The sequence below is a fragment of the Rhinolophus sinicus genome, chromosome X (assembly GCF_036562045.2).
Source record: "Rhinolophus sinicus isolate RSC01 chromosome X, ASM3656204v1, whole genome shotgun sequence".
Lineage (NCBI taxonomy): Eukaryota > Metazoa > Chordata > Mammalia > Chiroptera > Rhinolophidae > Rhinolophus > Rhinolophus sinicus.
In genome coordinates, this window is record NC_133768.1 from 12,481,647 (window position 1) to 12,691,776 (window position 210,130).

General features: G+C 41.0%; 4 protein-coding genes and 1 pseudogene across 9 annotated transcripts; 4 read left to right on the plus strand and 1 right to left on the minus strand.

The window, feature by feature from the left end:
- The first annotated feature begins 61,398 nt into the window (after positions 1–61,398).
- LOC109455000 (large ribosomal subunit protein eL36) lies at positions 61,399–62,002 on the plus strand (annotated as a pseudogene).
- A 2,660-nt stretch (positions 62,003–64,662) lies between these two features.
- CTPS2 (CTP synthase 2) lies at positions 64,663–166,168 on the minus strand. Of its 6 annotated transcripts, none has more exons than XM_074324097.1 (21): positions 166,103–166,168; positions 164,990–165,043; positions 154,639–154,843; positions 150,294–150,464; positions 148,365–148,465; positions 140,905–141,021; positions 140,675–140,758; positions 139,716–139,796; positions 134,913–135,064; positions 130,634–130,766; positions 128,109–128,197; positions 127,090–127,184; positions 124,888–124,950; positions 124,738–124,781; positions 98,727–98,823; positions 87,873–87,928; positions 85,698–85,794; positions 79,835–79,979; positions 70,056–70,073; positions 65,864–65,974; positions 64,663–64,889 (listed from the first exon to the last, which is right to left on the minus strand). In XM_074324097.1, exons 3-20 carry the CDS (start codon positions 154,802–154,804, stop codon positions 65,905–65,907), a joined length of 1,779 nt encoding a protein of 592 aa, XP_074180198.1. In that variant the 5' UTR covers positions 154,805–154,843; positions 164,990–165,043; positions 166,103–166,168; the 3' UTR covers positions 64,663–64,889; positions 65,864–65,904. The 6 variants fall into 6 exon arrangements, with proteins under 6 accessions (XP_074180198.1, XP_019601884.1, XP_074180199.1 ...); XM_019746325.2 differs by lacking the exon at positions 166,103–166,168 and adding an exon at positions 165,942–166,029; XM_074324098.1 differs by lacking the exons at positions 70,056–70,073; positions 166,103–166,168 and adding an exon at positions 165,942–166,026.
- Positions 111,065–114,992, plus strand: S100G (S100 calcium binding protein G). The gene is made up of 3 exons (XM_019746330.2): positions 111,065–111,220; positions 111,729–111,872; positions 114,729–114,992. Exons 1-3 carry the CDS (start codon positions 111,155–111,157, stop codon positions 114,831–114,833), a joined length of 315 nt encoding a protein of 104 aa, XP_019601889.1. The 5' UTR covers positions 111,065–111,154; the 3' UTR covers positions 114,834–114,992.
- LOC141569733 (large ribosomal subunit protein uL11-like) lies at positions 165,063–165,827 on the plus strand. The gene has a single exon (XM_074324099.1). It carries the CDS (start codon positions 165,189–165,191, stop codon positions 165,795–165,797), a length of 609 nt encoding a protein of 202 aa, XP_074180200.1. The 5' UTR covers positions 165,063–165,188; the 3' UTR covers positions 165,798–165,827.
- A 326-nt stretch (positions 166,169–166,494) lies between the features above and the next one.
- Positions 166,495–193,019, plus strand: SYAP1 (synapse associated protein 1). Its single transcript, XM_019746297.2, is given in 10 exon segments — positions 166,495–166,847; positions 173,411–173,529; positions 174,344–174,410; positions 177,722–177,795; positions 182,361–182,500; positions 187,072–187,193; positions 187,196–187,219; positions 188,491–188,549; positions 188,999–189,140; positions 190,972–193,019. Coding segments are annotated over 10 exon segments (1,086 nt in total). The 5' UTR covers positions 166,495–166,636; the 3' UTR covers positions 191,100–193,019.
- The last annotated feature ends 17,111 nt before the right edge of the window (positions 193,020–210,130 follow it).

A 210,130-nucleotide genomic window follows, 5' to 3' on the forward strand; every position in this document is an offset into this window, starting at 1 on the left:
TTAAGAAACTTCAAAAGTTGTCATGGGAAGACAGAGGGGATTTCAGAAGCCATGTTAGGGGGAAAATTGTTCATTCCACTGGGAGGGAATTTGTGCCCAAAGCATGGATATTATTAGATTAACTCAACTATAGAAAGCTACTAGCAATTTTGCATACAAATAATCTATTTATTTCTATGCATACATGGCCTCCTTTTCTTACTGCTGGCTCCACCTAACTTTCATTCAGAAAAAAGGTCCAATCAGTGTGGCTGGCGCATTTATGGAAGGCTCCATGAAATAAGAATGGCCTGACTGGGGTCTTGAAGAATGGGGAACACTTTGGTAGGCAGGTATAGAGTACAAAGGAGAAGGTGAAAGCACATCCGTGCTAAGCAGTGGGGCTGAGAAAAAGTGTGAGGTGCCTGGAGGGCTAGGAGCCTGATCTGGTCACAGCAATGGGTTCAGCTAGGAGGCATGGTCTGGGGAGCCACATTAAAAGGTTCTTGAATGTTTGATGCAGGAGTTGCAATGTTATCCTGTAGTTGGTAGAAATTTGAGGTGCAATCCTCCTTACTTGGGTGTGAAGGGAGCGGCAGGAGAGCAGAATATCAGCTTCACACAGGGAACTCTTCCAAACTACACATGATCTCTCCCCTGCTGCAGTTGAGAACCACTGTTAAATGGAAACAGAACTCAGATAAAACCCTCAAAGGCAGAGAAAAGCTCTTGACTGGGATTTAACAGCAGCAAAGTGATAACTGCGATAAGAAACCAACCCTGTCACCCCTGAGCTTTGTATTCACCTTGCTGTTCTCTCACTTTGATGGTCCCTGTACTTTCCCCCAGGGAATCCTTCTCCCTCAGACTCTTTAGCTGAACAACAACTCAGAGAAAATCTTTTTCTTTGTGTTTCTGTGGCAGAGTGGACACAGACTAACATTTTCCAAAGTTACATTACAAACCATTAAGAGATATAAAACAAGACAGAATAGCACAAAAGAGTCAATTTTCCCAAGTAGAGATCTGAGATCCGTGTTCCCTAAGATAATATCACTGAAGCAGTGCACCTGAGTGGTGCTGCTGAAGAAGCCCATCCCAAACAGCAGCTCCAGCCCTACGTCAGGGGTTACAGCTACACAGAGCACACAGCTCTTACTAAAGCCCTCTTTCCTCTCCAATTGTCAAACATCACACATTCCCAGGAGCTTTTCCCTATGCTCCTGAGAAGTTACCCTCTCATCCATGCATTTATCCCACCATACTGCTCCCTTTACTATTCTCTTTTCTACAGTCATCCCATGTGTCACCTCCCCAAACAGCACAAAGTCTGTGTTACAAATCTCTCTCTCGCTCTCTCTCTCTCCCTCCCTCCCTCCTTCCTCAACCTGGGCCTTTTCTGAAAGTTCTGTTGTAGGCAGGAGAATGCCACAGTCTCTATGAATGTCTAAATGTCATCATTTCATCTGGGAGCCATTCCTCCCAGTGCCTCATCTTGATGTAGGTGATGTTGGATCTGCCAGCAGTTTCTGAGTGCGGGCCGGGATTGTGTCTCGTGAAGCCAAAGAATGGAAATACAGACCAGGGAGAGGCAAACAGTTTTAAAAACAGGATAGTTTATTAGAGGCAGGAGAAGAGGTTGCAGCTCCTGAGCGGGAGGGGGTCCCCAATGGGGGGTGCCTGTGACTGAGGCAAAAGTTCTTACTTTTATACCTTCCCTTGCCTGCTTAGGGAAGGGGAGCTATTTGAAGAAGGGAACTTGTTTGAAGAAGGGAACTGGCACCTTCTAATTAAATTTGTCTACCAGGTTTGTTCTGCTTGCCCATCCTAAAAGAATTAGCAAAGTAACCCACTCTTATCTATTAGATCAGCTCCGTTTGTCAGGCTAAAATGAATTTTATGATTTACCTGAAGGCCTTGTTACATTATGTCCTGGAGCAAAGGAGTGATTTCAAAACCTGAAGTTTTAGGATTTGACTGTCTTTGTTTATTCCAACAGGGACCTCCCTGTCTGCCTAGGGACATGCCAACTCTCCTGTATCAATCTGACCCTAAGCTATGTGACCACCAAGCTCTGCCTGTTCTTCAGGACCCAAGAAAAATGCCAACGTTCACAAATCCGACCTTACTCTTTTTTAAATTTCCCTTTTCTGCTTGAGGCCTGTTGCTAAGCCTCAGATTCCTAATGGAAGGACTCACCTACTTCCCATCCAAAAAAGCGCAGTGGTGACCAGCACCCTGGAACACTCAGTGAATGATATAGATCACATCCCCCAAATCTCCTCTGCCTCCCTTGAAATAACTCTCTCAACAGACTTCTTCTCTACTCCTAAGCCCCACGACACTCTTAGACGTGTAACCGCAAAAGATAGCCTCATAAATTTCACAATATAATAATTTCTTTTTCTGTTTGTTTAATTTTTAAAAACTGGACTTTAATTTTTAGAACAATTTTAGGCTCACAGCAAAATTGAGTGGAGAGTACAGAGATTTCCCATATACCCCTGCCCCACACATACACAGCCTCCCCCAGTATCAACATTTGGCACCAAAGTGGTACATTTGTTTCAATTGATGAACCTACATGGACAAATCATAACCACCCAAAGTCTATAGGGTACATTAGGAGTCACTCTTGGTGTTGCACATTCTATGGATTTTCACAAATGTATAATGACATGTATCCTCCATTACAGTATCATACAGAATAGTTTCACTGCCCTAAAAATTCTCTGTGCTCCATCTATTCATCCCTCCCTAACCCCAGGCAACCACCGATCTTTCTACTGTTTCCATAGTTTTGCCTTTTCCAGAATGCTGTAAGATTGGAATAACAATATAATAATCTCTTTATTAGAAGAGTAAGATAGATTCTGAGAGACAGCTGGCAGACACTAAGAGGAAGGAAAAGGAGACAGAAACTGAGGTAACAACTAGTGACAAAGGACTAAAAGTGTTTTTGAACCTCCTATTCAGTAGACTTTTTCAGTAAAATATCTTAGAAAGTTACAGGACCTACGATGCCATCAGGACTTCTTAGTATTCACCTGGAAGTGAGGACCAAGCATAGCACCCTACTCAGAGTATCCTGCAAAAGACTGTAGCACTTGCAGCCAAGTTGAAAAGGGATATCAAGTCTTGTGGTAGATCATTTCCAAAGGTGAGGCCACCAACAATTCCCTCCATCCCTGTACAAACATGCCACTCCTCCCATCAAGAGGTGGAACCTATTTTCCCCTAGACTGGTCTTGTCACTTGCTTTGGCCAATAGACTGAGACAGAACTGACATTCTAGTACTCTTAAGAACTACAGTTTCATGTCTTATTAGGAAGACCACTTCATGGACGGTGCCTGACCACTGCGCTGTACACCTGAAGCTGAAGCTGAGTAATAATGAATGTCAACTGTAATTTAATATACATATATATAGTCACAGGATGTGGAGTACAGTATAAGGAATAGTCAGTGGAACTGTAACAGCTATCTACGATGTCAGAGGGGCAGTAGATTGGGGAGGGAGGGTTATCACTTTGGGAGGGGTGTAAATGTCTAACTATTACATTGTTTTGTATATCTGAAACTAATTTAAAAAAAAGAACTACAGTTTCTGCCTTTGTGTTTTTGAAAATCAGCTGACAGGTTACAAAGCTAGGCCACTAAATGAGAAGAGAGAGGCCCAGCCAGCCCCCAGTCATTGCAGCTGAGACCGGATATGTATGTGATACTACCTTGTACATTCCAACGCCACCCCAGTGGAACCCCCCGGCTGAATGCAGTCAACACCACCTCTAGCACAACTACCCAGGGGAGCCCAGCCAACTCACAGAATCCATGAGAAATAATACGTTGTTATTGTTCTAAGCCACTAAATTTTGAGGGAGTTTGTTATACTGAAATAGATACCTAATATACTGTTTATCAATTCAACCCATCTCAATCAAGGATATTAACAAATCTGGGTCTCAGATTTGTTTTTAATTTTCCTAGTTTTTATGTTTGAACTGTCCTTTCGTCACTTGAGTGTTCTGTATTGATCTCAGCCATGCATCCCAGACAGTTCTGATATCAAATATTACACCCCATCATTCCCACAAGAATAGTGAAAGTTAGTAGAGCTTACTTGGAGTTCAGAAACTGACCACTTTATCCATATTACTCCCTTAATATAGTTAATGCTTCAACTTCCTCTTTGATTCTGAAGATGCTTTGGATGTCATTATTACCCTGAATTTAAAATTTTACTTTCAAAATGTCCTGTGTCTGTATTTGCTGTGATAATTTCCTTTGAATGTTTTTTGCAAGTTTATTCATGCTTTTCAAATGTAAATTAAATGATGAGAGCAATGCTTATTCAGACAATAGCATTCATCGCATGCCACTGCTGAAATGGAAGGATTCTCCAGGGATTCAGCTTCTCTCTTCTTAACTCTGTAGAATCTCTGTGTGACTTTGTCAATGTCAATAACTTCAATTAGCATCTACAAAATGATGGCTCACAAATCTAGATTTCCCACTTGGACTTCTCTCCTAATATTCAGATAGAGTTCCAACTGCCCACCAGGTATCTCTAGCTGGATTCTCTACAAGCTTCACAAACTCAACATCTCCAAAATGGAGTTCATTGTCCCCCAGAACTTATTTTTCTTCCCTTAATCCTTTACTCAATGAATTATAGCAGCATTCTTCCAAAAATCTGGCGTGTGCGCCTCCCCACCAGACCAGGAGCCTTAGGTCCCATTCATCTCCAAATCTTCCAATCCCAGCATAGGGCCTAGTACCTTCTAGTGCTTACTAAGTGTTTTTTTAATTAATAATTGAATAAAAATGTTTATTCTGGTTCTGGTTACTGCAGGCAGAAATATCAGCCCGTCAAACCCAGCTAAATGTGCCAATACTTTCAGTACCATCTAGTCATGTCCAAGGCAAGGCTTTGTGAAGAACCTTGTCACCACCACCAGCAGGAGGAGGAGGAACCAAGTGAGCAACCACAGGCCACACAGGCTTGGGAAAATCATATCCTTGATATGCCCGTGATGTACAGCCTTTCGTAGCAGGACTGACAGAGTTCATTTGAACAGGTTGTATGATAGACCCACTGCCTCAGTTCCCGAGCCCCTGCTGCACCTGAGCTCTGTTCTGAGCAAAGCACATCACCTTCCAGATTTCAGGAATGAGACACCTTCCCAGTCATTCATGCTGCCATGCCCCCAAAGTATTCTTGTACTTGACAGCTGCACAATAACAAATGGCTCTACCTTTTGGAAAACAAGCTTTTAATATTTTTTTTCCTGGCTAGAAAATTCCAGCCAGCTCCAAGTAGTTCAATGTCAACTCAGTTCAAATCTATGGTTCCTTCAAAGCACTGTGTTGCAGATATTAATCCCTCTTAATTGTTGGGTCATGTATACAAACCCAAATCCACCTTGGGTCAGTGTGGCCCACTTCCTCTCTTCGTAACATTGGAGGTACAACCTGCTTTAAAGACAAACCAGTTTGAGTCATAGGCATTTTGAGTTTGTCTTGGTAGCCTAAATATCTTTCATTCTCTTGGCAGGATCATGCCTGACAGCTTTGTGAACAATATTTTTAAGATTTATGTCTGTAATAACTGCTTTTATATTCCAGATTAATTTATAGCATCTGAAATAATAAATTATTTGATCTGGCACTTTCTTTATGAATCAAGCGCAATCTCAGATATCCTCTGGGTTTATAATTCTAGACTCTCAAAGTAACACTGCTTTTTTTCATTCAAATACATTTCCTTTTCTGGAGTTTGGGGTGACTATAATGGGTTCATTCAAAATATTCTTTATTAGGTGGCTGGATGGCTCAGTTGGTTAGACCGTGAGCTCTCAACAACAAGGTTGCCGGTTCAATTCCCGCATGGGATGGTGGTCTGCGCCCCCTGCAACTAAAGATTGAAAACAGTGACTGGACTTGGAGTTGAGCTGCGCCCTCCACAACTAGATTGAAGGACAACTACTTGGAGCTGATGGGCCCTGGAGAAACACACTGTCCCCCAATATTTCCCAATAAAATTTATTTAAAAAACCCAAAAAACACAAAATACTCTTTATTAAAACAGCACCTCGCATTTTTATAACATCTGAATAAGAAAAGCAATATAATCTCCCTGAAAACAATTTTTGGCATTAAAATATATCCATTTACATAATTATGGGGAAAGCTCAAAAAAAACACTATCAATCTATTTAACCTCTTGAATTTGATGAAGCACATTAGAACATGAACATACAGTCAAAAGACAAGTTCTTTCATTACCAGAATCTGTTATACTATTTCTATAACAAACCTTATCACCCTCTCCCTATCCTCTTTTGTACATAGTCTATAAAACTATACTATTATAAATTGAATAACTAGGAAGGGGAAATTTAACATATTTGTGAAATGTGGGTTATAAATAAATCAATGCCAATGTGCTATCAGCGAAGGTCTTAACAGATCTACTTAATAAACATACTAACAGTTTACTTGAGAATGAATAAAGCTCAGGTATCAGAATATAATAACTCAGTTTAGCAAATCTTTTCATTAAAGTCTAAAAGTAATCTTTGGATCTATAAATTCAATGCGAACCCTATCAAAATCCCAGCTACTTTTTTTTTTTGTTTGCAGAAATTAACAAACTGATTCTAAAATTCATATGGAAATTCAAGGGACCCATAATAGTCAAACCAACTGGAAAAAGGAAAAGAAAGTTGGAGAACTCATACTTCCTGATTTCAAAACTTACTGCAAAGTTACAGTAATCAAAACAGTATGGTACTGGCATGAGGATCAATGGAATCGAATCAAGAGTCCATTAATAAGCCCTTACATTTACGGTTAATTGATTTTTGACAAGGGTGCCCAGACAATTCAATGGAGAAAAGATAGACTTTTCAACAAATGGTGCTGAGACAACATGCAAAAGAATGAAGCTGGACTCCTATCTCACACTATGTGGAAAAATTACCTTAAAATGGATCATAGACCTAAATGTAAAAGTTGAAACTATAAAACACTTAAAAAAAAATCATAGAAGTACATCTTCATGACCTTGGATTAGGAATGATTTCTCAGACATGACACCAAAGCACAAGTGACAAAAGAAAACATAAATAGATTGGACATTATCAAGATTAAAAATTTTGTGCTTCAAAAGACACCATCAAGAAAGTGAAAAGACAACCTACAAAATAGGAGAAAGCATTTGCAAATCATATCTGACTAGTATCCAGAATATGTAAAGAACACTTACTACTCAATAGTAAAAAGACTAATAACTCAACTGAAAAATGGGCAAAGGATCTGAATAAACATTTCTCCAAAGACCTACAAATGACCAAGAAGTACATGATAAGGTGCTCAATGTCATTAGTCATCAGGGAAATACACAAGTAAATCAAAACCACAATGAAATATCAATTCTTACCCACTAGGATGGCTATAATAAAAAAGATAGACAGTAACAAGTATTGTTGAGAATGTGGAAAAATTGGGACCCTTATACACTGCTGGTGGGAACATAAACTAGTACAACTGCTTTGGAAAACAATTTGGCAATTCTTCAAAAAGTTAAACATTGTGTTACCATATGACCCAGCAATTCCACTCCTAGGTATATATATACCCAAGAGAAGTGAAAACAGATGTCCACATAAGAACTTGTACACAAATGTTCATAGCAGCACTATACCAAAATAACCAAAAAGTGGAAACAACCTAAATGTCCATCAACTGATGAATGGTTAAAAATTTGGTACATCCCCTCTTTTAGTGTTCTTGGACCCAATCCAACATGTGTATTGTGGGGGACTTCCCATACAACGCCAAGCAATTCTTGGACACCAGCAGGACGTTTGAGAGTATGACTCAATTCTGACACTGTCTTCCCAGAGATAGCACCAGATTCCACAGGTTGAAGACTCCGTCCTACAAGACTGCCCCCCTCCAACTTCACACACCACTTGTAACTTCAGGTGGTTACTTGTGCTTCTGACCAACTGGCTATAAATCAGAGGTTCCCACAACCTCCTTCTCGGGTTTGATTAATTTGCTAGAAGAACTCAGAGAAACATTTTGCTTACTAGATGATTGGGTTATTATAAAAGGATGTAACTGAGGAACATCCAGACAGAGGAGATGCACCGGGTCGAGGTCTGGGGAAAGGTCTGGGGAAAGGGGGAGGAGCTTCTATGCCCCTGCACCACTCCCCCCGCACCTCCACTGTGTTCAAAGACTGGGAAGCTCTGCAAACCCCGTCCTTTTGGTCTTTGCTGGAGACTTCATTACACAGGTACGACTGATTAATTCATTAACCATTGGTGATTGAACTCAATCTCTAGGCCCTCTTCAATCTCCTGAAGTCAGTGAATGGGACTGAAATTTCTAACCTTCTAATCACCGGGTTGGCTCTGCTGGCAACCAGCCCCCATCCTTAGGTGCTTTTCAAAAGTTACCTCATTAACAAAAAAGACACTTTATCTCTCTCACCACTAGGAAATTCTAAGGGTTTTAGGAGCGCTGTGCCAGAAACAGGATGAAGACTAAGTACATATTTATTATAAATCACAATATCGGGGGTGGGGGGTGGGAGATGAGGGTAAGGGGGATCAAATATATGGTGATGGAAGGAGAACTGACTCTGGGTGGTGAACACACATGGGATTTATAGATGATGTAATACAGAATTGTACACCTGAAATCTATGTAATTTTACTAACAGTTGTCACCCCAATAATTTTTTAAAAAAATCACAATATCATGTCAGTGCAGTGGAATATTATTCAGCAAGGAAAAGAATGAAGTACTGATGGTGAACCTTGAAAACATTATGTCAAGTGCTATGTGAAAGAATCCAGACATAAAATACAACTATGCAGTTCCATTTTTACTGAATGTCCAGAATAGGCAAATCTATAGAAACAGGAAGTAGCTTAGTGATTTCTTAGGGCTGGGCAAGATGGAGTGGAGTGGGAATGGGAAGGAACTATTAATAGGTCCCAGGTTTCTTTTACGGGTGTTAAAGAGAAAACCACATGCCCTAAATGGTATTACTTGTGCTAAAGTCCATGATACCTAGACTTAATACCCAACCTAATTGCAGTTTTGACCTTCGCCAGAAATGTAATCTTAATAAACTATTCTGGAATTTTCTGGTCCAACACCAGTAAGGTAATCTGTCGTGTAAGACCTCTCCATCCCCCAAAGGAAGAAGAGGCAATCTCCATGATAAAACCCTTGCTGTTCCCCTGTGTCCCACCCCCCCCCCCCCCACCCTGCCAAAAAAAAAAAAAAATTTCCTGGCCTAAAACTAATCCTTCCTTTCCCTTTGCTAATAGCCCCCATGCCCCACTCTTCTTCCTATAAAACCTTCCATTTTCTACAATCCCTCAGAGCGCCCGTCTAGTTGCTACATGGGATGCTGCCACATTCATGAATCGCTTAATAAAGTCAATTAGATCTTCACATTTACCTAGTTGAATTTTGTTTTTTAACAGGGTGAATGAACGTAAGATTGTGATTATGGCTGCACATCCTGTGGATGGGACCCAAAATAATTAATTACACACTTTAAATAGGTGAATTGTGTAGTATGTAAATTATATCTCAATACAGTTGTTAAAATATAAAAAATAAAAGTAACTTTCATCCCACCTCATGTCAAAATTAATTATGAAATCTGAATTAGGGAGTCTTATGAAATTTCATTTTTTTCTCTCAATAGTTTTGATCTCTAGCTGAATATTTTGTACATGAAGTGACTGTTAAATTGATCCTATTCCTCTTCCAAGGGCAAATTTCATCAAATTTCCCTTTGATTGTTCTTCCCCTGTAGAGATCAGTATTCTTGTACTTAAAAGATGCAATCCCAAATGACTCTTCACTTATCTCCTAGGCAGCAAGCTGTGTTGCCACAAGAAATCATTTTCCCTTTGGTTCAAAAGACTTGTCCAGGCTGCAATCTACGTTCTGCTTCCTAATAGACTGCTCAGAGAATATTTCTTTACATCTGTCAGAAAAACTTGTGAAAGATTTTGAAATGGAACCCCCAAAAGTTATGTTCTGTATGTCCTGTCTCATGCACGCTTCCAGATTATCTGATTCTATAGGGGTTTGTGCCTTTCAATGTCTTTGAGCTATTTTACAGCTCTGTAAATTGTAGAAAAATGATAATGATGTCAATGATTCGCATCCATTGAAATGCAAACCAATTCTGTCTGTGGAATGAAACGGATTGTTGCCTATGGTTAATGACCAGTTTTGCAACTATTTCTATTGTGTGAATGAAAAAGGAAACTACATACTGTGTTTCCCTGAAAATAAGACCTGGCTGGACCATCAGCTCTAATGCGTCTTTTGGAGCAAAAATTAATATAAGACCTAGTATTATATTATATTATATTATATTATATTATATTATATTATATTATAGTAAAATAAGACTGGGTCTTATATTAATTTTTGCTCCAAAAGATGCATTAGAGCTGATGGTCCAGCCAGGTCTTATTTTCGGGGAAACATGGTAGTAGACCAGACAAGCTCAAGGGGCCACATAGCAGGCTTGACAAGCTCAGCGACCAAAAGTAATCACATAGAATGGTCTGATCATAAATTCCTAACTGGGTAGGTCATGACAGGTAGTCACATTCCAGGCCTACAGCTTCCTTAGCAAAGGTCAGTCTTTACCTTCAATGAGCCCTGTCCATTGTTCTTATGCACCTACGACAACATACCTTTGAAATGTCAGAGTAATTTTCTTTTCCAGATTCCTCAAAGCACAACCGCAGGCACCAGAGCACAGACCACCAGAGCACAAGACCACAGGACCCCTCATTGCTGTCTTGTTGCCCACATACCATCTCTATTTGCTGTAAATGTTAAATGTTAACTATCCTGTACCCACCAATGTAAAAGGAGTGTGTGTTTCTCCATTTTGCTTTTTATCCAATCTTAGAGCTTTTCCCACTTTGCTTTCTCCCACCTCCTTAATCTACCAACAATGGATTTCATGTAACCTTCCTTACATTTTCTCCTTTGATTCTAAATGTACAAAATGAGCAGCAAAACTGCCATTCTCTGGAGAATTTTCTCAATCCATTGAGATCTTGCTTCCAGGCACATACTCACAAATTTGGCTCAAATAAATTCTTATAAAATTTTTCTATAGGTTTAGACATTCTTACATCAACACTTGGAAGCATTCCGATTGCCTTTATATGTGCATTCTTTGAATTGTGAATTCTTTTGAACTGGTTGTAACATCTTACTGGTTCCCTCAGTAATTAATGAGATAAAGGAAATATTTCATATGTGTTCATTTTGTATTTGTTATAAGAGTCCTGATTTTAACATTTTTAAAGAAAAGTATTCTTGGCCTTTGGCCCCTTGAGCCTTTGAGCAATAGCCCGCTCCTAACCCTTTGGAGTGTACGTTCTCTTCTAATATTGGCCCTTGAGCCACTGCCTCCTGCTCGGGCCCACTCCTACCTCTTTGAAGTACACTTTTTCTTCTAATAAACTGCTCTTTCACTACTTTAAAAAAAAAAAAAAGAAAGAAAAAGAAAAGTATCCTTTAACATTTCTACTTTATACACAGTATAGTGCGATTTGGTTTCTCCCAAATTAGTCCCTAAGAAAGTGACAGGCAATAAATAAATAAATAAATAAATAAATAAATAAATAAACAAACAAACAAACAAACTACCTAACTAATAATCCATAGTTCAGTACTAATGCAGTTTTATTGTGTCATAGCTGGGCATATGAGCATAATGTCGAATATATGGTTGATGCTTAATAAATTCTTGTTAAATAATCCTTTTTCTCTTTTGCTCCATATCTGAAAGTCTTATCTGTTGTCCGAGGAGTCCCATCACATACAGTCATTTCATGTCTTCCCAAATTGGTTCTCTCTGTGACTTTGCAGTGCCTTTCACCAAGGCCTTCACACACAGCAGATCTGGCCTCTATTTGTGTGATTTGAGGATTACTGCCTACTCCACTAACCCCACTGTTTTCAGAGAGTCAATAAATGCACCAAAACCAGAGAGAAAAGATGTCAAAGCAAACAACTCTGGTAATTGAAAAACACACCTGTCAGCCTATCCCCCAGTTCCCCAACACCCACTAGCAGGGATGGGAGGGAGGGTAGTATTTCCCATCTAAGAACTTTGTACCTTTGTAAGTTAATTTCCAGTCTAGGTGAAGGTCAAGTAGTTTTAATTAAGAGGACCAGTGATTCACTCTTTTCTCATTCTTGGCAGGTCTAAGGGGGAGAAAAGAGGGCAGAGGAGGTGAATGCATCATAATGTCAGATGCTAACTCTATCATGAGCGAAGCAGTCTTACAATTATGGAGTAGTTAAGGAAAAGTCTATCTTCCTCATCATCAAGTTTTGACTGTCATCTGAGCACTAAGGCTTGTCCATAAATGATTTGTGTTTATTCATTCATTCAACAAACATTTATTAAGCATTTGCTATAGGTTTGGCAGCTTGTTGGGCGATGTAACAGGTGCTGAAATTGCCTGCTATAGGTTTGGCAGCTTGTTGGGCGATGTAACAGGTGCTGAAATTGCCCTGCCCTTGGAACCTCTGGGAAGTTCCAATGGACTGCCTGAGGGTGCTCGATGGCCACTAAAGAAATGTGCTCACCTGCACATTCTGGAAGTACCAGGATGAGAGTAAGTCAATAAAGACCCCGACTTTCTACTTCCACAGTCTTTCAGAAGGTCCTCAGAGGGTTTGAGCCTCTGGTGCCCACAGTGGTATCCCACTCATTCATGCACCTCTTAACTGACTTTCCACCTTCCCTGTCTCTTCCTGGAATCACCTCCCAAATAGGTGACGCGCTCCCATATCCTTGCCTTGGGGCAAACCCAAACTAAGACAGGCAATGTCCGTGTGTGTGTGATCAGCCAATGTGTACCCTACTTCTCTGTGCTATAGATATAGAGTGCAAGACCTCCTTTCTGGAGCCATGCAGACTGAATAACTCAGACTGGGGGCCTGTCCTGGTGGGGGTGGAGATCCACACCCTCTGTCCCCATACAGCCTACTGTTTATATTGGCATGGCTTTCCCATTCAGCCAGCTTCACTAACATCACTTTACTATTCCACTGTCTTCATCAGCATGACTTTACTCTCCCAAAAAGTCCTTGCCTAAGAGAATAAAAGTCACAAATTACTTTATTATTTGCTCCAGAAACCTTCCCCAAGAAAATTATTTAAATGAACATCAAACTGTTGGGCTCTTCAACAGATGGCATCAACAACTTTATTCCCCAAGCCTCTTTAATAAAACATTCACTTCAAAATCTACCCCCTTGCTTTGCCCACCAATCCTAAACTATTATATCATGACCCTTACTCAATTCTAATCAGACCTCTGCATGAAAGGCTCATTTTTAATCGGCCTCTAAAACCTCAGAAATGTCCCAACTTAGCCTTTCCTCATAAGGAAGCTACTAAGATCCGTCAAGGTGTGCTTCCCCTCAACTGCAGGAAGAATAAACTCAGATTTGTCTTATTGACAGAACATTTTGGTGAGATCTTCAGAGTCAGCATTCAAAGGGAATGGAGACCAGGGTTGGAGGGGATATCCTTAGACGAGACCATCCCCTGAGTAGATGATAGTTTCATTAAAGTGGAGCCTTAGATTGTCATGAGAGCTATTAGAAGGAGGTGGTCTCCCTGATGAGTAAAGACTCAGGTCAGGAGAGCAAGCTTAAGAACTATGGACTGTGCTGCATCTCAAAGGGGGGCTTAATCCCTGAGTACATTTTCCATAGACCGTGTGAAATAAGGCATAATCAATACATAGTTTTAAAGTCCTTCCTTCATAGGTTGTAATTCCCTTTAGTATTCTTTGACCCTGAAGGAAAGCCTGATTCACCTAACAAACCTTTGTGAGGAGGTCCTGTGGAAGGAAGTGAGGAACAGGGTCGTGAGGGGAGATGAGTCCTGACCATATCCCCCCTCCTGCTCTCTGAGGACACTCTGGTTAGTGGCAGCAGTGGAGGCACATCAAGGAGAATTGCAGTTTAATGCAGATCAGTAGTCCAGGCCATGCGCAGCTGCGGCCCATGACGGCACAGGAAGTCACACAGCCCTTAGAGGATAACAAGATGGGACCAAGGGAGCCTCCCCTCTATCTCAAATGTACCTGAGCAGCACCATCCAAGAGAAATATAACGTGTGCCACAATGCAAATCACATGTCATTTTAATTTTCTTGTAGCCACATATTTTATAGGTAAAAAGAAACTAGTGAAATTAATTATAGTAATGTATTTTATTTAAATAATATATCCAAAATAAAATTTCAACATATAATCAATATAAAAATCATTAGAGATATTTTCCTTTCTTTTTTTTAACTAAGTCTTTGAAATCCATTGTGTATTTTGCACTCACAGCACATCTCAATCCAGAGTAACCACAGTTCAAGTGCTCAATAGCCCCGTGCAGCTCATAGCTACAGTATTGGATGATGCAGGCTTGGGCAAAGGTGACCCTGAAAGAAAACAAACCCTTGGATAATAACCCCTCATTCACTCTGTTTCGTTTTGCAGCTGAACTAGGGCTGTCTATAAAAATCAGAGACCAAGGCCAACAGAAATGAGCCATGGACGAGGCACAAGGAATGAGCAACAAGGAATGAGCTGGTAGACAGCTCTCCTCTTAGAGATAATTGTGTGTGTAGCCAGCCCTACCAACTGGGCTATATCTGTTGTCTCAAAACCCAATTTGGATTCTTATTTTTCTACTGTGTCAGGAACAAGATGTACTTTCTGATCTCTTTTTTCTCTATTATTCCTTCTATAAATTTCTCTTTTAAAATAAGACAAAAAATTCTGGCTCATTCTGTTGCTGTGCTGTGTGTAATAAAGTCCTTTGTCTGATCCAGGGGTCTTATGTCTTCTGCCAGCGTCCATGAAACGGTGGCAGGCGAACTTGTTAGCTTGCAAGACGGGTAAAATACCAGGCTCTTCACAGCTCTTGACTTTATCATCCCACCCTTCAATGTCTAACCAAGGTCTAACTCCTCCAAGGTGACTTTACTAACCTCTCAGAGCTCTTAACACTTATTGTTTCCACTCAGCCTTCAGCATTTACCATATAGAATATTTTGTTATAATTTTGCATCTTTTTTTTTTTTTGCACAATTTTGAACATCTCCAATTCCCCCCCACACACACGTTGCTCTATGCACAACATTCATTAAAATGTTTTCTGATTGACTCATTGATTTTTGTCCCATAAATGTGAAACATTAGAGAACCTTTGCGCCGTGCAAAGATGGAGTCCTACCTTCCCCCTTCCCACCTTCAGCTGTGATGAGGGCTTATGTCTGGCTCTCCTCCATTGCCACTATTCTCTTTCCTCCTCTCTCCCCACTCTCTTTTAGTTTCCCTTTCTTCTGTTGTCATTTACTTCACTTTCATTTATGCAACACTAAAACAGATCAACTCAGTAAAATCAAGCCCACTGAATCTGGAGTTCTGGGATGTAGAAGCTAAAGATCACTTTTTAATGGAATCAGTGAATGCGCACAACACATCAGTCTTCAGAGTACCTCAGAAAAAAAATCATTTCCTTTACCAATGCAAATCCCTTTGGAAGGAGATTGCACTAACATGACTCCAGTTGTTTTCCTCAGAACAAAAATGAATAATTATCACATAAGTCCATTAACAGATGCTGGATATTAACCATTCTGTTGCAAGTAATTACTATACACAAGAAAATTCCAATTAGTTTAAACTACCCACCATATAACATTTGAAAAGATACAGAAATAATCTTTTGCTCTCTAGATTTGAGTTATTTTTTCTGTTCTTTCTTTCCTTCCCTACCTTCTTTTTCTTTGTTTCGTTTTCCCTCCCTTCCTTCCTTTTTTATTTTGTGCTTTCAAGCCCATAGCATTAAACATGTATTTTCCATTGCTTTTCTCATTAAACGTGCCAAATGTATAATCCTTACTACCTAGGTGGGGGTAGACAGTAAGCAGTTCAGATTAATCTATAACATTAAAACATTAAAGATTACCTCAGTTGCACAGAATTGGTCTCAGACCACAAAATGTCTATAACCTGACTAAAGGTTAATCTATCTATGCAAAATGGAGTTTTGTCAGCTGAAGAGGGAGTGGGAGGAGAAGGTTGAGTGAACTAAAACTTCTCCCCCACACTCCCTTTCTCCATCAACAGAGTTAAGGAAGAACACTGAACTTGATAGAACAACTACTGCAGTGCCATTCATCATCCATTATCATGGAGAAGTTGCAGACTGAATCTCAAGATGTATAAGCAATGACTATAGCATTACATATTAGGGAATAGCTCCAAAGCCATGTTGATACTACTATGCAATTTTCAAGTAGTCTAAGTAGTCTTTGGAAGGCAATTAATGCCCTAGGTGGAGAGTAGCATTTTTTAGGAACTTAAGAAGGAAATAATCTGCAGTTTGCCATCTTTTCCCCACCCCATTCACAGGCCCAGAGATAGTATCAGTTAAAGTGGAGGAAAAAACTCTTCACATCCAGTAGACTACTTGGAAATCTGAATTCAAGTCTCAAGAAGATATAGGGACTTCATTATCTACAGAGAGGGTTAGCAAGCCCTGGGGAGGTGCTAGAAAGAAACTCTTAAAGACAGAGGACTTAAGGAGAGGTGAGAGAGTTCAAGAACAATGGGACGTCTGCATGAGACATGCTCCGATGGCTTCAACAGTGAGGATTTTGCCTCTATGAATAATACAAAGGACCAAGGGAGCCAAACCAGAGTCAAGTACTTGACCTCAATCCCTCCCCTTCTTACTCCATTCCCCAACTCTATACACTGGGATCATTTCCTGAACCACTGAATAAAGAACTGCTCACATGGTCATGAAGGTGCTGTGAGTATTTGGCTTGGGAAAGATAGAAAGGACAGGACTCAGAATGGACAGATGCTGACCCCATTCCATAGTCATCTAAGGCCACTGGCCCACCATTACGCTGAGGACTCTCAACCAGCCAACTGAGATGGACATTATAAGACTGTCTCCCCCATTTTTCCCTTCCCAGCAGGGTGGCCAGATACACACCCTATGGGAAAGAAAGTAGCAACAGGGTCAATATCATGCCCAATGAAGCACCAATCAGATCTACATAAGTCTCACATTCCTGATGGCAGGCGTCTCTGTGGGGGAGTAGTATGCATCAAGCTTACTCAGGCTGATCTCATTTGTTTTTTGACTACACAACTTCCAAATACCCTTCCTTTTGTGGGGAGCCCTCTGATGACAGGTCTGAACCTCCCACCACAAAGTCTAGAGAAGTGCTGCTCTGTTTAGTAGCTCACCATTGAATTAAGCTAACACTTTTTCCACAGCAAAGTTTTCTCAATAGAGAAAGCACTAAATTGATATACATTGTAGCACAAGTTCTTTTACTAATCACAAAATAAAAGCAATTAGTCCATAATCTGGCACCAATCTGCAGACTATACTTTGAGAAGCACTGCCTCACCTAGCATTCTGCTATCTGTGTATATGCACATGACCCAAGTCCAGCAACCAGATGCTCCTACGTGAGTCTTTAGATTTTGAAGAAGAGAAATAAAGATGCAAGGACAATTGAGAAGCTATACATGCTGGTGTGAACATTTTCAAAAGACCAGCAGTAGTATCAGCATTGGGAGTCCGCAGGTAGCAGCAGCACCAACTGCTCAGAGTTGAAGCAGTACTGGTACACTAAGCACTACCCTCGGACCCCTGAGATTCAGTTAGCCCTATGGCTATCTTATAGAGTTACTGGAGACTGAATCAGACTTATTTATAGTCTTCTCAGTCTGAAATAGGCATTGACTGAACAGGTTCAAATGAAGCTCTTAGAAGTTTGTAGCTGGGGTGGGCGGTTAGCTCAGTTGGTTAGAGCGTGGTGCTGATAACACCAAGGTTGCGGGTTCGATCCCCACATGGGCCACTATGAGCTGCGCCCTCCTTGAAGAGAGAGAGAGAGAAAGAGACAGAGAGAGAGAGAAGTTTGTAGCTTGCCAGCAAGGCAAATTATAATTCTTGAAATAAACTTGTACACATGTATCATATTTGCATAGTTCTTCATTTATCACCTGCAAACATCCCATACCAAATCCATATGGAAAGAAATCATTATCAAAAAGCAATCTGTGTCTCCATATTGACTATACCTCATTAATTTCTAGCTTGATTCTAACTTGTATCATTAAATACTAGACTTATGGGGTGATCACTTCAGAAGTTATATAAATATCTAATGACTATGTTGTACACCTGAAATTAATATAACATCGTATGTCAACTGTGACAAATTTTTTTAATTATTTAAAAAATGTATTTGCTTGTTGGTTTCATTTCTTTAAACGTAAGTAATGATAGTAATTATGTCACCTTATATTCATAGTTTGTCTTACCCATTGATTCATTCAAGCTTCACGATGATCCCTAGGAGAACTTTCAGCCTTTCTTTACAAACGAAAAACCAGAAGAGCTAGTCCTAGGTCGCACAGCTACTACGTAGCTGAATGTGGACTTGAACCTGGACCTTTCAAAACCCAACACAGTGGAGGTTCCTGCCATTATCTGGGAAATTCCATATTGCATAGCATTACTTTACCCAAAATATCTGGATAAAGGTGCCTCCAAAATATTCTGATATGACACCTCCACTGCCAAAACAGGTACTGGACAAACAGTAAGTATCGTCATCTTACTTTAAAAAAACAACAACAAATAATTAAACAATCTTCTAGCAGACAAATCTTAAAGCTCCAAATAAGTAAACTCTGGATCCCAATAATACTATTAAGAAGTCAACTCTTAGTTTGACGTTGGGGACTCTCCTAATTCTACAGGATCATCTCTTCATTATCAGGGGAGTATCAGTGTGTAGTAAGTACAGTGCTTTACAGCTTGCACAGTGCTTTTACATGCATTTTGTTAAAGTCTTACAAACACCCATGTGGTGGTATATCAGGCAAGTATTTTTATCTCCATTTTGCAGATGAGGAAACCAGGGCTCCCGGTGATCAGAGGACTTCCTCAAAATGATTCATCTCAGAACTGCCAGGACCAAGACCGGTTCAAATCTCAGTACTGCCACCCTTCACTACACCAACACTTAAAGCAATGAAGACCTTCACATAAACCCCATTGGACACAGTCTTTCTTCTCTAAACAAAACGTGTGATTTTATTGCCTTGATACAAGCATCCTATTTTTCGGAGTTTCTTTTTCTTCACAGTTGCCTCCTCCAAAAGATTAGTACAAACCTGTTCTTGAAAGATCCTTTTCTTACTTCTCATTTTATGGGATAGTTATGAGGATTTAAATTTTAAAATGCATGTAAAAGGGCTTTGTAATCATGTACAGCACAAGCACGGGATAGGAAACTGTCATTATAATAATTACCAGTTACTCAGAAGCCAGCAATAGTAGCTCTCTTTCCTCCTCCCTTTTCCTCTTCTTCCTCCCTTTTCCCTTTCTCTCCTTCCATCTTAAATAATTCAGAGCAAAAAGCAGTAATCCATCGAATCAACAGCCAACATAGACACCACAAGACACAAAATACTAGGAATATAAAAGACCACAGTCTCCTGAGGCAATAAATGGCTGAGATTGGCCTAAATTCAGGGCAGAACCGTGACTGTGACTTGGTAAAGCTGAGTCCCCATTTCTTGCCACATTTCTGTTTGTGGGATAGGTTAAGTGATGAAAGACATCAAAATGGTACGATGTCAAAGGGGTAGTAGATGGGGGTAAGGGGGTTATCACTGTATGAGGGATATAAATGATAAATGTCTAACTATTACATTGCTTTGTGCACCTGAAACTACTAATAAAAAAAAAGACATCAAAATGAATGTAACATGCTTAGTTATCAATGAAGTGTGTTTTGCATTTTTCCACTAAATATCAAAATTTTAAATGTAATCAAATTAACTCAGATAAAATATTACAAAAATAATAAAATGCGTAATTTTCTTTTAGAGAACAAACCCAGCCTTTACCTACACATCTCAGCTTTTGGGAGTTTCAGAAAGTAAGTCTTCAAGTTTTGGCTTTGCCAAGGGAAAAACAAGTATGGCCATAGAAAGAACTAGCCTTTCTCAAGCACAGATTATGATATACTTCTTTGTATGTTGACTCATCCCTCAATACACACAATAGTCCTAAAAAGATATCATCATCATCATCATCATCATCACTATCATCATCACATTAGATACAGCAAAAGTGAAGCTCAGAAAAGGAAGTACCTTTCCACAGGTCTCTGATGCCAAAGCCAAGGCCAATTAGTGATGAACAGAGTGAAATGGAGAGACAATTGGAGGAGTCATACAGAACAGGAAATGGGAGCAGAGGAGGCAGTAAAGTTTTTGTATGTGGGTCAGGAGGGAAATCCATTACATGATAGAAACACCTCAAACAGTAGAACTAACAAGCTAGAAGACCTCCCATGCCATAATAATAGCAGATGCTATCTGCACCCCACCCATATCCCCCACACTTACCATTTCCATGCGCAGCAATCTGGCTTCCAGCTGCCAGCTCCTGCCATTCTTTAGCTGCCAGAGCAGCTCTCTCTGCTGGAAGTGCCCCCAAAGAATAATCCTCCACCATGACGGACAAGAGTGGGTGAATGAACACCCCAGCTCCCTTACCTCTCAGGAGAGCTGACTCTGAGGTGTGTGTTCTATGGTGTTTCCCAGGGTTTCCCCAGTGAGGCTGCGCCCCAGTTGCCCACAGTAGTAACTGGCTTAATAACACACAATTTATTGGCTGCCTTCTTGTCCCCATCTCACTTCCCCATTCCCTACCAGCGTTTCTTAGGACTAACTCCCCAATGAACTATTTGCATAGAATGTTTATCTCAAGGTCTTCTTCTTGAGGAGACCCACATTAAGAAAACAACCTATCCTATGAATTTAGAACAGTAGCAAACAGTTCCTCACCCACTTCCTGGGCTGTGCTAGCTAGTAGGTACGCTCAGCATGTGAGTCACACTTCACTCTCTCCTATCCCTATGTTCCAGGCCCCTCTAAGTTATTTTCAGGAATCCCGGAACATGTCTCCTGTATGCTGCAAACAAGTCAGTCAGGTCCCTGCCACTTGAGCTGGTTCTGCCCCCTGCCTACTGCCCCCAGTGAAGGTCACCATCTCTTCCCTGGGGATCTCACCACACTGAGGTCAGACTGAGCTCCACGTGAAAGGGGAAGACTGTCCTCCTCCCCACCTTAGTCACACTTTGTCACATGGGTACTCACACGATATTGTTGGTGCTCCAGAGTCACATCAACCCTCTGGAAAATCCCCTCTGGGACCTGCTGCCTAAAGCCCCTCCAACCACAGATGTCAACCATGAGTCCATGGGGTCATTTTGGAGAACATCTCCAAGACAGGACCATGCTGCCCTCCCCAAAGTCTTTTCCCATAATCCCTGGGCTCCCTTGTTCTTATTCCTCCTGAAAGCTTCCTGCCCACAGACCCTTGATGCCCCATTATTTCCTCTTCCCAGGTATATGTGAATTGCAGGACTAGTCAGTCACAACTTAGCCCCCAGCAAGGACTCTCACTTCACTTATTATCACACACAGACACATCCACATTATCCACATTCTTTATCCTTACTCAGTAGACCTCAAAAATCAGAGCTAAAGTCATTTTGGACACTGGAATCAATTGGATACAATAATGAATCCATCCGATAATTTCCATCATAAAACCAACTCAGTGACTTTCATTCTGTTCTGTCTGAAACACTATATAACTTTTTCTAAAGAACACAATGTACCAATACCTTGCCCTGCAAATTTTGCAAAGGCTTTTGGTCCAAAGTCATAAACTGCTGGCCTGATTAGACTTGGCTAGCTAATGGGAGAAATCAGAGGACCAGGGGTTTTGAAGTATTTCAAGCTGAGTACAACTGGAGTGTTAACAAAAGATCAAGATGTAACAAATTGAACATAGAAGTACATGAAACCAAAAAGATATAGATCAAAATGCCGTACCCTCTTCTATTCCACTGTTTTGTGCACGTGCATGTGCGCATGTGCAAACACACATGCATAGTCACGCATGTGCACTGGGATCACCCACTCATTTGAATAGACACCTCGCACTTGGCTTAACACAGGCAGGGTAGCATGCTGATTCTGGAACTGGACTCTGGGATCAAATCCCACATCTACTACTTACTACTTTTGTAACTTGGACAAATTACTTAATCTGTGTGTGCCTCAGTTTCTGCATATGAAAATGAAGATAATAATAATTGTTTAAAGTTCTAATGAATTAACTAGTTTTAAAGTGCTTAAAAGAGTGACTCACAAAGCAAGCACTTTATATAATGGTATGTATTTTGCTATCTTCTGCCTTATTTTAGTCACCCGTGTATTTTGTTTTTATCTTTCTATTACATTTTAGATACCAGAGGAGAGGGATCACATCCGCATATTGATATTTCTCCTGGAAGGCCTTGCATTTGCAAGATGCTTAACAATAAATGCCTACAGATTTTGATATGATTTGATGTCAACCCAAACTGAAGCTTGGAGGACTATTTTTATCATGGCATGAAGCCACAATGATGAGATTAATTCAGGAAAACAAAAGTAGATAGAAAACAAATTTGAAATAATATGCGAACGTACAAAGAAGATGAGAGATCTCCAGAGACTAATGGCAGGAATCAGGTCTGATGCCACAAAGACCGCTCCCAATAATCTTAACAGTGTTTGAGGAGATCCTTGTATTTCTCACAAGACCAATTCAAACTGAATGCTCATAGAACTGAGAGGAAACAAAGAACTCAAAAATTCATCAACGCATAGGAAATGTGCATTTTGCATGTACCAGGTAGAATGAGCTCATCCAAATTTATCAAAAGTCCAATCTTGTACACAGGAATGAATGAAATAATTTATTGATTTCTAGTGCTCCACCACCACCACCCCCCATAATGATGACAGCTACCATTTATTGTGTTTCTATTCTGGGCCAGACACTTTAAATATATAATGGTACGTTCCAGGTTAAAATGATCCATTAAAAACACATCTAATTTTGTTCCTTCCCCAAACTACACTAAAACTATCAAGAAGGGATTTTTTTTTTTCTTTAAGTGGAGGAAAAGGAGAAGAGAAAACAACATAAAAATTTTGGAAGTTGGGGAAAATACCAAGCAAGGTACTGAAACTGGGCCTGGTTGGCACCCCCATAGGGGAGGCCTCTCCGGTCCCTGGCCTCACCTTTCCTCGACCTACCTACAGCTTAACAATAGATCACCCCCTGTGGCTTGAGCTCTGAATGTCCCCTGTTTCACCCAGTTCCCTGTTTTAGAAAACTTATGATTAATACCCGTAGGCTTATTGATCACAATCTCAACGGTCTAGCATTCTTTCTAGGCTTCTCCCATCATTGTTCCTGGGTTGCTGACTCCAGTTGCTGGTGCCACCATAGAATCACGTGGACACAGGGAAGGCTCCATGCAGACCCCCGGAACCATCTGACCTCTGGAAAAATGCCCAGATTTTCCCTTAAACATCCCAGGCTGGTCTGAGAATGTTAAAGCAGTTTTTGGAGGTGTTAACCCGCTGCCTTCTCAGACCACTGCTGCTCTGATAATAAACACTTATTCTACGACCCAACTCCTGTGTCATCTATTGGCTGAGCGCAAGCAGCACGAGCGCCCCCACCCCCACTCCTTTGGCCTCTGGTTTCAGTACTAGAGATTTCAGTACTTTGAAAATTAATGGTGAATTTTAGTGAATAAGCTAGGAAACCTAATCTTTTCCATTTCAGATTTCACTTGCAATGAAATGATCTATTGTGTGGAAAATCTTTAATGCCTGAACAGAGAAGTAATATTTACGTCTTATTAGAAATGTTAACTTAATTACGAGTGAAAATAATTATCTTTCTATAATCATTAATACATTATTCAAATGTCTTCAGACATCTGTGAATTGCATAAGCAAGGTTCACAGCTTAAGGAACTATTTGTAAAATTTCCTTGGCCAAGGATCTAACCTATTATGTCCAGCAAGTTTAAATGATCATCAAGATTAGACTGTAACCCCCAAATGTATTTACCAATGAAATATAATTTTAAAAACAGCATTAACAAATTACCTGATCCTGTTATGTTTAAAATTCACATATGGCCATGACCATTAATTAAAATCTGAGAAATACATTATCCATGAATTAACTCAATAAGATGCTTGGATGCAAACATGGTGAGGAATATTCCCTTTCTTCAAAGAATAATTTGCAAGAAGTATTTATATTTCAGGAAATGAGTTGATCTACTTATAAATATATGTCTACTTTCTTAGTTGCATTTTCCCTTATAAATTGCGGACATGTTAAAACTTTGAGATTGAAGGGGAGCAGAATTTGCCACCCCAAAATATGCCTTTTGGCATAAAGATTATTTGGAACTGATTATTTTTAAAAAACAACAGACACAGGAAAAGTTCTGAAAACTGAGAAGTTACCCTTTTGTAAGAGACATTTACATTTATAAGGGAACTCTTCATTTGTAGGTGCTTATCAGGAAGATGACGCTAATCTCTAGAAACTCTCATCAATGGAGAAGGAAAGGACTGAAATCTGCATAACAGCCTGACCTTCATTTTACTGTGCTTTGCCTGATAACCTCCCAGAACTGGTTCCCCAACCCAACATCTTTTGTCTGTAGATGGATACAATATTGAAGGTGGTGGCTTGGGCCATCCCAGGGAATTACTCAGTTTCCCTGGGACTCTCTCACGTATACAGGAGGGATGTATGTTACTAAGCTTTTTCTGTTTGTTTTTCTCCCATTTAATCTCTTTTATTACAGGGGGGTTTCAGCCAAGAACATAGAAGGGTATGTTACCGTGCTAAACGTCTGGCTGCTTGCCGCATGAAAGCCAAAACTCGAGAGGAGAGGTTGGTGGGAAGAAAAGCAGGTTCGTTCAAAATGCTGCCATTCTGGGAGGATGGTAGACTGCGGTCCAAAGTCCACCCTGCCCCCTTCTCGCCCCCCAGCAGGGCCAAAAGGTTTTATAGGCACCTAAGAAGAGGCAGAACAAAGGAAAGGGGGTGGGGGGGAGGTGGTCTTGGCCTGGAGTAAACAAAGTAATTGAAAAGGCACTTCACACTCTGGGTGATGAACACACAATGGGATTTATAGATGATGTAATACAGAATTGTACACCTGAAATCTATGTAATTTTACTAACAATTGTCACCCCAATAAATTTAATAAAAAAAAAGAAAAAAAGAAAAGGCACTTCACAGAGATATGCAGATATAAAAACTTCTTTCAAGCCAGTGTCCTGGAGTTTTCCTTGAGGAAATAGGGTCATTGACCCTGGTCTGGAGTAAACAGAACCATTGAAACTAGTATGCGTAGTAAATGTATAGTAATTAGAATTATTAAGGTTTGGTGAGAGAAAAGAAAAGAAAAACTTTCAAAAAGTCCCACGCTAAACTGTATTGCTAAATTGAATTACACTAGAGGTTTAAATCTCAAAATAGAAGATACAGTGTCACCCTTACAGGTAGAGGAAAAATTATTCGTACTCTCCTGCAAGAGAATATTTATTCAATATACCGGGGGTGCCAAAAGAATCTATACAAGTGGACACTTTGGTCAGCGTTGCTCAAGCAGTAGTTCACCATCATCAGGAGTGTCTGGACGCTGATGGCAACCACTTTGAGCACCTCTTGTAATTGCAGAAGTCAAACGTGACTTGTATTCATCTTTTGTTATGGGTATATATTGAGTATTACAATTTTAATAGTTTTTTCCTTTCTTAAAATGTGTATATATATATTTTTTGGCACCCTCTGTATATGTGTTTTATCAGTCAGGACATTTCTGGTTGCAAGTGATAATAAAACCAACTCAAACTCATTTATATTAAGAAAGTAAATTATAGTCCTTTTTTTTCCAGTGAGCAAGAAATATAACTTAGTGTATTTTTTTTTAACTTTTTGTTTTGTTTTAGTTTCAGGTGTACAAAACAATGCAATAGTTAGACATTTATCATTTACATCCCTCACACAGTGATAACCCCCCATCCCACATCTACTACCCCTCTGCCATCACGCACAGCCATTACAATTCCACTGCCTCTATTCCTAATGCTGTACTCTACTTCTTGTAAATATATATGTATAGACATATATATATATATATATATATATATGTATATATATACATATATATATAAAAAATTGTAGTTGACATTCATTATTGTTCAGCTGAAGCTGAACAGTGAAGCTTCAGGTGTACAGTGCAGTAAATTATAGTCTTGTTCAAAAAAAAAAATTATAGTCTTGATTAATTGAAAAGAAGAGGGAAGAAATTCTAGATTCAGTCACAGTTGTATCAAACAATAGCATCAGGATTCAATATAGTCTACACCCTGAATGCTTAACATCTATACACCTATCTTTTCATACATAGTTTTAAATATGTATCCTCCCAACATTACTCAATTATTCAATGTACCATCAAAATTGCATTCTCCCCCTTCACAAAAAAGTATACCCCAATGACAAGTCTCATTAAGTTATACTGAACATACCTGGGTGATCTCCCTTGTCACCTGGGTGACAAGTCTACATGGAGCATCTTGTTGTCTGGAAGTCTATAGATAGATATTTAACCACCTTCAACAGACCCAGTATACAAAGGCTAGGGGGAGAGGAGAGTGGAAAACAGGACCACTGTTAGAAAAATAACTTCCATTTGAAAAAAAAAAAAAAGGAAAGAAGAAAAAAAAAAAATGATGAGCAAGGTATCCTACTTGAGAGGAATATCAATAACTTCCTGGTTTTACTCTGGGTGTTTTTGTTTTGTATTGTTCTGGTTTTTTGCCTCTGGTTTTACTCTCTGGGAGAAGCCCCCTTACTCACTGTCCTCCATATCTGTATCTGAGATGGGCATTGGTGGGAGTCTCCTCTCAGGGGGCAGCACCTTTTAGAAGCTTGAGCCCCATTGTCGCAAGTTTGGGAGCCTGAAAATAACCTTTTAAGTTAAACAGCAGATCATGGACCTTGGCTCACTGGATTTCTCCTGCAATACAACCTTCTTAAAAGCTTGATAAGTTTTTGCTTATATTCATTCAGTCAATTCTCTGAGCTAAGAACAGATGTTGGAGATATTGACAAGTCATAGCCCATGAATTTAGACCCTAACCTAAGAAATATTATCATTTAGTAATAAATCTCAGAGTTCTGCCTAGCCTCCAGCCTTCAGTTTAATGGCCTCCATCTTGACATCTGATTCAGAGAAATGCAAAACATTAGCAGGATTAGGGAGGCACAGCTACTCGGTTTCCTCAGGCTGCATGTTCTAAACTGTGATCAGGCAGGAGACATATCGCAGAAGACCCCAGTAGGCGCAAGGATATGGAGAGTTTCCCAGGCCCCAATTTCATTACCTACTTTGTTTCCTGACTCTCTCTTTTCACTTTAACCTCTAATAGACAATTTACCTTTCCCAATCCTGCATGGGTTGTGATGGTCTGACTCAGACAACTTCGATGCTGGCTGCAGGCAGAAAGATCTCTAATAGTAAATAGCCTCAAGTTGAGATGCTTATATCTTTCTTGTAAGAACTATTGGAAACCACAGAAAATCACCAGTGTATTCCAACACTATGACTTATTTTACCAATTCTTCCAAAGCTTCAGCCTTGGTTGTATATAGCATTAATTATGAACACAAAACGGATTCTAATAATACTGATAGCAGTGTCAGTCACAAAAAGACAGCCATGCTAGAGCATCCCATGAAAGGCGTACCCCGTGAGCGCCCTAACCAGGTAACTCCAGACGCAGGGTGGAGTGTGACCATCTGGACGGCTTTATAGGACTGCAGACGGGTGCACCGCACCCAGTCTTGAGCATAAAATCAGAGCTCTCTGACGGCTCATCGCTCAGGCCACAACTGACGAGCTGACAGCCGCACCTGCACAAAGTCCCAGACGGAGCCCTTGAAGCCTCGCCTCCTGACCGTCTCACCAGCCCAGCCTGACACTCAAAGCTATGTACAGCAGTACCAAAGGGACTCTTGCTGGACACCGGACTCTCTCATCCTTTTTTCCTAGACTCTGTTTGCCTTGCTCAACCCTATTGCTTGCAAATCCGTGTGACCCTCTTCTGTGAAACCGCTCTCCCTCGACTGTTGGAGGCTGTCTTCTGGCCAGAGCCTTGGTTAATGCACATGGGAAACTGAGTCAGTAGGACTAGATCCATGGCTTTATTTTAATAAAGTCTGACACTGTGGAAAGACACAAACGTGTGACTGCTACTTTCATAGCCACATTTCGCTCACAACACTTGGTACATATGAGGTCTGAGTCCCAAGATGTCATGGGTGACAATTTAACCAACTTATTTGCTAACACAAAACAGAAACTGCCAATTTTCCAGCCAGGGTTAGAGAATCCCCGTACCTCTGCGTCCATCTTGATCATCCATCTTGATTCCACCTCTTAGCTCTGTTATTCATACCTGCTAGAAAGCAACAACAGGCCCAAAATGGAGTCACTTGTGCTAAGAAGCAAACCAAGACTTAATTGCAGTTTCAGCCTCTCCCAGGAATAAGACCTTTAACCAGTCAGTCAATCTGGAATTTCCTGATCAGCATTATGAAGTAATCTGCATGATAGACACACCCCACCCTGATGCTTTTGTAAAAAGAGAAAAAAGGTACAAAAATTTCCTAAATATTCAGGTAGCACAGGAGACCTCTTGGGGTCATGGAAATGTTCTAAAACTGGATTGTGGTGATGATTGTATTCATATAGCAACCTCACAGAGTTTGGGGAGAAAACAGCAAGGAGAGGTCAGATGAGAAAGTGATGTAGACCACGAGAAGAAGAAAGAAAGGCAGGAAGAGAGAAAGAGAGAAAGGAGGGAGAGAAGGGGAAAAGGAAGGAAGGAGGGAAGGGAGGGAAGGAGGAAGGAAAGGAGGTGGGAGGGAGAAAAGAGCTCGGAAATTAAACGGGAATGTCCCACTATAACATAGCTAAAGACAGCCCAGCTGTACAACTGCGTCATTTTCGCTTTGTGAAATATATGTGGTCCATCTACAAGTTGGTAAATGAACCTTTCTTGGCCCTCCAACACAGCAGCAGAAGGCTGGTACTTCGAAGATGTTGATATAATTGGGAAATCTACCACCAATTCTGTCAGGGTGTCCCACACATAACAATTTTGGACTTGTGTCTTTAAAAAAGTGTATGCAACGAATAAAATGCTATATCATGGTGTTGGTATACCACATGGACAAAAACAACTCAAAGTATTTGTTTTACCAAATGGAGAAGTGTTATCTTCATATAATTTAACTTGACATTTGTTGACCATCTCTTATATATAATGAAATCTGCTTCCTATTTTGAGGGATGTAGAGATGAACAAGGTATGGTTTCTGTCCTCTAGGAATTTACCATCAAATAGGGTAGATACATTCTATTACCACACTTTATGAAGGAGGTAAGGCTGGAGTTTTGCAGAGAATTTGCAAAGAAAGAAATAAGGGGGGGCCAGCCCGGTGGCTCAGGCAGTTAGAGCTCCATGCTCCTAACTCCGAAGGCTGTCGGTTCGATTCCCACATAGGCCAGTGGGCTCTCAACCACAAGGTTGCCGGTTCAACTCCTCAAGTCCTGCAAGGGATGATGGGCTCCGCCCCCTGTAACTAAGATTGAACACGGCACCTTGAGCTGAGCAGCCGCTGAGCTCCCGGATGGTTCAGTTGGTTGGAGCGCATCCTCTCAACCACAAGGTTGCCAGTTCGACTCCCGCAAGGGATGGTGGGCTGTGCCCCCTAGAGCTAGAAAACGGCAACTGGACCTGGAGCTGAGCTGCGCCCTCCACAACTACGATTGAAAGGACAACAACTTGACTTGGAAAAAAAAAAAGTCCTGGAAGTACACACTGTTCCCCAATAAAGTCCTGTTCCCCTTCCCCAATAAAATATTTTTTTTAAAAAAAAGAAAAGAAAAGAAATAAGGGAACACCTTCCAGCCTGGGAAACAGCATCCACGAAGGTACAAAAGAGGGTAGATTTAGGATGTGATTAGAAAATGGTGAATCATTTGGTGTGACTGCATGCAAGCTTCATAAGCAAGTAGTGGAAAATATGTAATGGGGAGTTTGAGCCCCTTGTATATTGTAAAGTGGAGTCAGTGAAAATATTCAGAACAAAGATATGTCTCAAGTTCCTCGTTTCTGGGAAGTGTGAGATGATATGGTAGTCTTAAAGATATGTCCACAAATTCTTTGATATGGATTTTGCATGTGGGAGGAAGATCAATAATTTCTGGTCAGGGGACAAAGTGTGGTGGCTATGAAGACACACCCACAAATTCTTTGATACTCCTCTCCTCAGAGATGGAAATTAATTTCACTTCCCTTGACTGTAGGCTGGACTTCATGTCTCTTTCCTAACAAATGAAATATGGCAGAAGTGATAAATGTTATTTTCAAGGTTAGGCTGCAAAAAGACTACAACTTTTATCTGTGGGAAAAGCCAGCTTCCATGTGCTAAGGCAGCTTGGTGGAGAGCCCATGTGGTAAGAAACTGAGGTCTCCTATGAGTGAGATTGGAAGTAGGTATTTCCCCACCAAGCCTCAGAACACCGCAGCTCTGGATAATACCTTGATTGCAGCCTGGAGAGAGCTCCTGATCCAAAGCCACCCAACTAAGCTGCTTCCGGGCTTCTTACCTATGGAAACTGGGAGTTTGTCATTTTTAGTGGTTAAGTTTTGGGGTAATTTGTTTTGCAGCACTAGATAATACAAACGGCTTAGAGAGAAAAGAGACTGGAGAAGGCAAAGACATAAGTTAGGAGAGTTGGTATTAGGTAAAGCGAGAGACAATGAAAATGTAAATCAGAACAGTGATGGAGAGAACAGAAGAAGAGATCTATGCCCAGGGCCTGATGGAAATTTAACTGACAGGATTTATGGGCTGATTATTTTGGGGGAGGCAAGTGGGTAGTGCTGAGAGAGAGTGATGCCCAGTTGGGAGATGGTAATATTACTAGTGGAAAGTGGAATATTGAAAAAGAAGCACATGAAGGGGGTCATGGTGAGTTGATTGCATGCTGCCATGTCTCTGTGTGTTTGGGTTTTAAGCATGTTGATTCTCATATCCCAGCTGGCATCCGGACCAAGATATCCACAAAGCTATTGTAAAATCATACCTGGCACACCAGGGCACAGTCAATTCAGACTAGAGATGGAGATTCAAAGCTATTAACAGAAATGGGGCAAAATGATCCACACACAGGATCAAGGCTCTAAAGCACCTTCCAGACTTTCAATTCTGTCATTGCCTGAAAATAAGGGAAGGTTGTTCACAATATAATAAAGGTTCAAGGGTGTCCAGTGGAACGGCATTTGGAAGGCAAAAAACTGAGATGGGTAGAAGGAAAGTATAGAAGATCCTTTCTCACTGGGATAATTAGGGCTAGAAAAATCCTTCCTATATATACATCAGCAGGGTTTTCATTTTTAAATTTGTTTATATGTGATACAGGGAATGAGGAAAATAAGAAAAGGAATGTTTCAGGACATCTAGTCCCACTGCTAACAAGATAATGGTATAAATAAATGATTTAACAATAACCTAATCAAGAAGCCAGAACTTAGAAAGTAAATAAATATGCAAGAGTTTCCTATGACACCTGATATCATAAACAGCTTCCTGTGGAAGTTTGTTTCACTTGCGTGAAAATATGCATTTGTATCTTAAATAGGCTACACGTAGACAACCAATTAATTTACTTAAATAAAATAATAATCTGTGATGCTTTAAGCCAATATTTGAAAACACACAAAAGATTCAAAGTTAATATAGAGGACTCCAAGGAAAGAATTTACAGCCTCAAGGAAAATCATGCTGGCAGAACTGGAATGATAATGAGCTGAAATTTCAATTTTTGTTCTTGCATTAGTTAATGCATTTGGGCAGAAATGTTGCTTAGAATACATTTATTTCAGTGCTAATAGCCAAATGTCTTTCTTCCTCAGCCTCTGCCCAAAGCAAAATCACAAGTCCCTCAAGTGCCCTTCGATACGTCAAATAATCCTACAAGTTCGCCTTCTTGGCACAAAGATTTTTATTTCTCTGCTCACTTTGCAGTCAGAAGTGGTCACATCCATCCTGGAAACCTGGTGCATCAGACCATTTCTGCTTGACAGCCGAGAGTCCCTCAGCACACTGTGCCAGATTTAGGGAGCTAGATGGTTATGGATATTCCCCATATTAAAACCTACCATTTATTGGACACTTTTAACAGGAAACAGGTGTGGATCTCAGCTAGTTAACTTAACTGCAAGAAAGGCCACATTTCTTTATTGTCTTTAAGTCAACCTAAATTGGACTGAGCCCTCATTCTTCCTGGCTGGCAGGAAATCCAGTTTTAATCATTTCTTCCCACCTCCCCTCCCTTCCCCCAGGCTGTAAAATGTCCCAACGCCCAATCAGTCATCAATCATTAGTCTGCAGTGGTCACAGCTGAAAAGTCCAGTGACCTATGAATTACAATTACTTCCTGCCTCCTAGATGCATACATTTATCAGCGAGTAATAAGGACCAGAGAAAACTCCCTTGGCCCTAGAAGCTGACTCAATGACAGTGCCATAGTCTTTTTCTAACTCACACGTTACATCTCAGACTTTTGCCTGCCCTGACGCCACACTTTCACCTAGACAAATATCCAGATTCTTAAGCCCTTGTGGCCATGATGAGGAACGTAGACAACCATAGGCTAGGACCATGGGAGCTGAGGCAAGACTGAGTGAGTATAAAGGACAGAGTCAGGAACCAGCCAGACCTACACAAGGGCCCCAAAGTTCATAGTCAAGGTATAGGTACGGATGGGTCTTGAGACAAATGAGCAATCCAGGGGTGGCTGCCAGAGATCTGGAAAGCGTCCATTGGATTGAACAGTTAAGAAGATCATTTGGTCATTTTAATAATTTCAGAGCAATAAAAGAAGTAATTTCAGAGCACTAATAGGAAGGCAACTCTGATTGAAATAGGCTTAGGAGTTGGAATGCAGGGACTCAGCTCCCGCTCCCTGCACAAGAACACAGGATATGGTGAGGCCAAAAACGAAAAACAACAGAGCCATAGATAGGGGAGTCATACCACTATAGTCTCGCTGGCGGCTGGGTTGAAGATACAGGAAGCAGGAGCCACACGACCCTCAATCTGCCGTCAGCTTCTCTGCCAACGAACCAACCCAACTCCCTAGCGTAGCCACGGCAGTTATATTAGTGGCTAATGGCTAACCGGTAACAGCTGATGTCCACCCAGCCACAGCGGATGGCCATCTGATTACAGCTGATGGCCACCTAATAACTGAGCCAGCACCTTTCCATGTGAAGCCGAGAGCCTGGAAACTGCTCTCTGGGACTCTGTCCCCACAGAGTCTTTAAAAAGTGGGAAGTGGATACAGCAAGTTTACTCTGTTCTTGTGAAAATGTGATAGCTGGAGGTGATTTGGGGGGGTCTGCCAAGGCTTGTTATAGTTTTAAGATAACAGCATCTTGAGTATCTTTAAAGGCTATAGTGAAGGATCCAGGCTGACCATATAAGACAAAGAAATATCAGAGGAATCCATATCTTTATTCTACCGGAGATGGGAGGAAGGGACTCCACAGAGACAAGGGACTGTAGAGAAAAGGGTTTGTTTGTACAAGGAAAATGGAAAGGGGTGCCCCCTATGAATACAGGAAATGAGCCAAGGGTCGGGACTGCCTTAGTTTGTAATCATGAGGTAGGAAGTTGTGGAAGCTCAAAGCACAGAGCCTCATTTCCCTCTGTGTAGTCTGGGCAAGACAAGATCATCTGCCGACTGATGGAGTGGATGGTGGGTTTAAAGATGAGGCAAAGATTTTTGTTTTGTTTACTTTCTTATTTTTGCAAATACATATACAGTGATCTCACTAAATCGACTTACTAATTCTAATAGTTTGAGGATTCTTTTGGATTTTCTAGATACACAATCATGGAACCTACAAGTGATAGATTTATGTTTTCCTTCATAAAAGGTGTGCTTCTTCTTTCTTTCCCTTGCCTGATGGCATTGGTTATAGCTGGACTTATATTAATTCTTTGGCCAGGGATTCCCACACCATGTGAAGACTATAAATTTGGGCTCCATGCCTTTATGATACGCGTTTAGGGTTGTAGTTTCTCCAGGAGACTTCCTTTTTCTCACCCTAAACCACATCTGGGACAAGACTGCTTCTTTCCTAGGCCCATGGGCAGAGGATTCTAGTTACCCTTACACACAGGAGCAGCCTTTCCTGGGGGGCAGTGTTAGTCTGGGATTCCAATCCCAGCTCCCCATGTCACACAAACCCAAGGACACCTCTCTTGGGTTGATAGTCCTAGCGTCCCATGGTCCTCCTGTGGTCCTAGCCTAGAATTGTCTACATTCTTTGTCATGAAAACAAGGGCTTAGGAACCTGGATATTTTTCTAGGCTGTGGATATTCAACTTGAGCCCCTATGGCTGCGGTTTACATCCAATCCTTTGGGCCACCAGAACATCAGCTTGGATGCTATGAGTTCCCTCTTGCTTTCTTTTTACCACCTGGTGACTTCCCTTTCTAATTTCCAGTTCAGCTCTGCAATTACACCTTTTTAAGTACACTGTAGTGAGGCAGGATGGGTGTTGGGGCCTTGCTACTGGTACTCTAGTGGTCCCTTCATGGTGCAAATTACAAAATTAAATGGTTTTCTTCAGGAGCCCTCAACAATCCAGGTGGAAAGATGGAAGAGCAAGGGTTGCATTTATCCTAGTCTGGGCTTTGTAGGGCAGGCAAGACAGAAAGACAAGGGAAAAAAAGTACTGAGGATACTGGCAGGAGAATGCTGAAATGATGGACTGTAAAGTGTACACCAGAGAGGGAAGGAAGTGAGTTTAGGAAGGGGAAGGGGAAAGGGAACGGCTCAATGAGGTAGTCGAACAGACATTCTAGGAATAAAGGAGATTGTGCTCAGAGGAGGGGTAACGGAGCTTAAGCATTAAGAAGAATGTTGTTTCCAGAGGAGCTCAAGACCATGGGAACAGCTTACTAAAGTGGAAGGTGGGTAAAGGCTGCTGGAATTTGGTACTGGCCGGTGACGCTTCAGCTTTTCCCACCTACCATCCTGTCTTCCAGACTCAGGTAAACCATTTCCAACCCTCACAGTCATGCCTGCAAACTGTATTTAAGCCAGTGGCTACCAAAGTGTAGTCCAGGAGCCTCTGAAGGCAATGTTGCCTAGAAGTTGCAGACTGCCTGAGATTGCATCCTTCCCTGATAGGTTTACCTGGGACAACATCCTCCTCACTTTCCTCATTTCTAAAACGGGGATATTAGTGATACCTACCTCACAGGGTGGCTGAGGAGTAAATGAAGCAATACATGTAAAATGGTTGTTGCTGGGCCTGGCACATAAGAAATGCTCAGAAAAGGTCAACTGCCACTCTTAGAGATGAGGAAAGCATGCTGCAGAAATGCAATCATTTCTTCAGTTCTTAAAGAAGACAGACTGGCTCCAAAATTTCATTCTTTCATTTAAATAAAAAGCTATTTGTTTACTGGTGTCTTCAATAAAGTTACTAAAATCTGGTGCTTGTACTCTAAAATTCACCCTTTACCTGAGTTTCATGGGGACTTGAAATCTCTCCTGGCCAGGCGTTGTCCCCACCTCCAGGAACATAGCAAATCCCTCTGCACATTTGCACATGCTGATGACATTCCCCCAGGTTTGAGGAAGGATACTTTGTTTAGGTGCATTATCAGTGTGTCTCAAGGTTGCTCTTGTTCTTGCTGTTGAGGTATTAATGATGATTTAGATTCACCAACATCAATTTAATTTGGGAAGATTTGTTAGGCTAACTGCAGTGGGTGGTGAAACATTTTACAGCCACAGTATTTGGGGCCCATAATGTTGCAATCAATGGACATTAAAATGCATACACATTGAATTTTATCATTTCCTACTACCACCGTCCTAGTATCTCTGCAGATACTGAGAGGAAATTATAATTTGACAAGGCTGGCGTGTTTGAAACATGTTAACCTCCCCACCAATACAAAAGAGCATGTATGTGGTGATTTCCTACATCAAATATTTTATAGACATTTAAACTTGGAAATCCCATGCTATATAAATCAGAAAGGCCTAGGCAGGTTCAGAGAGAAAGTGTACTAGGTGTACAAGATCACTTTGATTCTTACTGAAACACAAAGGCCAGACACCCAGTTACCTGGTGGCTGTGCTGGGCCTAGAAGTCAACAGTTGTGGTTGTCAGTCTGGGAATCATTTGTGCATCCCACAGTGTGGCTTGAATCTTGGAGCTGAATTGAACTGTGATGTCTTGTCAACATAAATAATCCCTCAGCTGGTAGAAACCTCAGGGGGCAGGCAATTCTATGTGAGAAAAAAAGACTTGGAAAGCTCAAATCCAAATCCATTCTACCATATAAATTAACTGATTTCATAGCGTATGTTTTTGGCGCAAAATATCTTTTACTGAGCACTCACGGAATGATAATCTCATTTTCCAAAGGGTTATCTCTGAAAACATAATCAGCTGAAGGAAATTTATCTCTTCACATAAATTAATTTTGCAGACAATTTTTCATGAACACCTCCACTGAAGGCTAATACTAAATGAGATACACTTATGCTCACAACCATAATTTATCTTGGTTAGTAGGCATTTTTGCTCTCTGGAGGGAATTTTAATTTTCTGTGGGAGCAAAGCCACTTGGGAATGAGGAAATATGTCAAAATTTCAACAAAGAAAATAAAAAGAACCAAAGAAACCACTTTAAACTAATTTGAAGACAGAGGAACTATGAGAAGCACTGGGGTAAATTGCCATTTGCAGGAAATGTGGGGGTGGGGCTCTACCTCTGTGATTAACTCTATGTATTACCCCCTGACCTATGATCCCCTTGCCCTCCTATTTATCAATTTCTTTGCTCCTTGTTTTAATTGATATCTCCTTACAGAAATCGGGAATCCCACCAAACCACCAATTTTACTAGGAAGACCTAGAAACCAGGTCGTTAAATTCAGAAATACTCCCATGCCAATTGATAAATAGCTGCTGCCCGATGCCCCCAAGTCCTCCCTACCACACTGATCTAACCATCCCACGTCTGGAGAGCCCCAAGGGTGCTGCCTGGGCACTTGGTGCCCACTGGCCTTCCAGTTAGCTCACCACAACTTCAATGCACCAGCGTCCACCTTTATGTGTCCTCCCAGCCAGAGAAGATGTCACTTCTTCAGCTGAGACGATGTCACTTCAGTCAACAACAGTGTTGGGACCCAGCGGACAAATGCCCAGTGCCCATCTGATCCTCAAGGCCGTGGCCCATCATTGCAGACTCGTACTCCCTTGGAGTTGCCCTTGAGTGGCCACCTGTGGGAACTATGTCTTCCACAAGGTACCAAAAGGTTATTAGATATTTTGAATACCACCTCTGATTGAAACCATCTTACTATTTTATTTGCTCCAAAATGTTGCCTTTCCTTGACTACAATACCATTCTGTCTGTTTTCCTCAAGCAAACATGCGTCCTCATTCCCTTGTCCCAACATGAAAAGTCCATATGAACTTTCTGCAATGGCTGATTTCACAGAAGAATCTGAAATTGCTTCCAACTTCCCTGAAGTTCTTTGCTATGTTTGCATTTCCAATAAGATGAACTTGGGCATGTGCCTGCATCAGAAGAAGGAGAACGAGGAGGAGGAGGAGGAAAATAAGATGCATATTACAATTTTAGTTGTCAGTGGTGCCACAATAAAGCTGAAATATATATATACATACACACACATTTACAATGAGGGGAGAAGAAGGTGCATGAGCAATTTGGTTCTCTGAGTTCTCTTATTTTTCTCCCCTACCCCCACCCCCATCCATTCACAACTGGCTGAAATGCTGTGAAGAAAAATTCCATTTCATTAAATATATTAATAGAGGAAAGTGGAATGCCATAAACAATAAGCCATCAGGTATTTGGTTAAAACCAAGCTATTTTTATTAAAGATAGTGTGCCACACAGATTTAAGCAATTATATGTTTATGAAATCCTTTTGTCTCGCTCCATAATTCTCCCTCTGGTTGGGTATTATTGGCTGTTGTAGATTATGGCTAACTAATATCCCCTTAATCTATCTTTTTTTTTTTTTTTAAAGATTTTATTGAGGAAGGGGAACAGGACTTTATTGGGGAACAGTGTGTACTTCCAGGACTTTTTTCCAAGTCAAGTTGTTGTCCTTTCAATCTTAGTTGTGGAGGGTGCTGTTCGGCTTCAAGTTGTTGTCCTTTCAGTCTTAGTTGTGGAAGGTACAGCTCAGCTCCAGGTCCAGTTGCCGTTGCTAGTTGCAGGGGGCGCAGCCCACCATCCCTTGCGGGACTCGAGGAATTGAACTGGCAACCTTGTGGTTAAGAGCCCATTGGCCCATGTGGGAATCGAACCGGCAGCCTTCGGAGTTAGGAGCATGGAGCTCTAACCGCCTGAGCCACCAGGCCGGCCCACCTATCTCATTTTTAATGTCTGGTTTCCTAGACTACAAGGTGTTTCAAGAACAGACTGGTTGGGAAGTTACAGAGTAATCTTTTTAGGGATTTTTCCTTAAAATGTTAACATTAATATCTTGCTTAACAAAATCAAAATAAAATTAAATATCTATTCTAGAGCAATACAGGGATCATAGATGGATTCTTTTGTGATCATCTGCACTCTTCCCTTACATTGCTTTGGATCAACATTTTAGTTTTGCCTTGTTTCTATGTCCATGATATTAATATTTTTATAGTTAGTTCACAATATCAATATTTTAGATTAGCCCATATGTTCATAAAAATTTTAATTATCACTCCTTTTTGCATCTTATTCCTTTGTAAATTCAATTACTTCTTAGTGAATTACATACTTAATAGCTGTTGGAGTGAGAGTGTATGAATAGTAGATTTAATTTTTGTTTCTCTGAAAAACATCTTTCTTTGACTCTCATTCTTCAATGATAGCTTATTTGAGTAAAACACTCTGAATTAATCACAGATTTATACCAGCATGACAAAGATTCCGTTGTATTCTGGCTTCTTTTGCTGCAGTTGAGACATCTGCTATCAGTCTGTCTTTCTTTCATAGGTAATCTGTTTTTTTTTTTTTTCCTTTCTGGTTCCTTTTAAGCTTTTATTTGATTTGCCATTTGGTCACTATGTGTTCCTGTGTGGATTTACTTTGTTAGTTATTTTTACCGAGATTCAATTCTGGAAAATTTTTGGCCATTATCTCTTTGAATACTCATCTTCTACATTCTCTCTCTCTTATTCATATCTACTTCTGGAACTTCTCCTAGGTATATATTTGGAAGTTCTCATTTACTTTTCCATCCCTTTTAACCTTTCTTTCATGTTTTCCATCTCTAATTCTCTGTGCTACTTTCTGGGGAATTTATTCAGATCTATATTCTAGTTTACTGTTTCTCTCTTGAGCAGTGTCTAATAGGCTGTTAAAGTTGTCCATTAAGACTTTAATGTCAACAAATACATATTTCAATTCTAGAAGTTCTATATAATTTTTAAAAGTCTGCCTAGTTGTCATATGAAGGTACTTATTCATTTCTTGTGTTTTCAATGATTTCTTTATGTCTTAGATCATTTTAAAGACACTTATTTCATAATGTTTAATAATTCTGGGGTTCTAGTTTTGCTATTTGTTGTATCTGCTAAATTTTGCTCTTAATGGATTTCCACTTAAAAAAAAATTGTGAATTCACATTCAGTGGAATTTTATCTGTGAGAATTACATGTTGCTTGAGTTGAAGGTATGGTGCTCTGGAGAATTTTTGTCAGGAACCTCAAGACATTATCAGCCTGGACCACATTTTTTGTCTATTTCTTGAGTTGGGGATTCTCTTTTTATATAAGTAATGTAAAAATTCAAGATCCAAATTACAAGGAGGTATGCCCATAGTTACAAGTTTTCAAAAGAATTTCTTTCCCCACAAGAGATTAAAACAAGATAGACAAATATTCTTATTGTCTCCCTGTGACAGTTGATAATGACAGATTCTTTTCCAGTAAAACTTTCATTGAGCTTATCTAGAGTTCCAGGTTTATGACGGTCTCAGTTCCGTCTCTCTACTTTGAATAGACCCAAGTCCTCCTTTCCTGTTTCTACATGGCCTTCAAAACCCAATTTCCATCGCTACTGGGACTGGCGAGCCCCCACCCCCAGCCTTTCACCTTCCAGAGACTGTCCGAACTTCAATTTCTGTTTGCTGGTCTTGGGTTGAGGGATGGGTTGGTTTCTCTGTAGTTTTGTCCTCCACAAGGATTTCCTTTACTTTATTGTGAACTCAGCTATATATTTAAAATGAAGTTAGTTATATATTATCCAGTATTTCCCTTTGTTTTGAACTGGGAGTGTTGTCTGATCATCTAGTTTGCCATAGTGTCATAAGTAGCTTTTTATGCCCATAAGTCATAACTGGGTTTCAATTATAATATTTGTCTGAAGAATAAAACAAAATTTACTCACATTGGGTTTGGTCCAAACAATATTTCTCTACCTTCAAAAGAGCTTTGCATCTAAGGGAACATCAAGAGTAGGTACTAGGTTGTACATATAGTTAATTATATGAGAGACTAGCATTCTGAAAAATTTATTGAACCATCACATTAATCTGATATAACTATAACCTCAGTTATTCACGTTATTTTAACTCAATATATAATATGCTTTAAAAATATAGGGCTTTGACACTCAAATATTACCATAGCTATCTATAAAAATAACACAAACTTTATTGCTGAGCAGTTTTTATATAGTACAACTCCCAAACTATTGTTTCTCCTAGACAATAATTTAGCAGTGACTTCTATTTGTTCTTCATTTACAATTAATAGGCAAAACAGTATTTCAGAAATGGAGTTCCTTGTTGCAATCACTGCCCAGAAATGTATTAAGTTTCTGACAGTGTATTCATACACAGGGTATAGGGATCAAGAATGCCAAATAGCTTCTGCCCCCAGGAACAAAAGCAGAAATGACCCAAAATAAAACCTTCTTAAGCATTGAGCTCCAAACTAATTTGCTGCAATATTATTCCTATCCATATATATGTAGAAATGTTTCCCAAATTCTGCATGCCTTATATAAATATTTGACTTATATTTACTATATAATTAATATTTAATATATAAATATTATATACATATCATATATATAAGCATGCAGAATTTGGGGAACATTTTTATAGCCTTTGCATGAGATTTGAAGTTTCATGGTTTTCAAGCCCTGTGCTCAGAGATAATAGTGACAAAGTCAAATAATGTTCAAACACTTGAGATTCTTTTTCTTTCTCTAAAAATATCGATAGTATTTTTTAACAGCTACCATCTGTTGTGCAAATATTGTGTGATAGGTATAATGTTAAAGACTTGTTGCCTCATTTAATCCTCATGCAATCGTAGACTTAGACGTTATTCCCTTTACGCAGTGAGGAAAGAGGATCAGAAAGATTAACTAACTTGTCCAATCACTATGCTGCTTCATGTTTCTCTGACTCTTAACTATTCTACCATGTTGGCTTGTGCCCTGCCACTATTCATATATCTGACACAAATGCCAAAAAGAACAAAGATTGAAATTTGACTTTGATGTGGGTACCAGAAAAGAAGATTCTGTCTCATTCTCAAAATGATTTTTTTTTTTTGCAAACAAATGCTCTCATTCACTCAACAAATATTCATTGGATACCTATTGCGTGCCTGACTTTCTTCTGGGAGCTGATTACTAAATTAACAGGATTAAACAGGTTCACAGCAAGGAAGTGGTTGGTCTGAAGTCAGGTAACTAGGGAAGGGGTTAAGCCATGCTTCGTGGCTTCCAAGTTCCGTCTTCTTCCTCTTGTGTAATAAAGGTCTTTGTGGTAGATGGTGTGTATGAAACCGTGAAATCTGAATAGCAGAGAACAACAAACTGTAAATTCATGAATAATGGTTCTGATTATATGTCCATTATCAAGTCCAATTGTTAAAGAGATTTTGCCTTAATTATAGCAATAATAAACAAATACTTTGTTTCCATAAAAAGAAAGAAAGAAATGGATACTACTCACTGGGTAACTTACCACTCTACTAAGGAGGATGAAAAAGAGGAAAAAATATAATTTAGAATATTCTCCTTAGGTATAGCAGGGAACTCAGCTTGAGTCTAAATTTTGTTTATCACGGAAGTCAGGTATATTTAGGGGTTTGAAAGGTAGAACAGGGGATCCTTGAACATTTATGAAAATGTGCCTTTTATTGTCTCATTAGGGAGACCACCTCAGGGATGATATAGATGCCTGATCACTGCACTGTACACCTGAAGCTGAAGCTGAACAATAATGAATATCAACTACAATTTTGTATATATATAGTTACAAGAAGCGGAGTACAGCATTAGGAAAAGAGGCAGTGGAAGTGTAATGGTTCTGTGCGATGTCAGAGGAGTGGTAGATGGGTGGAGGGGGGTTGTCACTGTGTGAGGGATATAAATGACAAATGTGTATTACATTGTTTTGTGCACCTGAAACTAATTTTTTATAAAATGTGCCTTTTAAAGAAATTCATGCTAAGGGAACAGAATCATAAAGAACAATTTGGGCACTAGGAAAGTGGGCAAGGTCAAAGGAAAAGGTATGTCAGACTGTCTGAGTTGATGATACAGTCCCAGAACAAGGGATTGGAAGCAAAGCACAAAGTAAAACCCATAAGAGCTGAACAACCAGGTGTCCGCTGCGGCAGTTCCATTCTTGGGCAACAGGACCCATTGTCCATGTCTTTTGCAGCAAAGAGAGACTGTGCCTTCCAGGCAGACATCAGTGCCCTCAACGTGGGACTTGTGCAGCTTCAAGACAAACCTCACCTGTGGTCTCATCTCAGGAAACCGCCAACAGTGAGCCAGCTGCCATCTTAAGCATTAGAAGTGTGGAGAGACTTTCCCATAAAGATCTGGAGTAGGAGAGGAGATAAATGTGGGTGTCACAGAGCAGCCAAGGGAGCTCGTTCCTGGAGCCTTCATGAGACACCTCCTTGAGTCTCTGAAGATCATCGGAAGGAATTAGAGACACCAGAGTTCCAACAGAGTGATGAAGGTGGGGGCTGAGCCTGATAATTTAAGAATGTTCATTTTCTGCCAATTTGTGTTAAGCAGATTTGTAATGTTGCAGTGTGAGAAGATCTCATTTTATGTGTGAAATGTAAAATAATTCATCCATAATTTTTTTTAAATTCAAGAATCTCATAATTCCAAAGTTGCACGACCAAGTGAATGTCATATTGAGTTTATCCTATTGTCACATGGCACAGCCACGTTAGCTATTAAACAGAAATAATGTTCCTATTAAAATATTTACCTGAATGACGTGGGTTTTGAATTATGTAAGGTGTATGAGCTTTGTCACTGTTGCTTTGACCTATTCAAACTCCAGGTTGGTATGGCAGGGTTGCTTGGGTCATATAAACAGCAGAGACAAAAAGGTTAATGAGTCAGATATAGCCATTCTAATCAATGAAAAAAGTGCCTTTTCCTTTCATTTTAATAAGTTAATACCTCCTTTCTTACATCATTGCACTTTCGCAGAAGACTCCTGAAAATGAATTAAGTAGAAATTGCATTTTTAAACTAGCTCCTGCAGAGATTTATCACCTAAGTAACCATTAAACAGATGCAGCTGTAATATTTTTATTTTTCAATTCATCAGTGATTACATCAATCTATTTTTCATCTCTCTATGGGTTTAATTTTGTCCGCCCACTCAGAAGTCACCCATGGCAGTAAGTAGCGCATGCGTCTTTTGTAAAGACTATCTTCTGAAATAAAGAGACCATGTATGCTATTATGGATTTTCATTTTTGTTTTTCATGGCAAAGGGAAATGTAGTCCTTGAGATAAGCAAGGCCTTACAGCAAGTTCTGTTTATTTTTTTAAACAGGCTTTGGAATTAATTTAGTAATCACAGAGTATAAGCAGTTAGACCTGCACTGTCCACTATGGCAGCTATTAACCATATTGGCTATTGAGCACTTTAAATGGGGCCTAATTTGGGTCGAGCTGTGCTTTTAATGTGAAACATACACTGGATTTCAAAGGTTTAATATAAAAAATGTAAAAGGTCTGATTAATATTTTATGTTCATTAAACAGTGAAATAATAATAGTTTGGATATATTGGGTTAAGTAAAATAGGGTACTAAAATTGATTTCATCTGTTTTTTTTTTTTTACCTTTTTAATGAGACTAATAGAAAATTTAAAACAATGTATGTAGCTTACATTATATTTCTCCTCAACAGCTCTGAGTTAGATGCTGCCATTACTCCCCCATCATCATTTTCTTTTTCCACCTTTATATAAAAGGTATGCTGGGGCTGGAGAATTTATCACTTTTCCATTGGTGGAGGTCCAGATCTCTCCAGAATATTTCAGAATATCTATAGGGAAAGTGTATATGTTCTGCTTGTCATTCTGAATTGCTTTCATACTTCTGCCCCCTCAGAGCACAGTATCTTTTCCCATCTCCCCACATGTCTAGTTTCAGCCCCCTATGAAATTATGTTCCTAGGCTCACAAAAAATTCTTACCAAAATAAATAAATAAATACTGTTTTTCATGGACACACACCTTTTCTTAATGAGACAGAGCTCTAAGAAGTAATTTAGTTCCCCACGTTCTCCACCTCTGTCATCAGACTCAACTCTGGGTTATTTATTTACATAACCAAAAAGCCCCTCAAAATGTCATTCCAAATGAAAGTAGTTGTCATGCGGGGTCTCTGGTCCTACTCCCCACATAAGAACACAGGATATGGTGAGGCCAAAAAGGAACAACAACAGAGCCATAGACAGAGGAGTCATACCACTATATTCTCGCTGGTGGCTGAGTTAGAGACAAAGAAAGCAAGAGCAACACGATCCACAACCTGCCATCTACTTCTCTCTACCAACCAACCTCACTAGCTGGCTGCAATCAACCATGCTAACTGCAATCCGCTCTTGCTAGCTCAGCCACCATCTTTTTGCTAGCCCCCAATTGTTGCTAGCGTAGCCACAGCAGTTATATTAGTGGCCAATGGCTCACTGGTTACAGCTTACGGCCAACTAGCCACAGCTGATGGCCATCCGATCACAGTTGATGGCCATTTACTACCCGAGCCAGCACCTTTCCACGTGAGGGCGATAGCCTGGAAACTGCACTCCTGGCTCTGTCCCCACAGTATCCTCATCTGGGAAATGGGAGATAATAGTACTTATGTCCTAATGCTGCTGTGGGCCTTGGGTGAGCTCCTGTGTATCAAGCACTTACCACACAGCTGGCTCAAAGTGAGGGCGCATCAATGTGGCTTTAAAAATATTATAATCCTGAAACGATCCAAGATGAAGGAGCAGGTACACGCTGTGCTTGCCTCATCCAATGAACACATCAAAATTACAACTAAATTATAGAACAAACAACCTGGAGAACCATCTAAAGAAGAGAAGTTTTATAACTAAGGATATAAAGAAGAAGCCACGTCAAGACTGGTAGGAGGGGCAGAGACATGAAACAGGCTGGTTCCAAACCTCCAGGCGGCAGATGAAAATTGGGAGGGATATCTCAGCCACAGAGATTCCCTACAGAGGAGCAATGAAGCCTCACATCAGGTTCCCTAGCCTGGAGTACTGGTGTCAAGAAAGGAGCCCCCACAACATGTGGCTGTTAAAATCAGTGGGGATTCCAACCATCTGGGTGGGACAGAAGGAGGTGGGAAACCCAGACATCCTCTTAAAAGGCCTGCAGACAGACTCGCTTGCTCACAGGCACTTACCCTGGGCTCCAGCAGAGGGACAGTGACTTGGGGGGCATCGGAGGCGTATGTGGGGCAGACTGAGATGTGTGGCTTCAGGGGGCAGCCTGGAGGACAGCTGGCAATTTCCCTGTGTGGGGTTTTTCTCCCAAGCAGCCGGCAGGAAGGTGCCATCTTTCCTGTGTTGAGCCCACCCCCTCTAGCCAAATCTGAATCTGATTGGCTTGGTGAGCTCCACAGCTCTGCCCTGCTGACTCACTGGGACCCAGCCACACGCAGCTCCATACTGCAAGAGGCTTTATTGGTGGCTGAACCTTACCAGAGCCGGCAACCGGCAGCAGGTGGCAGCAGGTGTCGGTGTGTTGTGGCTTTTTGCAGAGCTACCCCAGGCCCATTACTGGTGGCAGCCATCCTCAGTTTGCAGCGTGGCCTCTCCCATATACCTCCAGGTCCAGCACAGGCAGTGACCAACCATGGATTGCTTTGTAGCTCTTACCAGGTAGTGCGAACCGATCACAGGCAGTGGCTGACCTGGGCTTGCACCAGAGCCCCTCCCAAGAGGCCCCAGAACCAACATACTTGGAGGTTGGCTTCAGACCACAGCAGAGCACTGCCCAGTTAGCCCCACAAGTGGCACACACAAAGGGTAGTCTCAACAGGCAGCAGAGCGCACTGGGGTGAATGCCATTTGGTGGGGTAAGCCCCCAGCACAGCACCCCTAAGCTGTAGACGTGGCCAAACACCACAGTAAGTCAGCCTGAGGATCCATCCCTCCTACTCATGTGCCAACAGCAATCACAGCTCAATATAACAGGAGGGCACACAAAACCCACACAAGGGACACTCGTGGGACACCCAGCTCAGGTGACCAGGGAAACTGTGCCAGGGGCCCCTGGGGCATCTACTACATAAGGCCATCTGGCAAGAAATGTAGCAGATCTACCTAATACATAAAATCAAACAGAGAGGCAGCCAAAATGAGGAAACAAAGAAATACGTCCCAAATGAAAGAATAGGAGAAAACGCCATAAAAAACGAAATGAAATGGAGGCAAGCAACCTACCATAGACAGAATTCAAAACAATGGTTATAAGAATGCTCAAGGAACTTAATGAGAACTTCAACAAAGAGATAGCAAGCATAAAAAAAATAGGTTCAAATCTGTACAGTAAGAGGAACTTTTTCTGTCAAATAAAAATGAGAAATGTAGGGGAAAAAAAGACATAAAAACCATAAAAAAGAACCAGTCAGAAGTGAAAAATACAATAACTGAAATGAAGAATGCAGTAGAAGAAATCACCAGCAGATTAGATGAAGCAGAGGACCGCATCAGCAATTTGGAAGACAAGGTAGCAGAAAACACCCAATCAGAACAGCAAAAGGAAAAAAGAAAAAAAAAATGAGGATAGTTTAAGAGACCTTTGGGACAGCATCAAACATAACAACATTCACAGCATAGGGGTACCAGAATGAGAAGATAGAAGGCAAGAGATTTAGAACCTATTTGAAGAAATAATGACTAAAAACTTTTCTAACCTGGCAAAGGAAATAGACATACAAGCCCAGGAAGTGCAGAGAGTCCCAAATTAGATGAACCCAAGCAGAGCCACACCAAGACACATTATAATTAAAATGGCAAAGGTTGAAGACAAAGAAAGAATCCTAAAAGCAGCAAGAAAAAAAGCTGTTAGTTACCTACAAGGGAGCCCCCATGTCAACTGATTTATCAACAGAAACATTTCAGGCCAGAAGGGATTGGCACAAAATATTCAACATGATGAAAAGCAAGGACCTACAACCAAGATTACTCTACCCAGAGAAGCTATCATTTAGAATTGAAGGACAGAAAAATACCTTCCCAGAAAAGAAAAAAGTAAAGGAGTTTATCAATACCAAACCAATATTGCAAGCAATGTTAGAGGGACTTCTTTAAGAAGAAAAAACATGATATAAAATATGAATAATAAAATGGCAATATTTACATATATCTATCAACAATCACTTTCAATGTAAATGGGTTAAATGGTCTGATCAAACACAGAGGGTGGCTGAATGAATAAGAAAATAAAACCCTTACATATGCTACCTACAAAAGACTCACTTCAGATTGAAAGGCACACACAGACTGAAGGTAAAGGGATGGAAAAAGTTATTTCATGAAAATGGAAATGGAAAAAAAACAAAAAAGCTGGAGTAGCCATACTTATACCGGACAAAATAGACTTTAAAACAAAGGCTATAACAAGAGACGAAGAAGGACCCAGTAATCCCACTTCTGGGTATTTATCTGAAGAAACCCAAATGCTACTTCGAGGGGACGTGTGCATCCATATGTTCATTGCAGCACTGTTTACAATAGCCAAGATGTGGAGGAAGCTTGGGTGTCCATCAATGGATGAATGGATGAAGAGGATGTGATACATATATACAATGGAATATTGCTTGGCTGTGGAAAGGAATAGGTTCTTGCCATCTGTGGCAGCATGGATGGACCTGGAGAGTATTGTGCTGAGTGGAGTATGTCAGACAGAGACAGATGCAATGTGATTTTGCTTATATGTGGAATCTAAAGAACAAAAGAAACAAACAAAACAAAAGTATAATAATCCTTTCAAAGGACAGTTGGACGATATGTATCTAAAGTCATTGAAATGTCATATATTTTTACCCAGTTATTTCACTCCTGAGAATGTATCTCAAGGAATTAGTACAAGGGGAAAAAAAAGATTATGGACCAAGATTTTGTAACCATTTTATTTATAAAGCAAATAATAAGAAATATTCTAAAAGACCACCAAAATTGTAATGGTTATATATACGCCATCTCAACATGACAGAATATTCTGCTATGGTTAAGATGACCAACATTAACTCTAAATACAGGGTGAAGTGTTTACAAAGTCATAGTCGATGAAAAAAGTGATTGCGCAATTAATTGCATGAGTGTTTTGATAACTTTACAATCAGCACATGTTACCTGGCCTTCTGAGTTTGGGAATTAGAAATGACTTCTTAAGGTTTACTTGTAGGCGTTTTATAGTAGGTTGATTAACTATGAAAACTAAACAAAATTTATGTTTAAATTAGGTGCTGAACACTTATGAAGAAAACTTTCCTCTCAAGCACTCTGTGCTCGGTTCCGACTGAATGCCAAGTCCCCACCTCGCCTACAGCTCCCCTACTTCCTATACAATACAGTGAAGTCTGCCCACTGCCTGTGACACTTCCCACATGCAAGCGTCTTAAGGGCAAATACCTGAGGCCTCACTACCTGGCAAAGCACAGTGTTTGACACATTGTAGGCATTTAAGAAATGTTTGTTGAATGTGTGTGTGTGTGTGTGTGTGTGTGTGTGTGTGTGTGTGTGTAAAAACAAAAAACAAAAAAAACTAATAGCGACCAATAGAGAAGACCACGGAATCCTATAGCAATGGTCATAGAGGACCAACATAAATTTGGTATATAAAAATTGAGGGTATATAAAAACTAAGTTCTAAGAAGCCTTTTGGGAAATTAAAAATAAGAAAGAAAAGACTCTTCTGGCTGGAAACAAGGATCGATCATGGAAAATGCAGAGGAAAGACTATGACTCATGAATTTCAGATATAGACAGAAAATGAATATTTAACAATTATACCAAGATAAAATAGAATTAGGCAGTTGCTGGATGTGATGCTGAAAGCAGAACCGTAAGTCAGGTAAAGCCTTCTGCCTATTTCCTTTGAATTTTTCAAGAAAAATTTCCAACTAACCCACAACTGCACAATTTCGGGTCCCTTTCACAGAGTCATAAATCAAACCAGAGGAAATTCCAAAATCCATTTAAACCAATTATCTGTTCCAGAAAGTAGGAACACTTAACTGATTCAAAAGAAAAAATTTTGAAGACATTTTGGAAAAACTCCTACCATCTCCTCAGTTCCCCTTTTTGGTACTCAACCCATCTCAGAGATGCCAGCTGTGGCCCCTGGGCACCTAGGAGGCCAGAAATAAAGGGGCACAGACCCAAGCCAATGTCATGACCTGGGCAGTCCTAAAATTTTCCTCCTGATTTCTGCTTATTCCCAGAGTTGTGGGAGTGCCAGAGTTCAACAGTACCATCTCTGATGCGTCCCAAGTCCCCCCAGATGCAAAGAGTAGTTCCTTCACCACTTCACCTACAAGGAACCTATTCACGCCAAGTGTTTCACGAGTTTTAGTATAACATTCTCAAGGTTGAAGAGTGCCACGCCCGCGCAGCCAGAAGGGCTTGGCCTGAGGGGGAAGGGCGAGGAGATTGAGAAAAGACACGGAGACAGGAAAGCTGGGATCAGGAGGTCCACCATCCACGGATGGTGGAGCAGTGGCTCAGTCTTTATTTCACACACGGTTTATATACAGTGTTAGAACAATTGTCTATACAACGAAATATTAGCAGAACAAGCAGGTATCAGTAGAACATTCTGTTTTGTGTACTGGTAAGTGTATGTCTGTGGCTGTATTAGTGTTATCTTGTTCTTCCTGGGAAGATGCTGAGGCGAGGCTTCCCATGGGAATGACCTTTCAGGCTGCAAGGCCCTAGTCAGCGTACAGCCCACTCCCTACAGAAGAGCTTGCAAAACGTGGTCATATGTGAGAGTGCAAGAGCCTCTACCATTCCCCCAGTCTCTTCCTGTTTCTCCTCTGCACCTGTGTGATCGTCTCTTCTCTTCATCTCAAATGGATGATCCCCGCACTCTACAGCTCCAAATTTTAATTTATTCATGAAGATTAGCCTCTCTCTCTCAGTACCAAGATGTCTCAATGACTACCACAAACAGGCAAGACTTCCAAACATCTATAGTGCTCTGTGAAGAGGACCTTTGATGTCTAAATTTATCTCTATCTCAGTCCATCTCTCTAAGCAGGATCATTTCTGAACTGAAAGCAAATTTCCCCTGCTACTTGGTCTCACAATCGTTCGTTAAAGTTCTTGAGAGGGAATAACCACCTGGTTTCTGCATACTGAAGTCCAATTTCTCGCACTGATAGGCTGTATGTCTTCTTCCATTTCCTATTTCTTTTCTTTTTAAATTTTTATTGGGGAATATTGGGGAACAGTGTGTTTTTCCAGGACCCATCAGCTCCAAGTCAAGTCGTTGTTTTCAATCTGGGAGGCACAGCTCACTGGCCCATGTGGGAATCAAACCGATGACCTGGGTGTTATGAGCACTGTGCTCTAACCACTGAGCCAACTGGCTGCGCCTCCTATTACTTTTCTTGCCTGAACCTCAGGTGGGGTTCCTCCAAAAGCAGGCACTGAGACAGGGATTTGAATGAAAGTGGGTAATTTAGGAGGTGATCTGAGGAAGCTCAGGTAGGGGAGTGAAAACATGAAACAGAAAAGGGGAGGAAGCCAAAATAGAATGCACTCAGGAGCATCTTATCACTCTGAGCAAAAGGGACTTCATCCTGCTGAGGCTCTCGGGACACCGTGTTGAACAGGCTTTTCAAGAGACAGGGAAACTGAGGGATTTAGCCCCCAACCCCATCCCTCACTGGTTGAGGGTAGCTCCCAGAGGCCTTCAGGCCCTGCCACCTCTGTCTTGTCTTGCACAGGACTGAAGCACAAGCCTGCTCCACTGCAGTGTACACCTGAAACTGAAAGCTGAAGCTGAATAATACTGAATGTCAACTATAGTTTAATATATATATAGCCACAGAATGTGGAGTACAGCATAGGGAATGGAGTCAATGGAACTGTAACAGCTATATATGATGGCAGAGGGGTAGTAGATTGGGGGAGGGGGTTATCACTTTGTGAAGGGTATAAATGTCTAACTATTACATTGTTTTATACACCTAAAACTAAAAAAAAAAAAAAAGCTGCTCCTGCAGCCAGAGAAACCCATCAGACAGAGTTGCAAGTGCATTTGGTAAGAAGCCATGGCCCAGGTAGGTACAGGAATGACGAGTGTCTCGGGGGTGTGATGGGTGCACTAACTTCATCTGCTGTGATGAAGAACCTAGACCCCTTCAGCCTACACGGTTCCGCACCAGCCCTGCCTGGTGCCACTATTCCCATATAGTATCCAACAGGCACAAGACAACTAGCTTGCACTCCAATCACCCAGCATGATTGACCTGGCTCTTCTGTTCTCTGGGAACTGTTTCAGAGGAATTCTTACATCCTAGTCAACTCAGTAGAGAATAACAAACACGTCAGTGAAATGTAAGTGATATGTATCATTACTTGCAGACACGGTAGATGACATTTAATCCCAATGCTTCTTCCCACCATTTTGACAACTTACTTATCCCAATGAACTTTCTCACTTTCAATCTTGGCTTACAAATTCCCATTGATCAGCAGAAGAAGTAAAGGAAAAAATCCATTACCAGGAAAGGAGACGCCTGTAAAAGTGATATTGGATTCAGATACCTTGTCTTCGGGCAGAGTGAGAGTTTCCAGTAATGCAGTACGATTTATTTCTTTTTGTCATAAAGTCTTGGCCTCAAAACATGATTTAATCTTATTGGATTACGTATAAATATGAGATAGTGAAATTATTATTTCCTCCAAGTAAATTAACTAAGTGTGCAAATATCTTTTTCAACTGGAGTCTGAAGTGATATTTGTCTTTTTTGCTCTGCCTTTCTTTCAGCAACCCCTTTAACATTCCCAACCAGTGTCTTTATATTTCAGTAGGAAGCAGTGGTATATACTGGAATGAGAGATGCCTAGGAGACAGGTGGGGCACCTCTGTGGCCCCACCCAGGTCCTTCCATCATGTTCCTAATTTATATTTTCCTTTTGTTGCACATCTCAAAATTCCTATTACAGCTAGATCTCATGTATATAATGAACTAATTTATTTTAAGGTATAAATAGCTTAAAAAGAATGTAATGCTTTACAGTTTCCCCAAGGTACTTTGTATTTTAAAAAGCTGTGTGCTATTAATGGTGGAATCTTTGGTGATGTGTTGGTAAGGGTGCAGAAATATTTTTTGGCAAGAATGCCTTCAGCAGCATTGCTCAAATCTTTCTCTTTGGGTGACCACCTTTTCCATATTGTGATGTCAATCGTAGAGGGGTTCCAATAAAAATATCATGAGACCAACTGAATGAATTGTCTGTGTGAATAAGGGATGGGTTAGAATGTAAATACACTTCTTTGCAGGATGATCTCTTTTAAGTTTGATTTCTGTGGAGTTCTATTTGTTTATCCCATTGTGGTTCCACAGAAAAAGAGAAGAAATCCTGAAAAATAATTGAATAGTAATTGTGTGTGCAGAGGAGTCTCCAATAGAAAATAAGAGTTTATGGAGCAGAATTCAACCTCAGAAAAGCAATTCCCCAGAGACTATCCAGTCCATTATATGCCATCTAAGGCATAGACTATTGGTTGTCCCCTAATATCCATTCTCTCTTAACTCCTGATTTTCAGATGGGCATATGGTCACCAGATAAAGACTACATTTCCCAGCCTCCTGTTCAGCTAGGCTGGCCATGAGACCTAGTTCTAGCCAATGAGCTGTAAATGTGATCTTATCATGTGATCTTACCTCAGGACCTTACTTAAAAGTAAGAGCTCACCTTTTCTCTTCCCGCTGCCCTTGACCCCCATCAACCCTTCCTTCATCCTGCTGTTTCATATGTTGATGTGATGGCTCTAGTTCCTTTTTAGACCATTAGGCTGGGGGCCATACCCCAGGGATGGCAGAGGGAAGAGCTGGAAGTAGCCTGGGGCTCTGAAGACTTTGTGGAGCAGAATCACCACATGAACCATGGAAGATTTACCTCCACACTTCAAACTTCTATTGGGCATTTATGTTACAATTAAACTAGTCACAATTGATACATCCCCCCCCCCTTTTTTAATCTGAAAATTTGACTCGACTTCTCATAGGAAAGAAGGACCTATGCGTCATGCAGGCACATTCGCAAGTTAGAGAGCTAATTTTATCGCATGTGTACCGTGGTGTTATCAAGGTGGTTTTTTAAAAAATATTCTTCTCTCTTGTTATTTCATTATAATCTTTGATGCCTGAATAATTGGAGCATCAGAGGAAAGTGTCAAGAATACAGTGATGTAATAACTTTTTAATTAAAAAACCATAATAAAGAGTAATCAGAAACACAGATTCAATCCTGGCTTTAGCTGCACATTATTAGGCAGAACTCTTTTGGAAGCTGGGGAAAATGAGAGGCGTGTGAGGTACTAGAAATATCTATAATCCCTATACTTCATGAACGAATCCCAAAAGGTTCAATGACCTTTGTATTCCAATATAAATTATAAATTTAAAGCTGAAATAAAACCCAAAGATTTTTTCATGAAGCAACTGACATGGTTATGTATGTTTTAGGAAGGAAAGAAGACCCAAAAATGATTTTTTGAGATTGCTTTTTGTGGAAATCATCTTAACAATGGCAGGCATGTATAGCTCTACAATCTGAAGGCTGATCATACTATGTCAGATCTTTCTAGATAGTTATATTTTGGAAGGTCAAGATATGACTTTGATTAATGACAAATGTGAGGGAATGACACTAATCTTCATTTGACAGAAATATTGCTTCAGCATGAAAGGGCCAATTTAGAAAAGAATAACCCCACAAACTTAACTTGCAGGACATTGGTTGTTCCCTAACAAGATGAGCTAAAATAGGTGTCTGCTACTTTCTGTTGACACATCATTTTGTAATCCCCTGCCAAACATTGCTGTGATTTTGTTTTACACATTATTTTAAAACCTGATCCTCCCAGACCCTTGGTAATTTCCCCAAAACAGTTCTCAATGTTGGCTGCACATTCGAATAACTAGGGAGCTTTAAAAAAGACCCAGGCCCAGGCCCAAACCCAGGCAGGCAACCTGAGTAAGAACTTGTGGATTGGGCTGAGGCACTAGCATTTTCCATATCATCCCAGGTGATTCAAATATGCAGTGTGGGTTGACACCCAATGCCACAAAGGAGCCCCACTTCACCTGTGTGACTCTAGCAGACTCACATCTTGCTTGAATTAAAATATACTGAAAAATAACCCTGTCATCCCTTCTCTCAAACATACCACATTTAAATTTCCCCCTCACATTCTCATGCCTGCTTCATTTTAGTTAAAGGTATCAAGAAAAACAATTTCCCAAAATAATTCCCTTTTACAGTTTTCCATTTTCTGGTTTGGCTACAGTCTCTTCTAAATAAAGCAGGATTTGTCCTTGGCAAGAGAGAGGAGAGGTTAAGACAAAGTAAAGAAGCAACTGACTCTGGACCCAGACGGGAAACAGAGAACAAATCAACACTCTCCTTCCCTTTCACCCCAATGTCCACCTGCAAACACCCTCTGCCTCAGGTAACAGTACAAGTCTGTTGGTGTTTCCAGAACCTTTTCTGTAAGGAAACTCAAATAACAAATAGGGGCTACATCTGTCATCTTATTCTGCTAGGCCAAAATATCACTAAAACATGAAAGAAAAATAATGGCTAATGTTGATAACATCTTTTGATCGTTCCCACTCATTGGGAGTCTTGCTATTTGAAAGTACCCTCTTTTGGGCAGCCGGTTGGCTCAGTGGTTAGAGCGCAGTGCTCAATAACACCAAGGTCGCCGGTTCAATTCCCACATGGGCCAGTGAGCTGCGCCCTCCATAAACTAGATTGAAAACAATGACTTGACCTGGAGCTGAGCTGTGCCCTCCACAACTAAACTGAAAAAAAAAAAGAAGAAAGAAAGTAGTCTCTCTTTCCTCTCTAAGTATCAGGGTAGTGGTTGTGGGGGGCAGTGGAGGATGTTAGATGTCCAAGCAGATTCATTACTGATCAGTAATTCTGGATGAACTTCAAATCCTTATTCACCCAGAAATTATGAAGATAATTTGATTCACATCCTAAACCTGCTCCCCCGTATCCTTGCCTCATGATAAAATCAAAAGCTGGGAAAGGGAACCCGTAAAATAGATAATGGTACGGAACAAATTCAAAAGTTACATATGAGAGTCTGTTAAGTTAAATAAAATTGAATAATTTAATTTTAATACCTTTCCTTCTCTCCAACCTAATCATGAATCAGAGGTTTTCAGTCGTTCTCAGAGCAAGAAGAATTTCTATATTCAAAATGACATACTTGAAATGTTGGAAATGTTTAGACTATTAAGCGATTAACCAAGTGAGCACTATTAGCTGGTTAAGTTGCATAATGCAAAATGAATATTACTTTCAGATATTCAAATAAAAGACATAAAGCACTGAACATAATTGTAGTCAACTTTTGATTATCTATACTCATGGAAAAGAAAAGGTGACTGAATAAATGGAAAGTTAAAACATTTCTGGAAGGGAAGACAGGTTTCAATTCTAAAAGTAATGTATAAATGCCATCCCAGTCATCATAGAATGGGAATTTTTTAATGAGTGAAGTGACTTAAAAGTTTATCTGGAAGAATAAATGTAAGAAAATAAAACTAAGGAAAATGTAAAGAAAATAATAAAGGGAGTAATTTATCTTTCCAGTTATTAAAACTTACTGTGAAACCTATTGTATAGTATCGTCCTCTCCTATAGCTATAGCTGCTTTCTCTGGGTTCTCCCTCCTCCTGTCCATTCAAGTCTAGAATGTTACTACACTGTACTTTGTTTTCCTGAAGCCATACTATTGTAAATAGTCGCTTAAGTAACCTGTTTGAGTTAATTTTGCTGTTTGAGTATACAATCTTGCTGGGCTCCTGACTGATACTCTCATTTTTAAATATGAGTAGCTATAGTTAAAATTCCTAACATATAATAAATTACGTGAAAGGCTTATTGGTAAAAAGCCTTTTCGAACACAGTGCCATCATAGGCCTGCTAAGTGATTCAGAAGTCCTTTGATGCACAGTCTCTCTCCCTGGCCTTCCAGTCTAAACTCGCAGGTGAAATTAAGGGCAAAGGGGCCAGAGGAAACATCACATGCTCACACCTCACCAGCACTTACTGTCCATGGTATCTGGCCGGGGATCTGTGAAATGCGGTCTGGTTTCCCCATCTCCTCCGGGACACAGCTGGCCACTGGCAGGCAGTCCAACACAACATTTAAAATTCAAAATGTGAAATGCAGAATAATGAAGCCATCTGGTCCATATTATGTTGTCCAACAATTATAAGTAATGTGAGCTATAAATACAACAAGCAAAAGGAAGCAAACAAGAGACCATTAATCAATACAGACAATTTGCACGAGATATGATGACTCAAGTGTATTTACACAAACACAGAAAATTCTTTTTGAGGAGAATCTTTACAAGTGGTGGACTGAAGCAGATCTAGATGGAAAAATACCACCTGCCAATGCCTTTCAGTCACATAACTTCTCGGAAGTAATAAAAATCCGCATGAGGATTTCACACCGAGAGACTAGATGTTGACATTTAATAACTAGAGGGTTATATATGAAAGGAAACAGAGCCAATCTTGGTTCAGAATCCATTGGAACTTCATGAGGGTTATCATCAGGACACCTTAGTGGAGCGGACTCTAAGAAACTAGTAATACTCGTCCTCAGCCCCACTCACAAAACCCGTAGGAGCTTGAGGGGAAAATAAACAACCAAAACCAGTATCCTCATCTCGCTGACTACCCCATAGTCATCTCAAACTCAATATATCTAAAATTGAACAAATGTTCCTCCCTTCCCAATCCGGACCTTCTCATATATCCTAGGCTTCTAACATGAGCAACTGAATGGATAATGATGTAATCTGTTAAGAGAGGAAACACATTTAAACCACATAGTTGATTTCTCAGAAGAAGGAGTGTGGTAGAATGGATTGTTCTCAGTTCTTCCTTCCGTCCCCTCCTTGACTGTGGGCAGAGAATAAATCCCAACCCTCACCGCTTCGGTCTGGCTGGGCCTCTTTAGCACTTCCACCACTGGCCATGAGAAGAACAGGGCCTGAGTAGCCACTGGAGATAAATGAGCAGACAAGAAACCTACCTGCAGCCAGAAGCCACGTGCTACAGATCCACAACCACTTGCAGACCCACGAGTAAGGAATAAATGCTTGCTTTTGTAAGCCACTGGGATTTGGGGGGGGTTAGTTGTTGTGTAGCATTATCACAGCACTCCCACATGTCACTATTGAGCACTGGAAATGTGCCCGGTCTGAACTGAGATGTGCTGTAAGTGTAAAATCCACACTAAATTTCAAAGATGTAATACGAGAAAAAAAGTATACAATATCTCATTAATAATTTTTATAATGATTACCAGTTAAAATTATATTTTAGATATATTGTGTTAAAATATATTACTGAAATTAATTTCACCTGTTTCTTTTTACTTTTTAATATGGCTACCAGAAAATTTCAAATAATGCACGTGGCTCACATTTCATGGTTTGGACAGTGCTGGTCTAGACAGCAGCTGGACTAGAGAAGGGAAGAGAAAGGGGATCTTGGAGCTCTTCTAAAACCTGGCATGGGAACCTGGGGTTCTCACCACCAGTATCTCTGACTGTTAATGAGAATACTGACAGCCCTCACAACTCACAATTTTCAGGATGTTCCAAATTTGAGGAGGCGGGCTCACTATGTCTCAGGAGCACCCTTGTGGAATGTTTGGGTTAGCCAATGATTGGTCTTGCCAGTGTTTATAATACACAGACACATCTACTGATCGCCTAGCCATCCATCAGGATTCGGTTCAAGCACTGTATTAGGTCCTCCCCCAGCTAGACCACACCCTACAGGTCTTCCATATTCTCTGCTGCATCATCTCAGGGTTGGGTCCACAGCATGTGTGCAGTATCTGTGAGACGCCGAACTAACTATGGACTTTTCCCCTGTACACGTTTCCTCAGTATCTCATAATTATTCTTTTTCACTAACTAGAGAAATATAATCTCATGTGAAATAAAAATGCTGCTTAAATATTAGGATAAACCAATCATCTTTGCATGCTATGTCTCTGGAAGAACGCAGAACATTTGCTAGTATGACCTCCAGGGAAGGGAGCAAGGTGGCTGAGGACAAAGGATGAAAGTAATCTTTCAATGTGGAACCTCATGTCATGAATTCCCTTTTAAAGAGAATAGCTTCATGATATAGAAAAAAAGATTTTTTTTTAAGAACTATGTTTTGTTTGCTTGTTTGTTTTTTAAAGATTTTATTGGGGAAGGGGAACAGGACTTTATTGGGGAACAGTGTGTACTTCCAGGACTTTTTTTCCAAGTCAAGTTGTTGTCCTTTCAATCTTAGCTGTGGAGGGTGCTGTTCAGCTTCAAGTTGTTGTCCTTTCAGTCTTAATTGTGGAGGGTGCAGCTCAGCTCCAGGTCCAGTTGCCGTTGCTAGTTGCAGGGGGCGCAGCCCACCATCCCTTGCGGGAGTTGAACCGGCAACCTTGTGGTTGAGAGGATGCGCTCTCAACCAACTGAGCCATCCTGGAGGCAGCTCAGCTCAAGGTGCCATGTTCAATCTTAGTTGCAGGGGGCGCCGCCCACCATCCCTTGCGGGACTCGAGGAATCGAACTGACAACCTAGTGGCTGAGAGCCCACCGGCCCATATGGGAATCGAACTGGCAGCCTTCGGAGTTAGGAGCACGGAGCTCCAACTGCCTCAGCCACCGGGCTGGCCCAGAAAAAAAGATTTTTAAAACTTAGATTCCACTGAAGACTTGTAAAGAATTTTTCTTGCATTGTATCTTTTAGATCAGCAGTCAACAAATTTTTTCTGTAAAGTGCCAGATAGTAAATGTTTTAGGCTTTGTGGGTCTCCCTGGCAACTACTCAACTCTGCTGTTGTAGCAGGAAAGCAGCCATAGATGATATGTAAAGGAATGTGTGCCAGCAAAACTTTTTAACAAAAACAGATAGGATTCAGCCTGTGGCCATAGTTTGCCACCCCTCGGCTTTAGATAGTGCCTCCTTTGAACACTAAAGAATGTGTAACCATGTGCTTTACTTTTTTATTCTTAAACAGGTTCAAATGGATCTCCCTTCCACCCAAGTTAAGAGTTGTGCTTAGGAAGATTGGAATACAGAAAGGACAGTGGAGAACAGAAGAAAAACATCTGGCTATGGTATAAAACCATAGACTCGTGATATTCACTCAGGAAAGCAAAGGTGTTTCAAAAACCATGAAACCCATTCATCCTATTAGAAATCTTCCTGGTATAAATCAATGGTGGCAACAAAGAAATCATAGTCTGGGTTGAAAATTACTTCTGAATCTTCATACTTCTCAAGTTTGACCTTAAAACAATATATATTTGTGCAAATAAATTCAGAAATTGCTACCCCAGAAATATAGATAATCTAAATTAATTAAATATTGCTCTCTTGCCATTCAATTCTCTATAGAAGTGTTCATTATAACAAGTACTGTCATTGTCCTGGTTTGTGACATGTGATGAGGTTTCTCTCATTCAGAGACTCCCCTAGAGAGGGTGATTCAGTGTAGAAAAATTTAGTTTTCTGAAAGGCTGTCCTCAACTCCCAGGTTCTAGGCTTTTATCTTACTCTACCAAATACTCCCAGCATATTAACTGAAAGCATAGTCTCTCCCTTGAGAAAACAAATCAAAGCCATGTATTTTCAAAACAATTTCCTGTTCAAGAAAAAGATGGGAAGTTTAAAACTTAACATTAAGGCTTAAAAATCAACTACATAACAGTGCCTACCGGGATTCCCCCAGATCATCACTGGTATTCTCAGAGGAAAGAAGCTACAAGGATGGAAAGTGTTCCCTGTTCAGATTAAACACCAAAAGCCACATGACAAATAGCCACTCAACAAGTTCAATTTGCATTCCCGTCAGAGCCTAGATGCCCCAAATGACAAGCCTACATTGTAATAGGGTAGGATGCCCAGCAGACCAGTGAAAAATCTTGATGTTTAGCAAACCCAAAGAAAAATGGAAATCCAATTACTTTGTTCAAGGTCAGTGTGAGTCACAATAGAATGATCTGATTTTCAAAATGGTTCACCTATGATTTCTGTTAATAGTAGAAGTAGTTGTGCGGGCAGAATGGCAGGTCATCATTACACTTGGCTTATTAATAAACCCATATTCAAATGTAACTACAACTCAAATAGTGCCACTCAGATTAATGAGTATATAGCCTAGTTCCTTACCACTGACCCAGAGAATACGAGTATGATTCCATCTTACAGACTGCAAGAATCCCACATCTCATTCATAAATAAAACAGATGTGTGAGAAGGGAGGCCCTGGGAGGGGTTTGGCAGCTTAGGGAGAGAGTGGTTTAGACATGTTGCTGTTACATGATCTTCAATTCTTCCTTGCTCCATTCAAGAAATCCAATCAAACTCCAAAGACACCAGCACAGAAAGGATCTCCCCATAGGCAGCATCTTACCGACTCTGGATTTCTGGTGACGTTTCTGTGTATCTCACCTCATCTTGTACAGCATCTTCGGATTGCAGAACCTCAGCTCCAGAGGCAATGGTGGTGAGTGCCAATGTCTGGCACTGACCTTAACGGAGCATAGATGTGCATATAACTAGTACTTTTTATTTCAACAAAGTAGAAGGTACAAGTAAGAAATAACAGCAACCAAAGTGACAATTAGGAATGGAACTAGATGGTTTATGGAGAAAACAGAAAGAATGAGTCCTTTCAGCTTTAGCCCAATCCAGATTTCAATCAAGTAAAAGTGTAGAGGTTAGTGGGACCCCATGCGGGTAGCACCTGCCTCCATCCTGACCCTCGGGGTACCAGTGCGGCTTGGGGGATGGCTGGCCATGGCTCTGTGCTACCCTACGGCCGTGGCCTCAACAAGGGCCACAAGGTGACCAAGAACGTCAGTAAGCCGAGGCGCAGTCACCACCGCGGGCGCCTCACCAAATACACTAAGTTTGTGCAGAACATGATCCGGGAGGAGGCTCATGCCCCCTCTGAGCGGCATGCCATGGGGCTGCTCAAGGTCTCTAAGGACAAGCGGGCACCGAAGTTCATCAAGAAAAGGGTGGGGACACATATCCGAGCCAAGAGGAAGAGGGAGGAGCTGAGCAATGTCCTTGCAGCCACCAGGAAGTTAAGAAGGACCAAATCCTGTCCCCTCTGTGTGTAATGAAAGCTTTTCAGGGGGTGGCGGGGAGTGTAAACTGATACCAAGCAGGTGATGACATCATTGAAACAGTGCCCCACTCAGCCAACTGCCCTGCCCATCTGGGAAACCACACGCCCACTGAGTTTCTCCTAGTTCTTGGCCTATCGTCTTTGTACTGTGTGATCACAGGTACAAATTTGGGTAAAAGATTTGCCAGATTTGCTCAGTAGGCCTTCCCTAGCTGCCCAGTTTGTCATTGGACTCCATTTTATACTCTCACAAGTCTCTCTGTCCTTATTCTTTGATACTCCCATAGCCCCCTGAATATATCACAATTATAATTAAATACTTATTTTCCTATATATCTGTTTAAAGCCTGCCTTCCCTCAAGAGACAGTCAGGTGAAGGAGGGTAGGTTGTTCCCGTAGAGAAGGAAAAATAATTTTCCCTCTACTCGTCTAGGCTCTTGGCTGAGACCTTCCTATAATAAAAATACACATTAACAGGAGAAAAACAAACAGAAGTTTAATATGTTTCCATCCTGTCTCCATGGGAGAGACCCAGGAAAACCGAGTAACTCCCCAAATGGCCCAAGCCACCACCTTCAATACCATCTCCAGCTAAAGACAAAGAAGACGGTGTGGCGAACCAGTTCTGGCAGGTGACTAGGAAAAGCACAGTAAACAAGGGAGAGGTGGTTATATAGATTTAAGTCCTAGCCTCCTCCATTGATAAAGAGTCTCTAGAGATTTATTCATCCTCCTCTTCCGGTACAGAGGGAGACATCTTACAAATGGAGAGTTCCCTTATAAATGTAACTTTCTTACAAAAGGGTAACTTCTACTTGGTTTTCAAATCTTTTCTAAGTCTTCTGCTTCTTAAAAATAATCAGCCTAAAATAATCCTTATATGAAAGAGACATATTTAGGGGACAAATTCTGCTCCCCTACACTTTCCCCAGCACCTGACACCATGCTTGACGCATGCAGGGGGCTCAAGATACATTTGTTGAATCGATGACTTATCATAACTTTCAATGTGTTCATGTCCCACAGCTGCTCCACTATCCAAAGCAGTCATACTACTACCATTCTGTGGCTTCACTGGAGTCCAAGTTCAAGGGTATCCCAAAGAGAAAATCTTATGGAGCAACAAGGAGGCTGGTTTATTGTTTTTAAGTGCCCTTCCTTCCTGTGCTATTTACATGCATCATTAGCTCAGCAGGGAAAGCACTCTGTTGTAAGAGACTTTAGAAATTGTAATCGTTACAATTAAAAACTTCCATTTCAGCCAGACTTCCCCTTTGTTCTATTAACTATGCCCTCTGTGCTTACAGCCCTCTCTCTTTGAGGCCTATTTCAGGTTTTACCCTACCTGTGGGCTTTTTATTTGGAACCTCTTGTGATCTCCAACTTGTAATTTTCACAAATGGAGTCCTGCAGCTCCTTAATATTTTTGTTTACTAGAATTACTCATTTCATTTCTGCATGTGTTTGGTAGGTGAATTGTCTGCAGCATCTTACAAAAGAATGCTGTAACACCTTAGAGCATTAAGAGAAAAAAAGTTAAAAGGCCAAAAACAACCACGAAAAATTAACCAAGCACTTAAAATATCTGAATTAGCACCAGGAAGCACAAATGTAAGTAACAACTAAGTTAACTGAAGCACATTCAACAGGGAAAATCAGGAAGCATAGTGGTTGAAAATGTATAACAGGGCCAGGGCTGGAGGAGGTGAGGGAGGTGCAGGGCTGGATCCTGTCTTTATTTTAAAATTTGATACTTTGTTCATGGTGAAAATTTTAAATTCATTTTGATTAAAAAAAATACTGCATTAAAATATTACTGATGCTTCCTCAAAAAGTTGAACAGAATTACTGTAAACCCCGGAAATTCCAATCCTAGGTATGAACCCAAAAGAATTAAAAACAGGTATCAAACAAATATTTGCCCGTGAACGTTCGTAACAGCGGAAAGGTGGAAACAACCCAAATGTCCATCAACAGATGAATAGATAAACAAATTGTGGTAGATACATACAATGGGATTTTATTTAGCCATAAAAAGGAATGAAGTACTGACATATGCTACAATAAGGATGACCCTGGAAACCATGACGTTAAATGAAGGAAGCCAGACACATAAAGCCACATATTGTATGATTCCACTTACATGAAATATCCAGAATAGGCAAATCATAGAAACAGAAAGGAAATTAGCAGTTGCCAGGCGCTGGGAGGTAGGAATGGGGAGTGACCGATAATGGGTATGGGGATTTATTTTGGAATCTCGGAGATGTTTCAAAAATAGACAAAGGTGGGGTTGCACAACATTGTGAATGTACCAAATGCCACTGGATTGTTCACTTTAAAATGGTTAATTCTGTTATGTGAATTTCACCTCAATTAAAAAATATATATATTACTGATCTTGATTCCTGAGGTTTTCAGTTGTTGGTTTTTTTTTTTTTTTTATGTCCCTTTCAATTCTATGCCTGAGCGAGAGCCTTACTTGCCACCCCTAGTCTTGGACCTGTTTAAATTTCCTTTTAACTAGAAATAAAGAAGGTGAGAAATTCAAATACGCTTGGGCCACACCCAAATCTGTGGTTAAGTTCCAGATAACAGAATGACTCATTTTTGACTCAAAATTAGTTATCGCATGTGCCCTGCCACCCTCCCCATACAGCACGATGCAGGCTCAGTTACCAGGATCCTTGCTCACCACCTAGACATCACGCTATACCACACAAAACATGAACGAACACACTTTCTCCCCAGTGAGGTTGTTGGCAAAGGTTTAATCAGCTACAGAAATTTGTGAGAACCAAAGGCTGCCTCTGGAGGGAAACGGAAAATACCCCTTTGGTTCTGCTTCTTGAAAGTACATATCATTACTTCTCTTTGTGGCTTTACATCCCATGTTTGGTGGAGAACAGAGTGATTCTTTATGAACGTGGTGCTTTCTTCAGATAGTTCCTTCGTCTTGGCTTCAATTACTTCAGAGCCTTAAAAACAAAACAAACAAAAAAACCCAGAATATAAGTATTAGCAACATCAGAACCTGAATAAGTCTTTAAAATCCCTCCAGCTAATCTTTGCATCATTTTTGTTTGCTTCTAAAGACCTCCATGTTTGAGACAAACCTAAATAAGCATGGACACATTTTCCCTGGTGAATATGAATATTAGGCTCGTAAGTGAAATATGAACAGAGCTCACAGTGGAGCAATGTGCTCTTTACAAATTTTCCCAAAGCTGCTGTGCCCACTAAAAAGAGCAGCTCATCCACTCCAAGGCCTGTCACAACCCTAGGGCAATCCCAGGCACTAGCAACCTCTGAGCTGGAATGTGATAAAGCTAGCCAGGCTGCTAGCCTCTCTAATAAAGCCTAAGAGAGCCGCGGGGAAAATAAGCTGCCCTCAGAAGCCAAGCCAGGCTCTGGCATCTCCCTACAAAGAAATCAAATACTATTTTATTTTATACAAATCCAAAGAAATCTGCTTCTCCATGAACGACTTAGACCAGGGGCCAGCAAACTATTATTATAAAGAGAGTTTTACTGGGACACTGCCATGCCCATTCAGTTCTGTATTGTCTGCAGTTGCTTTTCCTCTAAAATGGCCGAGGGGAGTATCTGTGACCGAGACTGCACAGCCTAACATATTTGTCCTTTACTGAGAAAGTTTGCTGATCCCTGACCTAAACTATTAGAACTCGAATCACTTCGGCCTCCAGGTATACTTTTATAGGTGCGCTTATATATTTATTTCTGGGCTCAAGTGCATTCCATTCTCTCCATGGTAACTGCTAGCTTCCTCAGGTGCATTCCAGCTTTCCAAAGGCATAGTCGGCTGTCAGTCTGTCTGGCTACATCTGCCAGTCAAGTAAGCAGGATCCTATAGAAAAGTGTAGTGCTCCCCTCTACATCAAGATGACAGCTTGTCTGTAAAACAAACAAGAACTTAAAGAGTCCTTCTTACCATCTCAGGCAGTCCCTTTCACTCCAAGTCATGGATTAGTTTCAGCTTATTTCCAACTCAGCTATCCTCGGATCTGAAAAGCTGTCATCACTGGCATCACTGTATCTATCACTAGATCAAAAGAGGAACTAACTTAGTAAGGTGTTAAAAAAAAAACAGGCAATTATTCTACTTACAATCCCAAGCACTTTCCATAATTAATTCCCACTCAGAGATAATACTAAGGAATGTTCTATTATTATTTTCTACTCACTACAGGAAGAGGTTAGTCCAACCACACACAATGGTCTCCTTTTGTCAAAGGAAGTAATCACTTGCTTTTGTCTTAAATTGGAAGTAACTTATTCAGAACATTTATAAAAGCATTTCAATTTAGATTAAATTTATAATCTTCAGAAGACCACGAATCATTTCCAAACTTTGACAAAAGCCTTGAAAGCAGATTGCTCCTGACCCTCTTACCTATTGTCTGCTTTCTACCCGAGGTACTATGTTAAAAAATTAAGTTAAAATGAAAGCGTCAGCTGATGGACCCATTTATTGTCTGTGAATCTGCTCTTGTCATACTAGGGCCTAAACCACAGTCCATCTGAGGTTAAGCATCACTTAGTCCTATTCCTGCTGATCTTAATTTGTTCTCAAGTGCAATAACACAGCATATAATAATACCTGGACATTCAAACTGTTCCCATTTTTCACCTTTCTGACGAGAACTCTTTCCTTCAGCAATATGAAAGGACTAGAGAACAGTGAGAATAGCTGCACACCCCTTGATTACGTGAGTCAAATGCTCTCCTTTTTGTTCAACAGCAGGTTGGGTTTTGCCTCTGTGTTTGAGGACCACAGCAGCTCCCTTGCTAACTCCACTGTGGAAGAGTTGGTCATCCACAGTCAGCAAATTCCACGAGGACACTGAACTTGGTGGTCATTTGCACATACATGATGGCTCAAGACCCAGGAAACACCCAGTAGTGCACATGAAAAATATTAATGTACTCTCTAAACTCGCCTTGAAATCCTATCTACTTCAGACCCTACTTTCACGATGATTTAGGGGTTAGCGGCATGAAGGTTTCCCAGTCCCACAAATACTTTCATAGGTCCAAGGATTTGAGAAATAATTTGCACAACTATGCAATTTTCAAATTAGAAACTTTATGAAATGCTCCAACCACCTTGAGTCACATGGAATATTCAAAACAGGACCAAGTATTGACATAGATGTCACCATGTTGGGGTCCCTTAGAAATACACCTTCTCCGTGAGACAGCCCTACAATTGTACTTTGAGCTGTATGCTCAGTTTGGGGGTTCCTCTTGCTCGATTCCAAATAAGTCAGCAGGTTGATCAATTCCATAAGAATTCTCCTGATCTATGGAGATAACATTGCCAGGAATTCAGTTTCATGCCAGACCTATCCCTACCCTTGGCCAAGTTTTTGCTGACTTGTAGCAATAGAAGTCTGAATTCTATAACAGGTGAAAATCTACTTTTTTTTTTTAAGGGAGGAGGGGGAACAATTGGAGAAACTCTATGCTGACAGGTTAGAAAACAAAGATTTACTCTAAACATATTTAGCATGTACCATCAATAAATACCTAAACAAAATCATAAAAGATAACGTCATTGTCCTCCCTGCCTTTTGGATAAAATACTGGAAAGGGCAGGGGTGAAGGGTGGCCTAGAGTCTGGAGAGGAGATAGAAGAAGATTAAGAATTGGCAGAAAAGACAAGATATGTTAAAAATATAAATCAACATATCCTTAAAAGCAATCGAGTAGAAGATTCCTCCTAGCTATATTTTAGTTTAGGAAAATCGCTTCTACTGTTACAAAATGGTTTCCAATAAAGAAAACACAGGAATAACTGAAGAATGTTTTTTTAAAAAACTGGCCCCAAAAGTTGCTATGTCCTTATCCATGCACACCACTGTTGCACAAGTGCAGCATCCTTCCTGGTTCCATGCAACATTCCCTGTCATAGAATTAGCAAAGAAAGGGGATTTGGAAATTGCACTTAACTCCCTATCTGAGAAGAAATGAAGGCCAAAGGTGTTCAAGTGATTCAGGGGGTACACAGCTCGTTCAAGGCCAGAATCCCCATCATACTAACCCAGGCCACAAGCTCAAATTGAAGCTGTACTGCAGTGGGCTAGCATCACCTCTCAAGGAGACTTATGTCCCCTGACACCACAAGTGAGAAGGCCCAAATGGCTGAAGAAACTCCATTTCCTCAATCATCGGATTTTACACTCGCTTCCTTCTCCATCTCTGAGCCTGGGGAAGAGTAGGGTGGGCCCACATCTTGCCCCTCACACTCCTGGTTGTATGATATAGTGGCCATATGCCTATGCACTGATCACTTGACTCTTGAGAGCCTAGAAATAGTAGTATTAATGCCAACAATCTCACCAAAATGTTATGAGGGCCAAAAGAGAATGTATAAAGATGCTGTTAAAAACTGTATCAAAATATACGCTGTTGCTACTTCTGGGAGTTACATACTCATAATATGGTATCTCTCAAAAAGTCATGGAAATATAAAAAAGTCATGAAAACTGTCAAGTGTATGATTGTCAGAATTGTTTCCTATACCAAGAGTAATTCCCTACCCATACTAGCAAGTGGACTTGGGTGGGTCTGTTTCTAACCAAATGGCTCTCATTTCCTGTCTGATGGCTGTCTGCCCCAAACTCTGCCAACACATCAAAATAGCACAGGCTGAGTGTAGCTACGTGAGGCTCAGCCTGGATTTACTCATATCCAAGGCAAATGACTGGGTTCACTAACTTTCTTTGATGTGTGTCAGGGGCCAGGTGAAGACAACCAGATAAACCACGACGCTCAGGAACAGAATTATCAAAAGGGGCATAGCTGCTAAACTTGCTGATTTTCTGGCATTCATGTGGCAGCAAAAAGCAACTGCTAGAAATCAAACATGGATCATCATTCATGCGCAGAACAGCAGTGGCTCCTGCGCATTCAAAAAAATGTGGGTGCTACTCTATGACACATGTAACTTAAGGGTTCATTTTTGTTTCATACAGAACAGACTTAAAGAAGTCCTAAGATATACTTATCTGGGTATATTTTCACTTAATTCAAGACATCGCAGCTCTATCTTAAGACTAACCTGTCTTTTTAAATAATCTAGTCACACACACACACACACACACACACACACACACACACCCCCTCAGTGGGGAGAGTTATTAGATACTTGGGTCTTGCATGTTAAATTTTATGAAATGCCACAGAATACAGACCCGTTCATGGGTGTCTTGTTACATTTGAGGAGGGGAAAGTTTTAAACCTGCACTGTCTAGTACAGTAGCCACAAGCCACCGTACTTATCTAAATTTGAATCAGTTAAAATCAAACAAAATTTAAATGACCATTTCTCACTCGAACACATTGGGCCACACTTCAGTGCTTGATAGCCTTGTGTGGCTGGTGACTGCCACATTCGGTGGTGCAGAGTATAAACTGTTTCTATCATTGCAGAAAGTTCTATTGGACAGTGTTGATTTAAAAACAAATGAAGAATTTTAAAAAACAAACCATAATCACCATGCAAAGTCCTCCTTGTCACTCCCTAAAAAGATTTTTTTTTTTTTTAAGGTCTTGGCTATCTACAGTTAATTAAAATCACAGCAAATGTCTCTCATGCATGCAGGTGCCCCCCAAATAATGGAAGCATTCTTTTAAAAAAAGTTTTTCACTGTACTATTTCTTACAAGACAAAATCAAAATCACCAGCAGCAAGGCAGGGAATCACTATCCTTACAACCCTGGCTTGACTTCCAAGACTTGGTAGCAACAGTCTACGTGTGGTTCTGTGACAAACAAACTGCTTGCCACAGTCAAGTTTGTTTGTCAAAGACTCCTGGCTCCTAAGAAATTCCCAATATAAAAAAATATATGTTCCAAGGCACTAGGGAAAGGATACAGCAATGCCTCGTATATCCCACCTTTTATGCTACCCTGGAGGCAGCCGTTAAACTATTTCTTCTCCACTGACAGGAAGAGGTGGTTGGAATTAAAATTTTTTTAATGGCATACTTAGGATTCCCAGCATGCATGAGTTCCTACAATGCTTTATATCAAAATTCATTTCATGTGGAAAAAGCGTATTTTAAAACAGGTTGCCATGCACACAATTTTCCCCAAAGCATTGTTACTGCTGTACTTACTTCCTTCTCAAAGAGCCCCTGGAAGCCATAAAAATATAAGAGCAATGGAATAAAAACTTAGTATGCTTTAAATGAGTTTTGCATGAATAGTAAACGGTAGAATACAAGCCCGGCAGGGCATAAAGAACACAATAGTCTATATCACTATTAACTCAGTTCCTGGCTGCCACCACATCATCAGCGCTGCAGTGACCCACAATCAATAAAGAGCACCTTTTAACCAACACGGAACCCCCAAGGGAAGGTGTACGCAAAGTGGTTTATTAGCAGCACTTTACCAGAAAAGTCTCAAGGTAGGGAGTTGGAGTCCAACAATCACGGGAGAAAGGGCGGGGGGAGTTGTTTTAGGAGATGTTTAAAAGGACTGTTAGAAAAACTAAAGCAAAAAAATCTTTGTTTTCCAGTTCACTTTTGCTTGAAATGTAACAAAAGGGGGAAAGTAATATTTCCCCATCAGTTTGAAGTTTACAAAGCACCATCTCAACTGTCCCTCATAGCAACCCTAAAGGATGGAGAGCCTGAGGTTTAGGAGGGGACATGGAAAAAATTACCCAGTAACTGGCAAACCCAGAAATTAAATCCATAGTACCCGCTCTACTCGTCCGCACTGTCCCAATGGAAATAAAATATTTGCACCATATATTGCAACAATGGCCCTTGGCAACATGAACCACACAGCCCAAAGGTTAAAAAAAAAAAAAAGCAAGATGATTCCAAGTTTAAAATAGTGCTGGAAAATGCATATCAGATTCATGCAAGGGGAGAAGAGTATTTCACTCTCCTAGTCAAAGGCAAAGGGCTGCCAAGAGGAGATGAGTATGGCTTACAGAAATGCCACCCTATAGTCAATGGAGAGGTCTCTCCTACCTCCCAGGCCCTCGGTCAGTAATGACTGAGGTGAACTCACAGTCTAACAGGATAAGAGTTGTACCCCCCTCTCGCTAAGCACTGCAGGAATGTACATCAAAAGCCAAGAGGGCAGTGTGAGCGGAGGCAAAGGCATTAAATCCCTCTGGGGAGATCAGGGGACTGCAAACTGTTCCGTATGGATTTGTGTGCATTTTATCCTATAGTCAAGGGAAGCCACTAAGAGTTTTGAGCTCCAAGATAATGTAGGAAGATCATTCCACCGGCAGAAGATGGATTGAGAGAAGGAATGCTGGACACACAGAGACCAAGTAGGAGGCTTTGCAGTGGGCAAGACATGAAGGAGACCAGAACTAAGGTCGAATGAATAATAATAGCATAATAATGCTTCCCCTTTAATTTGCTACCATAGACCAGGTACTCTGCTGAGTGCTTTACATTTAGTACAAACTTAATCTTCATTACTCCCATATGAAGTGGGTACTATTACCATCCCCCTTTTATAAAGAAACCGATGCACCTCTAGAGGAGTGAGGCCAGTCTCATCTCCAGAACCTGAGTGCTGAGGTCCAGGCCACACCCCTTGCAGCATAGCAGACAATATGGGGAGGGGAGATAGATTCCAACACCCAGATTCTCCAGGACCACCTGACTATGAGAGATGGGGAGGAGGAGGGAGGAATCTGAGCTCACTCATGGGAGTCCAGCCAGGTTTGCGGATGATGTGGATGGCAGTACCACTGGCAGCAAGATGTCTATCCTGATGTTAGTCATAATCCTGACAGCCTGGGAGTCCCCCCTGGGGTGTGGTCATAGAAGAGAGAACAAGCTATAATGTGGCACTTCCCACACTGCTGGGGCTGTCCAGGAAGTGGGTCCACAGTTTTTATCACATTCTCGGAAGGTGATTTGTCAGCCCCAAAATGTAGAGAACCTACAGAACGTATACTACCTGATGAGTCCTCCAGGACGGGGATTGTGTTCTTATTCAACTAGCCCTGGATTCTCTCGTGCACAGCACTGTGGCTGGGATAAAGTAAACTTTAATACATGTGGTGCATTGAGTGAATGCTAAAGTATGCAGGCATTAAACATTATGAGCATCATGCAACTTAGAAAAATGCACATGAGGTGCTAAGTTCAAAAGACAAGCTATTGTAATTAATAAAGAATCTGTGGTGATGCTTTAAGAACATATAAATATCCTGTTTCCCACAACCTTTTGTCCAATGGTTTTGGCATCCACTGCTGATCTTTATTTGACTTAGTTATCACATAAGGGGTTGCTTCTACATTTTTAATTGGCCTTTAAAAAATTTTTTTTTCTGAGTATCATTATGGAATTTTAAAAAATTCCTGATGTGTTATAATCCAATACTGTCATTATTCTTTTTTGATATTCAAATTGTCCAAAATGAGGGCAGCAGGAGCCCTATCAAACTGGCTTCTTTGATGTTGTACAAAACTTCCCCATTGGTTTTTTAGCTCCTCCTTCCTTTACGAGATGTGATCAAACAATATGGTGAATGTTTAAATAAAAAAAATTTATTATAGTAAAACACACATTGCCATTAATCCCCCTCAAAATACCCTCCTCAAACACACTTATCCCATCCTCTTGCCACTTTCTGAAGCAGTTCTGGAAGTCCTCTTTCGTGAGTGTCTTTAGTTGTGCTATCGTGGCTGCTTCGATGTCCTGAATCATCTTAACTTTGGGGAAGAGCCAGAAGTCGCACGCGGCCAGATCCCGTGAATAAGGTGGATGACGACACACTGTAACGTTTTTATTTGACAGGAATTTCCATATACCAGAAGTGATGTGTGACATGGAGCATTGTCATGATGGAGGATGATTTACGGCACACTTTAAAACACACCTTCTCTCAACCGTAGCTCACATCTGACTAACTGCACCGAACAAGTTGAAACTTGTCACACACTCTTACTAAGGTTTGATGCACCGCTTCCTGTATTGAAGATCCCTGCCTTTCTGTTGGATGGCACTCGGCAGCAGCATTCATCGTATTTTGTGATCACAACGGAAAAGCTCCACATAATACATCGCTTCTGGTACTGCATTTCTGTCCAATAAAAACATTATGGTGTGTCCTCATCCACCTTATTCACTGGATCTGGCACCATGTAACTTCTGGCTCTTCCCCAAAGTCAAAATGACCATGAAAGGTAAGTGTTTTGAAATGATTCTGTACATCGAGGCAGCTACAACAGCACAACTAAAAACACTCATGAAAGAGAACTTCCAGAACTGCTTCAGAAAGTGGCAAGAACGATGGGATAAGTGTGTGTGAAGTGCTGGCGGGTATTTTGAGGGGGATAATGGCAATGTGTCTTTTATTGCAATAGTTTTTTTTTTTAAATTTAAACATTCACTGTTATTTTCTGATCACACCTCATAAGTCCAGCAATACGTCCCAGGCTCATCTTATACTTTCCCTGTCCCAGTACTGGAATCAACCATTTATTCCAGGAACCCTAGTTCATTTCAGTGGGGGATGGTATTTTAGAAACCAAAATGGAAGAAAATATTCCTTTACGAAAGAGACATCCAGTCACTACCTTAACCAGGCGATTAACAGCATCATCCACAGTGCAACAAAAAAAGGGAATGTTATGAGCCTTACGTGTCTCCTGATGTGTACTTATAAAGTACATAACAGCCCCAATGAACTATTCTTCCAAAAATGTCTAACCTGATTCTAAACATGAGAAAACAATCAGATGAATCCAGATTCTGGTCATTTCTACAAGCCAGGACTTTTTATAAAAGTCAATATTATTACAATGGAATATACTCAGAAATAAAAAAGAATGAGATCTTGCCATTTATAAAACATGGATGGAATGTGAGGGTATTAGCAATACTAAGTGAAATAAGTCAGACAGAGAAAGATCAACACTATATGATTTCACTTATATGTGGAATCTGAAAAAACAAAACAAATGAATAAACAAAACAGAAACAGACCCACAGTTACAGAGAACAAGTTGATAGTTGTGAAAGTGGGGGTAGGTGAGTAGATGGGTGAAATTAATCACAAAGAATGGGGGGAAGTCAATGTTATATTTAAAAAAGGGGTGTGTGTGATTTACCCAGATTAAAAGAAACTAAGGAAACACAATGTAGGGGTTCTGAATGAGTCACCCCAAGATATGCCTCTGTGGTATGTGGATTCTTTTGAGCTGAAGGCAACTGAGACCCTATAGGCTCACGAGAAACTTTCACCTCTCTCTTAAAGAATTTAAATTAGGGCCCAGGCCCATAATAACAGTTATCGTCAGCAATAACTTTTTATGACTTATCTATAGGGAAGGGAAAACTTCTAATTATTGAATAAATGTTCTTCTTATAGTCCTGCAATGACCTTCCTTTTTTCTTAAGCCCCAGGGTTCCTTATCTCATCCCTATTGCAGAATATCATACGTACATTTTGCCTGTCTCCGAACCTCTTGTGTATGTGAGGTTTCTGACTCTCTCATGTATGTGTGGTTCCCATACATACATATGTAATTAAATGTGGTTATTTTCTCTTGTTAATCTGTCTCATGTCGATTTAATTATTAGACCAGTGAGAAGAAACTTGAAGGGTAGGGGCAAGTTTCTTCCTCCACCGCCATAACCAAATGAACCTTGAATGGATCATTTATTACATTTTTTAAAAGCTAAAAAGATATTTGGGGATAAACGGAAGAATTTAAATATGGACTGGGTATTAAATGCCATTGAATAAATGTTAATTTTCGTAAGTATGATAATGATATTGCAGTTATGTGAGAAAAATGTCTTTAATTTTAGGAAATGTGTGATAAGTATTTAGAGGTGGAGTGCAATGATATTTTGCAACTTAATATAAGTGGTTCCAAAATAAGTTTACACACACACACACACACACACACACACACACACACAGAAGCAAATGTTGTAAGATGGCAACAATTGATGAATCTAGGTGAAAGGTATACAAGTGTGCACTGTACTATTCTTGCATCGTTTCTGTAAGTTTGAAAGTTTTCAAAATAAAAGAGTTGGAGAAAAAAATATGTATACACACATGCACTAATATGATTACAACCATTAAAAAAATACATGGATATAGAGTAAAGACTGGAAGAAAATATTTAAAACTGAGCATAGTCATTGTGTTAGGCTGGTGGGTGCATGGGTCCATTTTTATTTTCCAAATTTTCTGTAATGCTACATCTAGAAGTCAACAGAAAACAAAATCTTCCCAGGCTGGAAGCCAGCATGTCACACAAAAGGAAAACACAAATAGTCACCAAAGAGCGACCAGAAACAATGATGACTGAAAGGAGTGCCTTCTCTCCTTGACTGCTGCCAGGATTCAAAGATAAAAGTAGAGAGGGAAGAGTAAGTGTGAAGGAGAGAATGGACTTAGATCCTAGGAGTATGCAAGAGATCAGGAAATGGAAGTGGCTCTGGGCATGTACTTCTTTTAAGGACCCTTTGATTAAAAAGTAGTTCAACTTTTGAGTTTGGTCTGAAATAATCAAGCAAATACAGTGAATCACCAAGTAATTTCCTTCCTGTTGTTTCTGTACCAGCCTGCCTCCTGATTGGCCACCAAAAGACAATTTCTCTGCACAAGAGAGAGTATATGGTGTGTGGAGACATGGAATCCAAGATTCTAAAATCTAGGATAAAATGCTACTCAAATGTCTTAAGATTACAATTTTATACTTTTAAAACATGTTTCTCCAAAGAGCTGCATTTCTGTGAACTGCTGACTGAACCCCATTTAAGTTCTTGCTTTCCAATGTCGAATGAGTACCATTTAAGCAAGCGAGTTTTACTCTGACCTGACAAATGGGCATGATAAATGCCAGCATCCTAAAAACTGGAAGTTGTCCCTAAACTTGGTGTGTATTGTTTGTGCCAAAGAACCTCTCAGAGCAGCCCCAGAGACACACATGCTCAAAAACAACCTATGAACTATAAACTTTGATCCCTCTTCCGTTTCCAATTGCTTAAAATGGAATTCTGGAGAGAGATTATGTGCTTGTTTCTAGCTACTAAACAACTCACAATTATAAGCACCGTTGTATACTCTTATTTAGTAAGTCTCCTAGCATTTTTTTCTTACAAGTACATGAAACAGTCTCATTCTATTACATTACATGCCAGTAAGACCATGCAAATTTGTGGTTACTTTTCATACATGGGACAAATTATATTTAGATACCAGAGGGTAGATATCTGCAAAGAATTACAAAGATGTATTTAATGGACCATAATTTCCCATTGGATTTATTTATTCTAAAAGTGATTTGTTAGACTTATGCAAAAGAGTTAACACAGCAGGCCTGAGGCTGCTATCTCTAAAAGGGCCTGCTTGTGGGGGAACTTGGGAACTTGGCTTTCAGAGTGTTTTCTCCATCACTAACTGATAAGTTCATTTCACTGGGCCTAGGCTGTCTGCAGATGTGATTTATGGTAAACACTTGTTTTCCTTCTGAAAGTCTGGAATTTGAGTGGTTGCTAGGTAGAGAAAGCCTGTGACCAGCCCCCAATGAAAACCCTGAACTCTGAGTCTCAAATCGGCTTCTCTCAGCATACACATCACATATGTGCTGTTGCATTTTCACTGCTGGATGGAGGGTGAGCTCTGTGTGACATCTCACAGGAGAGAACATAGGAAACCTGCAAACAGATTTCTCCAGAATCCACTTACACCTTTTTCCCTTACTGATCCAGCTGTGTATGCTTATTTTGTCACTGTAATAAATTTTAGTCATGAGTACAACTATTAGGTTGGTGCAAATGTAATTGCAATTTAAAAGGTTAAAAATAATTGCAAAAACCGCAATTACTTTTGCACCAACCTAATATATTCTGATTCCTTCTAGTGAATCATCGAATATGTGGGTGGTCTTGGGGGAACCCCCCCAAAAAAAACAAAACTCTTAGTTTGCTTTTGCATGTTAGTTTTGAGTAGATCATACAAGCCTAAAAAATACTATCCTAAAACTATGTGCATCTTGAACAGACCACTAAAGTCTAAAACCAGGTGGAATGGTCTTCATAACTGCTGTCATTCTACACATAGCAGAGTAGCTGAGAATTTAGTTCACTAGCTCTAGATCCCCAAATAATATTCTTACTGCAACTTCCCAGGCACTAAAATATACATGTTCTCCATGAGGCAGAACGCAGAGGTTGCAGCTCAGGTGGGCTTGCTCAAAGCCAAGGATTGTTACATTCTGGGCTTTAAAGATGTTGCCTGCGCATGTGCCACAGTTAAATATCGTCTGCCAATTTCTGGGAAAGGAAGTCATTATTCTAGTGTTCATATTCCTTGTCACATTTGTTTAGGGTTGATTACAGACAGTAATCTTGTTTGACAGAAATACAGTCCCATATCAGCTCACATTAGCGCCTGGCCATCAAAGCCATCATTTGCTTTTCAATGCTTGCTAGTGCCACGGAGCTGGGCAGAGAAGAGTTGAAGTGCAGGGTTCCTCTGGAATCCTAGTGTCTGTCACTGGATTAATTCATGTTCATCATTCTTAGTGGGAAAACCCCCTGTAAGGTGTCAAGATTAGACTAGACTATATCCGTCCTCCCGTTATTTACATTTATTACTTTAATGGGGAATAAAAATTAAAAAAACACACAAGTGTGCTAGGGAGCCAGGGAGACAAAGATAAATAAGATGCTGGCTGCTCTTAAGGAATGCGCCAGTGTGTGGCTGATACATAGGAATTCTCTGACAACCGTGGAAGTGGGCTAGTCAGCTGTAATTTCAATACCAGCATCAGAGTTTTGTTAAGAGGTTTTTCCTTCTCCCCGAGACATACTGTGCCTTCCTCAGTAGTCACTAGCAAGCGTTCACTTTTCTCAGAAACTTCCAGTGAGCTTTACCCATAAACCACCAGTCCCCATGCAGGAATTGGCAGGCCATCCAGCAAACAGGTGGGCAGGCCACACAACCTAGACGCCATTCGTATATTAGTTGATGCTTACAAACAACCAGATAGTTATGCATGAATTACTAAGTGTGAGTTGTTTCTCCCAGACGTCTAACTTGCTTCACTGTCACCCTCCTTTCACATGTGAGCACCTGAAATAATGGAGACAATAAAGTGGCTGAGAAGTATCACAGCACACATCCAACATGGGAGCACACTGGAATTTCCGATCTGCTGCGTAAACCATGCAGCCTCAGAACACAGGAAGATCGTCTTTATATGGACTTGAGTGCAGAACCATGCCGCATGAGCTCAAGCCGGGAAGAGCCTGGAGCCCCTCAGCCTGCTCCTCACAGCAGGCCAGACTCCAGCTCCAGAGGGCACAGCGTACAAACCAGAGCACTGGTTCAAGAGTACAAGGAGTGATCGATCATTAATTCAGTGAGACGCCTGACATGCAAAATATATAAAGCTGTTCCCATTTGAACACATAGCTAAAATAAATGCTAGGGAGCTGTGAGCTTCTCCTGGCAGGTAATGTCGCAAATAAGCAGGCTTGCATAACACAAGGACACACACAGAACACCATGCACAGATCCCAGCAGTCCTCAACTGCAATATGGCAAGAGTTGTTTGCTAGGATGAGGGTCGGCAATGGTAATCTTCTAAACAACATATATCCAGTTATTATTGTACTACCCCATAACTAGTCTATAATGCTAGCTAGTTCCTTCCACTTTTAAAAATTATTACATATCATATACCTGGACGAGAAAAAGTAAAATATAAATTCTCCCCAAACTAGTATTTAAATGTAAAGAAATCTTAATGAGAATCCCTGAGGGATTTTTTTATTCAAATCTGATTTTTAAAATCATTGTACGATTCAAAGAGCAGCAAAATACCTTTTTTAAAATGTTAAATAATAACAAGGTAGACAAGGGCTTGATTTATAATAATGCTATGATAATGCAAAGGGTTGTAAGGGTTCAGAAATAAGAGATGACATCATTAATGGAACAAAACAGAAATCCCTAAAACCCACCTAAATTACTCAACTTACTAACAATTGAGGGCAGGAAGGAGCCAGGTCTCTACCTCACACACTATACCAAAAATAAAGCTCATATAGATTATAGATTTAAACTACTGCATAAAATTGAAACCATAAAGTGCTAGTGAAAACAATGGGTTATTATTTATATAATCTTTTGATGAGGAAAGACTTTATGCATGACACTAAAGGCAGAATCCATAAAAGATCTGACTACATAAATTTAAAAATATATATAAATGAGAACTACCGTGTTTCTCTGAAAATAAGACCGGGTCTTATATTAATTTTTGCTCCAAAAGACACATTAGGGCTTATGTTCAGGGGATGTCATCCTGAAAAATCATGCTAGGGCTTATTTTCTGGTTAGGTCTTATTCTTGGGGAAACACGGTACATATAGTCCTTATTTAAAACCCTTTAAGGAAAATAAAAACTACCATTGACAACTTAGAAGAAAACAAAATCACTTTGAAAAAATATATGCGACCTAACAAAGGATTAATGTCCTTTAAAGACCTTACCCAATCATTAAGGAAAAAGATATAATAGCAAAAGGAAAACGAGGGCAAAGGATATGAACAGTCTATTCATTAAACAGAGCCAATAAACATATGAAATATTCATATAAATGTATTAATCAGAGTCCACAAAAGAAAATCCCATTTTTCACCTATCAAAATGACAAAAATTTCTAAAATAATGTCCAGTGTTAGCACGATTTGGAAAACTGACATGTTACGGTTGTAGATGTGATTAAATTATTTTTATTAAGAGAAAAAATCACAATTGTTAAGAAGGACAAAATGGTTCTTCACTTAAAAAAAATCCTACTACGATATGAAATTTTATGAGAAACCTAAGATGTTGATAATGGTATCTTGGATCATTGCTAAGAGCAGTAAGCTGGTTACCTGGAGGACAGTTTGCATCCTTGTTGCACGAAGGCATTCAGGTTCCCAGTTGCCGCAAGTAATAGTCCCAAGTATGGAGGGGAAGGCTTCATCGGCCTAGAAGAAAACTCAGGATGGAATTGGACACCAACAAAATAGGGGTGATCTGAAATGAGAACAACCATGACGCGATTGAAGCAAACATGAGAAATACTTTAAACGTCTTATCTTTGAATCAGAAACTCATTCAATGGTGAGATGTTTATTTAACTTATCATCATAGCTGGTAACTTTCATGATCCATCTTCACTATAGAATTTCAAATTGCAAAACACATCTCACTTAATAAGAGATCCAACATTTCATTTGTGGAAGGTGTTAGAGTGAACAAAGTCAAGCAAAACTTTTTAAATGGCAAGATGAATTCTGCTTTCCCCAAATCTGCCTGCTTTTTGAAGGCCCTTCATAGACTTACATTGGCTCCATTTTCATGGTATCCCCCACACTTTAGGCTAACCGTAGGTCATTCTTTCTCTTAGATGGCTTCAGGCTATTTCCAACAAGGTCTCCTTTCCCAAGGTAAGTGTCCCCTAAGAATACAGCAAGTACAACTGCTTTTCTAGTCACAACTTTAAGTTGGGTATTAATCATAGATAGCGCCATGAAACTGAACTCATATTTCAGCCTATGCCAACTTATCCCTGGTGATAAAGAACCTCTGAGTGATAAAAGGATGGACTTTCAACATGTTAATGGTGGTTATTGCTCAAGGTGGTAAGAGTTCAAGATTTAAAAAAAATTTTTCTTCCTTATACTTTTCTGTGTTGTGTGAATCTTACAATGAGCATATGTTACTTACATTATCAGGGGGAAATTAAGCTATTTTTCACATTGAGGGTTGTAAGAAGCCCCTAGATGAGCAATTCAAGTTCTCCTAAATGTAATAGGAACAGAAAAGTAGCTTTCCCCAGCTATTTTTTCACAGAAATCCCATTTTGTAATGGTAAGAATTAAATGGGCAACATTTCCAAATCTGGGTAGAAATTTTCTAGGATTAAAAATTATTTCCTCCAGTTGGAATTCTCAAAAACTATGGTTGTTTTTTTTTCCCCCCACCAGGTTAGGAAAACCTGGAGAGTTTGGGTAACTCTCAATTAGAGATTGGGTAACTCTCTAATCCCATAATTACTATAGTACAGAGCATGGCCTGTGTGGTATATTCCCTACTTTAAAAATCACTTAAATTTCTCTCTTTGTATATATCAAACTGAAGATGATAAAATATGGGTGTTTTTTAAAAATAAATTTTATTGGGGAATATCGGGGGAACAGTGTATTTCTCCAGGGCCCATCAGCTCCAAGTCGTTGTCCTTCAATCTAGTTGTGGAGGGCGCAGCTCAGCTCCAAGTCCAGTCACTGTTTTCAATCTTTAGTTGCAGGGGGCGCAGCCCACCATCCCATAAGGGAATTGAATTGGCAACCTTGTTGTTGAGAGCTCGTGCTCTAACCAACTGAGCCATCCGGCCACCCCTCCAGAAGTTCAGCGGCAGCTCATTGTCTTCAGTCTAGTTGTGGAGGGTGCAGCTCACTGGCCCATGTGGGAATCGAACTGGCAACCCTGTTGTTCAGTGCTCGTGCTTTAACTAACTGAGCCATCCGGTTGCCCCAAAATATAGGTTTTATAGGGGGAAGTAAATACAACAACTTTAAAGCTTTCAAAGAGATGCTTTATGAAATGATCTAAAAATTTAGTATGGAATTCAAAATCACAAATCCCCATATCACTTACCACTGGAGACCCAAAGCTACTGTATAGTAGTGAGGACAGATGTTGATCAGAAATGTCTACTTTTCTACGGTTATAATTTAAAGCTTTGCTCTACAAAAGTGTAGACCCTAGCCACATGTGGCTATTTAAATTCATTCAAATTAATTGAGCATGTTTCAAATACTCAATAGATACAAATGGTTAATGGCTACTATACTGAATAGGGCAGAATATCCCATCACCGCAGCAAGTTCTGGACATCTCTGACTCCAGAAAAAATCAGTGTGGAAATTCTCTACATCACATCTAGGAAGACGCCTTCATCACTCAGGAATGAAAGTATGGTGAGAGGAATGCTACCTTCTCTTAGGAATGTATCCTCTCAAGAAAAGTAGAAGAAAAATAATTCACACTTAGAAAAGAAACTAAGCAATGCAGCTTTACATTTAAGATGTAATGCCTCTTGCGGTATCTAGGGATATCTTTGAAAGAAGCAGACAGTAATTGTGTTTTTGTACCGCTATAGACAGAAGTTGAATGGATCATGTCATAGGCAGGGACAGAATATTTGAATAAATGGATCATTGCTTTGAATCACTTTATCCAAAAAACTCCTATGCCAATATGATCAAAGAGACTATAAAGTTTTTATTTTGATGATGTTATATCAGTCAGTTAAAGTCTCTTTTAAGTAATATTCTTAATTGCTTTGAACTAAATTCTGACATTGTACTAATCTCAAGCTTTGTTGTTGTTTTTAGAATGCCTTTAGGAATGTAGAAATTTGTGGATATGCTTCTAAGGGACAGCTAAGATCCAAATCTTCTGGGGAATTTTCCTTAATAAAATGAATTCCCTTGCAGTCAGCTTTTTAAAATTGCAAGGTTTTACAGTGGTGCTCATTTCCTTTACAACCCACATGAAATTTGAAAGTGTCAATGGGAATCTAAATCCTTGTGATGAAAGAGGCTTCTAATATTTGCTGACAATAATGAGAGCCAGGAGAATTAAGAGAGAATAAGTACTTGAACCAAACAAATAGAAATCTGCTTAAGAAATTCTCTGCCCTTTCACATGCCAGAAAGACAGAAGAGACTTCAACACCAAACAATGATCCACTCTATACAAATTCTAAATGATGGGCATTTCCATCAGAAAGACTATAGGAAATAAATCCTCAGGCTCTAATTCAAAACTTTAGGATGGGTTGATAATCTGAAGTAGAATGTCCAATAAAAACAAAAGAACAACAAAATCCCACAGGGGTGGTGGCAGAAGGAGAAAATGACCTGGTTTGGCTCCAGCCGCACCAGGTACTCTAGGTGGATGGCTCTGGGCAGGTTATTTAACCTCTTTGCACTCAGTCTCCTCTGTAAGGTGGGAATGACATTACCTGCCTTGTAAGTTACAGAAGGCACACTGAGTCCCTAGCAAGGGGTGTAGTGAGAAGCATCTAGTGAGTGCACACTCAATGTCCTTTGCTTTCCTCTTTCAGGGGCCAGGTAACATACTACTGAATTCAAAGAAGCCTTTTCCAACTGCAATTCTCCTCCCTGCTCAGGACTCCTGAGGTATCTGAACAGATTAGAGACAGAAAAAGAAAGGGACAAAGAAAACGAATATGAAGCAGAGGATAGCGACATGGGCTAAGAGGGAAAAAGAAATAGGAAAGTTAGAAGAAGAGAAAGTAAGTAGTCCAGATCATTTGGAACCTACACTATATAGATTGAAAAGGTAGGTTCTAGAAAATTACGCTACCATTTTTAGAGCATCCTGTACATACAAAGCATTCAACAAATGAGAGTGGTTTATCCAACATATTAGTGTCACATTCATTGCATAGAGCCCTGTCCTCGTTAGGAGTCACAACGTGCTGGGACTAGGGTGACAGGGATGGGAATGAAATCCGATAGGTGGTCTTTCTTTCCAGAGATGGAATCTACAGAACTTGACAACTGATTACAAGTTGGGGATATAAAGGGGAGAAAAAAAGCTAAATAAGTCCAATTTCAAGCCCATGGTTTAGAACAGTGGTTCCCAACCAGGGGCAAATGTGCCCCTCAAGGACATTTGACAATGTCTGGAGATATTTTTTGAAGTGTCACAACTTGGGGTGCTGAGGGAGGTGGTGCTACTGGCATCCAGTGTGCAGAGCCCAGGGATGCTGCTAAACATCCTACCGTGCACAGGACGGCCCCCACCACAGAGAATACACCTGCTCCAAATGTCAATACTGAGGGTGAGAAACCCTGGACAAGAAGACTGATGATACCTTAACCAAAATAGTTAAGAGGAAGAAGAACTACGTAGTTTGGAGAACATGTAAATTTAGCTTTAAATAAAGGAAGTGCTAGGAGAATATCCAATAGACAAACAGGTCAAGCAGGCACCTGAAAATGTTAAATTCAAGTTAGTTAAATGAAGTGCCTATGTGTGGGTCTAAAACAGGGGTTGGTAAACATTTCTGTAAAGGTCCAAACAGTAAATAATGTTAGCCTTTGGAGACCATAAAGTCTCTTTTCCAACTACTCCTCACTGCCATTGTAGCATAAAAGCAGCTATAGACAATACACAAATGAATGAGTGTCACTGTGCTCCAATAAAACTGTTTATGGATACTAAAATGTCATATAATGTTCACAGGTCACAAATCTCATAATGTATTTTTTAACCATTTAAAAATGTGAAAGCCATTCTTAGATCATCACCGGTACAAAAATAGTCAGCCGGCTAAATCTGGCCCACAGGCCAGTCTGCCCACCCCTGGGCTAGAATGCCAAGAGAAAGAGCTGGGGACCAGCTGTAAGCATTGGCTTACCATGTCTTTGCAGCTCTGAATGAGAACACCATCCTCTAGCTCATCAATAAATACAGGTATGTCTTGTGCCTCTGCCCCTGAGGGCGCCCCAGGCCAGCCACAAACAACTTCTTTGGTGATCTTCCTCAACACAAGTCCAATCCCTTTGTGCTGTGTTGGTCTTACTAAAACCTTCTCTGAGTACAGCCATCAGTGTTCAAAAGTTAAACAACTGGCCCAAGCTTGACCATGGAGCATGAGTAATAGGGAAAGGCAGACACTAGGTGCAAGAAGAGACCAGATCCCACACGTAACAGACATCAACACGAGTCAGCAGTAAGTGAGGAGGGCACTGGGCTATTCTTCCTCAAAGGAGGGAGAAAGCAGAGTACTACGCAACAGTGAGCTGCCTGCCTTCCCCAGAGCACCTATCCTAGAGGCTGGCAACAAGAGAAGGGGGCAGGGATGATGGTAAGGAAGCATACTACTGGTAGAACTGGGAGAAGCAGAACAATACATCATTTTATGGTAGGCTCACACTAATAGGCCCAAATGATTAGGATTATAAACGGTGTGGACAGAAAAGGGCCACATAGTAAACCTGACAAGCTCAGGAGACTGAAAATAACCACATAAAATGCCGTGACCATAAAAAAAATTTCATAACTAAGTGGGACATGGCGGGAAGTCATATCTTTAGCTTCCTTCATAAAGTTAATCTGTGCCTTTAAGTGGGCCTGTCTATTGTCTTTTTTCACCTAAGATAATATCCTTGGAATGTCAGTAATCCTTTTTCTGGACCAGAGCTGGCAACTGTAAAATCCCTCATTATTATGCTTGTATCCTGATTACCATCTCTGTTAACTATCCTGTACCCAGCTATGTAAAAGAAATACCTGTCTCTCCAATTTACTTTTATCCAATCCCAGAGATTTCTCCACTTTGCTTTCTCCCACCCCATTAATCTATCACCAATGGATTTCATGTAACCTTTCTCCTCTGATTTTATTTATAAAATAAGCTGCAAACGGTCATTTCATGGAGCATTTTCTCAATCCATTGAGATTTTGCTTCCCAGCAATTGTCGCCAGTTTGACTCAAACAAACTCTTATAAGCTTTCTCTTAGGTTGGGTGTTTTTCGTCAATAACGGTCTGTTTTTTTACACACTTTATATTTAGTTGCATATTTATCTCAAAGGAGAGAGGAAAAGACAGAAAACAAACAAAATGGGTCTCAAGTTATAGCTTTGTATGTCTATGGTTCACAAAAAGATGCTAGCGCACCATAAAAATTTTTAAAAGTGAAAAGCCCACTTACTTGCGAGTTCAATGATTTCCATCCTCTCCCCATCCACATCCTGACCTACAAAACTTAAGTCACTCTGCTCAAACTGGTTGATCAAGCTAGGGTTCACCTAGAGAAACAAGAAATCAAAAGTGTCTTTGGGCAGCAGAACAATACAGACATATCAGCTTATTAAAAGGTCCTCCATCAACTAGGTGGATTTTCCATTTCAGTGATGCTCTAGTAGTTAATTTCTATATTCAGCCCCCAAAGCCTATTTTTAAACTCATGATGAACCTGAAAAATAGTCTAATCACAACCCTTAAATCTGGGAGGCCCACATTCTCTCATCCAAAGATGAGATTCAAAAAGTAGGACTGTGACAACAGACATTCTGAGTTGGGACCTTGAAACCAGCTATTTATAGCCATCCCCATATTTGCTTCTTGCCTTGGGTTATGTGTAAAATTAACTATCTCTCTCCAAATCACAAACCTCCTTGAGGATTGAAACTGTCTTATTTCCCTTGTGATTAACCCCAAAGCTTCCTTTACAGGTAGTTTCATAAAAACGCTAAAGAGAAGCTTGGAGCAAGTTTTCTACTAAAATACTGGTGATAAATGACAACTTGATGACCTAGCTCACGGCCCCCTCCCTCACTTATCTCATAACTAGCTTTCTCCCAAACTTTTCAGACTCTCCTTCACAGAAAGCACTTCCTCATCTAAAATCAAAATGGGGTCCCATCTGTCCTTCTCAATCTTAACCCCATACACTTTGATTTTATTTTTGAACATTAGGCTAATTCTCCTAATTTGTAATTATTGTTCCTTTTGTTAACAGCTTTATTGATATATATAATTTCTATACTACACATTACCTACAGAAAATGTACAACTCAAAGGTTTTTAGTATATTCACATAGGATTTCAACCATCACCACAATCAATACAAAAATACACCCTGTACCCTCTAACCATCAACCCCAGACCCCCTCATCAACTCCGTCTCAGCCCTAGCGAACACTAACCTACATTCTGTCTCTTTATATTTGCCTATTCTAGGCACTTCATGTTAATGGAGTCGTACAGTATGTTTTCTGGGTTCATCTATACTGTAGCATGTGCCAATATTTCATTTGTTTTTATTGTCAAATATTATTCCATTGTACAGATATACCACATTTTATTTTTTGTTCATTAGTTGATGGACTTTTGAATTGTTTCTACTTTTTTGGCTATTATGAGTAATGCTGCTATAACCATTTGTGTACAAGTTGTTACATGTACTTATGTTTTCATTTCTCTTGGGGATATACCTAATGATGGAATTACTGGGTCAGATGGTCACTCTACGTTGAACCTTTTAAGGAATTTCCAGATGATTTTCCAAAGTGGCTGCACCATTTTATATCCCCATCAGCAATGTATGAGAGTTCCAATTACTCTACATCCTCACTAACACTTCTTATAATCCATCTTTTGATTATAGCCATCCTAGCAGGTGTGAAGTAGTATCTCTGTGGTTTTGCTTTGCATTTCCCTGATGACAAATGATGTTGAGCATCTTTTCATTTCCTTATTGTCCTTTTGTATATCTTCTTTGGAGAGATGTCAATTCAGATCCTTTGCCCTTATTTATTATTACTGAGTTGGAAGAATTCTTTTAATAGTCTAGATACACGTGCCTTGTCTGATATATGATTTAATCTGTAATTATTTTTGTTACCTATTTTTTTGTCCTCTCCAATTAGAATGTAAGCTTCGCAACAGGAGGGAGACCACGTGTGTCTTTGCCCCTTTCCTCTCCAGTGCATATCAGATGCAAATTAAGTATAAAGGAATGAATAGCCACACTGTCGTCTACATAGTAGTCCTTACACATTGTAGCCACCACTTAGGCAAAGCAGATCAATAGTTTTTGTCCCACCAACGGGGTCAATTCCCAATGGAAATAAGACCAAAAGTGGTCTATACTCAGCAAATTATTTCTCCTAATTGTTGTGACACTGTGGATAGCATACCAAGCAGCGATTCCCACCAGTCCTCCCTGAAAACAGAACTCTGGGCTTATTCTGGTATCTACTCCACCCACATAAGGTCCAGAGGTCTCCACGTCCCCCATTCTTCTCCAGAGGCCTGCTTGCAATCACTGGAGTTCCTCACACTAAGCATCTATATTCCACAGTAATTCAGTGTGAACACATACCTCATACCGATGTCTGTGTCTTTCTTCGATAAAAGGAACATCACCATAAAGTTTCCCTGTAAAGATACAAGAGTGAAATTAATACTGGAGTAATCAGCTTTGGAGTATGTGTGAGGGAAGTTTCTTTGATCTCTATCAGAGGCCTAAAAATGAAGTCAACTCCAGATAGTAATCTAGATTTTCTTCTCACATAATACAGGATGGCAATATCTTCGTGAAAACCCTGAAGCAATTCTCAAGGAACCATCACATTGCATAAAGGGAAGCCTGCTCTTAAGCCAGTCCACCATGGACTCCAGTGGATGTGGCCTCCTTTTATACACCTGCCTTCCGGACTGAGAGACCGAGCACTGTCCGCACCATCACTCTGTGCAGATTCATATCGGGGCTCATTTTACAAAAGAAAAAAATGAAACCAAAGAAAGAGAAACGAAACCAAAAACCTTGCCCAAAGCCCTGCTCCACTGGTAGCACAGTGTGGTCTCTTTCTTTTCTTTCTTCCTTCCTTCCTCCCTCCCTCCCTCCTTCTCTTCCTTCCTTTTCCCCTTCTCCTTCTCCTTCTCCTTCTCCTTCTCCTTCTCCTTCTCCTTCTCCTTCTCCTTCTCCTTCTCCTTCTCCTTCTCCTTCTCCTTCTCCTTCTCCTTCTCCTTCTCCTTCTCCTTCTCCTTCTCCTTCTCCTTCTCCTTCTCCTTCTCCTTCTCCTTCTCCTTCTCCTTCTCCTTCTCCTTCTCCTTCTCCTTTCCTTTCCTTTCCTTTCCTTCTCTTTAGCTCTCTCTCTCTCTCTCTCCTCCCTCTCTCCCCCTCCCTCCCTTCCTTTTTTTTTATTAGTTTCAGGTGCACAAAACAATGTAATAGTTAGACATTTACCATTTATATCCCGCACACAGTGACAACTCCCCTCTCCCCATTCACTACCCCTCTGACATCGCACACAGCCATTACATTTCCACTGTCTCTATTCCTAATGCTGTACTCTGCTTCTTGTAAATATATATATATATATATATATATATATATGTGTGTGTGTGTGTGTGTGTGTGTGTGTGTGTATACACACAATGTTGTAGTTGGCATTCATTATTGTTCAGATTCAGCTTTAGGTGTACAGTGCAGTGGTCAGGCATCTACATCATTAGGGAGGTGGTCTCCGTAATGAGACAAGTGTCCAAAGGATAGTGCAGTCTTGAGCCTGGGTGTCCCAACACCTGGCCCAATGCTTTCTCCACTACACACTTGAACATGGTACTAGCCAAATTGGTTTATACCCCACCTTAAAAATATGCCCATCCAGGGGTGGCCAGTTAGCTCAGTTGGTTAGAGTGCGTGCTCTTAACAAGGTTGCCAGTTCGATTCCCACATGGGCCGGTGAGCTGCGCTCTCCACAACTAGATTGAAGAAAACTTGAGCTGAGCTGCTGCTGAGATGCCAGAGGGCGGCCAGATGGCTCAGTTGGTTAGAGCACGTGCCTTTAACAACAAGGTTGCCAGCTCGATTCCCGCATGGTATGGTGGGCTGCGCCCCCTGCAACTAGATTGAAAACAGCAACTGGACTTGGGGCTGAGCTGCGCCCTCCACAACTAGATTGAAGGACAACAACTTGACTTGGAGCTGATGGGTCCTGGGAAAACACACTGTTACCCAATTAAAAAAAAACCACAAGCCTATCCTTTGACTCTAGATTTGACCTCTAAGACTTTACCCCAGAAAACAGAAATGAGGACAGAGATTTAACCACGAATATGCACACTGCTGCGTTATTTAACAATGAACAACTGGAAATAAGCTGAGCATCAGGGACGAGAGGACTGCTGAGAGAGGACTGCTGGATTAAATGAGAATACACCTATACCAACGCTCATGGTAGACCAACGGCTAAGAGTCACACGTGGGGCTTCTTAAAGATGCCCAGGTTCCTGCACATGCTGCAGCCCAGGGCAGCACCTTGGGCATGATCTATTTGGCAATGGACATGGCGATCAGTGGGATGGCCAGTGACCACAGTGTCAGCTGGATAGCAGTGGGGTCCACCACCAGACACCTCTCAGAAACAGGCCCCACTGGAGCAAGTGGAGAAGCAGGGTGGCCCAAGCACCAACTGGCTTACAGCACTGGAGCAGTCGGAGGGGCCAACGACTATTCCCCCAGTACCAGCCCTCATGACACAGACCCCAAGAACACAGCCAAGGGACGAGAAAGACCTGCCAACAGTGCTGGAACATTGTCAAATCCCAACAGAATCAGGAGCCATGCTCAGTTCAACAGGCAGAGGATTATCTGAGTCTCCAAGATATCATGAGGCTGTGGAATAGGATGCCTCAGCCAAGGGAGTCCAAATGCCTGGTATCTGATTTGAGCTTTTGACTTGGATGAAGAAAATACAAATAGATTCTATTCTCAGTATGATCAATTATCATGACTGAACTTCTATGTGCGATTCTGTCCATATAGACTGAGCTCCCTGGTGATATTAATGACAGAGTACTCAAAGTATGCGTTTTAGAAAAAAACAGGAATCGTGCGGGCAAGGAGCTCTTTTGAGAGAACTCTACCATGCTACCCAGAGGGGGGTCATTCAACACAGAGCCTTTGTACTCAAACTATCAGTTCATAAAAATGAAAGAAAAAATGGAAAATAATAGCACAGTAATGCCAGATATGTTGCCAAGACTTGCCCTGGCTGGTGGACTCATTTGTATTCCCTATGTGGCCCTGGGGCCAGACTGGCCAGCTGCTCAGTCCAATGTTGATTCAGTGTTTGTGTCCCACTTCCAGCCAAGCATATGGTTTCAGACTAGCTTTCTGAAGCCAGCACTGGGGTCTTCATGTTTTGCACCCCTGCTCTCCTCCCGTAAGACACTCCTGCTGAAACCTGAGGAACCCTGTCTCAGGGCTCTCAGCACTAGGAAGCTTTCAGCTCTGGGAGTTGTTGGGGTTTTGCCATCCCTTCTTTGACTAAAGCCCAGCCATCTGGTATGGTGAGGTGGTCAAGAGTTCAGGCTGTGAAATCAACTCAGTGACTTTCTAAAAAGTGACTTAACCTTGCTAAAATTCCTTCCTCTCTCACAAAATGCAGCTGGGTCTTAAGAAGAATAACTGAAATGATGCACATAATATCTTAATTACGGGTGCTTAGAAAGTGCACAGTCAGGGCCAGATACCATCTTTCTCCTTCTCCATTTATTACTTTTGGATTTTAGTTTGTCATTCCTTTAATTTTTATAAAACATCTCACTTCATTTCAGTGTGTAAACTTGTCCCCTTTCTCTAATTTTATTTTTCACGATCTGCTTTTATCTCAATTTTCTAGTACAAAAATGCTAATTTTCTACTTTAAAAATGTTAATCTTTGCCTGTACCTTTACATTGTAGTGTTACATTCTTTTTCATTGTTTGTATGTTCCCCCCTCTCCCCAGTTAGTATTCTTATCCCATTTTGAACATCTCTTTTCTTAGATTTTTTTGGGCATTCTTCTGCTAGTCCATATTAGCAGTAGCAAGGCAGCAGACCAGAGGGACTGGAGAGAACCTGCGAAACAAAGATTCTGCCTGCCCCCTTCTCTCTCCCACTGTCCTAGTGGGACTCCATGCCTAACACTAGGTCACTAATTGAAGTTTAGCTGAGCTTTGAGAGAATCACAGGTCAATACGATAAACCCTTCACATTATGATCGTAACAGCCACACTTGAATAGAGCTCTCTCTGGGCAAGGCACTGTTCTAAGGACCCACATGTATGGCTGATTTAACTCTTACAAGAACCCCATGAAGCGGGTACTACTCTGATGTCCATCTGACAGGTGCAGAACCGGAGGCATAGCAGGGTAAGAAGCTCGCAGCGTGTGACTGAGAGCTGGGGCCGGAGGGGCCTCTGACAGGGCAGTGTGGCCCCAGGGGCTAGGCTGTGAAGTGCTCCTAGTTGTCCTGAGTGAAGTGCTCAGCACAGTGACAGTCCAGTAAGGGGGATGTGAATGCCATCTGTTGTTGATGTAGGTGATGTTGGATCTGCCCGCAGTTTCTGAGTGCGGGCCGGGGTCGTGTCTCGTGAAGCCGAAGAATGGAAACACGGACCCAGGAGAGGCAAAAAGTTTTAAAAACAGGATAGTTTATTAGAAGCAGGAGAAGAGGTTGCAGCTCCTGAGCGGGAGGGGGTCCCGAATGGGGGGTGCCCCATGAGTGAGGCAAAAGCTCTTACTTTTATACCTTCCCTTGCCTGCTTGGGGAAGGGGAGCTGTTTGAAGAAGGGAACTGGCGCCTTCTAATGAAATTCATCTACCAGGTTTGTTCTGCTTGCCCATCCTACAGGAATTAGCAAAGTAACCCACTCTTACCTATCAGATCGGCTCCATTTGTCAGGCCAAAAGGAATTTTATGATTTACCTCAAGGCCTTGTTACATTACGTCCTGGAGCGAAGGAGTGATTTCAAAACCTGAAGTTTTAGGATATGGCTGTCTTTGTTTATTCCACCAGGGACCTCCCTGTCTACCTAGGGACATGCTAGCTAACCTGTACCATTGTTACGATTAAAGGAGCTATGTCTCAGACCTATGAACCCCCATATTAACAAATACACGTTACGAGTGGTTTCCCCAGAAAAAGGCAGGACGAGGCAGGGGAAAGAGCCACCCTGTAGCATAGACCGACCATTCATGGGGAGGCTGGGAGGCTCATGAGCTGACACACTCCTGTCACCAGGCCCCACCACGCTCCTTTCGAATTCATGTCTCAGCATGACAAATGACCGTGGCACAGACTTTCCATGTCCCTAAATCTCTGGCAACCTCTTTGAAACTGATTTGTAAATCATCTCATTAACCCAGCCAAGGATTTTTGTGTGGTGTGGTTTTTTTCCTTAAACTTCCTAAGAATCTAATCACACCAAGAACTAGAAGCTGTTTTTCTCTATCAAGGCTCTGATAAGAGATAAGAAAGCAAAAGCAACCTTTCCAGCCCCTGAAAAGTTGTCTCCTTTTACCCCCAGTTCTTTTAAATTTGAGATTGAACCACTTGGCATTTCCAATGCCATGAATTTTACCCAGATCCTTAAGACTGGGACTCACTCAGCCCCTCCTGATTCGCCTCTTGCCTCTGTTTTCTCAGAACAAAAATATTTTCTCTTACAGTGAAGCAGAACCAAGCGTTTAGTCAAGTGCTTCTCCTTATGAGAAAATGCAGAGAAGGTCCCCAAAAGGAATTAAGTCTTTTCCTAAAGCGTTCAATTTCCACCTGCCATGTCCAGCCAGCTTTGCCAGCCTCCTGCACCCTAGACTCTGCCACATTGCCCGTGGCATCACCCAGAGCTCTCCATGGCCTCCTCTGCCAGCTGACATCTGCCAGCACTGAGTCAAGTCTCACTGTCTCCGTGTCATCTGCCCTGAGGATGAGGGTCACCTTTTCAGAACTCTGAATGGAAAATCACCAGGACCCGGTCTCCAGTTGTGTACGCTGCCCTGCAGGGGGCTCCTGATTCCTTCCAATATGTCCTGGTGCTGCAATCTCCACTAGTCTGGACACCCCTAGAGAGCAAAACGGCATCTACTCACTTTTAAGGACACCCCTGGCCCAGCCCAGTGCTCAGGGGGTGGCGCTTTCCCTCCTACGCCTCCCGGAGTGCTCAGGCCTCCTCTGCACCCTTCTATCCCCACGCATTCCTCTGTTCCTAAAGGTAAGGGCTCCCTAACCATTTGGGTGCTGATTTGGAGGGCAGAATTACACAAATTACATGTAGAATTCGGGACTACTTTAAATTGGGTCTTCTCTACCTTTCCGACCAGCACACATACACCAGAGTATGCCATATTCAAACATGTTACCTGACTACTCTGAAAAACATGTTCTTTCCGGTAGGTGGCACTTTGGTTTGAAAACCACACTTGGCACAAAGACTTGCTTCCATTCCAGGGCAAGTCTTGGCAATATTTCTGGGACCTGACAAAACATTTAAGCCTGGGGCCTGGAATATTTTGGAAACACATCAAACAAGCTGTCAGCTGTCCCCTGAATGAGCTCTGAACTTTGTCTAAATTGCTATGTACTTTATTATCTTCCCATCTCTCATGTTCAGCTGAGCCACAGGCAAAACAATAAAGTTTACTTTTGGAGTCTTAAAACCCTCTCATAACAAAGTTCCTCAGTACTCTCTCTGGCTCCCCTCTCACCTGAGCCTGACCCCCTCCATCTCTAGCCAAACCTCATTCTAGATTTCTCACACTTCAAAGCACCCTGTTTACTGCTTCACTGCTCTGCACCATTTCTCCCTGCTTTTCAAAAGCCATCGAATGAGTTAGTCAACCAAGTAAGGTGTCACTATAAGTAGACAAGTCCTACCATCTACATTCCCAGATAAAACGTGGGGCTCTTTTCCAAATCGAGGTGTAATTTATATGGCATAAAATATACAGATCTGAAGGACAAAGCATTCGACAAGTTTACCAATTGTAAAATGTGTGTCTTAAGAGTTAAATTTTGGAGAGTGAGCAATTGTAATGGTGAGCTGTGGAGCCAGGGCAGTGTGTTCCAATAGAGACTAGAAACTGTATAAAAAGAGTGGCCAGGCTTGTCCTGACCACACAGCGACTGTCAGCCACTTCCCCAGCCTCTGCTCCCTCAGTTGAAAAGTGCAGACAAGTGGACAAGTAGGGAGATGTCTTCAAACCCTCTCCAGGAGGGTAGCAGCCTCCTTCCTCAGGTGTGCTTCATTCAGTCTGCCCTTCTTCTGTTTAGTCCAGGTTTCTGCAAAGCATGGCAACCCCCAGGCAAAACAGTATTCGATTGACTGTTTTTGTTCAGTCCTTGAACTAAGAATGGTTTTTACATTTTCACATGGTTGAATAAAGTCAAAAGAAGAAGAATATTTCATGATGCATGAAAATGACATGAAATTCAAATTTCAGTGCCCATAAATAAATAAAGGTTTACTGAAACACAGTCTTGCTCATCCATTTACATATTTACCTGTGGCTGCTTTTATACTACAAGGGGAGAGTTGAGTAGTTGAGACAGACACCATATGGCTTCCAAGCCAAAAATGTTTACTATCTAGCTGTTTAAAGAAAAAGTTTACGGACCTCTGGTTGAAACCATTTAGGTGATAGACTTTGGGCAGGTAGATTGCTCCCTTCTCATGTTTAGTCCTACTAGAGACTTGAGACATGGGCAGTATACACACAAGTAAATCAACATTTTGGGGGGGAGGAGTTTCTACTCTGTAACAGTGGAATAGAAATGCAAAATAAAGCACAATAATAAAGGGTTCTTTTTGTACTTGCTAATAGAGCAAGAAGAAAAATACTAAATATACTAGCAAAAAGACTAGAGAAAGCAAGAACACTACAGTACAGTTAATGTCATTATGAACTGGTTCACCTCTTCTTTCAAACAATCTGGCAGAAATATTAGTCATAAAAGTGCTCATACCCTTTGACCTATTAGTCCGACTCTTGGAAATCTACCCCAAGGAAATAATCTAAAGTACATAAACACTGTGTCAAGATGTTCCCGTCAGCATTTTTCTAACAAAATGTGGGGAACAACCTGAAATGTTCAACAACAGGAAATGAATCCGTAAATTACAGTTCCTTAACTCAATTAAAAGTTGTTTGCCCAAATAATAGACATGAAGACTAGATACATGAAAAAGTCATGCTACAATAAAAGACTGTATAGAAACTAAGCATAATAGATAAAGTTTGGAAAAGGCCATGAATATGCAACTAATATTTAGGAGAAGAGTTAGAGATATACAGTTTGGAAAAATACCTTATTTCTAAAGACCCTTGCTTGAATGAGCTTTGACAATTCCACATACACTATCATCAGTCCTTTAAAAGAAAAAGCATTTCCAGACCAAGACCACACACACATACACACACACACAACACTGGACAGAAGTGAGCCTCTGGGAACACATTTCCTACAAATACAGGAAATGATGATTAACAGTACTTTTGTCCAAATCAATTTATTTTATGTCTTTGTCCAAATCAATGTATACTTATAATCTCCACTTCAGAAAACTCAAATTAAATATGCACAGCTTTTTGCATGTCAATTTTTCCTCAATAAAGTGGTTAAAAAAAAAGAAAAATCAAATTCATAGTTTTCAGGTGACTAAGAAGAGAAGAAGAATTGTTCTTAATGAATATAAAAATTAGATTCGGGCCAGCCTGGTGGCTCAGGCGGTTAGAGCTCCATGCTCCTAACTCCGAAGGCTGCCGGTTCGATTCCCACATGGGCCAGTGGGCTCTCAACCGCAAGGTTGCCGGTTCAACTCCTCGAGTCCCGCAAGGGATGGTGGGCTCCACCCCCTGCAACTAGCAACAGCAACTGGACCTGGAGCTGAGCTGTGCCCTCCACAACTAAGACTGAAAGGACAACAACTTGACTTGGAAAAAAGGCCTGGAAGTGCACACTGTTCCCCAATAAAGTCCTGTTCCCCTTCCCCAATCAAATCTTTAAAAAATAAAAAATAAATAAAAATAAAAATTAGATTCATTCTAGTAATACAGCCATTGTGTCTACCAATATCTTTAGGCTTTCGTACTATTTCAAAGTATTCTCATTTACTTAAAAAAAAACAAAACCCTCTTTACTTTCCTATTTTTCCATTTAATCCAGAGCATTGCAATTACTGACATATAATTTAAATATAAAGAACGAATAGTATCGAAATACTCTGCATCAAAACAATAAGTTATTGTCACAGGCAGTGGCCAAATGCATTTTGTTCCTACCATTCTTGTAGAAATGTGCTGACTAGGAAAAAATGTCTACAAAATAAATGCGCTGCCTAGAGGAAGAAAAAAAAAGTCCTACAAAAGAAATGTGCCGACTAGGAAAAAACCCCCACAAAATACTATGGTGCTATTTGTTTTTATATTTTTATGACACTCAAGAGAGTCAGTGGTCTTATGCTTATCTCTTATCTCCCACACAACCTTTTTGGGAGACTTGTAGAAGACCTCACAGGTGGGAGGGTAAAACTTTATGCCTGCAGGGGACCTCAGGTTCACATATGCCTTTTGCAAACTGTGAAGCATAATTGCAATTTAAGGCAGGCCTGGAAACAACCCAAATGTCTATCAACTGAAGAATTGATAAACAATGTGATATATCCATACAATGGAATATTATTCAGACATAAAAGGGAATGAAGGACTGATACATGTTACAATGTTGGATGTTCCCTGAAAATATGCTGAATGAAAGAAGCCAAACAAAATACCACATATCATATGCTTCCTTATATGAAATGCCCAGAAGGGGCAGTTAGTAGATTAATGGTTGTTTAGGGCTAAAGGGGTGACAGTGATAGCTAAAGGGAACAGTTTCTTTTTGAGGTGATAAAAATGTTCAAAAATTGACTGTGGTGATAGTTGCACAACTGTGAAAATCAATAAAAAAACAGTAAATCGTACACTTTTAACAGAGAGATTGTATAGTATGTAAATTATATCTCAATAAAGCTGTTTAAAATTTTTTTGCAGGCAGACAAAAGATATTAAGCAATGAGCTTTAGTGTTATGTTTACTTTTTTGTCTAGTGTAAAGAAAAACAAATCCTAAATCAGTCTTATTTCTATCAAGACAGATAAAATTTTTAAATATATTAAACACATGATCTTTTTCAAAAGCTTAGTATGATTATCACTGAAGTTTTTAAAGCAGATGCAATTTTAAAACATTAAATTTCTAACTATTTTTTGTCATTTAGGCAATCATTTGAACAAAGTTTCAAAGTATTTGAAATCATCTGAAAGCCAAATAATTGCTGCTAATAGCCACAAAGAGAAAGAAGTCTTATATTCTTAAAGAAAAAAGTCACTTAGAGAACAATGTCTGTTTTCTTATCCAGAGAAAGTTGGGAAAGGTGTGCACTTTGAAACTTTTCCTGTTTTAATTTCCTTCTTGCTAGGAACCTTTCTATTCCTTAGAAGCGGTTTATCATCCTTAAAGGAGAAACCCATGTTTCTGGTCTTATTCTTCCTTGAGTTAAGAAGGCGTTTTTCTCAGGTATCCTTATAACTTCACGGGAATGATGCTGGGCGCCTCAGGTACCTGGGCTCCCCCCTCTGCAGCTGGCCGTTTTGGCACTGTGCACATCACCTTTCATCTCACTCTCTCCACTTGTTTGGAGGCCCCAAGAGGGCAGGGCTGGTATCTGTCCTGGTCACTACTATATCTGCAGAATCTAGTCTGGTGCATATGGCACAGAGCACGCACTCGAGATATATTTACTAAACTGAATTAAGGGCTTTGGGGCTTTTTCACATTAAGTTATTCTCATAGAATATGTTAATCTACAGGCAAAATTCCACAGAAGTTAGAATAATCTTATCCGGAGTAGAAGACCAGCAAATATCAGGTCAGCAGATCAGCAAATATGACCACATCATATTTTCCTCTCCCCATGCTGGACCTACTGGGGCAACAGAGAAATATACTTCTGAGGCATAACTGCCCTCCTCAAGAAGTCCCTAAATTAGTGGCTAAAACCAGTCAGACATGAAACAATTAAACAGGGAGTGGGTTTCAACATAGTGGAGAGAAGTGGATTCAAAAGAACCGAATTGGGATCAGGGCTTGCCAAGTGGACGGCCATCTCCAGGAGCACTGCAAATCACAAAGCAGCACGCTGGACAGGGTATCAATGGGGATCAAATGAGAAGGGGCGTTCATGTGTGTTCTCGCAGCCCTTCCAGGGAGAGGAATTGGGAAGCAGGAGGACCAGCCAAGTTAGGGGGGATAGGTGAGAGGAAGTTGGAACACCTGAGGTTGCTGGAAGGGAAGCGGGAGAGGTGGAAGGGACAAGGCAAATGACACCAGACGTCTTATAAAACAAATGATCTGAGAAACTTACTTAATATCGAATTTTCAGTTTTGAAAACAGTTCTTCTTATTCCCAGCCTCATTGTTCCTCCCATATTGCCAGGGTTGTGTTCCGGCATATCGATCACCTTGGAAAACAAAACAAGTCTGGTTTTGTCATCTTGTAAACATGTAATTCCCCAAATTTCAAGCTCTACTTTTAGAGGAATGATCATTGCATAAGGATGTTCCATAAACAATAAACTCAGGCTCCTTCCAATTTTCCTATTCAAATACAGCCATACTTTACACAGGCCTCCCAGTTTGTTTCCTTTTCGTCTCTGCTTCTCATCTTTCATTCAAATCGCTTGTAAAAAAAAATTCATCAGGGGCGTCTTTATGACCTTCCTCCTGTCATTACTCAGCTTGTCAGTTCTGGGCAATGTTCACACTTCAAGTACTGGATGTCTGTCTGGGGCCTCCCACTTTGGTATTCACATCCCTCCCAAAATAACCCCCCTCTCCCACTGCCCACTTCATTTCCTAAAGATTTTCCGTAAGCAAATCTGTCAATCCTTGTGGAAAAGTATATCAGAAGTACTTATTTGTAGAAAACCATTAGAAGGATTCTTTAAAAAAGCAGGGGGAGGGGAGGTGGCTAGTTGGCTCAGTTGGTTAGAGCTCGGTGCTCATAACACCAAGGTCGCCAGTTCGATTCCCACATGGGCCAGGGAGCTAGGCCCTCCACAACTAGATTGAAGACAACGACTTGACTTGGAGCTGATGGGTCCTGGAAAAACACACTGTTCCCCAATATTCCCCAATAAAAAAAAATTAAAAAGAAAAAAAAGGTAATAGCATCCATTCTAACACACCGTACGGGTCAGAAACCTAAGCGTCACCTTGGATCTCTCCCTCTGCCTCACCCCTCATACCCAATCTGTCAAATCCTATCAATTTCCCCTCTCCAGACTTCCTGCATGCATCCACAGCTCCGACCACCACCCAAACCACAGCCCCTCACCCAGGCTACAGCCAGAGCTTACTGACTGGTTGCCCCACATTTGCAAGGCCCTAGTCTACCCTGTACGCAGCGGGCAGAGTACTTGTGCTAGTATTCCTGCTTGAAATCCTTGACTACATGGTATCAGTCCAGCTTAGCCCTCCAGACTCACCTGCCATGACCTTCCCCTCACACCCTGAGCTCTGACACCGTGGCCTTCCTTCAGTTCCTCAAGTGCTTCTTCTTTCCTCCTGCCATGGGGACTTGACACATGCTGTTTCCTCTGCTCAGAACATCTTCTCCCACTCCCCTACCCTCTTTTTCTAAGGACACCATCCTCAACCTTGAGATCTTAGCTCAACTATCCAATATGAGCTTCTATGGGAGCGGATGTTCCTGGGCGCCATAGCCTAGTCAGGGTCCTCTATCTATGCCCTCCCTGCCATCACACTTCCCTTAGTTTGTGTCTGTACAGTGCTCTGTTGCTCTGTTAGACTGTAAATCTTTGAGAGCTGGGACAGTGCTGTTTTTCCTCACTTTTGAATTCCCAGCCCCTTGATTTGTGGAACTGTCATATGGTATCTACTGAATGAATGCACAAATGAATGAACTCAGACTAAATAATTTCAGATTTATTTTTATGATTACTTCAGAAATTCAGAAATGTGATTTTTATGAGAAGCTTGTTCTCGTTAGCCATGCTCTGTTTTCTCAGTTCTGTTTCCTACTGTCTCATGGTTTTGTTTCATCTATTTTTTTTAAATTTTATTACATTTATTGGGGGTGACGTTGGTTAATAAGATTATATAGGTTTCAAGTGTACATTTCTATAATACATCATCTGTATACTAAATTGTGTGATCACCACCCAGAGTCAGTTCTCCTTCCATCACCATATATTTGACCCCTTTTACCCTCTTCTACCCCCTCACCCACATCATCTATTTTTTTAAGTTGTTAGAACAGACTACAGCTCGGTGAGTAAACCTATTCTAATGGAATTGCTCAGGCTTCCCTCTCATAACCTTTGCTTCTGTTTTTTTTTTTTTTTTCCATACCCTAAGTGCTACATGTTGCTCTATAGGAAGCCTTAACTGGAATTCCCTGAAATAAAAATTTTCCAGGAACTTGACTGATCTTATCAGTGCCCCAGAAGAATTTTCCAAGCCATCTGAACTCTGTGCCCTAAGTATTGCTCTAAGAGTCACAGAGGAGAAGGGGTAGAGAAAAAAAATTTATTGCACATCTCATTGGTGGAGTGCTCTGTTCTTAAGTGCTCTTGGCTTTGGCATCTCTTTCCTATCTTCTTTGGTTGGCTAATTATGCCTAGATTAAGTATTACTAGAGTGAGGTGACAGAGGGCATTAGCTTCTAGTTTGCAAATGCCCGGCCCTGTATGTATTTTCTAGGAAAGGTTCAGGTGAGACTGCACCACCTGCCACAGATTTGTAAGAAGTCCTAAGTATATTCACAGCCTCAATTTCCACTTACGTTTAAGACAACTTGAACTGTCTTAGGAAGACCACAGCGATAAGCTCCCCCCCCCCGGTTTCCTCTTATAATTGTACTGTGATTCTTCACCACTCTTATTTACTTCATGGGGTCCATCTACCCAAAAAGAGTCTTTCAATACAGTCTGTTCAGGTATTGGCACCTTTGGTGGTCAAGAAATGTTCTAATGTGAATCACTGAGAATAGAGTCAAATGACTCAACGAAGAACAGGAAGCCTGACTTCCTGCTTACTTGGGATGAACTTGACAAACACCTCAAGACCAGAAAATATTTTCAAAATTAAAGTGGGGAGGGGGAGAGAAGGAAAATGAAGTGGGCACAGGGGCTGCCCAAGAATGTTAAATACTCTTCCAACATAGACGGAGGCCTGGAAATTCCTGACAGAGCAATATGAGAACATTATTTAGAAACATGGAGGTAAACATCAGGAGAAAAGGCCAGAAAACTTGAGGGTGGTAGAGAGGAGGTGAGGATTACTGAATTTTTTTCTTTAAAGGCCTTTGAAACTGTTGGCTATTTTTTTTTTTTTTTGAACTGTTAGTTTTTTAAAACTTTGTACATGGTATTATTTTAATGAAAATACAAATTTACAGCCCAAATAGTGAAATGTATTATTTAGGTCTTCCACTGGGGTATTAGTTCACATTATCCCTGCTGTTTTCAGGAGCAATAAATATAACCTTCTCCTGAAATGATAGCACAGAAAGAAATCCCAAGGTGTGACAACTATGCTGATCTTCCTACTAAAACATGCACAGAAACCAGTGGAGAAGGCAAAGAAAATGATAAAGAGGCGGGAGTAGGTGGAAGTAGCTTTCCAACTCTGAATGATGCCCTGAACGTCAGCAAAAGGAGAAAAGCAGAGCCAGAACTGACAGGAGAGTTGCCACTCTCTCTGGCCTGGCTTAGGAGGCCTCATCGTGGGATGTCCAACACACAATCAGTCAGAGAACATCCTGGCTGGGCACAAGCTGGTGGGCTCGAAACACTCAGGAATGGGAAGGTTTGAGAAGACAGAGGCCAAGCCTGGCCCAACCAGCTGCCTTGGAGAGCTATCAGGCAATCCTGCAAGCTGTCAAGATGACAATATGACTGCCTCATGGGTTAGAAGCCACCTGATTGAGCAACAAAATTAAGGAAAACATCTTTGTTCCTGGCATTCCTTCCTCAGAAAGCCTGAGAGACAGGAGAATGTCACAGTTTCAAAACATATCGTTTATCATTACTGGGGTGGTAAAAGAAAAGAACCTTGAATATGCTTTAGTTTTAATCCCAACATTTCCCAAATTCCCTAGATCTTGCATCTAAGAAGAAAATGCCTTTTCCATTGCAAAAGGATTGTTTCGGCCCACTCTGATTTTGCCTAAATACTGGCTGTCACCTGAGTCCTACTATAGATCTGTCCTTTCTTGGAACTGAGCCAAATAGCATAAGAAAAATAAAAAAGGATCAATAAATAACGAATATTGGTGGTGATAAAGCTTTAGGAGATGTGAAAGTACCACATAAGGATAAATATGCACTAATTAACCTTTACTGAGATTTCTGCAGCCCATGATAAAAGTGTAATGGGTTCAACACTTCATACGTCCCAGGCACCTTAAACAACAAAGTCAAGGGTAGTTAGGCTCTCTTATCAAAGATGAAATTCCTGAGTGGCAGCACATGAAGTACCATAAGCCTTCTGAGTGACCTTAAAGAACCCTGGTAAGGCTGGCTGCCCTCACGTCCCTTGCCTTTGGATATTTCATTTGGGAACACTGGAGGAGCCTACCCCCACCCAGCACACCATTTCTAATCTCTCAGGCAACATACACAGTGATTCTCTCAGACTTTCTAGAATATTCCTCAAGTATTCCTTACAAGGATTTCCCTAACCTGTTCCTTTCCTCCTGCCCATTAGGTTTTCTGTTCATTTTTTTTCCCAAGTCTACTTCTGATTTTGATTCTCTATGAGCCATAATCAAGTCGAGTATAAAGTATGAACCAATTTTATATCAATATTATGTTACCTAATGTTTCGCATTGTTAGGTACAATAGCCTCCCATCATTACAAATCAAATCTAAACTCTTCCATGTGCATTCAGGTTCCACCTCATTCAGGAACCATCTAGCTTTGCTCTCCCCACATATTCTAACTTGTGGTTTCTACCTCAGCCCGATCGGTCCATTGCTGATGGCCCCTCTGCTCCCCTCTCCACAATCCCACTACACTCTTGACGACTTCTCCTGAGACGTCTTCCCCTACGATTCCACAAGGGCTCATGGATTAGAGGCACCCTTCAGTTCTCCTACTGCTCCATAATTAATACCATTGTTATGCTCACCCTACCAAATAAATAACCTATAGACTGTTAATTCATTTTCAATGACTCCTTATGGCAAGTTGAATAATGGCCCCCCAAAAGATGTCCAAGTCCTAGTCCCCTGAACCTGGGAATATGTCACCTTATATGGCAAAAGGGACTTTGCAGATATTAAATTAAGGCACTTGAGATGGGAAGATTATCCTGGGTTATCTGGGTGAGCCCAATGTCACCACAGGGTCTTTATAAGAGGGACAAAGGAGGGTCAGAGTCAGAAATGGAGATGTGACAATAAAGTAGAGAACAGAGAGAAAGAGATTGGAAGAGGCCACGTTGCTGGCTTTGAAGATGGAGGAAGGGGCCATGAGAAGACAGCCTCTAGAAGCTGGAAAAGGCAAGGGAACAGATTCTCCCCTAGAGCCTCCAGAAGGAACACAGCGCTTCTGACCAACCCACTTTATACTTCTGAGCTCCAGGACTGTAATAAATGTGTGTTGTTTTAAGCTACTAAGTTTGCGGTAATTTGTACGGCTGCAGTAGGAAATGGATACAGCCCTTTATTGTATACAACTTTAACCTCCTCCCTCCTTTCATATATGTGCCTCCTCTCATAAACTAAAGTGAGGGCTCATCTGTCTCCACCAGAGTTCAGCACAGTCTCAGACTCTGATCAAGTGCTCCATAATGAAATCTCCCTAGATTTTTATCAAAAACTAACAGAGGAGACCAAGGGACTAGTCGGTGGGCCTAAGAGCAGTGGAGGGGTCTGAGATGCCGTGGATTGTCCCGACCTGCAGGTGGGTCACTTCAGCAGACAGGAGGGGAGGGCAGGGGCGCTGCAGTGCCCAAGCCTGTCTCTCACCTACCTACCTTTCTGTCTTCCCAACCTGCGGCATCGCGGAGCAGCGTGAACGGAATCTACAATGGTGACCCCATTCAGCAGTACTGTGAATATGTATACATTGTCCAGTCTGGGTTTTGTTTGAGGTTTTTTTTGCTTTTTTTTTTTTTTTTTTTTTTTTTTTAGGAGGGCGCAGCTCACAGTGGCCCATGCGGGGATCAAACCAGCACCCTTGGTGTTATTAGCACCACGCTTTAACCAACTGAGCTAACCAGCCACCCCTCCAGCCTTTTAAACTTGTTTTTTTCCATGAGTAGAAGAAGGGCCTATGTTACTTCCATTAGGAAAAGAATGCTTTTATACCCTCGGGTGTGACCATAACATTTAAGTCTAAGTCCTACCTCTGGGCCTCACACCAACATTGGCCAGCTCTCCTTACAGAAGTCCTCTTCCTGGCTGAGTGTGCAAGCTGGCCCTGAACTTGAACTCCACCTCCACAACTCCCGGGTGATGTGACCTTGAGCAGGTCCTTGAATGTCTCTATAGGCAGCAGGTAACAGCAGTACCCACTTCACAAGGGTGCTGTGAGGACGTCCCAAGGTATTAATAGGTCAGGTGTCAGGGGCAGTACACAGCCCATGGTAAAAATGAGCCCTCAGTAAGAGCAGGCTACAATGAAGAGGCTTCTGGGAACTCAACCCCCAGGGCAGCACAGACAGGCCCCAAGCCTGTGAGCCTCACAGCCCAGGCAAAGGCTAGACGTGCAAAAGAAGGTGAGCTCTGTCGGAGGGCACAGGGTGCAGGCAAGGGGAAGGGTGCTCCCTTTTCGGGGCAGCTGCACTTTACTCAGGGTTTCCTCTAAATCGCAGGATCAAAGACAACACAAACTCACAGACAGCATTCCACACTATTTGTTTTGCAGGGCCTGGATTCTGACTCTCTACCCTCTTCCCAAAGGTGCTTTTCCAGGCACTCTGCCTGCTGGGGACTTCAAGTGGAATAACACAGCTGTGGTGCCCGGAGTGTTTAAAATAAGTTACTCTTGGCTTTCCCAGGAAAAACTTAAGTCTGTCCAAAGATCAAGCAATTGAACAGAGGTGATAAATAACCTTTGCCTCTCCATTTTTCCATTACCAATCTTATGCCTGTCATTTTTTCCCCTTCTCTGGTTTCAAAATGCACTCTTTTGAACACACCCTGTATTTATCACCTGTGTCCATATATTTTTAGTTAATGTTTCATGTGAATGTGTATTGGTGGATTTCATGTTTCCCACTGCAGGTATACCCTCACATTTGAGTCCACAGGTAAAGGGAAAAATAGGAGACAGGAGATGTGACTGGCAGAGGGAAGCAAGTGAAAATTGAAGAAGACCCACAGGTAGTTTTTCAAGTTCTATTAGCATTTACTACAAACATAAGTTCTGACAATAAGTAGCACTGGGCCTATTTTAATCAGAGGTCTTCCCTTGAAACAAGAGATTTGTAGCCTAAAAGACTGTTAACAAATACTGTTCCAAATGGTTTTCTTGAAGTTAATTTTATACACAGACACACGTGTCATTATACAATACATGCCATGTTTTATATATAACATGTTATCTGTCATATAATAGTTATTAAAATGATATAGTTACATGTCATATAGTTATTAAGATCATATATAGTTATTAAAATTATTTCTTCAATACAGACTCAAGAAATATAACAACTGCCATGTGGATTCTAGCTCACAAGTGGTAATTTGAGAGAACAGATGATAAGATGCTATTTCAACAATTGGGGGGGGGATTTGAACATGGGCTGTGATAAAGGCATTGTGGTTGTGTAGGAGAATGTCCTTGTCCTTAGAAGAGGCTGAGGCGTTTAGTGGGGAAGTGTCTGGATGTCTGTAACTGATTCTCAAATGATTGGCAGGGGGATGGGAGGAGTGTCCCTCCATAGAAAGAGAAAGGAAATGTTAGCAATTAGTGAATTTGGGCAAAAGTTGAATTGTTCATTGACTATTTTTGCAAATTTTCTATAGATTTACATTTTTTTTAAAGGTATTGGAGGAAAAGGATGTTTTTTATGATCATTCAACAGAAGCCTACTTCCTCCCAGGTAAAACAGAGTGTAAGTATAAAAACACCAAAAAATCGATAAAATCTTGATTAAAATACACTGCCAAAATCAGAATATTTTGGGGTAAAAATCTTACAACTAAAAACAAAATACCTATCTTTCTTTACTCCAAGAAGGGAGTTAATACATGGTCAATACAATGCATATCAAAGTAAAATAATCTGTAATAAAAGCAGGAATAATGCATACAAGACAGCAAAGGTGCATGGAATGATAAATGCTTAGGATTGGCAGGAAGCTTTTAAGGAACTCTATAAGATTTCACATTTGTTATCCAAGGTAAATAAGTCCCTAGAATTTTAGACTAAAAAGCATCAGAGAGAAATACAATCCAATAGTTCAATCTCAATTTGTACATAATATAATGAAGGGTCAGAGAAAATTATACAAGTGTGGAAGTATTTAAAAGCTGTAAGTGCTTTTAAAGTTGATCTGGAACCCCTTCTTGTGAGTTACAATCAGTATTAGATCAATGTCCTCTGATAATGTCCTAGTTCTTTCATGGAACTCTTTCCAATAGAAATAAATTTAGTCTCCAATTTTAAATCCTGGCAATTCCAAAAGTATTTCCAACTGAATAAAAGTCAAGTGTCTTTACAAGTTTTCAGAATGATTAACAAAATATATTTGGTAAAGAAAAGGGTAATAAGAAATAAAAAGCAAATATGGAGACAACAAATAATTTAAAAGTTGAAAAATGACCATGCTACTTGGTAATCTTGCTTTGCCAAACAGAACTACAAGTTATTGTGCATTTTCTCCCCGTTTCCTAAACCCTGACAGCATCTGAATAGGTGAGCAGCTAGGTGCTGGGGCCACACTAAGCTGCTTGGGCTAACTGCAGGTTTCTCCTGGAATCCATCTTCTGCTTTTGCGTTTTGAAGCTCTCTGGACTTTATTTAGGAACTGTTTAGAGAGGTTTTTTTGTTTGTTAAAAGGCTTTCTTTGTCTGTTGGTTGTTGTTTGTCCGTGAGTACTCGATTTGGCATGGCAGCCTGATTTTCTTCAGGACCAGGTTATCTTTTGAGACTAGCTGGTTTCCGTCCAATTCCTTTTGGAACGGGGGCTATTTCTACTGAAATTAGTCGGCTTTTGGTTGAGTATTAGACCGGACTGTCTCAGTTTAAAAAGTGCTGCTCAGCCTACATACACACAGGCTCTCCAGAGAGCCAGGTTTTTCCTAGAACTGGCTTGTTAAGCCTTCGGCCTGATCTTCTGTGATCACACTGTTCTGGAATAAGGCTGGCTGATTTCTGCCCTGCAGGTTGCTTGAGGTGTTGTAGATACCTTTGGACCCTTACTCTAGAGAGAAGTATCTGAAAAGTAGATCTCAGTTATTTAATACTTTAAGACCATCTCTCCTTCAGGGACTCCGGCACTTTTCATGCACATACTTAACTAAATGGACAGATATGAGCAAAAGTAATTCATAAAATCAGTGGCCACTGTGACGAACTTTTGAGATTCTCAAATTTAGTTTTCCTAAAACCAAACTGGACAATAATAGTGCTAAAATTGGCAAAGCTGAATGGAATGCCTAGTTTGGATGGAAGTTTGAGGCTTCCAAATGGGACCAAGAACCTGAAGTTGCCTCTTTGCAAAATAAAGTTTTAGAATTAACATAGGCTACTGAACTTTTAAAGAGAGAAAACATGGCTTCCCACATGTCCATCTACAGCGCTGTCTTGTCCTTGCCCTGTACTCCACTGTCTCAGGCTCCATCTACGGTACCCTATTCTATGAATACTTTGCCTCAGGCTTCTTCTCCAGCATCTTCAAGCTCTTTTTCTCCAATTCCTTTGTTTCAAGCTCCACCTCAATGCCATCTGATGCCATCTTGCCGTCTACTATGGCTTCCTTATCCCCAGACTCACCTCTGTGCCTCCTTCCTCTGAATTCTCTCCCATTCCTTCCTCTTCTGAACTTATCAGTATCTCTCCATTTGAAGTGAAGCCCTCTGGGGATCCTAATAGACCTCAGATTTCACACATCCCTGGACTAAAGCTGAGTTAGGAATTTCCTAAGGTAACTGAGGACCCTCACAAGTTTGCTGAGAAATTTGTTATTGTTATTCAGACCTATCAGCCTGAGTTTTCTGATTTGTATCAGTTAATTCATACGTTAGTTGGTGAAGGCCAGGCTCGATATTGGATGAGAATTGCCCAATGGGAACATTCTGAAAGGGATTTAAAAAAACAAGCCTCTAATTTGTTGAGAAGAACCTTGAGAATTCACTAGAGAACTATACAGAGCAATTCCTAAGGCTTTCCCAAAGCCCGTTGATTGGAGCAAAATTCAGACTTGCTCACAAAAATCTGATGAATCTGTTCATAAATATTATAACTGACTTCAGGTCATTTTTAAGGAAAATTCTGGCCTTTCTTCAGATGTTGATTTCACTTGGATGACCTTTAACTCTTTGTTTGTCAATGGGCTGAACCGAGACCTTTCCCTCCTTGTTCAGAAAAGCAGGATGGAATGGGAGACTATGTCCACCCTAGATTTGGTCAATTTGGCTAATCAGTGTGCTCATACTCTAGATGGGCCACTTAGAAGTAAGATTACCAAGACTTTTCATTTTCAGCCTTGGCAGATGAAAGCCCCAATATGAAACCAAAAGACTCCCAGTTTTTGCCATTTTTGCAAGGAGCCAGGACGTTGGAAAAGGGAGGGTTGCAAGTTTAAATGCTTCAGGAGCTCCTGGCTTGTAATCAGACTTCTGACCACCCTTCCCAAGGTCTTCCCCATCCCCAGTGATGGGGCCCCAAGGAACTACAGGGACTTTTTCCAATCTCCCCTCTTAATTGGCTTGGAGAAACTTTTCTTCAAATTGATAATGAATCTCTCTCTTATGACAAAAGCTATGTATGTATTACTAAAGAATGACAGTCTTGACCCAATTTCCTGGGAAGAATGGGACAACACAGTAGTCTTTAAAGCCTTAAATGAGAGTTTAATGATCCTTCCCCCTCACCCCCACCCCCGCTTTTGGACATCCCAATGATCAGATCCCCTTTTTCCTTCTTGTATACGAAAAGGAAAGGAATGCCTTTGGGGTACTCACCCACAAAACATGGGGACCACCATAGACCCCTAGGGTACTGCAGTCAGCAACTGGACCCTGTGGCACGGGGATCCCCCCCTTGCCTTAGAGCCATTACTGCCACGGCCCACCTGGTTAAGGCCACAGAGGAAATTGCTGTGGGTTCCCTCTAACCATCTTTGTGCCCCATGCAGTAGAATCCCTTCTGAATTCTCAACACACTCAACATTTTTCAGTTAGCTGCCTCCACCTCCTATGAAATCCTTTTGTTAACCGATTCCCACATAACTCTTTTCACTTTCTGATAACCTTAATCCAGCTACTCTTCGCCCTTCTGAGACCGATGAAGCCCTTCTTCACTGCCTGACACCAACGGATCACCTCCGGACTTCTCATCATGATTTGGAGGAGGCTCCTCTGGGTAAAGCTGATTTCTCATGGTTTACAGATGGTTCATACTTTAAAAATTAAAAGTGGTAAGTACTATGCTGGTCATGCAATTGTAGCCCCTTTTGAAGTCCTTGAGGCATTTTTACCTTTGGCTACTTCAGCACAGCAGGCTGAGTTATTTGCTTTCACTCAGGTTTGTATTTTAGCCAAGGGCAAAACTGCCAGCATTTATACTGATAGTCAATATGCCTTTGAAGTAGCTCATGATTTGGGAATGCTATGGAAGCAATGTGGCTTCTTTACTTCCAGTAAGGAAATAAAACTTAAAACGGCCTGTATGTTCAGGAATTATTGGATGCTATACTTTTACCTGCTGCATTAGCTGATATTAAGATCCCAGGGAATTCTAAACTTGACTTTGAAAGCTAAAAGAAATCACCTTGCTGACACTTCTACAAGGAATGCTGCCCTTACAGGCATCAGCAGCAGTCAAACCTCTTTCGTGATCCAAAGGGATATTTCCCCAGTTGATAACTTAGAAAAACTGGCCAGAAAAGCCCAACAGCTGGTTTCAGAAAAAGAAAAACAAGTTTGGAAATCCAACAATTGCTGATTTAATAGAAGAGAAAGCTCTGGTTCGGACCAAGTAACAACCCAGTCCTACCAAAGACTCTGAAGTTTCCACTCTTAATTACTGTATACGCGTTAAACCATTGGTCCACTGACAAAATGATAGCATTTATGAATCAGTATTGGTGGGGAGATATTACATTAAGGTGGTGAAAAGTACCTGCCTTACTTGTCCCACCTGTCCAAAGTACAACCCAGGAAAGCCTGTTCGTACTGCCCCTGGACATTTTAAATTGCCTAATGGAATATTCACGGTCTGGCAAATAGATTTCATATAGCTTCCCTCGTCTCATGGATACACATGTTTTAGTCATGGTCTGTATGTTTTCTCACTGGGCTGAAGCTTTCCCTTGTAGACAGGCTACTGCCTTGCCTCTTAGTGGCTAAAGTCCTGTTAGAGAAGATTATCCCTACCTGGGGAAGTTCAGTGATAAAGGTATCCATTCTACCGGTCAGGTGCTTCGACAAGTCTGTGCTGGTTGGCCAGTTTTACAACACCCTTAATTATGAGGTTTATGCAGTCTTAAGATTGGATTTCAAAAACCATTAATAATTACCTTTAAATGGCAAACGAAAGGAAAATTTCATCATCAGGGTGGTGTGTCTATCTGTACAGACTATAAAAGTCGCATGATCCTGCTCAGCTCTCCACACTCCTGTTTGATTCTTGCAGCTGCCTCGCTGTTCAGGGACCAGGTAAGTGTCCTTCTAGTACTACCTGGAGGTCCTTCTGCTACCTTTCAGGATGGTGTGAAAGAGAATAGCCTGGAGAGAAAGTGGGTTTGTACCAACTAAGGATATTACCAGTAATTTAGAGGCTAGAAGCTGTGGTCAGGTTCTTCAAGACCACAGCCTACAGAGTGCAGACCAGGTACATAAAAAGTAAAGAATGTCATAATTACTCAGTGTTTGGCTCCAGGAACTATCTCCTAACAGATATACTCTGAGAGCAGACACTTAACATACTGTCTAACATGCTTATTTTTTCAACACATTGGCAGGCACTGGTACAGCTCCCACAGTTCCCACTCCCTCTTCTCCTCCTCCCCTTCTTTTTCTTCTCCCCGCTTCCCCCAGGCTTTTCTTTACTATCCCCCACCTGTGCCAAGGAAACAGCACAATGGCACTCATCTCCTGCTGGTAATCATCAGTATAAAACTCCACTTCAGCTTTTTGGTAAGTTAATTTCTTTCCCAATTTACAGGACACCAAAATGAGTGCCAAGATGTCTTCTAAAGAACTGAAGAGCATTTTTGAAAAATACGCAGCCAGAGAAGGTGATCCAAACCAGCTGTCAAAGAATGAGCTGACACTACTGATTCAGACTGAATTCCCCAGTTTACTGAAAGTGAGTGCACAACTGCAGAGCTGGCTGAAGTGGGCCTCTGAGGGTGGGAAGGGAGGGGAGAGGAAAGGACACGGGGAGAGGCTGAGGTCTGTGATACGGATCAGAGCTCCGTCTGAAGGAAAGCACACAGCAGCCAAGGTGCAGGTATTGCTGAAGGGAGAGCACTTAAACATGTGCTTTCCTCCCCTGGTTGGGCAGGCCACATTTTAGATGGCAAGCTCCTAGAAAGCAGGGGCCAAGCCTTCTATTCCCCACAGCCTTAGCACACAACTCTCCAAGGCCAGCCATAGTAAGTGGAAGCAGCGATGGCACTTTCACCAAGCTAGCCCTGGAAGACCCATAGGTCACCACGCAAACACACTAAGGTCTGCAGCCTGGATTCAACACATCTGTGCCAGGCTTTAGGAAAAAAAAGAGGCCAGTAAAATAATATTAGTTGGCACTGGACATGCTTCACTGTTATAGGTAGAATCTCTCAAAAAGACCAACACTGACTTGGCAGTCTGTTAAAAAAAACACCCAGCTTCTCGCTGACAAATTACCCTTGGTGAAAACCCATTTATATTTCAAACGCATTTAAAGTTCTGTTAATTTGTGTTTAGCAATAAATTTGTGTTAAGGAGGCAAACATGCATTTCTCAACCACTTTCAGGAAATGATACAATTTCTTTAGCCATAAAGAACCATCACAGAGTTGTCAGAATCAAAATGCATTTAGAGGCAGTAAGGAAGAGAGAAAGGAACATTCTCTGTGTTCTGATATACTTTCTTTGCTTTGCAACTAAAAACTACTTTCAAACTGGAAGGACAGCAATTGTTACGTCCAACTTGGTCACTTTTTAGCTGTAACTTCAAAAGAAAGCATTTGCTTCCCAGATTTCAACCAGAAATGTCCCTTCTGCCAATATGACATGTAAGAAGTTTTCTGGTTTTAGTTGTTGAGGAGTTTCTGTTTCTAGAACTAAAAAGAAAAATGGCTGAATTCAATGACCTTATAATCCAATATCTTCTCATTTTTCTTACGGTTGAAATATACAATAACTTTAAAAACCAGTTAAAGGCACTAGCAGAAAAAGAGAATTAAAAAAAGTTTTCTGAAAAAAAAATTAAATTCTAAAAAACCTCTTAATTTTTTCCAAAAGGAAGAAAAATAATAATAGGAAGGAATAATAATAAAAGGAAGGAATATAATGATAAAAGAAAGAAAAATAATAATCTGACAGGAGAGCCTAGGCAATCAAATAAGTTGTTTTAAATGGCAAGACTGGTGAAGTTTTCTAAATTTTTCTACATTTTATGTATTTCCCATAAAACGTACATAGGACTTTTAAAATTTGGATAGTGGTAGGAAGACTAATGGTAAGTTCTGAAAAATCTACTTACCAAGTCATGTGCCTGATTTTATTTTCAAAAGGATCACTAAGTTTTTCCATGCTACACTCTGTTTACATCGTCACCTTGTATGGTTTAGAATCGAGTAAATGCTTCAGGAAAACAGTGCTTGGTAATAACTAACTTATTACCAAGTTAAGTGCTGAATAACTAACTTACAGTTTGGTCTTGTGATCATAGCAAAGTGCCAAGTGTCTTTGTAGGAATCTTAAGGGTTAAAACATATCTTCATATATAGGTCTGCTGCCCAACAGCGTGAACATAGTTAACACTACTGAACTGTACACTTAAAAATAGTTAAGACGGTAAATGTTATGTGAGTTTTACAATTAAAAACATTTTCTTGAAGCTGATGTATAAAACAAGCTGTTATTTCAGGAGGTTTCCTAAGTACTATTTTGCCACAGATAGACTCTTACCTGAAAGTCAGAGCTGTAATGGCTTTAAGATTTGAATTTTTGTAATGGAGATAAGATTTAATATTAAGGCTGCTTAAGATTCTACACATGCTTAAGATTCTGCACATGATCTCATGTAACATCTCAAGCAGTGGCTCTGAGCATGGCTGGGCCTGGACAGGAACATCCACACCTCCTGGGAACAGAATACAGATTCTCAGGCCCCACCCCAGGCCAGGTGAATCAGAAACTCTGGGAGTGGGACCATCAATCTGTATTTACTAAGGTTAGCAGGCCCATCCGGTGATTCCGATGTGTACCAAATTGTGAGAACCACTGATCCAAAGTCATCTCACATAGCACAGAGGTAGGCTGCCACCAAGGGTTTGGGGAAAACGAGGTGGTTGCTAGTTAAGGGGTTGAGCTTTAGAGTCCATGTTTGAACCCCAAGCCCTCTACTTACCAGCTGTGGGCCCTGGAGTAAGTTAGCTGCTGTCTCAGACCCTCGGTTTCCTTACCTGTGAAGTGGATCTCCCCCACAGGGTAGTCGGGAGGATTGTACAAGCTACAGGGAAGCCCTTGGCACAATACCGGCCAGTAGCAAGCTATGCATGCTGCCTCGGTTGTGTGCCAGCCCAGCCCTGGTACCAGACACAAAACCAGCTCCCAGGAAACCTCGGGCAGGGGTCCTCAACTGTTTGTGGGCCATAGGCCCCTCGGCAGTCCAATGAAGCCCTCAAACTCCTCAATGGAATGTTTTTAGAGGCATAAAGGAAAATACATAAGATTACATAGAAAACCAATTATATATATTAAAATATACATTATCAATATTAAAATAATGGGTGATATAGAAAATAAAAAGGGTAGTCCATCTTGTGACATGGAGCAGCACTACAGCTAACGTTGGTTTTCCCACCTCTAACTATCAGTAGCATGTAATTGAAAACTCAGCTACCTTCTTGGAACACAGACACAGAGCCTCTAATTTTGGAAAATGTGTAGCAGCAGACAACTGATTCATTTTCTTTCCTCTCCCCATCTCATACTTTCTGTCTAACACCAGGGTCCAAGCACCCTAGAGGACCTCTTTAAAGAACTGGACAAGAATGGAGACGGAGAAGTTAGTTTCGAAGAATTCCAGGTGGTACTGAACAAGATAGCCCAGTGAAAGAAAAAACAAAATATTACTCTGATGACCCAGAGAAGAACACGTGACATGTGGCCCTATTCTACACAGAGTTCCCAACGTCTCTGTTTAATTCTTTCCAGTTATAATGATCTGGAAGTGATATCCAATTATTGCTAATAAATAATTTCTTAGACATGCTTCACCTTGTCTATTACTGACCCCAATAGTTTAATAGATTTGAAAGTAACCTTGGTGTGATGCATCTAGTTTTATAGAGTAAAAAAACAAAAGAAAGAAGATCCAGAATAGTTCCCTGATCTTGACAAAGACTACAAAGATGGTGCCAGAGACTTGGAAAGAATCGTGGCATGCCAAACCAACTCCTTCCACTCTTCCACCAGAATAACCCTCTCCTTCTCTCCCTCCCCAACTACTTAGTGCTCACATCATTTCCAATTTCAACGCTAGTCAATAGCTGGTGAGAAACTTACTTCAAAAAATAGACACTTGTCTTTAAAGTCATCTCCCAGAACTCGGGGTGCTTTCTGAATCAATGACCCTCTCAGGGAGTAGAAGGAATACAGCACCAAGAGTCAGTTCTGTTCCATCACTAAGGGGGTGGCCTTGTTTCTGGTATGTGATGTACAAAATAAAAGGGACAGGAAGACATAGGGCCCTCCCAGCTCTGGAACCCTGTGCTGCTGGGACTCTGGGTGTCTGAGAAATAGCTTGCCCTCAAATTCCCCTTGTGGAGTCCAGCTGTGGGGAGGGAGGTGGGGAGGGAGTGTGGGAGGGAAGTTTAACGGGAAAAAAACCAGAAAACTGACTTCTAACCCTCCACCAAGGAACAAAGGAGATTTTTATATACAGCGAGGGAATGTTTAAATACAACCTGGATCATTCTAATTCAACACAAGCACATTCTCATGGTATCAAAAGCCCTAAACATTTCTAATGACTAATTATATTCCACTGTAGGGATACCCTATAATAGTCTTAACTATTTCCCCATTGTGGGGCATTTAGATTATTGCCATTTCTGATTCTTTTAAACAATGTCATAATGAGTACCTGTTCATATCTCTGTCAACATAACAGATTTCCTTAGGAGAATTTCTGGGAAGTAAATGTCTGAGTCAGAGGGTATGAATATTTTTACGGTTTGTGAAACAGACCACCTAATTGATTTTCCAAAAGGTTGTATTGATTCATATTTCTACAAACAGGCAGGAGAACGCCAGCTTCACTCCCCAGACAGCATTAGTCGGTCTCATTTTAACAACTTTATTAGTCACAAGAGTACACATCTTTCATTCGTTTCTGGTTTTAATAGGACTCTCCTACCATTCCCCACTGAGTTTACTGTTGGATATTGGTTTATAAAAGATATTCTTTCATGTTTAAAAATTACCTTTCTCTTGCTAGTTTGTTATGAGATTGTGAGCACCAGGGTTTAGCTACTGTAGATTGCCTATTGAGCATGTGTGATGATATAAGCGTTCTCTGTTTGATCAATAGGATGCGTTAATCAATTTAATTCCTGAGACACACTATCCAGTCATGATCGATTAATCTTTAGTGCTTTTAGACACTCTAATATTTTATTTAAGTTTTTCACATCTTTATTAATAACTAACATTAGTCTACAGCTTGGGGTTTCATTTTTTGTTGCATGTGCTGTGTTGAGTTCTATTAGCTACGCCATGCTAGCTTCCCATTTTAGCCTATGTCCTAATTGCAATCAGCCACTTGCAGAGTAAATACACATGATCGCTTACAACTCCAATACATACAAAGCACCTACTATGGGCAAGGCATTATACAAGATGCCTTAAGAGATACCCATTTCCAGGTCTCTGAGATCCTAAGTCAGGAAGTCTGGGATCAGGCAAGCCAGGAAAAGGCTTAATGGAAGTAGTATTTCAACTGGGATTTGTAGGAAGAGGCTTGAGGGGAGCCTGCATGGAAGGGGCAGCAATGGGCATTCAAAAGGAGAGAAAACACCCCAAGTAAACACATCATGTCCAAGTGCAAGGCAGTTCAAGAAGCATACACACTCTATTTTGAGTGTAAAGCCAGCTACGAGGAATGAAGAGGGCACACTGGCTTCAGATCATTCAAGTCCTTAGTTGCCATGCTAAACAAATGTCTGAAAGGGAACAGGAAGGTGTAGGAGTCACAGAGTGACATGAACGTGCTTTAGGAAGATGAGGTGGCACCAACAAAGAGTCTGTGGTGGGGGGTAGGGTGGAGGCCATAGCTAGGCAGAAGGCCTCCAAGGCAAGCTGGGAAGGCCTCCAAGGAACAATGGTGACACACAGGAAATGCACGGCAGGAATACCTTCTCTGCATTGCTTAGACAAATTATGGTTTGAGGTTTAACCCTGAGGAAGGGTGAAAACATATGGAGCACTGTGTGTGGCGTGGGTGTGTGATGCCTGCGTGTGTGTGTGTGTGTGTGTGTGTGTGTGTGTATACACATGTCTATTTTGTTGTCCATGGCTAGGTTTCCAACGTTGATCTCATCTCCCAAACCCAACAGGATTCACCTGAATTTCCTCTTGAATCAACAGTACCAGTATTTTGTCAGTCAGAAAACTGCAATCCTCACTAGACTATAGGCTCCACCAGGGCAAGGGTTTTATCTGGTTTTTTCCCTGCTGTGTCCCCAAGTCTAGATCCGGGCCTGGCACATGGGAGAGGCCCAATAGCTATTTGCTGAAGGAACAATTCTTAACTGTCCAGTCACTAAATCTTGTTGATTCATTCCTTAAAGCCGCTCTGCCAGTCGGGTCTTTCTACTTTAACTCCCGTTCGAACCTGGCTCCTTAGATTGCAGACCAAGACTGCTGTAATACTCAGAGCTGCGCCCTGCCTGGTGTCTTTTCTTCCCCCTCAGCCCTCTATCTCCCTTGCTAGTTGAACCTCCCTAAAGTGCCCATTCTATTGGAAAGCCTTCAGTAATGAGTATGGTATTAGCACAATACGTCACAGTTAACAGGTGTTATCTTCTTGGTTCCCTATTGACTTCAGGATTAATTTTGACACTGACACTCAAGGACCTCCATAAATCCACACCACTCTCCTTTCTTTCCCTTCACTTCCCTACAGGAGTGATATGCTTCAGCCAAGCTATTCACTATTTTATGACCAAATCTTGGACAGTCCAGCCTAGTACATGCTTCCCCTCCTGTCTACTAAGTCTGCAAGCCTTTGACAATCTTCCCTTCTTACTCTAACCCACAGTATTTTTCCCGACTGAATTCTTAAGTATCTAAGGTCTACCTGTGCTGTGTAATTCCCTGACCACTACATCAGGTGGCTATTGACATTTAAATTAATTAAAATTAAATAAAATCTACCATGTTTCCCTGAAAATAAGACTGGGTCTTATATTAATTTTTGCTCCAAAAGACGCATTAGGGCTTAGGTTCAGGGGATGTCCTCCTGAAAAATCATGCTAGGGCTTATTTTCCAGTTAGGTGTTATTTTCAGGGAAACATGGTAAAATTCAGCACCTCTGCCACACTAGCTACATTTCAAGTGCTCCATAGCCCCATATGGTTATTAGACGGCACAGATACAGAACATTCTCCCATGGCAGAAAGTTCTAGCTGACAGTGCTGATAGCATTAATGAGGGCGTACTCACATACTGCCCATATATTTGGTTATATGTCTCACCAGTCTATGTTTTGTATCTCCAACTAAACTACCAACAGGGTGGTGGCAGCAGCTCATTTGTAATACACTATATTTAGGACTGCACTTAAATGGACGAGTTCCAAATGCACGGTGACTTTTTTCTTTTTAATAATCTCTTTCCGCTAGCATCCAGTTATTTCTAGCGCAAAAAAAACCTTTCAAGTGGTTGAAATACCTATTCCTAAGGCATTTCCCATTGAGCTCAAGGTATAAAAGCTTTAAAACACATTAGCTTTGAAGGACTCATTTAGTCATTCATATATTGTTAAAATTATGGGCTACCCTTGTGATTCACTAATAGGGCTTCCTCCTAGCCAGGCTGCCTCTTTTCAAAAAGTAGTCTCGGTTCAGGGGGAGGGTCGGGTGGAAAAGATGCCCTAGCCATTAGGCAGTGGCCATCATGCCTGGGAGATTTTTTTTTTTTCCATGCAGAAAGTAGTTACTATGGCCGACAGCCTTATACCAACTCTGAACCTATCATCCCCACAGAGACAGGATTAAATGACTACTAGGCTCCCAGACTGGTCCATAAAAGGCTATTTTATACAAATATAGCTGTCTTTGACAGCTGCTTTTATGGGGAAAAAAGTTCTTTAGCCCAAACTAAGCTCCAAATCACTTCTCTAAGGTCATTTTGTTAGTTGGGAGATATTTACTACAATGTTCTAAATGCAAAGCAGTCTTCAAAGTAATAAAAGTTGCCTAAAAGGTCACTCTAAGTGGTGGTCTGGTGTTTTTTTTCTTTAAACATCTCTTAATTTGCTTTCCATGTGAAGTTGTTGAAAAATAACATGGAAGAAGAAAATATCTCAAACAGAACTTCAACTAAAGGTAGGAAAATGATATGCATTAATTATGCTTAATGAATAACACAAATTACCCTTCACCTGAATTGACTTGTAATTTTTTGTGGCTATTTCACAAACCCACTGTGTCGGAGGTAAAATTATTTTTGACTTTGGAAATCCCTGGATCAAAAAATTGTAAAAGAAGTCACATCTATGATCAATAACTAAAGGTGAAATATTATCAAATACCTCAATCTCAAATTTCCACTGGCATCTGCTTGAAATCCTTCAGATTTCTCATTTTTCCTTAAGAATACCACCATCCAAGTGTGCATGTGTGTGTTGATGTGTCTGAAGGTGGAACATGGGTTCTGTTTTTAGGATGTTATATATCTTATGGAAATTCAGATTTTTAAAGTTACTGTTTTCAATCAACAAAAAAGAAATGCTAAAAATTAAATACATCCATATACCTAAACATTGGATTGAAATCCTTTTCCTATATGTCTCAAAAGCCAAAGATATTCTAAATATAAAGTCCATGATGCCATGAACTATTGTCCACTTGAACTGGAGAGGTCTAAAGTCAAATTCAAGGTCAAGGGTGACAGCAGCAGCCATGTGATTGATACAGAGTCAGAATGCAAGTCACTTACAGCTGTGTTCCTGATAAGCATCATCTAGAAGGCAGGGAAAGCTACTCTGAAGCACACCAAAAAATCAGACTCACTGTAGAACCCTAAATTTCTGCCAAGTCCCAGAGCCCTCTATTTCACCTTGTGGGTTAAGCAGAGAAATGACACGATAAAATAAATTTTACTCACTCTCCCCTGGTACTCTCAGAGTCTACCTTCACTCTTAGAGAAAAATTGATTTCTCTTTTTATCTGTATAAAAGACACTTCCTCTTAGATACCTGTCCTGGACGCCAGTGTCTCTACTGATTTCATGAGCGACCATGAGATTAATTATGCATGTCCAAGGTGGGTATTATGCATGATGGCTCACAAAGGGGATCAGAATTTAACACCCCAAAATATGTCTCTTTCACATAGCATTAGCTTGAGCTGATTATTTTTAAAAAACAGCATACACAGGAGAAACTCTGAAAACTGAGTAGAAGTTACCCTTTTGTAAGAGACATTTATAAGGGAAATCTCCGTTTGTAAGGGGGTCTCCCTCTCTGTACCAGGAGTAAGAGGTGTCTCTAAATCTCTAGAAACTTGCCAAAGGAGAAGGCAGAACTTAAATCTGCATAACAATCTTACCCTTGTTTTCTTCTTTTCCGGGTGACCTCCCGTAACTAACTCCTCTCCCCACCCCCAACAACTTCTTTTGTCTTTACCTGGAGATGGAATTGAAGGTGGTGGCTTGGGTCATTTGGGGGAGTTACTCTGTTTTCCCGGGTCTCTCCCATGTAGACAGGAGGGATATGTGTTACTAAACTTCTGTTTGTGTTTTTTTCCTGTTAACCTGTCTTTCATTACAGGGGGTTTTCAACCAAGAACCCAGAAGGGTAGAGGGAAAAGTACTTTTCCTCCCCCATACCCATGAAACAGATTTCAGCAGCAAATGCATCCTAAAGGAGGCTCCTGGCTTCCAAATTATTTACTTTTTAGCTACAAGGGCCAGAATGGCCATTACCTACTGTAAGTCATTGTTATTTGCTCAAGTGATTCCCCAGGCTTCCTGGTGTTTGCTACCTGGTGATTCTATTACCTTGGTCTTTTCTTTAATAAGACTTCTCATCATCATCACAAATGCTGGTTCTTAAGGCTATTTTTCTCCAACAAACTGATTGCAGGCCATAAAGATTTTCAGCAGCAATTAGGTTTTATTGTTCTCATCTCACTTGTGAGCACAGAAGCTTTCAAAACGTAAAACCACACATCCTGACTTAGCAATTCGCCTTCTAGGAATTCATCCCGTGGATGTGTATGTATGGATGCAAGGACATATGTAAATGGCTACTAACTTACAGCATGATTTACAGTAGCAAAATAATGAACACAACCCAAATATTCATCAGTATGAGACTGGTTAAATAAAAAATGACGCAGACAGTAGGGCAAGCATGTGGAATATACCTGTGCATTGATGTGATCAGTACAAAAAGCAAGAGGAAACAGTTGTCTCAAGCATGCTAACATGTGTTTGTTAAAAAGGAAATATGTGTCCATGTATGTGTGTGGGTAGGTGGGTGTACACAACACGCGTGCGCACACACAAAACCAGTAAAGTCATCAAAAAAAGTTGCCAAAGCTATTGTAACAGTGGCACCTACTGGTAAAATCATTTCCTATCCCAAAGTATTATCTTAAAAAAGAAAATCCACGATTTGCCTGCACAACCATTTGTCAGGAAATATGTTTATATTAAAGCCTCATCAGGAACTCTTCATTAGTATTAGGTCTTCTGAGCATAAAACTTAAGAGCACCATCTGCCTGGGAAGTTATGGTTTATTGTGGTCTGAACTGTAAGTTGTAAAAGGAGTGAAGAGTATCTCTATATCCTTCCATGGAGTGATCTCCAGAATATAGTGTTAAGTGAAAAAAGCAAGCAGAAAAAAATGTGCAGAGTATGCTAACCCTTATCTAAGAAATGGAGGGGGTTACAAATAGACACACAGGTTTACCTATATTTTAAAAATGGTAAGATAACCCATTAAAAAAAAAGAATTAATGGCTACCATAAAGGAAGGGAGGTAATAGGCTGAAGGGGAGAGAAATATAAGTGAATGTCTCTAAATCTGTGGTTCTCAATGGGGATGATTTTGCCCCTAGAGGATGTTTGGCAATGTCTGGAGGTATGTTTTTAGTGTCACAGTTGGGGGTTGGAAGAAATGTATTACTGACATCCAGCGGGTAGAGGTCAAAGGAGGCTGCTGAACACCCTACAGTGCCCAGGACAGTCTCCATAATAATTACCTGGCCCAAAATGTCAATAGTGCAAATTATATATCTAATGAGGACCCTGTACCTAGAATACATAAAGAACACTGTCGGCTTTATTCGGGAAAAGAAAACCACCACAGCAGTGTGAGGACGGACACCTCTGGCTGGGGACCTCTGGCCAGCCACCCATGTGCAAAAAGTGACCTCTTCCCAAGATGGCCCCCTATACGTATAAATAAATCCCTCTCCTGGAAGTTAGAACCACCAAGTTTTAACAGGAAGTCAGGTCTAGAGAGCAATAGGGAGCCCAGCTCCACCCATAGACCTCCTAGTTCTACGGTTAGTCATCTTAAGATTCCAGTTTACTTTATCAACACTTACAATTTAATAATAAAAAGACAAATAACGTGATTTAGAAATGGGCAAGGGATCTGAATAGACATGTCTCCAAAGATGACATAAAAGTGGTCAGTAAACACATGAAAAGATGCTCAACATCCTAAGCCATGAGGGAAATGCAAATCAAAGCCACAAAGAGATGCAACTTTGTGTACTAGGGTGCCTATAAGCAAAAGACAGACAATAAGGAGTGTTAAGATATGGAAAAATTGAAGCCCTCATACACTGCTGGTGGGAATGTAAAATGTTGCAGCCACTTTGGAAAAGAGTCTGGCAGTTCCTCCAAAGGTTAAACATACAGTTGCCATATGACCTACAAGTGCACTCCTAGGTATATATACCCATGTGAAATGAAAACACATATTCACACAACAACTTGTACACAAATGTTCACAGCAGCATTATTTATAATAGCCGAAAAATGGAAACAATTGAAATGTCCATCAGAGGATGAATGGATTACTAAAATGTGATATGTCTATGTAATGGAATATTATTCAGCAATGAAAAGAAACAAAGTACTGATAGATGCTAAAATGTACACAGATCTTAACAACATGCTAAGTGAAAAAAAGCCAGTCATAAAAGGCCACATGTTCTATGATTCTATTCATATGGAATGTGCAGAACAGGCAAACTCATAGAGACAGGAAACAAAGTAATGGTTGCCTAGGGCTGGGGGAGGGGAGGGAGACTAGAAGGTTTGGGGTGTCTGCTAAGGGGTATGGGTTTTTTTTCAAGGTATTGAAAATGGTCCAAAATTGATTGTGGTGATGGTTGCACAGATCTGTGAATATGCTAAAAGCCACTGAATTATACACTTTAAATGGCTAAATTTTATGATATGTGAATTGTATCTCAATAAAACTGTTTTTAAAAAATTACAATGGCGAGGTACACACTCTAATAGAGGTGGGTGCATGGCACTGTAGGAGTTCAGCACAAGTCACCCCAAGATGTGCCTCTGTGGTGTGTGGATTGTTTTGAGCTAAAGGCAATTAAGATGCTGTGGGCTCAAGAGAAACTTCTGCCTCCCCCGCTTAACTACCTAGAAGAATTTGAATTAGGGCCCTTGCCCATACTAAGAGATTATCAAAGATAACCTTTTAAAAAAAACCTGTCTATAGGGCAGGGCAAACGACTAATTACTGAACATCTGCTCTTCATATTGACCTGAGAATAACCATCCTCCCCTCAGAAGCTCCAAGGTGCCTTACCTTATCCTTAGGTCAGGATGTCATATCTACCTCATTTATGTTTCTGTCTCTGGACCTCTCATGTATGTGGGGTTCCCATATGTACGTATGTAATTAAATTTGGCTATTTTCTCTTGTTACTCTGTCTCATGTAGATTTAATTATTGACCAGCCAGAAGAACTTGAAGGGTAAAGGAAAGTTTCTTCCTCCCCACAGCAGAAGCTAGAAAAGAAAGGTCAGGAAAGGCTTCCAAGGATGAATAGGAAGTTGCCAGTCATTGGGTTTATTTTTTTAATGAAATTCTTCACTGGTTTTATTGCGATTCCAGGGGAAGGGAGGTTGCAGGAGTGGGACATCTCAGGTATAGGGAATTCTCAGGATACACCTAAAACCTTTTTCAGATTGTCCAAACATAAACCCCAAGCGTGGGAGGGACAGGGATGCCATGGGTTGAATTAGCAAAGCGGCAGGTGACAGAGCACAACAGCCTTCACTTCCAGACAAGAACGTTGAATTGAATATTTTACGAGAAAAAGAATCAGTGGACGATGAGGAGCAGTGGAAGAACAGCTGTCACTTTTGCTTTAGAAAGACAGATGATTGCCAGTGTGGAAACTAGACAGACTGGGATGAGTCTAGGGATAGGCCAGCCCATTTATTTATATTAGCTGTTATAAATTGCTGTCACAGTCAATTTAATCCTTTCCTAAACATTAAGCTTGCAAACTGCTGCAAAGAGAAATAAGTCCAGGATTGTGTCTTTCTTCAAGACATGGCTGATAAAATGGAATATGGAAAACAAAGCAGTTGGATGTAAGAAAAATAATAATAGAATCATATATAATTTTAAAATATCCGGATAGTATAATGAAAAAAATTATAATAGCCCCTTATGAGTTTAGGCAAGAGCCAGAAATGAAATGATAATGACCCAATCCAGAAAGATAAACAAGCCACTTACCACAGGAAAGCGGGCATTTGGCTCAAATTCTGTGGAATCAGCATCTGAAGATTAAGAAATGAGTTCAATAATTCATCAATATTGCTGAAAAATAATTTAAGTATAAAGAATTTTTCTAAATAAAACGTTATTAGTAAATCTCAGACCTACCTTTCAAGTTAAGGCAGTTCCTTGCAAACTCTATCACTGCTAGTTGCATCCCAAGGCAAACTCCTATTTAAAAAGCATATATGTAAAGCACATGAACATATATTGTATTGCTTCCTATTTTCTGTTCATTTGTTTGCTGTCTGTCTCCTCCATCTAGAATACAGGCTCAGAGAGAGCAAGACTCTGCCTGCTTGGTTCACTGCTATACCCTGTGCACTCAGAACGTCTGTAGCAGAGGCAGGGAAGGGGTTAGATGACCTGATCTTGAAGAAGAAGGAATTCAAGGGCAGAAAAGGACAGGGCAAGGTCCAAAAGGCAAATCTGCCTCCCTCCAAATTTGTGTCTAAATTAAGGCATACGTGTGGGCTGAAGGGCTTTCCCAGAGCACCTGAGTCCTTCAGAAAATATCTAACAACATCCAACTCAAGGAGACTTCATACTCCCCCTTCTCAGTTTCCCAGCCTTAAATACAGGCTTTGCCTAAGAGCATCCTCAGGCTGGCCAGCGGGCTGGAATCTGAGGAGCGCCCATAGGTGGGCAGGGGAGCCCAAAACAGCCCTATAACCTCACTGTAGGAAAACAGCAGAAGCTGGGAGAGTTGGCACCTCCACTGTGGGCTTGAGCGTGGTGGCGGGAAGGGCAGGGAGAAGCAAAATGGAACTGAACAGAGTGCTCAGTAAGGAGGGAGAGAGTCCAGTGTAGCCCCACGCCTGTTGCCACAGGGATGCACTCTTCACCTACCTCCACATTCACTGAGGCCCACCAATTCTCTCCACTAAACAAATGCCAAGGAGCATTCCAGATGCTCTTATAGACATATCCAAGGTACAGAAGGGACTCAAAGGAGAGAGCAGTCAATATGCCAGGCATGCCAGAACGAAAGTCGGTAAGCATGAAACAGCTGAGCGCTTTGGGGGGATTTCAGAAAGTTCCATATGGCTAAGACATAAAGATACGCCGTGTTAAAGAGAAAGCTAAAGAGCTGTGAGCTGTTCTACACAGCGAAAATTATCTGAAGAACACTAACCACGTTTAGACAGAAACCAAACAAGGTTACTTCAAAAGAAAACAATGGCCCAGATGAGCTTAGACAAGTAAAACGAAACGAGGTATCAAGGTAACTACTGGATTCTCTTTTGAAAATGGATCCCAGTGGAGAACATCTAGAAAGTTAATCAAAGAACAAAGGCAAAGGGGCAAATGAATAGTCTGCTGGTAGCAAAAGGTACCAAAACCTGTCCACTCAGACTGTAAACCCACCAATAGATCCAAGCACAGTGTGAAGTACAGCCTCTCCCCCCTCCCTCTCCTGCCTGACTCCTACCTGCAGGACTGCCTTTGTCCCATCAAGGGTCCATTTCATCTGATTTCACTGGCATAGAAGCCATGCTTTACAATGTGAACAAAAGCATTTAAAAGACCCAGCACCACCAAATTTCAACAGAGCTGTTCCTATAATGTTAGACGGTCTTTCTGTATTATCTTTTCTATTAGGTTGGTGCAAAAGTAATCGCAGTTTTTGCAATTTTTTTTCTTTAACCTTTTAAATCGCAATTACTTTTGCACCAACCTAATAGAAAGAGCATATAAATTTCAACTTAAACATTTTTTTTCTGATTAGAAAGAACATTGTGGAGTTCTGTTGAATGGTTTCTCTGCTTGAAGTGATGAAAAGGTGGATTTGGGTGGGAATTGGAAGGTAAGAGCAGGTATGGACACAACTTGGCCAGGCCTCTTGCTACCCAACCAGAGCAATGGTAAGTTCTCCTAGGTCAACAAACTCTTTCTGTAAAAGGCCAGATAGTAAAGACTTTAGGCTTTGCTGGCTGTAGGGTCTCACACCCTGCCATTGTTCCACAAAAGCTGCTATAGACAATATATAAACAAATTGGAGTGGCTGTATACCATTAAAACTTTATTTACAAAAACAGGACACGAGCCAGGTATGACCTGCAAGATATAGTTTGCTGACCCCTGAGACTATTTGGTGCCTGAATACTCAAATCAGTGTTCACACTTTTCATGTTAACAAACCCTATTAAGTGTTACACCTACTAGGTGTCAAAACTCTAATAAACTTGGAGGTGGGGGGTTATCACTTTGTGAGGGGTGAAATGTCTAACTATTACATTGTTTTGGACACCTTAAACTGTTTTTTTTAATCTAATAAACTCAGTTAGGATCCATAAATATGAGCTTTACCCAGAAAAGGAATCTTCTTTGCCCTTGCCCAAGAAATCGCCTGGAGTTTTCCCAGCGTTCCTCTGATTCCAAAGCCTCCTGGCACAAGAACACCACTGTAATCAACAAAAGATGAGGGTGAATTTCACATTATTTTAAGACTCTTGTTTTCAACCTTTCATGCTTCCTGGTCCCCAATCCAATGCTAGAGCATATGCCTGAGGTCTGTATTCAGAATTGATTACATGACCTGACATCCTGAACTTTCTGCTTGAAATCCTCCCAGGGTACGAAGAAGAGGCAACAATTTCTCACAATTGACCTCGATATATATTTTTAGTAGATCTTTGTGGCATAAGCATAGAGATTGAGAAACTCAATCTAGTTAAAAATGCCACTGAGAGAATTATCTGAATAAAAATAGCTTAAGGTTTTTTTTTTTTTTTTTTTTAAACTTATAAAAATGTTAAGATCTCCTATATTATCAGAAAGAGTTAAACTGGTAAAATCAGCCTAAGATTTCAATTGCTAATTAAAGCAGGGGCACGTGAAAATTTCCTTGTTAGAAGAGACTTTAGAGACCTTCTAAGCAAATAGTCATTTAAAAAGACAGGTGTTCAAGAGAAAAAGAGGGGGGTGGGGTCATGCTACCCTCACAATACAATGCCGCCCAAGAGTTCTGTTGATTACTTATGGAATAGAAACAAGACTCAAATGACATGGAAAAGAAAACATAACCAAGAGAGAAGGGTTATCATCCTTGCGCTGCAACATTCAGTACAATAAACATACTTTCTCTCCGAGACAGGATCCCCATTGTCCCCAAAACAAAACCATTTTCAAAGCACATGCCACTAACATTAACACGGCACCTTGTAAAATAAGTGCAGTGTGAATGCAGCCCAAGCACCCGTAATGACCACAGTCCTCCAGACCACCTTTCCAAATGCACGAAAATTAGTAACTGGGGTCAATCAAATCATGACAGAAAAAGCACAATGGCGTTCTGCTAACTGGCATAGATGGTCCCCAAGACTCACTCAGCTTTGCATAGCTTCTGCCATGCTTCATGGAATTTGACAGGGTCCTCAGCTTCAGTGCTGTGCTCCAGGTCGATGGAGTCTATGTACTAAAAAACATCCAACAGATTAAAGGAACATTTAAGAAAAATAAATACTCAGAAATACTAGAACTATCTAACACTATGACACAATTTAGGAAGTACTTGTTATGCAAACCCTGTACTGGACACTTGGGACAGAAAAACGTGATCTCTGGTCTTGAGGCTTTTGTAATCTTTCAGGAAGATTAAGAAACCAGATAAACAGGCAGCAACACCATAGTGGGATAATGGCTACAGTGAGCAGGGAAGAGAATGCTGGGGAGGAAACCAGGAGCCACACCAAGTCTAGACCTGGACACTGGAGGAAAGAAGGGAGGGAGCACCATCAGGGAAGACTGCTGGGGAGGTGATGCCCAAGATGCAAAGCCCTCGAGAACGAGCAGAAGTAAGATGAGCACGTATGTGCACACTGGGAGGTAGGCAGGGAGGTGTGCGGGACTCAAAGGGGGGGGTGAAGGAACAGTGTGTATGAAACCTCAGAGGAAAGAGAGAAAGTGGTGACCACTCTGGGACCCTCAAAAGAGATTCCACCCAGTCAGAGAAGTTTATACTTGAAGCCACTGAAAGGTCTTAAGTGAGGGGACAACAGGAACAGAAGGAGCAGAGAGTGATTTTGGAAGGGTCACTCTGGGACAAAATGGGAAATGGAGGAAGGACTGGAAAGCAGGTGAGGTAAACACAGCAAGAGACTGGAGTCAAAAAGAATGTGCCAAGACCACGTCTCCAATAGTACTGAGCAGAAGCGAGTGTCAATAAACTCTATTAAACAAAAAATGAAAGTAAACGGGATCAAATATATGGTGATGGAAGGAGAACTGACTCTGGGTGGTGAACACACAATGGGATTTATAGATGATGTATTACAGAATTGTACACCTGAAATCTATGTGATTTTACTAACAATTGTCACCCCAATAAACTTTAATTAAAAATAGTAATTTTTAAAAATCATGTACAATTCCTATGTACATAACAGTCCCTACATAACTATATTATTTCAGTATTTCTTTTGTAAAAATCACTGACTATATCTTAACATACAAAATTTTAACAGCTTCACAAAATTTGTATCATAACAATTTTTCTACTGCTGTTTCCTTTTTACTACTAGGGGGTAGAGGAGTTGGAGGAGTGGGAAGAATAGGAAGTGAAACACTAATTATAAAGCCAAAAATAAAAAGTGGTTAGAAAAGAAGGTGGCTACATAGCGATGAGAGAAAAGTCGGACAGGTCCTAAGCTGGTGTCTAGTGCACGTTACTAAATTTCTTGGACATATAAATGTATCCTTTTGCTCATATGTAATGGTTTTACCACTTAAATCAATACAATAAGGATTAATTGAACTGTGATATACCCATACAGAATATCACTATAAACATTTATATATATAGAGAGAGAAAAGTCTGGAAAGATATTCATCAAACTGGGGATAACAGGTACAACAGAGAAGTGTGACTTCAGGGAGGAGGAATCTTGCTTTCTGCATTTTACATGATGCCTTTTTAAAATTTTCTGCACTGGGTATATACTACTTCTATATCTAACAAACACACAAAAAAATACTCAAGCCGTATAAATAGTTCCACCTCTGCTATCCCATAATACTGATTTTAAAAAATGGTCACTGTTTGCCAGATATCACTCCTCTACGTTAGAAAAGGCAATACAGCATTTTGAAAAACTGGATTGAATTCCAAAACTGAAGGGAAAAAAGTTCTATTTTCCACTTAGGCAAATACAATGTACTTAAATGCGCATGAAGTATATATGGCCCTGGATGCACGCAGCCTAATTTCAAAAATTGTGCCTTAAACTTGTATGCAGAACAAAGTTAGCACAGCAGGCCTGATCGCCATCCTTGGAAAGGCTGCTTATAAGGTTGGCCCTTGGCTGGCATCTGGAAACTTGGATTTGGGAAAGGTACCCCCTATTTTCAGAACTGGTAAGAGTGGCTCATTGTGCCTACAGAGTTTGTAGAAACAACACAATTTATGCTGATCACCTGCTTTCTTTCTGGGAGTCTGGTATTTTGGTACTTACTAAGCAGAGGGTGCCAATGTGACCAGCTCCCAATAAAAACCCTGGGTGCTGAGTCTGTAGTACAGCTGAGTCTGTAGTTCCCTGGCAGACAGCAGTACTTCATACATGTTGTCACAGCTCGTTGCTGGGGGAATTAAGCAAGTCCTCTGTGACTCCACTGGGAGAGGCCTCTTCGAAGTTGCCCCCAAACTTGATCCTGTGTGCCTTTTCTCCTTGCTGATTTTGCTCTGTATCCTTTCACTGTAATTAAGCTTAGCCATAAGTCTGAGTATATGCTGAGTCCTAGAGAATCATCAAACCTGGAGGTGGTTTGGGGGATCCTTCAACACAACCTACCTCTCTGAGACACAAGATATTAGGGTAAATAACTGAAATATCCAGAAGACCAGGCCGGGACTCACCATCAGATTCAACTTGTGGTTGATGGCCAAGGCTGAGTGTTCCAGGGCTTTGAACACAGAGGCGTAGCAGTCTCTGAGCTTGGTATATTTGCCGACCAGGGCGATGGAGCAGGTTTTCTGTAATCTTTCATACCTGGGAGGGAAGACAAATTTAAGGTTATACACATGTAACATGCCATCACCAACATAATGACAGCCACCCCTCTTATCCCAAGGTACTTTTCAAAACCTTAGGAGCAGATGCGCCTTGAACTTAATGTACTTAATTCAAATCCCCATCCCACCCGCAAAGAACTAAAACCTAATGCCAACGGATTTCAAAATCATAGGAAATCCCAACATTGGTTTACATAAGCAGGCACAGATATAAATCAGAGAAAAAGTTAAAAGCATTAAAAATATAAAAAGCTGGGCCGGCCCGGTGGCTCAGGCGGTTAGAACTCCATGCTCCTAACTCTGAAGGCTGCCGGTTCGACTCCCACTCCCACATGGGCCAGTGGGCTCTCAACCACAAGGTTGTCAGTTCAATTCCTTGAGTCCCGCAAGGGATGGTGGGCTCTGCCCCCTGCAACTAAGATTGAACACGGCACCTTGAGCTGAGCTGCCTCCAGGATGGCTCAGTTGGTTGGAGCACGGGCTCTCAACCACAAGGTTGCCAGTTCGATTCCTCGACTCCCACAAGGGATGGTGAGCAGCGCCCCCTGCAACTAAAATTGAACACGGCACCTTGAGCTGAGCTGCCGCTGAGCTCCCGGATGGCTCAGTGGGTTGGAATGCGTCCTCTTAACAACAAGGTTGCCGGTTCGACTCCTGCAAGGGATAGTGGGCTGTGCCCCCTGCAACTAGAAAACGGCAACTGGACCTGGAGCTAAGCTGCGCCCTCCACAACTAAGACTGAAAGAACAACTTGAAGCTGAACGGCACCCTCCACAACTAAGATTGAAAGAACAACAACTTGACTTGGAGAAAGGTCCTGGAAGTGCACACTGTTCCCCAATAAAGTCCTGTTCCCCTTCCCCAATAAAATCTTTAAAAAAAAAAAAAAAAAAAAAAAAATATATATATATATATATATATATATATATATATGAAAAGCTGTCCCCATCTCATAAACATGAGCGATCCTTAAATAAGGTAGCATTGTATAAGAAAATGCATTCTAAGTGTCAACAGGATACATTCCAATATTAAGTTTGTAAGGTGACATTATATAAGAAAATACATTCCAAGTGTCTACATTAAAAATTGTTACATTCCCAGCTGGCCCACAAAAGCCAGGTTATTCATGGCATGCCTGAAAAATGGTGCTAAGAGTACTATTTAAAGTGTTACAACGCGTTTAGATCATTTTTATGAGAAAATTCCATTCTACATAAAACGCTCAATCACATTTTACTATTAGAGCCACAATCTTTACTGTTGCTTTTGTCAGGAAATCTGTTCAAAGAACATGAAAAATGTCTGGTCTGATACTAAGTATGTGGAAATGTCATCTTGGGGCTGAAGATATTTTAAGGCTTGGAAGCAAACCCTTCCTCCCAACACCTTATGCTACTATAGTGTGGAATAGTCCTCATTCATATTAACATCTGCAGAGAGCACAAGAGCAACATGATGTCAAACAGGCTGGGAGGAGACAAATGCACAAGAAGTGAAGAGGTCAAAACTGACTGTCAAGCTGACTTTCTAGGAAGCTGACTGAAGTACCTGAGAGAGGGAGGCTCAACCTTTCACTTGCTACTTAAGTTTATGTTGCTCTGGAGATTACAGAGCTGCGCATGCTTCACCCCAGCTCTACATAAAGGACCCAGGTAACAAAACAAGTCGGTGTCAAGCCAAGATGTCAAGAGACATCAGAGGTAAGTGCTTCCTGGCCCAGTGTTTAGCCTATGGGCACTGGCGATCACAACCACATTTGAGCACAGCAGCTTGGCTGAGTCCTCATCCTCCCCCAACCTGTTCTCACTCCTGCATTGAGGGAGGGACATCAGCTCTGCTCCCGGGAAGGAAGCAAGACTGGAGTCAATACTGCCAAGTCCTCCTTCCTTTCCACTCACTCATGTCCGGTCTTCTCAAGTGAGGAGGAGTCATCCAAGCCAGGTGGGACAGGTGAGTGCACTGGGTCACACCAACCATGGAGAAGGGCCACTGTCCAGGCAGTTATCCTCAGCCCATCTCCCTGGTGACCTCTTTCCCTCTTGGACCTACAGCCACAAGCCAAGGAACACCAAGGACTGCTGATAGCCACCAGAAGCTAGGACAGAACAAGGGACAGATTCTCTCTCTGAACCTCTGGAAGGAACCAACCCTGCTGATGCCTTGATTTTGAACTTCTGACCTCCATAACTGCGAGAGAATGTCTGCTGTTTTAAGCCACCTAGTTTGTTGTGCTTTGTTATATAGCAGCCACAGGAAACTAATAGGAAAACCAAAAACTGGCTTTAAAAAGCACAGAGGCAGGGTGGCCGGATGGCTCAGTTGGTTAGAGTGCGAGCTCTGAACAACAGGGTTGCCGGTTCGATTCCCACATGGGCCAGTGAGCTGCGCCCTCCACAGCTAGATTGAAGACAACGAGCTGCCACTGAGCTCCTGGAGGGGTGGCCGGATGGCTCAGTTGGTTAGGGCGCGAGCTCTCAACAACAAGGTTGCTGGTTCAAGTTCCACATGAGATGGTGGGCTGCGCCCCCTGCAACTAAAGATTGAAAATGGCAACTGGACTTGGAACTGAGCTGCGCCCTCCACAACTAGATTGAAGGACAACGATTTAGAGCTGAGAGAAACACACTGTTCCCCAATATTCCCCAATAAAAAAACAAAAAACAAAACACACACACACATTAAAAAAAAAAAAAGCACAGAGGCATAGAGTATAATCTAGAGCTATTTCCAATAAAAAGAGTTAAAATATTAAAATTTCTAGTGTTCAAAGAGAATCTGCCCGAAGCTACTCAGAAAATTCCTACAAAATGACTGATTCCTTAAGCATTCTGCAGGGCAGCGGTTTAATTTATCATCATTCATTAGAGTACCTAAGCTCAGAAACTGCATTTTATTCCTGATTCTACTTGCCCCAGAAATTCTAAAACACTTTTTAAATTTTTAAGTGAAAGGGTAAGAGAATTTCAATCTACTAGTCTTCTACCAAGGTCAGTGATTTTGTCACCAAATCATTTTAATTATTGTTACCAACATCAATAATCAATATTTAGTATCTAATTCACTGTTAAAGCCTTACCTGTTTTCTCTCATAATTTCCACTATGTATGTACTAGTATCCCCCTGTTATATATGGATAGGAGAAAAAGCCCGGAGTGGTTAAGTAATCTGCTCAAACTCACACAGCTAGTGAGAGGAGAAGCAGCTGGGGTCGGGATCCACTGTGCCTGATGCCAAAGCCCACATTTTTTTTTAAAATTTAGATATAATTGACATGTAACATATTAGTATCAGTGTACACAACATAATGATTCGATATAGATATTGCAAAATGATCACCACAATAAGTGTAATTAACATCTGTCACCACATATAGTTGCAAATTTTATTTCTTGTGATGAGAACTTTTAAGATCTACTCTCTTAGCAAGACCAGACTCTACATTTGTAACTGCTGCATCTCCTGCCTCTCCCTAAGCTGCACAAGAAACCAGGCAGCCAAAGCTTTATGGAGTCATACCCCATCTATATTTAATACAAGAAAACAGGTGATGGAGATTTAATTTCCACATGACTTCAAATGAAACAACCTTGCAGAAATTAATAAAGTTAAAACCTATCAGGGGTTTTAATAAAGATGCTGACAGCTAATAGACACAGGATGGAACAATAATAATATAGGCAAAACTTCCCATTCAAAACGATTTTCTTTAGGAAATGTTAACCAAATCTTTTTGTTTGTTTGTTTTATTTGTTTCAGGTGTACAAAACAATGTGAAAGTTAGACATTACACCCCTCACAAAGTGATAACTCCCTTTCCCCAAAATCTTAAAAACTAGCAAAACAAGACAAAAAAACCAAACAGAAAAACCCATGACATTTAAAACTTTAAAATATACAGAAACTAAGAAATAAGCTAATAAAATGCTCCAAAGGCCCCAGAAATCTTCAAAGAATATAGCAAAACATTCTAACAATGTGCTAGAGCTTTAGACATATCCAGACAAAAAATATACATACAGAGAAAGCCGAACGCAATATAGGTACCTTTTAAAGTACATCTCAGTCCTACTCCTAAACACAAGAATTATTAAAGATTACATTAGTAATATCTTTCACGTACCTGTCAGCCATATTTCTCCACTTGAAAAGCAAATTACTTGCAGAATCACCAATGGGCAAATCCAATCTCTCTTTAAAATATTTAACAATGCCTTGTTCCTCCAAAAGCACAGGCACTCGGTATGTGGAAGAAACATCATGGATACATATGACCTGGTTAATGATGATAAAACACCGTATTTAAGTGGAATGACTCAAATATGACACAAGAAGGAGCTGAAGAAAAAGCCAGAACTCAACAGCCTGGCAGTTCATTTATACTAATAGAACAAAACCAAGAGCCCAGCCACCTAAACAAGAGGCAGAATTCACGCAAGGTTAGTTTCATCTAATTACAAAAAGGTTTGAATTCATTATTCTACCTCTGGAACCACCGGATGCTGTGGTAGAATAAAAAATGTATATAGTATATGGTCTTTGTTTCCAGTTACTGAAACAGAGATTCAAAAACCTTTGGAATTTCCTGAGTGATGGGGTATTTTTATTATGCTAATGAGGTGACTCAGGGTGGCCCCTAAATGGCTTCAGGATGGGAGTTATTCACCAGAAAAACTAACCAAGTCATTAGAGGGCTGGAACTTTTAGCCACCTGACCTCCGGGGAGGGAATGGGAGGCTAGAGATTGAGTTCAATATCCTGAAAAATTGTGGGGACAGAGCCAGGAGTGCAGTTTCCAGGCTCTCGGCCTCACATGGAAAGGTGCTGGCTCAGGTAGTAAATGGCCATCAGCTGTGGCTAGTTGGCCGTCAGCTGTAACCAGTGAGCCATTAGCCAATAATATAACTGCTGTGGCTACGCTAGCAGCAAATGGGGGCTAGCAAGGAGATGGTGGCTGGCAAGTGTGGATGCAGTTAGCACGGTGGGTTGCGGACAGTGTGGTTCCTTGTGGGGACAGAGCCCCAGAAAGTAGTTTACAGGCTCTCAGCCTCACATGGAGGGGTGCTGGCTCGGCTGCGGCTGGTTGGCCGTCGGCTGTGGCTGGTTGGCCAATTGGCTGCTGATGTAACTGCTGCGGCTACGGAGGAGAGCCGAGGAGAGCCGAGGACTGCAGAGGAGAGCCGAGGAGAGCCGAAGAGAGTAGAAGAGGAGAGCCGAGGAGAGCCAAGGAGAGTCGAGGAGAGTGGAGGAGAGTCGTCGGTCGGTTGGCAGAAAAACGGACAGCAGGTCGCACGTCCAGTGAACCCAGCCTCCAGTGAGACTATAGTGGTATGACTCCCCTACCTATGGCTCCGTGGGTGTTCCTTTTTGGTCTCACCATGTCCTGTGTTCTTGTGTGGGGAGAGGGAGCAGAGACCCCGCAGGCAGCCCCGCCCGACAAATGGCGCAGCGAGCAGGGTCTCCCGCACGACACTCCTGCTTCCTGTGTCTCCAACCCAGCTGCCAGTGAGAATATAGTGATATGACTCCCTTATCTATGGCTCCGTGGGTGTTCCTTTTTGGCCTCACCCTATCCTGCATTATGTGGTGAGCGGGACTAGAGATCCCTCATGACATCCCTCATGACGTCCCACATGCCACCCCGCATGACTACAATGATTTAGTCAATCATGCCTATGTACTGAAACTCCAATAAAACTCTGAACACCAAGACTCAGATCCTGGTTGGTGAATGTACAGGTGTGCCAGGAGGCTGGCTCACCCTGACTCCATGGAGATAAAAGCTCTGGTACTCAGGAATCTCCTAGATTTTGCCTATGTATCTCTTCATCTGGCTGTTCATCTGAACCCTCTATAATAACATAGTAATGGTGTAATGCAGGGACTCAGCTCCCGCTCCCCGCACAAGAACGCAGGACATGGTGAGGCCAAAAAGGAACACCCACGGAGCCATAGATAGGGGAGTCAAACCACTGTATTCTCGCTGGTAGCTGATTGAGACACAAAAGCAAACATCTGCCAGTACCCCAATGAGGGGTCTTCCTGCACCCCAGTCTCGCTGGTGGCCAGGCGAGACACAGGAAGTAGGATCAACACAATTAGCAATCCACAACCTGCTTGCTAGCTGCACTTGCTAGCCACAACCCACGCTTGCCAGCGTAGCCACAGCAGTTACATTAGTGGCTAATGGCTAACTGATTACAGTTGACGGCCAACTAGTCACAGCTGATGGCCATCTACTATCCGACCTAGCACCTCTCCACATGAGGTCGAGAGCCTGGAAACTGCTCTCTGGGACTCCATCCCTACAAATGGTAAATATATAGTACTTTCCTGAGTTTTGTGAGTCGTTCTAGAGAATACTCAAACCTGAAGGAGTGGTGGGGAGCCCCAAATTTGTAGTCAGCCAGGCACAAGTGAGAGTAGTTTGGGGAAACTGGTGTCTGAAGCGAGGGCAGTCTTGTAAAGGACTGAGCCCTTAAACCTATGGAGTCTGACTGTCACTCTGGGGCATTAGTGTCAGAGTTGAATTGCAGGACCCCCAGCTGGTGTCAGAGAATTGGTGTTGGAATGTGGTGCTTTATATGTCAATATCAAGACATACGGCCCAAGGTACCATCTTCTAAGTTTAGCTTAAAGCAGTAGCATTGAAGACATACACCTTGTCTCCGAAATGTGGGTATGCAGTCTGTTCATTCATTTGTTGCTGTTGCTGCTGCTGTGGTTGCTTTTGTCCGCCTCCTTCATTTGCCTAAATTTACAAGCCCACAATCAACTTAATTACACCTGTTAGAGGTGAATGGCTCCCCTGCCAAGTGGTGTGGTTGTTTTTCACACTTACCCTAACAAGCTTTCACCGTCCTCTCAAGTACATCCAAGAAGCTACTGGCAGGCACGTAAGGATTTGCTACCTCCTAAATAAATGCCAAAAAATGCTCTGCCAACAATATGTGTGCAGTCGTCCCCAAATCCATAGCTATCCATCCAGGGAATTCCTAAGCTGTTTGGACATCACCAACCTGATACTTAAGACTAGTGTGCCTCACTTGTGTATTCACCAACACAAATGAAAATGCTGAGATGTCACTGATATGAGGCTCTGTCACAAAAATTAAAGCTCTGGACGTCCACAACTCCCACATGTGGAAGACATGGAATCTGCACCTAGTTACTCATCCTCCAAGCCAGAGATATTTTTTCAGATGTCACAGTAATGGGCCACATCCACAGAGACACCTTGGATTCTCTATTCCCTCTTGGGCAACCCAGATGAGAAGTGCTTTAAGTGCAAATTCGCTGGGAACTATGAAATGGGAGCATTAACTCATTATCACAAAGAATGAGGTGCTGAAAAATGGCTAATAAACTGTCCTGTGGACTGATGGGACACAGCATGCTTCAGAATCTATATATAGAAAATAGACTCAATATGCTCAAAAGTTTGAACTAAATCTCCTGTCTCAGAACTGCGATGGAAAAGGGGGCTCTGTAAATCTGACAAGCCCAGTGACTGAAAATAACCTCACAGGGTGATCTGATCACAGATTTCTAATTGGGTAGGTCATGGCGGGTAGTCACACCGCAGGCCTATAAACTTCTCTAGTAAAAGGTTTATCCTTGCCTTAAGCCAGCCCTGTCCATTGTTACTGTGTGTCTAGGTTAACACAATTTTGAAATGCCAGAGTAATCCTCTTTTTCAGACCCCTCAGAGGCATAACTACCCTAAAGGGAGTACATAATCTTTTTAACTATCCTGTAATCCAATCCCAACCTTGCTTTCTCCCACCTTCATGTAATCTTCCTTACTTTCCCTCCTTAATTCCAAATATATAAAAGGAACTGCAAAAGTCTCATTCTTCAGAACATTTGAGATCTTGCTTCTTGGCATTCATCAGTTTGGCTCAAATAAACTCTTATAAAAGTTCTCTACAGGTTTGGATGTTTGCACATCAACAGAGCTCTCAAAAACCCAACTCTAAAAGCTGTAGTCTCCTTCTATTTAGGAAACCAAGTTATATTTGTTTAATACACAGAGTACTATTTACCAATTGGAAGGGTACAAAAAAAATGGAATAAAATCAAAATGGCTTGACACCATACAAACACAGGAGAGTGCTTTAAACCTGCCATGACATTTTTCAAAGTAGTTCAGACTTATGCACTGACCCTGAAGCATCGGACAGGAGGCACTTCATCAGACTTCCCCCTGAGATATAGAAATCTGATTAGATGGTTTTTAGGCTTCAGAGAACTCAGAGCTTATCTGAAGAAAACAAAAGGCTTCTGCTAAACCTCACCCTTTTCCTGAGCGCTGGTTGTATCACTTTTTAAATTATAGCCAACTCTAATCCCTTGTGCCTGAGCCTTACTGCAAACAAGAGACAGAGATAAGAGAATAAAAGGAAAAGGAAAAGTGAACTCTCAGATACCCAGGTGGAAAATCTGACAGGGCAGAGGACCTGAGCCCAAATCACGGTACAGTTTCTGTAGCAGTGAACTGAACCGAGGCCACTGATGTAATCAGAAGTGATAGCATGAATGTCAATGTAATGTGTGCTTTGGGGTGAGTTAAGCTGTAGCAGGTACAAAGGAGAAATCGCAGTGAAAGCAGTCAGTGCCCTAGAAAGACAAGATAAAGAAACGGATAAGCAGGCTTCACATGGTTCTCTCTCTAGCGATATGACTAGAAGTTAAAAAGCCCACCTGGTTTTGTACCTGTAACTTAAGGAATGATTATGCAACGAAACATACACTCTATCTAAGGAATCAGGAGTGTCAAGATTGTTCACTTAAAGGCAAGGAAGCCATGCTTGGATATGAATTTTCACAAATGCTATGAAAAGCAATACGATAATTTAAGAGGTGTAAAACTTTGGCATCAGCAGAAGTGCCTGCAAGGCAATAAAATCTAAAGAGTAGCACTAACCTGTTCAGGGTTCACGTGACAAAACATAGAAATCTTTTCCTTCACAGCCATTTCGATGGGCGTTGAACTTCGGCAGACAATCTGTCAAAGTTAGTTATGCACAGGTCAGCAGGCAGGAATCGGCTGTCCACACCACCATTCATTTTCAGGAGGACGCTAGGTAAATTTCTTTTTGCTACAATAGACTTGACCAGGTATGTACATATTCATTCTGGGCATTCCACTGGACTTTTAGAAACTGGTCTGAACACTAATATAATCAACTATAATCAAACTCAACACAAATCTACCAATAAGAGCTCAAAATGTGAAGGCGTCTCTGGTAAGTAGAGGCAAGGCTCACAAATGTTACTTTTTTAAAAATACAAGAACAGAGCTAGACCAGGGGTTGCCAAACTTTCTCTAAGGGCCAGGCGGTAAATATTTCAGGTTTTGCAGGTCATGCAGTCACCATCCTGACTACGCAATTGTACCCTGCTGTGCAAAGGGAGCTATAGACAAATGTAGACAATGGATGGTACCATGTCCCAATAAAACTTTATTTACAGGCTACAGGCCTACAGGCCCTTATTTACTGACCCTTGATCTAGACTACTGGCAGTAACTGGCTTACCTGCTATAAATAAGAGCAGTGATAGCCCATCCTAGCAGGGTCACAGGAAAATCTCCAGGGTCCCACCTCATTCCCAGGGACCCATTGACCATACGAAATGACAGGATATGGCACTTGCCCAGCTGTCATTGTGGCCAATCAAAGGAGGGCCTGGAGAACCGATGGCCAATTTAGAAATGTGTGAAACAACCGTTGAGGATGAGGGAATTAAGCCTTCCCTGACTCCCATATACAAAAAGCTCAATGTCACAGGAACCATTTGAGAGCTAGAAAGGACTTAAATGATATTATAGATTAAGAAAAGGAGATCTTATTCCAAGAAATTTACCAACTCTCTTTAACTCACCAGATCAGGAGACAGACCTAAACCCCTCAGCGCACGGACACTATTTTGTGTGGGTTTGGTTTTCTGCTCTCCGGTAGCACTGGGCTGAAAAGAAAAGGGTCACTGTCAGTACACTGGGCATTTAGCTCTCCTGGATAGTGAATGGCTCTCTAGTTAAAATGTGGAATAAACAGAACATCACAGGAAGACTTACAGAAGTTGTTGTCTACATACTTCTCTGGAAAGCTCACCTGTGGGACAAGGCTAACATGGATGTTACAGAAATTGTCTTTTTTTGCTTTAAACTGGAATTGTCTGAACGCTTCCACAAATGGCATTCCTTCAATGTCTCCGATGGTGCCGCCCAGCTGGGAATGGAAAAAAAAGACTCAAGTGATCTTCCATGTTACACAGACTAACAGAAAAATTCTTGATAGGCTAAGCAGAACAACTGAAGTTTCATGGTTGTACAAGAACAGAAGTTTGTAAATATACGAAAGATCACCGAATTGTACACTTAAGACAGATGAGACTGGGTGGCCGGATGGCTCAGTTGGTTAGAGCGCGAGCTCTGAACAACAGGGTTGCTGGTTCAATTCCCGCATGGGCCAGTGAGCTGCGCCCTCCACAACTAGATTGAAGGACAACAACTTGGAGCTGATGGGCCCTGGAAACACACTGTTCCCCAATATTCCCCAATTAAAAAAAAAAAAAGAAAAGAAATTTAAAAAATAAAATAAAACAGATGAGATTTATGATCTATAAATTAAACCTCACTAAAGCAGTTAGAAATAAAAAAGAAAAGTGCTGTACATTTAAGAGGGAGAAGAAGCAAAGGGAAGAGAAAATGAAGACTAGAAAATAAAGTAAGAAGAAGGGATGGTGTGTAACAGCTAGGTAAACAGGAAAGAGAGCAAGCAGAGGCTTAAGAAGAGAGAAGAAAGCGAGAGCAAGGAGGACTTCAAGAATGATCTTGAACAGAGTGCCTGTTGTGTGGCGAGATGGACTAAATTAAGTGAGTGAGTCATGCTATCACTGATTCACTTGGATGTTACAGACTAGTAAATTCCCACCCCCACCCCCAAAAATGGGGGATCATTATAAGGCTGTCAACCCTTCACCTTATCAAGACTGAAAATGTTAAACAGTAAAATGGAGGGCTTTAAGAAAAGAGAAGGGAATTCATAAGCAGATAAAAGGATTCAGCATTAGGCCACAGAGGAGCAACATCAGCTTGGTTCTACCAATGGTCCAGTTGAAAGGTAAAATCCAAATCCAGTGACAACATGAGAAAAGTGAGAGGCACCTGGCACTGCCTGGTGTGAAATAGTGAGCATTCTCTCTCTCTCTCCCTCCCCTTGTTTCTCTTTCTCTCCATGAATTAACACCCGAGCACCGCGTGTGTACACGTACACACACACACACACACACACACACACACACACACACACCTGCAAGCATCTGAACAGTCTCCTTGTAATGGTGGTACTACTAGAATTAAATCACTACTATTAAAACATGCTGGCTTTCTAGAACAAGCCGTACCAAAAGCCCTGAGAATATTCCTGACAGTATAATCCTTTGACAAATGTTAATTTACAATGTGCTTTCACTAGTTACTTAAGCATTTTCCTTTAGCCCAGGATAAAGTTCACCTTAACCCGTTCTTCCTCGCCATATTTAAATACTTACAGACTATCACATGGAATTTAAAATGAATTTAGCAGCTGAGCAGCTACCCCATGCTCAACACTATACATGAGATGCTGGGAAGAATTTAAGACAGGTGCTCCTGAGGAGCTCAGAATGTAGTAAGGAAAATAAGGCAGAGCTAGAGAACAATAATCCAGAGCAAAACTTCAGCACTACGTGGAATGATCTGGATGTTCAGGAAGAAGAGATCACGGTGGGCCCAGCCCCAGAATTCACCATCTTCTCTGGCTTCTGCTACCTGATGGGGTCTGGAATCTACTTCGAGCCCTGATCTCTCTTCCCAGCACCACTGAGCTTTGTGGCCAGTTTGTCCTTGACAATAATTACTCAAACTTACCGTGTCCCAAACTGAGCTCCTAGTCCCCGACCTCTGGGCCTGTTTCTCTGGGTGCTTCCTCATCTCAGCAAATAGTATCTCCTCCCACCAAATGGTTCAAGCTAGAATTCTTGGACGTCATCTTCCAGGCCCCTTTTCCTCACCCAAACCGGTTCAGTGGGTCACACCTCCAAAACCTCTTGCATAGCTCTCCATTGCTTCCATCCTAGACACCCAAACCGACACCATCTTTTGCCAGAATTACTGCAGTAATGTAAACCACGGGGTGGCAAACCATGGCCTGCTGCCTGTCTTTATGCATAAAGTTTTATTGGCACATGGCTATGCCCATTCGTTTACATTTTGCCTATGGCTGCTTTTGCACTACAATTGCAGAGTCGAGTAGCTGTGACAGGGACTCTCTGACCTGCAAGGCTACATATATTTACTATGTGGCCCTTTACTAAAAAAGTTTGCTGACCCTCAATCTTAATAGCCTCCCAACTTCCACCCTCTCCAGTCCTACAATCAAACCATTTGTCACACACCAAGCTGAGTGACCCTTTAAAAACTCAGAATATCTCTCTCCTGTGCTTACACCCTTCTGTGGCTCACTGCTGCACTAAAAATAAAATCTAAACTCCTTTATGCAGCCAGCAAATGGCCCTATTTGATCTGGCCCTTGCACAAATCTCTAATTTCATCTCATGTCCCCACCCTGTCTCCCCCACCCCCACGTCTTGCTCTCTGTGCGTGGGTCCCACTGGTCTTTCAGGTCCTCAGATGGGCACGCCCTTCCTTCCTGCGAGCCCTCCGACCCTCCTTCTTCATCTGCATCTATCTCCCTTTCATCCTTCAGCCCAGGGAGCTGTGTCCCCCTCAGAAAGCCCAACCTTGATCACACACCTAAAGCAGCCTCCCTCCCGCTGCCCCCTATCACAGCACCCTGGCTGTGCCCTTCCTGGTAACTCATCACAAGGTGCCATTATTTTATTTGCATCCTTGTTTCCTGTCTCTCTACCCCTCTAGGCTGTAAGCCCCATGAGGGCAGGAACATGCCTGCCATATATCTCCAGCATAAGCCCAGCGTCCTACATGCAGCACTGGGGGTTTAGGTTAGTTGTCAGGACAGGACAGAAGGGTGTCAAAATTCAGTATAAGCCCTAGGTAACAGCATTCTGGTACCTGTTTCCATAATTACAATGAATTCAAACTAAGAAGTCTCAGGATTTCATTGCTACAGAAGAAATTATCTTTAACTCAGATAGTAAAACATAATTAAAATTCAAGTTTCCTGGGTATGGAACAGATAGAAACATATGATCGTTCTGTAAAAGAATGACAATCTTAATTATGAAAATCCAAGGAAGAGCACAAGCAATCAGGAAACTGGCAGGGGGTGAGCAGTATAAGGGCTCAATAACTACAGTGCAGGAGAATCCAATGGGGAAAATTTTTTTTTAGGAAAAAAAAGAGGTCTGCACTTAAACTAAACCCTATGGAGATAGCTTCTGTTTTTTGATGGGGGCATTCTGGAAGTCAACAGGAAATCTGGAAAAAGGAGGCAAAAACTTTAAATATTATTCGCTTCTGCCCTCACGTGGCCTGCAGTGGTACTGCATTCTCTCTGCTAATTCCGAAGGTTCCCTTACGGCCCCTCTGGCTCCCCACTATCATCGTGATCAGAAAGTTTCAGTATTATTACTAGAATAGTTCTAAGTTAATTATTTCCCCACATAATAGGGAAAATAGCACTCATGACAATATTTTACCATCTATCCAAAGTTGAAATTGAAGCTGCAGCAAATTAATGAGATGTGCAATGTGGGTTTTGCCTTAAAAGAAAGGTGTCCTCTCTTTTGAAAAGGAGGGTGGGAAGGAAGGAAGGAAGGAAGGAAGGAAGGAAGGAAGGAAGGAAGGAAGGAAGGAAGGAAGGAAGGAAGGAAGGAAGGAAGGAAGGAAGGAAGGAAGAAGGGAGGGAAAGAAGGAAGGAGGGAAAGAAGGAAGGAGTGAGGGAGGGAGGGAGGGAAAGAGGGAGGGCGGGACCTTTTATTCTTTTAAGCCAGGCAAAAATTATTTGACCTGTACTAAAGCCTGTCAGCTCCACTGGCCTGAGAAGTCAACGCCTCACTACAAAAAGGCTTTGGAGACATTTCAACAGCTTCTACACACTTAAAACTAAAAATCAGCTTTGGCGGCCCTTCTTCGAAACCTTAAATCATGCACAAACACAAATGTTGAGCACAACTTAAAACAAACCCAGAAGGATGTCTGCCTAATGTCCAAGAAGCAAATACAAACATCAGGGTTGTATGGAGAAGAAGTTTTGCTAGGGACAAGGTGGCACCGTGTCTCTGTTTCCATGACATTAAAATTGAGACGATGAGTCCTGAAAAGCAAGAGTCATTGTCTCATCATCATTGTAGCTACCATAAAGCTACTAGTTATTAAAGTGCTAAATTAATGTTTGTTAAGCAAACAAGTCAATTCAAGAGCAGAATAAAAAAATATAAAGAACATACACATGAAAAAAAAAGAACAACATGCAGATACAGGCCTAAAATGTTTGCTTGTTGTTTGTTGAGATGGAAACTGCAATTTAATTTGAGATGTCATTGAGAATTCTTGATTTCATTGTGCAAACAATTAAAGTCTGACTCTATAGCAAACTTCTTTGTAAAATGATGACAAAGAGACTCAAGTGTGCCAGCCCCAAAATGAAATATGAAAGCTTTGTTCAAGGATGATTCTCCAAAAACAATGGCTAGAAAAGCTGGGAAGATTAAAAAGTATTAATAAGGCTCATCCCAAGGTCAAATTGGGCTTATATTTTAATGAAGTTCAGGGGCAGCTCAAGTACATAAAAAAAAAAATTCTCCTCTTTTTTTGTGATTACTATTAAAAATGTAGACTTTTTAAAAAGGAGTAGAATCAGAGTATAAAAAGCAAAAACATCCATACACATGACCATTTGGAACTTTCCCTCTGATTAAGCTAATAGTCTTAAGAAAAAGCTATTTTTTCAACTACAAAAACTAAAACAAAATGTCTGTCAATGGATGAATGGATATAGAAGATGTGATACACACACACACACACACACACACACGGAATACTGCTCAGCCACAAAAAAAGAATGAAATTTTGCCATTTGTGACAACATGGATGGACCTTGAGGCTATTATGCTAAGCGAAATACGTCAGAAGGAAAAAGACAAATGCCTCACCCATATATGGAATCTAAAAAGAAAAAAATAGTACAAAAAAACCCAACAAAAACAAACTTATACAGAGAATAGATCAGTGGTTACTAGAGAGAAACGGGGGTAAGGATGGACAAAAGGGGTGCAAGGGGTTAATTGTATGGTGATGGATAGTAACTACACTTTGGGAGTGATCGCTTTGTAGTGTATACAAATGTTAAATTATACTGTTATCCAAATACACTACGTAATACTTGATAATGACAACAAACGACTATGTCACTGGTTTATGTACTTACTACACTAGAATTTTTATTGCTATTTTAGAATCTACTCTATCTACTTATTTGAAATGTTTGCTGTAAAACAGTATGCCATGTTACGCCAGCAGCAGCCCCATATATCTCATGTTTACTGCGCGCGTCTCTTGATTTCATCGTTTTCGCTTGTTCTTGATTTACTCTCATGTTTTGCACAGTGACATGCTGTGCAGGCTTGTAGCCCAGGAGCAATGGGCTACCCCACACAGCCTGAGTGTGCAGTAGGCTAGACCGTCTAGGCGTGTGTAAGCGCCTCTATGATGTTCGCACAGTGACGGAATCATCTGATGACACATGTCTCAGAACTCAGACATTCCCTGTCATCAAGCAGCGAATGAATGTACTAACAGTATCTGTAGGCATCTCACAGAGTAAATGAGGTTCTTATCTCCCTCCTTCACCCCCAACACTTCTCCACCCCCTCCACCTCATGAATCCTCTTTTCAAAGCTGAGATCATTTACATCCCTGCGTTTAAGCCTCATCTGATGCATCCTGAGATTGAGTCTAAAAATTGAAAATCAGTAAATGGAGTGACCGTGTAAATCTCCTTCACTGTAGAGTCAATCTATGCCCAGTTACATCTCCGTTCTCATATCAGATGGTATTCTTCCTGGAGCTTTTACCTGCCTTTCTCTTTTCTTACACTGTTTGTTTTTATCATTGCCCAATTTGTTTGCAAACTATTCACTGTATTAGATATTAAATATCTTTGAAGGAAGCAAGCCTAATTATGCAGGCGTATTCAATTTGTAAAACTTCAACCTATACATCTAAATGTACACTTTTCTGTGTTTATGTTATACTCCAATTTAAAAAAATTAGACAGGAAGCATTCCCTCTTGCCTCGTAAATTGTGAAGAAATAAATACCAAGGAAGAGAAAATTTTGTATAGCACACTTATACATTTATATTAAGTTTATCAGCCATATTATTGCAGTAGTACAAAATAGTTACTATATACTATGGCACATTAGGTTAAGTTTATCAGCTCTATTATTAACAAAATGGATCTCGTAGATAGCATAATATCTATCTGCTAACACTGATAGCGATAACAATAATAACAGCTAACATGTTTATTGAGCACTTTCGAAATCCAGACATTGCCAAGTGCTTTATATTGTCACATTTAATCCTCACAACAACTGTTATTATCATTTTGTCGTTATTACAATATTACATTATTACCACATGGTCATAGATGAGTACATTGAAGCTTTGAGAAGTAATTTGCCAAGAGTCACACAGGCACCTTAATAATGGCTAATAATTTTTGAGCACATACTATAGATCTGACACTATTCTAAGCACTAAATGTACTGACTTATTTAATCCTCAAAACAATGAGTTAAGTATTATCATTATCCCTATTTACCAGATGAATATATTGAGACACAAAGAAGTTAAGAGAAGTCATCCAAGGTCGCCCAGCTGGTAAGGGACCCAACTGGGCTATGAACACAAACAGTCTAGCTCCAGACTCTAACCACTGACCTATACACCACTCAGGGGTCACAGGAAGAATTTGACCCTGGGCAGTCTAACCTTAGGAACCAAAATGTTCATTATTCTGCTCTCCTGCCTAGCTATTACGTCAACTGACATTTAGATAAGGAGTATATGGATGTTATCCTCATTCTGCACATTGACAGTAAGGGAAGAAGTGAACAAGTAGCAAGTTCAAATACTATGTTCTTCCTTTAAACTGCTAATACCTCCAAATCACCTCTACCATCAGACTTCCCTAACTCCGTCTCTCTCTACTTCCAATGCACTTTGCAAATGCTTCTCAAATAGCGCTCACTAGAATGCATTCAGTTGTGTGAGGCAGGGTGATCTGCAACTCCTCAAGGCCGGAGACTCCTAACCCAGGCTTGGCAGAGGAGCCCCAAACATGGCCGTTATAAGCAACTGATGTCTTCGCATGCAGGTTGCTGCATGCCCACCCCAAGGGTACTCACTCTGTTTAATGCCAATCTTGCCCACTGACTTGTGAGAAGGGCAGGGACCATTTATGTCACTCCCTGGTGTAATCCACCTCCTAGCCCAGTGTCTGGCACACAGGAGACCATTTCTACATATTTGTTGAATGAATAAAGATCAGATGCTTAAAACCCAGAAGGAGATTAGTTTATGAAGAACAGTGCCATGCTTACCTCAATAACGCATATTTGGGGCTCTTCCTTATGCCCATCCACGGGCACCATGGCTTGATTCATAACCCACTCCTGGACGGCATCGGTAATATGAGGGACAACTGTAGAAAGAATTAATTAGCACAAAAGCTTATTTCATGGTCATGAGAAAGGAATGTATCACTGTCTTTTTTTCTTTTTCTTTTTTTAAGGAGGGCACAGCTCACAGTGGCCCAAGTGGGGATCGAACTGGCGACCTTGGTGTTACTAGCACCACGCTCTAACCAACTGAGCTAATCGGCCGCCCCTATCACTGTATCACTGTCTCACCAAATAACCTGACAGCCACCTGGCAAATTAGATAAGCTACAGTCCTAATGCTATTATCTTCCTTCACTGAAATTAATACCGCAGGTGCAGTACAGATTTAGTCATTTAAGTGTTATGTCTTTTCTCTTGAAACTGACCGACCCCAGAGAACAAGAAACAGAAAGCAGAAATACCACCTTTGATGCAACTAGAAAGCACCTATAATGCCAACGAAAAACTGTGCAAGGAGGGCTGCCTAGGATGCTGAATGCTAGACTTCAGAGGAAAGAAGGACGCAGAGTGGCCGGGCCCTGCAGACCCTAGGCAGCCCACCAGCCAGTGTGGGGGAATCCACTCAAGAGAGTATAGACAAGGTCTGTGTGTTGACCAGTGGCCTGTACCTACTAATGTCAGCTGAAGAGGACAAAAGATAACATCTCCGCAAGTCTATGAGGCCCAAGGTTCCCTTGGGTGGTGAGCAGGCTTGCAGTTAGCTATCTCAACTGAACAGACAGCAAGGTGACATCCCCGTGGGGGCATGGGGACTCGGCGCAGCCACCTAACCTAATGTGATGGCAGGAAGTAGAAACGTTAGCCTTTAGGAAGCTGAGGCGAAAGTGAACCTGTCACCTGCCCCACCTCACCCCTGCAGCACCCTGGAAGGCAGGAAGAAGTCATCTTTGATCGGTGCATTTGGAACGACCCACTGCACATGCCTGGCCCACGCCTTTCAGGGAGGATGAGGTTTGCTGCATTCTGCCTCCATGTGGACAGCGCAGGGATTAGGGGTCAGGGTCTGGGTCTGGGGACTTGCCGTCTCCTCCATCACTGGGACAACGCAGATGTGAGGCAGCAACTCTCCCTTCCGTGGGTCTTCCCAAGACTGACACTTGGGGGAAAACTATTAGAAAGCATCATTGTACTGGAGATCTAGGCCACACCATCCAATTTTAGCAATAACATAGCTGATCTTTTGCTGTCGATCTGTGTTAATCCTACATCTACTTCTCAGCTGGTTCCAACATGAAAGTGATTTAAAGGGGCTAGGGAATTATCACCTTTACCCCACCATGTAGGAACTTACAAATACAAGACTTCAGAGGTGTGTGGGGGAATCTCTTCTAAGATAAAAGAGAACCATACCATCGAGGGAAAGGGTTGGTGAAAAAAGGGTCAGCCCACGCTACCTGCCACTCCATTTCAATCCCTCAGTCCCTCCCCAACGCTGTCCTTCTTCAAAAGGGAGTAATCATCACACATGCAAAGATATGAGAAAAAAGGAGAAACAGAACATATTAAATAAAAGACAAAAAAATAAAACCACAAAAAAGCTGCACTCCAATCAGATAAAAATAATGAATAAATGGTTCTCCATGGATTTTATAACTAAAAGCTAGAGAGAGACAAGACAGGCAATATATGGACTAAGGGAAGCAATGGCATTAGTGAAAAAGAAAAAAAGACTGATGAAAATACAATCAGGAACATGGAGGATGAACTTGACACTTCTGAGGAAAAGGGAAAGATCCGAAAAGGATTAGAACTTGTAGAGGGCAAGGACCTCCTCACAGTCATGTCTATTTAGAGCAGGATGTAGGTGCTCAGCACACAGGGCTCCCTAATGTTTGTGGAATATAATACCTTGTACTGTTTTCCCCAGGTAGTCACCACGCCTCTCTTTATTAATCACATGCTGATATATCTTCCCAGTGGTGATGTTGTTGTCTTTATAAAGATTAATATCCAAGAACCTTTCATAATTTCCAAGGTCTAAATCAACTTCTCCACCATCATTTAAGACAAACACCTCACCTAGAAAAAAAAGGCAATGTAAAAATTTTTAATTTGCTCCCAGTAGATCATTTTTCAAAGATGGACACATTTTATTAAAAAGCTGCTAAGAGACTTATTTATAAGCCATATTCTATCATCATTTCATTATTTTGATGGAAAAACTTAACAATTCAATTATATCCTTGAAAATGCATCAGAAAAATTCCGGTATCCTATTATGGTATTTTTTAAAATGCTTACTGAAATTCTGTCTTCAAGATTTAACTTTTTCAAACTCATCATATACCACATGAAAAAGGGACTCTGAAACAGCAATTTTTAAAATGAATAGCAATTTACTTCAAAGCACAGGTATCTTGGACTCTGGAATTGGCATAAGAAAGTTTTAATTGACTCCCTTCTTGGTTAAAGCCACAATTAAACAGACAGTAGGTGAAAAGCAGGGCCCCAGGGAGCCCATGGGGCAACTTGGTGAAAGTGAGGCAAAAAAAAACAGTGTGTGCAATAAGCCACCTGCACGACAGCACCATGAAAAAGGATCTAGATGTAGACTTAACCACACAAGGAGGCCCTGCGTTGATTATTGGGCATGTCTCTGTGTCTCCAGTGTCACTTGGGGGCGTCAATTGGGAGTCCAATGTTCTAAAGCCACCTTATAAGAATTGAACCTGATTAAGGAAATTCTATCATTTACTCCTACTGTGAGATGTTCACAGCAAAAAAGGTTGGCTAGTTTACAAACCTAATCAGAAACCTTTTATATCCTCATTTAGTCTCCCTTATAAGCTACCTAAGTGTGGTCGGGAAGATCTCTAAGGACAAAAGAGTAAATTGATGAAATTGCAATATTTTCTTATTTCCCAAATTCTATTTCCAGTTCAAATTCCACTTTCTCATGTTAATCAGGAAGCACCAATCTATGAAAAAGTCTTTTTACTTTGATCATCTTAACTTCTGACAAATACGAGACGATCTCCGAAACCCCTTTAGGTAATTTAAGCCAGATCCAGTTTGGCAGTACTCCAGGTATATGGCAAAGGTCTTCAAATGATAAATTCCTAAATTTTAAAAGTATGTACGCATTATGTTCTTAGAAGAGAAAGAAAAACTATAGATGACAAGTCTTCAAAAACAGCAATTGTAATTAAAATTCCAACAGATTTTTTTAAACTTGATAGTGACAGCAAAGTCAATTTGGAAGAAAAACAGGTGTGATTACCAAACCAAAAAATAAATGTAAATAAAAGCCCTTACAATGAATAACAGTGAGTAAAGGAAGATTGAAATACATATATATTTCAATATATATAAATATAGAATAAAATAACATTAACAAATACACAAAACCAAAATATCCAAAAAGGTCTCTATTACATAAAGGCATTTAACATGTGACTCAAAAACAAAAGATATCACAAATCAAAGTATATAAAATACTGAGAAATAAACTTCAAGGAAATGTTAGGACTTACATGAAGAAAACCTATAAACCTTACTTTAGAGACATAAAAGAAGGTATGAATAAAATCAAAGCCACTTATAAAGTTCCTGAATGAGCCAGTCAATACTTTCAGTGTTTAATTCTTCCCAAGTTAATTTATAGAGTTAAAGCAATTCCTGTCAAAAACTTCAATTTGATTTCTTGTAAAGTTTGACAAAATAATTCCTAGTTAATCTTGAAGACAGTGAACATTTCGAAATATTTTTAAAAAGAAGAAAAGGAATAATGAGAAAAGTCCTGACCTACTTGATAATAAAAAGCTGCAGCTATTAAAATGGTAGACAGGAAAAAACAAAGAGATTTGGAACAGAACAGAGTACAAAGACAGACCTAAGTATAGACAGAAATTTAGTACATAATAAAAGGTGGTATTTCAAGTCAGTGGAGAAAGGATGAAATCTTTGATAAACGCCACAAGGAATAATTGGCTAGTCAGAAAAAAAACTTTGAAAAAACAAATTATGTTACATCCTTACCTCACATCAGATGTGTTAACAATGTTAAAGTAAAAGTAAATTAAACTATAAAAGTGCCAGAAGAAAATATGGGTGGATATTTAAGTATTCCTGGGGCAGAGAAGCCTAAAGGTGACATCAAAGGCAGAAACCATAAAGGAAACAGCTGATATATTTAATCACATAAATGGTAAATTGAAATGTATCAGGAACTAACAGAGGTCATATTAAGACAAATTTCAAACAGAGTAAAAATATATACATGTGATAAATACAGGTTAATATACTTTACACCAAGTATTCCTGAAAATCATTTCAAAAGCCCAAAGGAAAATTGGCATATCACATGGCATTCATCAATTTTACTGCATACCAAACAAGCCTAAAATCTCAGCAACTTACACAACATTTATTGATTTCTCCCTCATGTTACATAGGGGCTATGGGTCAGTTGTGAGTCTGCTGGGCATTCTCATTCCAGGACCCAGGCTGAAGGAGAAATATATCTCTTTATGGGGCAGGCAGTTCTCATGGCAGAGGGCAGAAGCACAGGAGAGACTGAGCCAAATCATGCGATTGCATTGAAAATAATTTCTCACTAATCTCCCATATACAGAACAAATCACATGGCCAAATATGGCTACCAACCTCTCCACTTTGCCCAGGACTAATAGGGCTCCCAGAATGCAGGACTTTTAGTTTCGAAATCAGGAAAGTTCCAAACAAACCAGGTCGAGTTAACCACCCTACATGGCCAAAGGCCAACATCAATGGAGCGGGGAAATTTACTCCACAGAAGGACTTTGGGTGACAGTTTCAAACAAAAATACAATCTACCATAGATTTGAATAAATCATTCTAGAGATAAAATGAAAATCAAATCGAAACTAAAATGATGAAATACCCTTTTTTGGTTTTTTGGTTTATGCTCAGGTAGTAAAATGTAAAAAGAATAATATTCAGCAAGGATATAAAGAATCGCGGTCTTTTATACACTGTTGATAAGGATGTAAATTGGTGCAGATCTACAAGCCTTATCAGAAAAATCTTGGAGATAAGATGAAAGTTGGAATTTGGAATTTCTCTGATTATAGAAAGGACATAGAATACTTTCCATATATTAGAAAACACGCCCAAAGTAAACACATTCCAAGTGAAATGAAGACTAGAAATAGCCACCGCTTTATGAAATTTTTTCAATTTCAACATTTTTGAAACAAGACTATAAATAGCCACAAACCTATGAAGAATTTTAAAATTTCAGAACTTCATGGATTTTAGAGTTATAAATAAAGGATCATGAACCTAAAAACCTTTGGCAATATGCATTATATGTCAAAAGGCTGAAAAACATACCTACCTGTCAAATCAGAAATTCCACACCTAGGTGTTTAAAAAAATAAATTTTAAAGATTTCCATCACAGTGTTGTTTATATCAATACAGTGGAAATTATTTCCTATTATTGTTCAGATTCTGTGAAGCCTTTAAGAGTACAGAATACATAAAAATATTCATAGTACATTAAGTTTTGTAAATTAGATTTAAAATAATGTAAGATTGCAAGAGTCAATTCATTAAGAGTTCAAAAACAAGCAAAACTAATTTATGGTGTTACAAGACAGTTACCTTGGTGGTTTGGGGCAAAGGGGCTTTCTGGTTTTTGATTTGGGGGCTGATTACACGGTATGTTCATTTCATCAAGAGATACACATGATTTATGCACTTTCCTGATTGTATGTAAAAAATTTTAAATGAAAGTAAGTAAGGGCTAATGTCTTTTTAAAAATAATTACTATGTACATCAAAATGTCCACATTAATAATAGTCATTCCAAGAAGTGGGAAATGGATGATTTTTATTTTCTTCATGCCATTATATATTGTCAATGTAATTGTCATACATTCTACACACTCTGAATTTTTCTCTTAACAATAAAATGTTAAGAGAAATATATAACCTTTATGATAAATAAAAGAAATGAAAACTAATTCATACTGCAAACGGTGCAATAAAAATGGTGTCCTCACATTGTTTTCTAAAAGGGTGGACTGATTTGGAATGTCATCAGCAATGTGAACAATCTATCAACGACCATGAGAACATTCGCATATTCATAATGTATGATCCAACAGCTCTACTTCTGGAACTCCATCCTAAAGAAATTACCAAAATATAAGAAAGAACTGCAATTTAACCCAGTGCTTTAAAAGTGAGGAAGTGGTTCTCTTTCATACCATGCTCATAAGGTGAAAAAGTGCCCGCATCGATGTTGATATAGGGGTCGATTTTGATGGCAGTAACTCGGAGTCCACATGACTTCAGAATCATCCCAATGCTGCTCGCAATGATCCCTTTCCCAATGCCTGAAATGACCCCACCAGTGACCAGGATGTACTTCATTGGCGGAGGAATGGCTGGGTGCCAACACCCAGATATAATCTGAAAGGTAATAAAACTGAGGATCAGAGAAGAGAAACATGTTCTCAAACCAGTAAAGCAGAGAGTGTGTTAAACCAGAATTTCAAAAGTATACTGCATTTTTCTATCTAACCTAAATATTTGAAACTTTTGAAACAAAGTCTTATCTTCTAGGCTTTTAATTTCTGCCAACATGTAAGAAGATGTGGCTACTTTCTGCAAGCAAAGTGGCTGACTCCATTGACCTGATTTTCCATTTACCTCAACTCTGTCATGCAACAAACTTCATCATGAAAAAAACAATTTCTCTGGGATTCAGAGGCATGGTAAAATTTATAAGAGATCAGGTGCTCTTGTCAGACAGGTATGTACAAGCTGTACTTGGGCAAGTTACTAATCCATTATGTGCCTGTTTCTTCACCTGCGTAAAGGAAAAATAACAGTCCCTCAGAATTCAGGGGAGGAGACTCCCACTCAAGATGGTGGAATAGGTAAATGCTGTGCTTGCCTCCTTTCATGACCATATCAAATTACAACTAAACTACAGAACAACCATCGAGAATTGCCTGCAGTCGAGCTCAACAGAAGTCCCATAACTAAGGATATACAGAAGAAGCTACTATGAGACTGGAAGGAATGGCAGACGTGGAAGGCCTGGTCCCACACCCATGTGTGGTAGTTAAAAATCAGGAGGGATATCTCAGCTGCAGAAGTCCCCCTGAGGAGCGAGGGGTTCTAGCCCCACATAAGGCTCCCCACCCTGGGGTTCCAGTGCCTGGAAGAGAAGTCCCCACAACTCCTGGCTATAAAAACCAGTGGAGATTGTGCCTGAGTGAGACAGAGGGCAGCTGGAGCCTCAGGAGCTACTCTTAAAGGGTCCACGTATGGACTTACTTGCTGACAGACTCATTCACTCAGCTCCAAGTGCTGGGGCAGCAGCTCAGGGGGTGCCAGGGACATATGAGGAAAAACTGAACTGTCTGGCTTCAGGACAAGGGTTGGAGGGACAGCTTTCTCCCAGACACAAGTGCTGGCAGAAGCCATTGTTCCTTTGCTGAGCCCTTCCCCATCCCAGCATGCAGACACAGGTGGCCACCATATCTGAATTTCCATCAACCTAGCTAACACTGTTCCCCTGCCCTGGTGATTCCCTGAGACCCCACCCCACCCAACTTGCGGGCCCACCAAAGCCACTTCAGTGTCTTTTCCATGCAAACAGCCTGTCTCGGCTCATGCTGCGGATTTTCTTAAAATCTCCCAAAGGTTCACAAACCCAAAACAAGCAGCATCTGGTCTCAGCATGCCCGGTACCTCTTGCCAAGTAGCCCCAACCATGGCACTAGCCTTGGTTGGCAGCTTATCCTCTCCTAAGCACCTGCAAGCCCAGCACAAGTGGCAACCACCTGCAGATCACTTTGCAGCTCATACCAAGTGGCCACGGACAGGCCACAGGCAGCAGCTGATCTTGGCTGCACCAGAACCCCTCCCAAGAGGCCCCAGAACCAACATACCACTGGCCGGTTTCAGACGACACCAGAGCACCACACAACCACCTTCACAAAAGACACACCCAAATGGCACACTGGGCAGGCACCAGAGTCCTACTAAAGAGAATGCTGCTCCATAGGGTCAGCCCCTGCACCACAGCTCCTCCCCACTGCAGTCACAGCCAGTCCTCACAACCAATCAGCCTGAGGGACAATTCCTCCCAGTGACATGCTAACAGCAATCAAGGCTCAGCTACAACAGGAGGGCACAGACAACCCACACAAGGGACACACCTGCAGCACTGGGCTCAAGTGACCAGGTTGACTGAGCCACTGGGCCCCACAGGACACCTACTACATAAGGCCACTCTACTAAGACCAGCAGACACAGCAGCCCTACTAATACATAAAAACAAACACAGGGAAGCAGCCAAAATGTGGAGACAAAGAAACATGTTCCAAATGAAAGAACAGACTAAGGCTCCATGAAAAGAACTAAACAAAATGGAGACAAGCCATCTACCAGATGCAGAGTTCAAAACACTGCTTTTAAGGATACTCAGTGATCTCAGTGAGAACTTCAACAGAGATAGGAAACATAAAACTGGAGATAGAAAACATAAAAAAGAACCAGTCAGATATGAAGAATACAATAACTGAAATGCAGACGACATTGATGTGTCAGCGTAGGGTCCTCGATTGTAACAAATGCACCACTCCAGTGGGGATAATGATAGTGGGGGAGGCTGTGTACATGGTTCAGGGTGTATATGTGAACTCAGTACTTTCTGCTCAGTTTCACTGTGAACCTAAAATTGCTCTAAAAAGTAGTCTATTCTAAAAAAAAAAATCAATATTCAAATATGCCAACATGAAAAAAATCTCTAGGTGGTTCTCAAGATTAATTGAGCTAAGGTATAAATCAGAGGTCAGCAAACCAGAGCCCACTGGTCACATCTGACCTACTGTCTATTTTTGTATGGTCCCCAAGATAAGAATATTTTTTAACATTTTATGTTAAGAAAAGATCAAAAGAAGAATATTTCATGACATATTAAAATTGTATGAAATTCAAACTTCAGTGTCCATAAATCTAGTTTTATGAGCCCACAGCCATACCCACTCACATATTGTCCACAGTCACTTTCTTGCTACAGTGGCAGAGCTGACTAATTGTGATGACAGAGACCTCTGGCCTACAAAGCCTGAAATATTTACTATCTGGCCTTTTACAGGAAATATTTGCTGATGCCTGGTATGGAGTGGGTCAAAATCAACCCCTATATTAACAGATAGTAAGAACTTAATAAAATTTAGCTATTAATATCACTATTAATAATAATAAATGTATCTTCCTTAACTAAGCATGCTGAGCACTGAATCTGTTCCATTACCTATCAGTTTTACCATGCAGGAATATCCAAGCAGGAAAAAAAAGAGAAAATATTATGTCATAAGGAAATTTTATTTCACTTTTCTGCAGCTGTCTGATTCAAACCTTTTTATTTGAGAGTCAGACAGGAAACCCAATAGCTACTTGGTTTTCTTTACTTTGAATACTATTGTTTTTCCCTTGAACCTGTGCAGGGGCCTTCCGTGCTTGCCATTTCACCACGCATGTGCAAGTAAGCCTTAACAATGTTATCTGCGTAGTCATGGATGGCAGGCAAATGGGTAACTAAGACCACTAACACAAATTTACAACTGCAAAAAAAGAAAGTAACTAATAAAAGCTAATAAGTATAAATCCCACTTTCTATTTTAATTCATGAATTTTTTTAAATACTTGGAAATTAAGCACAAATGCAATCAGGGAGGAATGGTTTCAATCACCCATTTATCTTATTTGTCAGCCCTCCTCGAAGGAACGCCCATCCTGATTTTGTACTGTCCTTTGCTTATCATTCAAAGCAAACTATCTTAACTTAAAGGTGTAAAGTTATCTCACTTCGGAGCTGTGAGTTGAATTTGAACTACCTGACCATGGTGAGGGCGAGTAAACCGAAGCCATCCACAATATACATGTCCCATCCCAAATGGCTTCCCTAAGTCCCTGGGCCTGCCTTTCTCTACACAATACACTTGGTCTCCTTCAGCGCCATTGGTCCTCTTCCCTAACTACCTGGCCATCCACTCATTTAGCTTAAAAGAGTCTCAATCCAAACCCAGAATAATCCCCCTATAGATCCAAAATGTATCTGAATATTCATCTCTTTCTACTCCTACTGGCCCAGGTTGTCATTATAGTGGTAATTTCTTCACAACCCTCCCTTACCCATCCCACTGTTGACTTCTTCTATTTGGTAACTGCCCCTCCTATTCAAATGCTAGTCTGTCATTTACAGCTCTGACCATGGGCAACTTCTTCAACTTTTCTAAACCTCAATTTTCTCTACTTATGCAGTACACAGGGATCATAACAGTGCCTGCTTTATAGAGGTGGATGGGCATTTAGAAGAGTGCAACCAAGTGCTAAATGAATTCAGCTGTTATTATGTTCAGAGCCATCTACTTGCTGATTCAATCAGCCCACAAATGTTTGCTGAATGTCTAGTATACACTTAGCATGTTCCCAGGTCCTGGGGATCCCTGGGGTGAACAAAAAGTTAAGGTCCCTGTGCTCTTAGACTTCACCTTTCCTGTGCAATTAAGGCACAAATAAGCAGTGCTGTAATTATACCTTATTCTGGCACCGTCACACTGTTAAAATGACTTCCCATTTATAAAAGTTAGCAAAATCAAAAAATGCCATAGAAAAGTGGAGTGTAGGCAATTACGAGTTTTATATATTTTCAAATGTGCTTTTTGAAGCACATTAGTTATTTTACAAAGACCTTCTTGATTATGTCACTTAATACCAAAGAGACACCTAGTCCTTTTTAAACCTCTTTTAAACAAACAAAAAGTTTGAAGCAAAGTTTTTAAAACTGCAGGAAAAGGCAGGCTCTTCAAGCTACTTCCTTCAATCGAGATGTTTTGTTTCCCATGCGAAGACTGAAGTTTTCACTTACTCACATACAGTGAGCGGGACAAATTGCCTGTAAAATAGGAGTATGTAGGGCTACACTGTCTGCTGTCCTACAAAAACATTGCACAAGCCAGCTGTGTAATTTTAAATTCTTTAGTAGCCATAGTAAAAAATAAACAGATGAAGTTAATTGTAATAATCTTATCTAACCCAATGTACCCAAAATGCTTTCATTCTACATCGTTTTTTTCTTTTTTCTTTTTTTTTGGTACTAAGTCCTCCAAAATCAGGTGTGTTCACTCAGCACATCTCAATTCAGACTTGCCACATTTCCAGTGCTCCACTCGCCAGTGGCTGCCACACTGGATAGTGCAGGCCTAGAGCAACTAAAAACATCAGAAGCACCCAGAGACACTTGTCAACAGCCATTTAAAACGCAATGTTAGGAGCGACAGTACTTACTGAATGATCCCATTTTATGAAGCTCTAGAATAGGCAAAATTAAGCTATGATAGAAATGGGGGGGGAGGATGTGGATTGACTGGAAGGGGCAGGAGGGAACATTCTGGAGTGATGGAAATGGTCTATGTCGGGGTAGTGGTTACAGGAGTGTATAATTTGTCAGACCCCGATCTGCACACTTAAAAGGGGGCATTTTATTGTATGTAAATTATACATCAAATTTGTAAAAATTGTTGGGAAAAGAAAGCTGTTTTGTAGCAGCATCGTACTTCCGCACAGTGCGCCCTAACCAGCTATTATGGGGGAAACGCGAGGGTCGTTGTTTAACGAGTGTATAGGCGAGGAGAGGACAGAAAGGCCATTTCACTCTGCGCGGGGCTTCACTTCCGCCAACGCCATCTCAGAGCTCCCCAGGCCCCGGAGAAATGGGGAGGGGAGAAGCGCACCCTGGAGACGCTACGCTACCAGCCCAGGGTAGCGGCTGCGACAGGGCTGGACCGCAGCGAGCACCCGCGGGGCGGCCCCGGCCCCGCACCCACTGGGTCTGCGTGAGCTGGGTGCCGGGATGCGCCCGGCCGCTGGCCTCTCTCGGACTGGGCGCTGGCGCCATCGGGGAGGGGACAAAGGCGCCCGGCCTTAAGTGAGCACCCGGGTTGGGCGCGCGGGCAGAGAGGCCTTGGGGTCGCGGGTGGCCCCGGCGAAAAGGCCCTGGGAGCCCGGGGGAGGGCCGGACGGGGAGTTACCTGCGCGGTGGTGGTGGCGCCTGGAGGGTGCAGGGTGGTAACGACGGGCTCCGCCCCGCGGCTGGCCCGCGCTCACCTGTGGGGCTGGGGAGGGGGCCGCCGCTAGGGGTGTCTCGAGTAGCCCCCGGGTTCTTCCCGCCTCCGGCGCAGGCCTCGGGGTGCGCGGCGCCCTCTTCGCCCACCTTTCCCTCGCCTGCCGCCGCCGGCCCAGCTGACTCACGCTGGTGAGCTTGAGGTTTACACCCGGGTTTGTGCAGTGCAACAAACCAGCGCCTAAAAAGTGACTCCTACGGCACAGCTTCCCGTCACCCTCTGCCCTGGACGCACTTGGCCCCAGGGCTCACTCTGCCTGGGACTGCTCCTCCCCTCTGCGGCTCACTTAGCAAAGGCCCTTCGAAGACCCAGGTGAACAGCACGGTCCAGCAGAGCCCTGCCCCCTTGGCACGCCGAGACCCTTTCGTGGGGTCCTCCTGTCCTGTTCTAACCACTGTGAAGAACCTCACTGTCACAAAAGTTTGTGGGTCCCCTGCTACACTCCAGGAACTGCAGGAGTGCTGAGGAGAGGACAAAAGGGGGGGGGTACCTGCCTTTGAGGGGCTCACAATCTGAGGGGTCTACATGTCTATTGGAATGAGTAAGGTTCCCAGAACAATCACTGTGTATTAAGAAAATGCAGGAAGGCGGACAATCAGGACTTTACCAAGTGACTTTTTAAGAGTCTTTTTGGAGGATGGTTGGTGCCTGGGAAGGAACACAGGAGGTTATTAAGGTGACGGGAAGAACGTACACAAACCACTGAAGGAGAAAGCATCTAACTATGGACAAGAGAAGGGTTTAGAGTAAAATGAAAGGGTTGGGAAAGGGGTGAAAATTTGGACACTCTAGTGTGCCAAGTTCGACAAGTGTCATTAAACACCTAGTGGAGTTTAGAAACCATAACTGTATAATGATATTCAGATATTATTTTACAAGATATCTAGATGTAGGTATATAAATATAGATATTTATGATAAAACCAGAGTTTGCAGTTTGAGTACAGTAGAAGGACAAAAGAATGAGGAAGTTGAGGGCACTGAAAGAAGAGTAGTAATGCATCAGAGGTCTAGTCCACAGAGGAAAGAAACAGAGAGCAGCAGGTCTCTGATAGACTGGGGGAAAGAGAAGAGAGGGACCAAAGACAGGGGCCCATGGGAATGAGGGAAGTGATGAGTTGTCACCAGAGTGTGGTATTGATATTAAAGGCGTCAAAGGGGAAGTACTTCTGGATGGTATGGTTTAGGGTCTGACTGCTGAAACAGTCAAGTGAATGGGCATCGCTGGCATTGGGTCTAGCGCCTACCAGGCCAGGGTGTGGGACACTGAGGACCCTGGAAGGATGGTGGAACTTAGAGGAGTCGAATGAGGTCAAGAAACCAAGTCTCCCGTGACTGTGGAGGAGTGACCCCAAAGCTAATAGACGACGGCACCAAGGTAGTGTAGAGGGTTGTATGGCAAAATTAAATGAATTTCAAAACAGAAGGGAGTTTCTCCTGCCTAAGTATGACAGAGCAGTGTCATGGAAGAAGCAGTAAGGAGCTAGGGATGGTGATGTCAACTTCTGGGAAAATGAGCAGAAGCTCCACACAGCAGGAACTAGAGGGGAGACCCAAGTCTCCGTGAAGGCTAGGAGTGAATGAATAAATGAATGAATAAGATTTTTTAAAGGAGGAAACACCTTTTACAAAGGCTGGAGGCATAGAAGTTTGCTATGAAACAAGTAGTCCAGAAGACTCAGTGGAAGGATGCTAGTGATACACGTTGACATTGATGGTAAGACTTAACACCGGCCACGTAGGTAAGGTTTCCTTCCACATTTCAGTACTTCGTTTCCTTTTTACAACCAGGACAGTTATGTTCTTCTTTTGGTAAATATGACGAACCTGAGGCTTAGAGATGTGAAGTGCCCTGACCAAAGGTACCTTAGCTAATGTAAGTAGCAAAGCCAGAACATTGTGGGGAGGAAAAATAATATTTCCTCCTACCCCTTTAACTTCTTCTAGACTAATAATCAAATTAACATGAGACAGATTAACAGGAGAAAATGACCAAAGTTATTACATATGTACATGTGGGGGTTCCATAAGAGTATGAGACCTGAGGACAGATCAGGCAGTTAAGGTTTATATGTCATCTTGAGCTAAGGAGAAGGGTAGGGGGTGTTGTTTGGGGGACTTCCAGGGCAGGAAGACAATTCCCATGGAGATGGAAAATCAAATGTTTGGTACATAGATGTATACTGAGCCACCTTGAACGATGGGACACAGGGAGGACGTAACAAATAGTCCTTGCTAGTCTCCTCTCTGTCTGTCACGCACTAGTTTATATTAAACTGTAGTTAGTTATCTCTGATGACATCTCCCTTCCTGGAGCAGATCCTCTAAATAAATTATTTTAGGCAGTTAAGGGGAAGGTCCAAGTTTCTTCCTGAGTCTTTCGTTTCTTGAAAATAATCAGCTTAAAATAATCAATATCCCAAAAGGTATATTTGGGGGTGGCAAACTCTGCTTTCCCTCAATATCAGTATAAAAGATCTGTCCCCAAAGCCAGACTCTTCACCACAGGATGTAAGTCCTCATCTTTATCTTATTCCACTAATCTATGAGGCTAATGGAAGAAAGATCTTTTGTGACTACAAAGGGGTTATTATGATAACTATTGTATTAGCAATCCAAAATGGGGAAAAAAAGTGAGCAGAAAAACAAATTTGATAATAGGGTTCAGAAGACTGATTCCTGTGGGATAAGGGTGTGTCCTACTTCAACAAGTGTTTATTCATGGCTTACTTACTACCAGCATAGCATTGAGGATAAAAAATAGAGGAAAAGAAGTCTGTCATTAAGTTGATCGTTCATGTTTTTTTAAATCTCTTATTTTGAAAAAGTCTTCTTTTCCAAATGATTGTGAAGGACAGAATGTCTGTCCCTGGGGGAATATAGCCTTCACCATGGATTTGGGTGGTCCTGGAGATAAAGCAAAAGTAAGGCTGAATGGGCTGGGCCCCCACCTCTGCTATTGGAAGGGCCAGCACTGCATTCCTTTTGGAGAAGAAACTTGAAGAATAACAAGTCAAAAGTATTCACGTGTTAGATGATGGAGTTAGACCCTTCCTCCTAGGCTTCTGAATGGAATTCTGAGCTCATTCCAATTACACTTGAACTAAATATCCTTTTTCTGGAAAGTGTTGACCATTTTCAGGTTCTCACTTACTCAATAAATCCTAAAAAGACATTGGTCCTAAGATGTCTCTTGACTTTCAAAGCTGAATCAATACCCAGACTCTAAAAACAGGTTGGAATGTCATTGATGCCACTGAATTGTACACTTCAAAATGGTTATAATGGCAAATTTTATGTTTTATATAATTTACTATAATTTAAAAAATTAATAGTGTAATACACCAAAAACCATCTAATTGTCCACTTTAAACTGGTGAGTTTTATGGTATGTGAGTTGTATCTCACTAAAGCTATTTGGAAAAACAAAGCAAAACAGGTTGGGCTTGTTAAGCCAAATTCCTGGACCAAAATTGTAAATATACCTCCAGGCTGGAAAACTGGAGATCAGGGAAATCAGAATTGGAATTCATTCCCCACATACTTACGGGAACTAGGCTACTCTTCTCAAAATGGTGGGAGGAGGGGGAGGACTAAGGGGTGTCCTTTGCCAACAGATTGAGACCGTGTTTGGAAAATATGTTCATGAACTCCCTGCTTTGAAGGGGTAGTTGTTAACTTGGCCAGCTTTCTGTTCATTTGTTTATATGTTATTATGGAAAAGGTTAAATACAGAGGGTGCCAAAAAATGTATACACATTTTAAGAAAGGAAAAAACTATTAAAATTGTAATACTCAATATATACAGATAACAAAAGATGAATGCAAGTCAGGTTTGACTTCTGCAATTACAAGAGGTGCTCAAAGTGTTTACCATCAGCGTCCAGACGCTTCTGATTATGGCGAACTACTGCTTGAGCATAGATAACATCTCTTAAAATGTGTATACATTTTTTTGGCATCCCCGGTATATAGAAAAGCAGACATAATACCACCCAGACATATAACCACCCAGCCTCAACAATTATCAACCCATGGCCAGGCTTGTTTCACCTATATCCCATCCCATACCCTCTCCTGCATCTTGTATTAATTTGAAGCAAATGCCAGCAACCCTATAATTTCATTGGTAAATATCTCAGTATGACTCTCTAAAAGAATGCCTTTATACACACACATACACACCCCATTACAATTTAAAAATTAACAATTCCTATGTCTATAAACACATGAATTAATAAACAAAATGCGGTATATACATACAATGGAATGTTATTCAGCATTTTTTAAGGTAGCCTTTCTTAAGGATTTTAAAGAAATTCTGACACATGCTACAATATAAATGAACCTCAAGGACATTTGCTAAGTGAAATAAACCAGTCACAGAAAGACAAATATGGTACAATTCCACTTACCTGAGGTTCCTGAAGTAATCAAATTCATACAGAAAGTAACTTGGTTACCAAGGCCTGGGGAGAGGAGAGAATGGGGAGTTGTTTAATGGGTACAGAATTTCATTTTTGCAATACAAAGAGTTTTGGAGATTGGTTGCATAACAGTGTGAATGTGCTTAATACTACTGAACTGTACACTTAAAAATGGTTAAGATGGCCTATGGCTTTTAACTCAGAGGAAGCCAAAGTGCAAATTTCTTCTGTCATCCGGAGTCCAGGTTCATCAGACACCAGCCACCTCCACCAGGCCGCTGAACTTCATTGGTTCGACCCCAGTGAGATTAGTCGTAAACCTGAGGTGCACCATTGGGAAGTCGGTGCCACGTCTGCCCTAGTCCCCACGATCAGCCCCCTGGGTCTCTCTCCAGAAAAGGTTGGTGATAACATGGCCAAAGCAACCCGTGATTGGAAGAGTCTGAGGATGACCGTGAAACTGACCATTCAGAACAGACAAGCCCAGATTGAGGTGGTACCTTCTGCCTCTGCCCTGATCATCAAAGCCCTCGAAGAACCTCCGAGACACACAGAAGCAAAAAACATCAAGCACAGTGGAAATATGAGTTTTGATGAGATTGTCAACATTGCCCGACAGATGCGGCACCGATCTTTAGCTAGAGAACTCTCTGGAAGCATTAAAGAGCTCTCCGTGACTGCCCAGTCTGTGGGCTGCAATGTTGATGGCTGCCACCCTCATGACATCATAGAGGGTGCAGTGATGCAGTGGAATGCCCAGCTAGTGAAGGACTACAAAGGAAAAGATTGCAATTAAAGATCATTTGACAACCAAAAATAAAATGGTTAAGATGGTAAATTTCCTGTGTATTCTACCACAATTAAAATTTTGAAAATTTAGCAATTCCATAATTTCATGATCTATCAAGTGCCCAAACTTCCAATTCTTATAAAATCATACCTTTTCCCCAATGTGCTTGTTTGAATTAGGATTTGAATAAAATCCACAAAGTGCCATGCATTATGTCTCTTAAATCGTTTTGAATGTATAGGTTCCCTTTCTCCCTTTCCTTGCTATTTATTTGAATAAACAATATCGTGTGTCCTGTGGTTTCTCACAACCTAGATTCTGCTGCCTGCATCCTGCGATGTCCTTTAACACCTTTCTCCGTCGTCTGTTTTCTCTGTAAATTGGTAGCTGGATCTAGAGGTTATGGGCTAGTTTTGATTCCGACGCAGGAGGAGGCTAAAGATATCCGTTTCCACGGGGCTAGCCCAGCTGAACCAGAAAAGGCGAGGCTAAGTCACCAGCCAAGCTGCTTAGAGTGACAAAGACGCCGTTTATACGCCTAGGTCAGCCACTACAAAGCTGGTGATGGAGGAAAAGGGGCGGAGCGGGACTACGTGGGAAAAGCCCTGCCTCCGCTTTCCACGCGCGTAATAGTGACCGAAGTAAACAGCCAGAGGGGGCGGGGCTCCTGGACGGAAGTGACACAGCGAGGCAGGCGTCGGAGTTGCTATAGAGGCGGGGAGACGGACAGATTGGCTGCTCTGGGGTCGCACTTCCGGTCATCTCCTGGGGAAACGCGCATTGTGAAGGCGTCACCCGCTAGGGTCTCCGGTGACCGGGACCGCGGCAGCGGCCCGGAGGGCGGGATGTTCCGGGGTTTGAGCAGTTGGTTTGGCTTGCAGCAGCCAGAGACCGGTGACCGCCAGTCCGAGGAAGACGGGCAGCCTGAGGGAGACGGGCAGCCTAAGGGAGACACTGCACCCGAGCAGCGCTCCGAGGCGGTGGCGGAGCCGGCAGAGGGGGCGTCGCAGCAAGCCGAGGACCAGGAGCTCCTTCACCAGGCCAAAGGCCTCGGCAGTGAGTCTCCCCCGGGACCAGAGACTGTCTGGGAGTGTTCGCAACCTTCTTTTTGATACCCCTGGGGCGCGGGCCTGGCTGATCGAGGGATGTGGGGGTGGTGGGGGTGAAGGAAGGTGTGTCTTGTCGGTAGATCCTCTCAGGACGGGAGAGGTTGGTGAAGAACTGGGCAAGGCCAAAGCTTCATCTAGCAGTCAAATCCTGTGCCTGAAGTTCCTGGTGACTTGTCACTCTGTGCAAAGTGTAAACAATAGGAGCAGGGCCGCAGTAAAGCGGTGTGACCCGACGTCTTTAGGTTTGACAAGGAATCTTTTTGTTCAACTCGCCAACTTTCACCTCCACAACCTCCCACCCCCAGGATGGCAGCCGCTGGGGAGCTTGAGTTGGTTGAAAAGTGCGTTTTTGCCCTTAGGGCAGAATGTATTGTCCTAAGTAAATTGAGGAAGAGTTATTGAAGACCTCGGCTCATCTCCTTTTCAGGTGCAGTGGGACCTTTTTCCTGCCAATTTTTGTCTGTGCAAGTTTCAGTACTAGATGTTTTATGAACCATATCTCATTTCATCTGTGAAACACCCCAGTGAGTTGGGAGAACAAGCCCAGAGTTCCTTGCCCTGAGTTATACTGATAGATAGTAAGTGGTAGCGGTGGAATTTGAACCTAGGCTTGTCTAATTTCAAAGCCCGTGCTCTTTCCAGAGTTTACTGTGTAGTTAGGGAAGAGAATAGAAGTAGTAAGTAGTCTTGATGGATAAACAGGTGCTCTAGTAATTCTGATTCTGGAGAGACCATGGCCAGCTTAGTGAACGAAAGCGTCTTTGAGAAGATAGGCCCTAAAGCAGACAGCGCTACAAGTGAGAGAACTGTAGCAAAGGTAGATATTACATTTAGCAAGCATTTTTAAAGAACCTACTAAAAGTCAGGAGCGCTGGGGGAGGCTGGAGCCTGAGGAGAGAAACACATACTGGAATAAGAAAGGCTCTAACATTCAAAAAGTTTTACTTCAGGGTGGAGTACAGAAAACAGACATAACCTCAAATTGTGGCAGTACAAAATCTCAGTGCAAGGCCCCCAAACAGTGCACAAGACAAATAAAACTAAGTGCTGTGTAATAAAATCACTAAAGAGGGAATGACTATTTCCTGTGTAGAAAATTGGTTAAAAATAAGCTTGGCCTATTGGAGAGAGAGATATGAGATGAATTTGACCAGAGAAGAAAGGCCATATTAAGTAGTTGGCATAGATAAAAGTGGAGCCACATTAGGAAAAGCAAGTTATGGGGGTTTACCCAATTTCATAGCACTTAGAGAAACATTTTCATTTTTCTTCAGGGCAGTGTCAAAATTGGCTTCTTAAAACTTAGTGACGGCTGTATTGAACTTCACGTTTGTATTTAGTGATAAAGACCTCCGAATATTTTTTAATAAATGTGTATTCGATATGGATGTCTACTTGGGAACCTAACGCTGCGATCTCTCTCCTCACCAGACTTTCTTGATGTTTGGGGAAGCCAAGGTTAGATGGAAGTATCCCCTTTCCCTGCCCACACATGTATTGTGAATTTAAAGTTTCCAAATAAATGAGAGCTCTTTTGGTTCTGATATTTATGTGATTTTTAAAAAGAAGTAAAAGTTCTAGTTTATACACAAGCCTTCAGAAAGGCGAGAGATGATTGGATATTTTTTCATTTCTACATATTCATCCTAAGAGGTATGTTATCTTTAAAAAGACCCATCTAAGGGTGGCTGGTTAGCTCAGTTGGTTAGAGCGTAGTGCTGGTAGCACCAAGGTTGCTGGGCCACTGTGAGCTGCACCCTCCTTAAAAAAATAAATAAACAAATAAAAATTTAAAAAAATAATAAAAAGCCCATCTATGTTTTGAAAACTGAAATTAAACATCTCTGAGCCTGAGTTTCACTAAGTAGATTAGTTTCTTTAGCTTTTAGAAATCTACATGGAATCTTCTAGGAGCCCCATTTGTTCTGTAAACATTTGTTTAGTGCTACCCTTCAAGATTGGACCCTAAATACTTCTGGTTCATGATGTATTTATAAATTTAGGCAACTTGCCGGTTACGAGTGGTGGACACCCAGGCCTGCTTTCCACTCCCTCATCCAAAACCAAACCTTCCCATCCTTGGCCCTCCATCCTGATAACTTAGGATCACCTGCTTCAGGGGAGGGCAGTTTATGAGGGAACCCCTCCCTACCTATCTGAAGGCCTCATGCCCCAAAGTAACTTCTTGTTCACAAATTGGTTGGTTGGTTTTTGTTACAGTTGACCAAATTAGAGCTTTATCTGCACTCTTTCTTTAAAACGAAAAAAATACCTGAGCCTTTAAGAGAATTTAATATCTGAGTCACTCACACAGTTTAAATAAGTGGGAGGGTGGCCCAAGATGAGCTTTGGCTTTTTCAAAACCATCCCTAAGACCAGTCCATGCCCAGGACTGGAGGAAGGGCCACCTCCTTTTCTTTCTCCTTTGAAAAGTGCTATTAGTATTTGCAGTGGAACTGTGTTGATTAGGCCAGCCTCCTCTTTTTCTGCAGGGCAAATGTATTTCAAGTTCTAGGTGACTGTCTTGCTTAGTTTACAACTAAGAGGGCTCCAAGTTAGTGTGTACGTAGAAAAATACATGTCTGCTTTGATACAGAAGTAAAATCCCAATTCAGGTCTGATGACAAACCCAGGTTTACCATGAGGAGTGCAGACAGATGGTCAAGGGCTTGGATCCCACAGCTTATGAACAAAATACTGAAAGGAACTGGAGATTGTAGCTTGAAGAAGAAGAAACTGAGGGGCATTGCTCAAAATTCTCGCAGGTTTTTTTTTTTTGTTTTTTTTTACAGTTGTTTTATATTAAGAGGACAGATCTTAGTCTGAAAGGTGGAAATGACAAGGGAAGTGAAAAAGGGTTTCTGAATTAGAGATGGATAACTAATAATTGGCTGCCCTTAGAAGTCATGTGTTCCCCATCCCTGGAAGTGGGGATACCTGGATAGGAGGTTGAATTAGGTAACTTCTAAAGTCCCTTCCAACACGAAGATTCTAAAATTGTATGAAATATGATGGTATTTTGGAAAAATTAGCCAGCCTCTTCAGAAGAATGTTAATATTCTTATATATGCCTTGACAACCACTATCTGAATTTATTTTCCCATTCCAACAGGAAGCTTTAAACTCTGCCTTCCTCTCTTTACTTTGATGAATGTATGCGTTTTCTGACCTTTGAGAACCTTCCCACTGTCCTTTACCTTTATCATTTCATTCAATTCTGCAAGCCCTTGTCACTTGCTCATTTGACGTGAGGCTGTACGGGATTGGGGCACCAGCTTGCCACTTCGAGGCAGATAGCCTGTGTTTGAGATCCGTACACTACTTACTGTCTTTATTGTGATATCTTTTGCAACTTACAAAAAGTTCAGCTGCAAATTATAGAAAGTCCAACAAACAGAGGCTTAACGAGAAGACCTTGATTGTTTGTGTCCGGGGTCCCTAAGACCACCCCCAGGTTTGATGAGCATCCATCTAAATTGGGGTTGCTTTAGCAAAGAGGGAGGGGATAGGCTGTTGGCTGGGCAGTCGTGAGATGGGTCTGCCCCATCATAATGGACAAATCGTGTATCCTCTGCAAGCCTTAGCTTCCTGTCTGTAAACGGAGCAGATTATACCTGCTCTTCCCAGGATGGTTGTGAGACTAAAATGACATAATGAAAATGAAGATAAAATGACTGCTTTTGGTGTTCACAATCTGCCTCCTCCTTCCATAAAGTTGTGGAGGTTTACTCACTCGCAGATGTTTTACTTCCTCTTCTTCGGTGCCACCCTTTTTTGTGCCTAAGTTCCAGAAGTTGACATTGACCTCCGTTTACTTCCTGTTGACTCTGATCTTAGTCTCAGTTTTTTCCTAACCACTTAATAAAAACTGTCTTTAACCTGGTGCCAGATGATCTCTTTGGAAAATTAATAAACCACTTCTCGTCTTTATGAGCTTCTTACCTGAAAATCTCTTGTCATGCTCTCCCGCTGCCCTCTCCCTCTGACTTCGGAATCCAGGCCACTCTCTAATTACTCCTGGGAGACCTTCTCTGAGTGGCTCTGTTTTATGAATAATCTTGCTCTTCTGGTTGCCTTTGTTTGTTTGTTTGTTTAGAAATGGACATTCCTTGCGGGCCAGAACTGTGCTTTCATCTTTGTTTAGTGTGTTCAGTGTACTCCACCCCTGGAGTCATTAAAATCTGAGACTTAAGATTATTATGCTGAAAATACCAGTTTGGGTTTTTTTGTTTTCATTTTTTATAAATTTTATTGGGGAATATTGTGGGGAACAGTGTGTTTCTCAGGGCCCATCAACTCCAAGTGGTTGTCCTTCGATCTAGTTGTGGAGGGTGCAGCTCAGCTCTAAGTCCAGGTGCCGTTTTCAATCTTTAGTTGCAGGGGGCGCAGCCAAACCATCCCATGGCAGGGGGAATCAAACCGGCAACCTTGTTGTTGAGAGCTCACACTCTAACCAACTGAGCCATCTGGCTGCCCCTCTGGAAGCTCAGCAGCAACTAGTTGTCTTCAATCTAGTTGCAGAGGGCGCAGCTCACTGGCCCATGTGGGAATCGAACCACCAACCCTGTTGTTCAGAGCTCACGCTCTAACCATCTGAGCTATCCGGTTGCCCCTAAAAATACCAGTTTTTAAATGACAGTCCTGCCTTAGGAAAAAATGTCGATTCTAATTCAAAACGTATTCCTGAGAAATCTTAAAGATAACCCTGCTCTGTTAGAACTTTAGATTTCTTTGTCTATCTGCAAAGAATATTTTCACAAAGTGTGGCTGTCTATCCATGTTGTCTTACCACTCTGGGAAAGTAGACTAGTCACACTCAGAGAGAAATGAAGCATCTGCCTAAAGCTCACACTTGTGTCACTCCCCATGCATCCTTTCAATAAATACTGGTCACTCACTGGGTGAATCAGACAGCCTTGGTCACTGCCCCAGTCAGGCTGAGGCCAGGCCTTCAGTCTGAGAAGACAGATTCACTAGGTAATCGGTAGAGTGTCATGAGTATTGTTGATCGGGCAATGTGGGTGCTGAGGGAACATATATCAGAGGCACCTACTCCAGTCAAGGAGTCAGGGAACATTTCCTGAGAAGTGATACATGCGCAGAGATCCATAGACTGTGTAAACTTAGCCAGGTAAAGGGAGAGCAGATAAAAGTTTTCAAACCAAGGAATAACGTATTTGAGGCCTCCTTGGAGATCCTCAAGAATTTCTTGTGGTCATATGAATGTAGAATAGGAGAGGGGAGAGTGAGACCAGAGACAAGTAGTGTCCTCTGGTATAGTCATAATGGGGTGTTGGTGTCATTGACAGATGGGTGCCACCAGACACAGTGGGGAAAAGACTGTTTAATGGTAAAGGATGTGGGAAGTGGGAGAGATGGTCATTCAGATTGGGAGCCGTATTGCTGCTCCAAGTACAAGTTGCCTGATTGTCTAAAAGTGGTATCACAGAGTGAGGATTTCATCAGGTATGCCAAGCTCCCTTTGTCATTCTTATCGGGGTTTTCTGCCTGCCTGAGTCGTTTGAGAGTTAACCACCATCACCATCCCCGCCCTTCCACCCTGCAGCACGTGCAGGTGGCAGAGGCAAGACTGCCCTTAGAATCTTTCCTGTGAGATGAGATTCAAAGGCCATTTGCCCTGAAGCATCCCCCAGCAAGTCCAGTTTCGGGACCTACCTGAGGTCACTTCCTGCGGACCAGATTGTGCAGAGAGAGTGTGGACTTTGACATATTATCTGCATACAGGCCTTTATATTCTAGTGCAATAGAGCCTTGACACATATGTCTTTTTTTTTTTTTAATATCTTTTTTTTTAAATTTATTTTTTAAATTTATTGGGTGACAATTGTTAGTAAAATTACATAGATGACACATACATTTTTTCAGGTCTTTAGGAAGGTTAGTTTTGTTTTCGTTTGGTGAAGGTGAAAGTGAAAGTTTGTGTCTTACGGTTTTCGTTTTGTTCTACATATTTGCTCATTATTATTAAAGAAGGATTTATATTTATATTAGGACTTGGCAAGATTTCTATTTATTAAAATCCCCCAGATTTATCATGGGATGGGTTAATCTAAGAAAGGAGGGATGTTTTTTTCTTTGAATAGGAGGAAGAGGAAGAAAATAAAGATGGAATACTGAGGGTCTAGAAAGGAGGAAAAGTATAAAGGAGACTTGATCTTATTTGTAAAGTTGGAGGGGAGATTATTTACTGAGATAAGTTAGAACTAGAGACTGGAGAAGGGCAAGACAAGTTTGAAACAGCTACAGGGGGAGAACTGGGGAGTTTGCTAAGGGTCTTTGAAAGAGATGAATCGATGGCCCAATATGGGTGGCCAGTCCACCAAGAAAGTGGAGTACTATCAGTGCTTCTCATTTTTCGTTTTAAGTCCTGGTTAATAAGGAACATGCCCTGTGATTTAAGATTCTTGTAACAGCTCTTTCAGGGAGAAATTACAAATACAATAACCATTGTACTCGAATGGAGCATAGACTCATTTTTATTCTTTACAGACTATCTATTCAATTTTGCGACCGCTGCTACAAAAAAAATAACTGAATCAGTTGCTGAAACAGCACAAACGATAAAGAAATCAGTAGAAGAAGGGAAGATAGATGACATCATTGATAAGGTACATTTAAATTTATTTTGGTAGTAGAAATTTATGAAATTCATTAGCAGCTGTTATTGTCCCTTCTTAGGAACTTTATTAACCCAAGTAGGATATCATATTCTGATAAAAATATTAATAGTTGAGATTCTTGGTTTTTTTCTCTCTTTTTTGTGTAACAAGTGGCTGTGATATAAATTATCTGATTTAAATAACCTTGGTTTTTATTTTAATATAGTCTAAAATATATTGATACTTTTGGGTAATACTAAACTTTTCATATTGTGAGTTTAATTTTCAACTATAACCACTTCAGAGTATATTTATACTTTTGCATTATCTGGTTAAGTTTTTAAAGTCTTAGCTCATTAGGAGCAACCCTTTTAAGACACTAAGGCATGAGTGTGTTAATTTTTTATAGTGGTAAAAAAAAAATGGGCCTAGGGAATTTCATTTCTGTTGGTAATTTGAATGAAGGAGGTCATCAATTAAACTTTAGATAGCTTGTCGTTTAGATATTTTTGTTGTGTGTACTATTTGTCAGAATGAGAGTTGAGCTGTCTTATTTTTTTGAATAATACAAAATTTCAATTTTTAATTTATTTTATGTTTGCATTTGCAAAGATAATTCATCATAAAGGGGGTTGTATACTTAAAATTGAAAAATGTTGACTATCCCTCTTGTTGTGGAAAGGGGGAACTACCACTTTTTTAGCCTTTTTGTGGAAGAAAATGAATAAAATATCTCAAATAGACTTCACAGATCTTGAATGTAATTCTTATCTAATAATAGATTTTTCAAGGTAATTTGACTCTTTATGTATTTTTTTGACAGACAATTATAGGAGATTTTCAGAAGGAACAGAAAAAATTTGTTGAGGAACAGCATACAAAAAAATCAGGTATGGTATAGGTTTGTTGTACACGACTTGCTTACCTGCCAAATTTTATTGAGCACCTTTTACATGCAGACACCATGATAAGGCTCTGAGAATACAAAAATGTATAAGTAACGGCTTCCATCCGTTGGGTAGGGCAAACACTCGTGGGAAAGACAAACGCATAAACCTTTGGCGTTTAAAGGAAGAAAGGAATCGTTCCCTGCGGCTGGGATAGTGGGTGAGGTCAGCCAGTGACGGCCCCTCTGAGGAGCTGGCTCTGAAAAAGAGAGAGTAAGCTTTCATTTCTGAGTTTATGTCGCGTCCAACACAGTATCTGATATGCATATAATGGACCCTTAGCAAATGTTAGCTCCCTTTCCATTCTCTTCAAAAAACAAAAGAGTTTTCCAGGGAAGTGACAGAGGGCCATGCAAAATCATGGGGATTTGAGGAACTTAATACGTTTCTTTACTGACAAATGCTTTTTTCAATGTTTGCAGTTACAAGATCTCAACATGTCCACTTTTACTGTTTGATGGTGCTCAAACACAAAACTGGTGTCATGTCTTTGAACTTGGCAAAAGTAGGGTAAAATAATTCACTCAGTTTGAGCAGTGGTACAAATTCAAAAAGAACTGGTTAGTCCTGTGGTGAGTTTCCATCAGGCATTGTCGTTCCTACATTAACTCAAAAGTATGAAGCAGCTCTCTGGGACAAATAAACTATACAGATTAGCATAACCTAGAATGTCACGGGAAGCAGTAAAATTGACCCTGGCTCGGGGACTTGGTATAGGAGCTGGTTGGTGCCTCTGAGATAGGGATTGTGAGGGCATGGGGGTGAAAGGCTTGGAGGTGATTTCATTTCTGAGGTGCCCATTAGACAGCCAGGTGAGAGGAACATGTACCAAGGCAGGAAGGGAACGCAGGTGGCATGTTGGAAAAATTCCATTCTTCAGTCACATTTCAAATGCCCGGTAACCACATGGAGCTGGTGGCTTCCATACAGTTCCATGCACATGTGGAACATTCCCATCCTTGCAGATAGTTCCGTTGCTTGGCAGTGCTCTAAATTAAGTGAACAGGCTCCAGCAGCAATTTACTTCTGTTGGAAGCATGGAGGAGAATTCCATCTACAGATGCAGATTAGTAGTCAAGTCATGTAAAAACCATAAGAGTAGGTGAGCTCCGAGATGCAGAGTATGCCAAGCGTCAAGAGAGATGAGCAGAGATTTATGGTGTTTAGGGGAGGTGAGGAGCGGAAGGAATTGACAGTTGCTGAGTGCCTGCTAAGTGGCGGGCACTTTATATGTAACATCTCATGTAATGAATGGAAAGCTCAGCAAGGTTAAGTAATGTGCTGCAGGTCACTCAGCTGGTAAGTGATGAAACAAATCTGCCATCAAAACCAGTGCCCATTTACCCAAGGAAGAGAGAAGCAGTGGAAGCCCGGGGAGGGAGAATTTCAAGGAGAGCATGGTCTGCTGAGAGGAAAGGGATTGTAAAATGCTCCGCATTCATTTGTTCGCCTAACAGTCATAGTAACTCTGTGAAGTACTTACTGTTGTCTCCATTTTCCAGACAAGGAAACCGGCCTAGAGAGAAAAGAACTAGGAAGTGTCCACGGGGTTGGACAACCAGGAAGTTATTGGGCACTCTAAATAGAGCAGTTTTAGAGGAAGGGGGGTGTGGAGGGTGTCTTATCCTTACCAGCTCATGCCTTGCGAGGACCGCATTATCTGAGGTAAGTAGTGCTAGGAGAAGCTGACCAACGTGAAGAGACTTAAAATGGAGACAAAAATGTTATAGTAATTGATATAAGAAAAAAAGTCTTAGAGGGTCTTTACCCTAATTTTTTTAAAGTATGAAAATATGTTTATTTTATCTTATAATTAACAGAATTTGGATTATAATTGCCACCATTTTCTTGTCCAGGATGAGCCAAAGAATGAACTGGGTGTCTGTCCATCTGCCCATGTTTCCATCCATGCATGCACATCAGTTTTCTGTCAATTGGCACACAACAGGATGTTTTCTCCATCCGACTTTTGCAGCATAATAATAAAAGGGATTCTTTCTGCAAAAATATGAGGACCCTTTGCACGTATATCTTCTGTGCTGACCACCCACCTCCATAGCCTTAGCTCTGCCCTCTTGCCCTGCTCCAGGCTTGGACCGTAGAGCTGCTCTCTCTGAACACGCCGCACCCCCCCCCTCCCCCGCCCACACACACACACACCCATCAGTGAACTCCTCCTCCTGGTCCAAGATCGGCTCCCGAGTCACCACAGAAACCCCTCGGGACTCACCTGTCCAGGTGGTTGCCATTTGTCATCTGGCATGCTAATCATGCTCAGTTGTAATCATCTCGTTTCCTTGTGAGCCCCAGAGACACAGGCTGGGTGTTAAGTGTCTTGGTATTCCCAGCACTTCCAAAGGCTCAGAGGATTTGATCCCAGCCCTGTTGTTTATTGTGCCTGATTTGCCCATTTCTTTCTGCATTTGCTTTCATTTTTGACAACCCTTTTCTCAATTTCTAGCCGCTTATCTTGCAGCCCCGTCATCACCGTTTGTCATGAGTCAAGTACAGTAACTTTTTACAAAAACTTCTATTAGGAAATAATTTCAATATACAGAAAAGTTGCAAGAATAAAAGTAGTACAGAGAACACCCATATACCCCCTATTTACATTGTTAGTTTTCTAGCTTTAGGAAATTTAACACTGATACAATACTCACATTCTGATTTCATGAATTGACCTAGTAAGGTCCTTTATACATTTCACCCTCAACACAGCATCCAGTCTAGGGTACAGTATTGCATTTTTTGTCATGTCTTTTAGCCTCCTTTAATCTGGAACATTCCCACAGCCTTTCTTTGTCTTTTATAGCAATGTTTTTAAAGAATAACCCTCCCCCTTTTTTTGTTAAATGGACCATTCCTCATTTGGGTTTTGTCTGATATTTCCTTGGGGTTAGACTCAGATTATGCATTCTTGGCCAGAATACTACAGAAATGATGTGTCCTTCTCAGAGTATCATATTTGGAGGCCACAATGACTATCTCTTCCTCACAGGTGATATTGATTTTGAGCACCTGGTTAAGGTGTTGCCCAATATCTCCACTGCATATTTCAAGTAATTTGTTTATCAAATGCATACATGCATGAGATTCATACATTAAGTCCGGGAATTGTGATGAATAGTCATATTTGGAACTCATTAGTTAATTGCTAAAAAGGTTGTGTGGAACTTTTTCATTTTTTTCAAACCACATTTGCAGTGTAACCCTTGTAACCTGTTTTTTCTTCTTTGCTGTTAAAAACCTTTTAGAAGCAGCAGTACCCCCATGGGTTGATAGTAACGATGAAGAAACAATTCAACAACAAATTTTGGCCTTGTCAGCTGTAAGTATCTTGTGATATTCTGTATAGAAGTACTTTCTTCCTATCATGACTTTATCCTTAGCAGAATGTTTTTCTTCTATACAATTTTTTAAATATTTTGAGATATTAGGAATGTACACATCAACTTTTACTTTTTTTTCCCACTAACTTTCAAGTTGCTTCTCCTTAAGTTCTTTTTTCCTAATGGAAAAGTATAGCCTACTATACAAAATAATTCTTTCGGCCTTAAAAGAATTCTTTTATGTTATTAAGATAGATAATCTTTTGAAATATGCTATCATATAGTTTCTAGACAGCATTCTAATTCTTCTGAATGAAATGATTGTATTCTAAATTTTCTTTTTAACTGCTATATGTATTTGTTTGAAACTGAAATTGAAAGAAATAAAATTCCATATGCTGGCCCACAAAAATTTCACTTGGGACCTCAAAGGGAACATAGCAATACAAGTTAACAATTGTGTAGACCTGACAGTTCCGGAAAGCACTTTCTCACACATTATCTCTTTAGAGCCTCACCACATGTCTGTGAGGTAGGTAAGGGCTTTTATCACCATTGTACAGGTGTGGGGACAAGACTCTCAATTGTGACTCTCTCTTATCTGTGTCTGCACTGGGCTGTGAACTCCTAGCGGTCAGACACCGGCTTTGATCTCTGTTCTCAGCACTGAGCACCCTGCCTGGCCTGGGACTCAACAAATAGAGCTTTTTACTATATCAGTGGTTTTCAAGCTTTGTTTTTAACCCACTTTTTTTTTGTTTTTAAGCAGTCATAAATGGAACCTCAGTCTAGGCAACAAACAAACATAGAGCTGGGCTGTACCTCCTTTCCATTGCCCTCCCCCAGGGCATTTTAAGGTTTTTCTTTCCATTAGTAAGCACTTTAAAGGCCGGAGCATCCATTACGAGGTCATTGTGAACACGATGTTACAGCCAAACCTGACACTGATGTCACAGCCCTGCTTGTCCCCAGAAGGGAATTCGGCAGTGAGAGTCAGTGTCGTGTGAGGGCAAACATCAGATACTCTCCAGTCAAATCCCCCCAGCTCCTGTGTCCCCCAGACTTGTTCCTCTCTATCTTCTCCATCTCAATAAGATTCCAGTTATTCAATTTTTTTCTAGCCACAAACCTAGGGGTCTTCCTTGAGTCGGGCCTTCCGTCCCCCACCCCACCCTGGTCCTGACAATGCTGTGTTCATAATGTAGTCCTAGTCTACTTCTCTACTGCCACCGCTGTGGTCCTGTGGTCCTGGTGCCATCATCTCCTGCCTGAGACATCCCAATTGTCCATTCTTTACCCTTTTCCAGTACAAGCGTATCTCAGCAGCCTGAGGGATCCACTGATGGTGTAAATCACTTTGTGTCACTCCCTGACATGGACCCTTCTAATACTCGTCTCTCATGGACTAAAATCTAAGCTCCCTCTGCTGGCTGCTGAGGCCTCCGGTTGTATACACCTCTCCTGCCTCAGGCCCCACTGCCCTGACTGCCAGCATTCCAGCCACTGTTTCTGGTGTATAACTAGGCCCATTAGGAGGCTGTTGTAGAAACTTAGGGGAAACATTAGGGGCAGTTTCAGGCTTTGAAATGTTTTACATTAGAAGGTAACAACTAAAATCCACTTAGGTTCAGGTTTGTTCTTGCTTTATTAATGTAGGAATTCTCAAAAACCAAAAATGGTTAAAATCCAACATGGGCAAGATGAGATGAAACCAGTACTTCAGTAGCAGCATACACTGCTACAATCTTTCTGGAAGAGAGTTTGGGCACTATGTATTGAAATAATTCTAGTCTTGAACCAGAAATCCCACTTCTAGGAATTTAGTCTGAAGGGATCACTTTAGAAGAGAATAAACGTTGTCTATCTGTAAAGTGATGTTACGTGCAGAGTTCTGTATAAGGAAAGATTAGAAACAATGTGCTGACTACCAACATGGGCCTGGTTAAGTACATTGTCATTCATTCAGTGTAAATGTGTCTGCTTCGGAGGTAGGAAGATGTTTATGACCCTGAGTGAAAAGGGAGTATCTTCCTATTTATGTCAAACTGTATATATGCAGACAGACATGTCCAGGAGGGGTTGTGGGGTTGTCTGTAGATGGTGGGAGTTTTGACTCTGCTTTTCTTTGGTGTTTCGAATTTTTAAAAAACAGGTGTGTATCATATTTACAAACAAAACGATGTTTGCTGTTTGATTGTTTCTACCCTATTTCTTAAAAAAAAAAAAAAATCTTAATGCTTTGAGTGGTCCACAACAGCAGGTTTTTGCCTTGGTTATATGCTCAGTCTATAGGAGAGAGGATGGTTTGGAGACATCCCTTTATATGCTAACCAGCGTGAGTCACGCTCCATCGCAGAGGAATTCAAAGCCACCCTCATTCCCTCGGAAATTGCCCTGTCCAGGGTCAGGTAACCCAGGGAATTTGACTTTGGGTCTTTTATTTTGTTTCCTTCTTGGCTAACCAAAGAGAAGTGGTCCAAATGAAACACGGACTCTCACAGATCTTCCAGGTTGGGTATCATGGGCCTGGGTGTGTTGGAGAGTCACAGCGGCGCCCTTTCAGAATTCGCACATTCTATACTGGCTGTGGGTCGCAAGCCATACAAGGGTCTTCTGTGAGGGGGATGTTTTCTCTAATAATCTTGGATTGAATTGTTTTTAAATGAAACTCCAACTTAATATACTAATGATAAAATGTTTGTATGACATTTTATCCGTGTGTTGACTACCTCTTAATGGAGTGTGGATTCTCTAACCCTTAGTTTTAAGGTATCCTAAACCTGAGTGTACAGTGTGAAGAATTCATTTAAAGTTGTTATTTGTCGGATATTTTTAAAAGATAGATGGATATCTGGCAAGGCAGGGAAGTGTTGAGGGGAGCCCGTTATTTCACTTAACTCCCCTCCCTACTGTCGGCATCCTATCATCGGAAACTTGCAGGAGTCAGAGTTCGCTGCAGTGAGCAGCTCAGAGTTTGCGTGAGAAAGCTGGAAGCACTGCTAAGTCCAGGGTGGCATGATCTCAATGTCTTGCTGTCCCCATAGTGTTGTCACCACTGTGGCCGTGTTCATCTTGCAGAGCAAAGTGAATGTCCTAGATTAAATTGGACAGAGCCTGTGAGATGCATAGGCAGCCCGTTGAGTTTGAGGCTATGCTAGCGTCAGAGGAGCACTTGACCAGAAGGGGAGGCTTGGCATGCTGGCCCTGCCACTCGCTCTAGCACATACCTGACCTTGGACAAGCCCTTTTGCTTCCCTGACCCAGTTTCCACATCTGTTAAGTGAGGATAGTAGTGCTTGCTTCACAGTGTCATGACAGAGAAGCTGGGATGTAGAGTGGGGGCCCAGACTGTAACACCAGCACTCAGTGAATGTTTGTTAATGAACCAACACTGAGCCCTTCCCCAGCCTGGCCACGCTCTGCAGAGAAGCCACACCATGTCTCTGTCAGTCACCCTGGCATTGCCTGGCCCTTGGTCCAGGGACTGACCCGTGGAGCTTCGCAGAGATTTGTCAGGCAGAGCCTGGGCCTTCGTGTGCTCTCAAGAAGTGTGGGACAAAAGTGTGGCCCGTGCACACTTGAGAAATGAGCAGGGCTGTGCATCTGCCTTTCCCACTATGGCCACCATGGTTAGCTGACTTGAACTTTGGGTTAGAATGTTTCTAAGTTTATTTACACTCATTTTCACATATCTAACGGTGCCCACTGAAACAAACGTGTTCGTATGATTTCAAAATGTATAATTTCAACTCATTCATGATTTTATGTCCCAGCCTCCCAAGATGCTCTCTCCAATTGAGACTTAAAAATACATGATAGGTGTTGTGGCTGTTCGCTCAAGGGTTGTGAAAGCATTCACGAGGCCAGTAGAAATACAGAAGAAAGATTTATTAAAATAAGAGGAGGGTGGGCAGGGCAGAGTCTGCTGGAGACTACTGCCCCGAGTCTTTGTTTTATCTGAAGTTTTGTATTTTCTAACCAGCATGTAAATTGCTTTGGCCTGTAAGGGAATCTTCTGTTATGTTTGCCTTTGTCTGTTGGGGTGGGGGAAGGTTCAGTTAAACTGGTTATCACAACCTTTGCATATATTATGTAAATTTAGGTTGGCGCTAGGAGTGGATCCCATACAGATGTGAAAACCTCGCCTAAATCACAGGGCCAGGTCTGTAAGGCCCAAGTAAATAGAACCATTGAAACTAGATTAAATTGTCCTAGATTAAATTGTAAATGTATAGTAAACAGAGTCATTAAGGCTTGGTGGAAAGGAGGCAAAGAAAGAAAAGAAAGCTTTCAAGAAGTCCCAAGCTAAATTACACTTGTTTAATCGAATTAAACCAGAGGTCCAAATCTCAAAATAGAAGATTTAGTGCCACCATTACAGTCCCCCTGTCTTATCAAGAGGGTTGGTCGTTTTCTGCTCATTCTCTGCTCTCTTAAGCGGACAGGTTAATGATAGCTTATTGGACTTCGGGCTGAAGTCTCTGGGAGAATTCAGCATTTGTCAAATCAATGATGCATTATTACATATTAATTGCATTTATGGTTTTCCCCCTTTTCATCAAAGGACAAGAGGAATTTCCTTCGTGATCCTCCTGCTGGCATGCAGTTTCATTTTGACTTTGATCAGATGTACCCTGTTGCCCTGTTCATGCTACAAGAGGACGAACTGCTGAGCCAGATGAGATTTGCCCTTGTTCCTAAACTGTAAGCACCGTGTTCTCGAGCTGGAGTGGCACCGCTCATGAAATGTATATTTGCATTTTCTAATGGCCTTGGTCATGTGCACCGTATCAGGGAAGAATCTTGGAATGGGGGCCAGAACACACTCTGCTCTGTGGCCCTTCAGCACCACACACACACACACACACACACACACACACACACACACACCACCCACCAAAGAATGGAAACCAGGAGTGGACTTTCGGGAAGTTTGGAGTAGGGCTGAGATGTCCTCTTTTATCCCTGGTTAGAAGGTAGGACGCATTTTCCTGCAAAAACAGATGTGCTGGTGTCTTCCAGAATACAGTTAAGGTCTCCCAGGCCCATCAGGTCCGGCTACTCCAGCTCTGCCCTCCAGCAGCAGTGTTCTTGTTCTCTTCCCCACCCACCTGCTGCTTTTCCTCTGCCCTAAGGCTCTCTCTCTCCCCTCCCAGAATCCCTGCCTGTCCTTTGAGTTCCAGCACAAGCATAATGTCTTCTGTTTCTGGGACAATCATCAGTTGTAGGCCCCCTTCCCTTCCCCTCTGCTACCACAGGCTCTTCCTCACCTTTCCTAATTCCAATCTCTTGTTTTGCATCTCGCATTTTTAGAGTCAGCCATCTTTCTCATTCTGTGAGTGTTTTTGTTTCTAACCCTCTGTTCTTATTATATGGGTGCAGTGTCACTGTTCTCTGAGGACATGAAGTATAGTTTTCTTGAGATAACTCTTTTTTCTCTGCTCTTTTCTCTGAATCTTTGTGTTCACTTTCGGCTGTCTTTTGTGTTGTAGGATTTCTTTATCCATCCTTTGGGTGACGGTGCCATGCTGAAAGGTGTTTGGGGTTGTGTGTTCCCACAGGCCTTCTGGGCCTGGTGGCTTCCCCAAGGGGACTCCTTAGCCTCCTGCCTGGCCACAGGCAGAATAATAGGGACAGCCTGGCCCCTGGGGCTTCCATGCAACGTTACACCCCCATTCTCAGCTGTGCCAGCTGTCCTTGAGTGTGGAGTAGCTTAGCTCATAGTGAACCCTCAATCTCTGCCCAGTGGGAACAGTCCCTGGCCGGAAGGGGCAGCCTGGGAATTGGAGCCATCTCACCGCTCCTTTAGGGCCTGTCCACCGTTCCTCCTATTGAACCCAGACTTAGAACAACAGTTGTATAGAATCTTTTCTTTATTTTTTTTCTTTTTAGTGAAACTCTTGTCTCCACGATTATTAACATATTGGTCATTAATTACTATTATGCTTACCAAACCCTGGGAGTTGACTTTTGAACAGTTCATATGTATGTATGTATCTGTTTGAAGCTCTTTCACCTCAGAATTTGAGGTTGTACCTGTTCTGAAGAGGCAGCCTTTTTCTGAGAGAAGAGCAGCAAAGCTCTGGGGATTAGGTGGGCTTCGTACCTAAAGGCTCCATCAGCGTGAAGAACATTGGAATCACCCTGGGCCAAGCCGCAGGCTCTCTGCCGACACTCTCGGGACTGTCCAGAGGCCCTGAGGCGTCATGACATGGGGCCTGGGTTGTCATCCATAGTTTTGGTTTTGGACAATCTGGGACTCCCTCTCACTGCTGACAGTAATTGTAGAGTTTTTTAAAGCTTGGGAGAATTGGTATTTGGCAAATAATATTTTGGATTTGTCGCTAAGTAAGCTGCCCATTGAGTCATATAAGTCTAGTTTCCTACTGCAAATTCTGTTAGGGATGCTTTAGAAATTAGGGTTATTATTTTTATAGATCTTTATGTATTAGAAATGCTTACTGAAATATTTTTGGATGAAAAGTTATTTTATCTGGTATTGCCTTCAAATATTCCAACCCCCACCCACAGCAAAGCGTGGGGGGTGGGGGTGAGGCGTAGATACAACCTGACTGACAAAATGCTGATAATTATTGAAGTTAGGTCACGGGTACATGGAGGTTCTTTGTTGTAGTCTCTCCACTGTTGTTGAAATTTCCATAACAAAACAAAACAAAATGGAGCCGTAACACAAAAATATAAGACTTCTGGACTCTTCCTTCTGACATACAGAAGTGCATCTTTGATCATTTGAGACACTTGTTCTTAACAGAAGCCATCCTTAACTGGGAACGATTTAGAAAAGAAAACACTCAGTCTGTATTTCAAAATGCCTTTTAGTGTGTTAGCACTTGCCTATGACGGCAGTGCTGCCAGGAGACAGGGCCCTGCTGGGCCATCACAGATACCCCCTGAGGCCTTCACTCCGACAATTGCTAAACCACAGTCCTTTCCAGTCCTGGACTGGGACATATGCTCTTCGCATGCTAATGCCTTCAAATAGTCCATGATAGCACAAGCAGTCAGATTAATGTTGGAGAGTTGCTACGTTCAGTGGATTCTTTCTTTATTATAGGGCTTCTCAGAACGTTTAGTATGGCATGTGCCTTGTGACGCTCTGCAGAGGGTAACTGAATATTTCTGCAGTGTGCCTGTGACCACTTCCTCGTACGTCAAGAGGGAGAGACTGGAAAAGAAGACAATCCAGATGTTTGTTTTTATGGAGAACAAACATTGCCCATGATCCACTGTAGTTGGATAGTACACAATTTCATTTTGTTCATTCTATAGAGCTCAGAATTAAAAGTGACCTTGAAAATATTCAGGCCGCTCACTACCTCATGGGAAGGCTAAGCTCGGTTTTGTGTAGCTGTGATGTGATGGTTTAAGGCCCTTGAACTTATCCGGGTAAAAGCCCCGGTTCCTGCATTTGTTCCCCAGGTGTCTTAGTCTCTGTGCCCCCTCACCCTCCGAGTTATTACCCTCTGAAAGTGAGTTCCCCGAAGTGGATATGACACGTTGCCTGATTGCAGAAGAGCACGCCATAGTGTGTCTTGTGTCATTTTAAATGCAGCCTACGATTTCATTAGCTCTTCCAGCAGCTGCAGCATACTGATATGTGCTGTGCTGAACTTGTGTTCGGCTGTGAACCCTTACTGACCGCTGTTAAGCCCGGTCTCCCTCCTTCCAAAAGACATTATGAGGAAAAGAGAGTTGTGAGGCCACATAAGTTTGGGAAATGCTGCTTTGGGCACATGGTAAGAACTGAACAAGTAAGAGGTCATTATTCCTGTGATCATCTATGTGGGCAGACCACTTGTCTTATTCAGCCTTTAGCCCCCAGCACCTAGCACAGGGCCTGGTGCATGTGGCGCCAGTAAATGTTGGGATTAATGAATGAAAGATGGCTGCATCTAGCAGCATATCGGCTTGTTACGTGGCCTAGTTTGTGGAAATAATCTTGCATTTTGCCTCTGGCACTTAAAAAGCTAGCTTCCTGGCCCAGCTTCCCCACTCACAGATGTGACAACCCCGTGTTCTGATGTCCTATCTAAGGCAAGCCCTGTCCTATTCACAAGCCTGGGTCTCTGTTTTCTCTTAGTTGTCACTGATTTTCTCCTATTCCTCTCAAGTCTTTCTGTCATGTTTTCTTCCTCGATTCCCCCCGCCCGCCCCCCAAGAACCTGCCTTTCTTCTAGTAAACCAGGAGGTAGAGAAACCTTCCCAACTACTCTTTTGTCATTTCTACTAGCAAAGCATTTTTAGAACATAAAATGAAGGACTCCTCAGGCAAAAAAAAAACCCCACCGTAAATAGCCTGCGGGTCACCAAAGCTGTTCCTTGGCTGTCCTTGGTTTCTGTGTGTGTGACAGGGGTGGGAGGGTCGGGTGCATTCTGTTTTTGCGGAGTCTTCTTTTGTCTTCTACCCTCGATATTTTTATTGAATTGCTCTGAGGTGAGCATAGTTATCAATGTTGTTGTTGTTATTATTATTATTATTATTATTATTTTGGAACAATCACAAACTTATAGAAAGGTGAGAAGTACAGTCTAAAGAACTTTTTTTTCTGAGCCATTTGGGACCTGATGCCCCACCATTCCTGATTGCTTTACTGTGTATTTCCTATAAACAAGGATTCTCCTGCACAACCATGATGTAACCATCTGAACCAGGAAACTCGCTTCTGCACTTTATTGCGATCTAATTCTCAGCCCCTATTCAGGTTTGTCCTTTGGTCCCAATAACATCCTTTTTAGCAAAAGGATCCAGTTCAGACTCGCATGTCACATTATCACCCATCTCTCACTTCATTGCCGATTCTTACAGATTGCTAGTTAGTTGCAAGCTGCCAAACATTTCCTTTCATAAGGAACAACGCCCACAATCCTTTCTTCTCACTGCTTGAAAGCGCTTAATTGTTCGGTAAACAGCAAATAATTGGTGGAGTCCTGGCTGTGCTTCCAGTCTCCCAGGTTGATCATGCTGCTTTCACAGCAGCAGCCTCTTTTCCTCTGCTGAGGGCAGTGTTGGCATCATTAAAATATCCAGAAATGCTGAGGCTTCATGGGTGTTCTGCAAGTTTGCTTTGGCTGCTGTGGAGATAACTGTTCTTTTTATCCTGTTACTCAGTTCGAAAGCAAATGAGAATCTTTTGAGCCTCACTTGGATTTGCAAATGCCCCTAAAAATCTTCTATTCCAATCTCCACTGCAACATATAACCCCTGCGTGCATTTGTGTGCATGTGTGCTCAAATGTGTTATTTGTCTTTAAAAGCGTGAAGGAAGAAGTGTTTTGGAGGAACTACTTTTACTGTGTCTCCCTGGTTAAACAGTCGGCCCCACTCATGGCCCTGGCCTCCCAGGAGCAGGCCACCAGAAAAGAGGGGAAGAGCCATGCTGAGAGGATGCATCGCCACTGACAGGTACATTCAGAGAACACTGTGAAAATAACGAGTTACTTTAAAAACAGTCTTAGAGACTCCCATGAGCTTGTCATCTTGTATGTACCAGGAATGTCATCATTAAATGGAAAATTCTTTTCTTTCCAGAGGATATATTCTTTCTGCTCTTGTTGCCTTCTCTCTGATCCCACCACATGTCTTTGCCAAGCTCTCCTTTACTTTGCTATCTTTTTCTCATTCTTGTTTTTTTATTTCTTCCATTTATTTCTCCCTCGATCACCAGCCATCTTCCCATCTCTTTCCTTGCCCTTTACCATGTGACTTTTTTTTACCTCTGTCCTCCACTGAATCAGTCTACCCCTTTTCTTTCTTTCTCAGTCTTCCATTCAACCTGATGTTCCCCCACTGCTATAGTCTAGAGCAGAACTAAGCTCCATTCCACTCCAAGTTACAAATATCCAGCTCGGAGCTAGACGCCATTAACTTGCACATTTGACTCTTTCTTATTGTGACAGTTTACCCCTGGTTGTTGGGGAAAGTGTTTTATAATTATCAGCAATGATTTAATATCTAAGAATAATTAAAATAAATGTATTTTGTGTCATATTTGTGTACTCTTTACAACTGGAGATTTTTTTGTTCATGGAATTTCATGGAAATAATTCATGCAAAGCAGTGTGTCCAACGGCACAGACCACTAATGAAGTTGTTCTACACAGTAAAATTTTGCATTTTGCATATAGATAGTAACATGAGTCCCAAGTGTCTATCATTGTTTAGTATTTCGTTTTATTAATTTTATTGGAAAATACCATCTTACCAAATACCACCTGTATAGCAAAATGGGCTTAAGACCGGGTTCAGTAAAGACTGTACACCTGGTAAGGTTAATAAGATACAAAGGCAGCCCAAGCATTTGTGATTTTCCGCATTTGTGACAAAAGGAAAACTTGGTAAATAACTTAATTCTCATTACCTAAAAGAAAGAACAGAACTATTTGTCAATGGATTTTGCTAACACTAAAGTCAAAATTATTTCCTGCTGGAAATTTTATGTAAGGGGCATCAGATGTGATGATATATTAAAAATATCCGTAATAAAAGAAAGAGGTTGAGAGGGTTTCACCTGGCTATTTCTTGTACTGACTTAAAAGCTGAAAGCATAACATTTTAAAAGCTTATTTCTGTAAATTACTTAGTATCATCATACTTGTGGATATTTTAGTTGTTATTATTATATGTATTCAGAATTGAATCGAGCAATTATTGTCTCTTTTATTCTCACTTCTTAGAGGCAGTACGGCCCAAAACGCCACCTGTTGTAATCAAATCTCAGCTTAAAACTCAAGAGGTAATACAGTTTTATGTTGTACTTAATAGTTGATATCTGGAAATGAAGTCACTCTGTGTTAACTACCTGAGATACCATTTCAAATGACTTATGAATACGGGTCTTATTTGTTCTGAAGAAGCGGGGTCCGGTACTTGAATAGTTAAGGACCTACAGCTGAGACGTGAGGTGATTCCCTGGCATAAATCATTCTACAAGTGCTCATCGGGAATTGGGCAGAATGATTGGCATGATCCAAACCATGAGTGAACATAATAGATTCAGGAGGTAACTCATTTAGTTACCAACCAACTGTGCAGGTTAGAAGGTGGGAGAGCGGTGATCATTTGACCAGCAGAAGAAGGAAATGAAAATGATGCTGGATTAAATTGTGAGATGACCGCAAATGAGCTCTAGCACAAAACTGTCGCTGAGAAAACCATTTCCAGAGCTCGTTTGTTGCATTTCAGGATGAAGAGGAGATCTCTACCAGCCCAGTTGTTTCTGAGTTTGTCAGTGACGCCTTCGATGCCTGTAACTTAAATCAGGAGGATCTGAGGAAGGAAATGGAGCAGCTGGTGCTCGACAAAAAGGAGGAGACTGTACTAGAAGGTACAAAAAAACCCACAACCATCCTATTCCCCAGTTCTGAAGTTGATTGTAGAAAATCATTATTCTGAAGCTGATATATAGAAATACGTTGTCACTTGCATTGAATTGCTTCTCGGGCTGCGTTGGTGGTATAGTGGGGAGCATAGCTGCCTTCCAGAATTGCTTCTCTGTCCCCCACTAGAAGGTGGATTCTAGCACACATGACCAGATCTCATGCCCCTCTGCTCTAGGTACGCACAGCAGCATAGAGAAACGCAGACCCAGAGAGGGTAAGTGATGCCGCCAAGGCCTCTCAGTCCCGAGGACAGGGGCCCAGGAACTGGGGAGAAAGCAAGCGCATCTTTTACGTGGAGACACTGCCCCCTGGCGCTCTGCTTTAAAAGTTGGTTTCCTCCTTGGGTTTATGCTTGTAGCTAGAAGATTCTTTTCCCAGCTGCTGTGTGCTTCAGGAGCATTGCTTCTGGGAAGGCGCATGCTGCCTCTAAAAAAATGGTTTAGGGAAAACGTTGCTTTCTTTGGCTCATCAGGACAAATGACTGGCTTTCAAATGAAGGTGTTTCCTGAAGCCTTCTGAGACTTACAGTTCAGGGAGCCACCTGTTCCCACAGGTTGTGCAGAGAGCACCGGTGGGAAAACTATCCAGCCTCTCAGAGGCTAGCTCCCTACTGCTCTGGCGAGCTGTTCTTTCCCTGAATTCCTGCCCTAGTTGTAACTAGGGCCACTTCATATTCTTTTCTATAGTAGTTGTAAGTTCCTCAAGGGTAGTTGTCCCCCAGAGTACCTAACATGGAGCCTGGCACGTAGTAAGTGCCTAATAAATGTATCTGAAATTGTTTGGTTGCTATGCAACACACTGTCTTTTCCCTTGAGGTCACTGCTGCAAAAAATTAAAAGATTTGGTTTTTGTTTTCTCTATAGCTACTAAATTTGTCTATTTTTAAAAGATGAAAATGTATTTTAGCTTAACTTTTTAAATAGCCGGTTTGTTTTGTTTCCTCCCTATTTTATAACCCTGCATAGCAGATGCCTTATCCTGTAGAAACATATGCACATATGTACACACATACACACAGGTATAGTGAGTGTCCAAGCAGAAAGTTGCTGCTCTAAATCGCAACACAGAAGACCAGTGTGATAGAGCTCAGATGGAGCCCAATGTGAGGGGCCAGCCTTCAGCAAGAGACCGCCTGACATCTGGTGCTGGTGTCTCTTGCCACTCTAGGGACACTACTGCTAAAGTGGGACTGTGGAGCCTGTAGATCTGGTTCCATCTGTTTATCCATCACTGTCAAGCTGTGTGATCTTGGGCAAGTCCCTTAACCTCTGTCAGCCTCCATTTCCCCATTTGTACAATGTGTATAATAGTGGTGTCTAGTCCATGGATTGTTCTAAGGGGGAAAAACAAGAGTGATATGTAGAGAGTGGTTAGCACAGTACCTGGCTCAGTAAGTGCTCAAGAAACATTAGCTGTTAACCACTAACAATCATCATCATTGTTAGTGGTAAAAACTAATTTGCAACCAAATATTCATTATCAATTATCCATATAAATTGAAGGAAAAGAGAGGCCTAGGTGAAGTGAAATAACACCCCAAATTTACTGACAACATCTGATATCTTTGGTTCTACATTTAACAAATTTATCCTTCTAATCATGTTTCTCTTGCTCACTGTTAAAATTTGCTCCGTTTTTCTGAGCTCACACAGTGAGGAAGCCTGAGACGTTAAAAATTACTGTGGCTCAGACTTACATAGGTAGTTATAGTTGAGAAAATTGTTAAAGCCAGCATGATGAATTCAGAATCTTTTCCTTCTCATTTATTTCTTTTAGAGGATTCTGCAGATTGGGAAAAAGAACTACAACAAGAACTTCAAGAATACGAAGTGGTGACAGAATCAGAGAAACGAGATGAAAACTGGGATAAGGAAATAGAGAAGATGCTGCAGGAGGAAAATTAGCTGTTTCCCGAAATATAAGAATAATCCTTAACATTCTGTAACTGACATTAAATTCTAGATGGCAACACTCACTGAATCAGAAGGCACAAAAGTATAACTTTATGAAATTCAAAATTATTCCTTTTTCAACTTGAAACTTGCCTCTTTTAAAAAAAGTATATGAGATAGTTATTGTAGTAATCAAAAAGGGATGTTTTATGTAATATTTCTTTAATATAAATCCAGTTAGAGATGTACTATAGTCAGTATGTATATCCTACCTTCAGAAACATAAGTAAAATCTTAGAGTTGTTTTCCGTGAGGTCAAAAATATATTCTTCAGCTGTGGTTTTCTAAACATTTGTACTTCATGTTGCATTTTCATTGATAATTATGTTAACGCACTTAATGATTGACAGCTATCAAAATGACCAAATTGTACCAAAGAACTTAAGAGGAAGCACTTTTAGAACTTTTTTCTTGGTATTTTCTAAAATTCCATCTGGAAGCCAAAAAATAAAATAATTATGTCGATTTGAATGGTATAAACATCACACGATTTTACATTAAGAAAGACTGTGCAAAAATATTTTTCTCGGGGGCCTTTTCTTTCTTTCTTGTTTGTTCTTCATTGTGCCACATTTAATAATATTGTTTTCCTAAATTTCAAGTATAGTTTCAAGTATAGTATAATACTGTTTTCCTAAATTACAATGGCAGAATCTCCTTATACTCAAAAGTGGGAAGTCTTACACAAAGTGGGACATCTCAGTTTGTAATTTTTGAAACGTTAAACCAGAGCTTTTATACTTGTACTAAAATCATGGTTTTTGTAGAAAGCAGGGCCTCTCGTCCTTTTTGTATTAATGACCATCAGAAGCCTGTTCACCTTAAAATCTCTTGTTGCTTAAATCATCACCACATATGTGTTTTGGCTTTGCTTGTCTTAATTAAACTGTCAGTCTTTATAAAATTGTGTTCCTCTGCATACAACTTATAGAACTTCATAGTTATATTCTGCTAAACTATTAGGCCCATATTCCCAGAAGATGGTTGTTTTAAAAGAACGGGGTAGCTTAACATCTGAGGTATTTGCTTCCCGAACTTTTCATATTTTTCAAGGAGCCTTTATTTCATAAAGGGGAATAGAATTAAAACAATTCTTTATAAGAAAAATGTACATATTTTTATTCTTGACCCCATAAAAATTAGTCTGTGGTCGTTTAGCAAAGGTGTAGTCAACGAGAGAAGTGAATATAGGTCCAAGCGTTTGCTACTGTTTTGTTTGTAGTTTGGGATACGCACATGTAAAAGCCAGACTGTCTCAGCTTGGATCACTTGAGTCGTAGCAATAAACTCATGTATTTTATGAAACCACTGCCCCCATTATCAAGAGATTTCCACTGTGCTTCCACAGTTGCTGATTGTTGAGTTTGGGTTCAGTCAGAGGTGATAACTGGCAACTTCTGAAGTAATCCTATTTAGAGAGAAAGGTTTGGTTTCAAAGAGTTTGCTGGAGGGAAAGAAACATTAAATGTTTTTAAGTAGCTAAAAATCCTAGGTGTAAGCAGATCAGAATATGACAGTGTTTGGCTCTTAGTATATGCACTAAAATTTTTACTGATGAATGTTGAATAAATACAAAAGAAAGCTTTCAGAGAAAATTGAAAACCTAAAATCATAATAGAAATATGTTACTGTTGTTACTGTAAATTTTACATGATAATCATTGTATTTAAAAACAACCCAATTGGGGGTGACCCGTTAGCTCAGTTGGTTAGAACGTGGTGCTGGTAGCACCAGGGTTGCCAGTTCAATCCCCGCATAGGCCACCGTGAGCTGCGCCCTCTTTAGAAACAAAACAAAACAAAACAACCTAATTGTGCATTGCCATGTAAAAATAAAAGAATTAAATAAAACTTTATACACAGCATAAAAATAGTTAATTATGTTTTTGTGGATTCATCGAGGAGTAAAATGTTCTGCTTTTGTAAATTTTACAGGTAACTGAAGTGTTATTCCCATAAAGGGCAAAATAATTTGTAACCATGTTTGGTGAAAAATTTCTAAGTACTTATGACATGCCTGGGGCTTAGCCAACAAGATACATGGAGCATAAAAACACATAAGCTTCACAAAATGTTAAAATACAAACATACTGTATCACCTAAGGGAATTATACCTCGCTACTCACTGCTGGCTCAAGAACCAGCATGGGCGGCCTGTCCTGGGAGTTTCTTAGAAGTTCAGGCGCTGGCCCAGACTCCACATTACCAAGACCCCCGGGGGTTAGAATGGACTTTATGGGTTGAGATGCGCTGAACTGATGCACTCAAGGCAGCTGAGGATTCTGGTGCTTTTTACTTCTTACCCAACCACTGGCGTCCTCGGATGACTGTCTTTTTCTAGTTACAGGTGCTTCCTCTGCTGTTCCAGTCAGTACCCACTGCCCACTCCCCTTTCCACACTGCCAAATTAAGAGGAACCAAGTTCCCAGGGAGGCCACAAATAAGCTTGTAAAATCAGATATTTCTAATAACACATTTCAGAGGATAAGGACACTATCAGCGCAGAGATGAGGCTCTCTGAGAACCGTTGTACATGTTTTCAAGCTGCTGGGGGGGGGGAGGGGAGGGCGCTGACGCGCCCTGATGGCTGTAAAGGATGGATGGCTCGTGTGGGGCATGTTTATGCACGTGAAATCAAATAAAAATAGTTTAAAAGGTAATAGAGCATCGAACCAAACTAAGTCTTTAAAGCCTGTTTTAGGTACATGAAGTCAATATTATACAAGACATAACAATATCCGTTTATGGTTACAGCAGTTGATGACAAGAATGTTAAACCCTCAGCTGACATGGCCTGTCTTAGCAGGAGGCTGCTGTGGTATGGTGGACTCGGTTACAATGGCAGAATCTTCTTATACTCAAAAGTGGGAAGTCTTACATAAAGTGGGAAATTTCAATTTGTAATTTTTGAAACGTTAAACCAGAGCTTTTATACTTGTATTCACAGTGCTTTCAGATGCCCTACTGTAACCAAGATGGTTTTCCACAATCAAAATATTGTTACAAATAGGGTTTTCATAACATATTAAAGGTTTACCAAAAGAAAATTTATGGTCACATCCAACTTGCAATATTTTATTTGCCTCCTTGACTGCTTTGATGTAAAAACCAGGACTCTGAATGTGCTTCTGTAATTTGAATAATTTGATAATAGTTGCTCTTTCTGGTAATAGATTTTTCCCTCCATTTTTAAGTAAAGATAAACGTTTTTCAACTATGAAAATTAGGTGAATTTAATTTTAGAAAATTTAGTTTTTGGCTTTTAAAAATCTAAGTGGTAGAAATTTTGATATAGTTAGTATAATCAGATTTATTAGGGAGGAAACAGGCCATTTTAATGAATGATTACTTCCACAGACTACACTGATAAGAAAATACAATTACAAAATGCATGTTGCAGTACCTAAAAATGATGGTGCTAAGAAAACTAATGGGTCATGACAGATGACAAATATACATGAAGCTTTAATCACATGCAGGTATATATTTCTCACAAATCATTATTATCTGGTCTTCACACAGAGGGATTTGTTTAAATAGAGCCATTTATTATTTCAGTTGTTAAACTATGACTTTTTACAGCATTTATTCAGTGCATCCTGATTTATTTGCAATATGAAAAACTATATTACACTTTGTTCTAAATAAATAAACCTCACTTATAATGGTAAGATATGTTACAATGGTTTTTCCTGAATAAAAATTCTGGTAAAGAGGGCCTGTAACTATTTCAGTTATCTGTGTGTAGGCTCCTATTGTTAGAATTAAAGCTGCCTTGAGATAATATAGAGTCTTAAGAACATATTTTACATTGTAGACTTCTCAAATGCAGTAGGTTGTCCTTTATAATAAAGGATCATGCTAATCCACAGTCAGTAGGTCTTGGACTCAAGCTTACTGTGGGATTTTTGCTCCTCCAGCAGTGATGATGTACGTTGATCTATCTTGTTCTTTCTTGATGACTATGATGAGCGCTGACTTTGCTTTCTGCTGGCTAGAGCTAAAACTCGACAAGGTTAACCAGCTCCTATAAGAATTAAGCCTGTTCTCAATAAAGCTGGGGAAAAATTAAGCCTGTGGTCTAATAAGTAGAGGTAATAGGTCAATTCATCACAATGGAGGATTTGGGTTATTACCAAAGTATCCACATTATAATCATAATAGCCATTAAGTGCATAATATTCTTCTCTGCTATTACTGCACTTAGACATTGTAAAAATCCAGATACAGCAAAATGGCTGAATCACTCAACAATTTTAACTCTTTAATGGTGATTACTGCAGGGTATAAATGTAATGTGAGAACTGAGCTAAATTGCATGCCTGTATCAATAGAGTGTGGCACAAGAATACAATGTAATGCCATTAGCAAAACTAGTGTAAAGTGTTTGTTTGTTTTTACAGAGAATGTGGGGTTTTTTTTGTTTTTCGTTTTTTAAATTAGTTTCAGGTGCACAAGACAAAGTAATACTTAGACATTTATCATTTATATCCCTCACACTGTGTGAACCCCCCTCCCCCCATCCACTACCCCTCTGACATTGCACACAGCCATTACATTTCCACTGTCTCTATTCCTAATGCTGTACTCCGCTTCTTGTAAGTATATACATACATATATATACATATATAAAATTATAGTTGGCATTCATTATTATTCAGCTTCAGCTTCAGGTGTACAGTGCAGTGACCAGGCATCTACATCATCCCTGAGGTGGTCTCCCAAATGGGACAAGTTCCATCGGATACCCTACAAAATCTTTACAACATTGTTGATTACATTCCCCAAATTAATTTTCAAAACCCTGTGGCCATCTTGTGGTTACCAACTGTTTTCTAATCCCCTCACCTTCCCCCTTATCCCCACCCCCCTCCCATCTAGCAGCCCTCAGTTTTTCCTCTATGTCTCCAAAACTGTTTCTGATTAGTTCATTCACTTACTCTTTTCTTTAGATTCCACATGTAAGTGAGATCATATGGTATTTGTCTTTCTCTGTCTGACTTATTTCACTTAACATAATGTTCTCTAGGTCCATCCATGTTGTTGCAAATGGTAAGATTTCTTTCTTCTTTATGGCTGCGTAATACTCCATTGTATAAATGTACCACAGTTTCTTAATCCAGTCATCTACCGATGGGCATTTCGGTTGTTTCCATGTCTTGGCTATTGTGTATAGTGCTGCAATAAACATAGGAGTGCATAAAGTTTTTTGAATTAGAGTTTTGGATTTCTCCGGATAGATACCTAGGAGTGGAATTGCTGGATCATAAGGTAGTTCCATTTTCAGATTTTTGAGATACCTCCATACTGTTTTCCATAGTGGCTGCACCAATCTGCAATCCCACCAACAGTGCACAAGCGTTCCCTTTTCTCCACATCTGCGCCAGCACTTGTTGTTTGTTGATTTATTGATGATAGCCATTTTGACTGGGGTGAGGTGGTATCTCATTGTGGTTTTTATTTGCATTTCTCTGATGGTTAGTGAGGTTGAGCATTTCTTCATATGTCTGTTTGCCATCTGTATGTCCTTTTTAGAAAAATGTCTCTTCATGTCCTCTGCCCATTTTTTAATTGGGTTGTTTGTTTTTTTGGAGTTGAGTTGAGTGAGTTTTTTATAAATTTGTGATATTAACCCCTTATCAGATATATCATTGGCAAATATCTTTTCCCATTCAGTAGGATCTCTTTTTGTTTTATTGATGGTTTCCTTTGCTGTGAAAAAAGTTTTTAGTTTGATGTAATCCCACCTGTTTATTTTTTCTTACTTCCCTCGCGCGAGGGAATATATCAGTAAAAATCTTACTCTGGGTAATGTCTGGGAAGTTTATTCCTATATTTTCTTCTAGGAATTTTATGGTTTCAGATTTTACATTTAAGCTTAGTCTCTCCTAGGCACCTCCAAGCCCAACACGGTTGGCTGTCAACTGCAGATTGCTTTGTGGCTCATGCCAGGTGTCCCCAGGTAGGGCACAAGCTGTAGCTGAACTTAGCTTGACTTGGGGCCCCACCCCGGAGGCCCCAGGGCTGGCACACCCAGTGGCTATCTTTAGATCTAGCCAGAGAACCACCCAATTGCCTTCATGGACAACACATGCAAAGGGCAGACTGGGCGGGCACCAGAGCCCTGCTAAAGAGAATCCTACTCCGTAGGTTCAGCCCCTGCACAACAGCTCCTCCACTGTAGTCAAGGCTAGTCCTCACAACCAATCAGTCTGAGTGTCAGTTCCTCCCACTGGCATGCAAACAGCAACCACGGCTCAATGACAACAGGAGGGTACACACAACCCACACAAAGGACACACCGGGAGCACCCGGCTCAGGTGACTAGGGAGACTGTGCCACTGGGCCCCACAGGACACCTACTACATAAGGCCACTCTACTAAGACCAGGAGACATAGCAGCCCTACTAAGACATAGAAACAAATACAGGAAGGCAGCCAAAATGGGGAGACAAACATGTTCCAAATGAAAGAACAGAACAAAGCTCCAGTAAAAGAACTAAACAAAATGGAGATGAGCAATCTATCAGATGCAGAGTTCAAAACACTGCTTTTAAGGATGCTCAGTGATCTCAGGGAGAACTTCAACAAAGAGATAGGAAATATAAAAATGGAGATAGAAAACATAAAAAAGAGCCAGTCAGAAATGAAGAATACAATAACTAAAATGGAGAATACATTAGAGGGAATCAACAGTAGATTAAATAAAGCAGAGAACTGAATCAGTGATTTAGAAGTTAAGGTAGCATAAAACACCCAATCAGAACAGCAAAAAGAAAAATAAATCCAAAAAATGAGTATAGTTTAAGGGGCCTCTGGGACAACATCAAGCATACCAACATTCAAATCATTCAAGTAGCAGAAAGAGAAGAGAGAGAGAGAGAGAGAGAGAGAGAGAGAGAGAGAGAGAGAGAAAGGAATTGAAAACCTATTTAAAGAAATAATGATGGAAATCTTCCCTAACCTGGCAAAAGAATTAGACATACAAGCCCAGGAAGTGCAAAGATTCCTAAACAAGATGAACCAAAAGAGGCCCACACCAAGACACATAATAATTAGAATGTCAAAGGTTAAAGACAAAGACAGAATCTTAAAAACAACAAGAGAAAAGCAGTTGGTTACCTACACGGGAGCTCCCATAAGACTGTCAGCTGATTTCTCAACAGAAACTTTGCAGGCCAGAAGGGATTGACATGAAATATTCAAAATAATGAAAAGCAAGGACCTACAACCAAGATTACTCTACTTAGCAGAGCTTTCATTTAGAATCAAAGGAGAGATAAAGAGCGTCTCAGACAAGAAAAAGCTAAAGGAGTTCAACACCAAACTACTATTACAAGAAATGTTAAAGGGAGTTCTTTAAGAAAAAGAAGAAAAACTAAATAAAAAATATGAGTAATAAAATGGCAATAACTACGTATCTATCAGCAATTTCTTTAAAGGTAAATGGACTAAATTCTTCAATAAAAAAACATAGGGTGGCTGATTGAATAAAAAAAACAAGACCCTTACATATGCTGCCTGCAAGAGATTCACTTCAGATTGAAAGACACACACTGACTGAAAGTAAAGGAATGGAAAAAGATATTTCATGAAAATGGAAATAAACAAACAAACAGATGCTAGAGAAGCAATACTTGTACCAGACTAAACAGACTTTAAAGCAACGGCTATAACAAGAGACAAAGAAGGACCCATAATCCCACTTCTGGGTATTTATCCAAAGAAACCCAAAACACTACATCAAAGGGACATGTGCATCCATATGTTCATTGCAGCATTATTTACAATGGCCAAGATGTGGAGGCAACCTGGATGTCCATCAATGGATGAATGGATAAAGAGGAGGTGGTACATATATACAATGGAATATTAGTCAACCATAAAAAAGAATGAAATATTGGCAAATATTGCAACAACATGGATGGACAACATAGAGGGTATTGTGCTGAATGGAGTATGTCAGACAGAGAAAGACAAATGCCATATGATCTCACTTATATGTTGAATGTAAAATAAAACAGAAACCAACTCACAGATACAGAGAATGAACTGATGGTTATCAGATAGGTGGGGGTTTGGGTGGGTGGGTGAAAAAGAGGAAGGGATTAAGTACAAATTGATAGTTACAAAATAGTCATGTGGATGTAAAGTGTAGCATATAGTCAATAATATTGTAATAACTATGTATGGTGTCAGATGGGTACTAGATTTATCAGGGTGATCACTTCATAAGTTATATAAATGTCTAATTACTACGTTGTACACCTGAAACTAATATAATATTGTATATCAATATATATTATATTATATGATAATATAATATTGTATAATATTGCATTTGTTTGTTTGTTTCCATTTTCATGAAATATCTTTTTCCATTCCTTTACTTTCACTCAGTGTGTGTCTTTCAAAAAAAATTAAAAATTAAAAAATTATTTAAAAAAAGAAAAATGAAAGGATGGGATTGCATGCTTTTTTAAAGTCTATGCCATGTCCTAAATGTTATCGTATTTTAAGGTAGGCCTTTGTGAAATAGATACTGTTTTAGATCTGTTTTCAGTGTTTTTTTAATTTTCTGAACTGTACAATATCTTGGACTTTCAAATTGAACGTGGTAGGCTGAATATATGCATATGTCTCCACTCCATCCACAAACTCCATTAAATAACAGTAAAGGAATAAAAAGAAAAGGTATAAATTCATAATAGTGACCAAAAAGGGAGGGCAGGCAACAGCAGTCAGGAGGTGACAAGAACATTTTGATGTTTCAGAACCCTGGAAAACCTCAGGAATTTGGAAGGTGTGCTGCCTCTGAAGGCCAAGGAAAAATTGGTATCAGGATGGGAAACTAGCAGTCTCTGCCACAATTTAAAACTGAAAATCAAGAAAGTGTGGTATATTGTGAGATAAAGAAAAAATTGATGAAACTGCTAAGAATTTAAAATGGTGGCTCTTGGGAAGTGGGAATTGGGGAAAGGGAAGGACAAGTCAGGGGTGTGCTGTTTTAAAAGCTTTGTGTCATTTGACTTCTAAAATTAAAATTATGCACCATTTAGATTAACAGAATAACTTTTTTAAAAAGCTACTTTTGACAAGGGTGTGGGGGGGAAGGTATGCAAATAATGTAGATGGGAATGTAAAATTGCAAAATATTTCCAGATGGCAGTTGGGTAATATGGATCAAAAATTTAAATGTGCATTTCCACTCTGGAATTTATTCTAAGGAAGTCATTGGACAAGCGCTGCTTTGATTATGAAACAGAAAACTTAGAAACTACTTACTTATCTTACACCAGAATCTTGATTTGAATGAGTAATGGCTCATCCATACAATGGAATTACATGCAAATATTTTAAATGATGGATTTCATATCCACCAGAAGGTCAAAAATGCAAAATTCTGATCATAGCAAGAGTTGGTGAGCATGTGAAACAACAAAAATGTCGATATACTGCTGGTGAGAGTGTACACTGGTTCGATGTCTTTGGGGAAAAAGCAAAAATTGGCATTACTTAAATGAAAAGTTGAATATGCACTTCTCTTTGACCAGCAATTCCTCTCCTAGGGAGTATAAAATGATATAACTACTTATGAAGAAAATTACCATTACTTAGTAAAATGCAAGCTAAATGGAAGGATATACCCCCATATGCAACTAGATGACTTGTGCAAGAATGTCCATAATAGTATTCTAGTACCGTAGCCTCAGGCTGCACCCTACCCAAGTGTCCATCAACATAGAATGGAAATATAATTACATAACACCACAGTGAAGAACAAATAACTTGAACAAACAGGTACACACAGTCATGTGAATGAATCTATGAATCTCACAAATATAATGTGGAACAAAAAAAAAAAAAGCAAGACCCAAAAGAACAGAATGACTTCACCTAGGTAAGCTTCAAATACAGTTTAAAAAAAAAATTCTACAAACACTAAAGTGAAAAGAAGTAGATACTACAGAACTAGAATAAGAAAAGAGGACTTCATCAAGATTTCAAGGAAACAGAATAAGAAAAATGTCACAGCTGTCTCTCAAACCTCGAGTTTGTTTTTCTGCATGGAAATCTTTAGAAAAAGGCACAAAATTTGTTCCATCTTGAGATCCAAACACATTTTAGCTCCTGGAGAGACAGTTGCCAGGGATCTGCCCACTCCTGGAGCACTGAGGGTGAAGTAAGCCTAGTTTAGAGGTCTGTGTCAGCTCCTTCAGTCAATTGGGTAAAGAAAAGCCTCATTCTTTGAAATAATAGGTTTAAAAGAAACCTGCAGCTTTAACTTGAAAATATATTGCCTGTAGTGCAACTATGGTTATGCAAATGAGAGCTGAGTCATTGCCCTGGAGATTGGAGCTGTAGCTGGAAGTCCACTGAAGCCTGCTTGGCAGGCAAAGGCCTGGTCCTCAGTCTACCCCGGATCCTGATTCCGCATGCTTTGTTCATCCAAGGCTCTGAGAATGATTTCTTTGGGATAACGGATTTTGTTGACCACTTAAAATGATGTCGGAGGTCTGTATTTGACATGAGAGAAGGTTCACAACAGAATAAATGAAATATAAAAAAAGGCAAATTACAAAAATTTGTCTACACTTTTTCTTTCAAAAATGCATATGTATGTGTGTGTTGGGCATGTATATGCATAGAAAAATGCTTACAGAAAAATATTATCGGTGTTCATGACTTTAAAAATTCTTTATTCTCACCTGTTTTCAGAAATTTCTGTGCTTCACATAGTAAAAAAGATAAGAAAAATCAATAGTGATTTCATAAAAAGCAAAGAAAAAGAAATTGCAAGTGTAAAATAATAAACGTAGCAGAAGTACAACAAAGAATCAAGGAAGCCAAAATAATTTTTAAAAAGATTTGATCAAAGGAAAAAAGAAAGCCCAAATAATAATTAGAAATGAGAAATGGGATATAACTAAAGATACAAAAGTGTGGCTGACACAGCTGACTCCCTATCCAGCATCATTTCTCTCCTTCCACGCTATTAACAGAGCGTTTGTATTATAGGGGCAGCAATGTGCTCAGATTGGAGGAATAAAACTACATAACTACATTTCCCAGTGTACCCAGCAGGTGAGAATGGCCAATGAGAAGTAAGTCAGTCTTTGGGGAACTTCCAGAAATGCTAGTCCAGAAATGCTAGTTTCTTGGAACATGGATGTAATGGCTGGAGATGCAGATACCTCCTTGAGACCAAGAAAGAGAAGTGAAAGAATTACAGGGACCTCAACCCCGATAGTTGAGGCTCTGTGACCTCATGGTTTAAATATATTTGATGTGTGTTTATCCATTTTTGGTTTCTATCCTTATCAATGCCTAAATTGTCCCATCTTAGGCCAATAGGAGCTTCTTCAAGTAGTCTCCTGAGTTCTTCCTGAGACTCAACCTTAGTGATCTTTTTTTTAAACTTTTATTTATTTAGGTGTGATTTTCCAGAACCCATCAGCTCCAAGTCAAGTAGTTGTTTCAATCTTGTTGTGGAGGACGTAGCTCACAGTGGCCCACGTGGGGCTCGAACCCACAACCTTGTTGTTAAGAGCACCGCACTCTAACCAACTGAACTAACCGGCCGCCCCACAACCTTAGTAATCTTTGATAGCTTCGTTGCTTTGTGGCACACACACACACACACACTCACTCACTCACTCACTCATATACAAATGTACACAAGACATGATGTCCCATACTCATCTTTTAGATTTCCTGCCCCAGACCTGGAATCAGACATTTCTCCAAGGAGCTCTGGTTCCTTTTGATGGAAAAAAGTATTTATTCTTCAAGAATTGTTTTAACTATTCTTAGCCCTTTGCTTACCATAGTCAGGATGTAAAAGTAGTTTTGAAGAAGTGTTGATGACACAAAGAATTCTTATAGAAGAATTCCAGCTAATAAATACAGGAAGCATCATTTTGCAAGGCCAAATAAAGTAAGAATCTAGTCAATTTTCACCAATGATGCTAAAACCATTAGGAGAAAGGCAGTTAGGAAACTTTATGAAACCTAATAGAAACTCTTATATCTTGAATGGGATATTAGAAAGTGTTGCATCCATGAAAAAATAACAGTATGCTATAGAAAAAAAAAATTAAGAGAATAAGAAATAGGTCTACAGAATTAAAAATATGGTGGTGTCGGTCAAAATTTCATTAGAAATATTAGAAGACAAAGTTGAGACCACCTTCTAGAAAACAGAGCAAAATAAGATCTAGAAAATAGGAGAGAAAGTATAAGAAAAATCAGGGGATCATTCCAGAATGTACATCTAACTAATGGAAGTCCAGAAAGAGAAAAATTAATGGAGAGGAAAATATTATGAACGAATTAAAGAAACTTTTCCAGTGCATACAAGTCAGACAATTAAGTTTGCAAACTTGTCGCAACGATGTTACTAAATTTTTTTGATATCAGAGGTATTATTCATTATGAATTTGTACCAGCTGGACAGTTAACAAAGTTGACTAGTTGGAAGTGCTGAAAAGGCTGTGTGAAAATGTTAGACGACCTGAACTTTTCACCAACAATTCATAGTTCTTGCATCATGACAATGCTCCAGCTCACATGGCACTGTCTGCAAGGGTGTTTTTAGCCACTAAACAAATAACTGTATTGGAACACCCTCCCTACTCACCTGATCTGGCCCCCAATGACTTCTTTCTTTACCTGAAAATAAAGGAAATGTTGAAAGGAAGACATTTTGATGACATTCAGGACATCAAGGTAATATGATGACAGCTCTGATAGCCATTCCAGAAAAAGAGGTCCAAAATTGCTTTGAAAGGTGGACTAGGTGCTGGCCTTGGTGCATAACTTCCCAAGGGGAGTATTTCAAAGGTGACCATAGTGATATTCAGCAATGAGGTATGTAGCATTTTTTCTAGGATGACTTTGCAAACTTAAGGGTCCGACCTTGTATACATTTCCACATCACCATCCTCCTGATACAGTTCTGTTTTAATTTTGTTAATCTCTTTTTTACATTATTTCCATGTGAATATTATTCACAATCTTGTCATATAGTGTCCTATGACTACATTACTTTTCTTGATCAACTTTTTTGGTCTCTGACTTAATAATTGCCTTATGTTTTCATTTACTTGATTTTCCATACACTTATTCCCATTTCTTTTCCAGAGTCTCTGCTAGAAATGTTATTCTCCTCTCAATACAGTCCAACATGTCAGGTAATTCAGTCATGTTATCTTATCTTTATATTAAATTTTATATGTGAAAATAACTGTATGGTTTCTGTCTTTTGACAGGATATGTCTGATGAATAACCTGTAGACAGTTATTCTTTATATTTGCTTTATAGCATTTTGTATGTCTGAAATATTTCATTCTAATATTTTATTTTTTAAATATTTTCATTTTACTATTTTAATTAGCAACAAAAATTATAAGATAGCTAAGAATAAACCTGGCAAAAGATGTACATGCAATATAAGGAGATATTAAAGAGCACCTAAATAAATGGAAAGATATACTATATTTATGGATGGGAAAACAAATATCCCTTAAGAAGCTAATCTTCTCCAAATTAGATCTTGGAGGGGGCCTTAGAATCTGTATTTTATTATCTAGGAGAATTTGAAATTGTGGTTCTCAGACCAACTTTGGAAAACACTGGTGATGAAGGATAATACTTCAAGTCAGAAATATTTTCTCAAGGAAAACTTGACATTTTATATAGTGATTTTCTGTAGAGCCTAACCCCAAGAATATTTTGTATTTTTCTTTACCATTGTCTTTATGTATAATATAGTTTCCATTTCCTTGAAACTCTATAATTATAGCCAAGACTTGGGGAAATAAATCAGGACAAAATTCATGAAACCAATGCTCTGAAGTTTGCAGTATATGTATTTGAATTTTTGAAATGTGTGTGCTCTTTCCCAATATTCTGTACATGACAAGAGTTTTTATCTGAAGTATCCTCTTCCTGCAGGAGCTGGCAGTCCAGAGTGTGCCAATCTAATAGTATACAGCCTGCCATCAATAAGCCTGAACAATCTAGGTACAAAGTATAATCATTTTCTAAATCTTTCAGTGTCTGCCAGAAATGTGGAAGTGTATAGCAAATGCTGAAATTGGCTGAATTCCTATAAGGACTAAAATCAGGGTTAGCTCAGAAGGATGATATTGGGTAATCAAGTTAAACAATAAGCTCTTTGTTCTATGAAAAAACAAATACTCCTTTTCACCACCTACAACACCAATAGTATGCAACAAACATGAAATTCAATTCTTTTGATGAAATAATACTTTTGGCAACTTGAACAGTTAGTAGGAGCTTTTCCTTCTCTGCAAATACACTGAGTTGGACAAGTCAAACTAGCGTAGTTAATTTAACTGTTGTTGACCCTTCAAGATACAACTCAGATGTCACCTTAAACCTCCCCCCTCCACCACCACCAGTAGAAAATAACCCTTAAGAGGTTACTTTGCAATACCTCTCTGTTTGATGAATTATGTTATTATTTGTTGTGCATGTCACCATCCAGTGATGGCCTGGGAGCCCTTATTCTAAATAGTGGTATGCCTAATAAAGTGCTCAGAATGTAGTAGGTGCTCACTAAATATTTAATTGATGAACTTTCAATTACCACCAAATTTATCCTGGGAAGATCTTGGACCGGTGACTGCCTGAGGTCTTCTCAGTGTTGCAGAGGGACATTACCACCAGGAGACTCTCCAAGAGGTCGCACGAAGGGACATCACCTTGGGGAATTCAGGGTTTGGCCCTCATTTGTACAGATACAGAAAACTGAGTGATCAGTGCATTTTATCTATTCTAAGGTTCTTTTTCTCAATACGTATGTGTTGAGAGCTTTCTCTGAGCCTGGCATTCTGTTGGGCACTGGGAATGCAGGAGTTCTGTGGGCATAGTCCCTGCCCTCACTTCCTTTATCACCTGGCTGGGGAAAGAGTGAATTAAACAAGCCCTTACCCTGAAGAGTGGGACTGGCCAGGTATGAGAAGTACGGCGTCCTAGGAATGCATAATGGGCGCACCTAAAACACTCTGGGTGCCAGCGGGGCTTCTGGACACATTCCCAGAATACACTCTCTCCAGAATACAGCTCTCAGACCTGATCTGCAAAGTCAGAATATTCCTTTCTTAACAATGAGCAACGGAAGACTCTCACGGAATGGAAATGTACACATATCTACATGCCCCTCCCCCCAATCTCTCTCCCAGTAGTGAGACCCACATGGGAGACAGATTATAATGGCAAAGTTGTTTTGTGAGTAAGAAATCAAAGCAATTCTTTCTGTTCAAAGGCATTAGGTTAGGAAGATAGGGCCTCCACCACCACACTAGAGATAGCCTTGCGAATAGGGCCATTATTTTTGAAGTTCTCTGTTTTTCACCAAGATCCTCTCTCTCCCAAACATTGCTTGGATAGGCTCTTCCAGACTGGCGTCTCTGACTCTTTCTTTGCTAGGTTTCCACTCTTCTGATAAGACATTGCTTCTTTAGATTTGTCAATGCCTGTGATCATAGTATAGAGTATGACATGGTCTGTAATTTACTGTCAGTAGATAGTGTAGTAGTAGTAGGAGCCTGTGCGTGCGTGCATGCGTGTGTGTGTGTGTGTGTGTGTGTTAAATTAGGGGCTGGCAATGACCTTGCTCAGGACTTCACACGCCAGGGGTGGTCAGCTGTATTACTCAGGGAGTCCATATTCCAGCTACTATAAATGCTTCTGTTAGCCATAGTTCAATTAATACCAAGGCTTTACTAAGCAGCAAAATGAAGGTTAGAAATGGGTTTTCATTGGTGAAATGAATAGCTTGTTAGTATAACGGGTTTCAGAAATGGGCTCACACTGGTGAAATCAATGATATTCAAGATATGTGCACTGTGTAAAATCTGTGAGACTCTCCTCACCCTTGCACTGACAAGGTATAAGAACCTGGCAAGTCTGAAGCCTGTTGCTTTGATACTACAGGCTAAACGTCTAAATGGTCCTATGAACTCTGAGGGTTCCAAGTTTCCCAATGCCTCCTATAAGGCTGACAGAATCTTGCTCTGTAATAAGTGGTGAGTCCTCCTAGGGTGCCTTGCATTTCATGCAAAAATGATAGAGAATTGGGACTTTGTTGAGCTTACTGTTCAGAATTGTTTTGTGCCTCAGGCTCATGGCTGTGTAATAAATATACGAATAAATGGGCCCATATTCAGGTTCTATCCATAGCCCTCAGGAGCCTGGGAAGAACACCCCCTACCCAATGAGGAGCTGTTTCCTTTTGACCTTCACCTTCCTGGCAAGCACACTTCTTAACAGAGACAATAATTCCTTGAGCAAAAGTGAGAATAATTAATACAAACAGAACACCAGCTGTGCCCTTTAAAGACTTGACAGTCCTTGAAGACCTAAAATATTACCCCAACAATGAATTCCAGCAGAGATAAGCAAAGTGCTTTACAGGGCCTTGGGCAAAACCTTGACAGTAACCTCTTTGTCGCATTTAAGATAAAAATCTAAACAAAGAATGGGTCTATCAGAAATCAGGTTGGTCTGACCCAAGGAAGAAGAGAGTGACCCAAGATCTGGAGAGCTAGGCAGGAGCTATTCTTTCTCTCACCAGCATTGGGAGCTACACGGCACTCCTGCTATGCTCTATTCCTTAGATGTCAATCACTAAGCCTGGCCCACATTCAAGAAGTGGGGAATCAGACTCCACCTTTTGAAAGAAAGCGTCAAAGAACTTGTGGACAGATTTCAAAGGCACCAGTGCCTACGTTAAAGATGTTATAAGAAACAGACCTCTAAAATTCCTATTTGTCGCAGGAGCAGTAATAGCTACGCTTCTCTTGAGCAACCAGTTTGTTTTTATGTTGTAATGTTGTGAATCACTCTGAAAATTGTATTCTCCTCTTTTCTCAGCAGTCAGGAAGCTCAAAATAAAAAATTGACTCACCTCCAGCTTGTGTACAAGACCTTCAGGCATGTGCTTTATGCATTCAACTCACTCATGACTCCATCTTATTTTTTCTATCCTTTCATTTTCGCTTTACTCTTCTCTCTCTCTGAATGACATGATATATATCTATACACGTATACACATGTAGGTCATGGCATATTGTGTATACCGGTATGTTTACAAGCCACCCAAATTCCTTTTGAAATAAGAATGTGTATAAATAAATACAATTAAATTTTTCATTTATCTTAAGACTTGAAGTCACTTGCACAGTTTGTTTTCTTATTAAAGATAATTATTGATATTTTTGTTCCATACATACTTATACTCAAACAGAAAATCATGAAGTGAAAATACTCCCAAATCTCACAACCCAGGGAAAGACATTATTAACATTTTGATTAATAGTCTTCTAAACATCTCTTTATAAACATACAAGCAATTCTATATAAATGAAAAATTTTAAGCTCACTATACTATGTATATTTTCTAGGTCAATTTAAAACATGTTTATCATTTTTAGTAGCTGCATGGTATTCCATTGTACCATAATTTAACTACAGTGCATTTTTTTTTTTAAAGATTTTATTGGGGAAGGGGAACAGGACTTTATTGGGGAACAGTGTGTACTTTTTTTCCAAGTCAAGTTGTTGTCCTTTCAATCTTAGTTGTGGAGGGTGCCATTCAGCTTCAAGTTGTTGTCCTTTCAGTCTTAGTTGTGGAGGGCGCAGCTCAGCTTCAGGTCCAGTTGCCATTGCTAGTTGCAGGGGGCACAGCCCACCATCCCTTGCGGGAGTCGAACCGGCAACCTTGTGGTTGAGAGGACGTGCTCCAACCAGCTGAGCCATCTGGGAGGCAACTCAGCTCAAGGTGCCATGTTCAATCTTAGTTGCAGGGGGCACAGCCCACCATCCCTTGCGGGACTCGAGGAATTGAACTGGCAACCTTGTGGTTAAGAGCCCACTGGCCCATGTGGGAATCGAACCGGCAGCCTTCGGAGTTAGGAGCATGGAGCTCCATTCAGCTCTAACCGCCTGAGCCACCGGGCCGGCCCTACAGTGCATTTTGACACTCCATTTCCTGGACACCTTAGAAGCAACATCACTGATAAATGTATTTTGCATCTTGCTGGGACTTTTGCCTTTAAGGAGGTGAGGCATGGTGGCTGAGGCCATTGACTTTATAGAGTCTGGGTAGGGGTTCATTAACTATTGCTTTAGTTTTGAAATCTCAAAGCTGGATAGAAGTGTTTTGCCCACAAAATAAAATGGCACTTTGCCCAAATTTACAGAAATAATTAATAGATGGAATTTCCCCAACGTAGACATTTACTTTCATGTATGTGATTACATTTTTTTGGCGTCTGCTACTACTGTTTTGTATTCAACTCTAATAAAAAATGGTATAGGAGTTACACAGATTTTCATAATTAATTATTTAAGACTACATATCAGGATTTCATGGCGGTCTGTGACTTTCAGAAGCTCCGTCACTGGAGATCTGGTTCCATCAGATGGATTTAGGGAATATTCCTGAGGAAAACTCCACCCCCGTCCCAATCATGTCAAGAAAAAAAAATCGATTCAGCAAACTGAGTTTGTTTAAAAAATTCCGTAACGAAACGACTGGCGGAGAAAACAGTATGCATTCAACATGTATTTTGCGCCAACTAAGTGCGGAGAACGATGCTAGAAGCCGGGGCGGTTCAGCCAAGGTGAACAGGACGCAGCCCGGATCTGGCAGGAACTCGGAACAGGTACACGGTGCTGACAGCTCTGGTGGAGAGGCAGAACTTGGGGCAGGTGTCCGAGTCAGAAACCTCAAATTCTGAAAGCCATTACATCTCTCCTGCCTTGACAGTCACGAAATATTTCCCTTTATCCTCAAATCAGTCGAGCTCAATTCCGAAGAAGAGCAACAAAAACAAAAACACAACAACGCGACCCCCAGCCCGCTCCCTGCCAAACGCTGGAATAGTTCTAAACTTTCCCCGTAGGATAATAAAGTGTACCTTCCGGTACCGGTAATCGTCCCCAGAAAACTA

What these genes read in the sequence shown, in the direction of transcription:
- S100G (XM_019746330.2), top strand. Translation starts at nt 111,155, where the DNA reads ATGATCCTGCTCAGCTCTCCACACTCCTGTTTGATTCTTGCAGCTGCC. An exon ending in CCTCGCTGTTCAGGGACCAG is followed by an intron (nt 111,221 to 111,728) that starts GTAAGTGTCCTT and finishes CCCAATTTACAG; the next exon opens with GACACCAAAATGAGTGCCAA. An exon ending in AATTCCCCAGTTTACTGAAA is followed by an intron (nt 111,873 to 114,728) that starts GTGAGTGCACAA and finishes GTCTAACACCAG; the next exon opens with GGTCCAAGCACCCTAGAGGA.
- CTPS2 (XM_074324097.1), bottom strand. Translation starts at nt 154,804, where the DNA reads ATGAAGTACATCCTGGTCACTGGTGGGGTCATTTCAGGCATTGGGAAA. An exon ending in GTCACGTGAACCCTGAACAG is followed by an intron (nt 135,065 to 139,715) that starts GTTAGTGCTACT and finishes ATCATTAACCAG; the next exon opens with GTCATATGTATCCATGATGT. An exon ending in AACTGAAAATTCGATATTAA is followed by an intron (nt 87,929 to 98,726) that starts GTAAGTTTCTCA and finishes GTATCTTTACAG; the next exon opens with GGAAACTTTATGGTGATGTT.
- LOC141569733 (XM_074324099.1), top strand. Translation starts at nt 165,189, where the DNA reads ATGGCTTTTAACTCAGAGGAAGCCAAAGTGCAAATTTCTTCTGTCATC.